General features: G+C 38.6%; 27 protein-coding genes across 40 annotated transcripts; 18 read left to right on the top strand and 9 right to left on the bottom strand.

Moving 5' to 3' along the window:
• Positions 1 to 9806: 9806 nt before the first annotated feature.
• RB195_012380 (uncharacterized protein) lies at positions 9807 to 25742 on the top strand (the record flags this gene model as incomplete). Of its 2 annotated transcripts, XM_064194195.1 has the most annotated exons (38): positions 9807 to 9896; positions 11653 to 11802; positions 12356 to 12483; positions 12538 to 12679; positions 12758 to 12853; positions 12916 to 13044; positions 14132 to 14188; positions 14312 to 14416; positions 14486 to 14638; positions 14701 to 14844; positions 14918 to 15091; positions 15240 to 15384; positions 15594 to 16159; positions 16364 to 16501; positions 16618 to 16733; positions 16792 to 16879; positions 16942 to 17054; positions 17839 to 17956; positions 18024 to 18136; positions 19067 to 19184; positions 19294 to 19397; positions 19475 to 19571; positions 19646 to 19752; positions 19833 to 19926; positions 19980 to 20062; positions 20727 to 20823; positions 21475 to 21587; positions 21811 to 21928; positions 21982 to 22068; positions 22134 to 22226; positions 22285 to 22401; positions 22800 to 22864; positions 22931 to 23069; positions 23151 to 23245; positions 23341 to 23440; positions 24940 to 25030; positions 25490 to 25579; positions 25675 to 25742. In XM_064194195.1, the coding sequence occupies 38 exons, from the start codon at positions 9807 to 9809 to the stop codon at positions 25740 to 25742; spliced, it is 4641 nt and encodes a 1546-aa protein (XP_064051779.1). The 2 variants fall into 2 exon arrangements, with proteins under 2 accessions (XP_064051779.1, XP_064051778.1); XM_064194196.1 differs by lacking the exon at positions 25490 to 25579.
• Positions 25743 to 26418: 676 nt separating this feature from the next.
• Positions 26419 to 42328, top strand: RB195_012379 (uncharacterized protein; the record flags this gene model as incomplete). Of its 2 annotated transcripts, XM_064194194.1 has the most annotated exons (30): positions 26644 to 26724; positions 27078 to 27166; positions 29160 to 29227; positions 29563 to 29642; positions 30509 to 30591; positions 31101 to 31203; positions 32281 to 32384; positions 32466 to 32571; positions 33140 to 33243; positions 33488 to 33596; positions 33708 to 33812; positions 33891 to 33997; positions 34176 to 34278; positions 34601 to 34713; positions 34900 to 35008; positions 35108 to 35220; positions 36265 to 36361; positions 36443 to 36555; positions 37991 to 38099; positions 38223 to 38335; positions 39493 to 39601; positions 40015 to 40101; positions 40196 to 40300; positions 40363 to 40479; positions 40539 to 40603; positions 40669 to 40771; positions 41464 to 41510; positions 41891 to 41963; positions 42035 to 42119; positions 42252 to 42328. In XM_064194194.1, the coding sequence occupies 30 exons, from the start codon at positions 26644 to 26646 to the stop codon at positions 42326 to 42328; spliced, it is 2877 nt and encodes a 958-aa protein (XP_064051777.1). The 2 variants fall into 2 exon arrangements, with proteins under 2 accessions (XP_064051776.1, XP_064051777.1); XM_064194193.1 differs by lacking the exons at positions 26644 to 26724; positions 27078 to 27166; positions 29160 to 29227; positions 29563 to 29642 and adding an exon at positions 26419 to 26433.
• Positions 42329 to 45513: 3185 nt separating this feature from the next.
• On the top strand, positions 45514 to 52411 carry RB195_012378 (uncharacterized protein; the record flags this gene model as incomplete). Of its 2 annotated transcripts, XM_013447245.2 has the most annotated exons (10): positions 45514 to 45618; positions 45741 to 45822; positions 46089 to 46196; positions 46804 to 46940; positions 48314 to 48457; positions 49281 to 49358; positions 49636 to 49743; positions 49842 to 49926; positions 52129 to 52247; positions 52304 to 52411. In XM_013447245.2, 10 exons carry the CDS (start codon positions 45514 to 45516, stop codon positions 52409 to 52411), a joined length of 1074 nt encoding a protein of 357 aa, XP_013302699.2. The 2 variants fall into 2 exon arrangements, with proteins under 2 accessions (XP_013302699.2, XP_064051775.1); XM_064194192.1 differs by lacking the exon at positions 48314 to 48457.
• Positions 52412 to 53428: 1017 nt separating this feature from the next.
• Positions 53429 to 53715, bottom strand: RB195_012377 (uncharacterized protein; the record flags this gene model as incomplete). The annotated part of the gene is made up of 2 exons (XM_064194191.1): positions 53429 to 53567; positions 53597 to 53715. The coding sequence occupies 2 exons, from the start codon at positions 53713 to 53715 to the stop codon at positions 53429 to 53431; spliced, it is 258 nt and encodes an 85-aa protein (XP_064051774.1).
• An 835-nt stretch (positions 53716 to 54550) lies between these two features.
• RB195_012376 (uncharacterized protein) lies at positions 54551 to 68004 on the top strand (the record flags this gene model as incomplete). Its single annotated transcript, XM_064194190.1, has 37 exons — positions 54551 to 54589; positions 54675 to 54761; positions 54829 to 54949; positions 56329 to 56478; positions 56560 to 56678; positions 56772 to 56933; positions 57401 to 57514; positions 59567 to 59740; positions 59798 to 59903; positions 59960 to 60051; positions 60119 to 60226; positions 60291 to 60370; positions 60566 to 60674; positions 60749 to 60847; positions 60984 to 61079; positions 61258 to 61395; positions 61458 to 61622; positions 61712 to 61804; positions 61860 to 62018; positions 62560 to 62673; positions 62737 to 62841; positions 62898 to 63040; positions 63098 to 63256; positions 63320 to 63518; positions 63573 to 63755; positions 63836 to 63982; positions 64047 to 64239; positions 64296 to 64453; positions 64511 to 64675; positions 65519 to 65654; positions 65726 to 66015; positions 66079 to 66211; positions 66714 to 66811; positions 66874 to 67056; positions 67116 to 67337; positions 67400 to 67475; positions 67868 to 68004. 37 exons carry the CDS (start codon positions 54551 to 54553, stop codon positions 68002 to 68004), a joined length of 5052 nt encoding a protein of 1683 aa, XP_064051773.1.
• Positions 68005 to 71307: 3303 nt separating this feature from the next.
• RB195_012375 (uncharacterized protein) lies at positions 71308 to 87012 on the top strand (the record flags this gene model as incomplete). The annotated part of the gene is made up of 35 exons (XM_013447248.2): positions 71308 to 71544; positions 71619 to 71764; positions 73649 to 73822; positions 73886 to 74035; positions 74448 to 74523; positions 74594 to 74776; positions 74984 to 75106; positions 75614 to 75725; positions 76189 to 76335; positions 76394 to 76569; positions 76640 to 76747; positions 76833 to 76895; positions 77383 to 77464; positions 77615 to 77829; positions 77884 to 78044; positions 78201 to 78317; positions 78828 to 78995; positions 79053 to 79140; positions 79205 to 79304; positions 79396 to 79575; positions 80379 to 80494; positions 81667 to 81862; positions 81924 to 82117; positions 82296 to 82432; positions 82527 to 82725; positions 82868 to 82982; positions 83059 to 83192; positions 83451 to 83537; positions 83700 to 83891; positions 84681 to 84746; positions 85055 to 85161; positions 85297 to 85393; positions 85556 to 85725; positions 86024 to 86165; positions 86839 to 87012. The coding sequence occupies 35 exons, from the start codon at positions 71308 to 71310 to the stop codon at positions 87010 to 87012; spliced, it is 4932 nt and encodes a 1643-aa protein (XP_013302702.2).
• Positions 87013 to 90827: 3815 nt separating this feature from the next.
• Positions 90828 to 92234, top strand: RB195_012374 (uncharacterized protein; the record flags this gene model as incomplete). Its single annotated transcript, XM_013447251.2, has 5 exons — positions 90828 to 90847; positions 91114 to 91275; positions 91541 to 91772; positions 91825 to 91962; positions 92043 to 92234. 5 exons carry the CDS (start codon positions 90828 to 90830, stop codon positions 92232 to 92234), a joined length of 744 nt encoding a protein of 247 aa, XP_013302705.2.
• Positions 92235 to 96554: 4320 nt separating this feature from the next.
• Positions 96555 to 97854, top strand: RB195_012373 (uncharacterized protein; the record flags this gene model as incomplete). Of its 2 annotated transcripts, XM_064194189.1 has the most annotated exons (5): positions 96555 to 96616; positions 96671 to 96832; positions 97057 to 97312; positions 97369 to 97506; positions 97645 to 97854. In XM_064194189.1, the coding sequence occupies 5 exons, from the start codon at positions 96555 to 96557 to the stop codon at positions 97852 to 97854; spliced, it is 828 nt and encodes a 275-aa protein (XP_064051772.1). The 2 variants fall into 2 exon arrangements, with proteins under 2 accessions (XP_064051772.1, XP_013302707.2); XM_013447253.2 differs by lacking the exon at positions 96555 to 96616 and having other exon boundaries at positions 96672 to 96832.
• A 7420-nt stretch (positions 97855 to 105274) lies between these two features.
• On the top strand, positions 105275 to 107402 carry RB195_012372 (uncharacterized protein; the record flags this gene model as incomplete). Its single annotated transcript, XM_013447254.2, has 4 exons — positions 105275 to 105435; positions 106633 to 106876; positions 106937 to 107074; positions 107229 to 107402. The coding sequence occupies 4 exons, from the start codon at positions 105275 to 105277 to the stop codon at positions 107400 to 107402; spliced, it is 717 nt and encodes a 238-aa protein (XP_013302708.2).
• Positions 107403 to 109437: 2035 nt separating this feature from the next.
• Positions 109438 to 109887, top strand: RB195_012371 (uncharacterized protein; the record flags this gene model as incomplete). Its single annotated transcript, XM_064194188.1, has 1 exon — positions 109438 to 109887. The coding sequence occupies one exon, from the start codon at positions 109438 to 109440 to the stop codon at positions 109885 to 109887; it is 450 nt and encodes a 149-aa protein (XP_064051771.1).
• Positions 109888 to 111685: 1798 nt separating this feature from the next.
• RB195_012370 (uncharacterized protein) lies at positions 111686 to 113609 on the top strand (the record flags this gene model as incomplete). Its single annotated transcript, XM_013447255.2, has 4 exons — positions 111686 to 111846; positions 112842 to 113082; positions 113139 to 113276; positions 113418 to 113609. 4 exons carry the CDS (start codon positions 111686 to 111688, stop codon positions 113607 to 113609), a joined length of 732 nt encoding a protein of 243 aa, XP_013302709.1.
• Positions 113610 to 114315: 706 nt separating this feature from the next.
• On the top strand, positions 114316 to 120947 carry RB195_012369 (uncharacterized protein; the record flags this gene model as incomplete). 2 transcript variants are annotated; one of them, XM_064194187.1, is made up of 7 exons in its annotated part: positions 114316 to 114338; positions 119357 to 119518; positions 119933 to 120164; positions 120215 to 120352; positions 120418 to 120499; positions 120582 to 120647; positions 120856 to 120947. In XM_064194187.1, the coding sequence occupies 7 exons, from the start codon at positions 114316 to 114318 to the stop codon at positions 120945 to 120947; spliced, it is 795 nt and encodes a 264-aa protein (XP_064051770.1). The 2 variants fall into 2 exon arrangements, with proteins under 2 accessions (XP_064051770.1, XP_013302710.1); XM_013447256.2 differs by lacking the exons at positions 114316 to 114338; positions 120856 to 120947 and having other exon boundaries at positions 119358 to 119518; positions 120418 to 120597.
• A 313-nt stretch (positions 120948 to 121260) lies between these two features.
• On the top strand, positions 121261 to 126020 carry RB195_012368 (uncharacterized protein; the record flags this gene model as incomplete). 2 transcript variants are annotated; one of them, XM_064194185.1, is made up of 4 exons in its annotated part: positions 122475 to 122547; positions 123606 to 123687; positions 124174 to 124264; positions 124323 to 124484. In XM_064194185.1, the coding sequence occupies 4 exons, from the start codon at positions 122475 to 122477 to the stop codon at positions 124482 to 124484; spliced, it is 408 nt and encodes a 135-aa protein (XP_064051769.1). The 2 variants fall into 2 exon arrangements, with proteins under 2 accessions (XP_064051768.1, XP_064051769.1); XM_064194186.1 differs by lacking the exons at positions 122475 to 122547; positions 124174 to 124264; positions 124323 to 124484 and adding exons at positions 121261 to 121324; positions 126008 to 126020 and having other exon boundaries at positions 123591 to 123687.
• A 277-nt stretch (positions 126021 to 126297) lies between these two features.
• On the bottom strand, positions 126298 to 126966 carry RB195_012367 (uncharacterized protein; the record flags this gene model as incomplete). Its single annotated transcript, XM_013447258.2, has 2 exons — positions 126298 to 126411; positions 126853 to 126966. 2 exons carry the CDS (start codon positions 126964 to 126966, stop codon positions 126298 to 126300), a joined length of 228 nt encoding a protein of 75 aa, XP_013302712.2.
• A 7903-nt stretch (positions 126967 to 134869) lies between these two features.
• RB195_012366 (uncharacterized protein) lies at positions 134870 to 138516 on the top strand (the record flags this gene model as incomplete). Its single annotated transcript, XM_064194184.1, has 3 exons — positions 134870 to 134962; positions 137546 to 137642; positions 138416 to 138516. The coding sequence occupies 3 exons, from the start codon at positions 134870 to 134872 to the stop codon at positions 138514 to 138516; spliced, it is 291 nt and encodes a 96-aa protein (XP_064051767.1).
• Positions 138517 to 139171: 655 nt separating this feature from the next.
• Positions 139172 to 140023, bottom strand: RB195_012365 (uncharacterized protein; the record flags this gene model as incomplete). Its single annotated transcript, XM_064194183.1, has 2 exons — positions 139172 to 139811; positions 139881 to 140023. 2 exons carry the CDS (start codon positions 140021 to 140023, stop codon positions 139172 to 139174), a joined length of 783 nt encoding a protein of 260 aa, XP_064051766.1.
• On the top strand, positions 139467 to 140715 carry RB195_012364 (uncharacterized protein; the record flags this gene model as incomplete). Its single annotated transcript, XM_064194182.1, has 4 exons — positions 139467 to 139916; positions 139970 to 140068; positions 140221 to 140403; positions 140494 to 140715. 4 exons carry the CDS (start codon positions 139467 to 139469, stop codon positions 140713 to 140715), a joined length of 954 nt encoding a protein of 317 aa, XP_064051765.1.
• A 338-nt stretch (positions 140716 to 141053) lies between these two features.
• On the bottom strand, positions 141054 to 172338 carry RB195_012363 (uncharacterized protein; the record flags this gene model as incomplete). Of its 2 annotated transcripts, none has more annotated exons than XM_013447260.2 (12): positions 141054 to 141372; positions 141441 to 141639; positions 141711 to 141899; positions 141959 to 142114; positions 142347 to 142523; positions 142605 to 142704; positions 143026 to 143111; positions 143165 to 143253; positions 143338 to 143429; positions 143498 to 143652; positions 145456 to 145526; positions 172322 to 172338. In XM_013447260.2, 12 exons carry the CDS (start codon positions 172336 to 172338, stop codon positions 141054 to 141056), a joined length of 1650 nt encoding a protein of 549 aa, XP_013302714.2. The 2 variants fall into 2 exon arrangements, with proteins under 2 accessions (XP_013302714.2, XP_064051764.1); XM_064194181.1 differs by lacking the exon at positions 172322 to 172338 and adding an exon at positions 163642 to 163667.
• Positions 172339 to 198553: 26215 nt separating this feature from the next.
• On the top strand, positions 198554 to 202750 carry RB195_012362 (uncharacterized protein; the record flags this gene model as incomplete). 2 transcript variants are annotated; one of them, XM_064194179.1, is made up of 10 exons in its annotated part: positions 198554 to 198698; positions 199491 to 199663; positions 199760 to 199882; positions 200075 to 200204; positions 200264 to 200412; positions 201454 to 201582; positions 201650 to 201757; positions 201876 to 202036; positions 202107 to 202240; positions 202569 to 202750. In XM_064194179.1, 10 exons carry the CDS (start codon positions 198554 to 198556, stop codon positions 202748 to 202750), a joined length of 1434 nt encoding a protein of 477 aa, XP_064051762.1. The 2 variants fall into 2 exon arrangements, with proteins under 2 accessions (XP_064051762.1, XP_064051763.1); XM_064194180.1 differs by having other exon boundaries at positions 199760 to 199984.
• A 1931-nt stretch (positions 202751 to 204681) lies between these two features.
• RB195_012361 (uncharacterized protein) lies at positions 204682 to 205058 on the bottom strand (the record flags this gene model as incomplete). The annotated part of the gene is made up of 2 exons (XM_064194178.1): positions 204682 to 204801; positions 204870 to 205058. 2 exons carry the CDS (start codon positions 205056 to 205058, stop codon positions 204682 to 204684), a joined length of 309 nt encoding a protein of 102 aa, XP_064051761.1.
• Positions 205059 to 205250: 192 nt separating this feature from the next.
• On the bottom strand, positions 205251 to 208824 carry RB195_012360 (uncharacterized protein; the record flags this gene model as incomplete). The annotated part of the gene is made up of 11 exons (XM_064194177.1): positions 205251 to 205364; positions 205513 to 205613; positions 205886 to 205982; positions 206051 to 206199; positions 206251 to 206494; positions 206866 to 206980; positions 207301 to 207424; positions 207793 to 207892; positions 208097 to 208168; positions 208233 to 208389; positions 208748 to 208824. 11 exons carry the CDS (start codon positions 208822 to 208824, stop codon positions 205251 to 205253), a joined length of 1350 nt encoding a protein of 449 aa, XP_064051760.1.
• A 572-nt stretch (positions 208825 to 209396) lies between these two features.
• RB195_012359 (uncharacterized protein) lies at positions 209397 to 215008 on the top strand (the record flags this gene model as incomplete). The annotated part of the gene is made up of 19 exons (XM_064194176.1): positions 209397 to 209499; positions 209548 to 209652; positions 209838 to 209938; positions 210155 to 210226; positions 210279 to 210396; positions 210826 to 211010; positions 211091 to 211260; positions 211345 to 211461; positions 211666 to 211807; positions 211861 to 211958; positions 212020 to 212163; positions 212236 to 212382; positions 212710 to 212815; positions 213544 to 213665; positions 213734 to 213936; positions 214034 to 214182; positions 214346 to 214435; positions 214497 to 214555; positions 214840 to 215008. 19 exons carry the CDS (start codon positions 209397 to 209399, stop codon positions 215006 to 215008), a joined length of 2400 nt encoding a protein of 799 aa, XP_064051759.1.
• A 1072-nt stretch (positions 215009 to 216080) lies between these two features.
• On the bottom strand, positions 216081 to 220944 carry RB195_012358 (uncharacterized protein; the record flags this gene model as incomplete). 2 transcript variants are annotated; one of them, XM_064194175.1, is made up of 9 exons in its annotated part: positions 216361 to 216447; positions 216513 to 216623; positions 216708 to 216749; positions 217098 to 217151; positions 218182 to 218241; positions 219197 to 219250; positions 219354 to 219401; positions 220405 to 220461; positions 220906 to 220944. In XM_064194175.1, the coding sequence occupies 9 exons, from the start codon at positions 220942 to 220944 to the stop codon at positions 216361 to 216363; spliced, it is 552 nt and encodes a 183-aa protein (XP_064051758.1). The 2 variants fall into 2 exon arrangements, with proteins under 2 accessions (XP_064051757.1, XP_064051758.1); XM_064194174.1 differs by having other exon boundaries at positions 216081 to 216623.
• Positions 220945 to 222171: 1227 nt separating this feature from the next.
• On the bottom strand, positions 222172 to 239972 carry RB195_012356 (uncharacterized protein; the record flags this gene model as incomplete). Of its 5 annotated transcripts, XM_064194170.1 has the most annotated exons (23): positions 231654 to 231731; positions 232960 to 233016; positions 233158 to 233211; positions 234091 to 234216; positions 234305 to 234361; positions 234415 to 234472; positions 236457 to 236712; positions 236781 to 236836; positions 236990 to 237097; positions 237152 to 237288; positions 237351 to 237504; positions 237566 to 237717; positions 237779 to 237910; positions 237977 to 238097; positions 238165 to 238244; positions 238445 to 238542; positions 238619 to 238736; positions 238791 to 238889; positions 239015 to 239086; positions 239227 to 239349; positions 239484 to 239674; positions 239733 to 239805; positions 239865 to 239972. In XM_064194170.1, the coding sequence occupies 23 exons, from the start codon at positions 239970 to 239972 to the stop codon at positions 231654 to 231656; spliced, it is 2508 nt and encodes an 835-aa protein (XP_064051751.1). The 5 variants fall into 5 exon arrangements, with proteins under 5 accessions (XP_064051753.1, XP_064051756.1, XP_064051754.1 ...); XM_064194169.1 differs by lacking the exons at positions 236457 to 236712; positions 236781 to 236836; positions 236990 to 237097; ... (12 more) ...; positions 239733 to 239805; positions 239865 to 239972 and adding exons at positions 222172 to 222744; positions 222889 to 222936; positions 224219 to 224263; ... (7 more) ...; positions 228629 to 228692; positions 230522 to 230936 and having other exon boundaries at positions 231663 to 231731; positions 234415 to 234450; XM_064194168.1 differs by lacking the exons at positions 231654 to 231731; positions 232960 to 233016; positions 233158 to 233211; ... (1 more) ...; positions 234305 to 234361; positions 234415 to 234472 and having other exon boundaries at positions 236453 to 236712.
• Positions 228648 to 229635, top strand: RB195_012357 (uncharacterized protein; the record flags this gene model as incomplete). Its single annotated transcript, XM_064194173.1, has 4 exons — positions 228648 to 228658; positions 228780 to 228925; positions 229159 to 229209; positions 229523 to 229635. 4 exons carry the CDS (start codon positions 228648 to 228650, stop codon positions 229633 to 229635), a joined length of 321 nt encoding a protein of 106 aa, XP_064051755.1.
• Positions 239973 to 241802: 1830 nt separating the features above from the next.
• Positions 241803 to 246345, top strand: RB195_012355 (uncharacterized protein; the record flags this gene model as incomplete). Its single annotated transcript, XM_064194167.1, has 16 exons — positions 241803 to 241930; positions 242309 to 242405; positions 242479 to 242640; positions 242703 to 242845; positions 242906 to 243038; positions 243106 to 243203; positions 243588 to 243685; positions 243786 to 243883; positions 243943 to 244024; positions 244088 to 244252; positions 244558 to 244666; positions 244775 to 244912; positions 245377 to 245455; positions 245526 to 245639; positions 245716 to 245852; positions 246285 to 246345. The coding sequence occupies 16 exons, from the start codon at positions 241803 to 241805 to the stop codon at positions 246343 to 246345; spliced, it is 1842 nt and encodes a 613-aa protein (XP_064051750.1).
• Positions 246346 to 247911: 1566 nt separating this feature from the next.
• Positions 247912 to 254325, bottom strand: RB195_012354 (uncharacterized protein; the record flags this gene model as incomplete). Its single annotated transcript, XM_064194166.1, has 12 exons — positions 247912 to 248022; positions 248228 to 248416; positions 248468 to 248552; positions 248639 to 248819; positions 248879 to 249058; positions 249276 to 249345; positions 249403 to 249537; positions 249718 to 249844; positions 249974 to 250107; positions 250166 to 250361; positions 254026 to 254192; positions 254254 to 254325. The coding sequence occupies 12 exons, from the start codon at positions 254323 to 254325 to the stop codon at positions 247912 to 247914; spliced, it is 1647 nt and encodes a 548-aa protein (XP_064051749.1).
• Between the last annotated feature and the right edge of the window lie 22317 nt (positions 254326 to 276642).

The raw sequence follows: 276642 nt of genomic DNA, 5'->3' as shown, positions 1-276642 counted from the left end.
AGTTCAGCTGTGAGAAATATTACGAGGAACTTCCTTCACCTCGGGACTCATGTGAGAAAATAATGTCACATATTCCAGTACATCTGGATTAAGGCACCAAGGAATTAAAACTTATCGGTTTTGAAGGCCGATAATCACGGTAATGGACTTGTAAATGTCCAGGAAATTTCTCAGCCCTTATACGGCCGTTATTCGGATGCTTTTGATTTTATAGGCTATGGTCGCATCCGAAACACATCACAAAAAAACAGCTAAAATTTTGTTTTCAAGAAAAAAAAAAGAAATCAGTCATAACAGCAACTGCTTAGATTTCCTTTCTACTAGGGAGAAAATAAAATTTTTGAAAAAAGAAAGAAAAGAAAAAAAGGAAAAAGTGCAAAATTTTCTGCTTGGAGTAACTCCTTAAAAATACAGAAATAAAACTTTGTAAATACACATACAGTACCACAGAAATAATAGAACCACCGAATTGATAGGAAATCCTTTGTGTAACCGTGTGGAAAATTTCTCTACTAAATCCACGATTATTTTTGTGGAATTATCGCCCTTTCATGAGAAGGAAAGCGAGAAATAGCGTCTGAACGATGTTCAGAGAAATAGGCAACGATTCTAGTAGGGATGAAACACAAAAATTCACATCCAAAAGGTTTTTCTGGCGAATTTTTCCTTTTTTTTTGCAAATTCAATTTGTGAGTTGTTAATAAAATGAAGGAGTTTGTCGTCAGAATAATCATTAATTAATTGTTTTTGCTAGTTTTCAATACATATCATACGCTTAGAAAAGTTTCATTTGTTTTTTCCGAAACAAAAAAAAACTTTCTTCGGATAGTCCGAATACGGACGGCATTCCTGTTATTTTGAGAATCCAAGAAAAAGCTCCAGGTAGGTAAATGTGACACATTTCGCATGGGTATTTGTTTTTTCCCTTTTCGGGAACCGTTCCTATTTATGCTTTCGATAATGACAGTTGTGTGAAGTAGAACAGGTTTATAATTAACCGCATTCTCTAATGAATAAAATAAAAATAAGGGAGAGGAGTGAACGAAGAAGAAGAAAAAAGAAGACCTGCGGCGGCTGCGAAGAATTTCCAGAGATTTAGTGGAGTAAGTCTATAGTTACTCACTAAGAATGTTGCAAAAAATCAATAAATTCAAAAGAAAAGGAAGTTCTTCATGTGATAAAAGAGAGTTGGATGAAAAGAAAGAAAAAAAGATTATTTCCTTATTTTTTATGTGTTAATATAAAATGAAAGAAGATGACGCTTTTGCCAGCAGCCAATAAAGAAAAATAAATATGAAATTAATACATTATTCAGGGTATTTGAGTTGAGATATCGATTGTATTGATTTTTGAGGAGCTGTGTGGCGAAGTTTTTTTTTCTTATTTTATTGGCTGACATTTCGTGGCAAATCACCATCTCCAGAGCTGGAAGTGAGCGATTCGAAACAGTTTTGAGAAGAAAAAAAAAGCAGTGGAATAGTGGTCCAGAAGAGCGAGAAAGAAATCTTTTTCCCCTATTTTAAAAACATAGGAATTCTCTGTCGGTCCGTGCAGGCGAGGAAAATATCCGAGAAATCCGTGTGTCGGTCGCGACATCGTGTTGTGGAGTCGGTTGCCGTGGAAACTTGTGCGTTTATTACTCGAACTTGTCAATAAATAACGAATGTTCAGTTCTGGTGTGGTTATAAAATTTAGTTAATTTTCCGAAATGTTACAAAATTCACTAGGAAAAAGATATTTTCCCTTATAAGTTAAGTATCGATATAAAATTTTTAAAAACAATTTTTGTCTATTTTACTTTGTTTCAGTTCACTGTCTTTTCCTATCGTTTTTTTTTTCGAAGAAAAAAAGCTGGAAATCCTCATTATACTCAGATCAATCAATACCGACCGTGTTTCGATTCGCCCTACTTTTTTCATTAGATCAGCACACTTTGTTATTGATTCCCTTATTAACTTTTTAAAACTTCCGAAAATGGATTTTTTTAAAGTAGGCGGAGTTTTTAAAACGAAACTATGGATGAACCGTACCTCAAAATTTCCATTCAAAAGTTTTTACTCCTGGAATAGTGACTTAATAGCACTGTAGGCAACTTAAACAATTCGATAATTCCATAGATATGTAGTGATGGATTTCTTACGCTCTGTTCTATTTTTTTCTTTTTTCTTTGATATTTTCATCCTTATCATCGCAACAATTATATTGAAACTGCATTTGAACGCATGGTTCGGGGAAACTTTTGATCATGGATTCTCTCCGTTAATTGGGTGCAGAACGGGTGTAGTTTCTAAATGAAAAAACAAAAAAAAAAAACAAAAGAACAAAAATTAAACGAAAACATAAGAAAAAACTCCCTAAAGATTTAGAGAACTGCAGGAACAGGAGTTGTTGAGTGGTCGTTTCATCCGATAACGCGACTTTTTACACCCGTAATTTAGAATGAGTGAGAATAAGGAGAATAAATTCTGAAAAATGAATCGCAGGTGAAATTTACGGAACAAAACAACTCTGTACACCTGCGCAATTAACGAAATCTACTTCACCCTGTTCCACTCCGTCAGTCTTATTGGTGTAACGAGTTGCTTCGTCGGGAAAATTGGCCACTCCAGCGATCAAACTCTTTGGTGGGACTTTAGAGAGTGTTCCACGTTCTTGTTGTAATGTTTACAAACAATCTGCTTTACTATTGCTACTACCGGAAGGAAGAATTTCAGAAAGCAATGGCTTTAAGATAACACATGAAATAAAATAAAACACAGATAAATACGTTAAAAAATAACATAAAATAAATAATAAAGACAAAAATAAAATTACTCGATCTCATATCCGAATTAACGCGACACGCGCCGGGTTTCTGGGCTAAGTCGCGTCTAAGAACCAAAGCCTTAGCACCTAACGTAAATCCCTGTCGACAATAAGGTCAAAATTAAACTTAGCCTTGACCTATGCATGAATTTTGAATCGGCCTCATCTCTGGATCCCTCTGACAAAAGAGGTTTAACACAGGATGAGGTTTATGGGTGAGTTTTAATTTAAAAAAAGGTTTAAGCTTTGAGTGTCACGGATATTGAGTTAAATCAACGGGTTTTCTGATCTTTATCCAGGGTGGATGATCTCCTCATCGATCCATCGAAGTGACCAAAAAGTAAACTGCCCTTCTGTGCTGCCCCTCCTGGGCACATGTTCATCTTCTCCAAGGATTTCATCGTTTAACTTATGTCTTTGCTATTAATTTTTTTTAAAAAAAAAGGTATTTATTCTTTTAAAAAAGAGCCTTTCCTCTATCTAACTCCTTTTTCATGGATTTTAACAGTTTCTACTTAGCTACGTATTCCTTCTAATGATGGAAGATTTCTTCGTTCTGGATCTTTCTCAGAGCTTATAAAAAGAGAGGAATTTTCCAGTGAACGAGTCGATTAAAAAATCCATTAAACAAGTGAATGGAGGTATTTCTTCCAGAGGTCTCTGGAGTTATTTGAGTGACTGCCGGTCGTGATGGGTTGGTTTCTTACGATTTACACTTCCCCCACAATCGATAATGTCCTTTGATGTGCACCTGCTGCATTTTCTCGAATGTCTCGAATGCGGATTCGAAGGTGACGTAAACGAATTCCCGAAGGCGAATTCTCCTCATTCCCAGAAAAAGGGAAATTTTGAGAAAAAAGCTCGTCGTGGAACATGAGAAAAATCTTTTCTTAAGAAAAATTAAATCGACAACTATCATTTGAAATTAAAAATTGATCGTCATAGTAGGAAATAGAGGATATTTATTGGAGAGATCAATCTACTAAAGATATAATAAGGATTAAGGATATAATCTACTGCAAGGGGATAATATGGACTAAGTATCTACTAAGGATTTAATAACTATAACTCCTAACTCTCGGCTAATTTTAAGAAGACTAAGAATGGAAATAAGAGAACTGGAGTTTTTGAATGATTGTGTTTAAATATTTAAGTTAAATCCGAGTTTTTTCATGTAAACAGGTGTTTATCCAGCCTATTTGAGGAGTTTTCGGCGGACTTAAACGTACTTTACTTATTGATTTGTTTATATATTTATTGTTGGATGAAGCTGTCATTTATATGTTATCAGAATGAGTCATAAGGTGAAAAAATAAGATAAATAAAACGAAAGAAAGAAAAAAACAAAGAAAGAAAAGAAAGCGAAATTCGAAAATCATGGATAGAATCATGGAAATATTTTCTGAACATGGTTCTTCTGATTAGATCAGACACCTATGCAACTTAGTATTTGTTGGAAACTGGGACATAAATGAAATTTATTTGTTAATGGTTTATTTATTCATTTATTTATTTGTTTTATCTTTTTTTTTGTTCTTCGAAAAAATCTACTTCTCTCGATTCGGCAGGCACAGTTTCTTCGCACTATCATTTCGATTTGATGATTCCAAAATAATTTTTTTCTTCTCACAAACTATTTTCCTTTCAATAGCAATTCCAAACTGGAAATTCGTAAGCGAATTCGAGAAAATTCTATATGACTGGGGCTGAATCATGGCGGTTCCTTCGAAACGAACACCTCCTCCAACCCGGTGGTCGCCTAAAATGTGAAAAATCAGGGAATCGACGAGAAAACTCTGGAACTGAGTGTTTTATCGACGTCCACACTTTGCAGCTGTGAGCGATTTCTCAATCATTTTTTTTTTTCCGCTGCCGGATTTCGAGACGTTCGCCCCCGTTCGCTTCTCGTTTACATTTGCTTTGCTTCTCTGCGTGTTCGGTCGCTTCGTTCACGCACATCGCATGGATTCTCAATTTCTCTTTGATTTCCTAGCTTTTCAGATGTTTTCTTCCTTTTAAAAAGTGTTATTCGTTTTTCTTCAGCCCGTGAAACGTTTTCTGCTCGGTGAAATCGTCATGGATTGTTTTTGAAGCAAGATCATAGTATTTGATTTACTTTTCTTCTATTTCTCATTAATTAATTAATTTCACCTAATTAGGTAGATGTGTCGTAATCTCGTCATTTACTATTCATCGAATTTTCTCGAAAAACTGTTTATTTTGCTTATTTTTAAGAAGAAAGGGACACTCGAAACGATTCTCTCGAATTTTCATCATCATCACAATTTTCTAGTCTATTTTTCTTCTTTTCTCTCGTATTTCTTAACTATTTTCTCTTTTCTCTTTCCTAGGCTTACCTAGTCGCTACGGCATCTATTCGGTATTGTTTCGATTTTACATTGTGCTCCGGTTGAAGCGGAAAATTTCTGTGGGTGGTTCTCACTAGCATCCGTTCTGGTTCACTACACAAATCTCTTTTATATGCTCGGTTGACGGTTATCAATTCATTTTTATGATTTCGAAGAAGGGGAAAAAATGGAACGGTACGTATTCACTTGTATATTTTGCTAGGATTGAAAATATCCAGAAAAAAGATCTAATCACGACTCTGCAAAAGCCATAACTGTAACAGGTTGCTTCTTTTCATTTCATGCTTTAGCGGTCTTAAATGGGACCTGAAAATTTGATTTCATGAAAAAAAAACTGCCTAAAATTAGCGGTAAGCGACGAAATTTCTCGCCTAAGGTATGTGAACGAAAACTTGACGCAAAATTACGGTCTTTTAGAACAAAAAACGGGAATCCTCGCTTTCATCTCCACGTTTCTCCTTCGGCATCTTCTTCATCGCTTTTTTTTCCACTCGAGCAGCTGTCGCAGTGTTCAGAAACTACCTCTGCCGTTAGATCCTCATTAACCTCCTTATGCTTCTTTTTCTCATAAGAACTCGTTTCATGGCTTATTTGTTCATGGGCGTTCCTTCGTTCGTTGTTTTCCTGTCAGGATTCACTGAGGATCCACTGTCTTGTAGCCGATTGCCATGTGAATAAACTTTGAATTCGCGTTGTTTTTTTTCTGTTAGTGTTCCGAGTTCCGAGAGTACGGTAAAATTCATTAGATCTGATTTAAAATTCGTCTATAAAAACTTGGATTGGGAGTCTATAAAAATCCCAAGCCGAATTCTACACGAGGATTTTTCAAACGAAACATGGTCGCGACCTCACGATTACTCAGTTTTTCCTTCAGAATCACGTCCAGAGGGATTCCAGTGGGAATCCGAACGGCTACCGTATCAGTCCATATACCATGTACCGTGTGACCAAAAAAAAAGAATGGATACCCGAGTGCGTGCATAATCTGGATAAGAGTCACTATTAGCATGGCAACCACAGTGCCGTTTTTTTTTCATTTCGTTTTTTTTTTTTTAATCGAACTAGTGGAAGCTCTTGGAATGCACTAATTCTTTAGTAAAAAAAAAAAATGGTTCCAGTAAATCCGATGCTGGAAAGAACTCGGTACAACCTCATTGTTTACACAGTGCATTCCATCCCTACCTTCCTAACATTTGATACTCAGCCAACGCTGAAGACATTACATAAGCTTGATGGGCATCATATATATCAGCTATAGACTTATACTTATGAATAAGTTGCTTAAATTCTGTGTCTGGATCGACCGCTCTTTGTTTCCGTGTTCTTCCAGAGCGCCGTTTTCCATGGAATGGACGAGTGCGTGCAACTCACTCATTCGTTTCGTTTTCTGTCTTTCCCGTGGATTTTCCGTTCATTCTACCTTTTCATTTCTACGCTTCTGTTATGTTAGCGCACTTTTTTTTTACTCATATTTGTCTCAATAGCTTTTTTAAACGTTTGAAAAATGGAAAAATTGGAAGTAGGCAGAGCTGGAGAGGGGGGGAGGGGGGTGGTTCGTCCATTTCTTCCTAATTGCCGTAAAAAACGGTCAAGAAGACACGGCTTCATTCGTTTTGGCGCACCATTTTGTACAGGAAGTTCGATTAGAGCGCGCCAGTCTTGTGCGGCGCCGCATCTTCCGGGCCGTTTTTTTACGGCAATTAGGAAGAAATGGACGGAATCACCCCCATCTCCATAATCTACTATACCGTATACGAATACTCAACCTGAAATCTGCACCACCTCAGATTCGTGGGGTGATGCCTTTAAAGTGAAACTACGTGAATGAATCGTTCCACAGTTTTCTATCCGAGTTCAGGAGTTCTTGTACAAATTTCTATTGTCTCAAAGGAGAATTTAATTAATTCGAATGGAGTCTACGCGTCAGAGAAAGAAGAACGGATAGGAAATGACAGGCTTTGAATCCAGACATTGCACTTTATTATTAATAACAGCGAGAAGGCCAAACATATCTGTTTTCTCGGGACGAGCCCTCTCACCAATTCATATTCAAGACCCTTCTTTGTCAATTATCGTTGAGCCAATTCATTCATAATAAATGGTTATCCTTCACTGTCACTCAAATCTCACTCCAATCCATTGAGTTCGAAGCCAAGCATTTCCTTTTTTTCTCCTCTTATTGACGTTCGAACTCTGTACGACCTTCCACGTCCTAACAATTATTTGCATGTAAATTTGTTCTCCGAATCCGCAAAATAAGAAAGAAAAGAAGTCCTTTGAATCCGAGTAAAAACAAAACTTCCGGATCTTACTTCTTGGGAACGAAATCGCCCACAATCCTCCTCGAGGCAGCTCAAAAATCCCTCACTCTCCTCTTACCGCAGGAGAAAGGTTCTCTTACATTCTCTAATAACAATTACTTTCGGATCAGCAATATTTGCTGACGAGGCAGATCAAAAAGTAAACGATCGTATCATCTAGTCGATTTTCTCAAAGAAAGACTGGATGTGATACCATTTCATGGGAACTCTCTACGAATAATATGCTCTTATTGCGGTTTTTCCCGTAAATTTCTGAGTTCTAGGAGAGAATTTCAATCAAGAACAACTTACGAGACTCCCTCCCTCAAATCATGAATGCTTCGTATCGAAATGTCCTCGTTAATTCCAGGATAATTTTCGATCCTCCGAATGTTGTGCAATAATGCGTGACGACACATTACGGACTGATAAGAGATTTGGTTTCGCGCCAGTTCTTTGCTTTACATTTCTTCGTCGTCGTGCTCGGCTACGTCATAGCTTTCCGGTTCCTTTATCTCTGCGTTCGATCGATCCCTATGAGTTGTTCTTTGGATCTTCTGCGCGCAGTTCTTTCTTCTACTCTGGATATCCAGAGAGCGATTATGGTATGAGTTACTGCTTTGGATTTGCTTTTTTTTATTTCCTCTCGGGAACAGGTTCTCTGCGTATGGTATGGTTGCTAAAATATGAGTAGACACGGTGATTGAATTCTACGGTCGCAGTGATGCACGCAAGTTCTCGGGACCTCGTTCACTTCTATTACTAATTACTCGTACCTTCTTTTTATTTTCTCGTCCGTTAGATGAGGAAAAAAGATGTGGAAGAGAAGTATTCCATGTAGATATGCAGATATGTTTACTCATAATAACATATATCGGCAGTATTGAACTTCTTAGTATCTAAACTCTGTAGAATTCTTCACAAATAGATGGGATCGAGCAAAGAATTGACGCGATCCGGTAAATTTTGAAGAATTTGAAGAAGAGTACGATTTGTATGTGGTGTTTTTCCAATTCCACGCTTATTAGCATAGCTTGACGCATCAGTATGGCAAGAACTACATTAGTATAGCAAGTTTTTTTTCTATTCTATGTTTTTTTTTTTTCGTTGACAAAGAGCAAAACACTTAGGTGTGGTTAGCCGATAGTGTTCATTTCATGGAAATTTTTCTGAAAACCTGAGCTATAAAGGTACTAAAATAATTGAAATATTTGCTATACTGCTATTTTTTGCATTTTATCTTGGTAGCTTTTCTATACAAACACAGCTGCACACTTTTATTTCATTAAAAAAAAAACTAGGAAATATCGTGTTGTTGGACACCGTGCACAGGAAATAAGAACGACCGTTAATTGGCTTTCATTTCGCCTGGTGTCCTGAATTCATAGCATTTTCCCTTGGAAATATTCTTGGTGCCTCGTTTCAGCTAATTGCGTGTGGACTTCGTTTAATGGAAAAGTAATGGAATTCGAATTGTTTTTAATGTCCTATGAAATTATTAAAATTCCTCTTGTCTCGAACTGGAACTAACTACTTTTGTTATAAATCCAGTTATTTAATGTATTCCGAAAAGATGAAGGAATTTTATCTCGCAGACTTTTCTTTTTCTCATGCATGACTCAAATTGTGAACGTCATCTCTTTTATTGTACTATAATTCGGAGAAAAAAGATTCCATAGATGCATCCGAATGTGTTCATTGACGTGAGCGATAGCTGTCGCAAACAATCATAGTTTTTCTTTCGTCCTTAGTATTCGTTTTCTTCTTTACGTTCTCTTTCACTAGCTGCTGTGTAACTTCATTCCAGAAAATGATGACAGCTAAAAATTGCAACCGTAACAGGTTTTCTTTGTGTTCAACCTCTTTTTCCCTGACACATTCATTATCTTTCGTCCCGTCCTTACCATGGAGATATTGTCTCTCCTATTCGTATCCTGATTCTGGAAAGATAGTCCTCTTTTTATATCCTTTCGTAAATATACGCTTATTGTTCTTATTTCTATCCGCCAGAGATCCTAAAACGCCCTACACACGATAATGGTGCCTCTATTTATCCTAAATCTCTCGTAATATTTCGTGAAAACAAAGATGAACAAAAATAAGCCTCTTTTATAAGCGTTTCACCAAATTGTTTGCTGACATTACAAATTTTTATTTCCCGTATGTTCATATCTGGAAAATCCGCTTATCTGGACAGTTTATTTTTATCGATCGATCTTTTGTTTACGTGTTATTCTGTTCGATTTCTTCCCAAACAAATACTTCCCTTTTATCGTTCAGCTCCTCGTAAGGGTGGTGGTGCATGTAGCGGTACTCGATCGACTCCTTCAAAATGGCATCGAATTCGCGACTTGTAAAAGCGGATAGCAAGGAGTCGGTGCTGTCGATGACATCCTGCATTAGCGGCATTGGAAACTGGCAGGTAATTTCTTATCATCTTTTGCTGACATTTCAGACATAGTTTTTCTGTTTCTTCCTGTCCTTGTTGTTAGTAGGATAATTTTGACGCTTAATGACAGCGTTTTACGAAATTGACGTGTTACGGAAACAACAGAGAAAACGTAGAGGTCGGATTGTAGATTTCGGAGATGAGCGTGGCCCCGCTCAAATCCCCCTATTCATCCTAGAAACGGCGTGGGAACTGCTTTAGTTCCTACGATTTACGTTAGAACGAGAACCATTGTACGCGTTCCGGTCCACTCAGCAATCTATTCATTTGTTTTAGTTGAATAAGTTGATCAGGACACCTCACTAAAGGTCTCCTGATCACCCTATTGCTCACAAAATTGGAGCGTTGCAGCTGATCCGTGGGAAATAATGGCGTTTTCCATACCATCGTTTACAACGTTTAAGAAAATATGAGCAAAGCCATACTCGTTTCCATAGTCTGTAACCCGAACTCCACGTTTTTTCTTGAGTTTCCGTATCTCATCAATTTCATGATACGCTGCCTTTAAAACACTTCAGCGTACATAGGGGTGGTCGCTTTTTTAAAGCACTTTTTCATAAGGAATTAATAAATTCAACCAACTTTTAGTGATGTTCCATATATGTTTACTATCGTACATTCTCTGCCTGGTAATTTCAATGAGGTTCTGTACTTTTTTTTCCTAAAACTCATATATATTATCTTCTTCGGCGTTTTCTTGCCTTATTTCGTGTAGTATGAGAGCGCTAATGACTTCTCGAAATTCACCTGTACCCGTATTGTTCACATCATCAAGAATTTTGAAGTTAGCAGAAGAAGTGTGCCTTGTTTACATTATTTTCTTTGCGTAACCGTTTTGAGCTGCAAATGTTCTTTGTTCAATGGAATTTATTCGCTTTATATGAGTTTGCCCAATATCAGACATATTTCTTGCGGATTTTCAAATATCCTTTATATAGTCGGATCAAAACGAGTTGAAGCCCGGCGCAGCTGCGCACGATATGGCGATGTGGCTCTAGCGACTGCGAATTTCGATCTTAATCTACAGTTCGATTGCACCAACTGAGGGTCCCTCCTCCACCGTAATCGCTGGCTCCACCGCCACATTACAAACGCAACTGTCTACGCAATTGCACCAAACATTAAGTTGTTTTATCCGAACATAGTTCAAATTTCTTGTTGTTTTACTGTGTTTTTCCTATTCCTGTAGTCGTGGCACATTTGATTTCGTTAGTTGTTGTGCAAATTCGCTATGGTTCTTGAACTTCTCCAAATTTATGCCCTTATCTACGGAAATCTATCGCGGCATTTTGGTAAAAAGAAATGTATTTGTACTATTTTGCATTTCAAGTACAACTTGCAATTTCTATTCTTTTAGTAAAGGGTTTATCTATTTAGAAGAAGAGCTTTTGTTTTACAACATCCATTCAGTAAATTCTCGTGTTCTTGTTGATGTGCTTCTTTTTTCGTTCTTTTTTTTCTGACATTTTTGAACATTTGTTCCATTACATCTGTTCGAACGGATTTTATCCTCGTCGTTATAAGCTGGTTTAAACAAAAAATGAACTAGTTTGAGTCGTCATAACCTTTTTTTTAATCGAACTGCTTTTTCCTCTCTGAAATTCTAGAAAGAAAACCTATATCCATCTTTTTTCCTTCTCTTTTATTTTTTTTTTTCTTGTTGAATGGTTAATAAGTAGTTGGTCCACTAGTTCTTCATGTTGTGGATATTTCAATTTGATCAGTTTAGGTGGGCGATCGAGCACGTATTGATCAACGTAGTGGAACAGTGGCATACGTTGGTCCCACTAAATTTGCCCCTGGTGAATGGATTGGACTTGTTCTCGATGAGGCATCGGGCAAAAATGATGGTTCTGTTCAAGGATATCGCTACTTTACTGTAAGTTAATTTATTTGTATATAACATTCCGATAGTTCGTCGCTTACTTTGAGTTTTTAAGCTTCGTGTTTCCTCTTCATCACATTTTATCTTTTTCTTACATTTGTTGGGGTCTGGCCGTGTTGTTAAATGGTCATGGGTTGAGCGCCCAAATGCTCAATAAATGCATGGATGCTGTTTAATGCCTCTGCCGAGGAAACATTACACAGTACAGCAAAGAAGTTATTGTTAGATAAGTGTAACAGCTGAATGCCGTTTTCAATTCAGACAGTGTCTGGTACTGGCCTCTTGAATAACTGCTGTTGCATCCAACATATTTGTTTCTAAAATATGGATATTTTCAGTTTGAACCCAAATGTATTTTAGTTCTCTACTGAACTGCTACGCAGTTTCTTCTTATCTATTTTTTTTTTTGCATCAGTATAAGAATAGACTGTACCATGCTGTGCTGTACCTTGTCTCTAGCGATTATCGATTTCCCGCTGATCGATGCAATTGAAAATTTTGCAGCTGAACTGTTAGAAACCGTGTGTATTTTTGTATTTCCTTCCAGTGCACCCCTGATCACGGGCTATTTTGTAAATCAAGCAAACTGGAGAGGATACTTTTGTCGCCGTCTCGCTTCAAATCACCAACTCCTGGAGATGGAGATCCGTTAAGTCCTTATGCAACCGAATACGGGTGAGTTACAGAGAGGTTTATTTCAACTCAACAAACTCATGTTTGTGTTTTCAGGTTTGATTTAGGTGAACGAGTAGTGGTCTCGGGTGGGAAACAGGGTACTGTAAGGTTTCTTGGTGAGACAGAATTCGCTCAAGGTATATGGGCAGGTATTGAGCTTGAACAACCTCTTGGAAAGAATGATGGAAGTGTTCAGGTATGGGTTTCCTCCTACTGGCTAAAATTTTCAGAATTAAACTGGTAAATTCTTTAAGTATGTGGGTATTTTCTTTAGGGCAAGAGATATTTCACATGTAAAAGTCCGTACGGAGTGTTTGTTCCGGCGTCGAAAACGCAGAAAGCTCCATCGCAAACGCCTGGAAAAATGAAAGTCTGTAAGAAGTTGTATCCTTCATGTACGATATTTTAAAACAATGAGAATTTTTCACTTAGGTCGTGCATACGAAAACTTCACTATTGCGGCAGAACAGGAATCTTGGAGGGAGTCACGAGTCGTTATCCTCTATCGGACGATCCAGTGTTGCTTCTTCTCGATTTGGTGTTATGCGTAAACCTGGCATTGTGAGTTTGCTCTATCTTTTCTGGATTCCGATATCGAGTCAGCATGCTTGTGTTTTTTTTTGTCTGTTACTTGGAATGCAAATGTAACTGTTGTTCGAATTGTTGTAACAAGCCGAAAAACCGACTCATGTGGCGTCAGTAAGCTCTACAATTAATAAACCATCACAAAACATGTTAGTAACGACGCAATCTATCAAGATTTCCATTTTTCGGCGATTATTTTTCCTTTTTTTTTTGTCATTTATATTACTTGCCTAAGTTTGGATCGACATCATAGTCATCAGTATAAGTGGTTTCATTAGTCACGGTTTCCCTGTTTATTTCTATCGTTATTTGGCAACGTGCGAGTGAAATTAATCTCCCTACCTGGAAGCCAAAAAAACGAGTGATACTACGCGGTAGAGAACAGAAACATTCCTGATCACCGATGTATTTGAGAGGCTCTAAATCGCGCTTGTTCTTATAGAACGTTAATTCTTTAGAAATAAAAGTGCAAATAATTCAACTTAAAAGTTTGCTGGATAATGAAGGCTCCTTTTTTTTGTTGAAACGTGCCGCGAGATTTCTTTCTTTTGTTCGTAGTTGAGAAAAAATAATATGAATGTCGCTAGAATGTTCATTCTGTAGATTTTAGGTATTTATATTCATTTAAACAGATCCAACAAAATTTCTTATTTTCAATGGATTAAGGATTTATTTCTTTACTGGATTAATTTTTCGGATTTCGAGTTAGTCAGATTTGCAGTGTTGAAAATAAACAGACTATTTATGAGACTTCCTACTTTTTATCCAGTGAATCTTTGCTGTTTGTTCTGTAGATTCGTTCCAAATGATGACATTCATAGCACAATGCAGTAGCCGTTATCCAAAAGGATCAAATATAGATCAAATAAAGCAGGATACTAAAAAAATGCACTGAAGGTTCCGAATTACAAATAGATCATTTTCTGAGATTTTGCATAGAAAAGGAGTTCAATCTGGGTCGTTAACCGGTGGGCAAATCTGGTTTCTAGTCTTCTTTTTTTTTGTGGATCTTTGTGTTCGTGTGAGTAACCCCTTGTCACCCATCATCACCGTAATATTTCAGCCCCCCAATCACTCAAGTTCTTACGCTGGACAAAATGCTACGATCAAAGCTCTACAGGTTTGTACTGTATACTTTCCCTTCTCACTACTTACAATAGAATGCCTGTTCCTGGATTACGTTACCTTTGTACTTGTATGTGTTTATGAGGTGATGTATTTGTTCCTTAACGTATGAATTCAGGAAGCCCTTCAAGAAAAAGAGCGGCACTTGGAGCAACTAATGCGAGAGCGGGAGATGGAACGTTCCGAAATGGGTCAGTTGCCAGGCGTAGACCAGTCGGAAAAGGTGAATCGCTGTTCGTGGTTCTTTCTTCCAGTGTTTCTCTTCTGGTAACAAATGACAAGCTTTTTATAGGTTGCTAGACTGGAATCTGAGCGAAAAGCGTTGAAAAGCGAAATTCTTGCGAAAGATAAGTTAATCGAGGACCTGAACTTCCGATTAGAAGAAGAAACCATATCGAAGGACTATCAGATAGAAGAGTTGCAAAAAAGGATCCTTTCCTCATCGGTGAGCATTTCGATTTTATTTGAAGAGATTGATGTGGACTTGGTGTCTATTTATAAATCCAGGAAGCAGCACCTTCTCCTGAAGAGTCGCTCGATGACAGCTCGCTCGAGCAACGTATTGCAGCTGATAGGAAGCGAAGAGATTTGGAGGAGAGATGTGCTGAGCTCGAAGCCGAGCTGAGTAACCTCAGTCAGCTTAATTCCAAGGTGAGCAACGTTCACCAGTATTGATAATTTGGGCGAGGTAACTAAGCTTTTCCTGCACAATACCCCTCTTCAGCTTATGGGCGACCAGACTGGCACGAATTTGACAGCCGAAGTTGTTGAATTACAAACCCAACTGATGACTGCTGAGGATGATAGGGAAAAGTTCAAACTCTTGCTGGATAGTGAGAAAACCGCGCACACGAGTAGCCAACAATTGCTGGAGGCAGCTCGTGCAGAGCTTGTTTCGGTAAGAATTTTGTCAACTGGTGTTCACACTGCTTTAGCAAGGCTAGCTGTGATCATCAAGCCTCTCTTTGCTTGAAGAGGCGTTAATGGCCTCATCAATGAAAGCAGTAGCGCTTACTTCCAACGCTTAATGTCCCTCGTTATTCCAGACCAAAGAACTCGCTTCGAATGAGCGATTCACATTTCAAGAACAGCTGACAGCTGCTAATGATCTGCTTGAAGAGAGGACCAAGCTGCTGGAAGAGGCTGAAAATTCGGCGAAAACAGCCGAGAATGAATTGGAAAATGTTAAAGGTAGCTCTCTTTTTCTAAAAAGACGTTTTTTTTTCTTGTTGTCCTATTCTTTCTGTTTTTCCGTTTTCTTCTTCTCCATTATTTCTGTTATTTAACCTAAAGTGTGGATCTACGAGAACTTTATGCTCTTAATATGAAATCACAAAAATTACATGTTCATCCACTTCTAACACATTTTCCCTGCCCAGATATCGCGTATTTTCTTTCAGCTGAGCTGCAATTCGCCCTCAAAGAGATCGAAGATCAGAAGAAAATGGTGGAGTCGCTTGCAGGCAGCAAAGGATCTGCAGAAGCAGCCTTAACTGAAAAAGTGGAAGAACTTGGGAAAGAATTGCTAGAGAAGGCGAAGATACTGCAGACCACAGAACAGGAGAAGAAAACGCTTGAGGAAACTATCATATTTAACGCGAAAGAGCTGCAGGATTTGAAAAATACTCTTGAGAATGTCGAGAAGGAGAAGATTTCCGCGGAAGCAGCACTTAATTCTTTGAAAGAAGAGAAGACATTGGCAGATCAGCGTTTGATCGAACAACAGAATGAGAGTCAGAAAAATTTGGCTGAACTTACAGAAAAAATCATTGCTATCACGGCTGGAAAGGAGAGTGCAGAGGCTGCTTTGAGTGCCGAAAAAGCTCAAAAAGAAGAGCTGTTGATGAAGAATGACGTGCTAATGGTGCAGGTTACGGCCCTTAAGGAAAATAGTGACAGCGCCACCAAGGAGACTGCAGAGCGATGCGCGCAGCTGGAAGTGCGTATCAAGGAGATGGAATCCCAGGTGAGCTTAGATAAATCGCTCAAAATGAATGAACAGTGAGTGTCTATCTGTCTTCGGATCAACTTGAACCGGAATCAAATTTTTTGAATCAGAATAGGTCATCTTTTCAAAGTGAGCAATCAATCAATCATTTTCAGTGTTTAACGGATTATTATCATAGTTAATGAGTCAATTGTTTGAGAATCGTAGTCATGCTATTTGAAGGTCGACCATGAAAGAGCTGAAGTTTCCCAGAAACAGGATGAGCTTATTGCTCTGATGAAAAGAATTGACGAGATGGATGCTGAACACAAAACAGTTGTGAGCTCCTTGACTAGTGATCACGCAGGAATCGTAGAAAAGGTTTGCCTCAATTTCATCCTTGCTGCCTAACCAAGTTTTACCTACAGTTAAAATTCAACTCCTCACTTTCTAATTGCCAATTGAGGTTAAGTTTCATGTGAGAATGTTCCTTTAAGCTCAATTCTTCTCTAAAAGAAGCAGAATCCAAATGTCATGAACTTTCGGAGAAATGCGATGCGTACGATGCAAAAGTGGCTGATCTCGAGAAGAATTTGTCGGATGAAAGAGAGAGGTAAGAATTTTCTCTTATTTTTCGATTCCTTCATTGCCAATGTCGTTTCGCCGTTCAGATTCAACAACAAGGAAAAGGAACTTCAAGAACTTATGGTTTCAGAGACTGCGAAATGGAAGAGTATTGAAGGAGAACTCGCTGAGAAGGTGATAGAATTCTTGTTGTTGGATTGTTTCTGCTCTTAATATTGTTATTTTTATATTTTAAGTTGGAGAAGAATCGTCTGGCGATTGAAAGTGTTTCATTGGAAAAAGCGGATCTAGAAAAAGCTAAGGAGGAGGCCGAAATCGAGGCCAAGCAGAAGGCGGATGAAGTGAATATGTGGGTTTCGGCGCTTTTCTCCTTTAAGTCTCACATTGCATGATTATATACTTCGTATTTACGTTCTTTTGATCAAAACCTTTAGTTTTATCCTCGTCTTCGGTTTATACTTTTCAATTCATTTTTCTGTGCGTTTCCTGAAGAACTGGTTCTCGAAACCGGGACTAAAATTGAACGATAACATCTGAAATATGAATATTGTGACTTTTTGAATTGAAATGTGATGCTTGGTTTTCCTCTTAGCCTATCGCAGGTATCCTACGTTTTCTTTCTTTTTGCTCAACGAAAAAAGTCGTCAGTTTTTTGCAAATCTAATGCGTAATGAAAAGAATCTGGTAGAAATCTGTATTTTTGCATCCATCTGAAAAATCGTCTCGTCCTAAGTTTAGTCCACCTGTATAAAATGGTGAAAATAACAGTCCAGTTGTATTTGTCGGGCTTCGCATAAAAATGATGTGTGGCTATCACTTTATGACGAATCTAATCGTGTAATGTACGTGGGTGTGATGGCTAACTAATGATTCGGATGTTTTTGTTTCAAATCCTCTTTGTTTCATCTTTATGGCTGGTGCATAGCGCTATTGTTTTTATTACTTCAATTATTTTTGGCACTGTAAGGCAGAGAAGGATTATTTGCCAGATTTTATTATATCTTACAAATTGGCTACCGGTTTCAGTTTTTTTTTTCATTCATTTTAAAACTAATCCGTAGATTTCAATGAACCACAGATCCCGGAATTTCCTTTTGTGAATCACCGCCTTTACTATGTACTAACATTTTTAGTCTCACTGAGCAACTCCAGCATATGACAATGGAGCACGACAAAACAGTACAGAGCAAAACCGAAACTGAGCAACAGTTAAGACAACAGAAAGACGCATTCACCGCTTTGCAAAATACAGTATGTTCTTTTTTCTCGGTATTTTAGTGATATTTTGTGCTTTGGCGTTGATTTTCATTCGGTTTAGGTCAGCGCATCGAAACTCGGTGAAGACGTTATGGCTAAGGATTTGGCAGCTGCGCACGAGCTTAGTGCTGAACGACTCGCAGAAGTTAACAAGTTGCAAACACTTGTTCAAAGGTACCCTCACTTAGATCTTCAAATATTGTTTTAAGAATATTGCCCTTAGACTTCCCTACATTTTGTAGTTTGTGGTGAGACGTGAACCGTAAGGTTTTGTGTCGGAAATCTACTAACGAGCTTTTTTTTCTTTTCTTATTTGCTTGTTTTCTAATGCATTGAGCGGGAATTGAGGAAACTGACACGGATCTTTGAGCTTCGTATTGACAGCAAGTGATAAATCCTTAGTAAAGATAAAAGTTTGCGGAGAACAATGGTCATAACTGCAGAATAGATAGGATTTTGAATGTTCCATTTTCAAAGCTCCTTCGATTTCGGTGTGATATTTCCAAAACGTGAGGGAAAGAGGTTATTTTATAGTGAGAAGACACAGAAATTCTGAATAAAAGATTACGTAACGCAACAATTATAATTAGGTGTTCTAAAATATGTTTCGGACCGAATTTGTGTTTAATTTATAGCTTTCCTGAAAATGGGAAATTACGTGTAAGTACTCGTTTGTGATACTTGGTTATGCTGGGAGCGAATTCCTTCTTTCCCCTCGTTTTCTGAAACTTTTCAATCCCAAATTTCTTCTCAGTTTTCGTAACGTGAAGCTTTGTCTTAGTGGTGTCTTCATTTTTCTCAGTAGTTTCAATTTTCCAATTTTTCCTAGAGCAACTTTTTACAAATTGGTGAACGGAACTTTGTTGAGTTCTTGACTTTACTTGGTCGCATAAAAAATGGTTAAAAATAAAAAAGTGAATGTTGGATTGTTTTTCACGTCATAAGATACAGCCCTTCGACCTGGAATCTTGAAATACTTTCTTTTCTTCCAGCAAACGTGACGGTGCTTGCTGCGCCGGCCATTCTTTTTTAATTCTGCGCACTGTGGAAAACATTGATGAAAAAGAACTTCTTGCCTTCCCACTCTGAGATTCCTTAATTTAGCCTCGAAGAAAAAGCCCAAATATCGGAGTCAACCCTCTCAGAAATTGCTTATAAACTTACCGCCGCTGAAAATCGTGTAAAACTGGTGGAAGAAGAACGAGATGCCGCTGTCAAAGAGGTTTCCATCAAAATCTTTCATTTTTCACATTTTATGGATAAAGATCTTCCCTTCCAAGCCTTGGATGGTTTGCTTTTCTCTTCAAATTTAAGTTTAAATTGTAATCTAGTTGGAACGATCTCTCGTACAAGAAACCACGATCCGTTCTAAGGTCGAGAAAGATCTGCGCTTAAAATCTGACGAAGTTACAACCCTTCAGAATAATATCGAATCGTGAGTTGTATAAAAATGTTTTTTTTTTTTTCGTACCGCACTCATCAGACATACCAATTTCAATTTACTCAATTCAGATTGACAGCGAAAACTCTTGAACTGGAGGATGTTATCAACAAAGTGAAATCAGAACTATCCGAGAGAGTCACGGAGTTGGACAATGTCCGTAAAGAAGTTGGTTTACGGATTTATTTGGTTTTTCGACCTTCATTTTCTTAACAGTGTGTCTTTTCTTCTCTTTATTGTAGAAGGAGCAAGTTGTCCGAGAGAAAGAGGCCGTAGAAGGACAACTGTCAGCGCTGACATCACAAATGCAGGACCTCGAGTACAAATTGACTGCATCGAATCAGGAACTGTGAGTTTATCCGTGTATTCTTTCCGGATTTGCCTACTTATATTTCTGGTATGATTCTTTCGATTTGTGAATTACTTCAGCAAGGTGCAAAATACGGAGAAACTTTCTGTATATGAAGCTGAAAGCGCTAAGCTGAATGCCGATCTGTCTGCAGCTGCGCAGCGAAGCGATGAGGTGCTCCGTTGAGTTTTTACTTGAAATCTACTAACTTTACGGACTTTTTGCAGCTCTCCAAAGAACTGGCTCTCAACGTGGAAGATCTCTCGCGTACGAAAACTGAGCTGGAAAAATCAGCTGCCCGTGCCAGCGAGTCGGTTTTGTCCTATTTCTTTTCGAGATTACGATAAATTTGTATATTTTCAAAAGTAGGGATTGTCATAGTTCTTCTTCGTTCCCTATGTATTCGACCTATATAGTTGGTTCATCGAGGTATTCATGAAATATACCCTTTGATATTGAATTGTGATTAGAACTGTACTTTAGACGGGTGGATAAATGTGATAGAGTAGGTTAAAAACTGTTAGTTTATACGCTTCATAGTTCATCGAAGGTCCCTCATTGAGGTCAAACGAACCTTATCAGGTTGAGAATGTTAGCTGTCATTTTATTTAGTTTATAGTTTAGTTTTGGAGTGGATTCACTGATAGAGATTCTACTTACCGCTTCTAACACTTCTACTTTAACTAGAAAACTTATATGAGCGTCTAATACCTCGCTTAGGTTGCCAGTCAAAAACCCCACCTCTTTTTCTTCTGTATTGCAATAATTAATTTGAAATTCTTGCCGAAATGCTAAGTTTTAATCGTGTTGTATTTTTTTTGTTCGAAATATTGTAAATAAAACTTGCCTTTTCCTTACGGTATTCGTAGAAACTTTACAATTCAGCTTCGAGCTTTATCTAATTCACTTTAACTAAATGTTTCTAACAAATAAGTAGCTCAGCTTGTGTGCACTAATGTATGCTTAGTTTTCAGGGCGGATGCTATGAAAATACAAATTGATGAACTTCACAAAGAACATGAACAACTGAAACGGAAGTTAGGACGTGTGGAATTGGAAAAGGAAGAATTGGTAATTAAATTTGAGATCATTAAGTTTCGAATCGATTCTCGTTGAGTTTCTGTGAACAATTCTTTTCGTGCATCTTAACTTACATATATGTATATCTAACATACATGGAGTCAAAATTAAAGGACCCACGAACCTTATCAGGATTTTGCTTGGAATATTATAGTTTGCTAGTTTGTGAATACGCGAGATATTGCGTTGAAGAAACGATCAATAAAGTGATATTTTCGAGTTTGTAAAGAAAATATTCAATCGATAAACAAACATATTCAAACGAACACAAAGTCGATAGTAGATCCTATGTGATTGCTTTGAAAATTTGCTTTTATTCGTCAATTGTGCTATTCTGCACGCTTAAACCTCACTTAGATAGCAAAAATTTTTCTCAGAAATTAAATGTTCCGTTTCAAGCTCATATGAAAGTCTACTCTGAGGGACGAAGAGATTTTCACGTGGTCATTTAAGGAGGATCTCGGATGGACGAGCGCATAGTTTTAATTCAATGAATGACTTTCTTTTGAATGTGTCATTTTTTTTCGATGTCTTTATAGTTCTAGAGTAGTTTTGAAGAGAGAACGCGATTCACCAACACCTCAGAATTCATCGATTTGAAGTTTCCTCAACAGGTTGCTAATCGATCGATCACAATTTCAGCTAAAATCGATCACATCAAGCCAGGACAGGGAGGATGAGACAGTACAACTACTTAATGAGGAGTTAGCGATAGCAAATCAAAGAAATATCGATTATGTGAAAGAAAAGGAGAGGTGAGGTGTTTTGCTGGATTTGTTGCCGATTGTTTTGACTACTCCCTTGATCACCTTGACTCCCGTTGATCTTCGAAGTGGTCCAGCGGGCACCAGTAATTCTTCCATTTGTCCCGATCGCGTGTCATAGCAGCCCAGTGGGGACTACTCCCTACAGGAAAGATTGTCATTTTTTTTAAAATAGTTCTGGAGTTGCTGTTTGTCATTGACAGATTGATTTAAGATTGTTAGCTGACATTGAGGAGCTCACAAAAAAGATCGAAAGTGGGTCAGAAAGCTCAGAAGCTACGCAAAAAGAGTTGTCAACCACGAAAACTCAAATAAACCAGCTTTGTGAAGAGGTTTGTTGGAAATTCCATCGATAGATTGATAGGGGTTTATTGATTCTTTACAGAAGCAGAGGTTGGAAGAGCAATTACAAGAAGCCAAATCTGAAAAGGATGATCTTAAAGAAAAACTTGCTTCACTTGAACGTGAGATGGTATGGTTAAAAGTACTAAGGATTGTTTACATGCTATGAAAGTTATGAAAGTGGATTTTTTGAAGCAGTCTATGGAAGGAAGGCACCAAGATGAGCTGAAATTAGTGCGCTCTGAGTTATCATTCAAGGCTAGTGACTCTTCTGAAATTTCACAGCAGGTAACCCATTATAGAGGGACGAATGAAGTTTGTCGAATAATTGAAATTACCTGCTAAGATGAGAGATGAATTTGCCGACGCAATGGAAAAAGTGCGGACGACAGCGGAAGAGAAGAACTTGCTCGATAAGGAGGTGGTGCAACTCAAGACTGAAATCGCTGAGCTGCAAAGAGAGGTGTGGTTTAGAAGTCTCGTTCATATATTCTTTTTATTTCCTTTTGAACTGTTATTTTGCACTTTTATGTCTTTTTTATCCGTTACGGTAGGTTTTACCTGTAACTCCCGATATCCTTTTGTTTAGAGGGAAAACGACTAGAAATTGATGAGGTATTTTCGTTGAACAGCTTCATTTTTAAGCTCGAAACATTCTAGTCTGGTAGCCACGTCTTCATGGACGACGATATATTAATGTCACCTTTGAAATGAATACATTCCATTAGATCCTTGTTGAGAAGTCATCTAATTGTCGTGGTTGATGTCCTAATGCGTGAACCAGCTATTAGATATCCATAAAAGTCAAATGGCAATGTTTACTTAACCTAGACTGAAAAACTTTATTGTATAACTTTTAAGGTCACTTCACTTCGACTAAATGAAGCAAATGCGAACGTACTGGTATCGGAGGCGAAACAGAAAATGTGGGAAGAATTCCTCACTAATATACTGGTACTGATGCAAAGTTGCTCAAATAAGTGTGATTTCAGTGATCTCTACAACGAACTCGAACAAGATTTCCTGAGAAAACAACTTCGATTAAGTGAAAAAATTGAGGAATTGAGTGTTGAGTTGGAACAAGCGAAAGCTCGAACTCAAAGTGAAGAAGTGGATGCGCTGAGAAAAGAGGTAAGGTCCATGTTAATTACGTCACCGTCTTTTTCTCTTTCTATTTTCTCTGTTTTTTTCCCCTTATCTATGAAATTTAAGCTTGCTTTCACACATTCCATTATTGCGGATCAACGAAGAAAGGAAGCAGCGCTGTTAGAGAAAATTGCGGAATTGAACAACCTACCGGCTGATACGTGGGTTATACTACGCTTGTCTTCCTGCACATTTCCGTGAATCTTGAATGGAAACCTCTGAAACACTGACAAAATTATCTCTATTCTTGTTTAAGAATAACAGCAGAATCAAAGCGACTGTCATTCGGTCATCGTGAAGAAAAACCTAGAATGTACTGTGATATATGTGAGGAATTTGACAAACATGAGACGGAGGTAGGTTTGCTATTAATTTATGCGTTACCTGGTCGTTCTAATCGTTAAATATTGAAGGGTATGATCCGTTTCAGTGTGGGTTAGCTCACTATCACACGTTTGTTTAGATGGGTTTATGAAATTGCTAAGCTATTTCTGGGTTTTCCATTCATTTATTTTGTCTTTTTTTTCGCATTTTCATGTTTCCGGTTATTTTGGTTGCTTCCGATTTTTTTGTTGCCCACATACTTTAATATCCTGGTTGTTTTAAATAGGATTTTCCTAATCCTGTACAGTAGTTTTACAGAGGGGCCAGGGTGCGTTGCTTCAGTTAACGCTAAATTGCTGCGAATAGTTGTTGAAGTAAAATTAGTTTTTGATTTTCTAAATTATACATCAAACCTTGACCTAATGCATTTCCAAATCACTGTTTGTCCTCCTTATTACGGTTACAACAGAGCACATTATTCGCTGACTGCTTGAAAAAAAGTTTTTTTTTTTCTTAAATTTGAAGTGAATGTTTGAATGAATCATCGAAGCAGCATAAAGGACCCACAAACCCACTTTTGCCGGATGGCCGATCTCCCTCTTTTTTTCCTTCGAGACAAAGTTTACTTGAGTGGAGCCTTAAGTTGTTCTAAATTTTTCTTGTTGCTGGTTATTACTGTTTTTGGGCAACTCTGCAGTTGTTTGCTCGTAATTTCATTTTCCCAAAGTGTTTGGGACTTAAAGATAAAGTGGGCAGCGTTGAAAATTCCTTTGGGATGAATGCACGCGCTCGACTTCAATTAAGAATCGTTTGAGGTTTATGAACGCGTGTGGAGCCTTATGGTGACTTGCGGGGGCGGGTCGATGTGTCAAGTCAGTGTTCTAATTCTCTCAGAAAAGTCTGGCATCACTTTATAGACTCCAGCGAGATGAAACAGTTAGTTAGCTTTAAGGCGGTTTCGAACCATCGAAGGTGTAGTTGCAGCTGAACTTCCTACCAACTGCGTTACATCCGTTAATTGATTTGATGGAACTTAAAAGGTGTCATCTATTGGATTTTACTAGACTTTGGGTCGTAACTGGTATTCTTGATCATCATGTTACTAAAATTGCATAAATTTCGTATAATTTCTTATAATTCAGTGGCCTCTGCGAGCCATTGCATGGGCCGTTGAATTGTAAGAACTAAGCATTCATAATTCTCAACGATTCCGAATCGCAATCAAATCCGTTTGCGCATCCCAATCGGATTGATACGCCAGTGACTTTATCCTTTATCCTGCAACCCAATGGGTTTTCCCTCTTTCTGTGCTTCTCCCTTCTGAAACTAAGCAGTGGAACAGTTAACATCCGTGAGAGCTCTTGTCCTTATTCACCGGTTTTTTCTTTGTAAGGATCTCTTTCAAAGTAACAAATTGCATGCATGCCTGCTTTTTTTCTAGCTGTAGAAGGTTTACAGGGGCCTACTTCTCTCTATTGTTGGAGTGTGGCGTTTTCGTCGTTTCAATAAACACACCTGAAAACGTTTCCAGGATTGTCCGAAACAAGTTTCTGAGGCGGAGGTTCATCCAGTAACGAAAAAAGCACCTCCACCACCCCGCGAATACTGTGATTATTGTGAAGGTGGGTTTCTGTTTTATCTGGATTTTTCAACAAAAAGAAATGTGGTGGAATTTATATGTGATTTATCTGTAGGATTTCTCTTTCTTTCTTTTTTTTTGTCCCTTTTACGGAACTCTTGCCTGTGAAAACTGACAATGCAGTGTTTTTTTTTCCATGACCATCCTGAAATGTCCTATTTTTTTCTTGAAAAGCAAAGTTCACGTTTAGTTCTCGCTTACTGTGAAGTGAATCTTTCCATTAACTTGCGCTACTAGCCGTCCTATAAGTGGACTGATTCCAGACATCCAGAAAATATAAATTTTTGGAAAAATATTCAATTAAAAACAAAACTTCTGACCTCTCTAAATCACAGAAATTTTGTTATGTTTTTGAAAATAAGAAGTACTGCTTTTTGCTCGGCTAACAGCCGTTCGCTTACGAAGTTCTTCCTAATCTGTCGTGGAACAGTCCGCTGTTCAGCTACAAACAATGAATCCGATAAAACAAGCGGAAGTTGTGCTGTATTTGTGGAAGGAAATTCACCATGTCGTGGTCTCAGTTCAAATGCAAGTCGGTGACTGCACGAAGCATTAATTACAGTTCTTATCATGTGTTTTTCCTTGCTACGTTAGTACATTTATTTGAAAAAAAAATCTTTTATTTAGTGTTTGGACACGACACTTTTGGTTGTGTGAATCATCAAAAAAAGAAGAAGAAGGACTACACATTTTAACGTATATAACAACAGTTAAATCAGGTTTTATGAGTAGTTTTATTAGACATTGTCGATTTAATCTATCCTCTTTTTTTCTTGATGTCTCTGTTTTACTCTGCTTCGTTTCCGTGAGCTTAATTCACTGATTTCTATAGGGATTAGGTATTGCACATAATTTGCATGCTTTTTTTTTAAACTTCTTTTTGGCGACTTTGAATTGTTTTATGGATTCATCGCGCATTTAAATAACTAAACACATTTCGGAGTCGTCATGAGCTTCTCTGCTCCCGGGTGAGAGTGCGACTCCGTCCTCATTACTGACTTTATTGGTTTTTAGATTTGTAAAAAGTGTTGGTCCTATCAAATCTGTCTAGTTACATTTGTATCTCTGACCTGTATAGAATGTGCCTGCCTTAGTACCCGCGTGCTAGTACCTCGATGATAACAAGTCAATAAGAATGATCTACTTAAATTGTTAGCATTGTTCACTTAGATTACCCTATCAATTGTTGATTCCTGCTTTTTCTAGTGGTGTCATACTTTCAGTCCGGATTCATTGTCATAGGGTATGAGAGATTAGCATAGGTTGCTTGCGTGCCTTAATGTTTTGTACTTAATTGTTTTATCCCTCTTCATTTTACTAGTATACCTCCTTGTAAATGATGCGAGTGAATGTAAATTTCTAATAAAAATAATGAAAATCGTAACGGTGAGCTCAACGTGTATTTTTTAAGCGTCTGTATTATGTTCGTTTCATATAGTACATCTTACAAAACTGCCTGCAGCGTTAGTTAAAATCATTGGTTTCTTAGAGATATTGACTTTCAACATTTTGGTGAACTGACAAACCGTCAGTCCCTGAACTCGTGAAGTAGAAGCTATCCAGGAATTACCAAGGAATATCGTTATCATGCGTGTAATGTACAAGGTTTTGGCGCGGATCATTCCTGGATCGACTAGTCCGATATTGCGAAGAAACTACCAGCGACGAGCGAGCCTGGTCAATCGACGATTGATCAGGTGTTTATTGTGAAGAGAGTGATTGAAGTGTGGCAGCGGTAGTCGAAGCCTCTACACATAGCTTTTTTGGACCTCGAAATCGCGTTCGACTCTCCTCACCGAGGGCGACTTCTCAATTCGCATTGCGCCGAAGGAGTTCCAGGAAAGTTAGTTCGCGTAATAAACGACATCAAAAGAAAAACCACGCCTGCTGTCCGAACACCAGCTGGATGTATTACACCGTTGGAAGTGGAAAGTGGAGTGAGAAAGGCCGTGGGGTGCCCTTTCTGTTCACATACGTCGATGACATATTGCAAAGAACAGTTGAGCAGTGTCTCGTCGATGTCATTTTAGCACCTGCACGTCTCTTGGTGGATCCTGGAGACCTCGAAAATAACTGCAGTCTATGGACTTCGACTCCGCCCTGATAAATGCAAGCAGACGTGGGTCTCCTCGAGAAATATCAAAGATGCAATAAAGCTAATTTGGCATTCAGCTCATTGACCAAGTATATTATATTAATAATAGTATAATTTCGTGGATGGTACTCATGTATTTTGACGGGCGACAGAGGTGTATACGCAGTTACCCGCACTTTCGGCAATAAATCCCTGTGGTCGACCACAACGGCCAATGAAATCAAGCTGCTAGTCTACTTATCCGCAATTCGCCTTATTGTGAGGTATGAATCGGAGACCTGGCCAGCGCCGTCGACGGTGATGGAGAAGCTCGAGTGCATGAGAAGGGAAAGAAGTTTAGACGGGTGCTTGGCTACTTCTGGCCAGTGGTGTGCCGTAACGAAGAACTTTACTCGGAGGTAAGTATGGCTTACTGGCGGATGACGCGAGGAAAACATCAACGTCTTCCCCGGCCTTCTGAAGTAGGCACGAAAAACCGTCTTCGCTTCTTTGGTCACGTTACGAGGAGACCGTGTGATCTTCTTGTCCAGATTGTTCTGAGAATGCTTCCAGATCCTAACCGGAAAAGGCACCCTTGTCGTAAAAGAAAGTTCTGAACGGAGGTGGTGAAGAAAGATCTGAGGACACTTGGCGTTGACAGGCATTTCACTCGAGGCGTAAAATTCCACCATTTATGGAATAGCCTCTGATAGATGCTATGGGAACTCTGGTTGAAGATCGAACAGGATGGGCTCGGATATGTTCAGGGACGACACTCCTCGACGGAGATGTAGATATCCGCGTTAGGCCCCCGCACGCCGACTAAGTAAACTAAGTCATTGACTGAGGTAAGTGCTCGGTCAACTGCTGTAGGATGAAATTGCGCATTTGCGAAAACGAGGTAAATCCACAAAAGTCACAAGTTTATCTTGCATTTTGTATTTGTAACTCCACAATGGAGTTGAAACTGCGCAAATGTGTAGATGTTGGAAGCTTACGACACAAGGAACCCAAGTTTTTTCATTTCTTCCTTTTCCCCCTCTTGTTTGCCTAGAAAACAATACAGCTATATCTATAGCAGGTTCGATACTGATACGGTACTGATGGAACGAAGCCCTTTTATAGAAGGAGGAAGTCTTTGGTGTATCAATCCAAATACGCTAACAGGTTTTTACTGCAATTCGTAATCGTTGAGGTATTGGAACGAGTAGTGGCCTAAGCAATGACTGTAGCCGAGGATCAAGTCAGTGTTTTTAGCCTCTAGGACAAGTTTGGTACCGAGTTATTGACCTCAGAGGGATGAGGGATGACAGGCTTCGTTCGCAACGGGACGAAACCTTTCATACATAGACTGGTTTAAAAGCTTCTTAGCAACATATTCTGTCCTTCTTCATTTTTTTAGAAGAAGAAAAGTCTTATCGTAAAGGACACCATAAGGTACAGGCTAGCGTTTTAGAACATAGGACACTTGTAAACATGAGAACAAACAAAAAACACATTGATTTCGTTGATCTTTTTGAACATCTAGTTTTTCAGACTTTTCTTAACCATTTAATTCCCCTTTTTTCTTCTTTTTAAATCTAGGGACTTCTAAAGCTTGTGTTGCACTTGTTCCGGACAAATCCTAGGCTGAATGTAGATGGGGCAGAGTAGCTGTATACATCGCTTTCGCGCGTTAAAATACATGAGTAGTCCACTCTATGCGAAATTATACATACTATTATTATAATATACGATATGCACTATATTATACTACTACTATTAACTATACTATTATTACTATTATTATTTTACTATTAATATTATATACTACCATACTATTACATACTTAGTTGCTATTCATGGAGCGCTAAAAAAAAATTAGAAAGAAGATGTGGCAAACAGTGTCGAAAAACAGGTCGTTAATGTAAAATATTAGAATTTTATGAGGATACTGTAACGCAACTCATTTAGATGACGTCTACCGCATTCAATTGATTTTCCTCTCAACAATTAAAAGTGGGAAAAATGCAAATTTCTGAGGGTTTTTCTCATTCAGTCTTTTTTCCCTCACTCGAAATCTGAGAATCGTTCGGGCAAATTCACAGCGATCGGCTGTTCTCCAAAGTGAGAAGGGAATTTCGAGGAATACTTTAAGCTGGCGAGTTTCATTTATTTCAGACTTCTTAGATCACATTAGATCCTACATTTTGATTCGCTTCTAATAAGTTGTCGTAATAAGTATAAGTAAAAAAATAAAAATAGTGAATAATAATAATAATTTATCGTAGTAAATCGTACTGTAACACCAATCATCAGCCCTAAGATGTTATTATCCAGTTTTTAGAGAAATTCCAAAACATCTTATCAGCAATTCATCACATCTGCTCGCACTGTTTGAATGACACCAAAGAAATTCAGCGGTACGAAGGAGGAACACTAGTGATAAGCATGTTTCACAGTGCTTCACAACCACCTCACCCCCCTTCCTCCGCTGAAACGTCTCGAAATCGATTCATGCATGTCTAGAACATCTTATGAGGTGAGATCTCACGTTCCTGAGTCACTTTTATTTTATTTTTCCTCGCCAACAGTCAACCACTTACTACAATTTCCCTCTTCAAACGATTGATTTGTTTCAGGACGAGGAGGTTTTTGAGATGTATTGTTCGTTAAGGATTGATTTTAAAATTTGAAAAAGTCCGATTTTTATTCTCATAGAACTTAGCTGTTGGGTTTTTAGATCATATAATGTTATTGATTTTATTTGTGTGATTTCATTTTTGTGGAGGAAACGTCCCCTGCGAAAGTTTACGAAACGCCTTATCATCTGTAGTGGATTTGTTTACTATGGGCATACTCCCGACCTTCTTAATGGATTTCTACTCGTCATAATTCACCTTTTCTCGAGCTTTATTTTAAAATAAACTGAAAATAAAATACTATTTAGAAATGAGTAGGATTCTAGCATGGTTGACGTTTCGCCCAAAACCAAATTGATGGAATAGCTAGATTAAGTTGATTTTTTTGGATTAAATTTATTTTTAAAATCCATCAAATTCGACTGCAACAGATCACCCCGCAATGGTGTTCAAAATTTAGTACAAAACCTTAGTGTTTTTATTTAAAGAAAGAAAAACAGCACACTAAAAAGGCGTCTCCTAAGTTTTGAGTTCAAATTTTAAGGTGGAAATACTACCAGAATCAGTTTTTTTTTAAATCCATTAGTATGATACGGTTGATATAAAAATTTCTTTTCGTATATAAGAAAATCAAAATCCTGCTCTCACATAATAATTACTACTAGTAGTAGGACATTCAAATGCTTAGGAGACCTTTAGAAAGATAGCAATGAATATTAGGAAATCCACACTGTAGCTACAGTATACCCAAGATCCAATTTTTTAGGTGGACAATTTCAACGACGAAAATCTAGCCACTTTCGAGATACCATTGAATGAGATCGAAACCGAAAAGGACGAGTTAACCGGGTAAGAAATCCACAATTTTCGACAATATTCCTTCGATAAGATTAGAATTTTCGAGAAGAACCAACAGAAATGGCCAAGGACCACAGAGTTTGAGGAGTCTACTGGATTCCAAACATTAATTAACGTCTCGGAAGGAATCAATAAGGAGGAAGTAACTTTTAAGAGGTCTTTCTTTCCCGAAAAGAAATAAAACCAATAACTGGATTTCACCTGGAGCTTGGAAACAAAGAAAAAACTTTGTTGAGTCGATCCTAGAAAAACATACAAAAAACCCGAAAAATATGCGATAATACAAGCAGAGGGAGTAGTTGTGGCGGGTGCGATTCTATCGACAATGGGCTCCCATTTTCTTATCTCCTCTGATGCAGGACAGAACAATGACACCTCAGAAGTTGCTTCTCCACGTATTGATTTCTCCTCCTACCTCCGAGACAATTAATTAATCGTTTCAATCCGGAAAATTTCCTGACACTATCCTTCTACGCGATGATTACCTGCAACCTTTTCAGTGAGCTCACCTCATCGTCGAAAGAACGAGGTTTTCTTGAAGAAATCAAAGCAAAACTCGAACAAACACTTCAACGAAGAGCTGACAAGTCGTCCAGCGGAAAAGTACGTTCATTTATTTACTTATTTCTTTTTTTTTCGTTTTTTCTTTGCGGATTACCACGTTTTAATTAGGGCCACTTGATTTGAAGGTATGCTGTAAGTCATTCTTTTTCTATGCTTTCTATTTTGCTCTAATTGAACTCGCGTCGCGATTGTCTACGTAAACATAAGTATTTTTCAGCTATTTTAGATTTCTTCTAGAAATTAATAACTACGATTGTATTATTTTTCTTGGACTTTGTCTTCATTAAATTAGTTATGCACGTAAAAGCGACGTTTCTTCATGGGAAACACCGTTATCTCTACTTCTTCCCTGCTAAAAGTTTTTGTTTCGAAGAGAGGAATGGGAAGGCAGTAAAGGGACTCAAAAGACGTAAAAACGAAATTGCTTTTGTGATAAATGACCCTTTATTCCTTGCTTACAGGGGTTAGAACTATTTAATTTTTTTTTTAATGAGTTTTATTAGAATTCAACCATTCAACTAACGAAGTAATAACATAACATCAGTAATAAGTAATAATAGTAAAGTAATACAGTAGTAATAATAGCATCAGTAATAACAGTAAGTAGTAACATTCATTCACGATAATTCATAATTCGCAGATGTCGGAAGTGATCGGAAATTAGTTTCCCAAATTACAGTTTGCATACGTACAGATACTTGTGTTCACCGGGGCGCCCGCGACGCGTCTGCTGCAACTCGCCCACTTCCTCTAATTCCACTCGCTACAAGGTGTCGGGAAGGGCAATCGGGGTTTAGACAGAAAAAGTGTGCAAGAAGTTGGTAGCGTCCATGCGTTTGGAAATAAATATAAAGAAATAAATAATAAGTAGAAAATAGTGGGAAAAAGCCGTATGAGGCTCTAAAAATGGAGTAAAGAATCAATTTAAAGTCAAATTTATTGGACTTTGTGGATTTTGTTCCTGATTTTTCGATAATTGGTAAAATTAGAAGAACACATTCACATCATGAACAAATATTATAATTAGTATTAGTCACAACATTCACCGATTGTCTTCCCCATATGATGGTAAACAGTTTACTGGTTGATTTCCTGGTATTTTTATTTACTTTTCAGGAAAAAATGAACAGCATGGATGCGATCACCACGAATGGTAGCGCATGTTTGGGATGCGTGGGACGTGATGCCGACGTGAAACGCCTTCAACAAGAGGTTGAAAGGTGGGCGAATCGAGTTTCGTCGGATATTTTCGCGTATTTTTCGTATTTTCCTCGAGGATATTCTCTTTTTGTTAATTTTAGTTTAAAGAGAGAGATTGAAAGGATTACATTCGAATCCACTGAATTATCCACGAGCCTCGAGGATATGGAAGCAGTTATCTATGAAAAAGATGAAGCTATCAAAAGTGTACGTTTTTTGTGCGCAAAATCAGTTATTATCTAGTATTTATTTGTTATTATTATTTATTACTGCTATTTTATTTTTCTTATTTTAGTTTAAAAAATCCTGAAAAATTGAATATTCTCCACATAAAAAGTTGACAAATTTTGGAGATAAGCTGTAAATTTTGGAGTGTTTACTTTCAAAGAGAGGGAGGAATGCATTGATGAGGTTGGCTTAAAACGAGTTGACCTGTGATGTAATTGCGTTCGGTGTGGGACCCTCACCATCTCCAATCGAATTGCGGAGATGAGCGATGGGCCCTCGACTCAAACTCGAGCGTAATCTTCTCAGCAAATGTAATGTATCTACAGTATCTGTTCTTGAAATAAGTATTTACATCAATGTTTGTCTAATTTTTGGCAAATCTGAGTGTCCTTGTGATTTGACTCCTAACTTGATTCCATAATTTTTCAAAAAATATTATTTAAATTCTAATTTGTGCTTCTATGAAGTCGACAGCGTCCCGTGTATCAAGTTATTTAGATTAAATTTTTTTTCGAAGACTGCTGTATGTATATATTAATGTTTTAAGCTAGAACTATCGTTATCGATCGAACAAGAAGCGCGATCATCATTAGATGCGGATTTGCGTGAAAAGACGAGCGAATGTCTCACGCTAATTGAAAGTCTTGAAAAGTAAGTCTTTGCTTCATATTTTCCCCGAAATTTAAAGTACTGTCTTACCAAAATCTTGTCGGGACCAACACACATACGGCCGCCAAGCGGTCCAGCCCCATTATTACCTCATCAAGCTCATCCAGCAACCAGATACCCTTAGTTTTACGACCCATTGGGGTTTTTTTTGCAAAGAATGAACTACCCGATGACTGTTTTGTTATTATTTTCTGATAACCTTTGAAAATAAAAGTAAGTTATCCAGGATGTCATCCGGTTCCAAGGAGAAACAAGAGAGTCATAAGCTTTTCGTAGAAAAATTACATCTTCAACTGGATGAAAAGGATAAGGAGATTGAGAAGAATCGACAAGAGGTAGGAATATGTAAAATACACATTTGTACAAGTTTTAAAATATATGATAAGATGATTTTAATAAAATAAGGAAAAAAATCAATTAAACGAAATTAAAATTGCAACGCTCAGATAGCGAAACTAAGCGGTGCACGAACGGCAGCCGAGGAAATCAACGCCAGCCTTCAGGAAACAGCCACATCGCTTTCCGAACAATTAAAGAATATCGGTGCTGAGGTACTCCCAGTATTTCTACGATATTTTTGGAGTTATTTTTTTTTGATTACTACTTTCAGAAAATATTTTCTCTTATAGAAGGATGAAATCCTTGATGCGAAAAACCGAGTCGAACAGGAGATGTCGGAGCTGAAAAAGAAGTTGGACGACATTTCTCAACAACTAGAAGAATCCATGAATAATATGTGGGTCATCAACTTGTCCTGAACATGTTTTTCAATTGTAAAACCTTGGAAATTCCCTTTAATCAGCGATATTTCCAGGCAAGAAGAGAAATTCGCAGTAGTTTTGCTGCTGCAGACCCTGCCTTACTTTTCATTAATTTTTTTCTGCTCAAAAATATTTAATTGTCATTTATTTCAGATGTGCAGCTAGCGCATCAAATGAAGAAATTTCTCAGCTTAAGGATGATGCGGAGAAACTGAGACGAAAAATCCATGAAATGGAATCCGATCATCAGCGAAAGGTTTGTTGTTTTTCAGCTGGGCATGGTTCCAAGTAGAAATATTTACTCGTTTTGAAAACCAACGAAATTTTTGGGGAATTGTTACGAGAGGAGAATAAATTTAATGTTTTACTTTTTTGTGAGGTTTATGCACGACAAGAGAACTAATCTTCCTCATTTGTAATTCCGTGATGTTTATCACTTTTTTATGTTTATTTTGTTTTTGTTTTCTTATTATCTATCTATCCTCTCTTTTTATCCCTATCTTTTTTGTCTTTCATTTTTATCTATTCTTTTTATCATTTTTTCTTCTATAAAACTTTTTCGAGCGAATTCTTCCAAGGTAGCCGATCTGACAGCGATGCAAGAGAGTCAAAGTCAATTCGTGGAGATCCTCACCAAAAAGGTCGAAGATTCTAAACGTGAAAAGATGGATTGGGGAGCGGAGAGGGCGAGGTATGTAATTTCTTTCCTGAAATTTAAATTATAATCCATAGGTTGTCGTTGTAAACCGAATTTTGTACAATCCTTTTTGGCTTAATTTTTTCTCGTATTTTGTGTACGTTTCCGTTTTATTGTATATTTCATTTTTACTTTCACACATTTTATTTTTTCCTGTGGATTCTATTTTCCTTCTTACAGTCTTCTATCGGAAATCAAAACTCTCAAAGAGGAAAAATCCACAGTTAGTGAGGAAGCCGAGCATCAAACCCTGATGTCGCAGGCCCAAATCGACGAACTCACATATCAGGTGCGAAAATAGCCTCTGTACCGAACTACTTAGGAAGAATTCTAAGTCATGGATTTTTTCTCTGGATATTTTTTTGTTCTCCAGTGATGTGCTTTTTAGATAGCTGACTTGACCAACGTTAAAGAGGATCAATGTCAGCTCATAGATTCACTTACAAAAAACCTGGAGCAACTGGAATCGGAAAAAAGCGATTGGATTAAGGAACGAGACAGGTGATTGTGTTATTCTGGCCTGGCTACGTATGTACAAAAAGAACATTCTGCCCGATAGCGAATCCGTTGAAGCGACAGTCCTGGATTTCACGGCGTTTTTACTCGGGCCTTCTCAGACTTCCTCATAAATATGTGTGGTTTGTCCCGTTCATCATAGTTGAGGAATCCAAAGAAATATTTGGAGCAATTTGTCCAGAAATACTGATTCTGTACAGCAGTTTGTTCTAGGAAAATATAGGTGATATTCTGAAGACCCATTACAAATTTGGATATGTTTATGCGGTATCAGCAGCGGTATAAAAGATGGGAAATCCAGCATTTCTGGACTTCGATTCCCCTGATTTTTAGCATGTTCCATCTTAGATTCTTTCTTTCCTTACCCATACACTTTCAGAAGTTGAATGGAAATCTTTTTTGAGCTGAGAAAATGAGAAGCAAAGAAATTTATTTACCAAGTTTTCCATAAACGAGGTCGTCGACCTTTATGGTTTTGGATTCATGAAGAAAATACATTACATTAAAGGAAACAAGTGCTACTAGAGAAATTTTTCAATAAAATTGATGGAAATTTCAACGTTTTTCATTATTTTTACAAATTAATGTGAAATTTAAACTGTTTTCACAACAGCAAAAAAAAACAGAGAAAAATCTTTGTTCGCAAACTCTGCATTTTGCGTATTTCTAGTTTTAGCCTTTCTAAAAATTAAGTTGTATTATCTAGTTCTAGAGATTTACTATCTATTTCTCTATGAATTTTTATTTTTTATGAAATCTATATTATTAATGACTAGATACCGATTAAATTTTATATTATTAGATGGTCTTTCTGAGTTTCTTTCCTACTGTTATTTTCTTTTATTCAACAACAAAAGATTTTCCAATCAACAATATAAATATAGACATCGTAATAGTAAATGGTCTTCGCTGATTCTTTTGCCCCAGGACTCAAACTGTTGTGAATTAAAGTGTTCTCTGTTCCTTGGAAAGGAACTTATGGAAGAACTTAATACATAGTTTATTTCATAATTTTGATTGTGTTTTCAGAATAACTTCACAAATAGAGGAATTAAAACACGGCAAGGAATCAGCTGAAAATCAACAACATAGTTCGGAGGAGACTGTTACCAATCTCACAAACGAAGTACGCGAAAAGATCTGAGAGGAAATTCGAGAAATTTTTGTAGTTGCCGCAAAATCTCAGGAAAATACTAATATTTTTCAGATTGAGGAAAGAAAAGCTGCCATGGAGAATCAAATTCAGATGATTGATATGTTAAGCAAGCAGCTGGAGCAGATTCAGGACGAAAAATCTGCATGGGCTGCGGATAGGGAGCGGTAATGTTTTTACCTTTATTGAGCATAAAATAACTTTTTTTTAATCCGTAAAATACTCATATACTGAGTACTTAGTGACAGTTACGGGATTTTTCTGTCAGTGAGGGTGTGGATTTGTGGAATTAAAGGAGAAGAAAGGCGGAATTTTTTTTTGGCGAGAAGTAAAGAGGGATTGTCGGGGAACCGAAAGAAACAACTCCGTTGAAAATTTCTACTTGTACTTAGTGACCTGAAGCTGAGTATGATGATATTCTTTTGAAAAGTAGAATTTTTCTTTGCAAAGAAATCTTTAATATTGTGGTTTTATGGATACATGGAGCAGATCAAACGGGTGATCTTCGATCAATCGTGATGGTGGGTTTTTGCGCCAATGTTTTGGCGCCTTTTCGCAGTTTTTCCAGTTCTTTCCCGCTCCTACAGCCTACGACTGTTCTCCTACTCATCGATCTCACTCTCGTCATCACTCTCATATCTTGGAAAGCGGTCTCGGTGAGAGGTTCGGCTGGGACTGCACGGCCGATGGTTCGAACCCACGCTAGCGCCAGCCAAGCCTTTCATCACTCAGTGGTCGATGACTTTCTTAGCAGAATTTCTTCTCTTCTCTCTTCCTTTCTTTCTTTTATTCTTTTCTTTCCTCACAGAATTGTCCGAGAGGATAAAAATACTGACTTGATGCATCGAGTGCTCTTTGCAAGTTATCGTATAGGTTAGGCACGCTTTCATAAACCTCGAAAGATTCTGGATTGAAGTGAGCACAGTAGAGGATCCTAAACGAAATGATTAACACCAAACACTTTATCCTTTAATTTTTCCTACTATATATGTAACCATTATATCAATTAATTAGTATCGACAATCAATTATATGTAAGTAACTATACAAAACTAAGGAAAAGTCCTTTCTTTTGCTCTTTCAAATTAATAGACGATAATATACCCTGACTTCTTAAAATGCCACCTATGGATGTGGAAAAGGCCACGAAAAGTTTGGAGGCAGCGTTTGAGGAAATTTTCGAAGTTGGGTTCTTTCCAGTCTAAGGCAGAAACGTTCCGAGATTCCAAGTATCACAGCGTAAACAAGAAATTTTGACTAGAAATCCGGAAATCAAATGATAGAAAAACGTTGAACTGTTCATTTCATCCAACAAAACTACCCTTTGCTCCTGCAGTCATTCTGTAATTTTTGTGGGTTTAAAGTGTTGCGTTGTAAAACGAAATGATCCGTCTGAAAGCGCTGATCCATTTATTTCTGGATAAGGGAGTTCCGTCCATTCACTATGACATTTGCAAAGCAAACTTCCAGAACCCTAAATACTCGAGAAATCCCTACATCGAGAACTTTTGTAATAATAGTGTGAACTCAGATAAAACTTTCATCCAAGTATTTATTAATTTCTGGTTTTTTTTTTCTTTGCTTATTATATTACTGACTTTAGGTTAACCTCTCAAATCGAACAACTAAAGGAGGAAAAGAAATCCGTTGAGATAACTGTCGATAAATTACAACAGACTACAGATGTACGTACTGTTGAACTTGAAAAACAGGTTGGGAAGATTTCATCTCTAAGTAATTAGATCTGAATAGTTGTAAATAACCCAAATAAATAACAACAATTAACAAATAATTTAAATCTAACCAAATCTAACCAAACGGATCCTACCTTACAGCTGAACTCTCTCAAAGAACAAAAAGAAAACGCTGATCGAGTCATAGAAACTTTATTTACGGAAGTGGAACAGCTTCAGGAGGAGAGGAGAGCATGGATGGAGGAGAAGGCAAGGTGTGTACGGTTTTCCTTTATGATACTGTCGTCTTCTCGTCTATTAGCACGCTATCCCACCTCTATTTAAAAGGGGTACTCACACTCCAGAGAAAAAAGATTTTCTTTTTTAATTTAGTGATACTTTGGGAGTTACGGTTGCAAGAAATAGTACTGAATTAGCAAAAATTGAGCAAATAATATCACTTCACTCACGTAGTTCTTCTACAGCTTTAATGTTTCGACAATAGAATTCAAAAATTCAGTTTTTTGCTTTAAATTGTGCCCAGGGATCGTCGGCTATCATTAGGTCTCGGTCAACGACTATCAGCTGACTGAATTTTTACCACTTTGCCACTCACTCATACTCAATTTTCCACAATATCAATGCGTTTTTTTTCACGTCGCATCGTTTTCGTCGTTTAAAAACTCAAAGTAACAACGTTGCGCTGAAAAAACCCATCAGCAAGCGAATTATGGTTATTAGAATAAAAATATTCCATAAATATTATTGTATTAAATAAATAAATAAGTAAATATTATTACATCATTATGTTGTACCATAAATATTCCATATGTCCGTATTTTGGACAGCAGTAGTAGGTAAACTGGTAGCAACAAAAAAAAAGACTTTACAGATGATGCGGTTGATGGATTGAAAGCGAAGACGATGAGAAAGTTCCACTGTTTGTCGCGTAAGAGCTAAAAACACAAAAATTACAGCCCTATCCTCTAGTTTACAAAAATCTGCTACCGCACTTAGTTTACACAAATAATCTGCCCTGAGGCAAAGTGCCCCACAGTTGAAAGGCAGCAGTGAACAAGTCTTTGAAAGTATATTACTTGAATAGTAATAAGTAATATGTCTACAAAGGGCTTAGAAAAAGAAAAACCTAGAAATAGTGTAGTGTGAGGTAGGAGATTTTAGAGAAAGCTAGAAGAAAAGATTTTTTTGTGTGTTTAGTCCTGCCTTCAAGGCTCAAGTCATTCACCACCTGACTCTACTCCTATTTAATTTTTTTTCACCCGTTTATCTGATTCTGATCTCTTCTCCCGATTACGTACTCCTTTATACTGTTTACACAAACAAGTGACTAACTGTGTAATTTCACAGTACCTCATTAACAGAACCATTTTTTTTAAATACAGTTGTTGTATTGATCGAAATCGTTTTTAAGCACCACCTCCCGGATCGAACAGATGGAGGAGGCGGCAACTTCACGGAATCGCGCCATCGAGGAGGAGCGAAGAGATCACAACGAACGAGTCGATGAACTCACGAAACGGGTAAATTATACATACATACATGAATGAAGCACTACCAGCTTTAATTAACCTAATTTCTATAGTACGGTAGTTATTTTTTTACATTTCTCTCTCTTCATTAGAGTACTGGATGTCAAAAAATGTTGAATTTGTAGTAAAATAATTCAATAGCTATAGTTATTGGCTCAAATCTCTACTTTTTCCCTTCCTCGGCGTGTTGAGCCGACTAATTATCACTCGAATACCGGGTGAGTTTTGTGGAGGAATGGAAGAACCAGTTATGTCGATCCAGTCCCGCCCTCTATTCCCCTTTATAGGAACTCTATACTAATACTGCTAACAGTCTGGTACAAATAAAAAGAGCAGCTATTGCTTCTACATTAGATATTTGAACGATTTCAAAAGAAAATTCCCCAATCCACTCTTTTTTGCAGAACTCCGATCTTTCGGAAGAGCTCAAGGAAGCCTGTGACTCAATTGTTGCCCTACAAAGCAAAATCAGCTCCTTGGAAACTGCAATGGTATTTTATCCAAGATTTTTTTGGAACAGTTATAAGACGGCTGGAGGTCTTTTATATGAGGTTGCTAAGAGATTTTAATTTTGAATTTTTGAAGAATAACTTAAAACAAAGTCATGTGGACGAACTGAAGCGGATCAAAGCTCAACGCGAAGAGGAAAATGAGCGACGAACTGCAAATACTGAACAGCAGTATGATCAGGTACTAGCTAATCGATAATAATCGCATAATCAATGCGATTATACGAAAATGAGATCGTTCAGATTCGAAACGACTTCGAGGAAGCTATGAGGAAGGTCCAGCAACTCACCGAAGAGAAGGCGGTAGCCGACTCGGAAATGGTTCGACTACGCGAGGTCCTGGCAGAAAAACAGAACGAGGTGGTTAATTTTTTTTTACTTTTTCCTCGGATTTTAATCCCATTAACTCTATTTTCTAGCTTGTATCGCTACGAATCAAAGACGCTAATGCCAATGCATTCTATGACGATGCAAAAAGAAAAATGTTCGTTTTCCTGCATTTCATGGATATTTCTCGTACATATTTCTGGCTGAGAATTGCGAATTTAGTGAGATATTGGAAAAAGAGTTGCAGCGAAAAAAATCCACCACTGAATTAATTCCATCATTGCGGAAGGAGCTGAAAAAAGCGGCAATCATTGAGAGTGATGAGGTACGCGGCTCGCAGATCGTTTTATGAGTCATTCTTCAACATTTTCTTTTTTTTTTCCTCATCGGACCTATCTATAGTTCCTACCATCACTTTGGTCCCAGCGGTAGTCGCGGCACGTGACAGCTGTAACACTTTTCTTCCTATTATTGCATCGTCATCGTGACAGAATAATGTCGTTTTGAATGCTTATGAACGTCAAATTTTTGCAAAAATCGAGCATATCAAATTGAAACTACAATATTACTGTTGTAGATGGCATAACAGTTAGTTACAGCTGTAATTTAACTGCACTTTCGGCTAAATTATCGCCAAAACATAACACTTTGCTAAACCAATCGTTGATGTACGTTAATGTAGATATAACACATATAATAATTATAATAATACATAATAATTTTTATTTTATTTCATTTCGCAACAGAATTTCATCTCCTTTTTATTTCGCAACAGAATTTCATCTGCTTTTCTTAGTTTTCAGCACATTTTTTCCTTGTTTTGTCTTTTTTTTCTCTTCTTTTTTTTCTCTTAAAATCTACTGAATTCAATGTAAGGTTGTACGGTATCCAATTAAAAGTTAATAGAAAGCTATGAAATAAGTGTCTAAATGTTGACGAAGCCGAAGCGCAATTTAAAACATTTAAAATAAAATACACAAATAAATACACCTATAGGTATAAAAGTTGGTTATTTAGGAAGCAGACTACGTTCCGAATGTTTCTACACCTTCATCAAGCCCAAGGTATGCTGATACTCTTTTTCTTTTTTCTTTTTTTTTCTCTTTGTTTTTTTTTGCTGATAAAGCAATGTGCACAAGGAAATCTTCCCTTAGGAATGTGACATGTGCTTTTCTATCGTTTAAAGTAAAGTTCTTGCCAAGTTTGTCGTGCAGTCTGGCTCACTCCGGCTTTTTTCCATTCACCAGAGAAATCCTTAGCCTCAGATCACAGTAGCTGTAGTGGTGCCGTGGTCGTAATGCGATGACTTCCAGGGCCAGAAATTTGGTTTTTACTAAACTCTATACTTAATAGTGTACTATGGACACGATAAGATATTTTAGACTTGGAATTGTTTTTTTTTTTACTTCTTTATTGACTATTTGTTTTATTTTACTATTTGTAGAAGTCCTAACAGCTCGGAAAATGAGCACTGGCACTGCGACAACTGTAACACCGTCACTGATCATTCCACTGAGGTATTTCTTATGAAAAAAATTGGTTTCGACGCATATCCTTAGTCTTATCCTAGAGAGAAATTTCTTTTAAGAATTGTCCTCATGTTGTCCGTGTAAAAGAAAATCAACAAGAGAATCGTCTCACTAACTCCGATGAATACTGTGAATTTTGTTCAGGTAACGGACTTCTTTCCCCACGTTACTCTGATTTTTTCATAGAAAGGGGAAAATTTTATAGAATGCAATTTTCTTTCTTTTTTTTCTTTTTTTTTCTTTTCTTCCAGAGTATCATTAAAGGACTATTTATAGAATATGGACACGACACTTTCGCCTGTCAATCCTATAAACTACGACACAAGGAACAATTTCACATTTCTGGATCATAAACAGTTCCCAGGGCACATTTTCACTATATTGTCAGTTATGCCTATGTATTTATTTGTTCCCGTACAGTAACCGGTGTTTCCCAAGGATCGAATAAATCACTCTGCCTACAAAAAATAGCATATACGTCTTCCCCCCTCAATATTATTTTGTATCATTTCGCGGAAGGGGTAGCAGCGAGATTTTTTTTCGTTGGCGAAAAATTGATTGAGACGTTTCCTGGAAAGAAGCTAGTGAGTAGAATCGGATATAAAAAATGGTAATGAAAGAATTAATGTTGAAAAGAAGATTTTCCAGCTGTTTTATGAAAATTGCTTCAAAAAATCCGAAAAGCAATGAAAAATCCTGGTTTTTTTTTTGTACATATTTTTTTAATTCACTGCTTTTTATACCCAATCTTTCCCCCCGTTTCTTGCCATTCTGAATTTCTAATAGATTCCACTACTATTTTCGGTCCCTCTTCTCACAAAACCTCACAAAGTCTGGAAGAATTCATTTGTTCAAAATCGTAGTGCATGCAAACATGTCACCCGTTCTGTCAGCTCATTAGGAATTAAACACATCCATTGACTCATTGATAGATATTTCTGGATATTTCTGACCTGGCACAACTGTAATTCATTCCGATTCCATGCGTTCCATTCCTCTTTCGAACAGAGTTTCGGACTTATTAAATCTATCTCCTCGAATTCCTGTGGATTCCCTTAGCTGCAGCTCATATCCCAGCTTTTTTGTTTCTTTGTTTTTTTTTTTTGAATTCCAAAAAATCCTGGTTGTTGCTATGCTTACAAGTGCGACGAATCAACTTGGTGCTCTTGTTTTATTCCTTTTTTTCTCCTCATTTTCCGAGTTCTCCTTAATAATGACCGAAAATTAGTCCGGTTTTAAAGGCCCGACGTTATCGTATTCTGGAAAAGCATGGTGAAGCGAAGAAAGCGCATGGTGAAGCTTAGAGCACAGTCCTAGACAACATTTGGAGGGAAATTTCAATTTATATCTCTGGAATCCCATCGATCTTCCAAGGAATTTTTCAAGTTTTTCATTTCATACTTCATATTTCAAATTTGCTTTTTTTTTTGGAAGGAGAGGAGCTAAGAAGATCATCCGGACATTCTTCGCGTGTTCTTATGGAGCTCTCCTATCTAGCTCTAATTTTTAAACCCTGGAGAGATTTTGAGAGGAGGGCTGTAGATTGCATGGAGACCTGCTTGGATCCGCATAGGATCCCAAAGGAATTATCCTCAGGAAAATCGCCTTAATCAAGCGGATCAGTAATTTTTTGAGGATATTTTTTGATTGTTGCACAGCTTGCCGGCAGCTGTTCATGTGAGTCAGTTTACGATTGATTCTCGATTGACTCGATCGCTAGCGACGGTCATATGATATCCAGAAACAAAACCAATCTTTGCTTGATAGCCTTGGCGCTGTGATGGCGCTGCACTTGTGTTCATACATATCGCATCGCTCTTTTTAGTTGTTTCATGTATGTCATTATCCAGGTTCTTGAGAACCTACCCTGAAATTCAAGCAGTTACCGTGACAACTCCTTTGGATTATCCCTCAAAGGACTCAGCTTCGATCTTCATCCCCAAATTTCACCTTAAATTTAATATTTCATATACTGATCGATCAACTATGTCGTGATCTCCATCAAGAGATCCCTAATTGCCTCGCCATTTTCCATTCAGGACACGTATACTCCTTAAATGAGTAAATATCCGACTGCTACTATCGACCACTAATATGATTCCCATTTCAATCATTCTGGATACGAAAGAAAGTTCTGGATCTGTAATACTTTTGCTTCCCTATGTATTGCCGGGAATGTTCATCAATTCGAAGGGTCCCATTCTTCAGAACAGTTTACAAGTGAAGCTGGAACTAGCCCTTGAGAAGTACAGCTAAGTGCGGTTTAGCTGCGTCTCATAAATAACACCTTTTCAAAATGGATCAATAAATTTTAAATATGAAGAGAAATCTTCAACTTTCTTTTAATGATGTCCTCATTCAAGAACCTTTGATTTTTCTCTCTCGAGAAACTTCGACCGGGCTGTTTGCCAAATTATGTGGAAATTCCTTTGTGATTAATTTTTGGAATTGTCAAACAAAGTTGAAATGAAAGAAAATGCACCATGTTCTTTATTCGATGTGATGTCCAAATTTTCCAGAGGAGAAAACTCAGAGATTTTTCTTTTTCTGTTTTAAAACTTATTAACTTTCTGTCGGTGAAGGTGTTTGTTGTGAAAATTATGTCATAATCTCATTTCTATGATAAAATGAACAAAAACGTGAATAAATGTGAGCTCATCCACATGAATCACATCACTGTCTTTATATTAATTCTATCTTAAACTTGAGAAACTTTGCTGTTGGTGTTTTTTTCGAAACTTTTTAAAATTTGTTCACTAAATTCTCGGGATGAACGTAGAGTATGATTCTAAGGTAAGTCCAGATAAATTTGGAAAATAATGCGAAAAATGTCCTATATTGTGTCAACTTTTGAGTTCTAAGGCTCTGATTCTAGCGTAGCACTTGTCTGGTTCCAATTCCGCTGTTTACTTCTCGTTAGGTAATGGCTGCTCTAAATTTAACTATTGTTAATTTAGCTACTTCAACTACAATTTGAATACTAATTTAGCTATATTAACTACAATTTAATTACTTAATAATTGCAAAATAATCTACTGTTCCATGATAATTTCATTATTATAATAAAAATATGGTTTTTTTTTCTATAGGTCAATTATGTAAAAAATGAAGATGTTAGATATTGAAGATGTGGTGACAAGAAACATCGAAAACTATTAGAAGGAGCTAAATATCTTATCTTAACCTCTCCAGAGCAACTTGAATCTGGAATTATTTCCTCTATTTCAATTTTCTTCCTGTTTTTGACACATTTTCTTCTATTTCTCCTGTTTTTTTAGAAAGAAATTCTGCTCAAAATTATTACCAAAAATTTGTCTTACTGTAGCTTGACACCAAGGCACCTCACATTCCTGTGTAAATACTCCTCATTAATGTCCATCAGGATGCATTCTGAATAAGAGAACGGTAAAGATTTAGAAATTTTTGATTTCTGATGCTCCTTTCACTTAAAAGTTGTTCTTATGCGTGTAATCCATGGTCGTTAGAACTTTTTTTTTTTGTTGTAAACCCTGTGTAGCACTTTTCCAGAATATTCTAAATGGGTGTAATCGTACTGTTAACATTGTCGCTATTAGCGTCCGTCGACTCAGAAGCTGTTCCGAAGCATCTTCGAGACAAATTACGACGGGCTAAAAGTTTTTTGGTGAGACTTTGGTGTTCTGAGGAAAAAAAATCAGTAGATTAAAGGTATACATCGCTACCAAAGGGAAGAAACATGTACGAAATTTGTGGAATGAATAATATTTCCTAATGATTTTTTCACAGGAATTCGCTGAAAATGTTGAAATCATCTACCATCCAGTCTACACGAATCATCACCTTCAGAAGACGTACGCAACAGAAGGACGTGAGCAAGTAAAATACTGTTTCTAAAAAAATAAAAGTTTCGAGAACAACAAGCAAGTTCTATTGTTAAAACATCTCGAAACTTTTCACAAAAATATAATAAATATAATATTGCACTGGACTCTGGAATTTCCCAAAGTACAAGAGCTCTGCCTGCTCCTAAACTGGACATATATGGATGATTTTTGCCGTGTCCTGGTTTTTTCTCTTATCCAGTATTAGCTTAGTAATTATAAAATTGACAAACTCCTTTCATTGTCGCTTCAGCCCGTCAACCAGTGAGAATCAAAGCAGCAAATTTCCTGAAAACATCGGCAACTCGTCTTCGCAACATGGCCGTTGAAGAAGCGCCCACCACAAGTAACAGCATGGACGGTAAATTTTTTTATTCCTAACTTTGTTCTTCTCTGAGACTGCTCATTTTCCTCGTAGATCAACAGTGATAAAAGTAGAGAGTTTTTCGAGAGGAAAAGAATTTTTAGATAGCATTTAGATTTAGATCTTTATTTTATTTTATTTTATTTATTCCATCTTTATTTAGAGGATAGATAATACTTAGATAGTATTATTTCTAGAATAGAACAATTTTTAAAAATCCAATAAACTGAGGCAATTATTGGAGAAAAATGCCTTTAAAAATCCAATAAGTTTCAAGTAGAAGGCTTCAGAGTAGGTTAAATTAAAAATTTTTAATTAGTTTTCAAGGAAAGAAAGGATGTAGAGGCTGCTCATAGCTCAATAGCTGTTTTATAGGCCACTCATATAAGCTGTTCCCTGAAAGATCTATTCTAGAATTTATCTTCATTTTCTCATATGCTGATCCCCTACTCACTGAGAATCTCACTGTAATTGCCAGAAATCGAACATAAATATGCAAGAAATGTTTCCTCCGCCTCTACCTCATCTATCTTCCACTGAAATTCTTCTCAAAGCTTATCCTACTTTTTTCGCATCGACGCCATTTTATCATTTCTCTTTGCAGTGGACACCGCCGAACATCTGAGTCTGTTCAGCTCCATCAGACAAGGGAACGACACGTGCCAGCTGCAGTCTGTTTGTGTACCGATTCCGCTTGACAATGGCGATCCACAAGTTGTTATTTATCCAAAGTGCTACGAGGTAAGGAATCGGATGAGGCTCAACGGTGCATGTACGTTAATAACAAACAAGACCTGGGTTTTGATAGCATTACCTGAGTAGGAGAAAAATACAAGCTACAAACTTAACCCAATAATCACAAAACGCTGAATAAATCACTTTAAAAAGGAGATCAGACTATCGGGTTTGAGTTTCTGGGACGAGTTTACCGTAGCGTAGTCCACTGACTGTATAAATCAATAAACATACCCATGAACATGTCACGTGAACATCCCGCCAGTCGCTAGTGCTAGAAGCTCATCTGTCTAACTAATCCGAAATCTCCATGGAATACCAAACTCAAGAAGTATGAGTGATTTCACCGTGCATACTGCCTTTTACGGCAGTATAAGTCACGAAATTGATGATGTCGGGATATCTTCACGAAAGGATAAGGCTAAGGGTGCAGCTCATGAGTATGAACGCGACAATGTCCAATTCCTCTTGATTGTCCTGAAAAATTGGGTGGAGAACGGGCCGCAGACGGTTGTCGATCGAATCTGACTGCGAGGCACCTTAGGATTGTGCATACGCCGCGTCTGCGAACGTGAAGTCGACGATCAATCAGGTCCCCTCGGCTCCTATTCGATTAAAAAGAATGAAAAGAATGCTGAGAGAAAACGTGCACCAATTTCATAGCATACTACCTTTAAAGACATCACCCCACGAATCTGAGGTGGTGCAGATTTCAGGTGGAGTATTCGTATACGGGATGGGAGACTACGGAGAGGGAGGTGATTCCGTCCATTTCTTGCTAATTGCCGTAAAAAACGGCCCTGAAGATGCGGCGCCGCACAGGACTGGCGCGCTCCAATCGAACCTCTTGTACAAAATGGTGCGCCAAAACGAATGAAGCCGTATCTTCCGGGCCGTTTTTTACGGCAATTAGGAAGAAATGGACGGAATCACCCTCCTCTCCGTAGTCTCCCATCCTATATACGAATACTCCACCTGAAATCTGCACCATCTCAGATTCGTGGGGTGATGCCTTTAAGGAATATCTATAATCTGATGCAGGAAGACAATGAAGCTGTCAGTTGAGACCTGCTGAACCAACGATGGACCTTCAAGGCACCGGTGCCGCTGCAGATGAGGAAGAAATTTCATGAAAGTTACTTAAAAAAAAGGGCGAGTACGTCTGATTACGGTGGATGGGACGTGCGTTGTATCGCAACTGTGCTAGCTACAGTACTTCAACGATCCCGATGCCGCTCCACTCCGAAGTGTAGATTTTGACGCATTCGTGCATGGAAACTCAACATAAACTTATCGAAAGGGTAGGACTTCGTCATTGAGGATGCGCTCCATTTGAACATCGATTTTCTGCCTGGGCGCTGTCCCAACGAACGTTCGAGAACGTTTCTACCGCCATCAGTGTGTGTATCAGTCATCTGCGAGGTTATTGCTTCTTACCATCGGGTGGTCATGGCCGCTACTATCCTCACCTTATTGGCACCACTACATTTTACTTCACTTCCGTTGCTATGCACATCCTTCAGGTTTGTTTGCTATCGTATCCATTGCTTGTTATTGTTTACTACCATTCATTTCTTATTTGTTTTATCCAGTATTCAGATTTAGTTGATTTTTAGGCTATTTTGATTCCTAGGAGCAATCAGAATAGGTGAAGTACTTCGATCCAGATAGTTTAGTGTAGACTAAGCCGTCTGGATCGAAATATAGTGGCGGTTTTGGTAATGAAGTGGTGCGCTGTTTCCTATTATGGTTCCTTGTGTCCATCCGTAAAACATACATATTCTAGGCATTGGCCCAGCGATATATGTATGTTAATGTAAAAAAGTGGGTCTTTTTTGTACTTTTCTAGACTATTCGATGCAGATGATATTAATACGGCGCTATACGTCAACTAATCGTATCTTGTATTGTTGTTGTTATTTTGAACAATAAAAGAAACTGAAATGTTCTTTTGAGCGAAAAAAGGTGACTGATGGTTGTAAAGCTCAGCGTGCGTTTAACTAATTACTATATTTCTCTATTAATATCTAGTCGATTTGGAGTAAAATGTAGTTGGGGGAGGTGCCATTTAACGGCACCCTTATTTCTGGAAGTAAATAATTAAGTCACTCAGGTTCCTAAGTCCTAAGCACTAGTCTTAGAGGAACTATTAAATAGTAAGCTAAAGTTACTAAGAGAGGTAGAAGTAAGAAAGAGCGTCCAGATCTTCTTGAATATCCAAATATCCATACCTTTCCTTGACGTTAATACTTCCCAGTCATCGACAACCGCTTTATGCTGGCCACGCTTTCACCTCTCCAAGACGTGTATTCTCTTTCGGACCAGCATTGGGTACAAGAATTTCAGGTCATGCAATGTGTTGGATCTTGCTGTGACTCGTTCGAACGTTGCCATCCTCATAGTATTCGGAAATTGGAGAGGCCCGTAAGTCAGCAAAATTATTCGCGGTTTTTTGTTTTGGATGAGGGAAACAAGGGGACGTGCGAGGGAAACAAGGGAGTAGAATCATTCACAAGCAATTGTTTTATGTAGGCGAGAAAACAATACGCATTTACACGTGTCGAGTAAATAAGACATTAAGCGATAGCAAGATTACGGAACCAACATCACATTTACGGGATCCCCTTGCCCGGCATAATTCTCCACGTTCAGTTTTATCAATCTTCCACACTTCCTTGTGGTTAAAGCTAGTGTTATTCAGGTAGTAGAGATGCTTTACGTGGGAAATGGCCGTTTCATGCTTAATCAAACACTAAACATTACTATGGAGGAACACACCTCATGCTCCTGCTACGACTGTGGATTGGATGTACGTAAGTACTAAATAGCCACAGTTTTCTTTGATTTTTCTTCCTTAGATGTTGCTGAAGTACTCATTTATCGCGAAGGCGCTACTATTGTTTGTAGGTTCCGGAATGTCCTCCAGGATTTGTGATCGGTTCCGATTGTAAGTGTCAATGTGCGAACAAGAGCGATCGTCACAGTTGTCAAGGTGATTGTTGTGGTGTCTCTACAGTACGTCCTTCTGTAACTATGCATGGTCTACGCTCCATGATCAATAATCTTCGAAAAAACTCGAATACGAGGCGAAGACTAGTTATACGTCGCCGCACGATGCATGACTTTATTGAAGTGTGACTTTATGGATCTAACAATATAGATGCATGGATTCTGATTCTGTTTAAGTGTTAACTATTTAATATAACTGTTTGTAACTAGTTGAAATAACTGTATTTTTCGTCGAAAATTGTTTGTCTAATGAAACAATTTAATATACTTAAGATTGATGTAGCTCTGATGTTTTGCTCGTCACATTTAGGTCTTATTATATTTATTGTACTCGCCACTTCCACCTCAGTGCAACTACGATATGAATGCACACACCCCTTGTAAATCATCATCTTCTAGTCGAAATACGAATTTTTCTTTATCGAAGAGAAGTGAACGTGAGCATCAGTGTAGCTGAAAGATGAGACTATGATAGTCCGTCCTCAATTTGCAGTTATGCAGATCGATAACTAGGAAATACACAGAACATCAATCGCTTGACCCAGTTATTATATTACACAGTGCAACCTCCTTATTTGGTCCTCATTAGACCGGTTGTGTTGCTCATTATCATTTACAACTTCGGGACCTGGACAAGAGTTATATTAATGGCTTTCTACTACTTCCATGGAATTTCTCAATGCATTGCTTTTTTTCACCGAACAACCTTCTTTCTCAAATTTAGTGGACAGAAAAAAATAACCCCGAAGTTGTCCCAATGATCGAGATCGATCACTAACATAACCAGGTATCACATAACATAACCGGTATCACATAAGAAAGTTAAGTAATAATTAATAGCGCAAATCCAAAAAAAAAGTTGCCAATCACATATCGCCAACGCCGCTTTCGTGTCAGTGTACACAATAAATAGATAATAACTGGAACAGTAAGTCGTTTAGCTCATATCAGACACCCTTTCTTTACTAAGAGCAGGAAAAAGTGTGTGATTGTGTACTTCTTGCATTGTTGTCTGCATCAGAATATGAATTCAATCCAAACAGAAGGTTCTGTGGGATTTTGGAGCATTTTATGCGCACTCTTAGTTAGAGTATGGTAAAGATTAGAGAGCATTTCAATATTTTAAGGATGAAAGTGACGCCGAACTGTGTGGCTGAATGCAGAACACAATACGCGCGCATAAACAATGAATGCACTGCACTATTATGGTATGACCTGTTGCAGAGCAGAACTCATCCTTGCATGGCGCAGCATACTGGCTGAATAATCGTGGAGATGAGAAGAATTTGGGGAAACCTACTCTTCCCATCAAAGCCGCATTTGCTGAAGCTGTATTGGGCCATCACATAATTTTTTATAGCACTGAAAAAGTATTTTTCATCACGAAGAGGTAGAATTTACAAAAGAGTTATTGAAGAGTACCAGAACGATGAATGAGGATTATAATGAATGGAGGAGAGTACGTTTCGGATTTTAAAGGAAGTTTTGATTGTCTTAATTCCGGAGAGTAGAAAAAGTATAGGAAATCTTGGTTTTTGTGAAACAACTAAGTAATTCTAGAAATGGGACTACTTGAGATGTGAGAAAGGAACGAGTGAAGCTGAGTCCTTAGAGCTGTACCTAATTTAACTGATGCTAGTTTTGGAATACTGTAGCGCGTTGGGAGAGTCAGGATGGCAACAGAAGGACTGTTGAAGAGGAACAGCCTGAGATAAGTTTTTTCTATCTACATTATTCACCGCTCAAGGTTTGATTGTATATTGACCTTTTTAAAATAAGCAAGCCTTCAATTTACTGCCTTTAAGTGATGTTTATTTCTGCTAGGCGCATCATACTAGTTCTTGGAAGTGCTAACACAGGTTTGGTTTCCTTACTATACAAATTCATGGTTACTGTTGCATCTGATGAGACCATTTTTCCTGCATCACAATTATTTCTGCATGAGCCATCGCTGACTCACCAACATTGAACAGGAATTTCTGACAGTGTAATTTAAAGCAGTTATCATGTTTCTCAGTGGAAACTCTGGTTCCAGTTTGATATTCCTTATTTCTTAGGAATTATTTTCTTTAAAAAGAAGGAGAAAACAGTTCCGTTAACAAATAACACTCTAACACAACTTATTCATCGGACTAAACGTACCTTACCCCTACTATCAACTCAATAACAGGTTATCCAATTCAAGGTTATCGAGAATGGGATGACGAGAAGTGCAGGTGTGTATGCGAGTCAATTTCCTGTCCGAACGACCAGATGTTTGACGAGGACCTTTGCGATTGCGTGCACAGAAGAATAGGCGGCAAAGTGGGTGAATCACGGAAAATATTTCCGAAAACCCAAGAGATTGCGCATTGCTTCAGGCTCGTCTTGCCGAAATCATCGACACTTCCACCGCCGTCGATCTCTCATCGCTTCCGAGGCTAAAAGCGAAAGTTGTACGTCATGATCCTGGAATTTTCAACCAATAGAAATTCGAAGAGTTGTTTCTTTGTACAAAGAAAATCACTGATTATAATGTTGCAACTTCTGTGTATTTATTTTTGATGTGATTAGAAAAAATGACACCTAATCATGTACGAATGACGATGTATCCGGGATATGAGTACTTTAAAAAAAGTTGTGTGCTGGATGACTTTTACATAGCTTTATTCCCTTCAAACATGTTAAATAAAATAAAATAAAGGGTATGTCATTTGCATCATACCCTCGTTTGTGTCCCATGGGACCCGATGTTTCACCACTGAACCTCCGTCTTTGTTTATTGGAACGCCGCCGAACGTTATGAAGACATTTATGACACTATAAATATCCAATCAAACTAATTATAAACTAAACCAGGGCTTTACGGCCCTAACTACGTTTAAACTATCTTTGTAGTTACTGAATTATATTGAGGGAAAATATTCCAATGCTAGCAAAGAAAGAAACGCTCATTCTTCCAACTAGTAAGGATCAAGGAACCAAAAAGGATTGGTGGAATAAAAAAAATTGCACCTAGGAAGAAACCGATCAGGGTTAACTCTGTGAGATCGCATTATTGATTGATTGATTTGAAAAAATCGAGAATCCTCTGTTTTTTGAGTGTTAAACACTGGAAGAAAAATCAGGATCCTCAAGTTCACTAGTGTAGCATTTGATTTGTTCTCTCATAAGAAAAGTCACGTCATCAGAGTTTGCTATACGATCGATAGGTTCCGATTTTTCTTCCGCACAAGCGCTTTTCTGTGTCCGATCCGAGACACTACTGTTTCCGAATAGCCTCAGGAGTTTATCTAAAACTGAATAATCGCTAGAACTACGTGCTCATTACTTGACTCTCGAGAAAAAAATCCAAATTTTCTAAGCGAGGCACAAAAATACCAACCTAACAATGTATGTCAGTGGCAACTACAACATGTAAACAGCTTCACATACTGCTGTTAGAGGGTTCTGTGCAGAACCCAAAAGTCCACATATACGAATTGAAAACAATTCAGGGTAGTTTCTCAACGAGAACCCTCCCTCAGTTCCGTGGAGTCCAGCCCCAGCTCATCAGCCATTCGTGGTCCATCCATCAAAACCAGCACAACATCACGAGGATCTTCCAGGCAGCTGTCAGCTGACCACTCCTCATTTGTGCACTCGCTGTGAACCCCGTGAACTGTTGCGCCGACTCATAGGATGCGGCTAGGATTCGCTGCGGTCCCGCAAAGATTCGGAAAGCATCTGGTTGCGGTGCGTGCGCGCGGCGGTCGATGACGAATCCCCACAGCCGGTCGGTTCGGCTGGACATTGGCCAGGTGGACAGTTGGCTGACTGCTATCTTCACACTTTGTTGCTCTTGAAGTGCTGTACTGCGGTTCTCCTGCTGTGTTTACTGCTCTGTTCCGGAAAGTCAGGACATTTGCTGCTCCGGAGTGCAGCTGTCGTTCCCCATTCGTTTTTCTGAGCTGAGTTCGGTTTGATTTCACGCTATTTGCGTCATTCCTTTGCTTGAAATCGATGTGAAATCCTCCTGCTGTTGAGGCCCGTCTGAGATTTGATTTTGTTCTTTGCGGGATCGACCAACAACTCGGTAACCATGGCTTCCATTTCTTTTTCTTCTATACCGATGGTGTGGATAAGTATAAGTGATTCGCGTGTAAATTATTATTCACTAATGGTTAGGAACTCTGCTCTACCACCTAGAAAGTTGGCTGATCTCATTGAATATCTCATAATTGCGTGTCTAACTGCCACAGAAACTTGCAACCATTCCACAGAAATTCCTACGAGTCTTCTAAGTTGTTGTTTTTTTTTCAAGTTTTCATCTTATGCATAGTCTCAAGTATTATATTCGTTTCGTGGTCAAGAACTGGTTCGGGGACTTTCGTCTCATCTCATTCGACCTCTGATACGCAGCACACCTCTTCTTCCTCGTCTCTCTTTGCAATCGGCGTTTGTAGGGGCTTTTTTTCTGGATAGAAGTAGATAGTTCGCTAGTATACGTGCACATATGTCTCGTTTTCTTGCTCGCCACGTGGCTACACATCGATTTTTCTAGCGTTCTTCTCTTTCAGAATTATAACTTACTGAGATTGATTTAACTACTTCTCTACATTTATTTATATATCAAAGAGTGGGTGAACATGGCGTTGCTTCCTATTCGTTTTCATGAACATCTTCAGGTAAGACGTTTTCTGAAAAGCTATTTGTTTAGTTTTCCCTTTGCTGCTACAATTATTCATATCACTTACAAATTTCTTCTTTTAGCTCACCAATGTCGGTATTCGTCCGCAAAACATTTGCTTTGCAAATGTTACTATGGAATCGGATAAGTTCATCGTTGTCCGCGAGATGGCAAGTTTTAATGTTGTTTATTTTTCATCATCAGCGCTACGCGTACGGCTATTATCCTTTTTTCTAGATCGGAGACTCTCAGCAAGTGGTTATTATCGATCTCGCAGATCCGGCGAATCCGCAAAGACGACCAATCTCCGCCGATTCAGTTATTATGCATCCCACTGCGAAAATCATCGCTCTCAAATGTGATTCGCCATTTCTCTTTCGTTTAATGTTTGGGAAAATCTATGAACGGAGACAATACGGCAGCGCAACGTTTTTTTGCTCGTTATGCAAACGGTAGAAAAGCGGACGGAAGAGTTACACTGTAGTCACGTAGTGAGGGTAGTCTCACGTTCGTTCTAGATTTCTAATAAAAACAATCCGCATAGATTAACCAGATGCTGTGGAGCACATTAAAAATTGTTTACTTTAGAGAATGTTTTATCGTCGTTACATGCTTGATGCATTCTTTGTGGTGCGAAGCCTTATTTCTATCCGTCACTTCTCACAAACTCATACTTCTTTTTGTAATGGTTATTCTTTTTCTGTCCGTGCAGACGCACAGCTCCTCGAATTCCCAAGGGCATTTCGCAAACGAATCGCATATGTTCAATGTCCATAAAAACCTGCCATTCTCGAATATTTTTGACTTTGCTAATAAGTCGCGCGTTTTTGCATGATTAGATCCCAGTCAGGGCATTCCTTTTCCGTTATTCGGCAAAGCAACACTTGACTCAGGGATTATTTAGTTCTTTAGTATGTAAACAATTTTTAAGAACTCTCTCCTTAATGTTTCGAACACTTTAAGAGATGCGTTTTACATATAATATTTGAAAACAGTTCTCCTCGGCACTAACCTTGACATTACCATTAAGTAGCTCCTCCGTGTCATTCATGGATTGAGATGAGTAGGATTATTTCACCTTTCACAGTTCGGGCAGTAGAAGATCTTCACTCGCAAAATTTGTTTCCTTTCATTATTTGTCTTTCCTTGCTATTTTGTAGAAAAACAAGCAATTCTTATCAACACTTATAAAGGACAAAGGGTAAAATGTCCAGCGGCAATCAATTCGTTTGGGATGCGCCATCACGTTCACTTCAATTTCAATTAACAGTTATAGTAAAATTTAGGTATATGGTCAGTCCCCCTTTCGCTGTGCTTTTTCCTGTACCCTTCATGTCGTTTCTTGTCCACTGCTTAAAAAAACCGGTTGCCGTCGCCGCAAGATCCTGTGTCCACTGTAACTGCGCAGCCGTTCGCTTAGTCATAGATGTACGCATCGAATAAGTCCGAGAGTGCTGTTTTCTAGAATGTTCGAAGAAAAAAGACAGTTCTATGCTGTGCGCGGATTTAATTAACGGCAATTGTCGGCTAAAATCTGAATTTCTACGCATTGATGGTTCAAAAGGATATATTTTTACTGTTGCCATGGCAACAAAGAATCTTAGTGTTTAGAACCTACGGAATTTCCACATTCCTACTTGCATAAGTGCAAATCCTGCAATTTTTATAACATAATCGCTGTCTCGTTGCATGTTTTCCTTTTTAGATATGTATAACTGTTAACTTCGATATATTTAGCGGGTAAAACACTTCAAATCTTCAACATCGAGCTGAAAGCGAAAGTGAAAGCTCATCAGAATGCTGAAGATATCATATTCTGGAAATGGATCAACGAAAAGACGATTGCTTTGGTTAGCGAAACCGCTGTGTACCATTGGTCTATCGAAGGTGAATCCCATTATTGCTTTTCTAAATGTTTTCATCCTTTCTAATTTCGTTTATGAAATGTGTGTAACTTTTGCTCTCCAGGAGAAGCTGCACCGACGAAAATGTTCGATCGACATCAGTCCCTTGCCGGTAGTCAAATAATCAACTATCGCGCAGATGCAGATTGTAAATGGCTCGTATTGGTAGGAATTGCGGCCAAGGTAAATACGGTCTGTCGTTAATATGAATTTAAACGCTTTTCGCAGCTATTTTCCCGTTCATTTTCTTCTGGACAGTGTGGAGTCTTCATTTAGGAGAACCGAGTTGTGGGCAGCATGCAGTTGTACAGTACCGAACGAAAGGTTTCCCAGCCCATTGAAGGACATGCGGCAGCGTTCGTTCGCTTCAAGATGGACGGCAATCCACATCCATCCAACCTGTTCTGTTTCTCTGTTAAGAATGAAGCTGGTGGCAAGGTGAGTCTTGTTCAATTTTTGATTTTCTTTTCCGTTTTATTGAGCTTCTAATTGCGAAACTGTTTTTAGACCGCTTTTATTTATCTTCGTTTTTATGACTTTAAAGGCATCACCCCACGAATCGGAGGTGGTGCAGATTTCAGGTGGAGTATTCGTATACAGGATGGGAGACTACGGAAAGGGGGGTGATTCCGTCCATTTCTTCCTAATTGCCGTAAAAAACGGCCCGCAAGATACGTCTTCATTCGTTTTGGCGCACCATTTTGTACAAGAGGTTCGATTGGAGCGCGCCAGTTTTGTACGGCGCCGCATCTTCCGGCCGATTTTTACGGCAATTAGCAAGAAATGGACGGAATCACCTCCCTCTCCGTAGTCTCCCATCTCGTTTACGAATACTCCACCTGAAATCTGCACCACTTCAGATTCGTGGGGTGATGCCTTTAATGCCGCATATGATTGCAATTCAGCTTCATGTCATCGAAGTGGGATCGCCTCCAGCAGGTAACCAACCATTCCCCAAGAAAGCCGTCGATGTTCCATACACTGCTGAGACTGCTAACGATTTCCCAGTGTCCATGCAGGTTTGTTTCTGCTTAATACCATTTAAGGATCATTCTCCATCTTGATGTCTTCGCACCACATTCCTGTTCTTCGTCATTTCACTTACATCTATATTTCTTAGAAAAAAATAATGAACAGATGTCTCATTCAATAAATCATAGTGTAATTGTTGTTCTTCTATTAGTGAGTCACATATAGTCGCTTAGACATTTTGATGAGAAGTCAACTTTCTAATTTTTTTCATCTGTTTTCTGAAAGAGGAGTGGAGCCTACGTTGTTCTGTTTTTTTTTTTCGCGAACATTCAGTCGTAGTTGTATCTGAAATAGATTCTTGGTGGGCGTTACTTTACTTGACCACATAATTCCGCGAGTTCTTACTTGTACATGATTTCTTTGTTATGCGGAAGCTAAAGCTTATTGCTTATAGGGTAGAGCTTATAGAATTTTATGATTGAATTTTCAAAGCCAAACACTTCCGCATATCTTGGTTGTTTGACTATTCAAATCATGAATTTTTATACCCTCATAGCTCATTGGATACGAATTTAAATTGTTCCAAACCCCCAACCTTCACCAAGAAAAAAAACTTATTTTAATTCATTGACTTTTCCTTTTCTTTTTTCTTTCTTTCTCATTTTTAGCGAAGCTTTTATGTCTAAGGAATTTCTGATTCCTCGAGAGGAATAGTCATCTTTATGAAATTGAAAGTGAAAGGAACGGTAGTTGTTTCTTTGGGATGTCAACTTGCAATTGATTTATTGCAGAGTTTTTCTGTCGTTTTTGCTCCTTTCCACATGCAATTGTGGAATCATAAAGTACGACCTCTGCAGGAAATGATGGTCAGGTCTGTTCGTGCACTCTGTTTGCGCGAAAGATGTGTCACTCTCTTCAAATTGCGAAGAAAAAGCGAGTGAAAACAGCCGCAATCGATGAGCTGTAGTTGTCCCAGAAGGGCGAACATGGTTGTCATTTGGAGTGATTCATTGGACATGAAATCCTGACTTTAGTAGGTTTTAGGACTTCACGCTCTGGCTCACGGGATTTTTTTTTAGAAGAGTTTGTAACAATAGGTTGCGGTCTCATATTAATTCATATTAATGTGATCCCTTTCGTTTATCCCGCTATAGCAAAGAAACTGGATACTTTTGTAAACATTGCGGCATATGTATATGACGTTGATATTGATGAGGGCGAAAGTGTACGGAATGTGTAGGCAGAAATGTTACAGTTTTGTGAGGCACGTCTCTTCAATTACCTCTATAAAGGCGGTGTATTGCCGTTGAAAAAAGCGTTGAAAGTTGTGGCATCGGGATGAGTAAGAGATTCGATTACGTCAGTGGGGAAAAACCCCAATGATACCATCATCTCCAGTTTATTGCAGGGCATGCATGATGAGGGGGGCAAAATGCAGCATTTTATTGCTTGTTGCTAAGAACCCTTAACGAGAAGAATGACCCCAGCGTTTGCTGATTGCTTCAATGTAATTATTGGATTTCATTTTTCTAAAAGCCAAATCCAACATTTTTGCTCTAGAAGAAACATATAGATGAAGCAACTAAGCCGACTTGAAGGTGGAACTCTTCTCACTTTTTTCTTCTTTACTATTTTTCAAAATAAATTCGATTTTTCTACCAAGTGTTTGATGGGAATTAATGGGATGGGGGCTACTAACTACATATTCCGCGAGGTTGTCGGATGCTCCCTACTTTCAATTTTCAGCACTCCTTTCGCACCTATCTAGTTTTGTTTCACATAGCTTGAAGTACTTGTGCTTAGAAGAATCCAGACTGGACTGATAGGTTTGTAATAATTAAGTGAAAGTACAAAATGTTGAGTGTTGATGGTAACTCCTTAAATATAAGCAGAATTAGCATCGATTTTCGAGTAGCCGTGAGGTGCAAGTGGACTATTTGGTGAGTATGGATGTAGAAGTGGTTTGTTTTGGAACGTATTGCGTTACTGAATGTTATCCAAGTGAATAACTATGGTTACAGAGATCTTACCATTTCTTTAGCGATTTTAATACCTTTGAGTGTTACTAATATTCGCGTCTCACTTTTCTTTATTTCCAGGCGTCATCAAAGCACGGCATCATCTACTTGGTAACGAAACATGGCCTCGTTCATCTGTATGACATGGAATCGGGTTCACGTATTTATTCAAATCGCATTTCTACTGATACTGTTTTTGTCACTTGCGAATACATCGCTACTGGTGGCATTATGGGCATTAATAGAAAGGGACAAGTAGGTTTTTTTTAAAATAAGGAACCGACTTATAGTATTACTACAACACATTTTTAGGTGCTTTCCGTCTCAATTGACGAAAATAACATGATCCCATTCGTAACACAACAGCTACAGAATCCCGATTTGGCTCTGAGACTTGCAGTGCGGTGTGACTTGCCAGGTATAGATTTTCCTAAGAAAAGATTTGTACATCAAAACACTGACATCAATTTTCAGGTGCTGAGGAGCTATTTGTACGTAAATTCAATCTTCTATTCGGAAATGGTCAATATGGAGAAGCCGCTAAGGTTGCTGCTACTGCTCCACAGGTAATCTGCGACACCGCTGCCTCTATGATGTCTGTATTGTAGCGATTTTAATAGCACACAACTGCAGGGTATTCTGCGAACGCCACAAACCATCCAAAAATTCCAACAGTGCCCGGCAAATCCTGGTGGTGGTGCTTCGCCTTTACTACAGTACTTCGGTATTCTTCTCGACCAAGTAAGTTCTAAACTGCATATTTGCTTCCAATCAAATGTAGCCGCTCTATAAATTGTTCTTCTAGGGAAAACTGAACAAATACGAAACGCTCGAATTGTGTCGACCTGTTTTGGCTCAAGGTCGAAAAGAGTTGTTGAGCAAATGGTGGGTTGAAAAAACGTAGCTAGTAGAATCGTTTGGAAGGGGATGTTTTTTTTAGTTGAAACAATTCTTGCAAGTTAGATTTTTCGATTGGAAAGTAGGGCATTTCGAGTTGAACGTTAAGAATTACATTTTGTTTGAACTGTTCTTGCATTTTTTTACACTTAGTATTTATTACTATTTTTTTATTTTATTTAGGCTAAACGATCAAAAACTAGAGTGCTGTGAAGAATTGGGAGATCTTGTTCGTCCTTACGACCCAACTGTTGCCTTGTCGATCTACCTCCGAGGAAATGTTCCACATAAGGTAATTTATCAATTTTCATGGAAATTGTGGCTATCCTCCTTTTGCGATCACTTGTTGATAATGATCGATATTAGGTGGTACAATGCTTCGCTGAAACTGGCCAATTCGATAAAATTATCCTTTACGCTAAACGCGTTGGATTTGAACCGGACTATCTTTTCCAACTGAGACAGGTTAGATTGTTTCTGATTTTTTTTCGTTCCATAATACTTTGCTTATTGATATTAGTTTTACTGCCTTGGAATAACCTATTCAAAAATTTCGCGAATGTCTTTTTAGCAACGGGACATGCGATTCTTTCTGTTCTAGATTCTTCGTTCCGGAAATCAAGAGGCTGGTGCAAAATTCGCTCAAATGTTAGTTGCCGAAAGTGAAAATGGCGAGCCATTGGCCGACTTAAATCAAGTACGTTGCAAACTTTAGTGTCAGCTTAGCTGTAATTTTCTTCGAGTACTCCATATTGACGTTTATTTTGGCGTTAATTGTGATTTGATAAAGTAACCATCTCAAATTCAAAAACCTCATGCCCGGTATTTCTCATGAAATCGAAGGAAAAAGCCAACGAGTAGCTTACCCGTTCCAGATTATCGATTGCTTCATGGAGGTACAAGCAGTGCAACCATGTACGTCATTCCTTCTCGAAGTGCTGAAAGGAGACAAGCCGGAAGAAGGTCACCTACAGACGCGCTTGCTTGAAATGAATCTTTTGGCTGCTCCACAGGTAGATGTTGTGGCTATGTAGAATGTTGCTTAAATAGCCTGCGGTTTTCAAATCTACTTTAGGTTGCTGACGCTATTCTCGGCAACAAAATGTTCAGTCACTACGATCGACCACAAATCGGACAGCTTTGTGAAAAAGCGGGCCTACTACAACGTGCTCTTGAACACTTTACTGATCTATACGATATCAAGCGTACTGTTGTGCATACTACTCACTTCAAACCCGACGTACGTACGCCTTTTCTTCCTCCTACCGTTTATTTTGTCTCCATTAGATCGAATTTATTCCAGAAATTTGATAATTACTTGTATTACAGTGGCTGGTCAACTACTTTGGTTCGTTGTCCGTCGATGACTCGCTTGAATGCCTCAAGGCCATGCTCACTCAGAACATTCGCCAGAATCTTCAGGTTTGGCACGTTGCTCTGCTGATCAAATAACATGTTCATATAAAACACTGTTCAGGTTGTTGTGCAAATTGCATCAAAATACCATGAACAACTAGGAACTGACAAGCTAATCGATATGTTTGAAACCCACAAGAGTTACGAAGGATTGTTCTATTTCCTCGGATCGATCGTCAACTTCAGTCAGGATCCAGAAGTTCACTTCAAGTACATTCAAGTGAGTTGGATCCCTTATCTTTTTTGGTCCCTCAAAAACACGCTCGCCGACGCTTAAAAATCTAGTTGCTCTGCTTCTGTCAGCTGGATAATGAATAATTTAGATAAGTGCTGTAGTTGTCGTTGCACAGGTAGGGTGGGGGGGGGGGGGCTAATTTATTTCTCTTTTTCCCTTCCTCTTAGTGGAAGCTCGCAGAATGCCCGTGTTAGTTCTTAGGGTAGATTAATGATTGCTCTTAACTGATAATTCTCTAGAACTTGATTTTCTCTTAGATTGGAATTTATACGTTCTCATCTTCTTTTTCTTCCACTAAGCCTATGTTCTTGTCATCTTGTGAACATTTTTTCTCCTGGAAAGCCATTATAATGTTGTTGCTGAGACTTTCACAAACCAAAACAAACTGGCTTCGACAAAACACGAATTTCGAACTCATTCAAGTTAACACAATTTGTCTTACGTTAGAATATACAAACTAATTCTATATTTTAGCAAAACACGTTTGTTTGACTTTTAATGTTTCTTGAGTTTTGATCCTTTTAAGGCAGCCACTCGAACCGGACAGATCAAAGAGGTGGAACGCATTTGCCGCGAGTCGAATTGCTACGATGCGGAACGTGTTAAAAACTTCCTCAAGGAGGCAAAGCTTGCAGATCAGGTTGGATTGCAGTTTTTGTTTCGACTGATATGTTTCGCGTTCCATTAATTCATTATTCTTCAGTTACCTCTGATCATCGTCTGCGATCGACATGACATGGTTCATGATCTTGTACTGTACTTGTACAGAAATCAGCTCCAAAAATACATCGAAGTATTTGTACAGAAGGTCAGCCCAGCCAAAATAAGCGCTCCCGTTTCTGAGTTTTATAGGTAACGTTACAGGTTAATGCTGCACGTCTACCTATTGTAGTGGGAGGTTTGCTTGATGTTGACTGTTCCGAGGATGCGATCAAGCAATTGATCCTTAACACTCGTGGAAAATTCGACATCGATGAGTTGGTCGCAGAGGTGGAGAAGAGAAATAGGTACCACTTCGGCCAGTTTCTGATTTTGAAGCTATTATCAAGTGAAGATAATTTAAGACTGAAGCTGTTGTCACACTGGCTTGAGACTCGTGTGCAGGAAGGAGCTACCGATGCAGCAACTCACAATGCTATGGCAAAGATCTACATAGATGCTAACAATAACCCGGACAGGTTCCTAAGGGAAAACCCGTATTACGATAGTCGAGTGGTTGGGAAGTATGTTTTCTTATCATTTCTCAAGACATTATAGAAAATCTTGTGAATCTACCTCATCTGTAGGTACTGTGAAAAACGTGACCCTCATTTCGCCTTCCTTGCTTACGAACGTGGCCAGTGCGATGCAGAACTGATTGCTGTCTGCAACGAGAATTCACTGTTCAAAAACCTTGCTCGGTATCTTGTGCGAAGACGTGATTACGGGCTTTGGGAGCAAGTTCTAAATGAGGAAAACCAGTACAGAAGGCAGTTGATAGATCAAGTAAGAATTCGTTAAGCTCTTCTATTTCATATCTGAAGGAGTTGATATTTGAAGGTAGTACAAACTGCTCTGTCTGAAACCCAAGATCCTGAAGACATATCAGCCACAGTGAAGGCGTTTATGGCAGCTGACCTGCCAAATGAGCTTATTGAACTGCTTGAAAAGATAGTGCTTGACAACTCCGCGTTCTCGGAACACCGTAACCTACAGAACCTGTTGATTTTGACTGCAATGAGGGTGAGTCTGCCCTATTTGCCTGGTAACTTCATTAATGACCATGGTAATTGAGGGAATTGTATGAAATACCTGCGATTTAGGCTGATCGTTCACGTGTCATGGAATACATCCAAAAACTGGATAACTATGATGCACCCGACATTGCGAACATTGCTATTTCTAGCGAATTATACGAAGAAGCATTCGCAATTTTCAAGAAGTTCGATGTGAACAATAGCGCCATTAATGTATGCGGTCTTTCACACAAACTAGTGCTTCCTTCAACTTTATTTTTAAATCAACTTACTTCAGGTGCTCATTGATAACATTGCAAATTTGGATCGAGCTTATGAGTTCGCTGAAAAATGCAACCAGTCGGATGTGTGGGCAAGCTTGGCCAAAGCTCAGCTGAGGCAAGACATGGTCAAGGAAGCTGTGGACTCGTTCATAAGAGCAGATGATCCAGGAGCCTACATGGAAGTTGTGAGCAAGTGCTCTCAAACTGGTTAGTGAGCGCTTCATTTTCTAGATTTTCTTCAAACAGCACACCGATATGTTCAGAACACTGGGAGGATCTGGTGCGCTTCTTGCAAATGGCTCGGAAGAAGTCCCGAGAGTCATACATCGAGACTGAACTTGTCTACGCGCTAGCCAAAACCGGCCGCCTTTCCGAGCTTGAAGATTTCATCTCAGGACCAAATCATGCTCAAATTGGACAGGTGCTCCGTTTTCGCCACAATTGGTTTCCTGGGAATCGTTTAATTTTGTGCTTCTAGATTGGTGACCGTTGTTTCGATAATGGGATGTTTGAAGCGGCAAAGATTCTGTTCAACAACATTTCGAATTTCGCGAAATTGTCGGTGACATTAGTTCGACTTGGAGAGTACCAAGGTGCCGTGGATGCTGCAAGGAAAGCAAACAGCACCAAGACATGGAAACAGGTTTGTTTTGCATGTTAGTCTCATTAGTTTAGCTCAGCCTAGTTACGATTTGCTGATTCTTACCTTTGTTGCGTCCAATTTTCTCCGAGAACTGTTATACATGAAGATAAATTAAGTTTAAGTACCTAAATAATATCTGGCAAGGAGAAGGCAGTTACACAGATTGTGTGAGATAATTTTTTGTGTTCTTACTAAGCGGTTCGACTGCCTTCAAGTGGCTAACAAAATGAAAAGAGCTGCTTCAATTCATTACTTTTTTTTTGTAAATTGTCATGCTGAATTAGACCTTTTGTTGCCGTGTCGAACCTGGACAAATTCGTGAATCTCCCTTGCTTACCAGAGTTGCTTTTAAAGATTTCTGCAAGGATGACTTTTAACATCTTTGATTTCATACAATTCCAGTGCATGAAATATCCCCCAAAACCCTTTTTCCTCTCTATGCGCTGAACTAGACGTTGCGAGGTTCCAGCTCTTATGGTTCAGTGAGCAAATATAAATGCTGCAGTCTAGTTGTGGATGTTTGCACAGTATCATTATATTGAGTTCCGGATGAAAGGGTGTCAAGTTTTTCTTGGTGGTGGACATCAAACACAGATTCACCAGGGGATCAACGAATATGTTGATGTTGAAACTGTTGATGTTGTTTACGTGAGGCTACCTCCGTTTTTACCCTTTTCATGCCCTTTAGGAAAATAAACAAAATGATGATGAACAAGATGCTTTTCTAAAGATGCTTAACATCTTTAGCACTAATATAGCTGTATTATTGATATAATGTTTCCAAAAGATTCGAAAATACCAAACGAATCATGTTTAGCCGTACAACAGTTAACGAGATTCCAGGTCTGCTTTGCCTGCGTGGAAAATGGCGAGTTCCGTTTGGCCCAGATGTGTGGTTTGCATATCGTGGTTCACGCCGATGAACTTGAGGAGCTCAACAACTTCTACCAAGATCGCGGCCATTTCGAAGAGCTCATTGGTACGATAAAAACTCCATCATTTTGAAATATTTTACAATTTTGGGCAGTGTCATAAAACGCCTTGTTCCAGGTCTTCTCGAGGCTGCTCTTGGATTGGAACGTGCTCACATGGGAATGTTCACCGAGCTAGCAATTCTTTACAGTAAATATAAGCCAGAAAAGATGCGTGAACATCTTGAGCTGTTCTGGAGTCGCGTCAACATCCCGAAAGTTCTGCGAGCGGCTGAACAAGCACATTTGTGGGCTGAGTTGGTGTTTCTGTACGATAAGTACGAAGAGTACGACAATGCTGCGTTGACGATGATGCAACATCCAACGGAATCGTGGCGAGAGCAACATTTCAAAGAAGTTATTGCGAAAGTGAGTTATGTGTAATGAGGTACTTGTGATTAAGTAAAATCTCCTGTTATGGAGTCATTTTAGGTTGCGAACGTCGAACTGTACTATAAGGCGATGCAGTTCTATTTGGACTACAAGCCACTGCTCATCAATGACCTTTTGGCAGTTCTTTCTCCACGACTTGACCATTCACGAACAGTGCAATTCTTCTCGAAACGTGAGTTTTTGATAGTAAAGTAAAGAATCGGAATAGCAATGCCGACGAGATATCTACACATGAGAAAAACTTTGCTATAGTTTTCCTAAAGGGTTTTCATCTTTTTCTTTTCATATAACACAATGTACTTCTTCTTCTTTAATCGAATTCTGATGTTTTTCGTCATTCCCTTCGAGGCATTTTTCGCTCTACAAAAAGTCAAAAAATAAGCAGTCTGATTTATTATGAGACAAAGAAAATCACAGTGTGTGTACTGAAAAGACCTGCAATTATGAACTAGTTCAATAACATCTTAGGTTATAAATTATTTGGTCGCTGCCATTAGCAGACGGTATCAGGTGTCTGAAAAACCGTTCGGAATATTTGCATTAACTTTTGTTTCTACAAAGTTATGGTGTGAACATTGAACCTCAGCTGTATTTTGGCTAGTTTCTATCTTTGACTATATTAGCTCTATATAAATGTTGGAAATGGAATTATTCAATTCTGTTTGTAATTTCAGTGAAGCATATCCCGTTGATCAAACCGTACCTAAAACAGGTGCAAAACCTTAACAATAAGGCGATCAATGAAGCACTCAATCAGCTCCTCATCGATGAGGTTGGTCGCATTTCCACCGGGAAGCACTTGTTGTGCACCAGCGCCAGTGTTTGTATTTCCAGGAGGATCACGCTGGTTTGCGGTCTTCGATCGATTCGCATGATAACTTCGATAACATTTCATTGGCTCAACAATTGGAGAATCATCCACTGGTCGAGTTCCGACGAATTTCCGCCTATCTGTTCAAGGGTAATAATCGATGGAAGCAGTCCATTGAGTTGTGCAAGAAAGATAAGCTCTACAAGGTAGGTGTATAGCTTTTTTCGGCTAATTCTAGAAAATTCTTATTCCTGAAATACTTTAGGATGCTATGGAATATGCTGCTGAATCGAGGAGTAGTGAGTTGGCGGAAGAATTAATTGCATTCTTTTTGGAAGAACGGCTTTACGAGTGCTTCGCTGCCGCACTTTACCACTGCTACGACCTTCTCCACCCTCATGTGATCCTTGAATTGGCGTGGAAAAACAAAATCACCGACTACGCCATGCCCTACATGGTTCAAGTGTTCCGGGACTTCCAGATTCGCGTAAGTCATTCCTGATTTGAGAGTTTCACAGACCTCAACATCAACATACCATCTTTGTTCAGCTGGAGCGCCTAGAACGAGCTGACGCGGAGAGGAAGGACGAACAACGTGAACAACAACAACAAAATGGGATGACGAGTCAGTGTTTGCCTTTTCTGTTTCCGTTTGATCTGTGCGTCACTACGATGACCTTTTTCAAAGTGACGCACGGATCAACATTTCTTTTGTATAACTGCACAACATTTCACTGCGAATACAGTCTCAAAGCTTTATTAACGAAAACATCAATAATTTACTTCTATCTTTATTCCGTAGAAAAGCGGAATTCTGGTAGATGTCGTTGTGTTTTTTTAAACTAAAAGTAAGAAAGAGACTTTGCTGTTGCACAGTGAAACAGGATTTGCAGAGCAAGTGCATGCGACATTTTGACTGAAAAAAAATTGGTACTAAATTGTAGCAGTGACAAACTTCAGGAGGTCACAGTTTGTTGTAGGAAACTGTTCGATAAATCATAGGATTTTTTTTTTCAGTGGAGCCGCAGTTGATGCTTACGTATGGCGGCGCACCGATGCCACCGATAGGTTATGGCCCACCGCCGAACCCATACGTGCAGCCCCAGTACGTTCCACAGCCGCCGCATCCTGGACCCCCTGGGCATTTCATGTAGATGTTTTTCAACTTTCGCATGCCATTGTTCTACGGCTGACCCGTGTATTCGATTATGTGACCATTGTTAGGTATGTTGAAGGTGGAGGAAAGAGCATGAACGCGGCGTCTCGTGGTGCTCTTTGTGTTTATACAGTATCCAGGTTCATCGTATTTCGTTCGAATCCCCTCAGTAGCGTAAGATTTTTCTTTCGAAAAAGAGCTGTCTTTTTTGTGGAAATTACCAACCATATGTGATCGATTTTCCGTTGTTCGTATATTGTGCATGTCTCCAAAGGTTAGTGATCAACAACCATTATCTAGTTCGTTGCATCTTCAATTTGCGTTCGCTCCAGATGTATCTATTTATTTTTTGTTATTCACGATCACATTTTATCATAATTATTTAATAAAATGATTAGTATTCTGATATATTTGTTGCACACAAGTGGTCAGAGCCCGTCGTTTCTACCTAGAATTTTGATACATAGTCGATGTATTGATGCAGGTTAAGAAACGTCGGACAATTCGTAGTTCGATTCTTTTTTTTTCTCTAATTTGCAAACACATTATGAATTGACACTTCTCAGCTGCATCTCAGAAAAAAAAGACCCTCACAATATATTTTAGAGTCCACAAAGTCGACCTGGGTTACCGCAAAGATTACTTATCAACATCCCTGAAAATCAAGCAAGTCACCCTAACTCCTGGTACAGTAGGGCGCATTTAGGGTATTTAATTATCCTTCAATCACTAAGTGTTACCTGTAATTCTTAAAGCTTTAGCTAAATCTCGAGGCAACAAAAAAGCGAAGGTAGCTAGGAATTCAGATAAGAAATTGGACGCCCGGTCGGTCAGTATCGATCGGGAGGGGGTGTTGGTAGGAAATGATTGGGCAGTGTTTCTAAGCGTTGTGATCATGTTTGGTTGGCTCAATGGATAGAAGCACTTCTGGAATGAGTTAGCTGTAGTTCTTGGTACTGTTACTTAGCTTGTAAGATAGTGCTTTCCTGCCAATGACCCACCAACGAAAATCTCCAATATGTTTTGATTGATCGTGCTGTTTCTCTCTTTAGTCGGACTTCTCCACCGATGCTTCCATCACTTCCGTATCAGGATTTCCTTTTTGTTTCCTAAATTCATTAGCTCAGCGTCAAATCTTGCTAGTCTAATGACCAAATGGTTGCTTCATTTGCTTATGTTTTTTTCATTTAAAAGTGGAGATTTTCATTGATGAAACTTCGTGTTGTGGATTTGTTACGCATATTGGCCCTCATTAATCACTTTGTTTGGACTTTTGAGTGTTCAAGTGACTTAGATAATGTTGTCTTTAATGTATTGCTTCCCTCGTTCGCTTCGCATTTTTAGAGAGTACCGTTTCCATTATCGTCAAAGTGAACGGGATGAAATATCAGTATTTTGTATTCACGGGATCATTTTTCACAGCTTAGAGCTAATTTCTAATCGCTAATTTCTAAATTCTAATCGCGAATCATGAACTTGTGGTAGTACAACGAATCTAAGTCGTATTTGGAGAGACGCGTGGATTTTATAGAGAGGGTATTGTGTGTCTGCGTTTGCTCTCATCTATTTCGATTGTTAGTCTTTTTAATTTTGTCTCGAATTGCTCAATATTCTTTTTTTCGTTGTTTTATATACACCAGCTTCTCTAAGTAATGAAATTTTAACGTGTGAAAAAATGTGTTGCTATGACACCCTAAGATACTGCAATTGTTTAAAATCCTGCGTATAGCGAATGGAACTGCCTATGTCGACTTGGCGCACTTTTGTTGCTTGCTTGTTTCAGTCAATGTATGTGACTCAACGTAGATATAGGCTTTAATTTTCAATAACATGTATGAATTCATGCCATGTTTATGAAGAAATATGTTTTCATAAAAGCGTCTGTCGATTTCATCATATGCATTAGTCACGTTGGATTTTGAGAGCAGAAGGATTTCGTGCTGAGCTCTTCGTTACCAATGCATAAAATTCCGGAAATTTTGTTGCGATATGGGTTTAATGGATCTGTCAAACTTCCATCGTTCTCTTCTAGCATTTTCACAGAACCTACTTCCTTTTCGACTTTCATCAAAAAATTGGCCGGAAGTCCGTTTGAGTTCTACGAACTTTCATCACTGTCTTCTTTTCTTCAAAAATTACTGAAACTGGAACTAGAATTGCGGTTATTGGAATTTGTAAAGAAAAATGCGATCGTAATCCGTGGGGATATGTCTATAAAGAAAGCGATGAGTTTAGAGGAAATCAGTGAAGTTTAAAACCGTGGGCTTTATTTGTTACCCTCATTTGCCGTCAAAACAAGTGATGCCCTTTCTCTGTACTGTCTGTTTGTGTCGATAGGATTCGAGTAAAGCACAGTTTTCCGCACTTGTTCCCTGGATGGACCTATTGTGCTGGAATTTTAATTTATGCCAGAAACTAGACATTTGACTCATTTTGTGACATCCGGCGAAGGCAGAAATTTGTATTCGTGGCGCACCGTTAGGTGTAACCATACTTTTTTAGAGCAGTCAAGTGGAACTAGTGGAACTTTTTAGTGCTTCTTTTCATTGATTCTCTTAACTGTGAGATTTGACAGACTCACTTAATTGCTATGGAGGCTACGATTAATGCGAACGACCTCGAATAGGGGCTGCCTCCTCTCTTTGATGACTCATCGCGTTGTTGTTAGCAGCTGGACACCGATTGTTTTGCAGCACATACACTTCCAGTCTCCCCCGTGCTACAAAATACTCAGGTTTCGTGGTAAAATATGTCTTTTCTTTTATTCTTCTTTTGCACATATGAGACATGCTCGCGAATTCAAAATATTCATTTATGCGGAATTATTCGAACTGCAGCTGTACATACCCGGGATTTTTCATATGTTTCATTTCTGCCTCTTTTAAAGATTTTTTTTTCATTTGTCACTGTCAGCATTGAGTAAGACAACGCTACGAGGTGGATCTGGTGTTCCCAGAAAGCGGTTCTTCAAGTTTTTAGTAGCCGCTGAAAAATGTTCTGGCAGACAACATAAGAAATATTCTGGCATAGAGCATAGAGACATTTCAATAGAGTAATTAGAAGGATTCTTCATTTATGCGATCTTTTTACCGTTCCTTGTTCATCCTCGCTTCATTAACTTCGTATCGAAACATCCAAAATGTCCTTTTGAGTCGTTTTCAGTTTGAAATATCCATAATATTACTTTCCTCTGCTACGTCTGCACAAACTGACTAGAATAACAGCTATTGTGATAGAATTCAAATCAATTCTTTAATCTATTCGTTGTATTGTTGCCCCGCTCGGTTCAGCGTCGAACCCAATGTTTCCACCGGTCGTCCATCTGATTTCTGCCGTGCCTCTTTTTAGAAATCTTAGCAGCTCCACAATAGCCGGGGTAGCGTCGAAGAGCAGCAGCATGTTCTGCGACTGCTTGCAGCAGTTATGGCTGTTGACGCGTAAGAATTTGATTCTAACTAAGAGAAACAAGGTGTGGACGCTATTCGAGCTGATACTGCCCATTTTATTCACTCTTCCCATCATAATTTTGATAGTGCGGGTGAGATTTTTTGATTTCTCGGCTTTTTTCTCTGATTCGTTCCTTAGATTGATGAGATTTATCCGAACATTTAGAGTGGAAGTATCCAACTATCTCCGGGAAAGACATTCACAGCAGTGCCACTAGATGGTGGTGCAGCTGACGTTACCCGAGCAGTGGGCTTTGTGGCCGCTATAAAAACACGGTGGTGTAATCGTCGTGACGTCTCCTTGGGCTACTAGTAAGTCGTCTTACAGAATTGTTCACATATTTTTTTTACTTCAATATTTCAAGAAATGCCTCCAAAATCGTCATTTATGGACGGGAATTTGTTGCCGGTGTTTATTTCTCGAAGTAATTTGCAATTCTTTTGATGGTGTCTAAAGCGTTGTCTATCTATGTCCTGACGCGTCAATCATCCATCAGAATAGGGGCAAAATTTCTTTGATTGATATTTTTAAGTTTATGTAAACATTCAGCAAAAAACTACCTTTCACACCTCAGCCACTTCTTGCACTTACACACACAGCAGTGACCATTGCAAAGATTTTTCTCGAAGCGGTCTCGCTTCAGAAAAAAAAGAAACGTTTAAGAACCTGTTATCGAGAACAGAAGTGGATTCACGTGATTTAAAGTGAACATCCAAGCCATTTTAGTAAATTCAATCTTAGAAATATGACACTGTGGATTTTTGAATATTTCACAAAGATTTGCGGAGAATTTCGGTGACTGGACAGCTCCCAGAATATCGATACTAACATACACTTACAGTAGACTTCATCAAATCGTGAAATCAGCGTAAAACCATAATGTTTATATGCAAGTAATTTCGGACAAAACAGAACTGTGGTTTTCATCAGAAATACGAAAGCCTTCATTGCTCCTGAATACTAACCCAACATTATTCGCAATCAACCCCAAAAGTCGTAAAATTCATTGACAATTACTTTCAGGTGGCCCATTTGCCAATGAATATTTAATTGTAGCCAAAAGTAGAAGGATTTAGATTTTGAAATGTGGTTGAATGTCGACATTTGGGTATTTGAAAGGATTACAGTAATGGACTTACCAGTTTTGCTTTCAAATCCGCTTATGCGTGGCGTGAATATGGGAGCGGATTTGTTTTTCGCAGGTTGAGGATGGTAGAGATACCGGTTGTAACCAAGTAGTTTCTTAGCAAATTTTGTTGCTCCACCTTTCTCAAGTAACTCTTTTAATGTTTTCCGAAGAACTAATCAGGTTCTCTTCCATAATGCAGATTACCTTGATATCAACAGTAACTCAAGTCGAGGGACAAGTTCTACGTACTGAATATGGTCATTCACACTTATAGTTACTAATGAACTCCTAACTCAGTATAAAGTCGGGTCAAAACGACATGAAGCGCGGCGTAGTTGCGTAAGCGGCTGCCCTCGAGGCGAGCACGGTGGAGGAGACTGCAACGATGAGCTGTGTTAGCATGGGTCCCTCCTCGATGCTAACTGCTACGCTCCCCGCACGAACGCAGCTGTTTATGCAACTGCACAGTGGTTCATCATTTTGACCTTTCTATACACTAGCCTTTGCGTTTTGTGGTCGCTTGCACAGTACCGGTATTACTGTTGGACCGTAATCCTCATCTGTGTCCACAAGTTCTCACGTCATAGTTTGAACAGTGGCCGAATGAGACTTACTGAGGTAAACAGCTATTTACTACAAACTTACGAATGCTGGAATTATTTATCCACATTTATTACTGGAATACGGTACTCCCAGAATTAAAGGATGTTCATGAAAGTGTTAAGTAAATAGAACGCTATATGTTCCGTGATTTGCCGTCCTCAGAATTCAGGCCAATAAATAGAGCCTTCAAACACGTGCAGGCATTATTTTGCATGTTGTCATCAGAATATGCTTGATTGAGTGATAACATCAGCTTCGTATAGAATTTATGTTCGATTATGAGCTCCCTACGCGCTGCTTCAAGACAAATGTATAGATCCGTTTTAAGTGGGAAATTTCATCGCCTTATCATCCCACTTACCACTTCATCTATCAGTCGGGATATTTTTTTTTCTAGATTTCTAATAAAGGATTTGAAAAAAAGGCGACGAAATTGTTCCTCTAATTTTTTTTGTCATTGTAGTGCACGAGAAGAATCGATTGAAGCCGCGAATAAACTGATGGATAAACTGGCTGCTCGATTTACGACGACAGTATTTACACTAAACGTTGTAAAATTTGGTAGTGAGGACAGTCTGCTTGATCAGCTGCGTGTGGACGCACCAAACAACACTTATTACGGCTGTGCCATCCACAAGTAAGTTGTAGAATTACGGTGTCCGAGGATTGAGACGTGAAAGTGAGACACATACTTCCATAGATTTGCTGGAGGAGTGATCTTCGACCATTTTAATGTTACCGAGAACAAACTGGACTACCGCATTCTGATTCCATCACCACTCACTGAGGAAGTGTGGGAACTGGGGAAGGAATGGAATGACCCGTTCGGAGCGAACAACGATTTCAACAAGTTAGTCGTTATTTCAAAGAAAAGAAAGAATACTAATTTCGCTGTTAAGAACGACTTTTTTCTTTTCTTCTCTTTCTTTCTCTATCCTTCTGTACGGGTAACAGTACTCAAATAGCGGTAGGTATTTGGTTTTTAATTGGGCTTAGTCTGCACCTACTATGAGTTTTTCTTCCCGGACATCGTAACTGATGACAGTGGTATATCTTATTTCTGTGCTTACAATCTTCTAAAAGCCTTTCTCGAATTTCTATTTGAAAGAAACTGTAATATTCATTATCCATTCATTATTCATTGAATGCCTGAAATTGTTACAAAAACTTTGTACTATTTAAGTTCCTAAGCAGTGATGCGAGAATGTTCTATGACTCCAAGTTTAATGGTATTTCATGCAGTCTTGATTCGACTTGTTTAGAATTCCCGCCAGACCTCCATACTGGTCATCAGCATTTTTGTCATTTCAGTATGCAATCGACAGTTTATTCATTGAAGTTCGTGTTTCTTTCTCTCTTTTTTTCTTGATTCTTTCGAAGTCCGCATACCATAAGTCTGTCGTTCCAGGCCTCCTCCTCTAAGGCTATTCTGCAAACGGAGCTACGTTTACGACGTATGCCGGAAGCGGCTTATAATGTGAACAGCGTTTCCGCTTTCCTGGGAATGTCATCCTATGCATGGGGCCTCTGTGCCTTTGTCCTCGTAATCCACACCGCTAGAGAGATCTCCAGCGAGAGGAGCACTGTGAAGGTTAGTACAAGCCACTTTTGCCGAACACTGATGAGTTTCAGGAAGAAATTCTGGCGATTAAATTAATTTTTGGTAACTTCGACTAAAATATTTTATGATTGTTCATGATAATTTGTGTAACTTTTAGTACTTTTTCTGTTCTGTTGGAGATCAACCTTGCAATTGAAGAATTCAAAAAAAAAAAATCATCTAGAGAAGACATTCCAGGAGTTTTTATCCGTAATGGGCTTGTCGACACCAGTATTCTACCTGTCGCATGTTCTCTACGCGTCATTGAAATGCCTCATTGTTCTGGTCGTTTGCTCGGTGCCATTAAGCACAAAGATTGCGGTAAGCTAATAAGAAAGATGAAAAATCAGATTCATTCTGTACTATCATTTGGGTTTGTGCACTTTTTTAAAAATGAGACAGCTGAATTTTGAGCAAAGTGAAAAATTCGGTTGACGTTATGGCTATTTTGCTGCAATTTTTGCTAAACGAAATACAACAGTACCTCCATATCCATCCGGATGGATTACCAGCCAACTTAGGCTTAGCTTAGGCTTATTTTGCCTTAGGCGAACCCGCATCTCTACAGATGGTGTGTATTCAAGATTGTGCCCATTCCCTTCAGAAAACCCTCAAACCGAGTTGTTTTGCCAGAGATCTATTCACTGGAAGCTTTTTGTTTGGGTTTTCTTCTTCAATATCGTTGCTGTATATCCTAAAGGAATATTAGTACGTAGGAAAAAGATATTTCCAAAATACTATGTTAGATGGTTGCTAGTTGTAATGCTAGTTTGTGATTTTTTAATCAAGAGCCCATAAGGATACATTTATTTCTTTCTGCTATTTTAGCCGGTTAGTGTGTCGTTATTCCTTTGCATAATGATGTTGTATGGAATATGTGCAGTTCTATTTGCCGCACTGATATCATCGTTCTTCAAAGCGCCGAATACTGTTCTAAAAGGTATGCTAGTTTTTCTTCCAGTAACTTCTCATATTGTTATCCATTCTGGAACATGGCCCCAAAGTGGGGAAAGAAACGAATGCGATCAAAGGGTGTAGGTCGTGAGAATGATTTTTGTCTCCCTCCATCTCCCATATCTTCGACGAAATCACAAAAATTTGTATGACTATTGTATTTTGTCGCTTTTGGGTACATTTTAGTGTTCTTGAGACAATTTTTCCCGCACGAGGATTGGAAAATTTTCTTCCTTCTGGAATCTTTGCCTATTTCGAAATACCTTGAAATAAGGGTGTATTCGTCTGCCCCTAGGAAGTGCTATACCTGGAAAATTCCTTCAGAATTTGGAAAATTCCTTTCCCTTTTTTAAAATCGTTTCTTTCAAACATTCTTTTTTTTTGTACTAGTTATTGTTTATCAGTGTGCTAACCAGAGGATCTATAGTTCGTCCATTTTTTGATTTCAGTGGTTATCGTTGTATGGGTCTTACTGGTAGCAGCACCCTTGAAAGCTCCAGCAGTAGATCAGATCTTCTCTTGCGTTCTTTACTCGCTGAATCCCAACGCTGCCTTGTCATATGCGCTCAAATCGATCGGCGATTACATGAATCGAGGTGAATTTTCCTCCCTGTGTGAAGACAGTCTTAAGAAAATGGTATTTGACTGTTCCAGGAAGAGAATTATCATGGTGGAATATGTTTGAAGACGGTTCTTTTCATTTCACTATTGGAGCCGCTTTGATGATGCTGCTCTTCGATATTCTGTGGTTAAGTGCTGCAGTATTATTGTTCGACTTCCTGTCCAGCGATGCAGATTTTTCTTTCTTTAAGTTGCCGTTCAGTAGTCATGTATGTTATTTATTTTCCGTCTTTTTATGCGTACTGTCTTCTATGAAAATTTCACTGGCTGTTTTTCTAGTATCTCGGCGCTTCCGGAACTCGCCTAGATGATGTAGAAGGAAACACTGAAACTGATGAGGGACTGCTACGGACACGAGCTGGTATTTCAGTGCATCGTTTGATAAAAGTTAGACAGAATCCTTTTTTTTCAATTATTCTTCGTTGTTCAGTTCTGACCATTTTACGACTATCGTCCATTATCATTATATTAGGTGTGGTCATCAACTGGCGAACGAGCAGTAGACGAGATGTCCTTGGAAGCATATGTGGGACAGGTGGGCAATAAAAAATATGTCTATGCTGCTTTTTCTGTACCATTTCCCCTTAGTATGGAGCTTCCAGAAAAAAAAAACCTTTCTTTTTTCGGATATAGAATTCCTTTTTTATCTTTCCTCCGTTTCTTTCTTACGTTAAAACTTCTGTCATTTTTTTCTCTAGAATATTTGTGAACAGTGGGTGGGTGTGGCGCAGTCGGTTGGAGGTCCGTTGTAGCCACACGGTCGAGGGTTCGAAACCGCTCTAGTGCAAACCAAGCCTTTCATCCCTCCGGGGTCGATAAATTGGTACCAGACTTGTCTGGGAGGATAAAAACACTGACTTGATCACCGGCTGGCCCCCGCAAGTCATTCTATAGGCCAACTCGCGTTCCAAAAACCTCATCTATTACGAATTCCAGTAAAACGCGTTGGTGCATTCCAAGTGGATTGATACGCCAGTGACTTTATCCTTTTTTATCCTTTTTATTTGTGAACATTCTTCCAGGTCACTGTGCTATTGGGTCACAATGGTGCTGGTAAAAGTACAACATTTTCGGTCATTTCCGGTATAACGGCGCCAACATCGGGTAAGTAGGATGAGCTCCACTCGGAGTTCGTAATCAGTTGTGTATTATTTGAAATAATTGGGAATAACTGAACACAGCAAGGATAATCCATTTACTTTGAATTCACAGCAACTTTCCAGTCTCACTGTTATTTCATTCCACCTTCTCCAGGATCCGTTTCCATCTACGACCTCGATATTAGAAAGCAACGATCCGCATGCAGGAAACGCATTGGGTTATGCCCACAATCGAACGCTATATTTGATCGACTAACAGTTGATGAACACCTTTGGTTTATCCATGGTTTGAAGGGTGGAAACGGCTCGTACAAAAATGAGGCCCATAGATTACTAAGTCAACTAAAACTGGAAGAAAAGGCAGATGAGGTGAGATATTTGGATGTTTTCGATTTCTTGCTAAATGGCTAAATTTCTCTTCAGCTAGCGATGAATCTTTCTGGCGGTCAAAAGCGAAAGCTTTGCGTTTCGATGGCAGTGATTGCAAATAGTTCTGTGGTATTGCTCGACGAGCCAACGGCAGGCATGGATCCTGGAGCTCGTCGAGATGTGGAGACACTGCTGGAGAGTATCAAAGTCGATCGGTTAGTCAGATAATACGTTTTTTTTAAATAATTTTTTCTCTTAAAACTTCTTCTTTTCTGAACTTAAAAAATGTCTAGGGTGAGATTTTTTCGCTTAAGAAATCTTTTAGTAATTGTTGCCTTTAATAAAACAAAAACAAAACATAATTAGTTTAGAACGGTATTGCTTACTACTCATTATATGGATGAAGCCGAGTTGCTCGGAGACCGAGTCGCTATCATGGCCAAAGGACGAGTTTATTGTTGCGGAACTCCGCAGTTCCTCAAAAAGAGGTTCGAATTTTAAATTATCGTTATAAATTCAACTGAATTCTAATTTATATGGATGCTTATGTGTTTTCGCTAAACATACCGCAATGGGTGCTGAAATGGGCTTGTACGGGTTGATAGCTATCGATGTTCTTTATTTCTTTCCTTTTGAAGAGAAAGGATAGAAAGATAAGGCGAACATAATCAGTAAATAATTGCTATTATTATTGTTGTTGGTCATAAGAACTAGGTCGTAAAGTATTCTAGAAGGAATGTTTTGTAGAGAGTTTTTTTTTTTTATTGTGAATTAAGCAATGGAGCTGTATACTATTTAATCGTAGCTGAGTGGCGTCGCAAAGAAAGTAATGCGAAAACGGCGCAGTAAGTCCTGCCCGCCCTTTTCAAATTTTATACCGTAAAAATTGAGGAGCTTGATGCTTCCTTACGCAGTAATTATCGCTTTTATGGCCGGCTATTGAATTGTAAGCAATGTTGGTGTGTTCGAGTTATTTATTGTTACTCAAGATGATTCAGATTTGGCACTGGTTACGTGATGACAGTGGTAGTTGCTGAGAATGCTAGCACCCAAGATACCGCATCCAGAATAGCACACGTTGCCTCCCAGTATGTCAACAACGCGTCAAGAGGAAATGTCCATGGGAAACAGCTGGAGATCATCCTCCCAAAAGAACATCAGAAGAAGTGAGTATTGGTTGAGTCTACTCATTGCTGCCGTTTCTTAATAAAACTTGTTTCCAGCTTCCCTCAGCTGTTCGAACATTTGGAAAATTCTAAAGAAGAGCTAAAAATCAGCAGTTTCGGACTGTCGTTGAATACTTTGGAGCAGGTACTTGCTGTTGGACATGTAGACTCATAACAATCCTTTCGTGATCCTCTCACTTGTTGCTTAGGTTTTTCTCACAGTGGCTGAACAAACTGATCCTACGGCTATGATGGATTTCGTGGATGCAAGCATCAGTCGTAGTGAGGAACTGATTCAAGCTCAAAGAGGTTTGTGCTTCTAACACATCTACCTTCAATTTTCCCCTCCTCCACCGTCCTTCTCCCCCTCCAAGGAGAAAGATATATACGTCTATTCCAGAAGATCGTCTTGAAGGATGTTCATTGCTGTTTGCTCAAGTACGGGCTCTGTTCACTAAACGCATCCTGTATTCCATCAGGAATTGGCCGCAAATACTTACACAGCTCGTTGTTCCGATTGGAATCCTCGTACTCATCGCCTACACTTCCGGTATGACCAGGAAATTTAACGCTGATCAAGGCTCGTTTTGCTTTCTTCTATTTTTACATTTATATTCACCGACTCTTAGTCTTCACAGTTTGCTCTTTGATAGAAATAAGGAAATACTTCATCGCATCCTCAGTGGGAAGAGGTTCTGCTATGCTGGAAACTGTGAACTAGAACTTTTTTCCGACCGAGAATACTTCTATTTATTCTTTCATCATATCATATCACCTCTCTTCTCAATTTCTTGGTGGATTGACGCTAAAGTTCTTCCCACTTTTGTAACAAAAAAAAAATCGAAAGAAAATTCTATTTACTACAAACTGCATTTAATCGTAGTATACTATGTGCTGTTCTGTTCGATGACCTTTCTCCATCTTTTCGGTAGTTGCTGGGAGATGGGGACTTGGACTTCTGATGGGTAGTAATCCCATCGGGATTAGAACATTCAAGTTAACGGAAATCAAAAATAAATTCAATGTCTGGAAGTACTTTTTTTAACGAATTGCAAAGACGTAGAGCAGAGCATGTTTTTTTTTTTTTTTTTTTTTTTTTTTTTTTGAGAGAGAGAGAGAGAGAGACTTGCCTATACAAACGACTAGTTCGAAGAAAACAGAAATATACCGTCGAAGATGTATTCCAGAACTACTACCAGAAAGAAATTGCTTTTTATGATTCGTGAGATTTGTTCTACACATCCAAAGAAAACTACATGAAATTGTTTAAGATATCTGTTATTCGTATGTTAACAGCAAAAAGTTTGGCAGTTTAAACAATCACATGACTATTTCTTTCAGTAATTTTTACAACTTCCATTTGAGTGAAATTTTATCTTACAGTGCGAGAATTTTCACTCGAATCCTTTGGACCTTCTCGAATTCCAGTGAAAATCGTGAAAAGCTCTCCGATTTCGGATGCCTATTTAAATATCACTTCGATTGGACCGGAAACAAAGGTAGGAGTTACTATTTTCTTTTCTCTTTTATTAAGAAAAACTGCGTGCAAAGAAATAGGAAACCAACGAACAGGGCGACATCTCACTTCGAAAATAGGACAGCCGTCATTGATCTGTTTCACTGCACACTCTCGTGTAGAGAGTGCAACGCCTGTGAGCACCCGCGGAGAATACGGCGAGTAAAACAGTGTGGGGTAAATGAACCGCGGGGTGGTTATCGCTTCTCGGCCTTTTGGCTAAGATCAAAGTTTAGTTTCTGTTCTTATCGAATTAACCTTCGATAGAGATTCGAATGAGTCTCGTTAAGGTTATTTGATTTTTGGGACCGGATGAGGTAGTGGGCTTGCTCGCACCTTATCACGGGTCGGCCCAGCGTTGCACTGCTGCAGGGATCGGCCCTCCTCCCGAGGGGGGAAAAATCAGTGAGAACTAGTTGGGGCTGGGGGAAATAAATGTTAGTGTTCCGCAACAACAATGAAGCAAATTGTTGCTCGCAGAAACTGTTTGCATGAAAAAAGAAATTTGAAACACTCATTTCAGATTTGTAACTCAAACTTGTACCATTATGTCATTTTCGTACACTTGCAGAAGATCCGCTTAATGTAAGAACCGTATTTTTTGAAACCGCTTCAGACTTTGTCTGCAATTTAACCTGAGGCACTGATCACGAATTCTTTGTAACATTACTTTGTCCCCCAGCTCAAGATTGTGGAGAAAAGTGTGCGCCTGATTGCGTAAACACAAAACCCCATGCCGGCTTTTCCGTGAACGGTCAGATTTTTCTTAGAAGTACTATTGAAGGTTACATCCAATAAAGAAAGTAAACTAATACTCCAAAGGCATCTGCTGCGGTGTGACATTGAATTACATCGAAAGAGAGTTCCGCTTAATGTTAGCTATGAATCGTTTAACCGTGAATCAGGGTAGGAAAGATTTCTTTTAACAACAGTCCCATGAACGGGAAGTTGTTATTAACAGTCCAAATAACCTCATACTTGAACACACTTGAAACCTTCGCACTGTCTATAAATCCATGACACTATCCACAGTAAACCTACTTTGTTATGGCGCTTGAGAACCGTTGTCCAAAGAATTTGCCAAAATTTCCTCAATATTGAAGATGCAAGAAAATGCAAACTTAATTCTGGAAGATCTTACTTTCATTGTTTCAGATCACTCAACTAGACGCTAATGCAAACCTCACTACATGGGTGGAAAAGTTGCCAAAACAACTACCAGCACCTGGGTTGGGTGCAGTGTTCGAGGAATCGTGGACAGAAGTGCTTTTCAACAGCCGAGCCTTACACTCTCTGCCAAGTTCTCTCAACTTGCTCGACAACGCACGATTGAAGGCTGAGGGTTCAGCGGGTAGGAAGAACGCCCAGAATAATTATGTGATTTCAGTTAAACTCGAGATTGTGCATTTCAGCGAACAACGGTGTAATCCGTACTCGTTTGCATGCCTACACTCCACCTGTCACAGCATCAGGCAGCTCGCGATATGTTGCCGTTGGGATAATAGATTCGGTGATAGGCCCGATCCTAGTGCTCGCACTAGCGCTGTTAACGTCAACTTTCGTAATGTTCCTTGTGGAAGAACGAGTGAGCAAGTTCGCGCATCAGGTGTGTTCTTTTTTTAGGATTAATTCAAACCTACGCTGTTGATATTGGTTTGGAACATAAGGTTTTGATTTGCAGTTTTTATCCTGCTTTTTTTTTCCTTAAGACGCCTCTTGTTAATCGAAAATGTTTCTCGATTTTATATTATCCACTTTGGTTGAATTACTTTGTTCTCTTGCAGCAATCATTAACCGGAATCTCGCCTGTGACATTTTGGGCTGCTTCGTTTCTCTACGATTTGCTTCTTTATTTGTTTGCGTGTGCCTGTTTCTTAGCGATTTTCTACTTCTCCGGCTGGATGCGAGGATATCTGCACTTGTAAGCTCTCGTATATCGTGGTCTATTCGGAATTTCTTTTTTTTTTTGTACAACTCGTCGATTCACTTATTTTCGATATATAACCATTTTTTAGCATCGTTCTTCTCTTTGCGCTGTACTTCTGGTCGTGTGTTCCATTCGTTTACGCAGTCTCCTTCATGTTTTCGTCTCCTTCAAAGGCAAATGTACTGTTGATCCTCTGGCAGCTGGTTGCCGCTTTTGCTGCAATGATGGTCTTATTCGTAATTAGCCTTGCTGGAACAGTTGATCCATCCTTACTTGAGATCATTAGGGTGAGTTAAAATTGGTGAAAACTAGTTAGTTATTTTTTTCTACGTGTTTTTTCTGTGTATGCATGGAATCAGTTCTCGAATCTCTTTTACTAAATAGTTTTCTCTTGAGCAGAGTTTTTAAGAGCTATAATTGCCCTTTCAGTCAGTTCTACTGTGCTTCTTGCCTTCCTTCGCCGTTGGAAATGCTGTTATGACTGTAGGCCAATCTTCGGCGGGGGGGACCCCTGCGGAAATGTTATGGCAATGGAATATGCTTGGTCAGTTTCGTTTGGTGATATCATTGGAATGACCTACGATTCTTCCGATTCTCTAATGAATGAGCACTTTTTACAGGGAAAAATATGACGTTTATGCTGATATTTGGTTGTTTCTCCTCGCTTCTCTTTATTTTGTTCCAGTTCAAAGTCATTAGATATCGTTGGCATCAAATTTGGGACCTCCGATACGGACGCAGGAACTATACCAAGGTCAGTTTCAATTTCGGAATTGTGATGCAATTTGAATGTAGGTGAATAGTTGTAGTTGTGCCTTTTTGACCCTTTGTAAAAATGAAGAGGGCAGGAATACTTTGGATATGTTTGCTACTTTTTGTTTTCGGTTTTTGTAGCATTTCTCATTGTGACAAAGACAAAAATCTATCTATCTTCTGCTAAAAGTTGTCATGGCGTTTTTTTTTTCGAAAAGTTGGCGACGTTGATTGTCATATATACTAGTATTTGCTTTAGGTTGGTAACGATGAAGAAGACAGCGCGGTGACAGAGGAACGTACATACGTGAACGAGTCTGGCGATGATATGGCTCTGGAAGTTAAGGTCTGGAGTTTCATTTCATTTCTAACACTAGCAAATCATGGTTCCGAAATATGGAAAAAATAAAATATGAAGTGCATCGAAATTCCGCCGCGTAGTTTCGTACTATTGTCTGCTTCTTTTCTTTCTTTCTTTTTTTTTTGAAATTTTACATGTCCGTTGCAGAATTTGTGCAAGATGTACGGAAGGCTGAGAGCTCTTGACAGACTGACCATGGGAGTACGAAATCGAGAGTGTTTTGGTCTACTGGGAGTAAACGGTGCAGGAAAGACAACTACCTTTGATATCCTAACCGGACAGTCGTTCGCCACCTTCGGATCTGCTCGTATTGACAAAAGGGACGTAACTGAACAGATTGTGAGTTTTTTCTTTCTCTATTCCAGAATTTTGTTGAGTTACTGGATGTGTTTTTTAAAGGAGAGTAACGTAGGTTATATTTTTTGAGTTATTTGCATCACATTGTTCTTTACTTCACCGAAATATTTTGTATTTTGGGCGGATCGTGTGGATTTGTCATAACTTAAAGGCTTTTTTCTGCTCTACAAATCATCGGTAATCGTTTTTTCATGTCATTTGGTTTCCTTTTATTTTTGTATGTGAGAAATAGAATGTCACGTTGACCAAAAAGCGGTATCCTCGACACTTACTACCTACTCGCTTCTACTCTAAGTCGAAAAGTTACCGAGGAGCCTCGTGGTATTTGTTCTATATGTGGAGAAGGGTTCTCCCTTGGAGTACCGCTAAAGATTGGTTCACCAAGTTCAAAAAAGCATTTTTGATATATAAACACTCCACGCGCCAGTTATTCTTTAGAGTTTGAGAAGGCCCCTTTGAAGGCACTTCCGAAGAAAACGGCCGTGAAACGTTTTTCTTATAGAGAACAATTACGTCGAACCGCTTCGATAACTTTTTAACCTCCATTAAAACCGAAAGACAGTAAGTGTAGCAAACGCTGTTTTTTTTTTTTTTTTGTCGGCTTGTCATTCCCACTCACAACTCTAAAACCATGTTATGTGATTTATAAAAACTATTGGCAGAAAAAAAAACGGTTTTCGCGAAAAATACCAAAAAGTGAGTTAATTTAAGTAGACAAAAATCAGAAAAATTACGCAGGAGCCTAATATTCTTTTAATTACCTCGCTTCAGCCGATTGGGTACTGTCCACAGTTCGATGCATTAATGTTGGATTTGACCGGAAGGGAAAGTCTGGAGGTAAGTCTAGTTTTCTTCGTTATTGACAATTTTACCTGTTTCTCAATAAGCTTCGTGCAGTCTGGTCAAAACGACATTAAGTTCGGACCAGTTGCGAAAGTTGTAGTATAGTGGAACGTAGTGGCTACGATCCAGAGAGGACCCTTCCTAGCACCGCTCACCACTGCAGTTTGCGATGGTCCCACCTCGACCCCAACCGCTTCGAGCGCAGCTGCATCGAACTTCATGTTGTTTTGACCGGACTGTACTTATCAGATTAAGAACTGGACAAAGCTACCACATGTATGAGGATTACTGGATTCCTTCAGATACTAGCTCGTATGCACGGATTCCCCAAACCTAACGAACTAGCTGAGTTGGTGCTTCATGCTGTTGGCATGGTTGATCATGCAGATAAACTGACTCGTTACTATAGGTATGGTTTTCGGACAATGCTTTTCTTCCGAATATTTCCTTTGCCAGGTGTTTTTAGTTTAACTATACCTCTGACATTTGTTTAGAATAGGTTTAGATGAGCATACACGAAATAATAGTACAGCACAAATTTTAGTGGAGGACAACGACGTAAGATAAGCGTTGGACTTGCTTTACTGGCGCCCACAAAAATCATCATTTTGGATGAACCAACAGCTGGTATTGATCCTAAGGTATAGTTTTTCTCTTCTTTCTTCTTCTGAAAAGATGGAGATGATATTCTGTTAAATATCCTTTAGTTTGTTGATTCATCTTCCATTTATTCTCACTAATTTATCGCCAATTTTATTCAATGAGAATATCGATTTGTTCAAAATCGTATGTTGATATTCCAGGCAAGGCGTGAAATTTGGGAGGTGCTGTCAATGATGCGTGACAACTCAGAATCAGCTTTACTGCTAACCTCTCACAGTATGGACGAATGCGAGGCGTTGTGTAGCCGAATCGCTATCCTACAAAAGGGCCGAATGATTGCAATAGGCACGAGTCAGCAGCTCAAGTCAAGGTATGTTTATTATTATATCGTGTATTTTCGTATGTTAGCCAAAAATTTACGAAACGTGGTTTTGTCTTTGCAATGGCTCAATTTAAAATTGATTTGAATTTGATGTGGAATTTGAGATAATTAATTATTTCTGGATTTTCTACTGACTGCATCTGTTCTGATAACTTCAAGTATGTCATGCCTATGAAGTTTCAAGAACTACAAACGTGTGCATCATTCTGATTTATCAGCGTCATTGTTCGAGTTGATTTCCAATGAGATTATCTCCTTTTTGACCTTAAGGATGTTTGATTTGCAGATTCGGTAACAGTTACACGATCTCAATGGTCGCACCACGACTAGAAGTTCGTGACGACGTCATCGAGGGTGTACGAAGGGCATTTCCAAGGGCAATCTTGAAAACCCCGAAAGAAAGTCTAACGCTAAGCTTAAAGTGGCAGGTAAGACAAAAACATTTTCACGATGTCTTCGTACCGAGCTTGTTGACACATGCTGAATCGTAATGAATCTTGCTCATCTTGAAGGATAAATAGAACGTAACTAGTTTTATTCTGCTAAACTAGATTAACAATAGCAGAAGAGATGCAAACAACCGGGTACATCTTATTTTCTTTACAACTTAGTTGAATTTCTGTGGAAATGTCTTTCTTTAAACTATATTCCCTTTTCTGACACGGTGCGCCGTGGAATATTGTCGCATTAATTGATCACGACTTCAACTTTTGAGTTTTTACCATTCAAAACATCAAAACGACTCATGAACGCTTTTCTGGAGAGAGCTCATAACCAGTTTTCTAAACATGACAAGTTTGTTCTGTTTCACGCGATCAAACAAAAATTGGGCTGGAAAAAATTTCGACTAACGTTTTCGACTCTATATCCGTAAAGAGTATAAGAATGAGAAACTGTTCTTTTTTCTTCGTGTATTATGCTCCCATTAGTTTTCTTCGACAAATATGTTCTCGCTAGAAAAATGCAAGATTGCTTCTGCTCTCCATGCAGCGAATTATTAAAAGTACCGAAGCAATGTGTTAGATTCGTAGTTGTGATGATTGGATTTCCTGTGTTTAATAGTGCTTCCCTTGAAAGATTGTATATACAAGTGTTCTTAAGATTCCAAAAGGACCTACGGATCGATGGTCGTCGCTGTTCCGAGATGTCCAGTCACTAGCCTCCTCTCTAGGTGTAGTTGATTTCTGCGTAACACAGTCATCTTTGGAAGAGACGTTCCTACGACTCTCATTAGAGAACGATGAGAACCCTTGTCTACATGTATCACCTCGATGACCGGTCTAAATTGGTATGATGCCTTTTGTACCTTATTGTGGCTGTTTTATGTGAACCGCATTGACCTGTTACGGCTTTATTTTTGTTTATTTTAATTGATATTTTCCTAGTTACTTCTCATCTCTAACGTTTAGGGTGCTAACATTTTTTTAAACTAGCAGAGTAGTCTTCGACATGTTTGAGAGCTTTTCATACTGTGATTTTGTCCATTTTAAAACAGCAGTATACTCGAATACTCATAAGATTTTGCAGTAGGTTATTTAATTCGTGTACGGGTGGAGTAGGAGCAAACTTAACGTATTTGAGCTTATTGATTGCGTCTGCGTGGCTTACTGCTGGGAAGTGTTCATTTATAAGTTGGCAATATCGCTATGCAGTGTATTTCGGCCCATATTATTGTGCACAGTTTGTCTCCGAAAGGTATGAGTTATGTTTTTTTTTTGTTTATGATTCATTTTCAAAGTTTTCAAAGCTATATTCATTTGAATTTTCTTTTTCCGTTCCGTTTTCTTGAATGGCAAGTTTTAATTTTTCATCTGTGTCATGAATTACGCGATGTTGTCAACTTGATTTAAATCTCTGTCTTCTTTGGGTACATTCACGCCCACGCTTCCTACTCCGCCCTTGAATATCTAGTGATGCTGCTAGACAACGCTAGTCCTGCCTAACCCTGTGCAATTAGGACCCCCCAAAGTTCCCCCTCCTCTCTTTGCTTTCCTTATCCCAGCCCCGCTAAGTATCTGAATCTGGACATTCCTCCCTCACTTCTCCGATTCACTTCCCCGTTCATTCTAATTTTAAAGCCAAGAACGACCTGTTACGACCCCCTATCTCTCTCTGTTGTGCCTACTGTCGTTATGTACAATATCATGTGAACAGTATTATGTTTACTAGGCCTCTTGTAACCGCTTGCATACCAATGGTTACCAAGTTGTGGGAAATTTATCGAATGTCGATCATTTGACTTTAATACGTTGATATGTATTTATTTGCGAGAAATAACAAGTTGATTAATTAATAAACAATTTAAAAAAAAAGTTTCCAAGCAGTGCACAGCTGAAGACGATGGTGGAGTATCACAGTCCTCGTATAATGGATCATGAAATTAGCATGAAAAAACGATTTGCTAAATATAAATAATGTTGTTTTAATGGCGCAATTTGACATTCAAATAGAAAAAAAACATTCATAAAAGCAATTCAACGATGAAGAAGAATGTACTTGCAATTTATGCACTTATCATCGTTAAAAGCATTGTGAATATGATATTTTCTCGACGCTGTTGATGAATTTGCATCTACGGATAGATTCTGAATGTTTAATCGAAGCAGCCAATATAGTGTTATCCATAGTCGAATATGTAGAAAGAGATTATGTGAAACAAAGTATATTAATGAACGATCTAGAAAGATCTATCATATATTAGTTCGAAAATGACCCAGAAAGAAATTAGCATTTGAATTCGGCGATAAGATGACAAATCAAAAAGTTTTGATAAGCAGAACTCTTCGATATGGGATCAAGTACCTCGGCAGTGCTGCTTCGACCGTAGTCTCCTACGCAACTGCACCAGGCATCGGATCGTTTGATCTGACTCTGCGTATGGGCACTCTGACATAATCACAACCGCTGTTTTGTGGTTTAGTTTTTTGAGATGTCTGGTACTGTTCACTACGTAGAACGGTATCAGTTATAATTTACGTGACATTTCTTGATTCATTGCACATTCACTACGACCTACGCGGATGGCTACAGTACTAATCAGTAGCCCTAGCGATAGAAAAAGCTTCAATGATGAGACTATATCTACTGTGGTCGGATCAAAACGACATGGATCACGAGTGTAGTTACGGTGCATCTGTGTACGCACTTTCGATGGTTGGTGCCAGCAAGGATTCCAGTACGCTCCTAACCGTATCGCTCCACCGCACCGAGAGAAGCTTCGTACGCAGTTGCGTACATACTTCATGTCGTTTTCACCCCGTTTTGTTTCATGACACATGGAGTTGCAAGAATTAGCCTTTTCATATGCACACCTAGCGAACGCACTTAAAAGACAAAGGGTTCGAGGGAAAGCTGAGAGCACGTTGATTAGCGAAGACTTCGCGGTACAAGAAAGAGAATATTTCGGAAAAGCAACCAGAGTCGGAAGAAAAGAAATCGGAAAACGTTCTCTAACACACATAAATGACGAATTTTTAGTTATGAGAGAATGGAGATAGAAAAAACCGCAGTTTCTGGTGTTTCGCTTAAAACTACAATAATGATCTTTGGGGATGCTCGAACAGATAGTTAGCGCCAACCACTTCTGAAAAGAATTGTTCGCATTCCATATTGTGTCTCTATCCTCATAGTGAAATTAATTTTGTGAAATAGTAACCAGCAAAAAAAAAAACCGGGAATGTTCCTAACACATCCCAAAAAAAGAAGAAGAAGAAGAAGTAATAAAACATCTACAGCAAAATGTAGGAACACCGCCCTGCATGGAAAAATAAACGAAAATGGCGCGAAAACAATACTTGCCTTTTAGTCTGATCAATGTACCAGATTGTTCCAGAAATTTCTAACATTCCGACGTCGCATATAGGACTGATTACTTTTCTAAGCAGTTGCTTCTTCTTCTTTTATACTTCACAGCGAAATATGGACGACCGGTTGTCTGCGAAGGGACCAACCTAAAATTAGAATTCAAACTGGCGCGATAGTTAAGAGATGACAACGGAACATGATCTATTTGATCTACGATTGCGTTCGGTAGGAAATCAGCCCGACCGATCTCGAGGCGACAGTAGCTGGTGCTTCTCCAACAAGTTCTTTTTTTTCTTCTTCTTCCGTAACTGTTTCTTAATCACTGAAACAATAGGAGGCTTGGTACCTGAATCCAACAAGCGAATTTTATAGTAATCGATTTTCTCCTTGATATAGTTTCCATTTCTTCCGAACACCTTAGATTTTTTTTCAGCTAGAAGGAACAAGCCCCACCATGGAAAAGCTATTGACGTGCAGGTTCTCTGAAATAGCAATAAAATTTCATTTGGATCCGCTCCATCCATTGGAGCATTTGAGTCCCTGCTACCGTTCCTTTTTATCCGTTTCTTTTTCTTTTCTATTTTGTTCAAATGCGGAGAATAATCAGTTACGTTAAAATGTGGCTTAAAGGCATCACTCCATGAATCTGAGGTGGTACGGCGCCGCATCTTCCGGACCGTTTTTTACGGCAATTAGAAAGAAATGGACGTAATCACCTTCCTCTACATAATCTACTATCCCTTATAAGAGGTGTAGTATTCGTAACGGGATGGAAGACTATGGAGAGGGGGGTGATTCCGTCCATTTCTTCCTAATTGCCGTAAAAAACTGCCCGGAAGATACGGCTGCAGGCATCTTGGCGCACTATTTTCCACAGGGAGTTCGACTGCTCCTCTGCATAATCTACTATCCCTTATAAGAAAACTCCACCTGAAATCTGCACCACCTCAGAGGGGTGATGCCTTCAATGCAAATCTGACCCAACTCAATTAACAAGTGGCCATCCGCTATGGTATCAAATTAGCTAAATCAACCCAGTAACCAGTTTACTGGTAGCTGAAATGGTTCGCACGACGAAATCCATTCATTCGCTTGACTTGATCCATGTTCGTTCCCATCTAGAAGATTACTAACAGCAACACGTGACCCCAATTCCACGGCTATCGTACTGTCGAAGACCTTGATATGTACAATCGTACAGCTAATCATAGTAAGTCTCACAATTCATCCCGGTGTTGTGCTGTCTGGTACCTCCCCGTACAGTAACCTCTCCGAGGTCATCTGTGATGACAGTTCAAACAAATAGGTGAGTGGGCGCACTCGCAGTTGAAATTCGCGCCACAATAACCGACACGCTGTCGTCGCAGCGCAGACGTTCGCGTCCTGTCGACCCTATTTATGATGTCAGTCTCGTCGACGAAGGTCTGGGGGCGTGTCAGTGCGTCCGCTTGGGACCTTGACTGCAGTTAGGCTCTTTCAAATCCGGAAATGTTATCGTTTGCAAAATTTGTTGTGTCCTCTTCGTCGTGGGAAGTTCCGCTTGGCAACTTGCCATCTTTGCTGTAGTTTCAGAATGGGCCGTGACGATAGCCGAATATACGTTGGAAATCTCCCTCCAGACGCTCGTGAGAAGGACATCGAAGATATCTTCTCGAAATATGGGAAAATCAGATTTATTGACATCAAAGGAGGTCGTGGTCCACTGTTCGCTTTTATCGACTTTGATGACCCTCGGTATGTTTTATGTTCATTTTTGTTTTGTCCAAATAATTATTAGTCATATACTTGAGAAATAATTATTAGTCATATACTCAAACAAAAATTGTTGATGTTTTGTTGCTTTTTGGGATTTTCAAATTCATGGAAGATTGATGGGGTTGTCAAGAAATTTGGTTTTTTCTTCCTTATTTTCACCCTTATTCTTCCTAGCGGTCTAAGTTGTCCTCCTAGAAAGTCGGTTTTATGTTTCGTCGCCGCCATCAGGATATTTCTTATTCAGTGATGCCGACGACGCTGTACGAGGTCGCGACGGATACGACTTCGATGGTTGTCGTCTACGTGTTGAGTTCACCCGGGGAGTAGGGCCACGTGGTCCGGGAGGTCGTCCACTGAACGGTGGAGGCGGTGGAGACTATGGTGGTTCACGTCGTAGTGGACCACCATCGCGTCGTTCAAATTTCCGTGTTATCGTAGAAGGTCTTCCCGCAACTGGTTCATGGCAGGATTTAAAGGTGTGTTTGTTTTTTTCGAGTACATTCCTCGTCAGTTTCGAAGCGCTTTCAGGATCATATGCGGGAAGCAGGTGATGTGTGCTATGCTGATGTGGCTCGTGATGGGACGGGCGTAGTAGAGTTTATACGTCTCGATGATATGAAATACGCAGTGAGGAAACTCGATGATACAAAGTTCCGTTCTCACGAGGTAAGCATTCTTCAGATAATTTTTGTCTTTTTCATGCCGAGTGAGTTACGAAGATGATCATGTTCGGATTTTTCTCTTAGGGTGAGACGGCATATATTCGTGTACGCGAAGACTCTAGCAGTGGCAGTCGCGGTGGTATTCGTAGTCGCTCCAGAAGTCGATCACGTAGTCCGCGTCGCTCATCGCCCAAATACAGCCCTCGCAGATCGCGTTCACGCAGCCGATCTGATTCACGATCGCCGTCCCGTTCTCGCAGTCGCTCTCGCGACTAAAGCAGCTTCGCGTCGTGGCTGTCAAGAGGATCTTCAGTGATGTTAATGGTACATTTCTGTTTGTATAACGTGTTGTGCTTTTGAACATTCATTCAAACAATTTTACTTCTATCATATACATAACTCTACTTTTCATAACATATATGTGAATATTATGCTGCATAGTTCATGGGACCAACCGATGTTTACTTTCATTGCCGCTAAGAATGAAGTTTCGATGGTAACTAACAAAAATGTTTCAGCCTCCATTCCACAATGAGAAGGGGAGGAGAAAGGAGGATAAGATGAATGGAGAAATTGTCTAAAAGGACATGAGGACATACTGTAGGATATGAGACTGGCCACCATCAGTGGAGTGGATTCCGGATGCGTGGACAGTCAAATCAATTCATAGGAGGGAAGGGGACATACAACAGAAACACGGGGAGCACGGGACGATTACGAATCGGGGAGAGAGACGTAAGCGCACAATTTTTATTATTTTTTTCAGGTGTGGTCGTCGTGCGTCGTGTTGAAGAAAGTTTTGTTACTTTTCTACAATAAATCCTTTGATCTTCGTCTATTTTCCATTGAGATTCGTAGAATTCGTAATCGAAAGAGAAACATAACAGCTTAAGGAAGTGAGTGCTAAAAATTGCACATGGTACAGCTACCTGGGCGGAACAGGTGATCAAGGAATATACAATGAATGAGCATGTAGTAGCATAGTTAGTTCGTTCAGAAGATCACAATGTTTCCTCTTCAGAATCTGTAGCACGATAAAATATATACGTTAGATTTCGGAAACAGTAGCGAGCTCGCATAGTGTGAACGTTAACATCATTGTCTAACTGTTATCATCACTGTGTGAAGTGTCCAATTCAGGATTTTTTGCAGTGAATTTTGTACGTGGGATAGATCCTACGGCAGTACTGGGAGAGCAAAATGCCAGGCCACCGCCGTTCAGCTTTGAGCGTAATAACAGTAGCGCACGTTATTTATTGTAAATTTATGTGGAGACTAACGTAACTCAAATTTGTAGAGAGATTTCTAACCTATGCAATAACACGTTTTCTTTTCTAGCCATTAATCAAAACTAGGGGCGATGAAATACGTCAAATGCGTTGCGTTGCAGAACCGCGTTTATCGAGATGCTCTCATTATAGTCGGGTCAAAAGGACCTGAAGCCTTGTGCAGGTGCGTAAGCGACTGCGTTCGAAGGTGTTGAGGTGGAGATAATGGTTGCGATTGCGGAAGGACGTCAGCAGTTGCATCCGAACTGACTGCAGAGACGAGTGGAGCTAGCGAAGGTCCTGTCTTGATCGCTACCCATGGCTGAGCGTGTAACTTATGCAGTCACTTGGTAATAAGTACGATAACTAGGGATTGCTTTTTTTCTCTCGGTAGTATTCCGCTGCGATGGCATTTGATGCTAGAACGGTAAGACGATTAGTTATCTGTTCATCAAGTTCGATCTTCTTTGTATATTGCTATGAACCTTATAGAGCTGACTAGGTCTCAACACCAATGTCAAACTAATTGGTAGTGCCGTTCTTCTTCTGTACGTTATTTTCATGGAAATGAGAAGTGATATCGAATTTATCATCTGCGGGGCCTGTTGAGGATTCTCGGGGACCTAATGTTGCTTTACTTTTGGTGCCGTGTGAAGGAAGTTATGGAAGCTTTTTTGTCTCTACATTGTTAATGATCGCACTACACTTATTCTCTTGAAACCACTCGCATCATGCTAGCCTCCCCGACCTCTTGTTCGCTGCAGGGGACTGCGTTCGAAGCGGTGCGGCGGAAACAATCGAGGTGGAGCCTTCGCTAGCCCTACTCATTGCTGAAGAGAGCTCGGTGGGATACTACCTTGATCCCAGACGCTAGTTCCACTTCGAGCATGGCCGCTACGCTCCCTCACCGACATTCAGGTGATATTGGCCACACCTTGTCCTGTGGAAATATCGTTTTTCTTTGTGAGTGATCTACATTAGTCTAAACAATGACGATAATAGTGAATTTGGCAGTAGAAACACCTCAGGCGTTTCACATCTGAGCAGAAACGCACGGTAGTAACGTCACGAATCTTGCTTCTGTCCCGATGATGCTAATTGTTGGTACTTACTGAATTCTGTTACTTTTTTGAGGCAAAGAAGTGGTGCATTCAGGATAGGTAGGGAATGAGTTAATTTTGGTGGAACCGTTTGTGTCTAATCACGCTCTACAAAAAGTAGGTTTAGATGGAAGCGGTTTTGTTTTCTTCGAGAAAGATCTCTTTCAAAGTCGTAGAATCAGAAGTTAAGAGCGCCAATTAAGAACTGAAATTACTATGTACATTTGAAAGTCTTATGTACGAGCAAATCCTGAATTTTTTTTTCCCCCAATAATGCTATTAGTGTATTCAAAGGATATTGTTTCTTTGTCCTCTTCAACTTTATCCACACATTCGCGGAACTATGACATTGGTTTATAATTCTCTTGAGACGAAACATCGAGGTCGTGTACTCGTTAAAAGTGAAAAGTGACTAGAATTCGGTGAATAAAACAAATCACCGAAACCTGACATGTTGAAGGGAGAGTAAATAGATTGGTATGGATAATTGATGTAGTATAATTGAGCACTTCAGTTGTTCATTTCCTCAATGAATCCATTAATTAATGGATGTATCATCGAACTCGACAATCGCGAAGGAGCATGATGTTGTAGAAGTCGATTTTGTTGTTGTTTATTTTCTACGGCTCATCGGCCGTAATTATCTAAATTAATTTTTTGTGCATACACACACACGACACCATCACGTCGGTCTGTTCGGAAAAGTGCAAAAACCCTAATTTGCTAATACTTTCGGTTTTTCCTTCCCTCACTTTTTACGACATTGGTGACTGCTTAATGGGGACTTCAAATCCAGACAAATCCACCATCGGATTAACCGCTGCTAAGCGTCAGTTCAGTCGCATGAAGGGAGGCGAATTGCTTTGTGGATTACTGTCCTGAACTATTCATATCACTCAGAGAAGTGCCGTGCGGCTAGTAACGTAAAACGAAAAGGACGTCATGAATTCAAATCCATGAAAACCGCTCCCAGTCCTTTCCAACGTCCAAACGGAGTAATTTGCAAAAAAAAAAGAACAATACACCAATTTATTTCAGTTTTGGAACCCTTTTTGTCCTAAAATCACATTTGCCTCAGAAAATGGCACAAACATGTATACATAGTGGATTCCGTTGAAAACATATCTTGTTTGAGTAGATTTGTTCTCAGATGTCATCTCCTGAGGTGAGGACCAGTATCGCCGATCCGTCCGAGGGCGGAGTGCCAAAAACCAGCAGGATGGCGATTTTGATGGCAAAAAACATACAATAGTAGTGGCGGGACCTGCACGCGTGCGCACGCGTAGCAACAACAGCATCGACTCGCTTTTGGCAGTCGTGTCGTGCCGTGCTGTGGTGCTCGTGCTTGTGTGGTCGCGCAAAACAGTCTCTGTTGCTTTTTACTCGTTGAGTCACCACCGCAGTCACTTGAGTTCTATGTGTTCCTTTCTTCCTTTCTCTTGTGTGGTTACACCAAAACACTTCTATTTTCTATGTTAGACCCTGAAAGAAGTAAGATTTAGGAAAGCTTTGCGCAGAAGTTAAAATAGGTCTCCAGGGTCACGTTAAGACTTTCGGTTACGGTTATAGTTATTCTTCCGGTCAAAGGTTTAGTTGTCCTTTTAGCGGAAAGAGCAGAAATATTTGAGTTCCCCCCCCCCCCCCGTTTGACGACATCAATAGGGTTTAGTTGGCGTGTAGTTGATGGATGTGCGCTCTCGTGAAATTAACGTGGTAATTCTCGTCCGAGACATCCTACTGCTCGTCGAGTGAGGCAAGCCACTTCCAGTTCAGTTCGGATTTCATCTCTCTTCTCAGATCCACGCTTTCTAAGCTTAGTTTCGAAAAAAGAGCTTCACTCTGATCTTTTCAAGCATTCTCCGATACTCATTTGCCTATGCATTTAAAAGCTAGTACCTCCCGTGTAGAAAGGTCGCTCGATTCGTAGCTTCGCGCCAAATCGTCCCTGGTTACCGTATACCGCTTCTCTGCCGCTCTCGGGCGCCGCCTTGATCGATCAATAGTCATCAACCGACGGTGACCCGCCTTATCTTTCACCCGTGCGAACCTGTATGTTGCTTTGTTTGCTGCTCGCACTGACTCACAACGCTCCTGTTTTGCTCCACCCTTCAGAGCTTGCAGATTTTATTGTCTTAAATCACTCTCTGCAATCAGAGATGGACCTTAAGACGTTTCAATATCAGTGGTATAAAAATTCCTTTGTGTTATCAAGTATTTAAAATCCCACTATGACTACCAATCATGAAAAGTCGGTAGAGCCGTTTGTAATGGTACCGATCGTACTTATGTCGTCAGTTTATGTACTAGCTTAAAATTCATCCCAAACATGAAACTCCATTTTCAGAATGGGCCGTGAAGACACTCGTATATTCGTTGGGAATCTTCCACCAGATGTTCGTGAGAAGGATCTTGAAGATATCTTCGCGAAGTATGGCAGAACTCGTTCCGTTCATATTAAGGGAGGACGTGGAGCACTCTTTGCGTTCGTGGAGTTCGAAGATTCACGGTGAGCTTGTAGGCCTTTTCTTTTTCAAGGAAACCCGGTGAGCACGTCTTACAAAAACTGGGGGATAGGGCAATGTCTGTTAGTTTCGGGAGAATTGTTACATGAATTTGATGTTCGGTCTATCTTAGCTGAAATCCATCCTTACACTTTGGCGAAATACTATCCAAACAATCTTTTTAGACCAGGAATTTGCAGGTAGTACAAACTAGGTAATTACATTTCAGTGATGCCGAAGATGCCGTACGTGGTCGCGACGGATATGATCTCGATGGCTCGCGTATTCGTGTGGAATTCACTCGCAGCAGAGGTCCCCGTGGGCACGGAGGCGGCGGCAGAGGTGGCTCTTGGGGTGGTCGCGGCGGTGGATACGGCGGTCGAGGTGGGAGCGGCTCCTATCGCGGAGCAGCGATATCTCGTCGCACGAACTACCGCGTGATTGTGGAAGGACTTCCTGCTTCTGGCTCGTGGCAAGACTTGAAGGTAGGGGTTCTTCTTTTAAGTAAGTTTTTGCATGATTAACCTCTTAGCTCTATTAGGACCACATGAGGGAAGCCGGTGAGATCTGCTATGCTGATGTTTCGCGTGATGGAACTGGCGCAGTAGAGTTCGCTCGTTTCGATGACATGAAGTATGCCCTGAAGAAGTTGGACGATACGAAATTCCGTTCTCGTGATGTAAGAATTTACCAATTTTCTGAACTTTCCAAATGGCAAAAGACAGAACACGTTCTTTTTCGACCACCCCAATCCAGTTCAGTTCACCATAAAAGCTGTGTAGGATGCCCTGCTGTAGAATTAATAAGTTGGTTTCAGGGAGAGACTTCGTACATTCGTGTTCGTGAAGATGGAAACGCAAGTGGTGGTCGAAGTCGCTCCGATAGTCGCTCACGCAGTCCACGTCGTTCATCACCGAGGCATAGTCCGAAGGCCTCACGTTCCCGCAGTCGCTCAGAATCAAGATCAAAGTCTCGCTCCCGTAGTCGCTCGCAATCAAGATCAAAATCTCGCTCTCGTAGTCCCTGAATAGATTGTCTGGCTCCTTATCCTGGCTGTCAGGAGGATCTACAGTGACGTAATGGTACATTTTTGTTGTTTGTATTTTGAAATATTATTGAACTACTTGAAGAATCGTTTTACCTCATTTTTAACTCACTAGTGAAGTACTAGTGAACAAGCGTCTTACCTCATATTTGACTTACTAGTGAAATAATCAAATGAATAATCGTTTTACCTCATTGACCCTATAGTACAATCATAGGTCGACTGATGCGTTCTTCGGTCGATTGGACCAGTTGATGTTAACTATTATTGCTGTTTCAACAATGAAGCTTACATCGGAAATGATATATGTATTTCAGCCTCCCTTTCCCATTGAAAAAGGAGGAGGAATGAGCAGGATATGAATGAAGGATTTGTCTAATTGGACATGAGGAGTACTGTAGGGAATGTGTTTGGCGGCTAGTTGTAACCATTGGAGGAAAAGTGCAGATAGCGAAGATATTCGGAAACGGGGACAGTTTGGTTCGGGAAATGCTACATAATCGTAAGGTTTTTCATTCTCCTTTCAGGCTTGATCGGATTCACTCGCGTTCAAGGAAGTTTGTTAGTTTTTCTTTTCTTAAATAAACATTTCTCTCTTGTTTGTCTTTAAATGAAGTAAGTTGTATTCGAAGGAATTAAGTGAGGTCGAAAAATATGATATTGTGGAAAGAATAGAAAGATACAGTGGAGTTACGTTGGACCATGATTAGAACGATATCATTTGTTTAGAAGTTGAGGCCCGGTTGTGGAGGTATTCACAAATATGTTTGTTTACTCTGCACAATAGAGATTCAACTAATGGCTGTGGTCACTGCAAAGCGACATTTTGTAAAATGTTAACTAAGCTGGTGCATATATTTAACCTGTGAAGAAAAGAATGGTGGTGCACTTATGTGCGCGTTAGAATTAATTGGATTGAAGATTACTTGGGAACATTTGAATACAAGAATTGCTAGCTTTTCTTTCTTTATTACCCGTTGATGTGTTTTGATTAATACGAACGAACCACTTACAGAGACTTCAAGGGGATCTCACCGTACAATTTTTACTCAGACGTGTCATTGCTTGTGAAAGCGCACCGTCTTGACTGGGTATACATTTGCTAGGCCAGAATAATGTGGAGATACTAAAGCTGATTGAGTGCATTCACAAGGGAATGAAATAACGAAGCAGGAAGCTGATGATAAGGAAGAGGAGAAAAAGAAAAAGGTGAAAGAAATTAAGAAAAAAGAGAATTCAAAGGCAGAAGCTATTTAGCTAGCTAGCAGACATATTTGTTTATATATATATATATATATATATATATATATATATATATATATAAGTGTGTAGTTGTTTGCGTCTCTGTGGCCAAAAGACAGTTTCATAAGCGACTGCAGCGTGACCTGATCGAGGTATGTTCGCGTATCCAATGGCATATCCACTGGAGACGTAATGTCCCGAAGGCATTCGCGGAGAATCTGCCGGGACCCTCTTTACCGATTCCCATTAGCAAGTACTTGAGTGTACTTAGCAGCTTAGATGAAAACGATGATGAAATATGTAGAAGGGTGACTTTTCGAGAGTGCTTTTGTGGATAGTAAGGTTTGCTATGTAGGAGCAGGAGCTTTATTTGACCCTCTGTTTTCTTGGTGTGCAATAATTTATGGTGAGTACTGAAATGCAATTATTCCCCATAGTACACCACGTCAGATGCTATTGAGGGAGTCGTGTTGGTCACGATTCGCCTCCGCTGAATCGTGCAATCAGCAGCAATTGTGGGAGTCCGCTTATTTTTAGAATTAGGAAACACTGCAACACACGAATAATACTGAGTTGTATCTGTAGGGGGTGTTGTAAGCGCGTGTATTTCGCCCCTCGGTACACGAATTTGATTTTATGGAGAAAAAGATGTGCAGAATTACTACTGAACGATCGATATGAAACAAAAAAAAACCTCTCCTTCACTCCTAATCTGTGAGAGTGATGTCCTGGAGAAAAAAAATGGAGCGGGGAATTGTAGAAAGTTTGAAGGAAGTCTCACTCAGTGGCGAATACGAAGTTTTTATTCCCCTACATAGAAGTGGATGCAAGGCAAGGGCATCTGGATCAAACTGCAGCTATTTGCAGGAAACCAGCCGAAAATGTGATCGAAGACTTGTACGAGGCTTACTGGTTCTCATAGTTTGAAAAGTTTACTTAAAGCATTGCGGAATCTTCGTTCGAATCGTCCTTATCATGTATCCTTATCAGGGAGAAAGAGCTCATCGCAAAGGGTACGTCCGTAAACATTCGGCTGTTGCGTTTGGAGAGAGATAAGGTCCCACTGCTTTGGCGTACTATCAAACCACAGAGCGACAATAGGGGAGAGGGAGCGTACGACACTTTTGTTGGCTTTTCTGCAAACTTCTTTTGTCAAGTTGTATTGGGAAATTGGCTCGAGGATAAACTAAAAGCTGGATCAGGAGATTCGTATCTTACGAGCAACTACAAAAAAAAGAAACATGTAAATGAACAGATAAGGATGAATCATGATGCGAAACCGACAGCGAAAGTCGACACCATGGATCGTGTGTGATGTATGATGTGTACCTCAAGTATTGAAGCGTAAATTGCGACTGCTACCATCAGACATCCTCAAACCATTGTTATTTACTTGCAGATTCGCCTTTTCAGTGAAATGTTTAGCATTGATTGTCCATACGACTTCTATTCTGCCTTATTCACTTTGAAAGCAGACTTAAGTTAATTACTTACTTAATTACTGTATGAGGAAGGAGGAGCAGACGTCCTTTAGTGTTTCCAAGGTAAGAAATTCTATATCCTGGTAACGGTGGAACGAAACTGACGATGAGCATAAAAAGCCTCAGAAAAGGTCAATTTGAGATGATATAACTTCTAGTAGTTAAATATTTCTGAATAAATCAAACATTCTCAGACATTACTGTATTACAGTACCTATTATGTTTATTTTCGTCCACTTTTATGGAGGCATATAGGGAACAAAATTGACTGCATGCGGATAGGCAGTGGTTGCTGATCTATGGCCATCACGGCCTCATTGTATTTTACGAGTTATATGATGTGATATTAGGTTGGCGACTAAGTTCATGGAGTTCTACATTATACTTTATTTCATAATAATTTGTTTTCTCTTCGATAAGGTGTTTATAGTATTTGGAATAACCTTTTTTTACATTACAGAAATGTGACAGTTGTTTCCTGAATACTTTAATTTGTTATTATTTTCGAGCCTTAGAAATGGAGTAGATTGAGGTGCTGTACGGTAGTGGGAGACAAAACTTTGCCTTCTCGATACCTACTTTTCTTGTGAGTTCAGGCGAAATGGTGTCAACAAATTAGTTGAAAGATCTGAACAGGTCGCAAATGGCGACGGAGAACACGTTATTGATTAGCATGTTAAGATTATCGTTTTTGTTCGATTAACTCCGGTCGAATTCAGGTCTTTCGGTGAGAGGGAACTCGTCGAGGCCAGAGTCGACGTTTTTGATTTTCGCAAACTGTTTCAGTAGAATGATACGTTCTTCTGTACATGTCGCAAATGTTCCGAGCGGCTGTGGCAATCTTTTTACTTCTCCAGAAAGGTGGGCGTCTAGAGGGCAAAATTTTGCCTCCCAGAAATTTCATTTCTGAAGCTGAGAAATTATTTTGAAAAAATCAAATTATTCAGGAAATAATTGCCAAAGTTTTGTAGAGTAAAAAGTGCTGTTTTAAATAATTTAGGCAGTTACGGAGGCTAAAACAAATTATGATTATGAAATAAAATATAATGTAGAACTCTAGGAACTTATTCGCCAACGTAAGATGTACGTTTATAAGTCTCGTGAATATTCAAACCTCTTCAAGATCAGAGCATTTGGTGTTCTAATTCCTATTCCTACTAACAGTTATTCTGTTATCCTATCATGGGTTATTTTCTAGAGTTCTTCCAAGTTTATACTATGCTTGTTTTTATTGGAAGAAATGTAGTGATTAGTGCGAAATCTGGCCAGCAGTACACCTTTATCCGTGAACCTCCAGAGTATGGATTTGATGAAGTGTTCCGCTAGATTACTTCATTCATATTAGCAGGTTTAAAACTGTACTATAAGAACTAGGGCGGGTGTAGCGCAGTCTGTAAGAGGTTCCACTGTCTACACGATCGATCGGAGGTTCGAATCCGCCCTAGTGCTCACCAAGGCCGTCATTCCTCCGTTTCGATAAATTGGTACCAGACTTGTCTGGAAGGATAATAATACAGATTTTATACTAAAAACCGTAGAAACGGCTAGTCCCTGCAAGTCATTGTATGGGCCAGTTACACGTTCGTAAACCTCAGACGATTCTTAATTGAAGTTAACTCGGTGACGTGGGTCAGGTGGTTCTCGCTCATGCAATGATTGATGGTGTTTGCTTGAAAAAAAGTTTGTTGAAGCTTTCAGTGAGGTGCTATTCCACTGTTTTTCGTTTTCTCTACATATTGTTCAGTTAACAGAAGAACACCTCTAATGACATCTTTTTCCGTGTTTCCACCAGAACTAGCGGTATGTAGTACAGTATTTATGTTGTTTCTTTTTTTTTCGAAATTAACCCTTTGCACTCCAATCCAGTCAGGCACATGGAAAACCAGCAATTCCAGCACTTTCTCCCTACAAATGCTATCCTAATCCTAAATCACATATCATATAAGGCCGAAAATACATTTATTGCAATACTATTTATTTGTTGTGAACACCATTACCAGCTAATTTCAGTTTATAAAATAGTAACGAAATAAATTGTTTATATTTTGAAATCTCTCAAACTATGATGTTTTTGGAAGCAGTCACCGAAATGCGTAGTTTTGCATCGTTCTCCCTCTTCTTGTCTGTTTGAACATACGACACAGTCTCTGTTCTCTGCCTTTCATAATTTCGAAGTAAAAATAAAGGTAAAAAAGAAGTAAAAATGCAAGGCAGAAAACCGCAAGAACTAACTAATTTTGTTTTTTTTTAATCTGGAAGTGCTGAAATAAGCTAAACATGTGTGCCGTCCCTACGGCGACACTGGATTTAAAGTACATATTTTCAATGTCGCACGTGCGACGAGAACAGAGTACAAAGGATTAAAATAATTACCATCAGCAGAAATTCAAAAGAAAAACAAGAAAGATGTGCTCGGTTGGGCCTAAAAGCACCTCTCTATGAATATCCGAAAGGATTCTATTTAGTTCGTTCTTTCTTTGTTGATTTATTAAAGCGATAGGATGGCATTTGGTATGTATTCTTGTATGACTTGGTCGGATGAAATCCCCACACACAGAGAAAAAAATCTTTAATCACTGCGCACTGCGTCAATAATTCGTATCATTCGTGTTCTACAATGAGGTTATACTTATAATTTTCTTACTTTCTGTTCTGCTGAAGAAGCAGTATATCGTAAGAATTTTTCTTTGTCAGTAATTCCTCGAAATAGTGCCGTGTACCACTGAAAATGAGGTTATGCTACCTGTCACCAAGAATTTAAGTGTTGAATTCGAGCAATCTGTCTGAATCTGTGATTCGTATCTTCGAAAGAGAAGGTCCATGAACATACACGGGAGGTCAGATTGAAAAACCATGGGGTGAATTCACTGGAAGATTCGAAAGATGTAGCACTTTTCTCTTTGCTGCTTTTTCTTTTTTTCCTCTCTCTTTTACCTTTCTTTCATACTAGTGTTACAAGTTAACGCGCTTGTAATCGGTATATCGCTTACTGGATATGTAGATGAAAGTAAATGGGAGTAAAAAGTGGGACAGTTCAATCCCTACGTATCTTGTATGCAATTAATTAATGTTGCTTTTACCTAATTGCTAGGCATTTTTGGCTAAGAATTTATCGGAAACGTAGCGTGTGGTCAGGATTAGCTGCCATGGCAACGGTAAAGCGTCTTTGAGCAACCTGAGGTTATCTGGAAGCATCTGCCTATGTCCTCCTGATTTCTTTCATCTATCTTTCTCTATCTATTCTTACCTCTTTTTAAATGATGGTGGTTTTTTTGCCTCCGCCTTTGCACTTTTGTGTGACCTCGTTATGACTCTGAGAACTTAAATCCACCGTAGTTCTTCTCTTTTCTAACGGAATAGAGTGGAAGTGCAATGAGAATCAGTGGAATAAGGGAAAAAGAAGCTTTTGTCGTATTAACAATCCCTGTGGAATGCGCGAATCCATTCGACCTCGATCCAGAATCGTCTGAGATTTATGGACGGGCCGTACAATGGGAATGAGGTTAGTGCATGAAGTCCAGCGTTTTTCTCCTCTCAGACAAGTCCAGTCTAATGACTTATCGTCATCAGATGATGGAAAACCCGGCCGGGTCTGGGCGGTTTCGAACCATCGACGGTGCAGGCACGACGGGAATCTCTCACCACTACTTTACATCTGCCCCGTAACTAGTATAATACTGCGTTGAACCAGAATAATATAATACCTATATCAATCCTGAAAAACAACACAGCACGAGATTATGCGCTGCACGGATGCGTAACGCTGCGCGTCCGCACCGCAGTGGAACACAGCAGCTCGGATGACTAAGGACGATTTTCTTTTTTTTGACGCGATGTATCGATCGGTCCCGCCACTCCCGGTCCTGCACCCAACAGCGGTGGCGTGTTGCTATTTATCCAGTTTGTGTTTGCTCCGATTTCATAGATGATGAACTATATTTGGCGCAATTTCGGCAATTCATTCCACTGCTGGGAAGGCTCTAGTGATGTGACGTTCGTGCCAGGACCGTAACAGTCATGTGCCCAGTGATACGGAAACGTTCCAGCGGCCTTCTCATCAGTCTGATTGTACCGGCGCGGCACATGTCTGTGGTGGCGCCCCATTGTCGTGCACTGCTGCTCTCCGTCGCGCTTTACGTCATAGCAGGTCCCGCCGGGAATGTTGCTATTGATTTTGTCTCCTTCAAGTTGCCCTCATTACGATGCACCGTAGCCAGTTGTTTTGTGCACATTCTGTCTTCGCTACGCCTACCAATTCGCTCATCTTTGTTCGTTTTCCATGCTCAGTTTTAGAATGATAGGGTGGGGTGTAGTTGTGGGGCACTCAATCGTACTCTTATTCCTGGAAGTAGATAACTAAATCACTCGGGGCACTAAGACCTAAGCATACGTCTTAGCGGATCTATGACATGTAAGTTAAAATGCCTTGCTCTGATGTCCCTCGGTGTCCAACGGTATCCACTCGTGTATACAGTAGGAAAGAAGCAGCTGAGTTGTAAAGAATCACGAATCTCGTTTGTATCTCATTCTCTTTCCCGCACAACCATAATCTTTTCCTTCAATTCGGAATATCGTTAGATTTGGTTCCTCGGAACCCAGCATTGGATTGTCCTCTCACAATTAGTGACGATCTCATCGCCGTTTCTGTCGAAACCGTAACTTCTCAAAAATTTTTCAGAATGGGCCGTGAAGATACTCGTATTTTCGTTGGAAACCTTCCACCAGATGTTCGTGAAAAAGATATCGAAGATATTTTCACAAAATACGGAAGAATCCGTTTCGTGGATATTAAAGGAGGACGTGGACCACTCTTCGCATTCGTAGAATTTGAAGACCCTCGGTGAGTGTATGATCTTCTTTACTCAGAAAAGCTTGCCGCTGATTTCTGTGGGACCAAATAATTTTTAAGGAGAAAACTAGCGTAGTTTGAACTTTTAAGAAGAAGAGCCATGCTTCAGTGCCTAGATAAAGTAGCTTCCAAACAGCTCCTAGTAGTTTGAAGCTGGAAAACACGGAATGGAAGACTATTACGAGCGGAAACGTGCTTTCAATCAGAATCAATCAATGAGAGGCGCAGTAAATTTAATAGGCGGAAATCTGTGGATTCATGTGAGAATGGATGCGCTCAACAGTTATCTGGGTGATGCACTTCGTTATTAGTAGAATTTAGTGCTATTAGGTGATATGGAGCTGTTCAGCACATTCTGTCCTCTAGCAAGAATAAAACCTAACGTAAACAGTGCGGAATGAATAAGGAAAACTCTTCACCGAATTGATGACGCCATTTGAAGAAGTAAGAAGGAAAAATTCGAAAATAACAAGCCTACACAAGTGCGGGTTGCAGAAAGCAAACACTATTCTATCTTAGTGTCTGCTTTCTGCAGCCTTCTTATTCCGGAGTGGTAGTGAGGTCAAGTAAGCTGTGGGCATAAATCCGATAGTTGGACCCGTGCTCCTATTCCCTTCCCTTTTGGAGGGTTGGCGAAAAGACTCGTTTCACTTTTGAGTGGTTTTCGAAGGGATCTTATCACTTTTGGACCGTTAGCGAAAAGATCCTTATCACTTGCGCTGCATCCGATAAGCTAGACCCTCTTCACATGAGGGTTCGGGTCCTCTCTATTGCATCTTATCCTATGGGTGTGCATAAGGTTAGACCTGAAAGAAATAAGGTTTTGCACTTTTCATTATAAAATTACTATTTCAGAGATATAGCGCTGTTATGTATTTATTTTATTTCGGTTGAAAGGAAGTTAGAAGAAAAGAAGGGATATTATCAATATTTTGAATGTTGGTCAATTCATGATGTAAGGACGAGAGATGTTCATGACTATCGAATTTGACACGCCCTCTTTGGCAATTTTAAGAATATTTAAGAACAAAGAAGCGCATAATTCAGGTGTCGGGAAAGCCCATACTAGAAAATGAGAGAATTAGTAGTCCCTCGTAAATGTATCGCAAATACAATTCATATCGATCACCACTGGATAAATTTTGTTTTGAATCCTCTCTTGTATACCTGCATTTTTTGTTGTTTCAGCGATGCAGAAGATGCGGTGCGTGGTCGAGATGGATACGATTTCGACGGTTCTCGTCTCCGAGTTGAATTCACTCGTGGTGTGGGTCCGCGTGGGCCTGGAGGCAGACCTCTGAGTGGTCGCGGTGGAGGTTTCAGTAGAGGGCGTGGTGCTCCTCGAGGTCGTGGAGGTCCCCCATCTCGCCGTTCAAGCTACCGCGTGATTGTTGAAGGGCTTCCCGCTACTGGTTCGTGGCAAGACCTGAAGGTAACGCTTCCGTACATTTATGAGTACATTTATGCATGATTAAACGCTTAGCTCTTCTAGGATCACATGCGAGAGGCGGGTGAGATCTGTTATGCTGACGTTGCACGCGATGGAACTGGCGCCGTCGAGTTCGTTCGTTTTGATGACATGAAATATGCTCTGAAGAAGCTGGATGATACTAAGTTCCGTTCTCATGAGGTGCGTTGCCATGGTTGTCGTTCCTGTTGCCAGGTCGCATAGATGGTTTTGAGAAGAACTAAAATCAGGTTGTGTCTGTGACAGCTGCTTTGTCCAAATTCTTTCGGAAAAGTGTAGCGGACTGTTCCTCATGTATCACCCGACGTAATTTCAGGGAGAGACCTCATACATTCGTGTACGTGAAGACACAAGTTCAAGTGGTGGTCGCGGTGGTCGAAGCCGTTCTGACAGTCGCTCACGCAGTCCACGTCGCGCATCGCCGAAGTACAGTCCGAGAGGCTCGCGCAGTCGTTCAGAATCAAGATCAAAATCTCGCTCTCCTGAATAAATTGCCATGGTCCTTAAGCTGACCACGTGATGGATCTACAATGACGTAATGGTACATTTCTGTTCGCGTTTGTCTTTTGAAATGACTTTGAACCAAGTGAATAATCTTTTTGTCTACCTCATGTTTGACTTAAAGTGATGTAATCACGTCGACTACTGCGTTGCTCCGGTCCACGGACCAGCTGATGTTAACCATTATTGCTATTTTCAATGAAGTTTCGGCACTAAATGATATTTGTATTTCAGCCTCCCTTTCCCATTGAAAAAGGAGGAGGAAGGAACTTGATATGAATGAACGATTTATCTAATTGGACATGTGGAGATACTGTAGGATATGTATATGGCCACGTTCGGTGAAATGCACATTCGAACTGCACACAGTCACAATCTATTCATAAGACCAAAGGGGCGGAAGCAAAGAAATTGAAAGGACGGGACCAGTTTGGATCAGAGAGTGTGATATAATCGTAAGATTTTAATCCTCTTTTCAGGGATCAACGGAGTCGCACGCTTTCAAGGGAGTTTGTTTTCTTTTTTGAATAAATAAATTTGTTTTGGTTGTTCGTGTATAAATATAGCGAGTGGTCAAAAGAAACTGCATGAGATAGGGTTTTTTTTTCGCTAATATTTAACCGAGTACCATAGAAGAGAGCATATTTCGATCATTAAAAATTTCCTTCCGGTGTTGGGAGTTCCACTTTGCTCTTTATTCGATTCTTTTCCAATGCCACGCATCAACATGCATTAGTTTTGCGAGTGCGGGATTATAAACCGGGGATTGTGCAGAAAGTACGGTAATAATAATAATAGAGTCATTACGAAGTGACACAGACTACCCATGACTGCTTTTTATATTAAAAGTATCTGTAGTGCGGGTACAATACTCGTGAAAATATCGAGAATCATATAACTTGATCTGTTCTCGCCTTCGGTTTCGAGCACGGTGATCACCAGTGTATTATTTTTTTTTCACAACACGGAAGAGATGTAGAAGAGTGCACCCAATATGATTAAGTGGTGGTGTAAGTTAGTAGTGGTGTACATGCAGCCTACTGATATCGTGTTCTATTTTTGCCCATGATGGAGCACCGCTCTGCTAATCATTTTGCCTATTTGCAAGTCAAATAAAGAACTTTAGGAGATAAGGGTGTACGTCGATGAAATACGGAAGAATCTAATGCGAACCTAGATAACTTTTAGAAGGGAAACATCTACATACTCGTAGATGTATACTACAATAGAAGCGGAAAAGGCACAGCAGGAACCAAGAATGTTGGGAGAATGCATCTTTTATTTACATTGTTAAATTGCGGTATTTGTGGCATGGGATTGGCTGTGCTTACTAATAAATATTTCGGATTTATGTTTATTTTCGCATAAGATCTACATGCTTGTACAGGATGTGCAAGCAAAACAGTTCTTTTGGATGATAGAACCAAGTGAGAAGTCGAAGATTATATCAGAAGCAAGCAGAAGTATTTAACAGTAATAGGGAGACAAATGGAAGTTATTGTTTCTTCCTGAATTGTCTGAGTTTCGCCTAAGGCGTTTACACGCAAGACATCATGCAGTTAACATTCTGCCTGTTCATTTTGGTGATATCTGCTTCTAGCAAATTAGTACAATGTATCCCAGCTACATTTCTTCAGTTATTGTTTGTCCAAACAATAGTTGGAGGTATTTTGTGTTGGAGTCACATCAAATTTTTCTTTGTAACGTTCTTCGGATTGTTTGAAATTGAAACACTCGGGCTACATTGAAGTATCCCATGTTGTCGAACTAATACTCAGAGTGAGTTCCAAGAAGTTCCACCGTTATTAGTTTCATCTGGACAGCGGTAAACCAATTCAGAAGCACTCTCTAAGTGTTCCTGTTACTGAACTCCTTCGATTGCCCTTCTTAAAATGTGGAGTTGGTGTTCGGTATTTGTTATGAACTGATTTTTCTTTTCACGATAAGAGAACTGCATCCGGTGCTAATAAGCTCGGAGAAATCCACTAGAGATGGTGAGAGATATTGAGCATCCAAATAGGTAGATGATTCAACGTGAAGTCATGGATCATTGGAAGTCTACCACCGGTCTTCGCTATCGAGTAGAAATGTCCTTCCTGTCGAGTAGAAATGCTACAGTCGTTTCAGATTACGTGAAACCTGATGCAGGTACGAAAACGACTGCTCCCTACTGGCATGGTGGTTCGTGGTTTGCGGGTTACGTCTGCAGTCCGATTCCAGCAAGCGATGGTCCCGCCTCGATCGTGACCGCCAGTTCAACCGCGCCACAACGGACGCAATTCCACGGGAGCTTCAGGTTGTCTTCGCCTGGCTATAGTCCCTTGTCTTCACTTTATCGACTTGTTGTTGAAATAACATTGCATGGAGAATCGCAGGATAGTTCTGTTTCGACTGCCGCGTTAAGACGCTGGTTTTTGGACTCTGACTGCTACATAGTGCATCTCTACGGTACCGAAGCGCGGGCTTTGATTTGAAGCAAAAATTGGCGGGAACTAAATTTCCGGACCCAGCACAGTTCCCATTCCTTCTCTACGCGTCGCCGCCGCTTCTAGATTGTGGATATTCAGATTTTCTTCCAACTATTTGTCAATCCATAAGAAGTCGTCATCTTTCTTTGTAGGTGTTGTTATTGTCACATTCATATAGATCCTCGTGGTTCTTTTAGATTTAAGGGAACGTCTGAATCATGCTTAAAACTCACTTTTACTGGGTTCTAATAGAGTGTTTTTCTTCGTTTCCCACCGTTTTTTTACTTCTTCGTCAACTAATTTCTGGGACGAAAGGATCGATAAGCGAAGGTCATTGCTCGTTTCCCTGACGACATACATACTGAATGGGATCGTTGGCAAAGGAAGAACAGATATGTTAATCTGGAACGGAATTATGAAATTTTCCTATAGTTTCTAGTGAATTCAACTCCAACTTTCTAGTGACGGTAAAAAATCTCTTTGAGTGAAGGGTAGAACGAAGCCGCGAGCGCTTCAGAAGGTGTTATGTACTCAACGAACCAGAACTAAAATAAGCGCTGAAGAAATTGCCAATATCGCTTGCAACTGATATGGTAATTCATGTTCCGCACTAACAAACTACTGTATCTGGAATTTAATCCAGTTCCCAGCCGTTAAAAGAACGAGCGATCCATATCAGCACCGCTGCAAGCGCCAGGGAGTGTGTGGCTGTGCGAGCGGCGCCCTTGACGAAATTTATTAATCGATCAGATTTTTATGGCATTTTCGGCGGATGTCGATTGTTATTGGATTCGTAAAAACTGAAAAAAAAACACCTTTTGCACCGCACACGCCGCTAGCAACGTAATCTCCCTCCTCGCGAGCATCGGCAATGGCCATTTTCACGCTATATTTGCAATTTCACGTTTAGAGTAGGAGCTAGAAAATGTGCACAGCATCTTTACTTAGTTTCTCTTAATCTATCAGCTAATATCATTTTACTGCACCTATTTCCAACTAGTCGGTCTATGTTCGCTGAACAATGGCTGTATGATTATGTGCTCCACGGAACAACTGCTTCGCGACCGCTTCAGGATCCGATCCTGCCTTCCACATTGTATGAACCATTTTTTAGACGTAGGATATCGATCATCGTCGTAAAGGGGAAACTGCGTGCTGATATAATATATGCTGCTATGGTGCTCATATATGCTGGTGCTAATTGACCCTACTTGTTGCTCATAACCGTCACACGATCAGTTTATGTCATTTGAAATTCGGCTTCTTCCCTCCACTCCGTCCTGATCGCTTCTTCTTTCTTCCTTTTTTCACTGCTGCTCGATTCTCGAGAAGTCTTCTCAAGATTTGTTTCTTTGTTGTTCATATCTATGTGGAAAACATATATGATCGTTAGTAGTACTCCACATAAAGGTGAACGACAAAAAAATCATGGCAGGCAGAAGTACCCCTGCCAACTCCATATTCCCCAACAGTGATTTTCTTTCTGATGTTGTACCAGTGAAGGCTAGTTCTTGAAAGTAGTCCCAGTGGTAAACACTCGACCTTACGGTTCCCAGGAGTCCTTACTCAACAAAATGCTCTAAGAGAAACTTGCAGACTGCGTCCGAAACCTTATTTGCTTCCGGATTGGTTACGAATAGCTTAACATCGAAAATTCGATGTTAAGCTATTCGTAACCAGTACTTACGCCGAAATGATCCTATCTGCTCTTGAGTTGTTCACGCTTATTTTTGATGTGACGATATTTGCGGTTGTTATCTTTTTTCTTTGAGACTTCGCATCTTCTTAATGGGAACATTTTAGAATGGGCCGTGACGAAACTCGCATCTACGTTGGAAATCTTCCGCCAGACGTTCGTGAGAAAGACATTGAAGATATCTTTGCCAAGTATGGGAAGGTTCGCTTTGTGGACATTAAGGGAGGGCGTGGGCCGCTCTACGCTTTCGTCGAATTTGAGGACCCTCGGTGAGATTTCCTTGTTTTTCTGATTTGTACATTGGTTCAGAAATTGGAGAATACATCAATATCTTCATGAGGAAGTGCTATAAGGCTGTCAACAGATCGCCAATATCCTCAGTGGCGATGAGGGAAAAACTCTGCTCAAAAAACTTGAGGAGGAGAAATCCCTCATTTGTTTTCGATTGGACAAGACATCATCCTGCTCATAATAAGGATCTTGTTTCAGCCGATCCTTCTTCTTTCAAATGATTGTCTTTCAGACGTTGAAGAACGAAATCGATATTTGATATTTCTGCTTGGAAGCGTGCGCTGACAGCGCTGATGTTTCTGCGATACATGAACTTAGCAAGGGACTTTGACGTTCAATGAGACATTTAGTTCTTCGTATCGGGCGTTATTGATTTTCATAATAGCAGTGGAAGAGGTAGTAATTCTATAGGGGTGAAAACGTTCCAAGCATGATGGTGCAGTTAAACTCTACTTTCTAATTATAGAGATCATCAGTAGTTTTCAAGAGATAAAGAGTTTCTGTTTCTGCGCCTGTTATGTCACTCACGATTATAGTTTGAGGAAAAGTCCGGGTCTAAATGCATGATTGTGCATAACCTTGAAGAGTCATATTGATAAAACATTTTGGATTTTCAAATAAATCAAATGAAGGTGGTATTTGCCCGGATTGGTGCTCAATCTCCGAGTAAAGGGTGCAGTTTCAATTGGCTGAAAACAGCTGGACAGTTTCTTGCTTTTTTTCTTTTACTGGAATGCTAACACCAAGAACCGCTCCTGTATGTACCCACATATTTCTGGAAATTAACGACGGTAACATAACCAACATAGGGGAAGGATGGTTCTAATATTTTCGACGAATTTTACTCCAAAAGTAGCTAAGCCTTGTAATTCATAAGAGGATATTTCTTTTCTCATAGAAAATCTTCCAGATTTTTCTTAAATTCATTTTAGTCCCTAGTTGTCCGCCACAATTACATTAGGTCTGATTTCAGAGACGCGGAAGATGCGGTGCGTGGTCGAGATGGATACGATTTCGATGGTTCTCGTATCCGCGTAGAATTCACTCGTGGCGTGGGTCCACGCGGTGCAGGAGGAAGACCTTTGAGTGGTCGTGGTGGAAGTTTCAGAGGCCGCGGAGCCCCTCGAGGTCGTGGTGGTCCCCCATCGCGCCGTTCAAACTACCGCGTGATTGTTGAAGGACTTCCTGCTACTGGTTCCTGGCAAGACCTAAAAGTAACGCTTTCGTCCATGAGTACATTTTTGCATGGTTAAACCCTAAGCTCTTCTAGGATCACATGCGAGAGGCGGGTGAGATCTGCTATGCAGACGTTTCGCGCGATGGAACTGGTGCAGTGGAATTTATTCGTTTTGATGACATGAAATATGCCCTGAAGAAGCTAGATGATACTAAGTTCCGTTCTCATGAGGTGCGTTGCCACGGTTATCTTTCTTGATCGCAGGTCATATAGAACCTGGAACCCCGAGAATTAGTTTCCTCAATTTTTTGTTTGGAAGAGGGGGGGGGGGGGGGGGGCGAGGATTTTTCATGTAATTTGGTGTGGTTTCAGGGAGAGACCTCATACATTCGTGTACGTGAAGACACAAGCTCGGGCGGTGGTCGCGGTGGTAGAAGCCGTTCAGATAGCCGCTCACGCAGTCCACGTCGCTCATCACCGAAGTACAGTCCGAGGGGCTCACGTTCTCGCAGTCGCTCAGAATCGAGATCAAAATCTCGCTCTCGTACCCGCTCTCCTGAATAAGCTGTACGGCTTTCTCTTGTGACCGTGAAAAGGATCTACGATAACATTAATGGTACTTTTCTGCTTGTAAAGAAGTATTGTTCTTGAGGTAATTTTGAGTAAAGTGAACAATTATTTTACCTACCTCTTATTTAACTGTGGGTTACATGATCAAATTGAGTGTTATACTGTTCCTTTCCAGGGACCAGTTGATGTTAACCTGTTACTGTTGTTTTAATGAAGTTTCGACAAAAAATGATATTTGCATTTCAGCCTCCATTTCCCTGTGAGAAAGGAGGAGGAAGGAGGATGATATGATTGAACGATTTATCTAATTGGACATGAGGAGATACTGTAGGATATGTGTTTCGCCACGTTCATCGGAGTGGATATGCGGACCGCATAGTCTTAGGAGAGGGAAAGGGACAGACAGTACAAATGTTGGGAGGATGGGACCAATCCAAATCGGGGAATAGGAAACAAACGTAAGATCTTTTTGTTCACTTTTTCAGGAGTCGTCGTCGTGGCTCGTGCACTGGGGACTTTTACTTTATAATAAATATTTCTTTTTGTATTGTTGATGAATCTTATAGCTGATTGCCATAAGTTTGAAAAAAAAGACAAGCAAGGCTGGACATTGTATTCCCTGGATTGGCTTTGGATACCTCCACCAACTTTCTGTTATATCCTTCTGCAGTTGGTCTCTTCAAGTGTATTTTGTCGAAGAATGTATCATTCTCCGCTCACAAGGTGATTGTTCATAACTTCTTAATTTCTTGAACTAAAGCAACTTCCTATGGGTGACTATGTGGATTGGTTGTGCTGACGTGGATATTATCTCACATATATCACGCAGAATTACCAGTAGTAGTGTTTCCATCTTACTTTATTTCTTGTTGTCGAGTAGGCGGACGAAACTACGACTGATAATACAAAAAGACAGTAGTGGAAACAAAAAGAAACTCACGATTAGTATGAGGCTTTGAAACAAGCACTTAAATAATTTTACTTATTACTCAATATGTAGCATTCGTGGAAGCGGTTGCTCGAGTTCACAATAGACCATCAAATTTTTGCACCTTTTTACCTCTTTTCGCACTCAAATAGAATCTCCTTGGAGACTTTGGAGATCGATGTTGACTATACCACTAACCAGACGCCCTATGTATTAAAAAAGAAATGCTTTTACGTGGATTCTATGCCGTGGAGTTTTCCTTTTGTTCCCTTAGTTTGCCCTCTCTGTTATCACTACTCTGTCTCTAGATGTTGCCGTAGTAGTGCGTCGATAAAGGAAGATATGCGGAAATATAAGAAGGGATTTCGAAAATACGAAACCAATATGAAAACAGATATTTCCACCAATATCTTGATAGCTACTACCTGATCTTCTTCGTCTCTGAACTGCAACGAGTTACTCGTATATCATTCATTTTAGATTTTAATCTAATAAATCTAGGCACTCATCGAGCTCACCACTCAAGGAAGGAGAAAGGGAGTTTTTTTTTTGTTGGAAATGAACTGGAATTCTCTGTTTGTGCATGAAACGTGGCCTCGCAGAAATGAGGCAATTTCCACTACATGTGATTATCATCTATATTTATATTAATATATATTGTATATTCATATTGTGATCACGTACAATATTCGTGTGCGACCTAAAGCATATTTTAATTTGGATGAAAAAAGGGAACGATGTTGAACCAGCAAGGGCGCAGAACGCGTGATACTTCTAATGTAGCGAATAATTGAGAGGGAGTGATCCAAAACTCCAGATGAGTTAAATCACTGTGGTCCACTGCTGATCTACTTGTTGTCGATCATCTGCGTCACACTCGTTAAAGGATGTTAGGACTGGATGTGATGTTTTTGAGTATCAATTAACATACATTTGACGGACAAACGCTGGCGCTTTATTTTATGAGACTGTTCCCAAGTCAAAATGTATAGCTGAGTTGAAGTCTTTTTATACCTGAGAGAGATCATTGCTTGAATAATGCCCGGCTCGTAGACGTTTCCAATGGATGTGGATATATTCTAGCATAATCCAGTAAAACTTGAGTTCTAAACTCTACTAATCTCATGTGTTATTAACGCTATGGTCGCTGAACGCTAGGATCCGTTGATTTCCACTGCAAAGTTTGAAACGTTTGTCACTTTCATAAGTCACGGTCATCTATTTCATTGAAATCTGAACAGTGCGTGACGAACAGCAAATAATCGATACGCAAAAACACGGATTCTGCACTTTGTCACGCCACTGTTGTTGTTCGACACCCCAGTGGCACATGCTATGCCAATTTTTCATACCTGCTCCTCTAAACTTTGAAACCTTCATCCTTCCATCATCAAATAACAATAGACAATTCTCTGACCACGTATTTGTTCGTATATCTACCAAAAGCAAAAAATCTGACGCCTCCACAACACAATACGGCGTCCGGAGCGATTGATCCGCCCGCAACACATATTTGATTAGATGTCGTCGTTTACACAAGTGTGTCCGTAATTGCACATGTTACTTCGAATAGTTTCGAAACTTCGAGAAGACTTCTTTTGGAAATGGTACAAGTTGACTCCTTCCAGTGCGAAATTCGTTCTTAAGTTCTGTTTATTTTCATTTTTCCTTACCTTTCTTGGTTCTATGTTGTGCTTCACAACATTTGTCCTTCTTTACGAGAACAGTCGACCTGAAATCATCTTGGTGAGAACTTCTGTCCCACTAATGCGGGAGACATGATGGATTTCACCGCTGGTTTTCCGTTACCTTTTTGCAGTTTGAGTCCTTCATGTTTTAAGAGACGAAGACCATTGACAGTATGCAGGTTGCTTCGTCTTCAAAGAAGAAAATGTACTGAATGTCTGTATTTAATTGAGAGAAGCGAAAACTACCAACTGAAGTATTCAGTACTGAAAAGTACAACGAGAATAAAAGATTTTATAACGAACAAATAACCTTTCTAAATACCGAAGAAACAGGACTTACGAGAGCTGCAGTAGTGGAAGTGTTAAATCTTGCCATTTTGCGAGTGTTCTAAGACTTTGACTTGATGATGGATGAATTATGGAACCGCTGACGCTTCCCGCAGAGTTCCGACAGCTGGCGGAACCCGGCGGCCAATCTGAAGCGGAATGAAACGGCATAAAAATGGCCAGATTTCTCAAAAAAAAAAAAGAAGTACGCGGTAGCCATCCTCCTCCTTGATCGATTCGAACCACAGAACTGTGCTGTGGTATATTTTGTCTTAGGAAAGTAAAACCAGGAGTAAAATCCTGAAAGATCGATGGACTCGTTAGATCAATATTCCCACCCAAATTAAAAAACATAGTTGTAAATAGCGGGTGCTAAAACTCCAGTCCGAATGATCGAACAGTCTTACTGTATCTAGTCAAAAACATGCGAAAATCAGTAAGATCGGTTTATTCGACAAACGGATCAATTCTACCGTGCAAAAAGTGGTGTACGGTCTGCGTCCTGTCCGGAAGTACAAAGATGGCAAAGTTTGGTTCATATCGATTTTAAGGATGTCGGAACTGGATGTGATGTCCTTAGTTATCAGGAAACATACAGTGGACCCATAAACGCTGGCGTTTTATAATATGGTCTCAAGATTGCTCTCAAGTCAAACCCGCAGGTTAAAAAGGTAGTCCTTGGTAATTTCACACCGTGAGAACCACTACTAGTCGTGGCCAATTTTTGATGGTAGCAGCCATTTTCTCTGCTTCTGTCTTATTAGCCGGTCATGGATTTATCCAGCTGTGAAATCTCACTCTTTAATTTCACATTTATTCCTACTATGGGTGCATGCAGTGTCGTCAGAGGATGCATAACGCCTGCACTGTCGATGGATTGATATCCAACAAAGCCAACCCAGTCTTTCGTTCTTTCTCGAAAAACCCTAGAACTTCACTTCGAGCCAACCTCGTCCGAGAGGATAAGAAGGCCGATTTCGTACATCACCGCACCACAAACTCATTGTCCTCACATACTTCTTCATAAAACATCTAATATTTTGAACTGAGCTTGAATTCATTGTCGCATCTTAAAGGGATTGATTAGCTTCGAGCAATTCATATCCCTTTTCCCTTATTTTTTACCACAAATTTTCGTTATTTGTTGGTGTTACTCTGCAGTAATTCGTAGGATTGTGTAGTATTAGTAGGATTGTGTGAACGATGAAAGTCCTCCCATCCCCGCGATTGCGATTTCAGATTCAAGCCTTCTTTGATCGATTGTATTCTCTGATTTCATTCCATGATATTTTCCCGCGAATGATTTATGTGCGATATTTTCCAATGAAATAACAAAAAGCTTTAAACCTTCATTTGTTCCCGATGTTCTTTTTAGCTGCATTATGCATCATTTCGCTGTATTCGTTTCAAAGCTGTCGCGAGTTTTTCTTTCAGTTTCAAATGAAAGTGCTTGTGCGACCTCACTAGAAATCTTTTAAAAGGACCTTTATGCTTGATATATAGCTTATTTGAAGTAAATTTTATGTGATAGCACACATCGGATTTTTGGGCTAATAGTTTTTGACTCAACATTTTAGTGTCCTGGATTCTCGCTTTAAGATAGCCTGCTGTGAAGCATCCCGTTTTTTAAGGTGGGAATGCTGCTGGTGAGCAATAGTGCAGGTTTCGATTGGAATGACCTTTCCCACATACTCCAGGCTGACGCTCATCTTCAACCATCCCTAGTGCATCGCATGCTAGATCGATTTCTTTGAGTACTGGCGATATTGGTGCTAAAAACGAACCCGCAATTAGCGTATTCGCGTCCTCGTACTGCTGACGCCCCCTTTTTTTTAATGAAGTGAGGATCGAGGTGTCACCGCGCATCAAGTGCAAATAGTACGTAGGCTCGATCGATGCATTTTCCTTGATAACGAATTGTTCCGGTGTTTTTAGGGCCGAAGAATGTAGCCGAAGAAGCGTTATCATCAAAAGAAATGCGCATCTACGCGCAGGGAAATGTTAACGCCTAACTCTCCATTTCAGTTAAGGAAGTGTAAAGCAATCCCCTTTGAACCGTCGAACTAATGAAAAACTTCTTTTTACTTCTGTATTTCGGGAGCGTTCCTAGTAAACAACTTGTTGCGTGATGTTACTCCGTTACATATGACTTCTCTGAGAACCAATCTACGCATTTTTTTTTCATTTTCCACGTTTCTTTCTTGAATTATTTCCCCGTGATGCGCGTATAATTCAGTTTCTTCTCTAGAATCCAGTACACCGTTAAGACATTCTTCGATGAAATGATTAGTTGAGGATTGGTTGGATCCTAAATGTGGACAGTTATATCAGCTCTTCTATTTTTCATTGTGTTATGGAGGCTTTTATCAGGGCATCATTCAGCCACATTTTTGGTGCTTTTAGCGCTATTTGGAATACTGTATCGGGCCACCGTCGATGTATGATATTGACAGTAACCGCTGGCAATATCTGATGGGGCTTGTGTGGTGTTTTGGTATACAAAGCATCGATTTCCGCGATGCCTGATTGAAAAAATCCTTGTTTGAACCATAACACCCCTTTCATCTTTTCTAAAGTTTTCTCTGTGTTTATGGCATCTTAACACTTCTTAACTTATTTCTCATGTATAAGAAAATGGAAACTATCGTTAGCTATTTCTTTCACACAATCCTTCATGTATATTTCCTATCCATGCTATTTTCTTATTGATGATTATTTTCGTATCTGATTGTTCTGCTGCGATCGTTGCTTGTTCACTAAAGCAGCCATCCACTTTCCTAAAGTTGTTTTTTTTTAAGAATGGGTCGCGAAGATACCCGTATCTACGTTGGGAACCTTCCATCAGATGTTCGTGAGAAGGATATTGAGGACATATTTGCGAAATACGGAAAAATTCGTTTCGTCGACATTAAAGGAGGTCGTGGACCACTTTATGCATTTGTAGAATTCGAAGACTATCGGTAAGTTTCTTTGGATGTCAAATATTTCCTTATGAGCTATGTCTATGTGCAGTTGTTTTCAAAGTGATGAAGGAGTTATATCTGTGCAATTGGGAAATATTTTTAGTGCAAGTATTAATATCAACATTGGGGTTTTTCTATTTTTGATTTTATACTACCATTGAAAGCCCCTCATTATACTTTTTCTATCTCTTGTTCGGCTTTAAAAGTGTGTAGATGTTGAAGTTCGGTTGGAATTAACCTTGGTCCATACAATCTATTTTAGTCTTAGAAAGCAAGCGGATTTTTGGAGAATTTTAGTGAAAGGTTGTTGAAGGGGTTGTATGAATAGTCGTTGGTAATCAAAAATTATCTTTCAGACTGATTGCTTTTGCGCGTTGTTATAATTTTGTTTGCCCATCTACTTTTTTTCAGTGATGCGGAGGATGCTGTAAGGGGAAGAGACGGTTATGATTTCGATGGGTGCCGTATCCGAGTGGAGTTCACGCGCGGAGTTGGACCACGTGGTCCTGGTGGACGTCCGATGAACCCTGCCTATGCAAGGGATTGGCCTGCACCTCGTCGCGGTGGACCTCCATCGCGTCGTTCGAATTTCCGTGTTATCGTCGAGGGACTTCCGCCAACGGGATCCTGGCAAGATCTGAAGGTTTGAGTGGTATATTTATTTCTTGAAATCAGACAGAAAAATCTTTTTAGGATCACCTTCGTGAAGCTGGTGATGTTTGCTATGCTGATGTCGCTCGAGATGGAACTGGCGTTGCAGAATTCACCCGTTATGATGATATGAAATATGCCGTTCGAAAACTCGATGACACCAAGTTCCGATCTCACGAGGTGAGTTATTTCCCTTTTTTACAACTTTTTCGATCCAATTTTCAGGCGAATTTCTTCTATTTCAGGGTGAGACAGCTTACATTCGTATTCGAGAGGATACGAGCGTTGGGCCTCGCAGCCGCTCGAGGAGCCGTTCACGCAGTCCTCGTCGCTCATCACCGAAGTACAGCCCACGCCGCTCGCGCTCGCGCAGTCGTTCGCCGTCGCACTCTCCATCTCGTTCACGCAGTCGCTCTCGCGAATGAGCGCCAGCTGGACGGACATACATACTTCTGCGATGACCATCAAAATAATGGTACATTTACGTTCGTAAAATGTTGTTTGGTGTTTTGTAGTAACAATGTGTTACAGTTTAGTTTACGTTTACAAGTTTTTTTTTCACATGGAAATCATCTCAAATATTGTGTTTTGTTGTGGGTTTGGAATAGTGTTAGTATTACCTCTTTATCATTTTCATTGAATGAAGTTTTTTCTTGAATCTCCACTAATACCTGAAGTTTCAGCCTCCACTCAAAGGAGGAGGAGGATGAAGGAGAAGGAGAAGGATATGATGAATGGAGGATATATCTCTATCTCTAAAGGACACATTCAATAGGATATGAGATGACGTCAATGGCCCAGAAACCGATCACCACCCGGGGAGGGATAGGGAGACAATCCAGGGACATCTTCAAGTAGGAAATGAAAAAGGATCCCAAGACTTGACGGCGCCCGAAGGGAACGCGTCGTGAGATTTTTCTTATTATTTTCAACCCAGATTTTCATGAAAATTTGCATTACATAATACTATAAACAGCTATATTTGTGGTTTTGGCCAATTTTTACTGGCATTAAAATTAAGCTGACCTGCCATTTTTGGGTTATGCATTAATAACTAGACGAATGTGGATGTGTTTTTATGATTTTGCATGCAAGTGAATCACAGCAGCGTGCAATTCGTCTTGGAATGCCTCATCGCATATGCAAAAATGCGTTACAGTTTCTGTCTTCCGCATTTATGAACTGTAGAAATAACACATAGTGAAAACCCGTTTATACAGGAGGATGCTATTTATTAGGTGTGTTATCAGTAAAATTTTCTTTGCTATCCATCCGACATATTTTTGCTTTTATGCATCATCCCATGATGTTTGCCTCGTACAGTTCTTCTCTCTGCGAAAGATGGTTCATTTCTAAACAAAGAAGGAGTGACATAAAGTTAAAAGCATAGCATAAAGCATAAGCATAAAAGCATTACTAAGTCCCCGATCTTCTTACGTTTTTGCAAAACTGTGTATCGTTGGTTGTGGTCATTTAGATGGTAATTTGATTTTGAAGTTCGGAACGAAGACAGAAGAGCGCAATTTGCGTTGTGATAGGAGACTTCATGGTGTTTAACATTCAAATACACCTATCGAAGTATGGGTCCAAATCCGTTCCTCAGCGAGCTGGTGAAGTTCCGGATATGCCATGTGATTAAGTGTGTCTGTGCGATAGTTAGAATTTCCCTTGATTACTATGATTCTGGACGTGCACATGCACCAAAGGGATTATTTAGGGATCACCGTTGAAAACGTTAGTATTGCACTCGCGATTCGATTTCCATCAAAATCAATCCACTCAGGCTATCGTGAAAGCTTTCTAGCCCAGTTACTATTCACAGAAATTTCCATGAAATTATGTTTTTTAAGGTATAGCACATATTACTATTCTCAGATGATATCTATTAAGGTAAGTGTATAAGTAAGTGTGAGGAATAGCTGAAATCCCGTAGAATCTGCATAATTAACATTGAAAGATGCGCAAATAGCGCACCTTTAGACGACGGAATACATCTTCACGTTACATACATAAGAAACATTGTATTTTTGCAACATTACTCTCGTAGACAGGTTTTCATATCCCAGGAATAAGTTGTTGCTATCGTTTTCATAACTTCACTCTGGATTCAGTGTTCATCTGTATGACTTGTATTCTTTCTGAGCAGAAGATGAGTCAGAATCAATTTTTCCCGTTTGATCCGTTTCTCCAATATTTCGGGAACGATTTGGAGTCTCACACGTAATCGCAAATAAGGCTTATAAGGAAGAAGCGCAAATATGATTTATAAGGAACGAACAGTCGGAGTTATGAATGAATATCTATGTCGGCAGAGCGAGTTGTATTCGTTTTATGCTGCTGGGTTTCAGTTTCTGCCGCTATTAAATGTTATCTAGGTAAGCATGCTTTGGAAAGGGTTACTTTCACAAACCTCTGAAGAATTTCTGCACAAAATTACAAAGAAGTCCGTCTATTTATATTCTATTTATAGCGTTATGGTCACTTTTATTAGTGCTAGATTGAACCTTGGCTAGCTATTCCAAATCACGTTATTAATTATACTGATACTGATTCTCAGTTTCGATTTTTAGATCAAAATATTGAAAATTTCCTAGTATAACTTGTAATGAACATAAATTTCTTGTCGTCATTAGTGGTAATATGGTTTAAGATGCATGAGGCTCATGTAAATGAATACAGTAGCAAACCATTCGTAAGAATACAAGCTTTATTGACATAATATGATGTAATCAGACCCTGAAATGACCTCAAACAAAAAGCTATTCAACCTAGAAAGCAATTCTGAATTTAAGTTTTTCCAAGGAAATTCTTCTGTAAGTTAGGCAGATGTGGTTAGAAAGGTTTGTTTTCTGTAAAGAAAATATCGGTCATCGATAGGAACTTTGTGTCATCTTTCTTCAGTGTATTCTAGAAAAGAGAAACATTGTTCCTAAAGCAAATATAGTGACGCATAGTAAGGCTTTGCTCAACCGTTTGACATGACTCATCCTCGAATTTTATTCAGCGGCAGATGTTTTTATCGTTTTCCTCTAGGCCTCGTTATCCGGCTACCATTACCCCTGTTTTTCGGAGTTATCTTCTCTTATAAGTAACTTAAATATTGTGTTGAGAAAAAGAAGGTGAGTCTATGATACATTGCGTCATGAAGTAGAACATGTTTTGTCCTTTTTTTTCGAGAAGGGTTAAATGAGAGAAGAAAAAGTGTAATGATTCTGGTTTTTACACGGTAAAGATAATACAATAAAAGACACTTGTAAGCATTGGGTGATCCTTCAGTTCAACCGTATAGTGATAACGTTTTAAAAGACAGTTGTAAATGAGAGCATGGGAGCAGAGAAGGAAGTGAGGAACAAGGAACTTCACAAATGGGACCCATTCGCAGAGATCCATCTACGAATGGCATCCTGTTGAGTTTCAGATCATGTGTATTTAGGAGATCAGCTCTTCCATGGAAGTCTGCTTCTCAGGGAGAGCGTAGCGTTGACCGAATGTCCTGGTTCTCGTTTTTGTGTCAGGTACGGATTTCAGGAGTTCGTGTCCTACTTCATGTAATCTTCACTTTGTTTCTATTGCAACTAAGGTCAAGACCGTCTCCGCAGGCTTATTTTTTTAACCTTTCATCTCAATATTTCTGACCGCCTTTTTTTAAAAATATTATCTTACAAGTTATGTTCTTTATACAATATTCCAAATATTACACATGCTTAAAAGGAATGACGGTAGTGTATATAAAATACTATTCTTTTGTTTAAAATCGTTTAGTTTTATTTAATGTTTTTATATGCTTTAAAAGGTTTATATAATTCTTTTTTGCTACGACTCTTGCAGGGATTAACTAAGAGGGGCGGGTGGAGGTAATCTTCCGACATTATGGTCCTTCCAAATGTCTTGCTTGAAACAGTTCGTTTCACCCTACTATGTGTTTTTTTTTGAATTTGCAATTTTACCAGTAATTTTCCTTACGTTAATAGGTGAAGAATATCAATATTACTCCTTTATAGACAAGAGTTAACATCGGCTGACCTGAAAACGATCAATTTCTTTTGCGATCAAATCACTGACATCCATGGGAACCCTTTGGTAACTTGTAAGGTTTGTCTTCAAATACGAAGAGTCTACAGTGTAAGATCAGGCAGGGAATCGATTTCAGAGCGACGGCGCCCAAACTCCTAACACGGCCAACAACTTCAAAGCACTCGTTGTTTGTTGCAGTTCAGACTACTGTAACCTCAGTGTTTCCAATTCTATTTCCAGTTCTGCCTGTAGTATTGGAATGATTTTGCTTTCTGTGCTTTATAAATTTGTGTTCTAGTGGTTGAACTGATTTGAACTTTCAAGTTTGAAATGCGTACATGAAATTTGTTTTTGTGGACGAGTGGAAAAGATTAGATTTGCTTTTTGTTTGATTTGGAGATATTAATAATGCGTAATATCTTTGATCGTGTTCTTCGTTGGTTCAGATTTTGTAGTTCGTAAATAGTCGGAACATTCCTTTAAGAAGAACATGTCTGCTGAATTCAGTCTACCTTTAAATCGTGTGTGTAACTCTCGTGAAGACTAACTAGAAGCGTAGTTTATTTGCTGATTTAAGGAGAGTGGGACTGTTTAAGGATAAAAGAAGTGTCTAATGTTAATCAATACGCTTGGGATGTGCCATTTTCCTCACGTCATTTCGGAATCGCTTGAGTTTTACGAATTCATGTGTATCCTATAGAGAGATTTGCGGAGCTAGCTAATGTATCAGGTCAGTGTTTTCATTTTCTTATCATCCAAAATAATTCTGGAATAATTTTATCGAACGCGGAGGGATGAGGGCATGGTTGGCACCAGCCCGATTTCGAGATTGTGCAGACACAACAGAACCTCTCATCGATTGCGCTGCACCCGTCTCGTGGAAGTACATATAGAGACCTGACGAAGAAACAAGACCACAGACAAAAAAAAACACTTTACAGTTGGGTCAAAGTGAGCTGAGATTGGGCGTAGTTGCGTAGGCAGTTGCGCTCATGGCGTGGTGAAGCTGCTTATTACGATCGAATTAGGACTGTTGGTCATTTCTGGAACTTTTCGAATGGACTACAGCAAGCGAGGACCCCAGAGATCTCTACCGCGCTACTTTGAGCTGACGCGAGTGATTCAATCCGTTTTGACCCGACTGTACAACATGACAGTGTAGTTAGGTCAAAACGACATGAAGCACGGACAGTTGCATAAGCGGCTGCCAAGAGCCCAAAGGCGGGACATCTTTTGGGTGGCTAGGAATTGAAGTGTGCCTACCACATACTTCAGTTCTAACTAAAATCCTTCAAACGCAGTTGGGACCTTTTTCTGTAGAACAAACTTCATGAACTTCAAAAGAGACGAAAACACTCCAGCTATAAGGAAGCTTCGTATCAGTCTGCTGAACCCTTAGTCCTGTGAACATACATTGAATTCGACATCACTGTTGAATTACACGGGTCCAAATCTTCCCTTGTTGCGGCATGTGTACACTTATTTCAGGGCAGCTGTACATACACCTGTCACCAATTTAATGAAAATTACGTTTTAGGATAGTGTCTCAATGCTAAGGCATTACGGAAAACCACTAATACAGAAGGGAAAAATCGAAAATGTAAGGGTTATCAACGAGGACCATAAACACATCCACGACCTCGTCAAATGACACAAAAATATCCGGCGAATGTGGACTATCGGTGAGAAAACGAATAACTGAAATGTGAGCTCTTGCCTACTTCAGGAATATGCTGTTCTACTTGCTTTATCAATGTACTTCAAGTTTGAGAAGAGGTAAGAATTGATCAGAGAGATTTGTAAATATCATTACGGTTCAAGGATGTCAAAGTAACTGACAAATGCGTAAAGGAAGTGACTGAACAATTCTAAAATGTTCAACATCAAGTGAATAAATCTCGCCATATTGTGTAAGTTTTCGTTGATTTCAACAAATTCATTCTTTAATATAAACTAAATCTTTCACATTTCAATATATATTTAATCATAAAAAACAAGCATAGAATGTGAACTAGGTAAATACAAACCATTGCAAATGTCAATCATGTGCTGAGGCTTACTTGACGACAAATTCATTTTCATGGATCAAAGGAAGAAAGAAATTAGAGTTGCTAGGCAGCTGAAGTGTCGGATGAATTAGTTCCATCGTTGTTCTTCGTACCAACTCCCATTTTACTCAGTTGATTAACAACTCCGTCGGTTTCGATTGGTTCACATTTTGTTCTCTGAAAAAAAATGCATTCATCACGATAAAAGAAACGTATATATTTGTTTACGTTTCATCTAATTTAGATATTTTGCAATGCTCGGGGCTATTTATTTTATTTTCAAATAATGAGCAAACCACACAAGATCTGAGAAGAAGAAAAACACTTAACGATACAATTTGTCCGCATTCATGCACACACTGTTAAGGTATTTCTAAGCGAAAAAAAGAGAAATGTAACGCTCGAAATCAATTTCCATTAAAAACGATGCAACTTGTTGATATCGGCGAATATTTGGAATAAAAAAAACGCGTAACGCAAAATCAGTAGTGAAACTAAGTAAATTTATCATTTCTATTGGATTTTTTTTACGAACTTGCACCTGCAGAGAAAAGAAAAACAGACGAAATCTTCAGAAATATGAACCTTGTTTATGTCCAGTAATGAACAAAAACCTACGCCAACGAATGGGACGCCCCATGCCTTCAGATGTTCCACGTATTCCTTGTAAACACGCCATTCTTTCTGTGTACGTGGATTGGGGATTTGATCGAGGTCAATTGGTTTGCTCATTAGTATTCACTGGAAATTGTTGAACTCAACATTCTGACAACATTTTGCACATTAACTCAGAAAACGGTAAATTGCATTCGTATTTTAAAAAAAGATATAAGGAACTGTCGTCACGTTCTCTTTATTGTACACATATGTGGTAGAAGTGATCAAAAAACAATACGGTACATAAAGATCTACCAGAGAACAATGATAGAATGAATTTCAAGATCAAAAACATGAAATAATGCAAATCCCACAACACCACCGAATTCTGGAACATACTTAATAAAAAGTTGTTATCAGTTGACGCAAAACTACACCAAGCGCGCGAAAATACACCAGCTTATCCAGCAGTTGACAGCCGACGTAAAACCTGTAGTTACCAGTTAACGCGACGCGTCCTCGATAAAGGCGTACACTAAGCTCTATCTACAGTATGCAGAAAATTTTGCGGACCTCCGCTCTTTTTGCCGTTTGTGATTTTTGGTTGTTTTTTTTTTGTATACTAGTTAATGTATAGGACAACATTTTTGTAACAAGATCCTTTTCTATCCGTTTTATCGTGTTTTGATTCTAGAGCGCCTTATCGTGTTTTGGTTATAGAGCGCCTGTAACATCTTATTTTGTAAGGATTTAATTTCTGTCCTGATTTTTTTGTGCGACTGAACACGATTAGCGTCTTTTGTAGTTGTAATAAATAGACACTTTTCTTTAGTTCAATATTTCCTCCTGATTCCAAATCATCGCCTCAAAGATCCCACTTTGCAGGAATTGGGTTTCTGCCTCACATTTTGAGTAACTGCGTACATAGTCGGGTCAAATCGGCATGAAGCACGGTGCGATTGCGTAAGCGGTCGCGCTCGAAGCGGTGCGGTGGAGCGTGGCGGTTGGCACCGTCGGCTTACGCAACTGCACTGAACATGACGTCGTTTTGACCGGACTATAATTTACATTCTCTAGGACAGATTCTGGGATTTTACTATCGCTCCGATTGCAGCAGATGTGAAACGTGCAAAATTGCAAAAAAAAAAAATCCTACAAACTAGGACTGGGGAGGCGTCTAGGAGCAAAAAAAAAAACAACGATAAAACTGATAGATAAGGATTTCTTTACAACTATGTAATCTTATCCATGTTTTTACTATGTAAAAAAACAATCGAAAACCATAAAAAATCAGAAAGAAAAGATGTGCAGCGAGTTCTTCGCATACGCATTCATAGAGCTCAATGCCTGCTTTTACCGACGACACGTCACATTAACGCCCTACGACACACGTTGCAACAGGTTTTGCGCCGGTAAATCCAGAGAAAGAAAAGATTGGCACGAAAAATCATTCGCAAATTTCCCAGCGTTGAAAAAAACTGAATCAGGGAAAGAAAATCCGAGGATGCTTGGAGACGAAGAGGAAGTTAAACAAGAATTTCCGCGCAGGACACTCGCGGGTATCGACTCATTCTTGTCAATAATAATAAATTCGAGCCTTGTTAGTTCTATAACCTTTTATTAGAACCATAATTAGATTTATTACGGTCCCTTAACCATGTAAATCATTTTTCTTCAGCTTTTCATCGGAAATTTGGAATTTATCGAAAGATTCTCGTATTTGAAAGTTTACGATAGCGTACGTTGGAAACACGTTGTCTTGCCGCTGAAATCCTGTCAAAACTATCTGACTTTTCCTTTACGCATTTGGTGCCGCTGCGTAGGCGGCTGCGGTTGAAGGTGAACCCAGCGGTTCCGATCGAGGAGCGACTAACGCTGACTTCACTCGCACTGTACAGCTAAAGATGGTCCAATCCAATCGCAAGCTGCTCGCTTCACCGCGCCGCTTCGACCGCATCCACTTACGTAATTGCACCAAATGCGTAAAAAGAAAGTCAGGTCGTTTTACCACAGCCATGTTCTCACACATTTACCTGAAATCCGTAAAAACAACGCGAAGAAACTTTTGTTGATTGTTAAAAATTGTTACGACAAGGCTCCAACAGCAACCGCTTTTGCTGCCTCATTACCGCAAACCCCAACAAGCGTGAGTTTAGAACTTAAAGCCTTAAAGGATATCAGGAAACTGACGATGTTCGGGAGTCAGTGGGGAAGTAGAGACTTCAATCCTGAGTCCTGAAAAACAGCGTGAGAAATTAGTTCACTTCCTACGAATTACGTTAGTACACCTCACTCTTCTAAACGCGCCACGTCCACTAGCGGGCGGTCGAAAATCAATGAGGTCTTTTCAAGTAAAACCAGTGAATATTGTTGAGGGAACTGAATAGTGTACAAGGATGGCGCGTTCTAAGTTACCTTGTAGTAACAAATCGGTGTTCCCACGACGTTCTTCCTTGCGATTAAGGGGAATGATTGAGATTGGGAATGAATTGAGCGTGTGACCGCTTTCGCACTCGCTATCCTTTCAATTTGTTCTTTCATATCACCTCCTCCCTCAGATACGCTCGAATAACTTTCTCTTACCGAGTTCTGCATCTTCCAGCTAGTTTGGTCCTAACTGGCCGTCTGTTTCCATCGTGGTGGTTAGCCGTTCGAAAGTTGGCGAACCCCTCTTGCTTAAGGCCCCACGTCAGACCCGCTCAGGGTCACAACGTGCTCCTTCTGTCCTGGGCTGAGTTGGTCGTCCGAACCCTGATATTCGGATAAATTGACCAACGATAAGCGTTCTGGATTGGGTGAGCAGACATCATGGAGGATTCTTCACTTTCTGTGGTAGGAGGGCGACATGTTATCCGCCACGAAAGGGACTGCGTCAAGTTCTCCTGACAATAAATTGGGACGTTTCGATTTAAAAAAAGTGTTCTGGCTCAGACAAAGTGTGTTTTTTTGTAAACAAATAAATAAGTAAATAAATAAACATAATGCAGCCCCAGCTTTATGTTGTCCCGCAAAGACCGCAACATCGTCAATTTCTTGATGTGCTTCCTATAAGTCGTAGTGTAAGCCTAAACCAAAACTAATATAGGATGGCTTCTCGCAATTATTCCAGCAAATCCTGGAAAATACGTTCTCTGAGAACTCCTCTGCCTAGCTTAATCGCAGCTTTACTATCGTGTCGTTATTCAGTAAAGATCTGAGATCTTTCAGGGTTTGAGGGTTAGTAGGAACTGGCTGGTACAGAGCAGTTCTTTTTCCATCGTACAGCAAGAACTCTCTTCCGCACTCGTTCTCCTCAACCCGACATTTCCCGGCCTCGTCTCGAAGTGAATAAATTTCCATTCGCAATGAGAAGTACGCAGATAAGTGCTACTCGCGAGAGCATCGGCCGCCTTTTTTGCGGATGACAAAAGAAAATAAATCAGGGAGGCGTAGCTTTTCCTCGGCGAAGCACTTGTTGGTTACGTGAGGCAATGTCTTCTAATCTGCTGAAAGTACACCTACAATACCTGGTCATTTTTTCATCCGAACCTCATTTTCCAGAAACGATGCGATGGGGAGGAAATTGGTTGGGAGGATCGAGGCCACGCCCATTTCCTCGCCAAGCTCGGTTTATGGGAACAACCACTTGGCCACGAAAACAATCATCGCTATAGTTGTGCATTTTTCTTTTGGACCTCTCAGATCCAGCCACGAATAGAGAATCGCAGAAAGTGTACTGTAGACGGTTTACTTTCTACCAAAGTGCTACTTCCAACAAATTTTTCCCTGCAACTGCCCACTGCTAGGATCGAGTCTTCTTTTTTTGGGAAATTTAATCATAATAACTAATTAGGGTGAAAACAACGTGCTGTCGCCTTGGAGTGGTACGCAATAGATCACAAACAATCTTTTGGGATGCAAAAATTCCAGCAAATATAGCAAGCGTGAACAGATCCAGGGTCTTTTTCTGTGGTTTGTTTAATGATGAAAAAAGGTTTATTTAAATAAAGCGGATACTTAAGTGAGAAAAAAAAACCGAAATTATTCAGCTTCAAAGCTCTGTGTGGTCTCTGTTTTTCTATTTTCCATCAGGACTTTTTGCATTTCAATGCGCCTTAACCAAAAATGTGATCTACTAGAATAATGATGCAAATAAGGCAGCTCTGATAATTTTTGTTTTGAGTGAAATCAATTTTCAAAAGATACCGTAGTGATTTGTGAGCAAGAAAATTTTTTCTCGCCCGCGTTCCCAAAAGACGAAGCGTCTCCGTTCCCTTATTCCGAGTTTATCCACAATCTCATATCAAATATCGTTCTGCGTTCTCCTTTCATCCGTCTTTCTGGATTTTTACGTCCTTCTTTGTCCTCGCTCCTCAGAGGAAAACGTCAGAAAAACAAGTTTATGAGTAGAAATCTTGTTACTGTTTACCTAAATTATAGTTTTTTTTTGGTTGCGTCGTGAAAATCCTGAATAGATTCGTTGACATTGGCCATTAGGCAGGGTGTTTTTTTTTTAAAGTATTGTCGCTACATCGATAAGCTGTTTACAAGTTGTGTTTATTTACTCCTACTTATTGCGATTTTTTTTCGTTTCTGCTTGAATTCTCCAAAATTGTTTGACATTTTGATGCCAAACCAAGCGAAAAAACCCTATGTAAGTACAGTACTGAAAAAATGTGTTGACTGTTTACGTAAGTGGAAATCCCGCAGGTCTTATGGAGGGTTTCCGCAATAATGGTTCATAATTGACTCATTTCACTCAACGGATTCTCCAGAAAATAAACGGGATCATATAAACAATATGACTAGTTTCTTAACGGCTATTTATGTATCTGTGAGAATTTTCTCCTATTTGTTTTTCTTCAACTTTTTTTTTCACAGCGTTGGACAATGAGCGATGTGTTGGGAGGCAGCATTATAAAAATACATTAAGTGTTATAAAATATTTGATTAAATAATAACCTGTTTTTTGGGCAGTGTTCGAGGAAAAAAGAAAAAAGCGCAAAAAAGCATTGTCTGACGCGCTTTTTTTCGTATTTTTTATGTGCGGGGGATGTGTGAAAATCGCTTGGTCGCCAGTGTGTTAATAAAATATCCCCCTACATTTTTTTCACTTTTTATTTTCTGCTTTTCATGAAAATAGGTGTAAACTCGTGTTCGTAAACAACAACAAAAACATAACAACAACGTGTTATGCAACGTTTCTTCGACAATTACATGGGTAAAAAGCGGATGTGGTTAGAGGTTCGCTGCCGGGTTGTGGGCTCAAATTTGCTCCACCATATCCGGGGTTTCCACTCTTCTCGGATCCATAAATTGATGTCAAATTTCTTCGGGGAGGATAAACGCACAGATTTGATGCATTGTAGATGCAAGTCATTGATATATGTCGCATAGCGACATTCATCTGTTCTTTCCGAGTAACAGCGGACGATGGTCCCAACACGAACGGCGCCGCTTCGAAACGTGTACGAAAACTTTGAGGTGCACTGCATTGTGTCACCGTATGAACATAATTTTTGCTAAGAATAGGTAGTTGCGCACCTCGATGAAAATGCAAATCACAAATATTTTTTCTCACCCGTTAGTGCAAGGCTAAAAGCACACAAATTCGAAGTAGGACCCATACGGAACGAATGCAACGATTTCAGGAGAAGGTGATTCTCATTCTGTTGAACCGTTCTTTTCTCTTAAATTATTTCTCTAAATTTTTCCTTAAATGTTTGCTAAATTTATTTCTCCTTTCTTTAAGGGTTTAACTTCAGATCCGTAAGTTATCGGAGGATCAAAATAGATTTAAGTGAATTCGAATTTTCAAGCGAAAAGATACACAGTGAAAGGGATTTGTAATTCTCAGGAAATAATGATGTAGTAATAATCCCAAACAGACATACCATATCTTCATCAAGTACAGTAACCCTTGGTCCGTAATTAGTAGCTCTGCTGCTGCATTCCTTCGAATCCCAGCCATAAACATTGGTTTCAAGTCTCGTGCGTTCCCGAAATAATGTAATCCACGGGTCCATAAATTAGGTGGCAGCAGTGTCGTAAATCTTTATACAGGCTATAACAGTAGTATACAAATGGGTCCCATATAGTTTTTCCACGATAAATGTATGATTTTTGCATGACTTCAACAACTTGAAAGAATTTTCAGGGATCTGCTGCTCGTAAAAAATATGTGGCAACAAAAATTCCCTCCTCCCCCAATCCCTCACATAATATCCGTATTTTTCTCGAAATTCCATAGCAAAAACAATAGAAAGATAAACGATGGAAGGATTCCTGGCGTATCAATCCGCTTGGGACCCGCGAACCACTTCTATTTAAACTCTTTCAAGGTTTATGAACGCTTCCGTGACCTATACATTGACTTGCGTGGGTCAGCAAGGGATTTTCATCTGTCCAGAAAACTCCGCTCCCAATTTGCTGACAGCATGGTATGATGCAAGGTTTGGTTGGCTCCAGGACTGTTTCGAACCATCGACGGTTCAGTTGCGGCCTAACCTGCCGCCAACTGCGCTACGCACTCACAAACAACACGAGACCAAAAGAGTCTTGTTTTTTGCTTCGTATAACATTTCAGTCTGCTTTCTGTATTCTCCAGGGACACAATTATTATTTTTTTCTATCTATAGGTCCTAATAAACATGTCTAGTCTTAATTTTTATACATAAATATGTCTAGTTTTTTTTTTTAAAAATAACTGTTCTGACTAAAGTTGCATTAAAAAAAAGAATATGTCGAAAAATTTCACTGACTATTTAAAACCGATATGTCTATTGAAAAGTTCGTTTAATTATGTTATGAAAGCCAGTAATTGTGGATTTTTCATGAAAGTACGATCCAATCTTTCTCAAATCTCTAATTTTTCGTGCATTAATCGTAGAAGAAGATCAAAGATTTTTATGAGCTTCTTCTTTCTTTTTCCAGCAATTTTGGTTGCATGGATTAAGAATTTCTGTTTGTTACTGCAGGAAATCTTTGTTGTAATTTCGCCATTGATTACGGTATCACTTAGTAGTTTGTCTATCCAACAGTCTAGTATCCTCAATAGTTATTCGAGGCTAATGGGTACGATGTGCGAGGTAGGGAATCTACACTTCATCTAGGATCACCGGAAATTTTCTCAGACTCATCGTACTTTTATTTTATCAGTTTTTCAGCTTTTTTCATCAAAAGAAAAAAGAATTCGATAACTATAGGCGTTACGGTGACTCACTGCAATTAGTGTTGGTAAACAAGGCCAACAAAAGCTCCACTGAGGGAAGTGCACCATGAATCAAGCCGTGTCGTTAGTAATGAATTCTCTTTCGTTCTCGTAGTTCACCAATCGGAATTAATGTATTATGAGTTTACAAGGAAACCGCCATAGGACTGCCTTCGCCAAACCCGGATATTTCGTTTCAACAATACTTTTATTTCGTTATTTTCCTTTATCAGAATTTTTTCATTCGCTCGCAAGGCTGATTTTGATGGTTTTCACGCAGTAATATCGTAATATAGTATGATAATAGTAATATAGTACCGTAATATATTGTAATGATACTAATACAATGAAATACAGTAATATCTCAACCATCAAAGTTCTCTATTCGTACACGACAGCTACTTACAGTCCCTGTATTGTAAATAACACAGTTCTTTCCAGGTATGACACACCCAATTCCAATGAAAATTAGACATTTGCTCAAATTACAGCTAGAATTTTTAATAACCTCGCATACGACGACTCAATCCATGAAAAAGTGTACTTCATCTGGTCATTTATTAAATGTCGAACAAAATGGATGTGTGACGAGTTCGGGTCTCTCTTTCCCTGCTGAATATCATGCGTATCGAAAGCCAAATTAAATTCATCATCGTTCTTCTTCCGTAACATTTGTGACAGTTGTCCAGGTTCTAACTCGACTGTCTTGTTGTTGTTACAAGGATTCTTTGATGTAAGGGATTCCTGCTCTATTTGATCTGAGCAAATAATTTCCACTATACCGAATTTTCGTCCCTGTGTTCCCGAAAATTCTTCCGGTGGTTTAGGATTTAATTCCAGGTGAAAGTGATGTCCCTCGCCGTTCGACTACTGTACCTTCTCGTGCTGGTGAATATTGCCGCCTGTCATTACTATTGGTTCGAGATGCCTGAAGCACAGAAAGTGAGTTTTCAGAAATTTTTAAAATGAATCCTGAAAAAAAATTCTGTTCATTAAACCTCTAAGTATTCGTATATTAAGCAAGTTTTTTTCGCCTTTTAGTACATCTTTTACCATAATTTATTACCATTGTAAAAGCATCGTATATTATTCAGAGGAAAACTGAAAAAAACTATAGAAATAGCATCATCGCCTCGCATAATGTCTCTTTTCTTCGAAATTCCAAGTCAAACCGAAAAGAGTCCCAGCTCGTCGAAAAACTTCGTTTCTTCCGTCTCAAACGTCCTTGTTTTCGTCCGTCGTCCGGGATCCAGAATCATCAGCAGACATTGGTGTCATAAAATATGGAGGCGAGCGCAATAAATCATCGTCGGCGGCCATGTTAAGAAGTCTGCGATAAAGCAGTCTTTGTTTGTGCTTGAGAGTTCCTCAATGTTTTGCAAAAACGAGGAAAACGATAAACAGAAAAAAATTTCTTTTCCAAAAAGACATGCTCTGAGGACATCCAAACAATAACAATTTGAACTATAACATTAAGTTTGAGATCAAGGAGAATATCAGTTTGAAGGCAGTTCACTTTTCAATATTTTTTGGATTGTAGCTGCTAGACTTTAACTGTCAATTTATATGATTACTTAATTATTTTTTAAACGTTTTGTAAGTGTGATATGTTTGGAATTCGTAGTGCTGAAAAATATCCTTAACTCATATTTGAAAATAGAATCGAGTCCTATAAAATCCAACAAGTTATTTCATCCTTGAAACCCTTGAAATATTCCTATGAGATCAGAATCTCATCGGAACTACGCAGAAATGTTACTGTGCAAGAATAATCGGGCTAATCTCTCGGGGAAATCCTCGAAAAACAGGAGTTGCTCAAGGAGCTCTCTTTTTCGACATAACTCATCATATTCCTAGAATCCTTCTGTACTTTGTATTTTTCAGAATCTTTCACGTCAAAATCGGTGATGGAGAAAAGCAAACAGGAAATTGCTGAGAACTCTGACGCGTTCTCGGTATTTCGTTTTGTTGTCATTAGGTCCGCATAGGATTTATTATTAACCCCAAGAGGAAATTTATCAAAGGGAATTCCATGAAAGGAAATTTAATGAAAAAGTCCTCCGAGAATTAGCAAGAGTAGTTGTGTGAATGAATAAAATTTCGTATTTTCATAAGTCGCAAATCTTAATCTACGACTCACGAAGATGCGAAGATAAATTTACGTGTTCTGGATAGATATGAAAAAAACCAAGGAAATTAATATTGAAAGGAAAGTTCAGATTTTTCAACTTTTTGGATGCTCTGTCGCAAAATCTTTCCTCATGAATTGTATATCAAGACCTCAAATTTTTTTCGATGATGTTTAAATTATTAAGGAGACCGAGAACTGCTTGCACTGTGGGAACGGTCACCGACAGAGGTTTAAACTTTAGATCGAGTCCCAAGAGCATTACTTTTTTTCATATCCCGGAGAACTGTTGGAGTATTTGCCTTCTCGAACGATTTCGGCAAACTTCTGTTTATATTTTCTACTAATGTCTCTATAATGTTCATATGGGACCCTATCTTCGGCAAAAAGACGTTTCAGGTTTCTCGCCGTCTTCAGAGGTGAAAAAAGAGATTGATTGGAACGATCCTACGCTTACTTCCTCAAATGCCACGCTACCGTGGGTCGCTCGCTTCGATAATAATTCAAGGTAGTGGAAACGGAAGTCGCACGGAAAATGCGTAGCCCTACGTTGTGTTCGACCGCATAGGCGGCCGCTGGTGGCACGCGCTTCTCGCTGCCGAAGGTACCACCGAATCAGGATTTCTGTATAGGATCACCAGTGACAATATTCGATCTACACGCACAATATACGGCACTTCTGCGTCACAGAGCGGTACAAACGGAAAGAACTCATTCCTTATCGACAAGCACTCATTTCTAGTATTCATTGAGGAGGCTTCTTCAAGATTATAAAACACCTCTAACGTACTTGTTCCAGTCAACCTCTATCTAGGACTTTGAAGGCAGCGAAAAAGCATTAATTTCAGACTAATAAAGTTTCCATCTAAAAATCTCGTAGGGGCAACAGTGGGAAATTTAGTTACACTTTTTATACGACGAAATCAAGTAGCATTTTATAAACCTTTGTATCTTTAGAGGACAAATATCTAAATTATAAAAAAATCATGACAAAATTGGAGGAAGGTGATGTGGAAGGAAGTTGCTACACTACTGTACGCCTCTGGATACAAGGTCAAACAAAAAGAATGATTTTAAACGGGCTGTAAGCGTAGTCATCAGGAATGATGGAGTAGCTTTCGATTCGCAGCTTTCTGCCTCGTCAGAGGTTGCACAAGCCCTTTAACAACTAGTTCCTATAAACCAGCCCATAGAAAAATTCTGAAAGAAAATTCCCGACCTAAGATCGGTGACTGCTTTTAGACGTGAATCAAATGATTCTTATGATTAGAGAAGCGATCAATTTTGTAAGTTCAAGAAAGAACTGGAACCAACAAAACTTAGGAGGCTCGCATTCAAAGAAAAAGATTAAACCACGAGTATTTTAGTACGACTTTACAAAGTTCACATAATTTCAGTTCAACGACGGCTCAGACATTCCATACGATGATGAACCGCTACAAATGCAGAAACGATTTCATGTGAAATATATCCGGAAACTCGGACGACTACCTGGTCCGCCATTCAAGTAAAACAGAAAAGAATTTTTGTAGCCAATTGGTTTAGAAAATTCTGTTATCTAAGCAGTCTTCATAAGTATTTTTCCCGTATTTGTCATAATCATTTTGAAAGCAATAAATGTTAGCTGTCGTATTTTTCTCTATTAACAGCGGTAAGTTAAATAATACTGTTTAGGAAAGAATTTATTTGCGCCTTTCACCGTGATAAACTCAGTGTATTCGAAATTTTGCGCATTTCACATTTTACTGTAAATATGGACACTTATCTGATCGCAAATTTTACATTGCTAGCTCCAAATGTTGCGATAAAACGCGTAATTGAACAAAGCAGCGCAGTATAAGCGTGGTTTTATCCGTACGAGAAACCTTCTTGGACCTGGAATGCTAGAAAAGAAAAAAGAGAGAAGAGTGGAGGAGTTTTCGTGATCGGGTCCCATAGACACTTCTGCTTAGCGCTTAATCAATGACACTTTGTACGACTTGATGATATTTGATGATGTTACTATATAAATTCTTAGATCAATATCATCCAATTAGACGCAAGCTTCAACAAATTAACCTGCAGAATTAGAAGGGTGGAGTGTTTTTCTCCGAAAATGGGCATATTCCTTACTGTTGTTCACAACGTTCCAACCAACTTTAAAACCCACGAATTTTGTTGTAATCTTAACACCAGTTCTCTCCTGATCTTAGACACACACTTCGTTTTCATAAAAATTCACATGCATAGATATTCGTTCGTAAATCTGCTTAATATACTTATTTTAGGGGATCACTATCATCTTCCAGTAATGCGCGGATGGTCGACACCAATGTCACCTCAGGACCACCTTGTGGATCTCTACAATGCTCTTCGTGAAGTAGTTTGATGAAATTATCACTTGTTGCCACATATCAATGATCCAGTTCGGGTTTCAATCTCCAACCAATTTTGGGCAGGTCAAATATCCAGCACGCGTTTGTCGCACATCAACCGCAAAATAAAGATGTTTTCTTGTTGTTTTTGTTCCTTTGATCCAACGTTTCACCTGACCGGAACAATTCAGCAGAAATAGAATATTTATCTTGTCACTCACTGTACATCGTACACAGTACACGTACACTCGGCAACAATACTTATATTAACAATGATCAGAAACAACGATTAATAACAGGAGACGTTATGAAATACTGAAAGTTAATTCTTGTGAACAACTAGTTAATATTGATTAATATACTCGTACAATAGTCGAATTTGTTGCAGGTCATAGCACCTTTGGTGTATGTGTGCGTTTATGTGAAGTGAATACAGCCAGGTTGAGCTCGTTATGTTGATGACAAAATACATCAACTCAATCAACACCTTACGGATACTCTACAGTCATTATACTATACATTAAGAAGTCCCTGATATGGCATCTATTAACAAAACACCAACGATTAATTTGTTAATTTTCAATTTGGAGTTTGAGCAGTATGTCTTCGTGTACCCTTAAAAATCGAGCATATTATGTCTGAGCAGCACTAGCTGCTGCAAAGTCTTGTTCAACAGCTCTGTTTACAAATCTGCATCTCTGAATCTGCAGCTCCGCATGGTCTACGGTAGTGACACAGCATCAACAAATCGTGCAAATCCGCACTGTAGCAACTCCAAACTGTGCAGCTAAACGTCATAGCAACTGCAAGTGGTGGAAATCCATGTAGCAGCAACTCCAAACTGCGTGGCTCAACGTCGCTGCAACTCCAAGTGGTGGAAATCCATATAGCAGCAACTCCAAACTGTGCACCGCGTTGTAACAGCTCCAAATCGCGTGGCTCAACGTCGCTGCAACTCCAGGTGATGCAAATCCATGTAGCAGCAACTCCAAACTGTGCACCGCGTTGTAACAGCTCCAAACTGCGCAGCTCAACATCGCTGCAACTCCAGGTGGTGCAAATCCATGTAGCAGCAACTCCAAACTGTGCACCGCGTTGTAACAGCTCCAAATCGCGTGGCTCAACGTCGCTGCAACTCCAGGTGGTGCAAATCCATGTAGCAGCAACTCCAAACTGTGCACCGCGTTGTAACAGCTCCAAATCGCGTGGCTCAACGTCGCTGCAACTCCAGGTGATGCAAATCCATGTAGCAGCAACTCCAAACTGTGCACCGCGTTGTAACAGCTCCAAACTGCGCAGCTCAACATCGCTGCAACTCCAATTGGTACAAATTCATGTTGCAGCAACTCCAAACTGTGCACATCCGCGTTGTAGCAACTCCAAATCGCGTGGCTCAACGTTGCTGCAACTCCAGGTGATGCAAATCCATGTAGCAGCAACTCCAAACTGTGCACCGCGTTGTAACAGCTCCAAACTGCGTGGCTCAACGTCGCTGCAACTCCAAACTGCGCAGCTCAACATGGCTGCAACTCCAAACTGCGCAGCTCAACGTCGCTGCAACTCCAGGTGGTGCAAATCCATGTAGCAGCAACTCCAAACTGTGCACCGCGTTGTAACAGCTCCAAATCGCGTGGCTCAACGTCGCTGCAACTCCAAACTGCGCAGCTCAACATGGCTGCAACTCCAAACTGCGCAGCTCAACGTCGCTGCAACTCCAGGTGGTGCAAATCCATGTAGCAGCAACTCCAAACTGTGCACCGCGTTGTAACAGCTCCAAATCGCGTGGCTCAACGTCGCTGCAACTCCAATTGGTACAAATTCATGTTGCAGCAACTCCAAACTGTGCACATCCGCGTTGTAGCAACTCCAAATCGCGTGGCTCAACGTCGCTGCAACTCCAGGTGGTGCAAATCCATGTAGCAGCAACTCCAAACTGTGCACCGCGTTGTAACAGCTCCAAACTGCGTGGCTCAACGTCGCTGCAACTCCAGGTGATGCAAATCCATGTAGCAGCAACTCCAAACTGTGCACCGCGTTGTAACAGCTCCAAACTGCGCAGCTCAACATCGCTGCAACTCCAATTGGTACAAATTCATGTTGCAGCAACTCCAAACTGTGCACATCCGCGTTGTAGCAACTCCAAATCGCGTGGCTCAACGTCGCTGCAACTCCAGGTGGTGCAAATCCATGTAGCAGCAACTCCAAACTGCTGAACTCCACATGCAATGCATTTGACTCGCAGCAAGATCATAAAAAGAGGAGTCATTGCAATTGGTGGAGTTGAACTGTACAAAGTTACTTGATTTTGGCGTTGAGTCAATATCACAGTGACTTCCCCTATATACATCTACAGTTTTTACAATTTTGTCCCACTTTCTGCAATGATGGGATGAAACATCGTGAAGTACGAGCAACTCGTCAAGAACATGAACACGGAAACAGCAATAGATCACTATGACGCCATCGACAGACCACCGCTGTGAGGTACGCGTATTGCATGATATCGCCTGTAAGCGCACGGGTATCGATTGAGACTTTCGTGCGTTGTAATCTACACTACAGTAGTTAGCGAATGTTGAGGTGTATTTTGAAATATTGCCAACGATGACATGTCGGTTATGACGTGAAGTGGTCGATGTCTTGAGAAGTGCAGGATGTCGGAGAGACTCGGCGAGTCTTCAGACACTGTCTGATCCTCGGACTCGGTCGGTGTCGTCGTTACTCGAGGAACGTGTTCTGGGGTAGTATTTTCGAGTACTGTGTCTAATTCACGATCGAATGATTTGAAAATCAATGACCGCTTTCGTGACCGAGCAGATAGGTTGTATGCGGAAACGCTCTTCACCGGTGGTCTCACTTCGGGTACCGAGCTGAAATCGCTACGATATAGAAGAGTTAGGAACATGAAAATGACTGTCACAAACGCAATAGATCTGACCTGTCAGCCTCCTCCTCTTCGCTGATATCGTACGTTGAAAAGTAAACATTTGTTGTGGCCGTCGTGGCTATGGAAAACGTATCTGACACCATCGAGATCTTTTCCGGAGATGCAGCCGCACCGCTCATTGTTGAGAGGTAATCGGCGAGCGATGACGATGAGATATTGTCATATTTCGAATGTAGCCGAGTTCTGGGCACTGAAATTGGATAACTTTGGATTTGGAATTATCGGGATGTCCGTCGTATTTGTATTTGTTAGGATATCTACCTAATGCAGCTGATTCGTCGTTTGCCGTCAACATTTTACATTCACTTTCGCTATCCTCTGGATCCACGGGGTTCGAAGGCTTCCGTTCTATTCTAGACGTTTCTATGAGGATAACGTCGTTGATTTGACGTTCTTCTTCGACTGCTCCACGTGCCTCCTCAGCTGGTGTACGCGGAGATCGTTCCTGTGCTAAAATTTGTCAGATTGAGAAGAGAAATAAGAGGAATTTCTCTGAATTTCGAACATACCTTGGGTTCTGCCTAGTGTTCTATCTAGCACTGCTTCGAATGTCTCCTGATGAATATGGATCTTTTTGTTCAGCCATGGATGTTGCCGTATAGCTGTAAGTGTCGCACGCGAACCGGCAGCGGTAGTAAGGCAGGACTTGATCAGTTGGCAGCACTCTGAATTCAGTTTTTTCTTTAATTCTCACTTGCATCAGTTATTTGAGATTTTCTGAACTCCCCAGTTTTTATAAAGATACACAATCCGGTTGCAAAGAGAACTACATGGAAATTAGCATCCGGTACTCGTTGCGATGACGCGAAAACGCTTTATGCTCATTTGAAATGCACGCTGTTTTGAAAATGAAACAATGAACGAGCGAACAAAGGTAAAAAATTAAAAATTGGTCACCTTTCGAAAGATATGAAGGGAATTTTACGCGTCCCAGGCAGATTTGAATTTCATTTTTAAAGGGAAGTTGTCCGGTAACGAGTATGTACAGTAAGACGCCCAATGACCAACTTGTCGCTTCCAGTGGAAGATATTGTAATTGTCGGAACCATTCCGGTGGGCAATAGGATCGTGTACCTAGAAATTCGTGTGCGAGGTTAGGTTTACTAAATTCTGTTGTTTAAAAGTTTATGTGTTTGTTGTTCTGCTTATTTTTACCTTGAAACTCCTTCTTCATCGCTTTTTCTGCTGAAGCTGTCGCTCCAAAATCCACCAATTTCACTTCGCCAGTTGTCATATTTACTATGATGTTTTCGTCCTAAATAAACAAGTAGATAAATAACAAGGCATGCAAACAATTATTTTCAGTAAAAAACAAAATCTGCAATTCCACCACTAGACGGAAGCGAATATTTCAATTCGTATACTCATGTCATTTTAAGAAAATACAATGACGTATATAGGAAAAACTTGGTGAGGAAACAGAAAATTAATGAAAAGGACTAATGAAAAATATTTCTTCTAAATAATTTATCACCATACCATTTCCTTTAACTTTTCCCTGTAATTTTGTATGAGTCTGACTCAGAGCTTTTTTTTGGTTCCATAAAAAAACTTCTTAAAAATACACGGAGTTCACCTTGATGTCTCTATGAATGAGCCCATGCTTAACGTACATCGTACATACAGAATCCACAACTTGAATGAAAATCGCTCGCGCAGTGTCTGTAAAAATTCGGAATTATTGACAACGTTGACGAATATTCTGGAATTCGTACCTTCGTCAAGTTTACCGTATGTAGAGATCAAATCAAATATATCCATGCAATTTTCTGGTCGTTCCATTACAATCAGAAAACCTTTCGAGCTGCAACGAAATTTTAACCATAATGAAGTACGAGAAACAGATGGAGAGAAAAGAAAAAAAAGGAAAAAAGAAGAGATCACTCACTTTGCAAACCATTCTATTATCCGGATAACACCTGGAATGTCTTTGCACGTTTCCAGATGGCAGACTTCGGAAGGTATCAGTTGATTGCATGTCTGAAAAAGTAGCAGTCTTATTGATCCGTTCACAATCAATATATCGATTTTTGGCTGAAAATTCCTACCATAGTCCATTCCCTGACATGTTTGTGTTCGACAAATTTTACCGCTACTGGCAAATTATCGGCTAACCGTACAGCTCGGTAAACGATGCCGAAACCACCACGTCCGATCTCTTCCAGAACGGCGTACTGACGTCGGAACTCCTTGACGGAGTGAGCTATAAAGTGAACTGGTTATGGTGGACCTCAGTGAGTATGTCGTGACAAGAGCGAATGGTGGCAGATGTCGAGAGAAAAAAAAAGAAAAATCCCGACCGCGGCAGCATTTTCTCTAATCTCCACTTCCTCAAACTCGCTCAGCTTTCCTCATCATTCATGTCATAGCCTATGATTACAGCCGCACTGGCATCCGAAGACAAACAACTTCCAAAATCTTCGCCCGTGTTCGTTCGTCTCAACAAAAAACGAATTGTCTTGGGAAAACAAATCCCGGCCGTGATTAGGCGAGTCGAAAACCCCGGGATCTACATTTTTGTTCCGTGCCAAACAAGGTAATTTTACCAGTAAACTATCATGAACTGCCTAGCATAAGCATGAACATTGGTCAGCTACATTTGCGAATACAAGGATGAAAAAAAAACCAATTAGTATGATCAAAAATTGGAAATTTTCCCACTGAACGATGAAAAAACTATAGAAAGAGCTCTTGAACGTTCTAATAGAAAAGTTATGCTAAATGTAATTGTTTCATGGCAGCAAGGAAAGCAAAAAAGTGGAAGGTTTGCTTCATTGTCCTATTTCAGAATATCCCTACATGCGTTTTTTTTTCGGGAAAATAACAAGTCTTCGGAAGGAAGGAACTAATTTCAACTTCTCGTGCCACCTCTTTAGTTTTCCATACCTTATTTTGTGAGGAAGAAAAGACAATTACGTTAGAAAACCCGCTGTTATTTTATAGACTTCTTTTTGAGGAAGTGACTTTGCTGTGAGGAAGAATAGAACAAATTTGATAAGTTATTTCAATGGCTTAACTTTGCTTCCGATTGTAAGACAACCGTATAGACATTTTCAGGACAATTATTATTTTTTTCCTAGCTTTTTTTACATAGGTTCATAGAAACTGCATTTTATGATTGATGTGTTAAGGGCCTGAAATTTTACGTTAAGTTAAAAGTTTTTTTTTGAAATGATAAAAAAAAATCAAGAAAGGTCATAGAACGCTATTGAAAATTTTTCACTAAGCTTTCTATTATGCAATATTTTCTCTGAATATTTCTAAAGAGATTTTTCTCTGCCTAGGAAATTTCCAAAAAAAAGTGGGGATGCTTATTTCTCAATATTATGTCTCAAAATATACGAAAATATTCTACAAATTTCCCACGAATGATTTCGTTCACTTCTAGTTTCTATAGATTTTTCATTCGTGTTTACTGCACTGATGTAATTTTCTCATGAAGAACTTTCCAGGAAAGTGTCATATTCCAGTCATCACCCTCATCTTCATACCTTAAGGTTGAGTGTCACTTTTTCATCATGGGAAATTTGATACTCTTTCGATTGAAAAAAAACACAAACAAACAAAACAAATGTTTGTATGAACTGGAAATGAAATTTTTATGGATAAATTTTGATGGAAATCCAATGAAGTGAATAAATCTCGAGCACAATATCATATTAGCCTAAAAACGATCGAATTTTATTGATCGAACTTTCTAATTAGTTTAGAATTAACCCAGTTATGAAGCGAAAATGGAAATTTTTCAGCCGCTAATCTCTTCATCATTGAATTTTACGCCAGGTAACATTAAGTAAACAATGTTTACGTTTCCACGATGACCGTGACGTGTTGACGCAAGAAAACGGTGAAGATTTTATCTACAGCACTCTAGCGCTTTCTGTGAAGAAACATGATTTTCGCTTGTTTTGAGAAAAAATGACGTCATTCAGGTATGAATAACAATAGCTTTTATTCGAAAGAAAAAAAAATTCAAATAAGCTTCGAAATAATAGCCGCCACTTACCTTTTTGGTGGAGAAAATCGATCTGATATGAACAGCAGACTGTCAAATCTTGAAGTTTTCGTTTCAACATCCTAAAAATTACGGTGTAAGTCTGGAATTTTCAAAGAAAAAGCGGGAAATTTGAAAAAAGTCATTGCCGTCTATCTAGCCAGCATTGTCAGACTGTGAAAAAATCCGGAAAAAGTAGAAAAAAAACAAAATAGCATGATGTGAAATTTTCATTTTGTGGAGTTCAAAAAGATTAAACGTAGTGTGATCTTGAACGCAATGCCTACCGTAACCAGAAGAATCAGAGAATGCGGAAATGATCAAGAAGAACGAATGAGACGTGCAGAGAAATTTTTTACAGCATAGAAAAGAAAAGAACTACAAAAATAGCCAGCAAAATCTGATACCGGAAAAGAGATGTCGCAACTGTATATAGCATTATAGTGGGACCTCAACGGATCATTGAGGTACTGTACAATTTTGCTGACGAGTTAGCAACTGCCGGATCGAACTACGGGACCGGGAACTGGCGTCAAACATCACATTTCGTAAAGAAACGAAGAGTATAAAACGTTAGGAGAAAATATCCGTCAGGAAAATCGCAAATGTAGAGGCACATAAAATGAGGATTATGAATACCTCATTGTTGGGAAGGATTCGTGGAAAATTTCTGGAAATTTCGGAAACGTTTCTTAATAGTCCAAATGTTCACAGAAAAAACATTGAGAAGATGAGCTAGCACAGGTCTATCCTCGAGAATGTATTTTTAAAATTTGTATTTGTTGGTATGTGATTTATTTTGCTTTATTTATCTTCAAGAAAATCAAGAATTATTAAATCATTTATTTTTATTTCGTATTTAAAGTTTTCTTTTTTTTCAGAGACCAAGGTCCATTAATGCAGTTCATGCATAAACGAATAGTTTTAGTGCAAAAGAAAAACCCATTGTTTGGTAAAATTGAAAAAAAGAATGGATGGGTGAATAACTTCCAGAATTCTTTTGAATCCCCTTTGGAAGCTAACGGAAGAAAAATGAACGCAGTTTGCAAGGCACATGAATGCAGCCAGCTGTAATCCATTTCTTGGATCTCTAGCAGCCCATAAATCCCCCCGAAACCGACAATAACTCTGAGTATTGGGATGAAATATCCTGAAAAAAAAAACAGAAACCGTTTAGACCTCTAAGGATTATTTTTCTGTTCCACAGCAGCGCGATCAATGATGTTTAACCGCAATAAAATTGCTCCCTTGAAATATAATAAATAAAAATAAACGAAAATAAATAAAAAAACATAAAATTAATCCAGGTAATCAGTTGAATGAATAATAAGTGTAAAAAATGGAATATGGTAGAAATTTGCGAACTTCGACAAATCCTGGCGCACAGTGAAGGATACTATAGTTCAGTGGAACTAATATAATATGAAGATTAACAATATATAAATAAAAATAAAAGGATAAATAAAAAATAATAATATATAATAATATGTATAATAATAATATGACTATGTAATATAATAGAAAATGTATGTAAGTTTGAGATACGTGATTCCATTTGAGAAAAAAAAACTACTTCATTACTTCGAGGAAAAAAATATCCGTAATATTTATGAAAATCCAGGTGCAACGTGTACGAACGCACCTTGGAGAAAATTACCCGGGGAATGAGTAGAAAAAAATTATCTGATGCTGAAATCTTTCACGTGCTATTGTTCACGTATTCACAAAAAAAAACACATTTGAAAATGAATGATTGAAGGGTTTGTAACGAAAAAAACCTCTTCTAAATGAATTGTTGTGCGAAAAAAAATGTTTAGAGGTTGTTGTTGTTTGGACACAATACGTGTTTACCTAAACACCTATGGATTAGTTCCAATTCCAGAAAGGAAATCCATTCGAAATGGGGGCGAAATTCGCTGCTGCATAGCATGTGTAACTCCATTCGATCCCTCATCCCTCGTGAGGAACTTCTTTCGAAACACCATTGGCGCCATCAGCAAAAGCGCCTTCGAAGAAGTTTTCCACGAAATGTGCTAAGAGTTGGAAACGTAAAGCAGAGCGCGTAACCGTGTGGAAATTCGGAAAAAAGCAGAAAAAACTTTTCCCAATCGGGGAAACCCCATACGCGTCATTCATAACAACGTAAGGGTGCGAAAAATGATCTCATGCAATCAAAATTTAACTAATTCGTAATTTAAGAAAGAAAGTCGTGAGCAGGATTTTCAAGAAAAACACATAAAGGATGTACTTTTAATTAATGAGAAATAAACGGGAAAAAAAGCGATGTGCAGCCATAAAAACTGAATACATTAATGATTAATTAAGGATACCATGTCCTTATCGACCTCAAAAAAAAAGCACAACCAGTGGTGTCCAGCAGAATAGCGTAGCTTACGTTTGTACGTTGTAAGAAAAAAAAACTGGCAACGAAAAATTTTTCCAGGCTCTTATCGTTGGGGCAGAAAATCATCGTTAAATCCTTACAGATGGAAAAAATTTCGTGATGAGCGCCTAACGATGAACGGCTTAATTTTATTGAATGCTTTTAAGTTTACACAAAATGTGGTCCAGCAAAGAACACAAAAAAAAAACACACCGCAGTTCTCGTTTACATTCCCTGAAAATGTGCCAGATGTCCGGGAAATTTCATGCATGAGTTTGCAACAACAATTTCGTTGATGCGATCGGCAATTTTCTCGCAATCCAAAGAATTCGACGGAAATTTTTGGCGTTATGCCAGAGAAAAATAATCCATGGAAGTGTCATTTCGAGCCTACAAATTATGACAAAATGGAACGGAAAAGACATAATCGAATTAAATTCTGATTCTCATAAATTTATTCAATCGAATGCAATAATTTTTTTTCCTGGAATTTTCTCGGCGCAAACATATGCTTTCAATTTTCTGAGCGGAAAAATTAATGGATTCAGAAGAGAGGAGTTAACGTCTGGCGTAGTGAGGAAGAGGGAGGAGAATAACTGAGTTTAAATACGGTAATGAGTTTTTTTTTTGGTGCCGAAGAAGATTATGCAAAACAGTGCTTCTCAGGCAATTTTCTTTCTCTTTCATGAGATTTTATTGACCGGAAAAAGAAATTTCAACGTTATGGATGGCGTAGGAGTACTGTAGTTGGTTCTGGATGCTCAGCAACTTCCGTACATGTCCTATTAAGGAGACAAATAGGGGATTAAACGCGTGCACTTCTTCCAGTGAACATTTGTTTAAGTTTTCGCTAATTTGTTCAGTTTGTGTGGAAATCGATGGGAGGTTTTTTTTTCGTCCGGAAACGCTTCTCAACGAAAACGGGAAAATTCTCATTGATCAAAGCAATCCTTGACTGACTCTGAGAGTTGGATTGCCGGGAATTTCCCAAAACAGAGAAAAAACCGACTTATTAAAGCAGATTCAATCCGCTCCAGCGGTGAAAAATTTTTGTTCCTTGGAAAATCCATAAGTACCACTGAAGTATTCTTTTTGTAATTATGCCAATAAAAATTAATTCAATCAAATTTAATTGAGTTTAAATTAACCAAGTAAGCTTTTTTAGTTAGTTAATTAATTTAAAGAATACGCGTTCACAATCTCTAGAAGTGCTAAATTCGTAAATCGAATAAGGAGTAAATAAAAAGAAAAAATAGTAGATTTTTAAAACAGAGAAAAAACGAAGTTTCTAAAAAAAAGTCAAAAAATTTCTCAGCACTAATAAACTGGTGAATAAAACAAAAAAGTCAAATCTAAAAAAAAATCAAATTTAAATCAATATGCGAATATTTTGGGGCCTCATAGCGAAGCGATTATGTGCATTTCTTCTTAGAATCGACGCTAACAAATCGCCGGTGTCGCCGGATATGATGAGAAATGGAAACCGATTCATGCTTCACTGCCTGGAAAAGCGGAAAACAAACGTTCCAGCGTGCCATTGGGCCTCGACAGAGAGAGAGAGAGGAAGAGGGAGAGGGGTGGAGGAACGGACGGGACTGCCGGGGTGCAATCTCGTTCACCCGCTGTTCGCCAATGTTCATCATCATATTTGCGTTGTGTTTTTCTTTCGAGCTCGCTGCTGCTGCGGCGGCGCCAACCGAATTCTCTTCATAATTAAATTTATGGCGATTTTTTTTTGTTTCGTGTACATTCGGCCGCCGCGAAATCAGCAAAGTCGCAACAGAAGAAGCGCCGAAGACAGCGCGGCGGGGAAAAAGCGAGGAAATTGGAATTATGTGATCAATTTGAGGAACATTTACAGCTTCAGGGAAAACGGGGACGGAGGCTGAGACACACGAAAAATTGAGGAGTAGGCTGTTGCAGCGGGCGCTCCAACGAGGGAGTGAGAGAGAGAACGTTTGAGGTGGACGTTTCCCTAATCGACGTCGACATTTACGTTCTTTCCCCTAATCGTCGTCGTGCTAAGAAGACAGAAAAAGTCTGGAAGAAAGAAGTACATTAGCCCGTCACTCGACTAGAAATGGGGTTGGATTGGAAAAATTTGTGAGGAACACCGAGGAGGTCGTGGTTTTCGAAAACCTTTCCAAGGCGGTCCCTGAGGCTCACCTATTCAGAATATGCTCACCTGTCTCAAAATATTGACAAGGATTCATTTTCTGCTGTTCCAAAATGTCTTAATTTTTATATTCGGAGAAAAAAAGAAATCTAGGAATACTCATCTATCTCCATGGTTCAGATTTTAGCATGGAAACAGTTACATTATTACGGATTTATAAATATTATATTAAGGATTCATAAGAGAAGAGAAAATGAAAGAAATTTATAAATAGGAAAGAAATTTGAGGAAAAAAAGAGGGAGAAAACTTCAAACCGGAAAAAAACGGACAAACATACAGCCATATTTGTACAATATACACATAAATTTGAATAATCAGGGAATTGTTCTCCAGAAATTAGCGCGGGAAAAAATTCTGGAATATCGAATTGTAATAATTTTTCATTTCAAAGGGGAAAAATTCACTTGATAGATCTATTGCATAAAAAATATAACAAAATAAATATTTTAAAAATATATGATATAAAAAATATAAAAATTATAATAATAGTAAATACAATACACAATAAAATATAAAATATATAATAAACAATGTAAAATAGGCGATATAGTTTGTACTGGTACATATATTGCATAAATATGGTCGTATGCTTGTCCTCTTTTGTCAATCTGAGGGTTTTTTCCTCCTTTTTTTCAGGATTGTTCCTGGTTTTAGGCACGCGTAAAATTATGCATTTAATTTTTAAAGTTTTAAGGAAAAACAAAAAAATGATTGAGCTATTAATAAAAGCAAAATTCTTCCCCCAAGACATTTGTAAACAATTTATAAAGCGAATTCCAAACGGCGGAAATCCTTACATCCAATGCGCATTAGAACACGTGTCCTCGGGAGGAAAAACCTTGAAAAAAATTGCTCAATGATGTCTGCGATATCATCTATGGAACGGACAACACTGCGAAATTTTATCGAAAACGGAGGTGTCGAGGAAAGTGGAGTCGGGTGACGGCATTTGTGGATATTTCACAAATTCGGGGACTATGGTTATGGATTTTCTGCGGGCAAAAGGCGAAAATAAAATAAATTAATTGGCCCATGGGAATTCACTTTTAAATGAAATTATGGCGGAAATTTACCGGAAAAGAAGTTAAAAATACGTTTTTTAAGAATAAGTCTAGAAAAAAATTCATTTACATACTCATTTCTTCATACTCAACACCCTGAGATGAATTTTTTTGGTGCAAAACCATAAACCGATCAAAAAATCCCAGAAACATATGCAGAGGCGATGCGAAAGAAGCATTTTCTCGTAAAAGCACACGAATCCTGTCGACTCGAAAAATACCTTTCCAGGAGAAAAAAGCGGAAAAATTTCGTGGAAAAAAACACGAACGGGACGTGAGTGCAGTCGAACGAAGTGAAATTTTGGTGAAACGCGGCGGTAACGCGGCGCATCTCATTAATAAAATATTCGTTTGATAAAATTAAATCGAAAAAAAAAAATGTAGCGACGAGAAAAAAAAAACGAACGCGAAGGATGACGGCATATTCCAGATATTCCGGCTCAGCGGCGCCAATAGATTTTACATGACGAACAGGGGGGGGGGGGGGGCAAAAAAACCTCATTTACTGATGTCGTCCGACGTTTTTTCATTAACGGCAAATAATGGTGGTGATGGTGGTTTTCTGGAAAGGACATATGTGTGCGTGTGCGTGTGCTGCTTGGCTTTGTCACAACGGATTCGAGAATGAGGAGAGAAAATTGGAGGCGGGCGAAGAAAAAAACGCGAATTTTCCTCGAGATCCCGCTAGGAGCGCCGTGTCTATTTTTATTTTTATTCCTGGAAGGAATTCCGTGGTACCGTTCCGCTGCCACTCCCGTTCCTTTCGTTCAAGTGGCTCTCAATGACGCCATCGGTCCCTGCCTGTGTGTTAATAATTATCCGGTGAAGGTAAAGTGCTCCGAGGAGGACGACGAGGGCGAGGGAAAAACTTCCCGGTAACACCGCAACGGGAAAAAGTCAAGTGGAACTTGTTACTGTTATTGCGGAGGACTGGATCTGACTGTGGTGACAAGTGCAAGGAAATTTCCCTCCGATATTTACTGTACACGACGTGTTCCACAAAAGAAAAAACGATACATTAACGGTACGGTACAAAAACGTTTTGAATTGACTCATGGTAGCAGATCCGAGGTGTCCACGACTCAAATTCTTTGAAATTTGAAGAGCATTGATTAGATTTATAGTAGGAAGAAAATAGAAAAATTCAGGAAACCCAAAAATTTTCTGGGCCTGGAAAATCTCAATAAACCTACTTGGCAGACGTCGAAGAAAAACTGTGGTTTTTCAGCTGGAAACGACTCTGTCACCTATTTATTGCTGAGTATGACTGAGGCAGATTCCGCGAAATTTATGGATTTCATCCAAAACGCGTGTGGAAAAAATGTAATCGGTGTCGAAAGATGATGAGTAATCCATGCAAAACAACTGAGTAATTCGTGAAAAAACGTAAACACCGTTCCCGGAGCACTGGGGATCTGATCCGGTCCTCAACTCAATCGATTTGGCGGCATATGCAGTGAGTGAGTGAATCGATATGTTAGGAGGATCCAGAAAAAGCGAAAAAGCGATGAGGCACAGTGAGAAAAAGAAATAAGTTGAGCATTTCAGTTTTTTTTTTTTTGAAAAAATAGAAGTATATATAAGTCGCAATAAATCGCAACAGTCTTAATAAATCCAGAAAAACTTTTCGAAAACTGAGTTTCATCCAGAAAACCAAATGAGATTTAGGTGACTAGAAACGAAAATTCACCGGAAAATCGTCGAATTTCTTCATTTTAAGGTCGAGAATCCACCGATGCGGTCGGTACCTCTTCACCTACGCGGATCCGCTCACACTATACTGCCCTTTTCTAAGATATATGGGCCCGTTTACACTCCCTAGAGATTTTAGTGGTGGCAACGACGACGCCGAATGGCTGGAAAGCACCGGATGGCCGGGAAAAAACACACACACACAGCGCCATCAAATCTTCAAGGATTATAGCAAGGATGGTGTAATTTCGCATCGTTTAGCAGGAAATGGGGATTTTTTTTCCTGCCGTGGTAGGAACACGAAGCTGAATTTTCTAGCACTTCGCAATGTCAACAACATATATTTGTCAGAGCGGTTGTCATTGAGAGAGAGATGACAAGAATGGGGTTATTGCTAAAAAAAAATGACAACTATTGCTTTTTCATACCGTATCCCTCTCAATATTCTCCTAGAATTTCCCGAAAATTAGTATGTTAAGGTCAATCCACGGATCGTTATCGAGTATAGTAAAGGAAACTTCCTATAGAATATTTTTTTAACATTTCAGATTTTTTTTCAAATTTTTTCTTTCGTAAGGTTAGGGAAAATTGCTCGAGAAATAAATATTGCCTTCTGCTTCAGGAATAATCTTTTGAGGATCCACAAAACGAGAAAAATAATCAATAATCGAAATAAATGATTATGATAAATATATGATTTATATGGTCGATGAACGGATCATCCTACCGATACTGTGAGATCTCAGAAATTTTTCTTACAAGAATAAAAAAATAATAAATAAAATTATAGTAGTGTAAATAATATATAATAGTATATTATAATGATGTATAATATTATGTAGTGGTAGTGTATAACAAATGTAATTATAGAAATTATTTCCGTAATTAAAAATAAAGTATTTTGTAAAAAAAAAATATAACTATTCTGTCTATTTATCCTACCCTCACCACTATTTATTTAGCCATATAGGGGACCGCGTGTCGGCGCACGTGGTGACATCATTCCTAACTCCTCCCTCAACCTCCTTCTCTTAATTCTTGGTAGATCATTTCGTGTAATTCAGAGTCGTTTCTTCTTAAGTGGATTTAAAATTCAAAAAAAATTAATAAGACTGGATTTAATTCAATTTAATTGGATTAGTTTGCACTACTTCCAATTGCCAGGATAACTGCTAGAGAATTCTCGAAAATTAACGCTACTTTCTGAAATAAGCTCGAAAGATTTCACGTAACTTAAAAACGTAAAGAGATCTTTTTTGGTTGGTTTGTTTTTTTTCACTTTTTATTGATTTATTTTTTCCCTTTTTCAGGGAAAGTTTTCAGGAAAGTTGGGATCTCCACCAGTGTCTTGCCTAGTTCCCGAAAAATACTGTTGAATATTTTATTCTGTTCTGGAAAACAATGCGGTTCCTATGGACGTAGCTGAATCCTACTCATCTAATTCTATTGTGCTCAAGCAGCTAACTTTCACATATTTATTTTTTTTGTGTGTTTTTGCTCCGCTAACGTTCGATACCACCTCATTAAATAAATTTTCCGTCGATCCATTTAGTTCCCAGCATTTATCCCATTTTATTTCCAAGAACAGCACGAAAAAAGTGAACTCAGCGCTGCTGCGTCCCATATAATTCCCTTTGAAGAAAAAAAAAACTCTTTGGCGCAACTCTATGACGCATTTTACAAAAATGACTATGTGCTAACAGAACACGGAGAATGTCGAGCGCTCAAAAGATGTCAGGAAAGAAAAAAGACGGGAAGCAATCACGGTAGAAAATGGAGGACAAAGAGGAAAGTGAGGAGGCCCTTCGGAAGCGGAAAACGAAGAGAAGAGAAATGTAAAGTCAACAAACTTCTATATTTAGTTTCATGAACAAGCATGATTCAAAACGGCGATAAAATGTCCTGACGAAATTAAAATACTGATATGTATATATTAGTCATCATATTTATTTTATATATGTGAATAATATCCAGAGTTTCTTTTCAAAAGCAACGTATAATGCAAGCAAACTTCTAGCAATCTGTGGAAAAGCACACGAAAAATTTTCTATACTGATTCCATACTTTATTTTTACATATTTTTTATTTTTTATTTTCTTTTTATATGTTCTAAGTATATTACTTGAGGCGGTTGTGGCGTAGTCGGTAAGAGGTTCGGCTGTCACCACACGATCGATGGTTCGAAATCGCCCCCGAGTCAACCAAGTTTTTCATCAGCCCGGCTTCCTGGGTCAATAAACTTGTATCGGACTTTTCTGGAAGGACAGAAACACTGACGTGACATTTCGATTTGCTCCGGCAAGTCACATGGTTAGGCTCCCACAAAAGTTCCTGAAGATCAAGAGATTTGGATCGAGGTGGAGCCTCATGGGGATTGATTAGCACCTTCCACACTTAATTTTCTTTATTCTTATGATATTTAGACCAATAAAAATGGAAAAATAACGTTTAGTCCTTTTTTTCCTCGTATGACAGCAAATTTAACGAGTTCGAATACGAATTTTGCCGCAGCTGGGCAGATCACTGCATAGATTAATTCGAATTATTTATTTGTTTTTTTTTTCAAATTTTTGTCAACAACCACATATGTTGAAGCGAATCCGTGCACAAATACTAATAGAAACGCTCGAATAAGCAATATTCGGTCCGGTGACGATGTGCAAAAATCAGCTTTGTGAGTTTCTGAGCGTTCCTTCGGGAAACAATGGGTACAGCCCCGGAAAAAAGCTACATGCATAGAAACATGAAGCTAAAGCGTCACATATTCCCATCCAATGGGGAAATAATAAAAATTTTAGAAAAAGGACTTTTGAAACCAAATTGTGCTAAAGGAAGAAAAGAGTAGAGGACAAAAGAAATAAATAAAAATTTAAAATTAGTTTAATGACGATTGATAAAATTTACAGTGTCTACGGAATAAAAAATTAGAATTTTTATAATATGTATGTGAATTGTGTTAGAATTTTAATCACCGTCGATGTTAATATTAAATAAATAAAAAATAAACAAAAATAGTAAAATTAATATAAGCAAATTATAAATAAATAAATAAAATAAAATAAGTTAAACAAGTATAGCCTATGATAACAACAAATAGTAAAATCTTATCTAATAGAAATTCAAACGGAAATAAATTCTAATAATAAAAACCACTTCAATTAAAAAATTACATGAATAATAAGGGAGGTTTGAGAGGAAAAACGATTCCTCTACCGCCTCGAAGAAATCCATTCGCACATAATAAGTTTACGAGCTTTTCTTGGAAGTTTTTTTCTTGGAATTAAGATTATGACTTTTTCAAAATTTCTGAAAAATTTTGAACTTTTAGCTAATTTCTCTTAATTTTTTTTGATTATATTAAAAAAAAAAATAAAATAAATTTATCTTAGACATAGAAGTCGAGAACAATGTAGGAGTCAAAAAAAATTCATTAAATCAAAAATAATCAATTGTATCAAAATAAAAATAAATCAGTAAAAATCACTTTAAAAATAATTACCACCTAAATTGTCGAATTCAGCGTTTTTTATTTAAAAAAAACAACAAGAAAAAATCGCAGAAATCGCTCCAACGAGAAAAATGCGAACGTATTCCCGTAGGTTCGATATGAGCGATGAGTCGTTATTAATCTCGACTACTCATCGAGGATAAAAAGGCTACGCGACGACGAAGCAGACGTATGATTAATATGTTTATAGTCTTCCCGGATGAAAAAAAAAATCCCTAGGACAAAGAAAGTGCAATGAGAAAAAATTTCTAAACAAAAAACATTACCTCAATTGTGCAATATTAATATTTAACATTTATATATTTATTTAATCAATATATTTTAATATTTTCGAGTTCAAAGGTGTTACAGGGTTCAAATAATTCATTTAGGAATTCCTAGAGCAGTTTTCTACGAGGGCAGAAGCCGTTAAACAATTTTTCAAATTTGATAATTTTTTCATTTTAATTAACAATTTAACATTAACATTAATTTTTTTTGAGAGAATTACTGCGTTAAAATATTTTTATTAATTATTTTCATTTATTAAATTGCTCAGTTAGATTTATTTATTCATATTAATAATTTCTTTAACCTCCCCCCCTAATAGTACTATAATAATCCCTACAAGTGCAGCATAAGTGCAGCAATATGCCAGCGAAATTCAATGATTCTTTCAAAAATCTTTCGGAAATATTCGAGCAGCTTAAAAATAAGGACACCGCTAAGCGTGACAGTGGAAATAAGTCTGGAACGTCCTCGAGTTTTCTTTTTTCCTCTCTCTCTCTTTCCTCACCGCCATTTCTTACTTCTCGACCGACAGAAATTCCCTTGACAGTCGGTAAATGTCACGAGAAACTTTCAAACATCAACATGTCACCCGCTCACGTCAATGAGGAATTGTCCTGAACAAATAGAAGAGCGCTCCCCTCCTCATGAGATCCTCTTTGATCCCTTCGGAGGGGGAGCTGTGTTGACTGGGGGTGCACAAATATTTTTTTTCTGCCATAGGAAAAGAAAAATAAACGAAAAAAAGAGGAAAGGATCGTGGGAAGAGAGGAAAAGTTCGGATGAAAACCGTGATTCTACAGGAGCACTCCGCATTTTTCGTCTGTCACGATCGCACGAACGATGGGAACGGTGCTCCGGTGTAAAAACACACCGGAGCACCGTTCCCTGGTTACTGTAAAGAGCCGTGAAGTGTCGGTGTGATGACAGGTTGTTGAAAAATGTTGATCTTTGCCGCTGATAAATACGCTTTCCGTGCACAAATGGGTCCCTGAGGAACTTTCGAGAAGGAGGCGCATCGTTGTGAAGAAATTGAGGAGTTCACTTTCTCAAGAAAAAAAAAGAAAAAAGAAAAGATGGTGGATTAAGTTGATATACTTGTTCAGAACGGACGAAAATGAGGTTGTTTGGCATCAATTCAGAAAAAAATTCACAAAAAAACACTTACAGTGGGATTTTTGTAGTTAATTTCTTCTAAACTCGTACAAAAAAGACTACACTTTTCCGGAAATTTCCAAATTATAGCAGCGTTGAAGGAATATAGATTTCAAATTAATTCCAAATATTTTACAGAATATGCTGGATAGTGATACTTTTAGCGGAATGCGAATAAAAGATCTGAATATTTGTATTTTTTCAAGATTTTACTAGTAATGATATCTAAAAGAATATGCCTAAGATAACATAATACATGAATAATATTAATGATGTAATATAATATAATATATAAAATAACAATATAATTATCTGTAATATAAATTTAATACAATATAATATATATAATAGTATGTCTAAGAAAGAGAAAAATTGTTGTCAGTAATAGAAAACCATCCAAAAATCCGTTGTAAACTAAAGGCTCAGACTGTTAAATAATAATAATAAATAATAATAACAATAATAGTGGTAATAGGTAATAATAATCGTAATAAACTTAAGAAAATACTGAAAACGACTGTAGTAATCTTGGAGCTATTGGAGAAAAGAAATAAGTAAGTTTGTGAATAAAAAGTGACTTTTTAATTGAAAAAATGAAATTAAAGTCAAGGGACGAGAACTGGTCCCTACGTATGGAATGCAGATTGTATCCTCTTAAACAGGAAAGTGATAGATATGCAAAATTTATTGATTTGTTTTTATTTTGTGTGTTCATGCCCTAACACCGTTGTAGTTACCAAGAGTTACAGGAAATAAGTTAACTGTGAAGAATTAAAGGTACATCCGAGAGTTAGATACGCTCCAGGGAACAATTTTCGCACTGTGGAGCTTTTCATTCATTTGCAAAGATGAAGCCCACTTTGCATATAAGAAGAAATAAAAATTTAATTTCCCATGGGATTAATATTTCCGCATTCTGAGAAAGTTGAGGGTTTTTGAAATAAGGAAAATGTGAGAAAAATTATATACAATGTAGAACTACTTAGTTATTCATAAGTTTCTTGTAATGTCAAATTAGAAGAATATATTGAAGGAGGTTCACGAGGCACACGAGAAATGTGAAGGAAAAAAATTGAAAATTCCAGAAAATTGCAGCCATGACGGATGCGAGGCCGGCGAAGCAGCAACAGACGCCACTATTTGCTGCCTGCACTGTGCCATAAATTGAGCCGGGACCTTTTTAAAGGAATTTAAAAAAATTTCAGACGAATTTTCTTGCTTTTTTTTTAAAAAAATTCCACTGTTGTCCATAATTAATATTTTTCTTATTGATTCCACCAATCATCTACATGCCACTTGAAATTGTTAATTCTTCTTCTTCTTGTGTACGAGTTTTCTCTTCCATGAGCAGAGAAAACTCGTACCCAATTTGTTCCAAGAAATTTGTATATTATATTTTTATATGATGTTTAGATATATTTGTGGAACGATTGTAAAAAAATAAATAAGGAATGAATAATCGTTCGGATTTTCTTTGCTGATATTTATGTCGCGTTGATTAATTTTGCTGATTGATCTTTATTGATTTTCGGTTAGTTATTGTGAAGATGGTTTTTTTGGCTGGAGGTCCCACTTTACAAACACATCCAGATGGGAACAAATGTTGCCGCCCGCCCGGTGCTTGAAACGAGCACCGCAATGACGTCATCGATCACCGTAGCCGAGCACATAAATGAGATCTTTTCACGGATTTTTTCGCACGGACGACAAGCGATGAAGAGCCGCTTGAGATCCGCACAGAACAACGAGAACACAAAGATCGATCCGGAAAACGCCGAAAAGAAACATGCGGATCAATTATTTTTTCGTGGAATTGCGTATATTACTGCAGTATTCTCAGCTGATCCAACCATTGTTCAGAGTCGAGCGGAGAAAAAATCCCTCCGTTTCCAAATCCAAGCTCACAGCGCAACCAAATTTACCACACAAAATTCACTCAATCAACGTTCCATGAAGCAACGAAAAAGACATCGGACGATTATATTTGCAACTTTTTTCTTGTTCGATCATCGAAGAAATACCCTCCGGCGAGAATTCGTTCAGTTTTCCAGATGAGTCTTCGGAAGAGATGTTAAGGATTTACGATGTAGCGGGCGAAATTTCAGGACTACCAGGGGTTGAAAAGAAGTTAAAGGGGTGTAGCCGCGAAAAAGATTAGAGAGGATTAAAATTAAAATTAAAATTAAAATTATGGATCTCCGATGGTTTCCCAGCGTTAGCGATATTAGGATTCAGCGCGGGAAATCTCACGGAAATATAAGTCTATTTCTTCAATAAGTCAATTGAAATGTTATCTATTAGTTTTCTTTCTAAATATCATTCATCAGCTCCATGAGTTTTTATTTTTAAAAAATCAGTTAATTTATAAGAAAAAAAAACTGATCAAAAAAACCTCTCCCTCTGAAAATTTCATGTGAAATTAAACTACCGGAAGTCTGAAGGTTCAGCAAATCGATCGTAGACCAAAGTATCCAAACTTCTTGGGCCTATTTCTACTCTATTCAAAATATTCAAAAAAATTCTCAGGTTACAATTGTGCTATGAAATTTTCCAATTCCCAGCCCCTCGTGACAATTTCATGGATCAACGAAAAACGTATGCGGTGCTTTCTACACCCCTCCCGTCCCTTGCCGTTGTCGTGTCAGGTCGGAGAATGAAAAGCGGGGATTATGTCATATGTCAATCAGTCAATCAGTCCGTGGAAATCCCTTGGCCATGTCTCAATTTTTCGCCAACGAACATCTCACCTTACACCCGCCAACGTTCAAAAAACAAAAGGACTACAACAATATAATAGGCTAATTCTTCCATTTATCCGAGCGAAATATCCCACTACGCGCAATTCTTGAAAATTGGGTAATTGAACCGATTGGTTGCAGTCATGTATACTGTGTACTGTATACTATACACTACAGTACACTGTTCCTCCTCTGTACAGTGATATCGAGGCGGAGTGTTCGGTTAAAGACAGCATACCATAAAAAATTGACGATGTCATACCATCTTCACAAAAATTTGCGGATATGAGTGTGGATCACAGCGTGGAAAACGATCTCGGTGATCAAATTCCCCTACGTGGCACCTGACAACGTGTTACGTATGCGAGCGAGCGAGAGGGAGACATCTTCAGCAGCCCGCTGAGTGTCTGCAGGAGATGATTCTCGAGTTTCTTCTTTTATAATCTATAGAATTTGGTGGAATTAGACCCTGAGGGGTAATCAACGATCGACAACTGTCCTCTGCAGTAATTGATTTGTATTGATTTTTTCGGGAATTTCGCTGCAAACCTATCACTTAGGGTTTGCAGAATGCGACAAAAACTTGCCTCTGGGTTATTTATTGTTATTTGTGAATATTGACATATCGTAGAGGACAAAGCCCTGAGGGGTAATCATGCACATTTTTCGTATTGACCTATTTTTGTTGCGTAAACAGTGGGAATTTCCCAGCTGAGCCTTTTCACACATACCACATGCATAAAAAGAATTCCGTAAATCAAAAGAAAGAAGAAATCCATGGGTTTTCGGAAAAAAGATTGGAAAAATTCCTCAGTTTGGGCTGAAATTGCTGAGCACACTTCAACAACTACACTTAACACACAACAGGTCTGCCTGCGCGCAGAGGAATTTTTCCAATTTTTTCCGAGATAATCCATGGAATTCTTCTTCTTTTGATCCGTGGATTTTTTCTAAGTATGCATTGCTTTCGCTTGTCGCCAGCTCTTCCAGGCTCAAAAGTGCGAAATTTGTCGTCGACCAGAAAAAAACCGTGAAGAGCGAATAAAATTTCGCGTATTCGATCTCTCCAGATCCCATTGTGGATCCAGAGCTCGCTGTGGATCTGTACTGCCGAAAAATCTCCCATCAGTCAACAGGTCGCCTTGTTACAACACTCGTTGGTGTGATTAATGCCTAAAATCAATGAGGGTTGTACTTAGCGAAGGGCTCGGCACATCACCGCTAGGGCTTTGTTTAACCTCAGCCTCAGTTGAGGGAAAACACAAGGACTACCGGGAGCAGATAGAGGTCAGCGAAAGACCCAACCACCATCGATAACCTGTTTCTGGATAACCTCACCGAAAAACAACACGTACTTGAGAATAACAAAAGTTCAAAGGGATCATTGAGGGGAAAAAAGTAAGGATCGAGGAAAATACTGCTAGAAACGAGGTGAAATGAGAGATTTTTAAAAATTTCCTGGCAAAAAAAATGTGTCATTAGCGCAGAAATGAAACGATAACGGATAAGTAACTGAGGAAATGTGTCTTCGAAATATTTCAGGTTTCAATGAGGTTCCGGAAAGATTCGAAACTACGGTAGAGATCTCGATCAGTGGATAAATCCATGTTTTTCATTTCAAATTGGCTCAGTTTCAGAAAATTCGCTCAACGTGTTTCATATGTGCGCCTGCAGTGCAATCCAGGAAAAAAAATGGAAAATTAGAGGTTAGAGGGAAAAAATTGAAAATCATAGGTTAAAATTAGATTAACAAAAGGTAGTTTTTCTTTTTCAACTCGTTCCTTATAATTACAGCAATTATAATAATAAATATAATTATAATTACAAAAAAATTTCCAGTTTAAAACTACAGAAATAATAAGAGATCTGATAATTTGAATAAAAAATTGAATAGTTTTTATTTGATCGTTCTAGTAGCGTCAAACGCGATTACTACTTGAAATTTTAAAAGATTTTAGAAATTTTAGAAACTTCCTTCTTAGGTCGAAGTTACGGTAGGTTCGGATATCCATATGTATAAATACGAAAGAGAACAGTATTTGGAAGGAAATTTTCCCTTCTCCTCTCAAAAAAGAGAGCTGTATAAAAATCTAAAGCGGAGGGAAACGTCGTTGTTGAGAAACGCTCTCATTCGGTGAGGATTTTCAGGAAAAAGTAGCAAAGAAAAAGGAAAAATAAAAAACACATAAATTTGATGGTGAAAAATTACTGGTCATAAACCTGGAGAATTGATGAAACAAAGATTTTTCCTTCACAGGAGAATTTCCTTCGATGGCGTCCAAAACTCGAAATTTTAGAAACAGTGGTAATTTTTTAGGAACTAAAAGTTGAGGGAAATTTTCTCTGAGGGATCGAACCTTTTTCTTTTCGACCTCAGACAATCTCAAACCGATTTTCAAGATTTGTCACAGTTTTCAAAGAGGCTTCAAAGTCATAAAAATCGAAGAGATCGGCCTATTTTTTTCCAATTTTTGGAACGATTTCCAGGATTTCCACGAACGATTTTCTTTTGAACAAAGGTGATGGATACTTAAATACGCAATTTTACGGCACAAAATAGGTGGTTTGATCCGAAAGGCAATAAATTACACCTCACTCTCTGTGAATTTCTGCCGTAAATCCTCTTGATGTGTTCCTGGAATGTCCCCCCTCTCCCTTCTACTCCTATTTTAGAAAAAGTACACTTAATGCGCTGCAGTTTATGAAATTAAAGAAGTTTTCCCTCAGTTTTCCTGCAGGGTGGATTTTTAGTTTAAAAAAGACTAATGTGAAAAATTGAAAAAATTCAATACAGAAGGGTTTCACTGCGTTAATTTTTAAAAAAATACAGAAAAAAATTCTTAATCTTCTAGTTCAAGTACCGTAAGTTACAGTATTCGCAACCGTAACTTTCAGAGTTTCATCCCTAATTTGACCCTCAGGGCAAAATATATCCGATAGAGGTCATTTGAGTAGCTTATCTTGTAGTATAAATGCGTCGTTAATGACAACTCGACTAGATCACCACATCAATCAATAACTATTTAATGTACACCTTAGGCGATGACTACAAAACTACTTAAGTTAGGAGGTTTTGGCTTGTTTACTCCTTGTTATTTCGTTCCACAATACCCGGATTTCAATGTCAATGTTCCTTATTTTTCCGAGAAAAAAGAACTCTCTGGCTAAACAAACAATAAAGATAATTTCTTTAAAAAAAGCTAAGTAAATTCCTTACCGTAGTCTTCGCCTTATCCAGGACATGTTCAGAGTTGAGCTCGTGCGCTGACAATGTATGTGGAGCTTGAAAAATCGAACAATAGCCGAAGGATGATCAGTGCCGGGGCGTGGTTTCTCAACCACCACCGACGGATGATTAACCCCCCGTCATCCCAATGTCAGCTGAGACAACTGAAGACAACAGCCGACCGATGGCATGGAGGAATCATCCGGAGCCTATTCATTTCATTTCATTGTTCTTTTTTTCATTATTCATTCCCCTGGAATTCCCTCAACTTCTTCAGGGTAACTGAACAACGTTTAGGTAACAAACTTTTTATGTATACTCATTCAGTTCTATTTTTAAATGCTAAAAAAATTCTTATAAAAATCTAGCCAGTTCCAAATTTTTTCTCTCACTGAACTTTAAAATGTTAGAGAATAAATGTATATGTATAGAATATTAAAGTAATAAATGAAATAGACTGAAATTCCTAAGAATACCTAAGAACATGCACTACAGATGGGTCCATAATTAAACTAGACTGCGTAATTTCAAATTACTATGAAATTTATAGTTAAAGACTAAAATATTTGTACAACAAGACATGAAATTGAAATGAAATTATGAATTTAATTTGTAAGTACTATTTAATAAGAAAAGATAGTAAAAATCACAAACACCATCAAAAGAAACATATTTTAACACTAATCTTAGATTTTTGAGAATTTTTTTCGAACATTATCCGTGGATTTTCCAGCGACTTTTAGCGAAATTTCTTATTTCATTCTAATAAAATAATTAATTTTCTGATTTCAGGGATAGAGCGAAATTATCCGTTTCGCGGCTCTTTTTATCTTTTCGACTTTTAAGAACTCTTTTTTTTTGGGAGAAAATTTAGTCCGTGATTCCCCGATCCTCCCAGCAACAGGGAAAAAATCTCAGAGAGCACTGTGAGTTTCGAAAATTTTGCCTGCTGCTGCTTACGTCACCTGCATCAAATAAGAAAAAAAAGAATTATGTTCTGGCTGCGTAAACAAATTGCAGGATGGATGAGGTTTTGCAATACGATGAGTCAGTCATTTTTAGTGTTAACTTTGCTGCCTGCTCAAGAAAAAAATCTCTCGACCTACGCTAACATAATTTTACGACAAAATTCTTAATTTTACTTTTCTATTTTTTATTTTCTAAATTTTACGACAACGTTTCTAGCCTTAAAAATACATACATTGCTCAGCCGTTCACTTCTCCATCTTTCTCTCTCTCTTTTCTCTTTCTGAGTTTTTTTTTTCTTCTGCAGTGCATGAATCGAACCGATTTAAATAGTAACCTTGAAGAAAATTCTCGCAAAATTATTTCGAAAATTTATTTCATTGATTATGAAAATATCAAGTCCACTTTTTGTGTAGCAATTTCTACTTTCTGATGTCTACAAAATAAAATAATAATTTTTTTAATGTTCATAAAATTGTTATAAAACAAGTAAAATCAAGAAGTCGTAAATAGAGAAAAAAACCATAGAGGTGAATAAAAGTAGGATGAGATTTTTGTTTATTTACATTTACTTTACTACATTGTCACAATTCATATCAGGAAATGGTTGGATTTCAGAAATTTTCTTTAAAAAATTAATTAAAAGAAAAAAAATTACCTACTCATATATTGTTGCCTTTTGAATGTGCACTTGGATTTGATTGAAATTTTTCTTGCGACAATTTAAATTTTTCGGCAAAATTTTTTCCCCGTTTCATCGGAGCGGTAAAAAATTGTGAGGGGGTCCAAGTGGTTATAGATGCTGGCACCAACGAGGTCACAAAAATTTCTCGTACAAAAAAGAAGTGTGATGAAAGGGGCGAACGATTTGAGAATTAGATAAATAAAAGAAAAAATAAAATAAGAACAAAATTTTATGGTAGAAATGATTTTTCTAGGATACCCACGGGCATAATTATAGAAATTTTTCGTTTGATTTATAAATATCTTCGGATTTATCACAGGTGCAGATAATTCGATCGGTTTTCGTCTGCAAATTCTCTCTAGCAAGAATTTCCGGCCACGTATGGGACATCTGTAAAAATATTTCCGGAATAAATGTCAATTCATCGACGAACAGAGGACGAATATTTATTTTCTACATTGCCGCTGGTCGTCAATATTTATTGAGCTGACTAAACTGAAAAACACTTATTTTTCTCACAATGAAAATCCCAGAAAAATCCCAAAATCTATATTTTCGGGATGAATTTCCGTTGTAACACAAGAATCCTCGTCAAAAACTACCATGAGCGAATAGTGGACGAGAAAAAAGTGTCTGATGAAAAAATTCCTCCCAAAAATAGGTTCTTCTCAACCATAATGGACAATTGGTGATTTTTTTCTAATAAAAAAAAACCGGACGGGACACATTGAAACGATCGAGGACGGTCACTTCAAAGAAGATGAAAAAATCACAAACAAACATTGAATACAAAAGGTAAACAAACAAAGAAAGAGCAGGTTTCTGTAGAATTTTTCCTTCGGAATTTCTATAGATTACAAAAAAAAATTAGGACAGCAGCAATAAAATACGTGCAGCGTAAATAAATGATGTTTCAAAAAGTGTAATTTGAAAATAATACTCTATAAATGTGCGAGCCTTCGTTTTCTGGATGTTTTAAAAGTAAATATTGTGCAGTTATAATTGGAGCGCGTCAGCACATACGTATTTTTGGTTTTTCTCTTTCTTTCTTTTCGTTTTTCTTTTTTTTCAGCGATAACGTCCTTGAAATGGCTTGTAAACTTTTCACGACTTCATTTTTTGTAGGCAAACTGACAGTTCCCGAATATGCGCGTATTTCGATTGTGTTTACACTTTCGTGCGCATACGTACAGTACGAAACCGTAGGGATCGATGATCGACCAAGTTCTGGACGTCAAACTGGCATTAATGGAGGTTGGGGTCAGCCAAAAGGGTCCCGCATACTCGTTCCGACTCGGATCAGCAACGATTTGTTCGGATGGGTGTTCCTCATCTCTTTTACAGTCCGGCTATGGTGGTAGATGGATGCATACGGCTACTGTACGATGAAAACTGTACCAAAAGAAAACTGTGTCATGAAATTGAAATTCTGGACAGACGCTGGGACCTTACGGATGCAGTCAGAAGCCTAAGACCGTACACATTAGGTTTTGCTGTCTGTTTGATGGGACAATAGATGGATTTTCCTCTGGGACACCACCCACCTAACCCTAGTGGACAGTCCAGCTGATCAATAGAATGAATATAGAATATAAAAGAATAAAGTAGAAAAAAATTGAATTCCTACACATATGGAGTAAGTGTATGTAATAATATATAGAAAATACAAAGGAGGTAAAATTTTGCAAATTCATGCAGTTCTGGAAAAGTTCGAATCCTTCCGGAGATCCTTCGTTCTCCTACTGTATGATCTATCACTAACGCTGTAGCTGTTGGACCCAGGCCGAGAAATTTTGGTCCATTCCCCGGTTTTTCAATCGTCAAAATTTTATTTTTCGGATTTTTCTATCCAACAGCTCACATTCTGTTACACATCTCCACCTGAACAGCTTTTAATCCGATGAGAATGGGGAGAAAAACCGATGGAAATTTTCCCCTAACCTCACACATTGAGGTATTTCCCGTGTGCCAGTCGCAAAAAGTCGCACCCGCACTTCATCTGACCACGATATTTCTAGAATTGCTGCCCTATGATTCACCCGACACGAGCACGATTATAAAATATAAAATTATCCGAAAATAAGGTACATATTTACATATATATATATATTTATTTATTTATTTATTTATTATTTCATTACAGTTTGTTTGTCATTTTATTATATTTATTTCCATTTTTTACATTCTTTTTAAATTTTCAGCATTAACTTTACGTACGACATGGTTACTGTAAATGTACAAAAGTAGAGTTACAGTACAAAATAAAGTACGTACTGTTCACAGTACACTAGGAAACATTTATGGAATACGATTTCATGCGAAGAGAAAGAAAGAGAAATTTGTGTTGATCTCACGTAAATTTCAGGCACCTCCATGTATTATAAAATAATATTATATTATTGTATCAGTGTTATAACAGATAGTAGTTATATAAAGTTAAATATAAATGTAGTATTATAAATTATTTAATTCTAGTAAAACTTTGTTGTAAATATTTCAATAAAGTCTCCTGTGTGGTCCCGAAAAGAAGTTTTACGCTCCGGGATCTAAATCGTGAGAGATCTGAAGTACAATCCGAATGAAATTGGAATTCAGCAATTGGAACATGAAAAAAAATCACAACTTCTTGTTTTTTCTCCTTTTCTTCCTGTACTTTTAATCCTTCTCATTTCTTTTCTATCGATTATGAATGTCTAATTCTTGTTAACCTCTATTATTATTTTTTTTACTATTATATTTACTTTGGTTAGTTTTAGATGATGTGATGTCCTTCCAGTACTATGTAGTTAGTTTTTTTTTACAATTGTACAAATTTTTACAACATTGCAGAACCGCTTGAAAAAAATTAAAACTATGTAGTAGGATATAAAGATTCTATTGTATAGATTTTATTCTTTAAATAAATAGAAAAATTGGAATATAAATATAAAAAACTAAGCCGAAAGGAGATATGGTCGGAACGGACTCACCCTAGCACACAAAAAAAAACGTTAAAATAAAAGTTACAAAATGTTTTTCAGGAACATTCTAGTGTAACTGTTCTAGTGTATTTCGTGAAAATTTTCTAGTTTTCTATTTTGTTGTATTTGGAAAAAATTGTGTTTTTATGTACTGTAGCAATATTTCGATGTGTTTCACTTTAACAAATACAGCGCTCTTTCAGTCATCCGAAAAATCGCGCGCGTGAGGCTAAAAAATTACTGCCGCTCATGCGACACGCATCGCAGCATTTTCGCAAAAAGTGAGGAGTGAGGAAAAAAAGAAGAATGTTCAGAAAAATTTGCTCGTGTCCCAGGAAACTAAAAAATTGAGGTTCTAAATCGAGGTTCTGGGATGACGTCACGTCAAGATGTGGCCAAATGAACTTTTAATTGAAATCGACGATGACGATGGTTAACGTTAACGCCTTGAAGCAAACAACCGTCATTTGTTTTCGTGGCGGGACTATTCGATGAGGTTGTCTGAATCCATGGATAACACGGGACTAACATATCATGTAAAAATTTGAAGAAAAATTCATCCGAAAAGGTTGTTCCTGAGAAGAAAAAAAACTAACGAAAAATCCCCAGTTCTTGGAAAAGAATCGCACTTTTCTCCAAGAAATAATGTAAAAAATTACGGGAATAAAAAAACGAATAAACATGGATTCAGAGGAGAAAAAAATCATTCCGGGTTCTTTTGTGTAGAGAAACACACAGTCAACTTTTATTATCCGTTCATGTGTGCACAAAATTTTCTCTTCCGGAATGTATCCAGAGCACCAATGATCACAGCAGCGTTGTTTACCTAGGTAAAATCTCGTCGTAAAATCTGAATGTTGTGCAAAAAGCACCGATAAAAATTGGTTGCCTGGGAAAAAAAAACGTTGAAAATATATTCAGAAGACTGTAGGGAGCGATGAAAATTGCAAAACATTATAAACGGATACATTCTAGTACAATTCAATGAGAATAATGATAAAATCATGCTGTGGCGAGAAGTGGTCCCCGATCAGCGAAGCAGTAATTGCCACAGAGCTGTCACTTATTCACTATTCGAAAGCTTCTACGTAAAAATAATAGCATCTCTATAATTTTTTGTCAACTTAGAGAAGTTCATATCGAAACTTAACCACGAGGTAGGACGGGGTTTTTTTTAAATTTTTCTACATCATTAAAAAAAATGTTTTACGCGTTAAGCGATGTACTCAACGAGAACTGGTCTTTTCATTACCAGAATAAAAAGAGCTAAAGATTAAAAAGGTTTGAGAAAAAAGTTCCTCACTAAAAAACTAAGACCTCAAAAAGAAATATGGACTAAGAGAACTGTTCCCTGTGCATGTCAGCTCTTCCATCCGAAATTTTTCGAATCAGTTCGAAAGTGAGCGACGCAGGACAGAAACTTCCAATAAATTCTCCAGACATCAGCATCGCGCCACCTGTACCTCTGTTCCTCATTAATCAAAACAACCGTGGAGCCGCCCATAAATAATGTGATCATTTTCTCACAGCACAGCTGAAGCTCAAAAATCAACGCAGGATCCATAAACAAGCAGAAAAAATTCCAAGGAGTGGAAAAAATGCAAAATATTCCATGTTACATAGGGGGCGGCGGGAGTTATCCTCCCAGGATTTATGTCTGAGAGGATAAAAACTGACATCACTGATCTGGTCTGGTCTGAACTGGTCCCCATAAGCTGCAAAAACATTCGTAGACCTTAAAAAATTCAAAGATTAACCCAAACTCATTATCCTTAATGAGACTGTCTAACGCTGTGCACTTTATCCTTCATCTTCCTGCCCTCTATCCTTCATCCTATTTCATCCTATAGAGAAATATACGAACAAATTTGAAAAAGAAATAAATAGACATGGTCCTAACCGTACAGTGGATTGATTGACTACCTTTAAGCGCTCTCGTTTGAAAATCGTTTAAAAATTAAATCGCTTGACTCTTCTGCGGATCTGTGTAAAATTTAAAATTGTTCAATTCCATTTTTTTCATTTTTCATTTTAATTTTAATTGGTTCCAGTCCGCAACTCTTTCTTGGAATAATTTTCAAATAAAAAGAAAGTGGTCGTGCAATCAAAAAGATTGTGTGTAGCACACTAACGACATCTTCTAATTTTCTTTCTTTTTCACTCCGTTTTTTTGATTTTTGCGTGTCAAAGCGCAATTTTTGATAACCCGACCATTCGACCACCCTTGGATCGTACTGTCCAACGCGTATTTTTCGTAGTTTTTAGTATTTTTCCGTTAATACTGCCGGAATCTAAGTGCTGAGTGCCGAAACTCACACGAAACACCTGTCATCAACGAAAAAACGAAAAAACGAAAAAATATTCAATGCATCACAGGAAGAAGGGAGGATCCTAGCGCAGCCTGTAGGAGGTTCCGCCGCGACCGCACATTCGGTCGATGGTTCGAAACCGTCTCAATGCCGACCATACCTTTCACCTCTCGAAAATTGGCACCAAACGTGTTCGGAAGGATTTTAAAAAATAAAAAAACCTAGGCTAATCCATGCAAGTCATCGTATAGGCTAGATACGCGTTCGTAAACCTCAAACGATAGAGGATAAAGCAAAAAAAAAATTAAAAATTAAATGACAAAAATCAAAAAAACAAAATAATAGGAAGTAATGAATAATTAAAAAGTAAGTTAACAACGATAAAATTTAAAAAAAAATAAAAAATTCAATGAATTGAAGTGAAACTGACGGTGCATCGGAAGCGGATTGATTAACGCCGGACACTTTATCCTTTATCCTTATCCCCCGCCAAGAGGAGGCGGAGGAGTTGTCCACCCAGATTTATCCCTGAGAGGATAAAGCCGCTGATTTGAACACGTTTTTTGAGCACAGTGCAGTTTTTCTGCTGGAATTTCTCCCCAAAAACTCCATTCTGCTGGATTTTTCTGGATGTGATCAAAAAACTAAATTACACAGGAATCCGGATAACAGGGGAATTTTTGGATCACCATTTTGCAGCAATCACTGGGAATTATCTGCAGATTGCACTTAATCAAAGAAAGATCTCAAAAATAAATTTCAGAAATCGGGATTCAATCCGGAATTTCGCGTCAATAGTCAACGAAACGAAGAACGAGACGAAAAAACTCTTCGTAATCTTTGAAATACCTTTCTCATCGTATAAAACTAAAAAATAGCACTGATCCAGTTTCTCTGGACTAGTTAGTTTTTTCTGGATTTCCCCCAAATTTTCAGCTGCGAATATTTTCTGTTTTTTTTCTGATTCACACCGAATCACGATGATGATTAGCGTAAGCTTTTGAAAAGAAGAAGAAGCAATCAAAAAGAGATCAGGAAGAGGAAATGAGGATCAGCAATAAATTGAATCCCCGGGAAAATATGTGACACATTTAAGATGTTTGTCACCACCGATGCGAACAACTGTTCAAAAATCACGACTCAAAATTCGTTCCACTATTTTTTTCACGTGTAGCCAGAAGATGAAATTTCATTTAATGACTGATAATAAAGAACATTTCAGAAAATTTTTTTAGAAATTTCAAAGGAAAAATTACTGGAAAAATTATTAGAAAAATAAATATTTACAATTCAGCTTACTGTTACGATCCAAACAGGCGTCTCTTCAGAATTTCTCCTAACAACAAGTTCCACTGATCCAGTTTCTTTTCACTTCAAAACCGAAATTGTTTGAAAAAAGAAAAAAATTCCGTTAAGGTCCCATGAAATATTGATGTGATCGAATAGGAAAAGCTAAAAGTGCCAATGTATTTTTATTGTTCCCAACTGAAAAAAACCCCATTAGTTACACTGAATTTTAAAAAATCATTTTAAAAATATTTTAAAAAAATCAAAGAAACGCAATTAAATAAAATTTTGAGTTGCAAGGTTGAGATGGTCGTGACGCGAATTTCACGACACGTCAACACATTCAGAAAATGAAAGTCTAACATCCACAGAGTCTACCTTAAGAGGAAAAAAAACCACAAAAAAAAAACTATTCAAAGCAAAAAAAAAGCCGAAATCAATCGATAGATCAACGGTGAACTCACGTTTTGATGCGTCGCATTTTGTTCGATGTCGATCGTTGCGGAGAATCGAGCTTCCCCTGACTTTAGTTCTTAAAATAATAATAACAAAATTAAAAATCTCGAGAAAAACACCACAACACAAGCGCAGAGATCAAATGCTGGAAATACTCGGAAATATTTTATCGTTGCACGAAAATTCAAATAACCAGAAAAAAAACGGGAAATATGAGCACAGTAACGAAAAAAAAAAACGAAAATTGTCTAAGAGGAAGTGAAATGAAGAAACAAGTTTGTGAAACAAAACAAAAAACAATGTAGTTTTGTGTAATACTGTACTTCTGAAGAAATTTATGATAACAAAAATGTCTCGTGGAGAATCGAAACCGACGATACGCTTGAGGAATTCTCCTTAAAATAAGAGCGGATAAAATTTTCCAGCGGAAAATTCCACGATAATTCTATACATCTAAGAATAGAAACAAAATTAGCCGTTCTAAAATGGATCGAGCGAAAAATATTTAAGGCCTCAGGCATCACAGAGCATAACGAGAATAATTACACCTTTATAAGCTCGGAAAAAAATCCAGTTTTCAATAGATGACGTCCACATCGTAAAAAAACACTGTAATTTTGTGTAATACTGTACCCGATGAATGTACTTTCGACAATAATATTCACCTTTGTTGCCATTTACTGATGTTGTTTTTTGGACGGGACGATATTAATAGGATTTTGACGTATTTTTGCTATTTTTCTGGAAAAAATCTTCAAATTACCTTTGCTAAACGTTCGAAAAGTGTGTTGAACGATTTCTAGGACAAAAAAGTTCTATCTACACAAATTATTATGTATTTATTATATATGTAAATAAAATGTACTCTTTAAAAAAACACAACGCGAAGCAACGCAAAATCCAGGAAAATTTCTTGGAAACATTTAGAAAAGCGCATGGGCAAAATGTTTTACAAAAGTTGGAGTAGGTGTAGCAGACTTGGCGAGAAGTTGGGCTGGGACTACACGATCGATGACCGAGTTCGAGACCTCCTCGAGGCCAACCAAGCCCACCAAGCTCTCTTCAGGGTCAATAAATTCGTGGTGCCAAATTTGTCTGGAAGGATGAAACACATTGTCTTTGTTCGTGGAAAACCTCAAACGATTCGGATTCAGGATGAATTTGAGACTTTTGAGGTCCAGCTCACGTAGGCGTGTGACCGACCCCCGTAGGGATCGCCCAACTCTTCCACCTCCCCCCCCCCCCTCGTTCCCTTTATCTGTGTACCCCCTTATTTGTGCTAGGACCGCTCAAAACAACGTAATGACCACAGGAGTACAAGAAAAGTACAAAAATAGTGCTGACTCCGGAGAATATCCATTGCGACAACAAACATCGACACCTGACACAAATCACCCGTCGAAAAAACATGATCACTAGCACGAAAGTACTTCTTTCCGGCTGTTTTTTCCGGAGATTTTTGCTTTTTTCGATGACGTCATCTACGAAAAAGTGCAACACTCTCGGCACTCAGAGAAAATACCACTCTAAAAAACAAAATGAATAGAAATAATAGATAATATTGAATAATAGGTGGAGAGGTAAATATGTAAGGACATAAATGCTAAGGAAATTTTATTTTATTTTTTTTTCAAAAATTTTAAAATTCATAAAAGAATCGTTTCACCAAGACAAAAATTCTGAAGAAATTTTTTTTAATGAATTTGCTCTAAATGAAAGTTTGACTAACACATGAATAGAAAATTTCTAGTAATAAAAATCCCCACAACGATGTCCTGGAGCCGTAGAAAAATCTCGCTGATGGTCCTCCGAGCGATCCAGGACCTGCCCGCGGTCGAACCGTGATTGGTCGAGACAAAACGTGATCGCTAGATGACGAAAATGAAAATGAGGACCAATTAGAAATTTCCAGAAATCCTGGCGGCGACATCGTGTAAACAAGTCGAGTCGGAGATGTCGGCCGGAGGACATAAACAATTATTCACGTCTAATAATGGTGCTAATCGCGGGTGAAGTGAAAGTAAATGGTGCTGGTCAGGTTACTGTAACTAAACTGTCGTCGACGTCAACGAGACGAGATCCGCTTCGGATCCTCCGGATCAAAAATAATCCCGGGAGGACGACGACGAGGACGGTCATCAACATCCGAACACGTGATAGCCAGGTGGAAAAAAAAAACGTTTGGTTTTTTCACCATCACCATTTGGTGTAATGTGCACCAGGTGTGCAGCACATGCTTGTATTCCAGAATAAAAAAAAACGTCCGGCGCTAACTGCCGATTGTCGGTGATTCGTGGATTTTTGGGACTTTCTTCTCCATGTGCCATGATTGACGGCTCATCAACGAAAATCGTTTGCAGGGACGACGAATTTCCCTCCAGGATCTTTTCCACCGTCGACAAATGTCTCGTCGTGTTCTCGTCGCTAACTGGATTTTCATGGATCTGACAAATAAATTACCACGGTTCACTCCAAGAAATCCTCAGAATACCCTCTCAGACCTCGTTTCGTTCGAGAAGTAATCGAGAAGTGCGATTTTCGATAAAATAATTTTAAAAAAGAATAAAATATTATAATATAATAGTATATAGTAGTATATAAAATATAATGTAATGAATTAAAAAAATAGCGAAAATAATTATAAGAAAGAAATAGTGCTTCTGAACCAGACAACACGAGCAATCAGAAATTTCCTCAAAACTGAGGAGTTGAAAAAAGCATTTTATCACAATAAATAATTAAAATATCTAGTGTAAATATAATAATTATAAATATAATAATAAATACATATAAATATAATAATAGCATAAACATAATAATAACATCTAATATAATTTAAATATAAAAATAATTGAATAGATATCAACGTGTACCAGAGCGCGTTTCAGTCTCACCCGCTCCTGATATCCTAAAGACCTTAACGAACGAAAAAAGTAAGGAATGACTCATTTTAGGATTTAGGAAGGATTAAGCGGACGCCAATAAACACATAGAAAACAAGGATTTACTTCGAAGAAATGAAATAAGGTAATTAACGACTTCGATAAATAATCCATTGAGGGAATTCTCCTTAAAATTAGCTTAGTCCCTCTCTCTCCGGTTTGTGTTTGTGTGCTCCCGTCACGAAAATGCAGCGGGTTCAACTCGGAAGCTCGGTGCTTCTATCCAGAAACGGGTCCAACGTCGAGAAATTCGTGTGGTCGCTCCAGAAATTAGTAGAAATCTCCTGAAAGGGATCCCAGATTTCGCAGAAAGAGCACGGATTGTTGCGTTGGAGTCAGAAAGCGGAGGTGAAACGGAACTCATAGAGTCAGGTCAGTGTGTTGGCTCCAGAATCAAGGGAAACGGCACAGGACGAATCCTAGAACGTCAGTCTGGTGTGTCTGCGCCAGGAGAAAGGGAAATGATGCGCCGTCGCCAATGGTGCGCCGTCGCCAGGGGCGAAGGGGCGGAGGTGAGACGGGTCCCACGGGATCGTGGGATGTTTCGGCGCCAATGGAAAAATAGACGAACAGTACGCCAAATTTAGGAGGCTACGATTCAAGTCAAAGTCACAAAATTTAAATATTTCAAGAAAATTAATTTTAAAAAAACAACGGTTGCTCTGAAGCTGTAATTTTCACTCTTGCAACTAGCTCACCGCCTATTCCAACACAAATAAGTGAAATTCAATCAACGGAATCTGCACTTCTCCAGGATTTGCAGACGTATTCGAAGTGTCCTTGATTGGAATAAGTGCCGCAAACTCAGGATGTGCCTCAACCAACCAATTTTAAAAGTTTTGAAAAATGTTACCTATCCCCTAACTCCGATCGAATTTTGATATACGTCGAGGGTGACAAATGAGCCAGTGGCGCTCTTTTTCAGATTTAAAAATGCACAGAAATAAAAACGAAGAAAATAGAAAAATAATGAGTAGAAATTAAAAAAATAAACGAAGAAAATATTAGAGAAGAATTTAAATTGTTAATAGATAGAATAAGAAATAAAAAGTGTTCGTGAAATATTACATTTAATTTTATTTAATAGCGAATTCGCGCTCTATATGACAGTAGAGTTTCGGTTTTTTGAAAATTTTACTGATTATTCTTTCTTCAGATTATTAAAACGAATTTAATGAGGTGGACAACACAAAATATTTTCGAAACCTCTTACTTTTTTGCATTTAATTACGACGATAAGGTTTCTCAACTTAGTTGAGAATTTTGTGCAGTTTCTGGATGTCATCGAGAGAAGCGAGAAATTTCTAAGAAAAAGAAAACAATCAAAACTCATTTTGAAAAAAAAAAACACGGCGGAAGAGCAGCAAAAACATAAAAAAAGATATTACGCTTCCAGAAATTCTCTGCTACGAGAAAAGAGGAACAACGATGGTGGATATGTTATTGATTGGCTTTTAGGGTTCTTTATCGATCGGTTTTTGGAGTTCTTTTTTCGTTCTGTTCCCAGGCGAGAAAAAATCACACGAAAATTCGCTAACTTCGAAAAATTCCGAAAAATTGGCTGAAAAATTGTCGCTAAATTTTTCCTGCACGAAAAAAATCAAATACCTTAGAATAAAATTATAGGAGAGAAGAGAAGAAAATTCTCTCCAACGAGGATTTCTCGGGCATTTATAGAAGCCTATAGGGCCCTCCTTATAGAACTGATCCCGCTGACAATTTCCCCCTCAGAGTTGGAGAAAAATTATTTTCCGGAAAAATTAACCACCACCACCACGATGTCGTCCTCGTCCTCGTCTTCACTAACCAACCATCCATCCATCTTCACACAAAGCCTCAACCAATCCACTAACCAGAAAAGCAATTAAGGCTAATACTGATGGAGGCAGCCAGGGAGAACTAATGACTTTTACAAGAGAGAGGCGGCGGTGAGAAAAAAAAGATAAGGGAAAAATGGAAGACTGTGGGTCAAGGCGAGGCCACTTTCTGACCTCGATGAAAACTCGATGCAGCCTCGAGTTCCTGAGCGAACTAAGCGCTTTGTGGAAGAAAAAAAAATTACAGGATACCTATGTCGCAACACGCCAGCTGTTAAATGTCAATAAAAACAGACGAAGCGGTGATGAACGGCAAAAAATTGTGCTTAGCAATTGGTTATGCGCTCGGTTATACAGCATGTCTGGATAATTTTTGGAAAAAAAAAAACTACAAAAAAATTCTGACCTTTATCTTTGGAAAAAAATTGATTTGAGTGAAACTATAACGTAAACGGCGAAAAAGAAATTATACAGTCTCAGGTAGATTTGGATGAGGGCAGAGGAAAAAATTTCAACTATTTCCTTAAAATACAAAAATTATGACCATAGCATAGAAATAATTCAAAATCATGAACAGAAATACGCGAAATTTAGATCAAGAACACTTTGATTTAGAAAATACATCGAGTATCGTAGGGTCACAGTAATATAAATCCTGCTGCATCGTAATTGTGCGCGAAATCACGCGACGGGACCTTCGCTTAGTCTCTGCAGTCTAATTGGATCCGCTGTGGGTCCCGTGACGAACGCTTTCGATATGAGAAAAAATAGATGGGAAAAAACACAGAAGACGGATAAAATATATATACATCATGATAAAAAAAAACAGAAAAAAAACACTGGAAAGACTTTTGACCCAGATCACAGCATAAAAAAAATGTAAATATGAAATAAAAAATACTTCTCTTTTTTCTAGCGCGTCCATAAAAATACAAGGAATCAGATCCAAGTGGAGGTGGAATAGGTGGACCCGAGAAAGGGAGGTGAACAAAAAAGAAATCCCTCTTCAGATCCATAATCCATAACTTCTTTCTTTAAAAATTCTATTTTATTTTTCACTCTTCATTTTTCATTTTTTAAAATTCATTTTTACTTTAAATTTCATTATTATTTTTTCATATTATTATTTTGTTTTTTCATTTTTATTTTATTTTTTGAAAAAGGAATAAGGGGAGTGTGCTGGAGACAAGCGGTGGCAAAGCATTCTCTTCCGATTTTTTTTCGTGGGAAAATCAACCTGACTGGAAAATCCGCTCACCTCTATCCTTTATCTTCTATCTTAGGTGTCGAAAAAAAAACATTGTCCCAGGAAAACTTCCGAAATTTTGCAGATTTCCCTGATTTTCTTCGTCAGCGATACATTAAAGGAGCTGTGGATTTTTTTTTTTGAGGAGCATGCCCTCAAGCAAAAGTGAACGCGAAGAGCACGAAATTCCCTTCTTAGTCCAAGAGCAAAAAAAAAGCGCTGCTCTTAACGAATATTAGTAAAAAAAAATTACAAAACAACAGAAAGCGATCAGGTCGTTCAGGAAACGTCCACGCGTTTTCCATCAAAAAACCAAAATTTGGGGGGTTGTGAATGAACCCGAACGATTGCTGTGGAAAACTTCCTGCCATTGCCTCATGTTGTAAATATTTATGAGTCCGGAAATAAAATGGACGGAGAATAATTCGTGTTTCTTTTCATATGTTTTTCTAAAGCGATTTTTATTTCTTTTCATAGACGAATAACAAAAAACTGGTAAAACCGAATAAAACCGAATAATCTTAGGAGGAAAAAAAAAACGACCACAGAGGGAAGTACGCGAACTCGAAGGAGGAGGAAAGAGCAGTTCCCGTCTCCTCTCCTCTTTGTATTGACTGACTCCACTCGAAGCCATATAACATCCAGAACATTGCATTTTTATTACTTTTCGCAAACGAAAACCCCTCCCTCTTCCCGAGCGGAAATCAGGACGAAATTTGACTTAAAACAAATGTGAAAAACAAGAAGAAAAAAAAAGAAAAGAACTAGAGAAATTTCATGGAACATGAGAGAACTTTTGAGTGACTACAAGTGACTATAACCGCTCTATAACACTATCACTATATTATTTATTAAACTAAAAAGTTTTAAAAATTTAAAGCCAATATAAAAAAATAAAGGATAAAGTTTCTGTGAAACAAGAAAGCTCGAATTAGTGTTTTCATCCACCGGAGAAGTCTGGGATCAATTTGTCGACGCCATATTAATGAAATGCTTGGTTGGCACCGGGGCGGACTCCAACCTCCGATCGATCGTGCAACCGCAGCGGAACCTCTTACCGGCTGCGCTACATCTCCCCCCCCCCTCCCTAAAGCACCGTTAAAAAACATTTTTTTTATTTGAAATACTTTTTCAAATAACGAGCTGCATAACGCTAAACTCTTTTTTCAATTCCTAACTTAAATTTAAATTCAAAAATTTAAATTTATATTTATACTTAAAAACGCAGTTACTTATGCATCAACCTAAGCTACTGCATGGCTATAAAAAAGTTTTGTATTTATTTTTTTGAATTTTTTTTATTTTTTCTGCTCATATGTGGTTAGAGACATGTGTATGTAAAAATATTATTTTATAAAAAATAATAAAATATATTTTAACCCATAGCAGGCGGTATAATGAGAAAAATATAAAATTTATCTTAATTTTTTTTCCCAAATTATGCTTTCTTAAAATTTAAAACGATAGAAAAACGCGCTTTTTCACACGCTAACTGATCGCTTTTTTCGGTGAAAAAATTAGGAAGGGGAAGTAGAAATAGCGAAAAAAAAATTTTTGAAGAAAATAGCGTTAAAAGAGAGAAACTACAGGGAAACTAGAAGTTTATGTGGGGAAAATTGTACTCGGAAACTCGAAAATTAATGGATAAAAAACTAGAATAGTATGTATTCTAATCTATGCACTTTAAAATTGAATTTTAGGCTATAGACTAAGAAAATTAATTATTTGAAAAAAATAATGAACAGTTATTGCTCTTCTTTCAATATAAATTTTATTCTAAAAATATTAGTTGATTAAAGAACAGTAATTTCCTCTCACAATTTTAGTTTTTAGATAAAAAAAGACAGTAAATTTCTCTCTTTGAAGTTTTAGTTATTAGACACCTAGAAAAAAATAGAAAATTCTGAGAATAAGGAAACTGGCCTGGAACTTTTAGGTAGCATAATTCGAGCCTCCCATGAAAAAAAAAATTCACAGCTGAGCTGAGCCCGGCCGGTGCAGCTGTTCATCGGATTCTATGAAACAAATTGAAAACTTCAACAGCATGTGATCCAGAAATGTATCGGGGACCGATTTTTTTCAAGGAATACTGTTTTTTTTTGAGCGCCATCATCAAATGCCTCTCATAAAATTGCGCACCATTTATCTTGTTATTCCTTTTTTTGTATTATCGTTACCCACCAAGCAAAACACTTCAAAATGTTGTCGTTGCCCGATTGGCCTTCACCCCCATCCAGAAACACCGTCGACTTGCTCTCTAATTTTCAGTTAACAAAAAAATAAGCAGAAAAAAATAGATGGGACCCGAAATTTAGCTTATTTAGGTGGAATAGAGATACGTCACGGTCGAATCAAGAGCCACAAATCGAGAGAAAAAGGAGGAGGGTATAAAACATCCAAAACAGGATAATCCAGAAACATTTCTCCTAAAAATTTAACAGCTTTTTTCAAATTAATAGTTTTATGAAAAAAAATGGTGTTTCTCTTCCCTTTTTTCCCCTCTTTTTTTCTAAAAAAACGAAAAAACAAACAATGGGAAGACGGCATTAAATCCAAAGCAAAAAAAAAATGCAAGGGAGCCACAGATAAGAATTCTTTTAAAGAAAATCGAATGCTCCAACGGATGAGATCTAGGAACGAAAAAAAAGAGAAAAAAATGACTATCCTAAATAAATAATAAATAACATAAAACATAGGATAAATGCATAATTTTCTCTATGTGTAACCTGAAGGCAGCATCACAAGGATCTTACCAAAAACTCGGTGCCGAGGATATCATCAATCAGTATTTATTTTACAAGCCTCTTTTGAGTAATCTCCTTCATTTGCTTTTAAAAATATTGGCTTTTTTGAACTCACTAAAATTTTCCTCGTCCTCTCTCTATCCCAGATCAAAATCCGTGTTCCCAATCTAAAAATAATGTGAAAAAACCGAACATAAAGACATTTATTTAACTGCGGATCAAAATTTTAAGGAAACTATCTCTAATATTTGATACATTTGGACTTAATTAACTTTTAATTACTTTATTTTAACATTTATACTCGAACAACACTTTACTTTACTTCAAAATATGGTAATCCAGAATGTATCGCCGAACGGAACCGAACTCAGCTGGCAGTTCATCGGGAATAATTTGAACTCCTTTGAGTTTTCCTCCTTTTCCAAGAAGAGGATGGAAGTTAAGCGCTGCAGGAAACTTTCATCTTCTTCTTGGAAAAATCCACAAACGATCTACGGAGACCTATTTGTGACGGCGAAAGAATATCGCTTGTTAAGGAGTGATCAACTCAAGTCTGGAAAAAAAACACAGACAAATCCTGGATGGAATATTTCGGTTCGCTTTTCGGCAAGCAGCATAAGCGATGGAAAAACGAGACGACGTCTCTTTTTTTTTTCTTTGCTGGCAGGCGTTCGTGACGTAAAACGGAAGCATTAATCATCGTCGCTATTGAAGCGGGCCGGCTTTGCAAAAATTTCCCTCCACAAATTCTGCATACTTACATGACCGCGCGCGCTGGGATTAAGCGGCGAACGGAGGCAGAAAATGCGGACTTTCGAGGAATCCCCGGGTTACTGTAGCGGGGGACCGCTCAAATTCACAGTGTTCTCAAACGCCATTCAACCATTGCCGTTGAAAAAAAAATAAAAAATAAAAAATAAAAATTTTTTTGCTCGGTAATCGAGTTCATTCTAATAGTTATTTTCTAGTATTTAATTATTTATCCATTTATTTATTACCACTTACTTATTTATTCACTACACACTTCTGATGTCTGCTAACAACGAGTTATGCTTATTTCGCAGTGTCAAAACTATTTTTTCTATTTATTTTTACTTGTTTATTTTTGTTTATTTTCCGTCGTTGCTGATTTTGTTTGAGCTACATTCAGCTCGGAAGATGTTCAGGATGTAACCAGAAAATGTTGTGGAATAAATAGACAAGCGTAAAGAATTCGCCATTTCAGCCCCACCTTTTGTTGTCTGTATTAGGCGAAACTACAGTAGACACATGTATACTGTAATACAGTCCTTTAACATTGAACTATGACGACTGGAATTTCGTCCATAATAAAGATACACATCACGGAAAAATAATTTCACGAAAAAATCATGTAGAATATAAGGAAAAAAGAGGTGTTACATAAATAGAAACTTTTTAAAAGAATAAAATGTTGTTTCGATTTCATTTCCAGCAGAATTTTCGTTTTTTTCCAGTCATAAATCAGCAAATGCAAATCGATCGAAAGATGTGGTAACTGGTTAGAACTTGAGGAAAAAAGAAAAACTCGAAGGAAAAGGAAAAATTATAAAAGAATGAAAAAAATTAAACTAAAACAAAAAGAATAAATAGAGAAATATAGAACAATTGTTGTAGTAGCTTTCCCTACTCATACATATCTAATTGAGAATGAAATTAATTTAATTTAATTAGAAAATTGTAAAGAAAAGGAAAAGTAGAGATAAGTAAACGCGGTTTTCAGCTCTTATCTCAAAGTTGAAGTTAGTTATTTTTGTTATGATTTATTTTCTAATTTAGTTTAGGAATTACGTACCAAATAAAAATATTGGAAATTTTCATATTTTCACTGAATATTTAGAAAAAAAAAGAATTTACACATTTAGAACACTTACGACTGTTAAGAAAGCTGTATAGGCGAAGAAAATATGTGCGCAAAAATTCAGAAAAAAAGAAAAATCCACGAAAATTTGCGTCGGAGGAGTGAATCTATAGTGCGCGGGTATCTTTTTCGTTGCTCCATCGTGACAGAGGATATTTTTAGGAAAGACATCTTCACATCATCCGGGTTATTGCATTCGGGCACTCACATGCCCTCTACATCTTTCCAACCATACAATTGCAGTCGAAGAGTTGAAATAAAAAGAAAAAGAAAAGAAAAGAGAAAAAAGAAAGAAGGAAAGATTCCTAGGCTACTGAAAATTCTCGACGAAAAAGGTCCGCAATGCCCTGAACTTTATTCTCATGCACTATTACATTCATACCGTCTCCTTATTTTTTCTCCCTCTCGAAAAATCTGCACATTTCCACAAAAATCACAATTAGGTCAGATACGGTAGTAGTACAAAATTACAGTAGTATAGATACAGTATTGCACGCTTTTCAGTTACAGTAGTAGGAAATTTCTATGTGCTTCAATAACAACTGAAAGTTGTTTACCGTTAGCTATGACGTCATTACCTTAGAACTCACGAACGACAAACAACGTAAACATCAAAAACATCCAATTCCTTACAATTTCCTTTGAAAATACACTCAGAAAGAAAAAAATCTCATCTTTCACATCCGAGCATAATTTTTTTTTCCGAACAATCCTCGAAATCCCTCCATTCCTCTTCAGAATATGATGTAAACAAGTACCTATTGTTTGTCGTTTTCAGACTTGTGGTGGTGGGGCCTTAAGGGACCAGGAAAAAATTAAAGAAGCACATTTGGGACATTCGCAGAGTTTTTCCGTGGAATTCAAAGTTTTCTCTCTACTCACTACCTCATTTCTTCAGAAATATTAGGATTAAGGAAAGATTACGTGGTCCTCTTGCTAAATTTTTCATTAACACCAAAGTACCGAGGTCAAGGATACAGCTAGAACTTTGAAAAAAAAATACAAAAATTCAATTTCATATTTATATTTTCTTAATACCATAATAATTTAGAAAAATTACTAAAATTACTAAAAAGAAAACGTATCAGAAAACCTTTCTCCTTCTTGCTTTTCTTCTCTTTTTCTCCTTCTTTTTCCTGAAAATCTATCTAAATAAAATCTTTTTAGACGCGTTCAAATTTTTTGCATTATTCAAATCTAAATAATTTTAAATTCTTTTTTTCGAAATCATTTTTTTTCGGAATCATACGATTAAAAAAAATAATAAAGGATAAAAATAATAATCTCATATCATTTCGTGTGAGCTAGTATCCACTACCTCGTACACGTACGTAACTCATTGCTGAAAAGCGGATATGGAAAGAAACTGCGGAAAATTATGGTTGAAAAATTAATTACAATTACAAATTAATTAATTACGCATGGCTAATTAATTATGCATACGAAACGATGTATTTGTACTCAAGAGGAACGCTACTTATGGAGTTACCGTAGCCATCAGAGGATTTTTGTAGAGTGTTATGTATTTTCTGGAAAATATTTTAAGCATTTATATTGTTAGATTAGAATATAGCAAATATCTATATTTTTCTTTTTTTATTGACTTTAATTTACATTTTCATATATTTTTGCCAGTAGTTGCTAGAGTTGTGTAAAGTCATTGGACCAGTACTCCTGCTGGGTCCCATCTAGCTACGTTGCTCCATTCCGATCTCGCTAAAACCAACAACAACGCTATTTCAGCCTTTTTTCGGAGCCAATGGCGGCGTTAACGGCGTGGGACCTGTCCCATTTCCTTGCGGCATGGAATTTCTTGAACATCTGTGGAAACATCATACAAATAAAATATATGAGATGATATAAAAGAGGCTGTTAAGTCGTGCGCTGCTACTGCTGCGGTCCCACGAGTGCTTCCACCAAAAAAAAAAGGATAACGATATGTTTGCAAGCTCGGACTACAAACATAACTCTCACGTCCTCTTCCTACTGTATTTCCTGCTATTTTTTTCAGAATTTCTCATAAACAGAAGTATCATACGGGTCTGTACGACGTCCTTAACGCGCTAAAAAACAAAAATCCAGAGTTACAGCGCTTGGATTTAAAAAAAACTGCCTTCACAAACCGAAACCTATAGAAAACGTCAAAAACGTCGACTGTGAAGAATATCAGCACGATAAAGAGGAAAGGATTAAAAATAAATAAATAAATAAAATTAATTAATTAATTTAATTAAATAATAATGAATAAATTGAACAAAAAATTAACTAAATAAGTTAAATGGATCAATAAAATAAATAAATTGAATAAAAAGTGAATAAACCGGGTAAAATTCTAATAACAAAAATCCTACTTAGCCAAATTTCTGGAGACTTACGAGAGCACCTCAATCAGAACTTCAGGAATAGTCGGTGACGTTACAAATGACGCACCAATTTTTGTTTATTCTCATGCCGAAAACTTCTTGATTTTGTTGTCTAAGAATTAAGAAAATAAACAGCGAGAAAAAACCGAAATCAACCTCTTAAAAATCCCAGAAATAAATCATTTGTGACAACATAATCGAAAATCTCCTTCTGCTAATTTTATTGATTTTTTAAAAATATTTCCGATTTGGTAAAGTAGATGTCGATGAGTATTTCTACGTTAAAATTTATATATAGATACCTACATATACTTATTTATATATTTATTTACATATACTTATTTATATACTTATTTATATATATATTTATATTTTACAATCAATCACATTATTTTTATTTTGTTTTTAATTATTTATCTCGATAATAGTTTCAGTGTTAAATTTATAAATAAATATATGCATTTACTTTAAAAAAATTGATAATATTAATTTTAATTATATTTATTTAATTATATTTTTATTGTACTTATTCATTATTTATATATATATTCAAATTATGGATAATTTTATGATGAAAAAACTCTGGAAGGGGTATTTGATTGTAAATATCTACAGGAAAATAATGTAGAAATGAAAAATCCCAGGTCCCAACTAGAGCTGGAAAATTCCCAGGAACACACGAAGAGAAATTGAGCCACAAGTGCCGGGCAGTGCAACGAATCCACAATTCACTACATCGGAGACACTCGGAGAAGGATATCTTTAGCGACCGGGCGAGGAAAAAAAGCCGGAGAGAAGCCATTGAGCGGAATTTTCCCTTTGACAGCCGTTTTTAAAGCTGTACCCGCAGTTTAACATCTTACACTATGGATTTTTGAGGGGAAAAATCCACGAAAAACAATGAGAAACATCTGACCGCTACCTGTCTCCGTCGGCTCTACTATTCCTGTACAGAGCGCTGGGGAATCTGGGACTTCGACCATTCGAATATTCATCGGCTGAGGCAAATTTACGGGATCCAGAAAACGTTACAAAAATCAGCAACGGAAAAACAGAAATGTCATAAATCATTGGTTGCTATTATTAGCTTAAAATTTCTCAATTCCTTAGATTTTTTATATGATCTCCGTAATTTTAATACTCTACAGTTCCAACCCACGTTTTTACAACAACACAGATCTTTGTATTTTGTGGAATTTCTTTAATTTTCCGGGGAAAAAACGTTTAGGACTTTTGAAGTTTAATAGATGAGCGTTTAATGTTTATTTTATTGCTTAATTTTTAAATATGAAAAAAATACAATTTCTGATTTCCAAAATTTATTACTAGGTTCGTCTGGACACTTTCCAATTTATTTCCGATTTTAGAAAGGACATCCCTGAAATAGGAAGTTTTTTTTTCCTAATTAATTTCCTAAGTAATTATCACCATTTAATCAGAATGTCAAGAAAATTCAAAAACAAAAAAGAACATGAAAAAGCTCATAAACGAGGTTATATGGAAGCAAAAATTGGAGATATATTTCCAGTACTTTCTCAGCAATCGTAAAAATCTTTTTAACCTCTTTTGAATAAAGTATTAGTTTGAAATATGTCAGAAAAATCAACGGATTTATGGAATTGCAGTGCAAATACTGCAAACGTTTCCTGAACGATGAATTCCCCGAATTTTCTAAAGAATTAGAAGAATTCCCCGTAAAGGACTTGAATGATAAAGACAAAGGGTTCGTCTTTCTCCACCGTTCTTTGAATCAGAAAATTTCCATACAAAACGTGGAAAAGATCGGAAACTATAAAGGAAAAAAGAGGAAAAAGTTCAGGATTCGAGAAGAACGAAGAAAAAAGTAAATGGAGTCTTTCCAGAATAAAAGGAGGACACATATTATTCTTAAGATCCTAATCGAGTTGTGCATGAGTAGGTCAAACAAAAAAAACCCGTGATGAGATCTTCTAAGACAAAAGCTATTTCGAGAAATTCTGAGGGAAAGTAGAAATTTCCTATTTCCCACAAGTTGAAAATAGCTTAACCTATTTCCAAATATTTAATTGCTCAATTTTAATAAAATCCGGATGGTTAGCATCTGATCTTAAATTTTAGAGGAATTTTTGTATTTCTCAAATTTGCTGTAATCAAAGAAAAAAGAAAAATTATATCAACAAGATAACAAACATCATAAAATGTTCTGTAACAATTTTCTACAAACATAACCTCATAGGGAGCAATCATGGGGAGGAATGAGGGAAAGGATGCAGCTGTGATTCTATAGAATAAAACTATCGAACACGATGCTTCCCTTCCGGAACCATTGAGTCACTAAAACATGGCTATCCACAGCCTGGCCGTTCTCCTCCAACCCTTGGGGCCCCATCCAGATGGGTCATCAGAGAGGAAGATAACTGTCTAATAGTTGAAGTGACAGGATTTGAGTTCACCGAGGAAAGGTAGGTGATTCGGCAGAATAACTCTTGAAAAGAGGAAAAAATGTAAAAAAAAAAAACAAAAGAAAATAGAAAGAAAACAGTAATAACGAGAGAGGATCTCGTTGAGGCCAGCATCTTCGAAACAAACATAGTTGAGGGCAAATTTTCAAAAAAAAAAATAAAATAAGCAAAGCGTTCCGATGTGACGTCTCCGCGAAACTGAAAAGATATTGGAAGGAGGCGGATGTCGAACTGACTGCAGGTACAGTGAACGTAACCTGATATTTAGAGAAAAAAAAGACTGTTTTCCTCAATTCCCCTCACTCATCACTTCACTCACTCGTTGAACTCATCCCCGCATTGTCAACACCACCCGTGCACCCGTTCACCCCCTCATCCACCCCCTACTCCCCCAACCCTCACCCCCCTTCAACACAATATCAGCTGACCCTGATTTGATAGCAGGCATAGTCAACAAATCAGTGAGTAGGAAATCCCCTCCTGAGATGAAAACAACCGGGGGTTTATAGCAAAGATCCAGAAGCGAGAGCGAGACGTCACAAATTTTTCAACACAAAAAATGTGAGGGAACCCTACGTCATGCGAAAAAAAGCGAAAAAAAATGATGGTGATGTTCATCAACGACTAAGACACAATGGCAGGAGAGGGCTAAAAGTCGGTTGTGTAAAAAACACAGGGGTAGAAAAAATGAAAGAGAGTATTTGTAGGAGAGTGTCTGTTTGAAAAACGTAGAAAATAATGAAAATAGTGAAAAAAAAAGACTCGAAAATAATGTAGTTATGCGGATGTTCAAAAAATAGGCGTAGCAAAAGCAAACCACCCGAAAATGCATCCACGATTGTCGTCGACGAACACAGCTACAGTATCCTAGACGATATGATAAACAGCTACAGTAGACAACATCGTCATCGACGTCCACGTAAAATAAGCAGCGACCGAGGGTGTGAAACACATTAACTTAGAATTTTTACAGAAAAAAAGAGGGTTTTAGGAGAAAAAAAATTAAGCAGGTACATTTTCAAGCTGAATTCTTCCCTTCTGAAATCATATTTCGACTCAAGAAGAAAAATCTCATAAAATACTCAAATTTTACTTTGTACTTCACAAACAAATTTGCTCTTAGGAACATTTTTTTGAAAATTTTCCTGTAAATTTACGGTTGATTAAAAGTTACTCTGCTGGATTATCTATCTCTTCCATTCAGTAATGATAATAATAATAATAATAATAGTAATAATAATAATAATAATAATAATAATAATAATAATAATAATAATAATAAGAGAAACGAATTCTATCACTTTTTCTGGTTCAGTAACCGTGGAATATAGGGGTTTTCAACAGGAAACCGCGACAAAAGCAGCATAACGAAATGCGACAGACGAGAGAAGGCTCCGCAAATCACGCGATACCCTCTCGTATCGAAAAAAAATTTGATAACGCGTGTTGTTCACCGGCGATCGGGAGCGAAGCAAAGCAAATGTGTGAAGGTCTTACTTTGGTGCACTGGTACATATTTGTAGCAGTAAACAGGTAAACATAAACGTAAACACTCGGTATCAGCACACGTGACCATAATTGGAGAAATAACAAAAAAAACGTAATTTTGCAGAAAAACTCTTTAAAAAAAAACCCCTAGAAGTTAGCTTCGATGACGTTGAACTGAACAGAATTTCTATAAAATCCGGATATAAAAGAGAAAATAAATAAATAAGTTATAAAGAGAACAGAATAGAAACAATTTGGGCTTAGAATCTGACCTGAACGGAAAAAATCCCTTTAAAAAAATCCTTAAGAAATTCGGCTCGATGCCTATAAACTGAGGAAAAAATCTCTGCAACATGGATTTTAAAGAAAAAATAATAGAAATATGTAGTTCGCTGCTGGAATATGATCTGAACGATCATCGTTGTTTGAGGTATGAGGTAATACCTATCGAAAAATAGTTTACATCAGAAAATCCTCACTAATTCCCTCCTAAATACCTCAATAATTTCATTCGCAAAACAGCCACATGCCTAGAATTTTTACAATGATCACAGAGAAATTTTTTTTTAAAAATCGTGAAAGTGTCCCTGTGGAAAAATTCCCCAACGTCTTTTAAAGATGGATGGAAAAGAGGCGATCGAAAAATGCGATGAATTTTCAACTGAGTCCCATTAAAATCGGTAATTGGCAGGCAATTAAGGCGTATTGTGTAATTATGATCAAACAACAAAGAATAACACAAATTTCGTACTGTACTTAATTCGGTCGCAATTACACAACGTTCAATGTTCTCAATTAGAAAGAATTTTCATCGAAAAAAAAAGCTTCTGTTCACATCACATGACATTATTTGATTAATACCTCAGCTAGAAACGTTCAAAAATCTCGTCAAATGGAAAGAAATTAATGTGCCAACACAAAAATATCATTGTAAATGCTTTTATAACAAATATAATAATAAAATAATAAAGTATAATCTAGTAGGAATTATAATAAACCAGAATTAGTGAGAAATTAAGAAAAATTGTCATATAATTTCGAGTAATTCTACCAAACGAAAATTTTACTCAGTTCTGAGGACTCGTTCGTATACGACTTAGTGAAACTTGGTTTTAAAAAAAGTGATGTGAAATTTTGATGCAAAAAATATGGTCCGCTTAGCAAAAATGTAGTCATTTCGATAAGGACCTAGTTACTGTGTAATCGCGGACGCGTTTGCGGTCAAAGCGGCGCAGCAGTTCCCTCTCAGCCTCTGAGTCCGATTGGAGCTTTCTGAGGGTCCCACGCGGAAGCGCAGCCGTCGCGAATGCATCACCGGTCAAGACGTAGTGACCCGACTGTACGGAACTAAGTTAATACAGAAAGAAAATGCAGGAAATTCGTAGAGGATAAAGTTTATAGAAGTTAAATATTCAAAAATTCAAGCGTGGGGACCACTAAGGAAACAAATTTCTTCGCAAAAGTGATTCAAATTTACGCAATGCAGTGACCGTTGCATTACACCATCTCAAATAATTATCTAGTATGTAAATTGCCCAATCTTTTTATTTTAAATGAGATCTGCAGCTCTGGAAATGTAATAATATGGGATAGATATCTAAAGAATCCCTCCTCCCCCTCCCACCTCCCCCTCCAACAAGAAAAATGCTCGCATCGTTGTGTCTGCCCTGGGAAGCACGTAGGTCCAGGGACCGGACCACCTGTTTATGCTGTGCCAGGATTGACTCATACTATTCGTATAACTGACATGACGGTCCGACCGGAGGCCTCCAATCAAGCGACTGAAAGGTGTAGAGGTCCTGAATTAATTGCTCTGCAAGATAAAAAGAAAGTCTTCCAACCTCGAAATGGGTGATATGGTAGTAATGGGAAGGACGTGGATGCAGAAACCAACTAAGTTACGGAAAGCTAAGAATAGGACTAGGATGAGGATCTGTATGCACAAAGGTACACACACGTACGGTTTCCTTAAAAGCGATCATTAAAGATCTGATGATGCAAGCCAAGAAGATCAAGTACGACATCATGACCGAGACGAGGCGAGTTGCTACACTGAACATTTCACATCGCACAGGTACTGTTACTTAGAAAATACGCTGCAGAAGGGTTCATTGAATGAACCAGGGATGAGAATTGGCAACTGACAAGCCAAATCGGTCGCCTTTCGACGAGAAGATGTGCATTACTGCCAATTTTGACAATCGCGATGATTTCAATGCCAAATTTGGTCTTGATACACCTGAAAGACTTAACCTCGGCACAAACTCATCTAAAAGTCGTCTAAAATAGAAAGCACAGGAAGAGGGAACGGATCTTCTGAATTCAACACGGAGGAGGTTAAAAGAATCCCGTAAAACGTTGCTTTGTTTCATTAGCCCAAGACCCTTAAGAAGACAGTGCGATGTACAACACATGAGGAATATAACTGGGGACATTCAAGAATCCAAAAGTCTCCATCTACACTGGATTTGAGAACCGTCCGGCGGAGGCCACAGCAATAAAATAGACCACATTATCGTCAGCAAAATATTTTGCCTCAAGGACACCGTTGTATCAGAGTTCCACGTGGGCTTGGACCATCGCTACCTTCAGGGAAAAAGCCGCAAAATTCACGAAGCAATGCCCAAAGCTCATCATCGACTGGGACCTTTTCGCTTTCTTAGCCGGCGTTTGGGAAAACAGCGCGATGGATAAAATGAGACGAATATGATCGGGTCGTAGAACATCTTCACGGCTGTATGAGTTTTAGAACTGCAAAAAGAGAAGCGTTCCCGGAAGTTCCTTAGCCAATACACAGGTGGGTAGCAACACGAACAACACGCAACCATGAACTCACTTCCGAGCTCGAGAGGCTTCGCGCAGAGAGCCGACAAAAGAACACCTCAAGGAGAGAACAGCAGCAGTGTTGGCTTCGATAGTCATACCTAATGTCCCTCCACCACCTAAGGAAAGTCAATATGTCATCACGCATGTCCTTTTCACCGAAAAAAACATGCTACCATGTCGATAAGGAATCATTAGGCATTCGGTCCCAACGGGATCAAATCTGAACATCTAAGGAACATACCGCCAGTTCCCTCAATACCATGACGAAAATTTTCACTCGTTACGTGTCCAAGTGCAAGGTTCCTAAGCAGTGGAAGAGCAACAAAACAGTGTTGTTGTATAAAAAGGAGGATTCGCATGACATTGGCAACTATCGCCCAATCTGCTTACTATCCGTCATCTACAAGCTCATTACAAGCGTGATTCTCAACAGGATCGAAAAAACACAGGATGAGGGACAGTTATGCCGGAAATGAAAGGGAGAACTCAAAGTTCTGTCTGATGTCAGCGATCGGAAATCAGAGACGTTGTCACATTTGCCGAAGAAGGTGGAATAAGATGTGCCGGACACGTGCGTTTTAACGAAAATCGCCGAACAAATGTCGTCAGGAACTGGATTTCACGTAATATTGAATTATCACCAGGAAGGTACCGTTGACCCCATGGTCAAATTTCCTCATAAGATCCTTTAATGGAAGATATGATGCTCATGGGACCCTTGTGGAAGGAAAAAGCCAGTGTGCAGCTATTGCACGTGATCAGTACGAATGAAGAGAATATCGGGGATCACTCGAGCAATTCGAAGAAAAACAAGAGCACAGGTGATACAGGTGATGTGTGAATGAATAACAAATAAATAAATGAATAAATAAACATAGAATGTCTAGTCACGTACGAGAAGGAGGGTGCGGGCGACCACACCTGCAACTACACAGATTCTGGCGGGACAAAGAATCTCATTGCTATATTTACCTGTTGATTAACGCAACAAAAAACGTAACCGATTTGCGTCATCATCTGGTGTTTTTTATCAGGTGTGGTGAGTGCGCGATTTCCCTGGTCGATACAAACTTTTTCCCTGATAACAACGAGAATTTACGTCAGTAAAACCGCTCTCGGAATATGCTGAGCTCACCGATTATGAAGTCAACTGTGAAGGTGGGAATTTATTTGCGTCATTTATTTCCTTGGATACGAAACGATAAGGTGGGAGAGGAAAGGTGGACAACAGGTGCAGTATTTATTTACTTCATACAGAAACACCTCACCTACACATACTTCATTTATTGATTGATTAACCGATCGATTGACTAGTTGTTATTGTGAATAGCGTCATCTAAACGAAATTATAGTGAAGTGACCTAATAAAAGACAAATAATCTAAATTGGTGGTCCTGGTGTGAAGAATAGAAGAATGGAGGAATATAGTATTATGTTTATAATCTATAATGTCTAAATCTAATGTCTAGTATAAAAATTTCAAAAGAAATAAAAACACTCTAAATCTAATATAAATCTAAAAAAATTTAAGTACCTAAATATTAAAAAAATAAGTGAAAAAAATCGAAAACAATAATATATGGATAATATCCAAATGTGAAATCTTATATAAAAATTAAAAATAGGAAAAAATAATCAAAATCTTATACAATCTCATATCTTATACAAATTTAAAATAATCTAAATGTCTGAATAACATCTAAACAATAAGAAAAAATTAATAAATTATTAAAAACTATTATTAAATTATTAAAAACTAATTTAATTAATAAATTCTACATATCACTATTTTAGAATATTTTTAATAATTAATTTTATTAAGAATCAATTATTAAAATTATTCGAAAATAGTAATATATAGAATCTTCATGATCTAATCTATGTTATATAGAATAGAAAAATCTAATATAAAATATCCGAGAGCTTCAAAAAAAAACCAACCAAAAGAGTCATTATTTGTCTTCTAGCACGTTATCCAGCATTGGCACAGGAAAGGCGGACACACACGCGCTCACATCCTTAATATCCTACTGTAAAATAAAAATATGAAAAAAGTATAATTGATCAATAATACGACAAAATCAAACTAGAATGAGATCAAGAAGAAAACTGCGAAGAAGCGGAAAAAATTGAGAAAAAAACACACACACAGTGACGGGTTCCTGCCCTAGATTAGCCAGCCGAAAATAAGTGCCGCCGCTGATCATTTTGATCTATCGATAGTCATATCATTCAATATGTATAGGGGATCGATGAACAAGAACGAAATGATTGTACATGGGCTGATCTCTGTCATCGTAACGCATATATGCTCGACTTCGTTCGTCTGAAGAACACTCAAATCCAGGCATGGCCCAAGAACTGAGACTAAGGATCCGATTGATGAATGTTCCCTGAAAAAATCCTGAAGAAAATATTCCTTTTTTCCTGGATTCACACTAATTTTCTCCTCTATTACCCGATTTTATTACTCTTACTCTTACTGATCCTTAGCCATTTCATGAAAGAGAGAAGATGGATTTTTCCCCGCAACGGTAATGTTTTTTCGGACCGCAAAGGATCCCTGTGTTTCGCACTTTTAAAGGAATGTCGGGATAGTTTTTGTCACCTACGGGAACGGCGTTATTCCTGAATACTGTACAGAAATATTTCACAGCAAACATAAACTACTAATTTATTGAATACACATTAGGGAAAAAAATAACCTCTTGGTCCGATATCCTAAAAAGAAACAAATGAAAACGTTACTGACGTTCAATTCAGCAAATCGTAGGTGAACTGTGGAGTACAGGTGATTTTGGTGTTGAGAAAAAAAATTTTGGTGTTGTTCCTTCGTATCCCATAAATCCAAAAGGATTCGAGGACTTTTTCTGGTGGATCTTTTTTTTGTTACGAGCTAGCTCTGCTTTTTCAATTCATTTGACCGTCCCGTTTTGTGAAATTTTCGCCTGGCTGGAAAGTTACAGTATTTTTGGCTTCTGCGAATTCAAGCGCTTTTTTTGTTCTGCTTCACAGTTCTGACTACAGTAATAGGAGTTCGTGATCCTGCAGTTTCTTTTTTTTTGCGAGAGGCGAGGAAAGTCCTACTGATTTCCCCCCTCCCCCACTATGGAATGACTGATGAAACTTCCGTCCGGGATTCTGATACACTTCTTGCTCGGCGCGGAGGATTGCGCACGCGTTGGGACCCACAATGAGCTCCAATTGGGTTGTGGAGCTAGGACGAGAATAAAACCACGACATTTCAAACACAAGGTACGCAATTACACCACATGCCATGTCCATTGGATTCTACTGTATATATTCGGGTCAATACGACATGAAACACGAGTGTAGTTGATGTGCATTTGCGTACGCGCTGGAAACGGGGCTGTGGAGGCTGCAGTTGGAACCGAGGTGGGCCCGTCGCCAACTGCAGCGATGGGTGATGCCAGCAAGGATTTCACCACGCTCCTAACCACTACGTTCCACCGAAGCGCCTCGAAAGAAGTCGCGTACGCAATTGCGTACGTGTTTCGTGTCGTTTTGACCCTACTATATAGTGTTCCTACACAACTATCCAACGGAATTCCTCTAATTTCCTTCTCTGGAAACACAAACATTCTTCACACGTGAACTAGTAATATGTTTCTATCAAATTAGCCGATCCTCTCACGTGTACGAGTTTTGCGCCTTGAAATTGATCACTGTACGAGCTGTCCACTTTGAACCTGGATTTGAACGTATACAAATCCCAATGCACAGTTCTGTGTACGAGTTTTGTGCCATTTTTTGAATCAGTGTACGAGTTGTGCGGTTTTTTGAGCAGTACTGTAAAAATTGCAAATTGATATAATTTTAATACTTTGGGGGATCGCAAAGGGTTTTGCTCTGGGCGGAGCTTAACTGAGAAGGACTTATGGTTTTTGGATGAGTTTGACTTCATCTTTTCTTCCGGACTTCCATTAAGAGCTTTATTACATCCATTTCCACAAAACTTGGAAATTGAGGGGAATTGGGCGCGATTTCCGTTGGAAATTTGCTTCATAGAAATCAACTTTCTTCTTTTTCTAGTTTTTTTAATAACTACGATAAAAGATAAATATATAAAGATAAATATAGATATTTATAAACGAAAAATATATAATATAAGATAAAGATAAATAGCTACAACCTGCAAGGGAACGCACTATTGATTAGAAGTATCCAGAAATCCGAGCGGGGAAATCGATCGGCGACTTTTCTGCGTTGTTTTTCTAAGGGGTTTGAGGACATGCTCAGCCCTCATAGCGCAATATTCATGCAAAACGCTTTGTTTCGATGGTAATCCTCATTCGGACGAGCCTCTCCAAAGACTCATTTTAATCCCTTCGGAGAGCCGAGTGGGACCCGCCTATTATTGCGCCACCACATCATCGCCGTAGGGTGTATCCGTTGAGAGAGCGGGGGAGAGCTCGTCCCTCGTCTCTGAGTTCGACGCCCATGGGTCCTGGATCGGCTCATTTCCGCTAATAACACTTCTCTTTTGGATGCAACTCCCAGATTTTATGAATCCTCGGCTTCCTGAAAGTTCTGAGGGAGCGAAGAGTGGATAAAATTACCTACATTTCATTCCAAAGGAAAATTCCTTCCGTTATATCAAATACTGAAAATTTTGCTAGAGGTATCCAGAAGAGTCCAGAGAAATTAAGGAATTAATTGTGAAAAAAAGCAAATCCCCGGCCTAGAAAGCTGGAGAAAAATTTTTTTCACTTATTCGCATCAAATCTAGTCATCGTTTTGTCCTATTCCTCATCTCTGTGTTACTTTCTTTATCCTCATTTTCTCCTTTTTTTTTTCTTCAGCAACAGACATAATTAGGGGATCAGACAGATGCGAACAGCGGTTAATTCCCTATCGATCTTATTATTTATTGTGTATGTATTGTTACTTATTGTTTATTTTTATTTATTTTTATTTTTTTATTATTTTCATCTCACTTTTACTCCTCGCTTAATCGTCCACCTCAAATTTTTTGATCACTCAGCAATTACGGTATTTCTTCTCACGTTGAACTCTATAATAGTACTTAAAAATCTGCTACAATAGGAAATTTTTGCTGTTTCTTAAGGAAATCCAAAAACGTGAGGATTTTCCTTTCCATCTAATTCCATAAATAAATTAATTAAATGTTACATACACATAAGTGTACATACGAACACAAATTATACGCAGGTTGTTTTTTTTTCTTTTTTTTTCTTTCACCAACTTATCATTGATGCAATATGTAGTATAATATATGTAATATTTAATAATGTAATTAAAATTTTTCGAAAATATGTCCTATGTAAAAATAATAAGGTAATATAAAAGTGTTATTAGTTCATGAATGACCAATTGATCAATTTCTATCCATGGATCTGTCTTTATTTTTATTTAACTCCTCCTATAATTCCATCTCATTTTTTTTTATTTCATTCAAACTCCAAAACTTTCACGCTTCATTCAAAATTTTCGACAAAACTTCTTCGAAATTCTCTATTTGATAGCACTTTCTATTCGTTGGGAGATTTCCAGTCATTAATTATTTAATTCTACGAATTCTGGATGCTAAATTGAATATATTTTCCTACAAAAATTCTATTCATAATCCATTTACAACAATATTTCTGGGTGTTTTTTTCTTTTACAACTCTGCTAATTATGGATTCTCATGAATGAATCTAATTGAAGTCTCGAAACCAGCCCATTCTATTTTTTCCTTGTCATTTAGTAACGAATTTTTCCTCCAGATCCAAGAAATTTTTCCTTTCCTCTTTGAAGTTTTCGCGTAATTTTTTTCATTTCATTTCAATTCTTTCCTTTTCAGACTACAATTCACATCCTGAAAATATTCGAAGTGATTTTGATTGGATTTAATGATGAACTGATAGATTCTTATTTTTCTCGAATTAGAAGTCGCAATTGTAGCGCATTTTAGGACAAAATAAGTTTAATAAATAAACAAATATCCAAAATAAATAGGAAATAAATAAGAGCAAACTTATTCAACAATAAATTAAGATCCACTACGTCTATTTCCCTCAAATATTTTATTAATTTTATTAAAATAGTCCTCCACCTCATGTGATCTACAGAAAATACCGCCACCCACTGAGGACGCTGAGGGGAAATTACATGCAAATAGCCTTATTCGCTTAAGAACGATTTTTTTTTCTCCAATTAAGCATCAAATCCTCTTCACGAACTCATTTTCTGACACATCCACAAATCCAGAAATAAAAACAAACAACAAACAACCAATCGATATTTTCGCTTTTGTCATTTTTTCCAACCGAACATCCGAGATGTTTCTCTTCGATGAGAACAATAACGAGGACCATCAGTGCGCATGCAAATGTCTTGTGCTCGGCATGCGAGTACACACACAGAATTTCCAGGGGATTTTCCTCTCCTCCTCCCCTCCCTCCATTGTTCTTTCCTTCCTCCAAACATTTTTATCCCTCTTTTTTTTCTTTTCCTACAAATTTCCAGCCATGACGCAACGACTACAAACTTTACAAGATTGGAGCAATAAGCATGTTTTCACCGCCTCAATGGATTACTGGAATCAGGAACCGCCGGAAGTTGAATCCTACGAAATGCGCCGTGAAAAAATGACACAACGACAGCCAAATTACGGTATATCGTTCATCTGATTCAAATAAATAATACAAATAGTGACATAAACATAATGACATAACGACATCAATAATGACATAAATACATAACAATAATATTAATAATAATAGTAAAAAACAATATAAATATTATAACAATAATGATAAATAAGTAAGGGCAAAAAATCGAATCGAGCTCGTGAGCAAAAATTTCCCCGTATGGTATCGGTTTTTGTCCTGCTTCAGGTTTTTAAGTCTAATTTTAGTCTAATTTTTCTTTTCAAGGAAATAAAAATTAATCCAGAATTTGCCATAAAGCGTTTTTTTTTTTTTGCGATCCTGCAGCTACTCTAGGTATAGTCAAATTAAAGCAGCTTGAAGCAGTTGCGTAAGCGGCCGCGATCGAGGTGGGACCTTCGCCGCCGGCAATCGGACTGCAAAGATGAGTAGGGTCCCACCGTCGCCTCTTACAGCAAGGCAGCACCAGGCTTCATGTCGCTTTAATCCGACTATATTTTCGATTAGAACAGAATACGGTAGAACTGTTCGATTCTCTAGACAGTCAAGCGGTTGATGGAATCCTATTCGAACGTTTTTCTAGTTCTTCTTTTTTGTTTTTCCCTTTCTCTTTCGTTTTCCAGAGAGAAATAATCTCTCTGGAAGGGTAAGAATAATCTCTAAACTGTGTTCATGGTCTGTGTTTTTTCCTTAAAAAAATGATAGGGATGGCCAGAAAAAAAAATCCTTTTTCCGTTTCCTACTGATTCTCCTCCCTTTACTAATTTCCGTAACTCACTGATGCTCCTCCTCCCAGGTACCGTCGAAGAAGGTCCAGAAGGCGAAGACTCACCACCGACTGAGATTCACGAGGTCGTCGACGAGGACCCACATGCTGGCGGCGAGCCAATCACGGCGCTACAAGCGGCCTGGAATGTGACGAACGCGATTCAGGGGATGTTTATCGTTGGTCTACCGATAGCAGTGAAGGTGAGCGATTTGGAAAGCTGCGATGACGTCATCCGCTCATCCGTCTAGGATCCGAATTCGTCACGAAGGCTTAGCCACAGTGAAATGTCCTTTTAGGTCGGTGGATGGTGGTCGGTGGCGGCGATGATGGGCGTGGCCTATATATGTTACTGGACTGGAGTGCTGCTTATCGAGTGTTTGTACGAAAAAGACAAGAAAGTTCGATTCAGTTACCGCGAGGTACGTAATTGCGTACCGAACCGAGTCAAACGGCTCAATGAAGCACGGTGCAGCTGCGTAAGCGGTTGCGATCGTGGTGGGACCGAACTGCAGCGATCAATGGTACTAACCAAGGCCCCGGCTGCAACTGCGCCGTTGTTCCTCGGGTTGTTTTAGTCCGATCGTAACCATTACAGTACCAAACGCTTCCAGGTAGCCGAATTCTATCGTCCAGGATTCGGTAAATGGGTGTTAGCGGCGCAACTGACCGAATTACTCTCAACATGTATTATTTACCTGGTGCTCGCTGCAGATCTTCTGCAAAGTTGTTTTCCAAGCATAGGTACCGTTCGATTTCATCTGATACTGTAACCGCTACGGTTACAGTGCGTGTTTTTGCAGATAAACCAGCATGGATGATGATTGTTTCGGCGGTGTTGCTCTCCTGTGCGTTCCTGGATTCCCTCGTGATGGTTTCACAACTTTCTTTCGCTAACGCGATCTCTCATTTGGTGGTAAATGCTATCATGATGATCTACTGTTTATCAGAGGTGATTTCCCAACGGTTTTCATGGTTATCGATTGTTGTACATTTTACCGAAGTCGTTTGTCTTTGCTGTTCTGTCCGCATGGACAATTTCAATGTTTCTCTGTGCTTGCTCTAACACCACAGTTCCATTTATCTTTACATTAGTTAATTCCTGTTTTATAGTTTAAGATTTCTTCCAGAAATTTTCTCTCCATTTATTCTCAAGCAGACGGGTAGTCATTCATTCCTTAAGCGGACCTTTGAGTCCGTGTCCTCAATTATATTTTTTCCTTTTTCTCTCGTTACAAACAACGTTCGCCAAAATTTTCAAATTTCTCCGTTAGGTAGGGGCTGGGACATGGTTCATAAGTAAGTGAAGAGGACTAATTCCTTCAATAAATCCCGGAACTTGAGACATCAGCAGTACTCGGTGCCATCCGTCTCAACGACGTCAAAGAAAACCGGGTCGAAAAAAAAATTCTTCTTACGTCATCACAAAATGAGGGGATGTAACATGCCAGATCAATAGAATCTTCTGGTAAACTGTTGGGAGGAAATTTTCACGGACGTTGCCTTTAAGGAAGTTACACACAGGTCAGCAAAACATTCTATTGCTCTAGCACCAGAATTCTCACATTATGAGGACGCGAGCGTTATTTTTCTGGTTTTTTTTTTGTAGACATCCTAGACACTGTTGGCTATAAATGCTGCTATTCCCAGAAATTCTCGGATCTACGGGAGGAGCTGCGCGTTTCTTGGGAAATCTTCGATGCGAGTATACAGAGGAAAACGCTGTCCACTTCTTCGTTTCTTCCCTTTTACCGCTGTCCAAAAATTTCTGTCATCATGTGTTATTATTTCATTAATTTATTTAATTAAGTTAATTGCAATTATTGTTTGGTTGCCTCTGCCTACCCTTGATCCTGTGACCATCTCTGCTAAGGTTGATCCGCTTCACAGGCCTCCTTACCCAAATCCATGAATTCCTGCAAAATTCTTATTGATTTTGGAAAATATCAGTTTGAAAAAATAACTCAGCCAATCGATGTTCGGTCCGTTCCAGATCCGTTCATGGTCGTTCTCATCCGTAACTTTCGGTCTGGATATTTACACCCTGCCCACTATGATCGGAGTGGTTGTGTTCGGTTATACTTCTCATATCTTTCTGCCAAGTTTGGAGGGGAATATGAAGGTTACATATATATTGATTAATTGTGCATTCAGCAGAAGAAGCTTCCCGATCAATAACATCTCTTCAGGAGCCGAAGGAATTTAAGTGGATGTTAAAGTGGTCACATGTCGCCGCCGCGCTATTCAAGGCGATTTTTGGACTTTGTGGATATCTTACGTTCGGTGAACTCACACAGGTTTTGCTTTTTTTCTGTTTCTTCCGATCAAATCACTTAAATCTTTCCAAATTATGGCGTAAATTCATTAAATAATTTCTCTTATAGGTATTTTTTTGTAAATAACGTGTTTTTTCAGCCAGAAATTTCAAATTCGTTACCAAACCAAAGCTTCAAAGTGGTCGTAAATTTGGTGCTAGTGATTAAAGCTCTCCTGTCCTATCCACTACCATTCTATGCTGCCGTTCAACTGCTTAAGGATAACCTGTTCAGGGGAACTAAAACGACACCATTCACAGGGTACTGTATCCGAAAACGTCCACAGGTTATTTATGTCGTTTTTACGATGATTAACTCCCGTCCATTACAGTTGCTACAGTCCAGATGGTTCACTGCGGGAATGGGCCCTGTTCTTACGAATCCTCCTGTTGCTATTCACACTATTCATCGCTCTTTCAGTACCGTATCTCATCGAACTTATGGGATTAATCGGGAATATTACAGGTAAATGATCAATTAGTACCAAATGAATAGCTAAGTGCATTTTGATTTACCAACCCATGTGTTAAGTACTGTAATTCTTCTTCAAGAAAATTTTCTTAATCGCATGAAATTATCGTCTTCATTCAGTTTTTACAGAGAGGAGAAATCCTCTAATTCCCCCATTGTCCTTGGATTTTCTACATTTCGAAAGTCCCCACAGTACCTAAAGTTATTGAAGGATTGAATTCCTGTTCCAATTTCCCATTTTTTTTTCCTTTTTTCCCTCAATTTTCCAAGTTTTTTTTTACCGCTGAATGTATCTGATCCGGAAAAGCCATTCCTCTTCCAGGCACCATGTTATCATTTATTTGGCCAGCTCTTTTTCATCTACGTATCAAAGGCGATAAGATGGTAGATCGTGATCGACGATTCGATCAGATGATCATTGGGCTGGGAAGTTCGATCTGTATCTCCGGGATTTATTTCTCGTTTATGGAACTTTTACGTGCAATTCGAGCTGATGATCGATAGGTATTGATTGTGTATTGATGAGATTTCTATATTGTGCTACATATTCTATTAATTTATTAGTTCTGCTTAGTTTTTGTGTATGATAATCGTGAAAGTGATGATCGCAATATTTTTCTACGTCCGAGAGAGTAGTTTTGGGAAAAATTAAACATTTAGATTAAGTTTGTAAAACAAATTGCATAAATTAACGCTAGTAAACGATGATTTTTCTCGATCAAACTGTTTTCATTGGTTTTTTTTCTTTTCATGGATTTCTCCACATTTTTCGTGCATCATAACTTTGCGAATCGGCATCGCAGCATTAGCTATTGAATAGCGGATCAATTGGATCAAATTGATCTATTGCGTGCAACTTCTTGCGATTAGAGCAAAATCCTGAAAATATCCCTAGCCATACGAATTGTGTGAATTATCCATTTACTATAGTAAGGTCGAAACTAAATGAAGCTCGGTGCCGTTGGATAAGCGACTGCTCTCGAAGCGGCGCGGTTGAAATCGAGGTGGGACCGCGATCGCGTGCGGCATCAGCGAGCGATGGTAGCAAGAGATCCTGACTCGATCCTAACCGCTGCGCTTCACCGCACCGGGTCGCGTCGTTTAGACCTGACTATTTGTTTGTCTTTTATGCGTGTTGGTCGCAATTACACAATTAATTTTATATGATTGTCACTAGTGCATTCACCCCGGTGATTCAAATACCCTTTTATTGTCAATGACCCCGGAATCTTCCTTCAATGATGAGAATAAAAGGATCATGTTCGTATCCACATTCATTATCGTTCGCTATAGGAGTTCAGATAAATGACTTTTATCATGACTGGGCATTAAGCACACCGGAGGTCAAAAGATATGAAATGACCGGGTATCTGCTGGTGCCGCCGGTCTCGAACAGAAAATCGCTGCAGCCATATCTTAGTCAGGTGCTGATCTCGAGATACTACTGGAGGGAGTTATTCTTCGCGGTCGAACTATTTTCTGGAACACGACTTATGATTTTATTTATTCATTCACTTATTATTATTATTTTATTTTTATGAGAAGAAGAGGATCCAATTTGTGCCACCTTTCGTGTTTAATCTTCGTTTTCGTTTTTCTCCATTTCTACATACGTATAAGACTTAAAAAGGAACAATTTCTTTTTTTTTTCGCATTTCGCATATCTATACTCATTATTTTATATTTGAGACAATAGAAATTAGAACCTGCAGCTTTCTTGAATGGTATCTTTTTGTAACCACGGCAGCCCAACTAGAGTCTTTACCTTTGAGAAAAGTTTTTTTAAGTCATTTGGAACAATTTCTACTAACGATCCTTCTCAAAATTACACTAATTCAACAACCTGAAAAAGAGAGAGTCTAAAAATTTCATGTTTCACTTTTATTTAAGATTTTGAGGTAGAGCCTGCCACAATTTACTTTCACCCCTTTGCGATTGACTATGTTTTGCTTTTCTTAGCCATTTGAACGTCGCATACAGCGATTTGGTGAATACGGCGGAGTCTGAGCGGTCTCGGACGATGCTGGGAGTTTTCCAGCTGGTCTAGCCGCATCCAGCCCCGCTCGGGTCAGCGGATCAGCTGCTGCCAGGTAATTATCATGGATACTTCTCGTTTTACACCAAAAAATTTAAGCATAGCAATTCCAAATGTTGGGAGAACAGTCGTTGACTCGAATATATTCCTAAGAAAGAATAAAATACCACGTTACTTTATCTGTGAAAATCTATAGAGCAAACAAGTGGAACGAATAGTACTATGTACACATATATGAACACGAATTTGGTTTATTCAAATCTGTGTGTAGTGTAAAATGAAACAATTCTGATGATTTCATAAAGTCATCCTGTACAAAATATGTCCAATCCAAAGGTACATGCACACAAAAATAAATACTCAGCAAGAAAAAATAGCCCTCCAAAAAACCAAACCAAATCTACTTGGTCCACGAAACTTTCGGAATGTCGTTGAACTCGGTCAATTCGCTCATCTGCTTGTTGAATTGCTCCACTCGTTCTCGGTGACTCACAGCCGCCGTTTTTTGCATCCGTTCGAACTACAAACAATTACTAATACCATGGCAATATATGGCACAGCTATATTATCCACGGAAGTGAAACTCACCATAGTTTCCTGCCGTCTTTTCTCGAACGCAATCTCTGCCTTTGTTTTTCCTACCGTACTCGTCTTCTCGTCCTTTTTTATGGTTAAATCGATCATTTTTGGATCCACTGTTTTCTTTTTCTTCTTCTTGAAGAGATCACCTTTCTTCAACTTCAAGCTACCTCTGACGACCTGCTCTTGTACGGACATACTGTAATTTGAATCAAATAAAAGTAACATCTAAATAAAAGCGAGAAGAACAACAACGAATTAAAACAAAGCAGCAATATATGTGAGCACGGTAAACGTCGAATTTCTACGAATAAAACACATGTACAAATGGCCATAGAATATTTACTATATACAAAAAACATCGGATCAAGTCAACGAGAGATCAAGGTCCTAGGATAGTTTACTAGCATCTTCGTATGGGACTTGAACACTCCTTCCACTCAGCGGTCCTTCCGAAATACGAATATTGACGCAGAAATTGTCTTGATCTAAGCTTTCTAGTTTCTAAAAAAGAAAAATTGTAGCAAATAATAAGATAGAAAATCAGGGACTATTTTACTCCTCACTTACTAAGTGAGGACGAAGAGAGTTCGAACAAAACCATATAGAGCACCAACATATAATTTTTTAAAAAGAAAAAAATGTTACTTACTCCTACGGATCCTCTATAAGCACCGTTAACAATTTTCATCTTCCTTCCCACGCTAGGAATAACTGTTTCAACGTGTGTCTGATCCAGTTTCACAAGAGTACCTAAAATACTACAGTAGTTAACGACAAATGCACTAGGTAACTACCGTGGATTTAAGTTCAGGAGTCAAAAAAACATACATATTACGAACAAATACAATAGAATACTATAATTCTAGAACCAAACATCATCTATGTCAATTTAAAAGTCCAAATACGACATAAACGGGAAAATGTGGTAAATAATGAAAAAAGGAAATAATGAAATAAGAACAAGAAAATAATAAATAGCAGATATACCATTACATTCATTCATAAACTCGTCAACAGCTCACCATCGTCCAACTCAACACTTGCCGTGTATTCATCGATAAGAGATTTGACAACTCCCTTCGACTTGTAATAATCATCTCCCAATTTCTTAGTGATTACCTTAAATTTATGAGTAATTTCCTATTGAAACAAGGCAAAACATAATACTCTAACAATTCAACTCTTACTTTAACAACGATCCCCTCATGCAACCAATAATCCTTGCGATTTTTCTTCTCTTTAAACCGCTCTTCTTGCTCTCGTATTTCATCCAAAGCCGACTTCCTCGGTTTCTCATCTCGCTTATGAGATGACATTTGCTTGTCCTTGTTCCTCTCTAAATTTTTCTCTTCGGAAATAATCCTCAAATAGAAGATCAACTACTCACTTGGACTGCTTTCTTGCCTGTATCTATCTCTGCTTCTACTGCGACTTCGCTCCTTCTTCACTTCTCTGTCTTTTCCGTTTCTTTCTCTTTCCCTTCTAAACTCCCTGTCTCTGGACCTATCTCGTTCTCTGCTTCTGCTCCGCCTCCTTGACCTCGACCTTTCTTCATCACTTTGAGGTTCTTCCTTCTTGGTTTTTACTTGATCGAAAACTGACACCCCAGATAGAATGGGTCGTTTGAGGTCCTGAAATCATTGTCACACTTTAAGCGGGATATTTCTTTTCTTCTATTATTTTTCAACTACAAAATTTGGAAAGGTGCAAATGCAAAGTGTATAAAAGATAACTTGTATAACAATATTTCGAGGTGCTCAATATTCAACCATTCCCGGGAAAATTAACTAACAATTTAACCAAATAGGAAGAATTACGAAGAAATCTAACAAACGAGCCCAATAAACTCACAAACCATTTCATGGTTTTTGTGTTTTGCTAGAATGAATCAAGATCTTTCGAAATACAAAAAAGTGCTTAATTTAAAAGAAAATCGAAACAGAATTAATCCTTAACAGATAAAACCAATAACTTCAGAAAATTCTTAGACTTACTTTCTTACCTCTGCTGTAGGCTTCTTGTCCAGGTTCAAATTTAGAGTGATCTTTTCATTTTCATCAGTGCGTACAAGTTCAGTAGCTTGCGGCTCCATTATCTCACCTTGTTGCTCCAGAGCTCTAAACAATGTGAAATACTAATTTCTAGATACAAATAAATCACTGCTAAGGACTGCTAACTACAGTAAAACAATCAGATCAAAATCACCTAAAATCTAGTGCAATTGCGTTAAGTGGATGCGCCCGAAGTGGCATACAACCGCCTAAGTAGTTGCACCAGACTTCAGGTCGTTCTGATCTGATTATATCTACCAAAATCGTTTTCTCTAACGTGTTATTCTCCGATTCTAATATCTAATATCGATTCTAATGTGTCTATCTAATGTGGAGTCAGAAAATGAGGACAATGTTTATTTCTTCTGTAATCACTGAGAAAATACCTCCGAACTTGTGCTTGAATCATCTCTTGCTGTCGCTCTTCGTCATCTTTCTCTGCTTTTGCTCGTTTCGCTTCCTCAGCTTTTCGAAGCACTTCTTCTTGATCGATATATTGGATGTACCACCCTATACCAGTAGAAAAGTAACAAAATCAACTTCGAACGCAAAATTTACCATTAAAGCACATAGAAAATTCAAGTTGCAGTTAATTCTGAAATCAGTCAACTAAAAGGTTTACTTTTTTAATCCTCGAGCCCTACAGAAAATGTATGCAAAAATAAAAGTATAGTATATATCGTTCAAAACCATGTAAACTTGGATAACACAAAAGGTTGATCAGTGAAACGAGTGAACGAAAGAAAATCAAAAACGAAAATATCACGTTATGTGCAGTTAAGAATTCGGAAATTATGAGCAAGGTCGAAAGCATATACTACAATTACCAAAGAATTCCACAAGTTCAAGAAAAAAATCGAATGATATAAACAACAGACCTTTTTCGTTGTGGTCAATCTTGCATTTTCCGCTGTTTCCCAAATATTGCACGAAACCAGTAAGAGTATGCCAAATTGTAGAGTTCATGTGAATATGACCCTAAAAATCGTAGCAACTTAGCGCAGAGAGCTGAATTTTGCAGTGAACAATTAAAATAAGCTAACTACTACATATTGCAGTAAAGAGCGTAAATGAGCCATAAAAACCGATAAACCTGGTCTTAGTAGACGCAAAGGTTTCAAAAATATACGCAGGTATATTTAATTAAACAAAGTTATGAACAGAAATACGACCAAAACTCACTTTGTCCTTAATGTACTCCTGATAAACTTCATTTGCACGCACCCGCTTTGTCCCATGACAAGTTCGCAAGATCTGTGATCGCAGGAAAACTTAAACACTATTCCAACACGTGAGAATAATGAGGGCAATTGATTACCAGCATGAAATTCGACTCAAAATCTTTACTGAACTGTCGGAGGAACGAGCCAGTATTTTCCGCAACAAGAAGCAGTTGACGTTGATGTGACTCTGAGGTGAGATGACATTTGAAACCGTTCTGATCGCGACACTGCTTCTGACACATTTGACAGTACCTTAACTTTGCAGTCGAAGGATGCGAGACCAAAAAGCAAAATTAAAATTGGAGAAAAGAAACAGAAGATCAATTTTCACAGCACTTGATATCATGGTAGTCATTGCATCTAATTAATAAACTAATTCATTTATATTTCATTTTCTTACTCAAATTCACATTTTATTTATTGCATCAAATTTGATTTCTCCGACTAGCATCAAATGTTGGAACTAGAAACGCAACGTCATATGTTCAGAGATTCGGAAAGGTTTTACACCAAAGAAGAAAGTTAGTTCCAATATACATTTGGAACAGAAAACTAAAAAGAAATAAAATTAGAATTAGTAAATACAGCTTCGAAAAATTTCAAAATTTACCACTTCAATTTCTGTAATCCTTTAGATTTGATCCTATTCGCAATATCTTTAGGTGTGCCTCGTTCATGTTTACCCATAGCGTCTATAAAGAAGAAAATTAAAACACAGCAACATATCAACCACGTGATACCGAGAAAGTCACGAGGATTTGAAAAACTCCACAAGAAATGTCGTCTGGAACATAGTAATACCAAGTGCAAAACTCGAAAAGAAACCCAACGAACTTCCAGATGATTCCAGAAGAAGTCATGAGAAGAGCAGTAACGAATACAATAATTGCAAGAAAATAGAACAAAAACAACCACGGAGCCGGAGAAATGCGGAACGAAAGGGAATTCAACCGACGACACGTCGCTGAACAACGTTGGAGGCACGACGTTCACATTGTTTTTTGTCATGACGTACTGTAAGAATCATGCCGTCGACCACTCCATGTCTCCATAGCTGTGGATTTTAATTCTGTGAAATTGAAGGGATATGAGTATCGGCTTCATTGAAATTCCTTGCCAAATAAGGAGACTTAATTCGTGGACTGGACCTAGTGAAACGTTTCCTTGTGATCTGTACAGAATGTACAACATAGTTGGCAAACAGACTCATTTTGATTTTTTCCAGCCTTTAAAGGTTTAACTGGAAGATCTGTCATGACATGACGGCGCCATCAGTGAAAAGCAATGCAGTGGATCAGTTAGAGGATGGGAATCATGACGAGGAATTGAAACTCAGTGAAGCAACCGAAGCTGCAATCAAAGGTGTTCTCGCTTCAATTTCCTACCTTTTCTATGCCTGTTCTTCTTAAGATATGTGCTACACTGAATTCTGCCGTCCTGATCAAGAACTCACCGCTCAAATCAATGAACTTTTTCCTACGGAACAGTCATTAGCTCAACTGGACACAGTTATTGGTTAGTAGTAAATATTTGCAAGTTATTTTTCTCCACATTGTGTTCCGGGAGAAACGTCGCGCTTCTAAACCTTTTCTTTGGGGGAATATCTCATTCGTTCACCTCTTTCTCTTTGGGGGAATATCTCATTCGTTCACCTCTTTCTATCTGCCATATCCCTGAAATCCCCATTTGTGACTTTTCAGCTGCTGTGGAAGCGGAAATTCATGATTTGGACGTGGAATTGGCTTCACTGGTGGAATCGCACGAAGAAGTTGGAGCACAAGGAGAAGCTGCTTTAGAAGAGGTTATTTTAGACATCCTTTTGGAAATTCGGCACATATGTCCAGAGGATTCGTCAAGGTCTTTCTCTTCGAGTCATTGACATGAAGAGAAATTCCCAGATAACTAGATAAAATGCTTTGTTTTTAAACTTTGGGCTTCGTTCGACAAGTATTTCCAGACATGATTATGCTATTACTTTCATCATCTCGAAGGGACCTTATTCTCTCCTCTTCTTCAGGCTCAAAGAGCTATGGTTGAGTTAGAACAACGCATCGACAGTATCCGCGGAAAGACAAGATCATCCGATGAGGTCAGCTAGTCGTTGTTCATATAGGTTTCCTCAAAATTCCTTACAAGTTTAGATTGTTCGAGAAATGACCAGAGATATCAAGCAGCTCGACATTGCTAAACGAAATCTGACATCATCTATTACGACACTTCATCACTTGCATATCTTATTGACGGGCGTCGACTCTTTGGGTGCGCTTCATTTTTTTTTTTTAAATTCAACTTACCCCTCTTGTTTTTGTTGCAAGGATTCTTTTTTTTGTTTGAGAAACTAGAATCACTACATTCGGGTCGGAACAAGTTGAAGCCTGGTGCTATCGCGTAAATGGTTGCGATCGGAGTGTCGCGGTGGGATCCTTACTCATCTCTACAGTTCGGTTGAAGCGTTCGAGACGGGACCCCATCCAGCTCCAATCGAACTGTAACAATGTCGAAACGTTCTACTGGCCACTTTGAGTGCAACCTCAGGCTTCAACAGAACTGTAGAGATGGGTAAGAGTCCCATCGCGGCACTTCGAGCGCAACCACTTACGCGATAGCACTAGGCTTCAACTTTTGACCCGACTGTGGCTCACAGATCAATCTTTTTGGCTTCCTATAGAGTCCTGTGATCTGCTTCAGCTGTATGGGTAGAACAACGGGATTACGCCTCCATAGCTCGCCAGCTGCCAGCCATTTTGAATGTACTGCAATTGTTCGACGACTTTCAAGAAGTTGAACAAATGGCTAAGATTACAAATAGGCTGAATAAGCTCAAGCAGTCTCTCACCATACAACTAGCTGGTGACATGAAAGCAGTTTTCCAGGTGAGGCTTGTTTCTTTTCATATTTCCGTCCTCTCTTCCCTCTTTCCTCCTGAATCGACTTTCTTTTTTTTCCTTTTTAGGCAGGCCAACTAAGCGAAAGGGTGACAGATATGTGTCGAGTTGCAGCTGCCCTTGAAGGCACTGTGAAAGCTAATTTCTGTAAATGGTTCATAGACCAACAACTAGCCGAGTACACCGTTCTTTATGCCGAAAATGAGGAGGGCGCATGGCTGGATAAGATCGAGGAAAGGTTTGTGTTTCGGGACGAATGGGATTTGAAAATGTTTTAGGGGTTTGAGCTGACGTAGATTTGGAATCCTAGCTGTAATTTCAGATATAAGTGGTACGTTCGCAAACTAACGGATTTCGAGAGGACCGGCCTAGCAAAAGTGTTTCCTCCTGATTGGGACATGGGACGCTTGATGACAAAGGAATTCTGCAATGTCACCAGGTTTGTTTGAACTTTTTTCTTGTGATTTCTGACAAATTCTGAGCACAAAAAGAAAAGGAGAATTCATCAGGAGTTGGGGAGACCCATTTTAATGTTGTTTTCCCACCACCCACCTAGTCTTTTTCTTTCTAACTTTTTTTTTAAATCTTAAGTTCTGAAGTTCTGTATTTTCGGTTTTTTTTCGTGAAGCACGTGAAAATTTAGGGATGTACTTTACCGCATGTTAACCAGACGTCGCCCTGATCTAGATTTTCGACTGCTGGGTCATGCCATCCAACACACGAGAATGTTCGAGGCTCTTCTCACGAAGAGATTTCCGCCTAAAGCTGAATTCAATTTTGATAAGGTGTGCGTTTGAGCCATGAGTATTAGAATATATGAACAGACACTCATTTTAAGGCAATTTGGAGCGTCTTCGACTCATTCTTGGATGTTTTTATAAGTGCTCAGGAGAAAACACTTAATGAGTTCTTAGAGAGTTGTGCGATAAAGATAAGGTGACATTTGCTTCCCTACACTTTTGTTCTTAACCTTGGGATAACTTTTCTTCAATAGCAGGTCGGGAAATACTACTGAGGTCCCATCACGTGAATGCTCCACTCATGCAGTGCCTTTTTCCTCATCAGCTGATATGTTCTTGCTGTTAAAAAAGGTGATCACCGAGTGTAGTAAGCTCAGCAGTGAACCGGATGCGTTGCTGAAGTAAGCTTTTTTCTCGAATTTTCTGCTCATAATCTTCTTTTTGATGGAATATACAGTTTTTATTGCTTCTAGTGATGTGGTAGGAGTAGTACGAGTTTGCCTTCGTAACTACGCTCACGGTTGCTTGACAGCTTTCTTACCTACCGCTCATGGACAACAAAGCAGCAGTAGTACAGCTAATTTGTTCAATCTCATCAGGGAAGACACAACTGTGCTGAGGTGTGCGTGGCTTGAATTTTTGTGATTTTCTTCTGGCTTGTTTTTTTGTTTTAATTTCTCGTTATTTTTCGTATTAGAACACAAAATATTGAATTTGAAATGTACAATCCTTTCAAATGAGCATTCTTCTATGATGAGTTTTTATAACATGTGGTGGTTATACGGTTTCTATTTTCGTCTAAAATTTTGCGTTTAAAAATCGTTCCAACTACTTCATACACTGCATCAATCCAACATTGTTTCATTTTTCCCAAATTTCTTACTTCCAAACCAGTTGCCTGTCACATCAGATGTAATTTCGAGTACCCATACATCATAGTTCTTTAGGCTAACTCCTGATCAACAATTTCTAACATGCTGCATATTGGCAACAGCAGACTGGTGCGCTGAAACGACGTTACAATTGCAGGAGAAGCTTGCTCAACGACTACCCGTAAGTTAGAACCACAGTTCATCAGAGATCCATCTACATGGGCGCATTAACATTGCGATTTTAAGACTTTGCTCATATTTTCCTACAAAGTTAGTTTTCAAAGTTATCAGATCCAAAATAGCGGTGCGACATATTGTCTACTTAGAAAACATTTTGCTCAGAGATCATTTCATGCTAATCTGAACGCACAGGTTACGTTGATCTCTGCGATATGCGGCACCAGCTTCTCATGCTGTAAGTTTAAAATACAGAGCAGTTTCTATGGATTCTTGCAGCAGAATCAAAACTTTTGTTGTTATAAACTACATTATTTTCTTTTCTTCAGAAATGCTTGTACTGATAAATTCTCTTTCAGTATCCCTACTAAAAAGGTCAGTATTACTATTTTAAAAAAATTCATTCAGTTATCCAGAATGAATGCATTTCTCTATTCCTTGATATCACTAAAATTTGGAAACACACGAAGTGTGGAGCAAAACTTTCTTCTTATTCTTTTTGAGTTGCGTCAACGTAGAACAGATATGCTCATCATCACCAAACTTGTAGGTTGAGGAATAAGTCCTGAGTGTTTCTTTTTTCTTTCCACCCTACCCCATGAAGTAATATCGTTATACGAAGAGATACAAACTTATACACAGAGATCAAGCACGCCGTTATTTAGTATGATAATGCTCGGAAGAACTTCTTTCCCACTCTTGAAGTACAGATTTTTCGCAACCATCCTTCAGGGTGTAGATCTCAGCCAAGAGATGGAAACCTTTTACACCATAACGAACCAAGCTTTGGCTGTATTAGTGCAGGATCTCGAGGGAGCATGCGATGCAGCTTTGCAAGCTATCGCCAAAATTACGTGAGTGCCTACTTAGTATTTTTGTTGCTAGTGCTGCAGTTAATTAAAGTTGAAGGTGTTATTTACAGCTGGTCAGCTGTGGACGGCGTCGGTGACGAGTCGCCATTTGTTGGTGCGATCAGATCGCATCTTAGAGCAGCAGTACCACGACTACGCGATCTACTATCAGATAGACGAAAGTATTTTGCACACCTGTGCCTGAAGTTAGCCACTCAATTATCGCATAAGTTTGTTGGAGCACTATTCAGATGCAAGCCGATAAGCACGCACGGTGAATAGTTAATTTTGTCCAACTTTTCACAACAGCTGTTTTATAGTTTCTGATGCAGTTGTTCAAGTAAATTTACGTCATTCCATTATCAATCCAGGCGCTGAACAACTCCTTTTGGATACTCACTCGTTGAAATCGTTCCTGCTTCAAATGCCATCGATAGATAGTGCTATCGCCGCAAAACCGCCTACTGCATATGTGAACGGTGTCAGCGCAGCGCTGAACAAAGCTGAGATGATCCTTAAGGTGAACAATATTGGATACTAGTTCCTTTCATTTAAATTCTCTTCCGTTTTTTTTTCAACTGTCATGCTATATCTACTTCTGCAAAGAAATTAATTTTCTCAAGTCATGTCATTCTCAAGTCAGTAAATTTTGGTCCGCTGTTCCGTCAGCACTATTTTTGCAGGTGGTTATGTCGAACATGGAAACTCCTGAAGATTTCGTAGAACACTATTCTACTCTGCTACCTGAGTCAAATACGTCAGAGCTACAGAAGGTACTAGCTATATTTTCACTATTCCTAGTCTTGACAATTAAGAATTCCTACTCGTTCTTAGGTTTTGGACATGCGCGGAGTCAAGAAAGTGGAGCAGACGGCTATTCTTCAGGCATATAGGTGGGCTATTATTCAACACTTCTCTCATAGCCTTAGATACAAACAGTGTTGGTATGTAATGGCGCACACCGCCTGATTGACGGTTCGAGTTTGGCCTTTCAAATTTCTGCGTCACTCGTTAGCGGATCTCGCTAGATATCCTAGAAACTGGGTAGACAATAAGGGGGCTTTCACTGTCTCGTAACTCTGAGTGAATAAAGCTTCTACCAACTGTCGGCCACAACAATCAGTTTCTTGTTTACCATCACTCTATCACGAACTAACTTCATCCTATTTTATTAAAGGCTGAAGTTTGGAGCCGCGGCAGACGCAACGCCCACAGTCCCGGTAGGAGTGGGGAACTCATTGTCAGCCACACAAGCACTGAATGCTGTCGTATCGATGGCAGCGGACGGATTGGCCGAAACAACCAGTATGAAAAGGCTTGAAAAACTAGTGAAGAGAAATTTCTAATAATTCGTTCTTGTCATCTTCGCATTCCAAGTAAATTCTTCATTGTGTCAAACGATCTCGCTGCCACCAAATCTTTTTTCATAACATCAGCGGAGCAGCTGAAATAGTCCCGTATTGATCGTTGTTTGTTCGTAACACCAAAAATATTGAGATTCTGCTTCACCCTAACAGTAGCATTTCACGCTTTGGATGAAATACTCACATAAGATATTCGCTTTTCCTATCAAAACTAGTTTTTACTGGTGCAGCCAGTAATCACGGTGCGATACGTGATTATCTCTAAGCCGTACAAAAAATGCTGATTGATTGACATTTCTTGTGAAGCATACGCAGTCTTTTGTTGGAACAACGGAACTCTAGTCCCAAATACTGCTTTTGTCAGTACTACCGTACGTAACCTAAAACCATGTGGAGATTTAATTGAATACGGTGGAAAACACTAGATAGCAATTAATTTCATCAATGATTTGCTGAGATGAAATGTTGTATAAGAATGTATCCCTATTTATTACAACATGCATTCCCTATCTATGTCATGACTACTCTTTGGCGGGTTTTGTAGTTTTTTTTTCCTGTTTTGTACCTAGTAGCGTAGACATCTTCCTAATTTTGAAGTTATTTGATGTCATTTTTCTTCAAATAAACTATTACTTCATTTCGTAACAGTATACTACTTTAAAAATTGTTTTCAGCATATGACTCATCCACTATTCTTTGGAGCTCATTCATAAGCTTCATTAAGGCCAAATAAAAACCATTACGCACTATTTGTAGTACCCATTATAAAAACCTTCCTCATTTTCAGCGAAAAATTGTCGTAATGATCCCTGTCACAACATGCAAATGAATCTTTTCAAAGCCGTCAATCAGACATTCATTGAGATAAGTTATTTGGTACTCAAATCAGGAACAAGGCCATGAACTGTATACAGTGAAATCTCTAGATAAGACGTACAAAAAGTTAACTTCATCCTATCATCATGGTTTTTCTCTTAAATCTTTTTTTTAATATTTTAGACACGATTCATAAAGAGGACTTCATATACAATAATAAAACACTACAAGGATACATTTAAATACTCATCATGCGTCTTCCATTCACTCTATGAAACTTAACGCCCATTGCATTCAAAAAGGTGTACAAAGTTCCTCTAGCAATTGGAAAATGACTGTACTCACGACAAAGCTCCGCGTGTAGACGATTGGACGTCATATCCTTATCCTTTGACATTTTGTGCCTAATAAAATCGCGAATGACCTCACCCCATTCATCCTCATATTTCTTTATCGTTATTTCCTTCTCTTTTGCGAAACTGAAGCACGTCTTCTTCTTCTTCGTACGAGGAAAGAGTTCATGCACAAAATCTTCTTTTACTCCTATCCTCGTCACAGTATCCGGTGTAATACCACATGCCCAAGCTGTCAGCTCCACTGTCGAACTAAAGATAGTTCCTTCGCATTCGTCTCCCAGGATTTTTTTGAACTCCTCAAAGAACTGTCGCACTCGTCTGATCACAATTTTGGATCTTCTTCCTAGTACTGGAACATCAGCGTTTCCAGCGTGGAGAGCCATGAATCTTTCCTTTCGTAAGCTGTGGATGCGGCCGCAAATCCCCTACAATGGAATAAATTAACATCAAAACAGTAGAAAAGTACCTGTCTTCATATTAGAAGAGGAGGAGAAAAATTAAGTACTCACTGCGTAACATTCGATAGGCTGGTTTTCTCGAGCACGTGCAAGCTTAAATAGTACGATATAAGAAAAGAAAGTAAGCTGATTGGTTAATGAGCACCACCATTCATTTATTGTGGGATGTATTCATTAAAGGAAGCACGAACGAAAAAAACTCCAAATTTCCAGTCAAAAGACAAGATTCAGTGAAATTAGGTAGACAGATGTAGTTACGATATTAGCACAGTCGATTCCGAATAGCCTTATTACATTTGCAGTCAAACATGTTTGAGAGTTTCTCGGAAATTCTTAACCAAGTTAATTCTTAATTCAAATTTCCTTAATTGACTTCAACTGTTCATCTTAAGTGCACGCGATTTGCAAAATCGATAGTACTTTAGGAAAAAAAAAACTTACTTGCTCCATAAACTCATCAAGTTCGCTGCTGCACTCCGAATCCGACCACTCGTACTGCAATAACACATTAAATTGAAAAAGTGTGAAGAAAATCAAAATGTAGCGAGACAAAATCTACAGGATATTTCTGGAGTGGTTCAATCCTTATAGTTTCCTAGTAACCATACATTCCAGAGAAGGATGGTAAAAAAGGTGAAGATTAGTTCGAGGGAATTGAGTAATTTGTTCTTCTTTCTACAAAAAACGACGTTACCACAACGTTATAATCCTGACAACGGAAGAAATGAAAATGTGATCACAGAGTACTCCCTCTCATCGTTTTCTTACTAACTACAACCTCCGTTCCGAAATAAAAACATCTACAAGCTTATACCTCGATTTAAAAAAATTGTATCCGACCTGTGTTCTACAGTCGGAGACAGAGTAGACTTTTTTCGTTTCTGTGCCTAACTTTTCTTCCCTTTTCACATAATGATGCACGAAAGGGATTACGTAGTCTTACGAAAGTCCCGTTCCATTGTTTTGGTAGTTTGTTTTGCGTATAGCGCATCCCTCATATCTTATAAATGGGTTTGGATTTTTGGTCATTTTCTAGTTGGATTATGCGCGTAATCGTAATTCTAGCGAACAGTTTTCCCTAGAATTACGACTAAGTTCAATAGTTTCTTTCGTTGACGCATGGTTCTTCCACAAAGACTTCCTTAAAGTTTATAGGAACTAGATTTCTGTCGTATTTTTGCGGCACAGAAATCCAATCTATACTAGTAAAATCTTAGAAGGCACAAAAGAAGAAAGACATGAGAGTGAACTAGTAAAAAAGAACTTTACTTCGCCTAAGTAATCCCATCTATTTAGCATTATACGGAATACCATCTAAAACTAGAGAAAAAAAAGGAATGTTTGAATGAGACGAGACAGTGTCTTAATTGATGCTCGTTACAACACGTTCGATACCAAGTCCATTATGATTGCAACATTAAGTAACGAAAGGTCTTAGTAGATTAGAAAATGGATATTGTTTATCCATTTTCTAATCTACTAAGACCTTTCGTTATAAAAACAGACGAAAACCAACGCCACTCACTTCAATGTCGTCCACTGATGGTTTTACATCTTGAACCTCTTCTGGTAAACTACGGTTCGGCTAAAATACACTCAGTTAAAATTGTAACTCTAAAAATGATGCAGTGATTTTCTGAGGTTCTTTCACACATACGAATAACGGTTAATTCATATGGATTTAGCTACTTTTGTTTTTGTTTCTTATTACTTTTGTTGTTATGTTTTCGTTGTTACAGCAAACAACCTATCATTTATTATTTGAGAGGGGTCCTTCACGAACACAGATTCGCAGAGGCTTTTGTAGCCTAATTTCTGCATACTGGGATTTTTCTTCGACAGCATGGAGACAGAGCAAAGAACTACGAGGGCAAAAAACAATTACAGACTATACTACGCCGGATTGTCCATTTTATCAATTGATGCTGGAATAAATAATGAGATTAAGCAAAATGGTGACGTCTGGAATATTCAAGTATTTATAATCTACGATATCACAGCAGAAATATGCCTGTCTGTACGCACAACAAGAAAGTGTGGGCACAGAAGTGAGCGCAAACGATAGCGGAAAGGCGAGATGTTGGAAAGAGTTAATCATAACAAATGATGTCAAAAAGTGAAAATTACTCAGAAAAATGGGACTAGAAAATAACCACTTCCAAACGAAAACCCCACATTTTGAAAACGAGAGAATGTGTCCGAAAAGTAGTGCAGTTTCGCTCATTTCTCCTGAAATTGAAACGACGTCCTTTGAGAAAGAAATGGGCGAATACAGCTCGGATGATTTGATTATAGAAGTCAAAAAATTATTAACTCTCTCCTAGTTTTGAAGAAAAGAGTTGAGGGGAAAAATGTGCATGGATCTGAATGAATAAGGATTGTACATACTCATCCTTGAACAGGTTTCTTTGGTGAGGTTTCATAATTGCTCGAGGAAAATGTAGGGAGGGGGAACTCAGTGGATTAGACAGTAAGTTCGTCGATTGTTTGTCATGATCTACAACTAAGCGATGAAGTTTATAAATTCGCAAAGAACTTGCCTCTTGAGTTGGTGGTTTGCTGTCCTCAACTAGTTGTGGTAAGGAAACAGTAGTCTGAAAACAGAAAACGAATGACAAGAACTACATTGCGCATCTCCATGTTTTTAAACACAAAGAGAACAACGTCAATGAACTTGAAGTTCAGCGAAATACTTACGTTTTGAACCGGTAATTTTGTTCCAGAAACAGGTAGGAGGAGAACAGGCTGCAACAATAAAATAAGTATCCGAAATATTCGACAATCTCCTCACCTCCTCCTCTGGAATTTTTTTTTTTTACTTTAGAAGAGGAAACATCCATGAGCTGTCCCACAGCCAAACATATTTACTCATGGTCGAATCAAGTCCCACTGATGAACGATTTCTATACAATTTGCCACACACTATAAAACCTAGGGAATTTATTATCCTAAAAATCTGTTCACCACGGCGGCGCGGGTGAAGCGTTCTTTTTCCATCTGGAAATTAACTCACAGTTAACTGTTCTGTACGAGCTGCGAAAGGGGCGTGACCTTCCCAGTATCGACTTATGGATTGACATTGCAACTTGTCTATAATCCATATAAGGCAAGAGGCAAAACTATCAACACTTCTAATTAAAGGTAATATTTTGAAGCCGTCGCCTTCGTTAGAATTTCAATAGGAATCTGTGAGATAATACCGGGATACAGTATGACAGAACTGCTCAGCCGTATCAAGTGGATTGCAAAGGTACTGATGCAGCTAATGACACAAACTAGACCTAGTAAGGACTGTACAAACAGCAACACCTACTGAAGTCTACGGCGCCATGCTTACTAATTATCTCGCAGAATATAAGTGCAAAACCATGCGATAAGTACTTTTTTCCACTTCATGGTTTTTTTTTATTACTACTCTTTTCATGATTGTATTATTTTACTATTGTCTTCTTAAAATTCGCTTAGATTACTCGTTTACAGTGACTTAATCTGTACTTTACAGAATAGCTTCGCGCGTAAAATATATGTTATACTTAACGACGTCTACCTATGTTTTGTAAACTGCGTTGAACGATACAGTACCCCTCTGTAAACTTCTATTCAAAGATACGCTAATCGAATGCAACACTAAGTTAGATAATTGTTGGTTCGTCTACGAGATTGGTACGGACGAACATGGGTAACCCTCTCTTGAATTGGTCCAAAAATCCAAATATAGTGAATTCGAAGTCACGAAGAAAAAACTTACCGTTTCTGGGCATTCATTATTTCGCCGAGTGAGAAGAAGACGTCGAGCGATCGCGGACTAAATATTAAAGTAGTGATTGAAGCTTGAAGACAAGAAATGCAAGAAGTTTGTTGAAAATATGCCCACAATATTGGTTGAAAGTAGGTTTTTGCAGGAGAAATATACCGTATCAGGCGAGTTTGGACGTGACCGCGGTCTATTCATACATAATCAACTAATACTAAGCTTTTTTTGGATGCATGTGAATTTGGCACTTTGTTTTGTGGGACTCCTCTAATATTTGTGGATAAGTAGGTTAGACGAAGACAGGATCTCTAGTTCCTACTATGGAACGTCATTAATTCCTAGTAACTTCTTTACGGAATGACCAGAAGCAAACAAATAATGTCGTCTTGTCTTCTGATTATCGTCTAATCTTTTATTTTTGTTGAGTTCAGTTAACTATGTCGGAGAATGCATACATATGATAATGCTATAGTGTCAAATCTTGGCCGAACTCACAAAATTACTTGACGATGACGACGGTCCAGGAAGTTCCATCTAAATCTAGTAAAAATACTCCTAAGAATTCCGCTCTACAACATATGGATGGATACGAATAAATGGCCAGGTCCTATCTCTGAGAAAGTCTGGAAAGAAAACTACGTGGAGAATGATGACAGGGACGAGCACGAGCACTGAAACCACATAGCGGTACGCGTCGTGACCGCGACGCAAGCGTGCGGCTATCGGAAAATGTTGACCGCAACCACCATTACGCTTCCAGACCGGCTAGCGAAGCTCCGGAATGCAGAACAGAACAGAGAGCACATGGATCTCAAGGCTGGGAACAGCTGAGGAGTCATTTCGGTGAAAAAACACAGGGGGAAATGCACCCAAAACAAACAAATAAAGCCAGGGCGGTTAACGCTTCGCGTCGCAGTTGACGCAGTTGCGGTTCGCTCGGGTCATCAAATAGTTGTGCCGTTGTGGTTTGTTCTTTATATTCTCTTCAAATTGAATTCAAAAATTGGATTTTGAACCTGTGCAGAATTAAAATCAGTCAGAAATGGTGATATTTTTAAGGATACCGCTACTTATATTGTTCAGAACAAATGCAATGCGGCTCCGAAGCTACTGTATCCAAGAGATCCTTCATCGTACTACAACGATGAACAGTAGCCAGATTCCCCATATCCTTATAGAAATAAGTCTAAAAGTCTGGAAGTTTTACAAGTTTGTGCCTTTTCTTAACCCTCAACTGGGGTTTAGAACGCACGGAACAATCAATAAGAAAAAAAAACAAACCTAACATCCTTAACCAAGGATTGTTCTGTGTTCACTTATAATCCATGTTCTTACAGTAACGACATATAAAATAGTGCATGACATAGTAACTAGTATGATGTAGTACTAGTAATAGTGAATTGATAGTGATTTCTTCGGAAAGAGGGAAATTTACTACTAAACATAAGTCGGTAATTGTTTCGTAGCTGTTTGTCAATATTTTGAAACTTCATTCGACTTTCTCTTCCTGAAGGTTCTTCTCACTTTCTTCCAACCTACTAATTTTCTTTGAAATGAGCATAGAAACACAGCGATACAGATCAAACATTGGCGTACAGGTTTTATACTTTCAGAGTTTTTTTTTTCTTTTTTTTGTATACACCCCATCTCCAACTACATACATAGAACACGGAAACATCTAGAAGTGTCTTTACACCTTTTTCAGATACTTTATTCAGAATACTTATGGATACCAGGTCACAAATGTTTACAGTATGATGTTCAAAGTAGCATATACGCTATACCCCTCTTTCTTCCATATGTAACACCCAATGCTTTCGTAAATCGATACAAAGTATTCCTTGACATTGGAAAATCGGCATAAGCCTTCGTGAGCTCATCATGTAAAGCAGCGATTGTCATACGATCCTTTTTCAATTTCTCTTTGATGAAATATCGAACAACTTTGCCCCATTCTTCACCATATTTCCGTAGCGTCCCCTCCTGTGCTGTCTCTTCGTCCGTGATTACTTTCTTCTTTTTACGCGGGAAGAGTTCGTGTACAAAATCTGGCCTCACACCAATTTTCGTCACAGTTGTGGGTGAAACACCACATGCCATAGCTGTCATTTGCACGGCTGAATTAAAGATCGTCCCATCACTCGTATCTCCCAGCAGTTTTTTTAGTTCCTCAAAGAACTGGCGCACTCTTCTGATGACAATTTTAGCTCTTCTTCCTAACGATTGGCCGTCTTCGCCGTTAGCATTCTTTCCTCGGAAGAAGATGTATGATCCTCCAAGTGGTGCCATGAGTTTCTCCACTGTTAGACCTCGAACACGTTCACAAAGGAGGTCCTAAAATATTTATATTATAAAAATATTTATAAAAAAAAACTGAGGCATAAATCTCTGAGGCCCTCTCAACTGATATAAATCAAAGTAAAAGTGAAAAATGGCCAAGAGCAACGTAAAATAAAAAACGTCTTATTAGTAACTTACAGCAACTGGTTCAGGGATGCGAAAATCCTCTGGCAATGGTTGTACAGCCTGCAAACAAAAATGTCGTATAAGTTCCTAATCATTAACATCATTTTATAAACCATTTATGTATAGTTTCACATCATTTTACATTTTATAGACCATTTATGTATAATTTTACATCACTAGACACACTGCAGTCTCTCAAAATATCCAAAGTCATACATTCTTGCTGTAAACATAACTTCATTTGATGCTCATTGTGAAACTTTTAAAAAGAATCCTAAATCCTAAGTTTAAACAGGAACGCTGAAGCAAATAATTTCCCAGTGACAATATTTTTGCTCGCCTGAAAAAAAAAACAGCGAGATCACGCAATCATTTGTGGTATGCTTCCCATCTTGAAATAAAAATCGAAATTGATGACGAGGGCCATTACAAGCTCCTCAATTATCCAACCAGTAACTACAAATACTACACTAACGAACCATTTATTGTGTATTAATCAAGTCATAAAGGATAAAGTGTCTGGCGTTAATCGATCCGCTTAGGATGCGCCCCCACGTTCTCTTCAATTCAGAATCGTTTGAGGTCCACGAACGTGTAATTGGCCTATACAATGACTTGCGGTGGCTAGCCGATGCGTCAAGTCAGTGTTTTTATCCTCCCAGACGAGTCTGGTACCAAAATATCGACTCCAGAGAGATGAAAGGTTTGGTAATCGTAAGAGCGGAAGTGAGCCTACGATCGATCGTGCAGACAGCGGAATCTCTTACCGACTGCGCTAGACTCGCCCCCAATCAATTGATTGCTTGTCAATCAAATCATATTCAAAATAATTAGCCCATTTATCGAAATTCATACACTAGTTACCTTCAAAACGCCTGTTAAATTTGTTGCACCTGAAATGAACAAAACTCCCAATACATCCTTTTTCAATTCTGCAACAAAGAAGATGTTAGTGTAAAACCGCCCACATAAGAACTTGTAAGAAATTTCGACTTTATCGAAAAGAAAACTGTTCTTAAAGCCACGGTATTACGTTTAAAACATTTCCGGGATCTATAAACAACAAATATTGGCAAGCATCTATTCTGAATAGAGTTCATTTCCCCGTTGGAAATAAAGAAAACAACAATTTATAACGAAATATTAAGAAATGTCCCAATTTGCTCAAATAGTACAAATTTTGAGTAGTGATTGAAATAAGCTAAGGATAAGTTGTTTTGGTTGGAACAAAAAATCGTTATAGAATATTAATTCTACGATCCCGATCTTCCACAGTAACTTCAAAGAAGAACAAGAATAGTCATCGAAGAGTTTTTAAAATACCACGAAAAGGAAAACCCACTTTACTCAAGTTTCCTGTTTTGCACGGTGGTCGAAAAATTCTTGGCTGCAATAAGAAAAAAATTAGTCGAGTTCTTTAGAAAACTGATACGAAACCGTTATTTAAGTACATATAGTAAAGAGAACACATAAGGTACAATAAACATTATTAACCAAAGAAGCTGGTCATTTCACATATTATTTCACACATTCAAGTCATAGAATATGATTAAAAAATGGCAGCCTTAGATTAAAATTAGGAAGAAAGTTAAAATAAGATTAAGTTCTAAGAAGCACTTACTGCAATAGGTGGCGCTCGATATCCAGCAACTGGAAGAAGTAAAACGTTCTGTAACATGAAAAATTCATTAGAAGCTGCCCAGAAATCAGTACAGATAAAAATTCCACTGCACTCTTATTCATTTTCTCTTTTAACGATTTGGGAGAATTCTTCGAGGAACCTAGAGTTTACCAATTACCAATGATCCTTCTTGCGAACAATGAAATACTCCAGATAATTTTCTCACGGAAACTTCGTGATGGAGCTAGAAACCATCTGGAAGAACGAAAAACTAGAAACAAACAACAAATGTGTTTCGAAACTCTATCTTGTCCACGCTAGGAACTGAATTCAGTTGAAGCAGAAATTTTACTGTTAAATCTTAGTTACAGTCACCGTCTAACGTGTTCAGGCGGTCTGATATGACGCTTCTGCTGCAGAGGCACCTTTCTCTATTTCCTATAGGCACACATGTATCTCTTCTCTTTAACTTCCATCAATCGAAAACGGATCAGATTGAACACATTCGATGCCGACTGAGTTGACCCATAGAATTGACTTCCTAATAGGTTCAGAATAACGGCTCTTCACACATTAAGCAGAATGTCTAGCGTGGAAAACATGTCTAGTTATGAGATTTAGGAAACCATAGGATCTAATTTTACACAAAATGTTTTTTTAGATCCATATAGAAGCAATTCTTCAATCCAAACAATAGTCTTCAACACCATTCAAGGGTTATCACGGAAGTAAAACAAGTTATAAGTTATGTTACTACGAGAATAAGTTGTATAACTCCCTTCGAATTAAAAAGAAATCGCCTAGAATCTAACAGTTTTCAAAGGTCCCTCCGAACAACTACATAACGTTGTATTGGCAATAACACGCTACAATGAAGAAGAGATCTATCCAACAAGTGGACATATCATGAAAAAGGGTCGCAATGAACACACTGATGACTCAACTATTTGTTTTCCTTTCCCTTTTCGTCAACCAATTAGCTTTATTATTTTTTGTCTTAAAATTAAACGAAAAACAGAAGCTTTTGTGGTGGAGAAGATCCATATCGAACGAAATATTGCAGAATCTAGAGAGTGAAGAGAAGAAGTGAAAAGTGCACTCACTCTAGTAACGACTGGTCTTACGTTATGAGCATCTTGTTGTAAGAGGGCAACAGCCTACAAAAGCCAAAATTAGACCACAAAACTGTTTCGTTCGCTTTGAGAGAAACGAGAAATAAGACCAGCGAACACTCAAAGCGTGTAAAGACATCGCATACATAGAGTCTACGATTCGGTGATATGCTAACCTGTTCAACTGGTGGCTCATAATCTGTTATGTCCTCACATTCAAAGGTGGAGGGCTGAAAAGAAGAAAAAAAAACTGATCAAGAAAGGATTGTGATTCAACCCTAGAACGTTCTTCTTTATAACATCCTTAAATCGTTTTATACTTTATAATACATATGACTGAACCTTGTGTAAAGAAGACTAAAAGGATCCCTGGAGCACTTACATCATCAACGGGCGGTTTATTGTCTGGAAAGTCCTGTGGAAGGATCATCACCGGCTGTAACGTGAACATTGAGAAAAACTTGAAGAATACTATAAAACTTCAGTAAAATTGCAATGAAATTAATCACATCTGCATTTTAATATGGAAGAAACAAAAACTCTTGCGCTGTAGGTAGTTTCTCGAACTTTCGAAACATGAATTCAGCTTATTCTCCCTGCTTTCAAACAACTTAAACAAGCAATTTTCCATTACGTTGAATGTGACTCAATTCAGTTAAAATGGTAGTGTTTAGAAACGCTCTTCATAAGCGTATAAATTGCATTTCAGTAGATTAAGATAAGAAAACAGTGCAGTAGTAGATCTGGATCCCAGAATCGAGTTAGCAGAATTTTCATAATATTGAGAAAAAGCAGTAATTAACTCACCTCTTCATCTGGTGGTTTGTTTTCCAAAATATCCTGTCCTAGAAGGACTGTAGACTGCAAAAAAAAGAAAATCATCCACCGAAACAACTACCGTAAAACATTTCAATGCCGGAAAATCTCGAATCCTGATTGGTTCCTTTTTCTTTCTTTTGAAACCCCAAGATAACTAATAAAAAACAAATAGAACAACCTACCGAATGGGAACTTTGTTCGGAGCTGCGGTTTAGAAGAAGGCGTCGCGCTATTGACGACTAAAAACAAAGCAATACTCCAATAACTATGGACAAAACTCTACCAGAGTGAACTTACAAAATTTTTCGACGACGATGCCGCCGGTAACTCCATGAAAGTACACTTCCAGTCAGTCCTGCAATCCCAATAACATAAGAGCTCCAAAACTAGGCTTGCATTAGCCATACGAGAAGAAAAGACCGAAACAATCGGAACAATCCTAGTGCAGTATCAGATACGAAAGTGACTCCAGAAAAATGAGCAAGGTGGAGCTGTGAACGCTGATGGAAGCGAAATCTGAGTTGTCGCTCGCGTCAAGGACGCGGCGCGTTCGTTGCGCCTCCGCTCGTAGCAGTCCAGTGCAAATGTGCTGGGAGCATGCATATCTATGCAATCATCTCTCTTTGCGAAATATAAGATGATCTTTGAAAAGTGCTTTGATGTGACAATGTGACGGGTCCAGAACCTTCCCGTGCTAAGAATTAGTAGAATCTTTACATTGTAACAGAACTAAAGTATATCTCATTTTCATAGGTTTGCACACATAAGAACTCCTTGGATGTGCTTTCTTTTCTCTTTTTTTCCGAAAGAGAGTAGCCTTAAGAACTTTAGGAGAATAGTTGTTTGCACGGTAAAGAAGAAGAACAATACAAATATATGGTAGTCAAAATCTGGAGAGAAAAAAAGGAACTCGAAGTATCATATAGCATCCGAAGTTACGGTAACCTTAAGGAAATCGCGCTCAATTCGTTGACGTTATCATTTGAAAAGCTACTAGCACAAAGAATAAAGCATCATATACATCGTACAACTTTTAACTGTTATGTATGAAAAAAAGAACGAAGAAGCACTGAATTAGCAGTCTCGAAAATAAGTGAAGAACGCACTTTATCGACAAAGGGAATTCACCGTCCAGAAAATCCAGAAAAAGAAAAAATAGCAAGTTTGGAGAATATGTGAAAGGACTCGTAACTATATTTATTCGAATATATACACACTATTCGTGCGTTCTGTACCATGTAGGTCCAAAGAACGTGCTGTGATTGAAATCACCATGAAGTCGAGTTGAGGTCTCTTTCGATCCCTTTAAAGGAGAACAAGAAAAAGCACACCTCACTAGAGTCGCAGCATGTTGCTAAGGCTTTCAATTGAACCTGTGTTACCAGATAATGAATAAATCCACAAAAACCACTAAAGCGGGATCCATTTCAACACTTATTGAAGCTGTTTTTTTTTCCTTTTCATCGATACGCTGATCAAACCAGCTGAATCCGAAACGATCGCACTCGGACTGCATGGATCATCATGTTAACGTTGATGTTGTTTCATTGAGTTCTAGAATTATCGAGTCCCCTTAAGCATTCAAGCGTGTGCAGCAAAAAGAACAAAAATTGGAACAGCTGTTTAGTTTGCTTCCGTCAACAATGAAGTTCTGATTCCAGTCGTCTGCAACTCTCTGAGAATTCCTTCAGATGTGCCACATTCTGATGTAAACCGGGAATGCACCTGAGCCAATGTATAAGCTGGTAGCGCTGCTCGAACAGATAGAATTTTCTCACCTCTGCTCTTATTGATGTCTGGTGCGTAAAATCCACTTAGCCTAACTCATATTCCAGTTGAAAAGCGCGGATCGTAGGCAATTACACGAAAAGAAAAACTGGACAGCGTCTCAATCCCTACAAACTAGAATCATAAAGGCGACATGGGAACAATTAATTAAAGACTTTACTATACGAAAGAGGAAATAAAGAAAACAAGAAACAAAGAAAGAATGAGAAACGAGAAGAGCTCAGAGCAGTTTGTCGCGCTCTGTAGAGAGGGGCCCAGCGCACGTCTTCATCGAGGGTGCAACGCGGTGCCGCGATACAACACGTCTTGCGCCGACTGTATATCGTGGAAGGCTGGGCTTAATTTGCTCTTCTTTATGATTTATAGTATAGTATAAATTCAGGTAGGTCCTTAAACGATAATAGAGTCTTACTTTGGTCTCGGTGCTACTGATGGAGCGCCAGTGAGAAACTCGTCGTTATTCAGTTGCTGTTGTGCTGTAGGATTGCTTTATGACCTCCTAAGTTATGAAACTTTCTACATCGTCATCATCGAACAACTTCGGTTATATGGAACTCATTAAGTTCTCGTGTTGAATGTGCTCGTGTTCTTACTAGTGGTGCAAGTAGGCAGCTACAGTCGCGGTGGGACTCGCTAGCGCCAATCGGGATTGAGCGAAAGTCATACAATGTTACTTCCACTTGTGACTTTCTACGCGATCGCACCGCAGGTAATGTCATTTGACTCAACTGTATTTCTACTGTTTATTCGTTTCCCTTTGCATTTCCTTATTTTCGGACCAGATGACGTTGCCGATTGTGAACCACACATTGGTCAGATTAGCGCTTGATCATAGTCCTTTTTGCAATATCTGTCAATTGCAAAATTTTATTTTCGCGATGTTACCTGCTATTAAAAAACGTGTAGAAAATCCGTTTTTGTCACCAAACACTTATTTTCCAGGTTGTACCTCCTCTGCATCAAGGAACAAACGATGTAGGACAGCCCGAATGAGTAGGTTCTATTTTCAATATTATTTGTTATGTTCGTTTTTTTTTTGTTATTAACCTTTGCTATTGTGCTACAACTTTGTTCCTTTTTTTTACTTAGAAAACGAGAGTCTTAAAATCTTATTCTTTATGATTTTAGATTCGTAAGTAGTGTACTTACCAATATTTTGAAGTCTGATCATATCGGGGTATTCATTTATTTATATTTGTTGTTGTACTCAATTGGTTGTATTCGACAAAAGTGAGCTTTTTTCCAATCTGTCATGTCTCTTCAGTTTATTTTTTCTACACACTATAGCATTTATCGCGATTTTTAGAACCTTCTATGGGTGCGTATTCGAAGACTGACTCCCGGAGAAGCTCATGGCATCGCTCCAGAGGTCATGCGATGTCCTTCGAACAACCAAGTCACAACAACCAGGTCTTATGATGGTCGTCCATCGCTTGGAAGAAGTAGAGTTCTTACCAGAAGTGTGCGACAGTTTTTTTGAGGGGTTCAAAAGTCTCCTCGGAGAGTCGCGCAATCGACACAATCTTTAATTCAGCAGTGTAGATGACGGCCTTGGCATGTGTCAGAAAATCTTCCGTTTGGGAATTTCTTAGCGAGATCTGTTAAATCAATAATTACCATGCAACATTAAAAGCTTATAAAGTTGTCATACAAGAATAACTAATGTCCGGCGTATCGAGGACGAAAGAGATCAACTGTATTTGAAGATGATAGCTTCTCTTTATACTAAAAGAATGAATTCAATATTGTAATTCATTTCTATGTATCATAAGAGATTCCACAGAACCGTCGTCTCCTGGCTGCGAAATAATCTCCTTACCTTATTTGTTTCTGATGTGGGAGTTATGCATTTGACAATAAAGGCGCATTTTCCGTTTTCTTTCTGGTTTCTGATAGGTATCCCACAGTGGTATGAACTCAACTGTTTTCACTGCTACCATAGGAAAAGGTAAAAGATAAAAGCTTACAAAAAAGTATGTTAATGCACTTCAACGACCAGGTTAGGAGATTGCCACTCGTTATTGATTTTTAGTAGTGCTTACTAATTTTTCCCATTCCTTCTCTTGTGATGTTAAGACCAATAGCTTACATTTTATTCTGGATCTTTCTACTTACAAAACAAACAGTTATAATATTTAAGACACACCTGTACTTACACCAATATTCACATTAAGCTCTACAAAGTAAGGAGTAATAACAAATCAAAAAATGATTGATAAGAATAAGCGCATAACAATAAGTTTTACACAAAAAAACAGCTACAATTCTATACATAAATGATCATTTTCACGCCAACATGAAATACCTATCGCTTTCAAGAAACGATACAACGTTGCTTTTGACATTGGAAAATTTGGATAGGCAGAACGTAGCACAGAATGCAATGCTTCTACTGTCATTTTCTCCTGTGTTAACTGATTCTTTAGGATATGATCAATAACCTCACCCCATTCCAATTCGTATCTCTTTAGCGTCAAATCAGGAATGGATATCCTTCCTATTCGTTTCCTAGACGAAAGCGAAGGAATGTCAGTAGTTTTTAAAGCTCTCTTCACAGTTCCTATTGAAACACCACAAGCCAGCACTGATAATCGGTGCGATGAATTAAAAATCGTCCCACGACATGGCTTCCCTAATTGTCTCTTCAGTTCCTCAAAGAATCGACATACTCTTCCGACAACAATTGTAGCTCTCTTCCCTATTGATGCACGAGCAGGAGCCTTGATTCGTGTTTCTTTGACTGGTTTATACTGCTGCTCAAGTGGTGCCATCAGCATTTCCATCCGAATTTCCCGGATTCGGTCGCCAATGGTCGCCGAAAAAGACAAGGATTTGCTTATGAAGTGTTATAGTGTATTTTTGAAAAGAGTTGTGCTGTTTGTGTATTTCACTAAATGTCGGAAAACTTAACAAAGTAATATTAAAGAAAGGTGGCGAAAAAGTGGGGAAGGACACTCTGCACTGCGATAAATAAAGTGCTGGTCCGGGATTCTACCATGTCACACGTTATAGTTACATCCACAACCACCGAATTTTTAGAAATCCTAGTTGATATAAATCATTTGCCGAATTGTGTGTTTAAAGGCATCACCCCACGAATCTGGGGTGGTGCGGGTTTCAGGTGGGTTATGCCTATCAAGGCTGGCGCGCTCCAATCGAACTCGTTGTAGGAAAGGAAAGCGCCCCGCTTCTCGCAAAAATGTAAATTGCCATAAAAACGGCCAGGAAGACGGCGAAACGACCGAAGCCGTCGTCTTCCTGGCCGTTTTTACGGCAATTAGGAAGAAATGGACGGAATCACCTTCTTCCCCATAATCTACGACCCCCGTATAGGCATAACCCACCTGAAACCCGCACCACCCCAGATTCGTGGGGTGATGCCTTTGAGAACTCCAGTGTTTTTCACTCCGGTGTCAAGAATAATAACAGAAACAAGGTTAACTCACTTCTTCAACGGATTGTGTACTGCAACCAGGGTCCTTCGCTACTGAGGAATCAGGTAAGGCAGAAGGTGGCTGCAACAAAAAAAAAATTAGGACCGAGTGGACTACTGTCGAAAAAATCCTACAAAAGACGAGTGCTCGAGAACTTGCATTTGGGTTGTGGAACATTCACACATATTTCAAGTCGCATAAAGGTTCTTCGAGAACCACCACCTTTCTCCTTCAATTCTGACTATAATACCTAATAATCGTTTGATCACCGGCTATCCGGTGATCAGTCGATTATTAGGTATCATAGTCCAGAAGTCCAGATTAGCCCAGAAGCAACCGTCATTCATAGCATTGTAACAATTGAGAGAAATCAGCATTTAGACCTCATAATTCCCGGTTTTGCATTCTGGAGGGAATCCAGCGCAGTGGGTAAGAGGCCGCTGCTGTGACAACAGAGCCGAAGGTTCGAAACCACCCTAGTGCCAAACAAGCTTTTCATCGACCTCCGGGGTCGATAGGTTAGTACTAGACATGTCTGGGAAGATAAAAACACGATAAACGAAGATAAAAAACTTGAGTCTCACGCGGATTGTATGAATGAGACATTATCCTTACTTCAAATAAAGTCGGGTCAAAACGACCCTAAGCTTAGTGCAGTTACGTAAGCGCCTACGCTTGAAGTGACGCGGGTGGAGCTCGCGGTTGCAAACGAACGTGGACACTCTATTGCTAACATCGTACTGTAAAGATGAGTAACGTCCCATCACATTCGCAGCTGCCTACGTTACATCACCTGTCCCCACGTCGTTTTGACCCGATTATATCATCAACATCGTGTTTACCGGACCATTATTCCACACATCTTACGTAGGATTCAGATGTGTGCGCCGTTTACATGCGGAATTTTTAAACTTAAGTTTCATTGAGGGTTGATGTTGTCACCTGACGCTATTTCACGCATTTTCGCCGAGGCGTGTCGTTTTTGAGCATAGCTCTGCCCAACCTTCTCTATCCGCAGCAAAAGTTCGTAGAGAATCCATCCATTCGTCACCGTTGCAAAAGCCGCGAGACTTGGTGTCTTGCATGGGGTCACAGCACAACACAGAATGACCCAAATACTTCAGGATCACAATGTCCGGCACCTCATCATACGGAAAGGAGAATTGTTACCAAAAATTCCATGCTTCCTTTAGGCATGTAACCTCTTCGGAAGGGCTTCGGCAGTTTGTTGGACGACGACTTGTATACGCGTCTACACACGGAAAATATAAGGAAAAATGTATTAAAAGTTTTATGACTAACTACCCACTTCATCAGAGCATGGAGTACTGTTGTTTTGAGCGTCACTTGCCTGGGATGATGCGGTCTGAAACAAAAAGAAATGGATTATTACAAAAACCAATTGATTAACGATTAACGCTTCAGGTTGATTCGTCTTTACGTATGGGAATACAAGCAAATACTTCAAAACTCTATTGAAAAATAGAACAAATTAACAACTGCTTACTTGTTCTGTGGGTAGCTTGTTCTCGGTAACATCTGATTTTAGAATAGCGACGGACTGTAAATGAAATTCACATTAAGGAAAAATTCAATGAACTACGGCGCCAAAATTTTCACATCCTTTGATGAAAGTGTGAGGAAATTGGTTATTTCAGGTACTACGTAAAGTACAATCACTAATATCATTCTAGTCAAAAAAAAAATAGCAGTAATAGTGAAATGATGATGTTCAATAATCTTAAGAGTTGCTGCAGCTACTACTATTAAACCAAAGTTCCATCCAAATGTATTACCATCCAGAAGTATGCCGAAAAGATTGAAAAGCTATCCTCATAGCCCTCCTTACTGTGTTTTAAAGCATCTGTTTGCAACTAAAAACAAAGGAAATGAAATGTTCGTGTTTTAGCTGCCAGAGCCTTCCCACAGGTAAGCTTGACACTTGATAAAAAGGAACATTCTTGGTCATTCGGTAAGAAATAGTTCTAATGAGCGAAATTACTGCATTAAAAAATCCAGACAGTCAAGGTAAGGTCGAGAAAACAAATAGAGTTTCTGAAAGATCCTGTTTTTACAGCACAGTTGGTATAGTTACTCTGCGTTATTAATCAATATAAGCAAACCGGGATGCAATGCACAATTGTCAAGGAGCCACCAAGTAGCCAAGCAAGTAGTAGAAAAAAAATGATCATACAGCTCAGAATAAACTTTACGTTCGTAATCAATAGCTTAAAAGAACTACTTTGGCAGAAATAACGAGAGGAAAACGCAGTTTTTTATGTTTGTCGATGTGCAATAATGCTAGAACAAGAAGTATACGCACCTTAACAACCATAACTCTTTAATACAAGTAATATTACTTTCTTGAGAATCATTTATATAGAATTTTCTTGTATATGACATACGACTGTATATTGGTACTATGCAGTAAGACACTTACCGTATCCTCCTGACTAGTCCGCTCCGCTGTCAAATGAAGATCCGCCTTATCGTTCCCTGGATTTACAATCTGTACAGTATGTTGTTGAGACTTTCGATTGGCTACTTCATCCGCATCTTTCTCATGCTAAATTGAAAATCCTACATTTGAGAATAACAACAAATACACGATTTATTTCTATGAAGATGGTGATAAACAAACAAAGCTTACTTACTGGATGCGAACTTGAGCACGGTCCTCTATTGAGCAAAAGACGTCGCGCAATCGATGACTGAACAAAAATTTAGGATTAAAAGTACTCTTCGATTTAATAGGTAAACTCACAAAGTCGTTAGACGACGAAGCGATAGGATAGTCCATGGTCGGTCGCGAACCACAGAATCTATAACGACAAATCAATCGTTAGTATTTGTGTTTCATGTTTCTCTTCGAAATCTTCGAATAATGCTTAAAATTCGTAGAAAACAGCCATAACCATAAAATTCCTAGAAATGAGTTATTTGCTAACGGAGAAACCTGCAGTTTTTTTTCGAATGGCAGCGTTGACGCAGCAAAAATACAATTATTTCTTGCTTAAATCAAGGATACAAAAGCGCAACATAGGGAAATACTCGGAGCATGGACCATAAAAGGGTACTGACATTAAAAACGTCACTGGCGAAATTTCTCGGTGGTTCTTAAGGACTGACAATTTCGTAACGAAATCAAACGGTACAAATGAATTCCTCTACTATACAATATGTATATGTCACGGGGGACAATACTGCTATTAACCAAGAAAAAAAAAATAACATTGGGAAATTATATGTTAAAAAAAAACATGTCCGTTATACCGCAAAACCAGCTTAAATTAATCTATACAGGAAGCATAAAAACGCCCTCATCTATTAGCACTTAACGAATAGATGTGGATGGTGGCATCAGGAAATAGTGTGGATAACCGAGGTGAGGAGGGAATATCTGGTCTAGAATTTGGATTCGTATGTACACAGTGAATATATGGATATAGCAGGGATACGGTGAGTATGGACAGCTACCTCCAGTACTTGCCACAATTTTTGTTCCGTCAGATGTGACGCGAAGCCGAGACGACGACTAAGGACGATCAATAACGGGTCCAATGCCGTCAATTAATGACACGAGCGGTCGCAACGCGGCAACTGACGCAATAGAAATTATGGTGGAGACTGTATCTATCCAACAAATATATTTTATATTAAAATATGTGGTTGTGTATAGAGAAAGGACGTCTTCAGTGCTATTGATCAACGTAACGCTAAGGATGCGTTGCCGCCGCAAAGCACGCATGCGCCTGCGCGCCTCCTAGCCGCATTACCGATACATGGAGTGGCTAGTCTGTTCCATAAGGATTCTTTTTTCCATCTAAAGTATCATTTTCCATTTAATGTCTCCGGAGGACTTCCTACGGATGAATTGGAAACTTTCAAAGCGAACAGGACAATACACGACTGTAAAATAACAATTTGATGTCCGTAACTGATGTTGAACTCATCAGTGATTCGTAAATATGACAGATTTTACCTGGAAAGGAGGTGATCTACGAAGGGAAGAAAAAGCAACGAAAATTCCTGGGATTTTCTATCCGAAAAGCATTGAGCCGAAAAAAAAGTGGGAAGAAACCACTCAGTATCTGGATTCAGCATCCATGTTAACGTTAAAATACTCGGAAAATAAACTATGTAATCTATGTAGTGTTTAGATCCCTATATGGTGCATGTTCACCACTATAATCCACCATTATCTACTATCAAGATCTACTAATCCGATGAATTCCTTGCATTCTTTCAAATGGGAACAAAAAGCAGATTAACGACGAATCCACTTATGCTTCTATGCTGAGAATATCCTTTTTTCCAATAGAGAGGAAAGAATAGAACTCAATAATTCTCCTTTTAACTGCATATCAATGTTGTACGGAACAAATATCTACAAATTATTCATTTCTAAAGCAACACGTACAAAATATTCATTGAGCAGATGAACACAACGTAGAAGATTCTAAGGCGGTAAAGAGTAACCAAATATGAAAGGCTGTAATTGCGTATCCTCATGAGGAACTCATGAAATTCACGTAATTTGAAAACTGACAATTATGATCAGCAAACATTAACTGTTAGACTGTTACAGTATCGCAAATCAGCAAGAAGAGATCAAACAAACAGTCCATATTTGCCGTGTTAAAAGGGTCATCTTTTACACTAGTAAAATCGTGCGTAAAACCAACAATTTTGTAAATACTTCTCTATGTTTACGTATGAAACGACGCTAAAGAGCAGCCATATGAAAGATATCGGACCAGTGCTTAGTAAAACAATTCTTCATTGTTGGCATGCTGCTCAGCCTACTGCAGCGGTGGGAAGTCCGTAGGGCTAAATGACACCGGCTGTGCTGCCGCCTGCGGCGAGTGTTTCTGAGGATTCGAGCGACGCTTGTTCCGTGGTCCACGAGTGTAGTGAAAACGTGGCTGCTGCGGAATCTCAACTGGAGGTCTTGGAGCGCCGGCGCTACCCGCTGTGAGCATCGACAGCGGGTCGGTGAATGTTAGAGCTGAGGGAGTGTACGAAGCATTTGCGGCTAACCACATCATCCACGGTTCTAGCGCTGAAACAATAGTGTTAGCTCGCAAAAACCACGTAAGATACTCATAAAGAAAGGGAAGTACCACTTACGCGTATCGGACGGGACTAAACGACCAAGATCGTGAGAAGGGAAGGCTCCGGGACACCTAGAAGTACTTAGTTTGCACACAGTGGGAAAAATTGTCTCTGATTTCCTAGAGCACAAGAAAGAACACTGTATCACTTTGTCTTTCCTTTTCTCTTTCTTTTTTCCTTTCAACAGAACCAAACTTTAATCGAAAAATTTGAGGACAACTTACAGCTCGGGCAATATTAGCTGCGGTGCTTGTAATGGAGCACATGCACCGAGACAATTTGCCAGATCTGATGTTTGATTAATAATGGGGCTAGTGGTAAGCGCATTGGGGCTGAAATGATGAAAAACAATAACATCCATTTTCTCAAAGTGCATTTAGTGGTACCTGTGAATATTTGTTTGCTGGCCAGCAAACAACGGTAATGGAGGAGGAGAGCATATAAGAGGGACGTTCGCCGGACTTTTTGGAGATTTTCCTTTGCGAAGAGGTCGCTGATGTGTAGGTGAACATGAGTTCTCCTTCTAAAATGAACCCAGTATGATACCGTAGTGAGTATTTATTGAATAAAGTGTGTTTTTCGTACCTGATCATCAGAATCACCCCCTTCCTGTGAGAGCGATCTCAAAGAGTGGAGAAGGCGATATCTATTACCACGTCGGAGGCGAGCTAGTAGCAAACCGTGTGGGAGTTGAGACGAATTCTCTTCAGACAGTACACTTCCAGGAAGTATCTCGTTCCTGAAAAAAGAAAAAGAAGAAATAAGTGAGCAAACTTCTAACGTCTCCACCCCGAACTCACATTGGCACTGTGTTCCTGTGTAAATGAACCACGCTGAACACTGGAGGTGTGGACTCTGGGAACGACTGCGGTATAGTTATCATACCCCATGGCAGATGTTTGTTAGTTAAAACAGTCAAAGGTGGGCGACCAGAAATCACCCATTGAGCTACCTAAACTAACATTAACATAGAAAAATCATATTGTAACAACATGGAGAAAAAAAATTCTTGCCAATGAATTTGCCGCATTCAAGTCCGTCATAACATCGTTATTGCTGATATCTAGAAGGCGTAGCTGAGGTGAAACTTTACAAACTTCCCTCAGTGTATCACATGAAACATTGGTACCCTCGGCTAGTAGTAGCTAAAAATGTTTCAGATAAAATAAAACAAAAATAAAATGATTAAGATTACAATACAGTGGACTTACGCGCACAAGTCGGGATTCCACAGCAATCTTTTCGAGACCAGACGAGATGTCTCGTTTGGTGATACCGTCAAGATTCAAGCTGTCCAGTTTAGGCATCCTGGCCAGTCGTTGAAGTCCAATTCTAGAGGCAAAAGAGAAACTCGAAAAAGAATTTCTGTTATCACAAATCAATACTGTCTAAAACGCACGAGCTAAAATTGAAGCAAAATGCCAACGAAAGACTAGTAATTGTCCGCGCAGCTGCATTATTGGTGACATCACTCAGCTCCTGGAAATGGAAGGTTTTTAGAAAGGAGAAAGATGCGATCCATAAATCCAAATGAAAGAAAAATAAGAAAAGAAAGTATAGAAATGGAAACATTAAAACGTATTAAAAGGTGTACTATTCACTAGCAATAAGTTAATAGTAGAGGTTTTATTATTGCTTTTTTTACTGATAAGACTACTTAGTTAAGGAAATTGGCTTACAGCAAGGAACCGATCCGTAACCGCAGGCAAACCTTCGAGGCAAAGATTCTGAAGACGTGGAAGACGAGCTAAATGTCCCAAAGCAGAAGCCGAGAGTTCTAAAAAGTGAGTTTTAGAACAACCCAAGCAAGTAGAAAAAGTTAGCCCTACCCAGATCATAGTAATTAATCTCACCCATGTTTGGCGTTTCCGGGTTTGCAATAATAGAAAGGTCTCTTAGATTCTTCAAATTGCTCACTAATCCTGATATGATTGAGTCTTTTAGGATTCTAAGATCAGACACGTAAAGGACCTAAATGTATGATTGATTGAAAGAGAGTGAAATAAAAGCATATTTAAATAATACCTTAAGCTTTTTCAGGCGCGAAAATATGGATCTCATTGCGGTTTCCGACAAGCGCAGACACATCTCCAGTTCTAAGCGCTGCAAACCAACAGGGGCAACCTAAAAATATGAAATAATTGAGGATAACAGTTGAGAAATCTAAGATCTAATGGAGCACCAGCATAGAAAGACAACATTCTATATTTATATTTTTCGAAAAGGTCGTAGAAAAAAGTTCATCAAACCTGAAAGCAATGTCCACTCAGATATTGGGCGTCAATACAAAGAACTTGTAGTTGAGGACACTCGCGAAATATCTGGAACATAAATGTGACGGAGGACTGGAAGTTTTATCAGGCAGCAAGGATTAGATCCTCAAAGAAGACTAATAAAAAGATGAAGGATGAAGTGTGCGTCAAGAAAACCACGTCGAAAACGCTTGAGAAACTGTTCTTACCGTGAGCAAATCTGTATCTCTCAGACGATGGCGTTTACACACAAGAATATCAAGTTCCCTGAGGTTGCTGCACATTTTCACAGCGGTAATCACAGACTGACGCCAATTCCATTGAGTACAAGCCTGAAAGTATGTAATGACCAATTTTACTTGAAAATAAGAGGGCATTTACTTGGTCGTCAGCTCAAATTTCAGTCCTTAAGAATTTCCTTATTTCTCAAAACCTCTTGTGGGGGAACAAAAGGGAAAAGTCTCACCACGTCCTCAACTGATCGGAATAAATCGAAGTTAATAGCAGTGATCTTGTGACCGTGAATGCTTAGGAAATACTTGATCCTAGTATCACTAAGCTCATCCAGTTGTGTTTTATAGAAAGCTACCGATGTTATCGAACGGTAGACACTATCTCGAAGGGCACGACATGCTGGAGCCACCATCAGAGTACGAACTGCAAGTTATTTGTTCAAAGAATAGGCTTTTCATGTTATAACTCAATTTTAACTAACCTTTAAGCGGTATATGCGAGATTATGTTGTCTAGAATACTACTTGGAAGGTTGATTAATGGAGAATCCTGTTTCTATAGAAAAAAAGTTTCATAGGGAAGAAATCATAGACGTTTTAGCTGCGTAGACATACCCTATTGTCGTCATGTGAGGTATGAAAAGGTGAAAAACACGGTGCGGTTAGTGTATCCATATTATCGAGTATTGATGAAAGAAAATCAGAAGATCGAATTGAATTCATCGTGAATGAGTGTACCCGCAGAGAAAGCCGCCCAGCGGCCCCTGATCAGAGCCTGAAACAGTAATTCTTTCGAAAAGAAAAATCAAAATAAAAATAAAACTATGATTCAGGAGACATACTTTCTATAAAAAACAGAAAGAAAGAAAAGAGAATGGTTCGAATGTTGTGGTTGTTCTAAGTAGAAGAAGTATATCTTTCTGGAACAAATGAAAAAGGAGTGACTTTCCGCATTATTCTTCAGAGGGCCGCGTGGATAACACATCGAAGCACAGAACAGTTTTTTTCCCTAGGACAGTTTTTTCCCATCCTTAATATCTACACTAATTTCCCAACCTAAACTGAAAATGATGGTGTCCGAGCCTGAGGGATGCTTTTTACTAAAGCATTTCTGTTAAATAAGCTTTATTTCCAAGAACTGCAGCATCAGTGTCCGATGTAAAACAACAGAAACTTCCCAGCCGTTCGTTCTTTCGAGAAAAAAAAGGAATTAAACAAAACGAAGGATTCATTTAATTTCGTTAGCCACTGCTCTACTTTCAAAACCGGATTGTTTTGTAAGGAATTCTGATTTTTGTATCAGGTGCTCTACGGAAATTAGCTTCGTGATAAACAAAACAGAAATGTTTTCGCTAACTAAGCCATAAGGAAAAAAAGTCACGTAAGGATCACCTCATGGAAATGCTATTTTCTATTTTGAGATCGATTGTGACCTCGTGACTCGTAGCGAACATGCCGCAAAAAATAATAAATGAATGGAATAAGGCTAAACCACTACTATCCTGGAAAACAGCATATTCTCCATAGGCGAAAGAATTCTGTAATGTGAAGTTCCTGTGATGAACAAGGAGATAGTGGTCCTACAGAGAAAAGAACGGTGCCGTTATATTTTACAAGCCTATAACATTTCTACGAGAACCAAAACTGCTAGCTCGGCACTATGCATCGGGATCATATTTGATTTTGCCGAACAATCGCTAAACACCACATGGACGCGATTGCGGATCCTACATTAACCCTTGACGCGCTAATTTTGCTTTTAAATAAAATTCATTGGGATAAGGGTCGTTTTGCCGATCTACCATCTATCGCTGTCATGGTTATTTTTTCTTTCCGAAAATACTCTTCTAGATCAATAGATATCTATTTTACGCGTCTCGTCTATATTGTCGATTTTTCTCTGTTCGTTTCTAGATGGTACCGGGAATATTTCCATTCGTGTCCGATCACGGAAGTACAGTGGCTTCTCGTTTTGCAAGAGATAAGAAAACATCAAATTTTCCTAGCAATGACTTGAAGAGTGAAGAAATTTGACTATTGGATTTAAGGTCTTCCTTCCATACTTTTCTTACTTGGTGGTGACCATAGATGCGATAGTCGGAGCCGGTGCTCTGACCCCTTTCACTTCGTAACGGTTGGGGAAAGGACCTCCTTCACTTTTAAACGGTTGGCGAAATTACCCCCTTCACTTTTGGATGCCTATCGAAAGGACCCCCTTCACTTGAACTGCACCCCATGAGCTGAACCCCCTTCACCTGAGGAGGGTCCGGATTCTCCCTATCGCACCCATGGTGGTGACCCCAACCACTCATGGCTCTAATCCAAAGATCGTCTTCAAACCGCGTCACGTATTCGGCTCACCTTATTTTACTTTCCTTGACAAATATCCCACTGAATTTTCTTGAATACTTACTTCTTAGTTGACCATTTACCATTTTTCCCTGCAGTTTCAGACGTCTAGACCATTCAGTTTCAGTTCTTCTCGCTTCGAAATTTCTCACGGATATATTCGGTATTTTTTAAAATATATTTTACTATGTTTTTCTAGGTTGAATGAACCTTAACACAACTGCCGCTGAAGCGACGGCTTCAACGAAACTCGACGGTCGTGCTTTCGTGGCTGATCTGCAATGGCTTCTAAGTGGTTGTGTTGAGCGTTTCCTCACCGATACCAGTAAATGGTAGGAGATCTGGAATCACTTCTTTTTTTTGCATTTTGATTTCAGTTTCTCCTCTCTTTAGCTAGTTGTAGCAAATTTTATTCTCTATGGCCCTTCGCAATCCTACAGTCTGGTAGGCACTCGAAGGTGCGATCAGGGATTAGTGTGGATCAGCTTTTTCACAATGTCTTTTCTTCCTATCTTTCTGCCTTTATGAAGAAATATTCATTCGTGAGAACAGTTAGCACGTTTCTCCAGTATGCTTTTTGGCAACTGTTTGATCTTTTGCGAACAAGTTGAATTCCTTAGACTTGTGAAAATAGCATAAAATTTGGGTTGCTTTGTTTGGCACCTTTACACGTTTTCTCCGGAAATTAGTTGGTTTTCTTTTTCTTGCAGGATTCTAGAGATTCTGGCATATTGCCCTGAGACATGGGTCCGCCGTTTTGAAGCGTCCGTTGACGTTCCCAGCACAAGCACTTCTGTTTCTGCCTCAGTTAGTTTCGGAAAATTAACCTCGGTGGTTTTTTATTTGTATTTACCACATGTGGTTTGATGTTTGGTTTTAGTGCACTGTTCAATGGCCGGCAGTGACATTGGAAAATCGTAATCTTCTCTTCGGAAAGAACCTTCTGTTGAATCGTGATTTTGCTCGCGCGTCATTCTTTTTACGGAAATCAAAAGATGTGGGACCTGTGGAACGTTTTTTGTACTATTGGAGCAAATATTTGGTGAGTATTAATCAATTTTTACCCTCGCAGAGGTCTTCAAACCACGATCTTTCCACTTTTAGGGTTGTGTACGAACACGTTTGGAAAATGACACCGAAGCTATTGATCGAAAAGCAGTGGAGCACAACGATGATCGAAACTTTGCTGATTTATTACGGGAAATAGGTCGTGAAGATCGAGCATCAGATATTTTCCTGCTTTACCTGTAGGTTTCGCCGTTGTTTTGCCTTCATGTCCACTCTTTATCTAATTGAAATAACTTCAGCGAGGGGAAGATCCAGGCAGCGCTTGGAATCCCGAAAGTAGCTGCTGTAACAATGAAAGAAGTGCTGAAGATGGATTCCCGTTTTTGGCCAGCATGGGAAGAATTAGTTCAGTTAATTCAAAGTGTCGATGAAGTATGCGATTCACTGTTTTTTTCTCATTGTGGTATAATTCTTTAAAAATCAGAAAGATGTAGTTCAGATAGCAACTTGTAAAGCTTTATGCACCCGAAGTCCGGATTTCTCATGGATGCCTGATTGGTTTGAAAGCTTAGCATTGTCTCGATTTCATATGGACAGGTAAGTGTTATAAATAATAATTTTTCACCATAAGCGCTTTTAACTTCAAAGATTTCGGTGTCTTGCATCACGAACTTTTCTTGGAGCTGTGAGAACATTAGGATTAAACCTATTATTTCAACTCCTTACTTTACTTCCTGAGCTCCTGTGAAGGGATTCTGTTGAAAACTATTGATAACTTGACAAATTTCACAAAATAAATCCATAGTTGAAATTTCTTGCATATTCCCAACTATGGAAGAAATATCGGCTACTTCTTCTTTATTAACATAACAGGCTTTTCTCATGAAGTTTTCCCAAGCCACTTCAGACGCTAATGTGATTGAGCCAAAAATAATGACAGTATTCACTTAGAATTATGTACATATTCGTGCATTTTTTTAGTGAGGCGTTGAAGAAAGCCGAGATCTTGGTCTCACGTGGTCTTCCTGGAATTCCCATGATTCTCACTCAAATCGCAGCCTGCTCGAATCATTTGCATGGTGGGTGACCTTTTGTGGCTGTACTTTCTCACGGTTTCCTCTTCGCTAGGGTAGTTTACGTTTTCTTCCGTAGAAAAGGTTGTATGTTGCTCTAATTCAGATCATGAAAAGACTGTCGAAGTATTCAAATCCATACGTGCCATGGACCCGCTTCGAATAGAACATATGAATTTATATTCAGATTCGCTCTATATACGAGTGGAGTGTGTTTCTTCTTTGTGTACTTGTCTAGATTTTTGATTCACAAATGTTTGCAGGGTGATCGTGTACAACTATGTGATCTCGCACATTCTTTCTTTGAAACACACAGATTTTCATTTGAAACGTGTTGTATAGTAGGTGAGAAGGAAGTTTTGCAAGGTTTTTTTTTTGCTGCAAATTCTGTGAGTAGTCACATTTTAGGTAATTATTATGGTCTACGACGGGAAAACGAACAAGCAATTAGATTTTTTCAAAGAGCTCTAAGGTTAAATCCTGGGGTGGCTTCGATTTGGGTACTGGTTGGACATGAATTCATGGAGCTAAAGAATAATGCGGCTGCGTGTATGTCTTATCGGAGAGCCATAGGTGAGTGACCCAGGTTTTTTTTCTTGAAACTTATCCATTACCACTTAAAATGTCTTGGATGTGCTTTTAAATTGCTCATAGTTCTGGTGATTTCATTCGCGTAATTGATTCCGCGAGGCAATAGCACATTGCTCCTTTTAGCACCAACATAAAGCGTCGACTATCCGCTAAAAGTAGAGATTTCCCGAGCATAGAACGTGCGAACATAGTTATCCATGAATTACTGTGCTTGCGCATTGCAGAAGTGTGGGATTCTAGTGCAAAGATTAATCTGATATTGAAATATCATGTTCTATGGTTTTCAGAAGTTGACCCACAGGATTATCGTGGATGGTATGGGCTTGGACAAATGTATGATATTATCAAAATGCCTACGTATTCTCTTTTCTATTACCAACAAGCCCATCTCTGCAAGTGAGAGTTTTCCTCATATCGTTTGCCGTTCAGTAGTCGTTCCAACTATTTGTAGTCTGACATTCTTGGCAGCTATCTGGATTTTCTTACAGTTTGCAATATTTACAGGCCTCAAGACTCAAGAATGCTCGTAGCGTTGGGTGATGTTTATCAGAAGATGGGCCGACTTCGAAACGCTGAAAAGTGTTTCATTTCAGCGTTCAAGTATGGGGATGTGGAAGGCACAGCTTTATGGATGTTGGCTAAGTAAGTTGAAATATTTTAATTGTGTATTTTTTTTTGCTAGTGTTGTGGACATAGGAAGGAAGTGAAGACAAACCTCTTACCTTAGTCTGCCCGCAAAGTTCATAGCACCACCAAAGCCGCAGAGCCGCTAAACTGCGCATCCGCGCAGCTCTTAACTCTGCGGGCAGCCTTACTCATGCTTTTCTACAGTCATACTCAATGAGGTCGGGTCAATTGAGTGATAATGGGGTGGTGATACTCACAGATTATGCAGTGACTAGCCTTCAGGGCAGTTTCAGGCGTGAACTATCTCTGAATATGACTGTAGAATATGAGCCTTCTTTAGTAGAAGAAGTAAATTTTTGGTAGACGAAAAAAAAAGCCAACTAGGACTGACGATAGCTTTTTTTATGCAGTGTACCTGTTGGAGACCTGAATCATAAATCACCTGCGAATACAGTTTTCTGATTTCTTCTCCGGTTTAGACTCTACGAATCTGAGAATCAAATGCAACGAGCAGCACGATCCTACGAAGAATACCTTAGAGAATACCAAGAAATTGAGGTATCCGTTGTTGAGGAGTGTAGTTTGTGCAAATGCTTGCCTTCTGTCTGCATTTTTTCTAAAACTTTAGGAAAGCGATGAAAATGTGGTACATTGCGTGCAATTTCTGGCCAAACATTATCTCGAGCAACGCGATGTGGAGAAAGCTATTTACTATGGACAGAAATGTCTTGAACATGATTCTGTAAGTTTATCTGGGTTATTTTCTGGCCTCTTCCAGCCATAATTCAATCTCGCTATCATTTTACTCTTTGTTTTAGATATCGGAAGAGGGCCGGTTTGTATTGCGAACTGCTGAGGCGATGAAGGAAGAACAAGAGAAGGAGAAAGGCGATGAAGCTCGGCCAATTGACGATTCTTTCAATACAACAGGCTTCGACATCACTCAGGCATCTAGGTAATTGTTAATTTAATTGTTAGTCTTGCTATTTACTTCATATTTAAGTGTTATTACTCTTCAAGTCTTCAATTTGAGGGCTGTAGTATAGAAAAACATGTTCCAAGATTAAAAACTTAAGTCCGTGATTATTAGCGAAGCTTAGCGGACAAAAATATACTTGATAATACAAGTTTTCGCAGCATGAAGTCATTGTTAGTCCTCATTTCAAGAATCAGGTGCAAGGTTCACCGATTAGATTAGTACAAATTAGCCGTAACCGCAAATCTTTAACTTCAAAGTGTGACTATTTAACGGTTGCTGTGATGTAACATTAGTGAGCCTAAGCTGGTTTTTCCTATGAGTTTGAATAGCGCCTCCCAGTACGAGTTTTCTATGGTGTGCAGTTGTTTGTTGTTTAGCTAATGGTTTATGTAACTGCTACCGTTTCAGCATGGGTGGCGACGATTCGGAGATGATGATCTCAGAAGGAGAAGGTGACGAGTCATTCTAATAGATCTTAGAATGGTGTTAAGTCACAAGCACCTCAAATCTTCGGAAAACCAGTCCCGAAGACGTCGCTGATGTGATTCAGAAGTGATTTTGTTGAAATGTGATAACAACTTTTTATTAAGCAGCACTTCCTCAGTTTTGAATTTTCTTTAGAAATTGCTCACTCCTTTCATATGGTGCTCTTACGATGTATAAGCAGTGATGTTGATAAAAAAAAAAGCTGCAAAGGTCATTACCTGAATTTTCTTCTGAATCTGCGTTGAAATAACAATATTCACTGTTTTTTTCTTTGATAAAAAAGTCGACTGGCAGCACGACACGTTGCTCGCCATTGACAGAAGATTGGTATAGGCCACGATTAGATATCCGCAGGTCGTAAGAGGGTGGATGGATCAACCAAGCTCTGTTTCCAAAATGGTTACCAACTGAGGAACATGAGATCAAAGTTATCTAAACCTCTTGCTACGGTCTAATACAAGATATCTCTTGATTCTGTAAGCTTATTTATGTCTATCATTTTATATAAACGATATCTGCGTTTCAGTTGATCTGCTGCTGCACCTCAAGCGTGCAGGTATCACAGATCGCTAGCAGAGATTATCCCTGAGGTCCAGAAACTATCGAGGCGTTAAACTGACGGCCGAAGCTGATCTCAAGCCCTCACTCGGTTTGTTCTCCACAGCGCTTCTTACTATGGATGAATATCAGCCAAGAAAAACCTGTTGTAAACATTCTAGAATGCGTATCTCCACCTGATACTGTACCTCTGTGTCTCCCGAATTCACATAGAAGAAAAATGTAAAGCGTCACGACACATAAGACATCAATAACATTAAATTTTACTAGACAAGCTTATAAACAAAATAATTATGCATCGTTATCAAGACTCATAGGATCCGGTAGTGATAATGATGTAGAACGTGGCAGATTTCAAACAATTACCTACAACATAGAGTAAGCGACTAGTTATTATACATTGAACTACTGGTCACTCGATAACAATCAAAGCACTAAGTTTAAGAGTGGAGAGACGCGAAATGAGAACCGGAAGATGGGATAATGGGATGTTCCATAATCGGCGTACCAATCAATTCTGTACCATTTCTCAGCCAGTTCCCGAACCTCCTGTTTACCTCCTGTTTCGAATATTCTTACAATTACTGATATATCCGTGTTCTTTCAAGAAATCCAAAACAGGAGCAGAATATTCGGGAAGGAGCATTGACCAGTACATAAATCTTGCTTATTTATGATTGATTAGCCAATTATGGGACACGCTGCACGCATGATGAAGCACGCCCGTATAAAAAGAGCACTCGGTTGAGTCGTCAAGTGAAAATGCAACAAGATGTAAATTCAGAATATGTTTTACGATGATCTACTAGCACACAAGCATCTCAAAAAGTCACATGTCGATCGATAATCTTATTGAAGGCGCTCTGGATTCGGAAGTTCACAGATAAAGCTAACTTCCAAACAGCAGCACCACTTCTAGACATCATTCAACATATCTTGAGTAGTCGTAGTTATGTTACCATAACTTTAGAGCTACGGTAGTCCTCAGTGGTCAAACTGCCTTCACTTCCTCTTTGACGCCGCCCATGGAATTTTGAGATGGTGAGTTGCTTATGAGTGCTTGTTCAATAATAGCGCTGGGAATACCTCCAACCGTTTTGGGCTGAAAAAAAGTCTGCAATATTCAAAGATGTACAATAACTACAATATATAATAACAATAACTGAAATAACCGGAAGCAGCCGCATTCTTACGCATGAACTGAATAATAGAGCAAATATATCTTTAAAAAAGTAGCAGAAATGTGAAACATAATCAATAACAGAGATAACCTGAGTCTAAAAACACTTAATTGATATAAGGTGTACCGAATTTTGTGCTGCAGCAGGAAGCGGTGTCCACTGTAAACGGCCTGCTCTGTAGTCAGCGACAAACTCCTCCAGCACTGCATCCGATACATCCGGTCGATCGCATACACATAATTGCCCTGCTAATCCATCTACGATGCATATTAAAGGCAATTCAACATCTCCGAGTCCGAGAATAGATTCCAGAATCTGAATAATGGATATCTAGAACTATTTGTGGCTAAAGCATATGCAACATACGTGGTCACATATCGGATCTTCGCCGGTGTAGAGAAGCTGAAGCGGGTCCGCCTGGGGAGGGATTGGGAGGTCCGATCCTGTCGAGCTAAAATATCTATCACGAGCATACGCATTGAGGGAGATGATGAGAGCGTGAAAAGAGAGGGTAAACCGTCGAAAAAGCTCGCTTACCTGCACTCTTCGCTACTCGCCGACTTCATCAGCAGTCCATTACCCGTTTCCGCATTTTCGTCCGTTTTCTTTTCCGTCTCTTCTAGTCTACGTTCTTCAATTTTAATCCTTTCCTCGAATAGTCGTTTTGATAGTGAATCCATAACAGACAAAGAGAACTGAATGTCATCCGGCGAGCCTTCTGGAAAAACGAGAAGATTAGCGCATCTGAGAGGTTTAGGTCGCTGATCATTGACTTACCTGTGAAAAGAATAAGTGATGGTTCATCTCTCAATCGGCATACGGTATATTCGTTAAGCTCATAAAGTGGTCTTGTTCCCCAGGGAAAATATCGTCCAGCTGGATCTTCGAGCAAAGAGGATCTCCCATGGTTCGTGATAACTCGTCCACTTTCGTCAAGAAGAATCAACGAAGGAATCCCTAAGGGGATGAGATTAAAACAGTAAAATTTGTGGGAAAAAGGATTTTAAAAAACGATTAAGAGGACTCTGGCAACGCTTTTCATAATGTCTGCATTTTTTTTAGAACATGAACTTCTTAAACATTTAAACAGTATTCTACTTAGGAAAGTTTTCCTTTTTCCTCGAATTTTAAGAGAGAATAGGGTAAGGAGAGGGGAAGACAGCCAAATACTAACCACTGATGTTGTAAACCCTTGTCAAAGCGAGAGTCCTTGCAGGATCGTAGCTAAAAGCTGGCCAGGGCATCTGAAATAGATTCGGACACTAAAATCTACACATTATACTTCATAGACTTCCTCGTACCTGCTCAATAAAATGATCGAAAGCTTCTTGAGATCTATCCGAAGAGCAGAAAATAATCTCCAACGAGATTCCATTCTTTTTCATTTGTTCATAGACAGGAACTAGTTGCTTTACCCATTGTCTGCACGGTGGACACTGCAATTAAAACAATAAAAGCGATTTTGAAGATTAAATAAATTTGTAATTGAGAATAATGACAATTAATTCGGAAAAGATAAGAAAGTGAAACTTTAAGAAAAGAAATAAATAAAGGCAAGAAATCAACAAGGTTCATGATAAATCAGTATCCACCAGTACATTCTCTTTAAAACCTACCCATTGTGCTCCGAACAACAGTCCTCGTACTGTAGCCTTTATTATAGAAAAGTCTGACGTTTCCACTGCTCCATTTACGCGTTTTAGCACATTTCCCTGAAGGACCTCGGCAGCTGTCGGAGGCCACCTGTAAGAAAAATTTGACCGCTTGGAAAAATCTCTATACAGCTCCAAAAAATGTTCCTCTCCCATTTCTAGGATTTTTTTTTATTGTCTAATAACAAGAATCTAATTGACACTCTTATCGGAAACCCACCAAGGGAATGAAGTTCCATTCACATCATCTGCTAATAACCGTCGACCCTCGGTTGTGACCACAGTTCTTGACACCGTATCAACAATAATCAGCGAAGGCGGGAACTCAAAACCCAGTGCACGGAGCAGGCGGCTCTGGAGAGTAATGTTATTTATCTCAGCAAATTATCAACAACCGAGAGAAGTCACCTACCTTGGTTGCCAGCAGCTGTGGCGCGTAGACGTACCAACCAGGCTGTGCCAACTGCGAAGACCCAGTTTCCTCAGAATTCGACCGATAGTCAGTATCCACAAGAACAACTGATATCAATGCCGGATCACCGTTAACACTGCCCTCCTTCTTCTTTTTCTTTTTCATGCTGAAGAACCGTCTAATGCGGGCCGGTGAACTGAAAATGGAGCTAGCAGTAGATTCATACGTTACTTGTTAGCAATAAATAACTGATGTAGTTGATCTACATCCGTAGAGAAGCCTGCAAACTATAAACGAGTTCACAAAAGAAAAGTAATGGAGATGCTAAGAGGAACAGAATTGTGAATTCCGGTAGGAACTGATTTGCTCACTCATCCTACTCATAATCGCACAGTTAAATCAGGGTCTTTATATTCATATACAAGTCCGGTACCAATTTATCGACCCCGGAGGGGTAAACGGCTTGGTTTGCAATAGGAGGATATATGCAATATGCAAAAGGGGGAGGTAGGGAGAGGGGGAGGAGTGGAATTCGAACCTTTCACCACAACAAAAGCTTTATCTTTCCTGAAACAAGGAAAGATAAACAGCTGAGGGATTAATGGAACGCGAGGGTGAAAAAATATTGGTCTCGTACCTTTGCTGGTTTCTTTTCGCTACCCCTTTCTTTTCAAAAAAAAAGAAGAAAAAACAGAAAATTAGAAACTATGTTGTCACATATATGTGACTATGTAGCTAACAATTTTCATCCTATAGGATTGGAGTTCTGTTCTCTTCGTATCGCTTCCACGGTCTATAATCAAAGTCAGCAGCCAGACCCTCCTAACCGTCGGGCTCAACTTTCAACTCATCTCGACCACCTCAACCAACAGTCGATCAACTAGCAACTTCCGCTTAAAAGTCGCCGCTGTGCTTGGCTTCGTTATCGCGTTGTGCAATCAGCGGCGGTGAATCCATCATTTAGTGGCGGTTCGCTTTGAACTGCACACCCCACGTCACCATCATCGATTCTCACAGCATTCACTCACAAAGAGGTATTAGATTAGCACTTAGTCGAGAATAGACACCTTTTTTTGTGAAAGAAAGGATTATTTTGTAGCCGTAAAAAGATCTACAGAGTTGATTCAACTACCCTAAAGTGCATAGCTAAACTACCTAAAAAAAAACCTTTTTATACGCTTTCCTTATTTCATTGCTTTATTTCTACACGAGAATGACTCTGCTCAATGTTCCCTAGTTTTCCTCTCCGATATATAGTGATTTTTCCTCTATTTTCTAACTTTTCAATAATTATACTATGCTCTATCTTCAGCAACAAAAATGACGAATTAACTTTTCTTCACTAATTACCTATGCGATGAACAATTAAATTAGAATGACTGGATCGAATAGCGATCTAGAGAGGAAGAAATGGCATACATACTCTCATTGTAAGTGAATGCATGAAGAATACTCAAATTTAAAATCACTAACTAAAATTTTATCAATTTTTCTACAAACTTTATTCTGTTACGTGTAAAAAAACTAAAGTTAAAATTAGATGTAAAAATCTAAAAAAAGGTAATTGGAAAGTACGTGCGTGTAAATATCCTTACTGTTATGCAAACAAATTACAGAGGTGCGCACTTGAGCCGCGCCCATTGATGCTTCTAATATTTTCAACATAAGGACAACAAATTAACGTGGAACAGGTAGACGAGACGAAGAAACACCGAGTTCCTGTCACTTAGGAATCACGACGTAAATTAATTATGGAGGAGGTAAAATCCAAAACCATATCAGAGCACTCCTTCACTAACAATTCCGAACATTTGTAAGAAAATAATCTTAAAATGTTTCAGTTCATAAGAATCTTAGATTTTCTTGCTAAAATGGAACTATTTTCAATAGAATTTCAATGGTTTCATCTTTCCTCAAATGCTTTCCCTGCCGCCATTTATACCTCTCTACCTCTGAAACCAAAGTAGAAGCCCATTTTATTGTAACGTAATGCGATACAGCTACAACTGCTCAAATGTCTGCCTTCGAAATAGCAATGACGTGAAGCTGCAGCCAGCAACCATTCTTTTCTTTTCGCGTTTATCACAAAAACGCGCCCATAAACAAGTAAAGGCTAATGAAATCCTAATTTCCTTTGAGACGATGGCTGGTAGATGGTCAAGCTGCTCCCAAACAGCTGCGACTGCACTTGACACAGTTTCACAACAGGCGCAAGCATAAATAAGCCATGTTTTTTCTTTCTGTTTATGAGGTCAAACTTCACCAACACACTGTGTTTGCTGCTCGGAGATTAGGATGAAATTTGATACAGGATTATCCATTATTTTCACTGCTCAGTACTTTTGAAGGAACTACCGAAATACATAGGATAGAACAAACTATTTTTCCGGAAGTGAAAGTGTGAAGATATGTTTATCACCTGACATACAGTAATAAATCCATGGATTTGTAGCTAGAAACAATTACTTGCAGTTACGGTCATAGCAAGCTATAAGCTCTGGAAATGAAAAAGTCATTGAATAGCTGTCGAGAAAATACCGAATTCGGATATTTTACTAGCAAAAAATGTAAAAAAAGGAGAAAAACTCCTTTGTAGAAATTAGAATTGTTCTTGAGCCAATTAGGATTTCAGTAAATTTTAGTTAAGTAGTGCATATTTTCTCACTTGTGAGAGAAAGAAATAAATGGTAAAATCAAATAACTTTAACACTTTCCATATTTTTTTTCCGCAAAACTAAATCTGTCCAGAAATTTCTAGCCACCCCCCCCCCCCCCATACGCGGTAAAAATCTGATTATAATACGACAGGTGTACCTCACAAAAAATAGATTTGTAAAAAAAATCTTTACTGCAGTCCAAACACATGTAATACCTCGCGCAAGGAAATGCATTCGTACATATTTTCCCCATTGTCTACCCAAGAGACTGATGGTGGGTGGGCATGGCGCACTACTGCGGAGCTCACAAACCAGATCGGTGACTCTCAGCGGTACACATAAAATCAAAACGAAGCCGATTCGCTTTTGTTCGACTAGTTCTGACGATCAATTAGGAAATAAAAGTGGTTCGGTTCCGCACAGGTCTGTTACGAAAAAAAAAACTGCGTTGTGAACGTAAACCAGGAGGAGCATTTACGTTTAAAGAAGCACTCGTTACTTCGTGTAACCTTGCCCAACATCAAAAACAGTTTCTGAATAAATCACGAATAAAAATCAGTTTTGAGAAGGAAGAATGTCCTGCTTTTCTTCTCTAGATTTTATTACTACTATGGTTTTTTTTTATATAAGAGTCTAATTATACCATCGGGATTAGTGTTAAGGAGAACAAGGATTAGTGTTCTTACGGCGCTGAAAAGAAGCTTGCCTTAGTAGCAGACGGAAAAAGAAAACTTTAAGGAGATAAGGATAGGATAAGAGTTTGATATCGTTACTGTGATGATGCAGTTCTTTCTACATAACCAAAAAGAATTTCTAATTCGACCGATCTAATCCAGCATCGTTTTAAATCGTATGGCTTAAAGCTATTGAAAGGTCACTGCACATAGTTTATACGACAGCCCTTTGTTTACAAAATAAATTATGAATCCAATGGCAAACAAACTCTGAATAGAGCAAATGTGAGACTCACTACTCATGAGACGTGTTGAAATTTACTTATAAAATTACTTGCAGTAATTACAAAAAATATCCTTGAAAAAGCATCCTATGCGTGAAATGGTGAGCTCTAAAATCTAATGAGCAGAATGAAAGAAACTATTCAATGCGAATTGATTAAAAACTTGTATAGAGAAGAAATATTCTTTGTTTTAAATAATAAAAGGATATCAAAGGAAAAAAAAAACAATTCATAGCAGCACTCACTTCTGTGCCTTGTCCTTCTCGCCTCTCTCATTCTTTTTCTTAATCATATTATCGAGTTTCAAGCTTAGGTCTGCTCCTTTCGCGCCAGCAGTTAGGAAAAACACGACATATTGGCTATTATTCATCACGTGATCAAGTGTAACCAGCAGAGAAGGATCATCTCTCGCCTGTAAGTACAAATATTCACATTAAATAGCTTCGAACGTTTGAAGAAGCCACTTCACTGACTGGTTTTCCCTGCAGAACCTTCACCAGCGACGCATTTCGAAAGCAACTCTCATAAAGCTCGTCAAATGACATCTGAAATGATGTCAAATAAAAGAGTCGGACATGTGGTCGTCGCACTTGCGGCACGGACATGACAGGCAAAATATAGAGGAAGGATAGCGGATGGTTCACAACAGAGCGAGAGCGATAGGACAAAACTAGCAGTGATTTGCACCAACGGTCTTGGAATATTCAAAAGAAAAAAAAAGAAGAGAAACAACGTTGATTGAATCGTAAGAGAAGTAATTCTTAGTGTTGGACATGGAAAAAAAAACCAAAAAAAAAACCCAAAGGATAAAAATGGGAATCATAGAAATATGTCACTTCAGACATATGAAAATGAAACCAATAAACTTTTGGTGTTAACAAAAAGAAAAGTCAGTTATAGCTTGGAAAATAAGGAGCTGACAAGAAAAATAAACATATGAACGTAAAAAAATTCATTGCTTTGGTGAAGGCAGTGAGGAAGGGATTTGGAATTTCAGCAAAGAGAAAACGCATCGAAACTCGTGGAAAATGACAGTTTTGCATAAATTGCATTCGTGATGAGCTTTAAACAAGCCGAACTCACGGAACAGCACATCAAACTGCGTTTAAAATGTCTAAAGCGCATGTGACAAATGTATGATGTCGTGGACAGATGCTGCTGGTGCTTTAATCTCGTTCGTTCCCAGTTCAAAGCGTTCATTTCAAAGCTGTGCAACAAAAAAAGACCATGCAAAGAAATGTTGAGTAGAATTTCTTGTTACAAATTTATTTGATTTGAATTTATGTGGAAAAGCTTCAGAACGAAAACTGCAAAGGGAAACAATATGAACTGAACACACTGGCGCCCATTTTCTGTGAACTTTGTCCTGAATTATCAACCATATGAAAAGTTAGATCCAGTCAATCTCCAAGAACGGTACGCAGTGAGCTTCTTTGCAATGAAAAAAAGAAGGAAAAATTACAAAAACAAGAGAAGAGGAAGAGAAAGAAAAAAAAACAGGAGAATCCTGTCATTCCCTAAGACGGGTCTGATAACATCAACAACATCAATCCTAGATTGCACGGATGGACCAGGAGTGCGAAACTATAACGACCGTACCGTAAAAACTGCATCATATCGTCGATAAGTGAGTGTCAAACAGACCTTCTCCGAACACCAAACGCAAACAACGACTCGATCAATAACATGGGAACTACTGTGGGAAGTGCAATGAATTTACTTTTTTTTTGAAAGAAGCAGTTCTTAAGAAAAGGGAAAAAAACAACAATTTATGGAAATTCTTTCGTAAATGGTTCCGTCAACGGAACAACGAAAGTACAAAGGCTCTTCGGACAATACAACGTCTTGTCCTTTGCTCAAAGCCGTTGTACTTTTCCGAAATTATTGAAATGAATAAAATGGAAGGAATTATTATGATTTCGTCATCTTTTTCAAACAAATTCAACGCAGTTATAAGAAAACAAAATTTAAGGTGAATAAATTTGATTGATGTGATTTTAATATACGAAATGAGACACAAAATCAAAAAATAAACCGGAAATCAATACTGCACAGGTCGAATGCTCTCAATCTTCGCATGATTTTTCAATTTTGGTACTTCTATTACTCCTGTAGTTATCAAGCATCAGTGACTAATAAAATAAACTCAAAACAAACCATGTGAGACTAAACCAACAAACTCAATCCTATGAAGAGGTAGAACTGCTGTATCCAGCAGAATATTTTAAGGGGCAACACTTCAAGTAAGCCCATGTAACGAGCGTTGAATGCGTTATAGCATGCATAAGTAGCAAAAAAAGAGCGAGAAAAAAAAAACTGTGCGTCACAAATTTCCGTGAAAAGTGCTTAAGATAAAAAAGAACACCGTTATTGAGTTATGCACTACTTTGTCAGGATTTTTCTCCTCAGGAAAGGGAATAAAGTTTCTAAAAATCTAAGAATTAAGTATCAACATCATTTGTCATAAACAACACACCTCTGCATCAAGCTTCAATTATATGCAGAGGTTTTCTTTACTGAAACAAATGCGTGTAGTTTTGTGATCTCCTGAGCTTAGTCTAAGAAGGGTGCCGTTTCTTTCCCGCCCATTTTTGTTATTGATCAGCAGTTAGGGAACTGATCGCAACATATTACAGAAATATGTCAATCTCAAAATGATGTTTTCCTGGTGTTTAATTACCATAAAGTATATGTAATGACATTAAGCATCTATTCACTGCATTCACTAGTTTTTTTTAGAGTATTTAAATTCCTTCCACTTGCATTTGCTATGTAAACAAGTTCTTAATAAAACAACAATAAAATAAATTCACGTCCCATATAGTAAGTTTTGTGTTGTTTCTAACTATAAAACTTAAAAAGAAAATCATGAAAGTGATTAATAACTACAAAATAATTATAGAAACTCACTCAATTCATTTGTAACACAGAATAATGTCGAATAAAATTGACAACAATTTAACAACTCGTAATTATAACCTGAGCAGAACCCAGGCGGTAGCTATATCGCGTTACTTTCTCGACAACAAGTGTTCAATAGGCGGTAAACATCAAAGTGTAATTAATGAGACGTCTTGCCCTCATTAATGAAAAGTGCTTCTCAGCTAATTAATGTTACATGTGAGCAGCACTATATTTGAATAACATCCCCTTGCAATCCGGCAAAGAGCCTGAGTTCGTTGGAAATTCCGAAAGTGTAGGGAAACATGCAGGAAAAGAAGAGGAAGTCCTACTAACTAATTCTATTTTCATGATGAAGAGAAAAGTGGGAAAAGAATGTGTGCAAAGCAAAGAAAACACGCCCGCATCTCGTCTCATATTCGCGGGGGAAAACGAAGAAGTTTTTCCCATAGCATTTGTTAGCAGAGATTATACATGGATAGTGCCCGTGTATTCATTTCGAATGTGTTCCCAAACAGGTCCACACGCCATTTTATAACGCAATAAATGTATACACACGCTTAGTCGTGCATATCCATGTGAAAATGGGGGGAAAAAGCCAGAAATGGGAGCATTGGTTAAAGGAAATATGGACGTTACGAAAGCGAATGGATAAGAAATGGAAAAGTTCGCAGTATTGACCGGGAATAAACGCTTAAATTCACTTTACATCGAGTTAAGCAAGCAATATCCATAAAATTGGAAGAGAAAAAAGTAGGAAAACGAAGAAAGGAGAAGAAAAGACAGAAAGCATTTAGAATGCAAAATGAATAAAAACCAAATTTTATGCCACTCAAACAGCCAAAATTGGGAATAAAAGAAAGGAAAAAAGATGGGAAAAGAAGACAGAAACATTTAAGATATCGACGAAATTCCAAAGAACTGAAGAAATGAACTATGAAAGGGAAGTACACGTGGTACGTTTTTAAATAGAGATCAATTTGCTGAGAAGTTTCTAGTAACTTCACCACCGTAGTCGTACAAGCAACGTATAAATACATTCGGACAAAAATTCCGGGGAATTTGAACGATACGCTACTGCCGCCACGAAATCGATTCACGGCGTCGTAACGCCACAGTAATCCATAAATGGGAAAAAAAAACGAATCGTAACACATTGAATCCCTAATGAATTCAATTTTCGATGCAAATACAAGCCCTATTACGGATTTCGTTGTATAAGCGGAAGGATAGTACAGGAGAAGTGTCGAGGATTTTCTGGAGAATCTTAGGAAGAAAAAACGCAATTTTTTCGAGTGATGCTGGAGAATTTTGCTGGTTTCCCGGCTATCCCGTGAAGAACGAACCAGTTCCTTTCCAAGAGTGAAGGAGACAAAGCGAGAAAGAACCGGAGAGCGCAAAAAACAGCGGGTGGCCCTCGGTCGCCGGTGTGAGTGTGTGCGAAGCTCACGGGAGGGACGGCAGAGGTTCGCGGAGGACGCGGCGATGGAAGATGAATGAGGACAGGTGTCGGAAAATGAAAGGAGATGAAATTCCCATGCCATTTGTATTATTATTCAATGGGAACACGTTGGGAGACGTATGTTCGTTGCTTTGGAAAGGAAGAGTCGATCGATACATATCAAACACAGAAGAAGCGCAGTTCTCGGCTAGGTTCGATAGAAATGATGTATCTACAGAAACAACACACAATTATTCGTCTATTTTTATTATATATTTTTAATACCTATGTATTATGATGTCCGTTATTTAATATTAATATTTACTTATGATATCCGCTTATGATATCCGTTTTTAAAATGTTCCTATTGCTTATTTCTTATATTCTCTCTCGTCTGAAGCTGATTTAGGATACTGTAGGACTGTTGGAACACGAAAAACGAACGTTAACAGCATTGTCGTTCCTTCGCTGCGATTTTTCAAAGGTCCCGTCCTTTAGTTCTGCTTGCAAACGCTCGCAGAAAATAGGAAAAAAAGAGATTGTATCAGCTTTTCACGGACCAGTTCCAGACAAGTCACTGCGCATGGTCGGCATGAATTATTGCGTTGGGTCTTGCAACGAATCTTTAAGTGATCATTGAGAAACTCAACGAACAAAAGACATAAGTGTCGTAGATTTTACGCTGATAACTGCGGAAAATGTGAGACGGTAGACAATTGCTTTCTTACTGGATAAAAATGTCCAGAATTAAGGAAAAAAAAACCTTGAAGAAAATCTAAGAACGAACATTTAGATCACTAAGGAGCACTACCTACGACGAATCCCTGAACGAAAACCACCACCGGAGCCTCAGAAAAACACAATGGGAAACTAAGAACTGCCGGGCCACGCGACGACAATAAATCCACACCACGAAAACCGGTGAACACATCAAAGAAGCCGCAGTTGCTTCAGAAACCCCCACATTGTTTACCATAGAAAACGTAGGCGAGTGCCGACTACGTAAAAACTCACGTACCAACGAGAGTACCGTAATCGTGGCCATGTGCGTGGAGGGTCTAAGTAGTCATAACCATAATGTGGAATATTAAACAAACACTCGTCATAAAATGATAATGACCAGCTGCCGCTAATGCCGCGGGCGCTGATGCTTTGGCGCTGTTACTGGGATCGGCGAACAAATTTCTGAGCTCGGTAATGGATAATAAAAGCACTCCTGAAGCATACCCAGGGGAATTTTCCAGTTGGAAAAACGCGCTCTACTGAGAAATTGTGCTCTAATTGGAAGCATTGCTAACCAGTAAGAATTTGTTCGCAGCAGAAATACGTGTGCAGTCGTTCTAACACTACAACTATTTCTTCAACAAGCGGTTAGGTCCTGCAGCGAAGTGTTGTTGCACCAAGTTTGCGTCAGTGGAATAACCAAAGACACGGGATAGCACGGTTGAATAATGAAGTCGCTGATTGTTTAATTTCCATGCTATTTTTCCTTAAAATACTGGACACGGGCTCAGATTTAAATGCAAAATTCAAACAGAGTGTTGTCTGGAGTGTCGTTGTTTTGTGGCCACACTAATAGAATTTGCCATCTCCGGGTCAAGTGACCAGTTCTTCGCCATCGAACGCAACAGATGTTCTAATCCAGTACAGCTAGGATCGAGTAGTAGGCTCGTAAGTGGTGGGACCAGTTCATTTCCACCTATCTCACCACAATGATCACGATTCTGATCAAAAATATTGACATACGAATAATATAAGCTGAGTGGTTATGAGCAACCTAACATAGCTTCTAGCCGTGTTTATCCTCCGTGAATGAACCCACCTGGAATTGGTAGGTGTTGACGGTGGATTCCTTTTACACAGACACGCGACAACGCGGCACGACATGAGAAGTGCGAAAAGTTTGAACGGATGGCGATTTCTTGCAATGACCCTTCAAGAGAACCCTCGAAAAGTTCTCATTCAGTTCTGGGAAGAAATTGGAGTCGGCCTTGGATATTTGAATACTAGGGTTGCACTCAAGGTTACTGTAGGATTCCTTTCCGAGCAAAAAAAAAGAACTGGACAAATCAAAATCACTAACCTGTAATTTTTCAGAGGTGAATATTTTTTGAATAATACGAAATTTTTAAATGGTTCTCAAACCCTCAGAACTTGGAAGTTCATTTGACAACTCAAAAATGAACTGAAATCCGAAAAATCTTGACTTTATCATAGTTAGTAAGTTTAAATATTATTTTAAATTCATGAAATCAACACGAATAACCATCTGATTATACTACCATGCACATATCGATTTGTTGAGAAGAAAAGATGGAAGAAATCTAAAAACCTTTGAAGTGTGCCTTTTCAGTAAAAAAAAAAAATACTGGAGAGTTTTATCCAATGAACAATTTATATATTCCTATAGAAAAACATTAAAATTGGATAAAGTAGTTTCTAAACTTAAATTAAAGCAATAGTAGAGACTCTAGGATTTCAATGTTCTAGAACCTTCCAACAAAATCTTAAAAAAGTCTCTTCTTTGTACCTAAAAAATACTGTAAAATTCATGGAAAATCAAAAAATAGAAACCATAGAAAATTATATCAATAAATGCCTGAAAATTAGAAGAAATTGCAAATTTATTATATATTTCGAAAACAAAATTATCTTCTATATAAATACTTAATAAATCATCATTTTTGCAATCACTAATTATTTTAATTCATTAGAATTAATCTGAAGCGCTTTCCAATGGGAGAAAAGGAGAGAACCACTTCCTGGCTGGTTGGCTGAAGTCACAGGCTCTCGTTTTACTTTATTTACTCAACCTCTCGTAGAATTCCTCAAAAATATTTTAAGAACAAACATTTTTGACATTAACACTGCCTAGTGCGTCAGAACGCTGAGCGAAAAAAAAAGAGCTGTATGAGTGCGACATTAAGAGGGCATTTATGGATTCTATGGAGGTGGTGAGACTGAAAAAAAAAACGAATGTACAGGACGCACACAATTGGCCGCTGGAAAGGTCAATCGTGAACAACGGAGACCACGCCTTGTTAATGGACGAATTTGAATTTTACATGGGACGGACACGCCCACTACACTTATGATAACACTCGTTAATCGCTGGCGAATACAACATTACCATGATGTAAGGATTTTTCCGGGAATAGCTAGGAGTAAGGATGTGATTCACGTGATCACGCTTAATTCCCCCGAATAATCCGGGATTGCCCACATTTTATCGCGTAACAAGTTGCATCGTAGTGGGCACGAGTGCACTTACGGGTTTTTCTGGATTACGCGGTTGAATTTAGCATTTCGAACAATTTCATAGTAGCGAATTACATCCCAACTCTTATCTGTTTGTAGAAAAATTCGAACAGTATTTCGTGAAACACTGCTTTGAGGAAAAAAAAACTCCCAAAAATGTCTCGAGGCCACCGAAGCAGCTACAATAGAAACTAAATATCCAGACATTCAAGATTTAGAATGTCTGCTCTACCGTACTGAGAGTGCACCTCGTCGAAGACAGTTGAATACAGTCTGATGGAGCCATAGTCGTACCGGCAAGAAATAGTTAGGGGAGTTAAAGGCAGCATACCACGAATCTGAGGTGGTGCAGATTTCAGGTGGAGTATTCGTATACGGGATGGGAGACTACGGAGGGAGGGGTGATTCCGTCCATTTCTTCCTAATTGCCGTAAAAAACGGCCCGGAAGATACGGCTTCATTCGTTTTGGCGCACCATTTTGTACAAGAGGTTCGATTGGAGCGCGCCAGTCTTGTGCGGCGCCGTATCTTCCGGTCCGTTTTTTACGGCAATTAGCAAGAAATGGACGGAATCACCTCCTTCTCCGTAGTCTCCCATCCCGTATACGAATACTCCACCTGAAATCCGCACCACCTCAGATTCGTGGGGTGATGCCTTTAAAATGATCGCGTAGCTGAATAACCAGTAGAAGGAATACTGTTTCTGATGGAATTCTGGATGTTTTCAGATCTAGAGTACAATATCATTAGAATAATTGTTCTCAAAAAGACTTCGAAGTCATCCGGATGGCTCGGCGCAGGATTTCCCCTTATTTCACGTGCTAAATGATCATTAACACTGTAGAAAACCAACTGAAAACAGAGCCGCCCATTGATCGAGCCGTCAACAGCGCATACCTGAGCTGTTAATCACACATCTAACCATCCAGGAACATTCAAGGATGCACCTCAGGGAAAATAGAATGGTCCCTTGATGGTCACTGGAATTATTGTGCAAAGGGAAACTCTTCTGGCACTACATTTCCAGGAAGAAAATGGAGGAGTCAACAAGCATCATCCGGAAAAATTCGCCTGAAAATCATGAGAAACTTGTAGTTGAAACAGTTTATCGGGATGATTGGGGAAAATTTCTTGGAAAAATAGCACTATCTTTCTGTTTTCTACGTGGATAACTCCACGTCGGAGCAGGAAAAACAAAGGAATAAGCCGGGGAAGAAAACGAGGAGGTGGAGGAGGAGGGAGAGGGGGAAAAATAACACAGATATGATATATAAAAAAAGAAATTATAACACATGACTCAGAAACACAGTGACGTACAAAAAAAGGAGAAAAAGAAAATGACTTCTTTGGAGTTTACGGAAGCGAAATAATAAAGGAAAGTTTTAAGTTTCTTTAGATTTTTTCTTTTTTTCCTATTTTTTTTTGTTTTCAATTCGAAAAAAATGATGATAAATCCGCGGAAAAGTGGCGGCGAGATGAAAGCCGCTGTCGCCGCCAACAAACCGAACATCTGTTGTTGATATCATTGATTTTTATGATCACGAACAATCATTTCGATTTATGGATTTTCGAATAAATCCATCTTACGCTCTCAGACAGCTGTTTTACCGGATTTATGGGGTTTTAGAGCGATGAAAAAACCAAAATACTCCTTCATTTCACATTTTTGTTACGTCGCGTAAAAAATGTGGAAAAAACTACAGTATCCATAAGTAGCGAGTCTTCGGAGCTCTGGACAATGTAAACAAGATCAAAGAGCGGTTTTCATGGCGACCAACCGCCCGGAGAGAAATGTCGTTTGCGGTGGGCGGAGTCAGATTTTCCACTAAACCCGTCACTCCGTCCGTCCGTCCGTTAGGCAGAGATCATGCCAGAGACGGGTCGGAAAGGGTCCCAGTAGAGTAATTGTGAACTGGAGGACAAAAAACAAACAAACAAACAACAAAAACAACCGAGGGATAGCATTCAGCTAAAGTGTTGTGAGTTAAGTTGTCCCATAAAATCCTTTCCTAGTTTTATGACATTTTTTCTAATTTTTGAATTCAACAACAAAAATATTCCAATCGATAATGTAGTCAACAGAACAGTCAATAGTTTTCGTCCATCGATGTGAGAGATTCCCTTGGCCGAAGACTCCGGTTACTTAGAATTGAAATGTTGACCACCGCGGAAAGAAATTTATGGGACTACCTAATATTTTATCTTCAAATATTGATTTAAATTAAACTAAAATTAATTAATTAGAATTAAATTATTTAAATATTATTATACATCACTAAATATTCCATATATAAATACAAATATTATAGATATTATTACATTACTAAATACTATATATTAAATATTATTATGTATTTTAAGAATAATGGTGGACAATTAGCTAGCAGAAAAGGGATTTTTTTTAGAACAATTAGAATGAGCTCAAAAAATCGTTTCATCTGTTATGATCAGGATATAAATCCTTCAAGATTTGGTATTAATGAAGGATTCCAAGATTTGCTTTTAATGAAGGACTTTTTTCCCCAAAACTTATCGGTTAAACAGGAAAACCTGCTGCAATAGCTGTCAGGCAGTGAAAAATTTTATAAGAAAAAAAAAATGTTGCGAGAAGGCGACAGGGATTCTCCCGGGAAATACGAAAAAAAAATTAAAGCGATTTCGAAGGAATTTTTCTTCTGAGAGGGAAAAAAGACACCAACGGGCTCAATGGCGATGAATATAAATGTAAAGGAAATTACTCCCTCAAAAAATGAGTTAAGAACTTAGAAGGAAACACAAAAAAAAAAAACAAGAAAAGCTGTAAATCACAGCGATATCGCATCATAAATTTGAAAAAAAAGGGAAACGTTCTCAAATACTTGGGATATGAAGACTGAGGAGAGAAATAAATAACAAAAATCAAATAAAAAAGAAACAGTGATTTTTTTTAGAGTATTGTTAAAAAGGGACGCATGGTTACTAAAGGAACAGATCCTTATGGTTGTGCTGAGAAAAAATATGCGGAAAATACAAATTATTTGAGTTCGTCTTGTTCGAATTCCTCTATTTTTTCCACCTTAAACTGTTAACTCGTAGTTCATTGAGGATTTGAAAGAGGATTACGAATCCGAACAACGTTGGCGGTGCTGCTTCATTACACAGCTCTACAAATAAAACATTTGCGTCGGTTATTAATCTAGATAGCAATCGTTCACACACACACACACACGGACCACATAAATCAACAAAGCGGACTGGCATAGGATATTAGTAAGAGACTAAATGCGAGGCGATTTAGGCGCAGAAAATACTCTTCCAGGGATTTTTCGGAAGATTTTTGTTGATCCTCGAGAGGCGCCAACATTATTGAACACTCATGTAACTACACCTCGGCTGAACAAACTTTTGTCATAAAATATTGTAAGATCATTTAAGACTAGATCACATCATAAAATATTATAAAAGTATCACTGGTCCAGTCATATGGGCAAAAAAAAGGCTATGGATAATTTATTCTTCGTCGGTAACCGCCATCGTTGAGTGATAAAAAAAAGAAAAACAAATTCAAAAAAAAGGACTTCAAAATGAGATATAGCGACCTTCTAAGCTAAAATTTTCTCTCTGGTTCTCGTTGCCAGTCAAGGAATTTAATGTCTGGTAAATTTTAACAGATTTTATTTGGAGGATCTGTTGATTTTGAGCAAAGAAGTCCTAAAAAAGGAGGAAAACATCGAGGTCGTGTCTCAAGGTTGGAAGGTGTGAACATTGTTGAAAAAAGATCGCTATAGCTCAGGGATGCTCGGTAAGTGCCGGTGACAATATTTTCTGGATTAAAATAATTAATATAGCAATTACTATGCACTAATAATAATTAATAAGAATAATCTAAAATCTAACTTACAGAAAACGCCTTTTTAATAATATTTTTGTGGAAAAAGGTTGAGGCAGAAAAAATCTCCCAAAAAAAGGAATAGGCCACAGAAAAAACAAAAAAAAACTCGCAACATTACTGCCTCGTTTAGATTAGCAAAATAAATAACAAAATAACAAATAGTAAATAACAATATTAAGTAATAAATAGCAAACAGGGACACACAACAGCTTTTGTGACTCTCCCTCTCTATCAACCTCTAGACTTCATTTTTGGTATTTTCTTTAAAAAAAAGCGTCAGTTTTAGCGGATTCTTGAAATATTTTTCCTATAATCACGAAGTTCTCCATCGAGGATCCACACGGAGTCAATTTATTCCGGCTTGGGGCGGAGGAGGCAGCTCAGTAATCAGATTAGAATGACTGAATGATTGTTGCGTTAGCCTGTTTGGAAACATCACACATCCATTCTCGTTCATTCCGAGCGATCGATGAGGGTATCATGATGGACGCATGAGGAGGAAACGCAAGGCGCGCACTATGCGCACGATGGAAAGCGAAAAAGAAAAAAAATCCTCGAAAAAAGAGCGAAAATCTCATTGAGGTTGCAGAATCAGGTAGAAAAAATGTGAATAAATAGAGGTGAGAGAAAGGCGTATAAAAATTCGTCTGAGAAAAAAAGCAGAGGGAGAGAACACGCGAAAGGATGAAAACGGATAAATCAAGGAAAAAAGGAGTGTTATTCAGCAAAAAAAAATGGAATGATCTGGAAATAACTAGAAATTGAGCATGATTCTGCCGAAAAAAAAATACCCGCAATATGTTTTTTCGCAGGCGGAATCCATGAAAAAAATTACAATGAAAAATATAAAGTTCAGTAGCAGTGGTGATATTGGTGCGCGACTAACCTTTCCAGCTCACGTTTTTCGTGAAAATTCCAGAAAATGAAATTCAGAGAGAAGACTTTCCCCCATCCAGAAGAACAACACTAGCAGTGTAATACCGATAATGCACTGGCGCTCGGGCAGTTTCGCCATACACGCCGGGAAAAATCTCATTTTCTGTCCGGAGCGGGGGGCGGAGCTTGGCGAGGAGGGAACCGCAACGGCACCGCGCCAAATGAGCGCATTGTGTGCGTTCCGAGGCGTCCCGACCGCGACCGACGACGAGTCCGACGAGTTTCTTCGCCATCGTCCGCTGAGGACATCAAAGGTGGAGGGCGGAGCGGTGCCGGAGTCACCGCACGGCTCCGTCGCTACAGGTGGTCGATCCCAGCGATCGATCAACGTCATGTCCGGACGATGTCGGTCGATGGGAAAGGTGTGACGGTCACAGGATAATCTTTATCCACACACACATGACCGCTATCCTTTGAGCAGGACAGTGTTTGCTCAGGGGATTTACGAGGTAACATACTCAGGGAATAATTATCAACCTTGTAATAATAATTTAGTGATTTAAAATTGACTGGATTAGAATTTGGAGAACAAATAAAATTAATAATTTTAATAACCTTAAAAATCCGTATTGATTTCTAGAAATGTAATATAGAAGTAGCAATCAGCAATTTAACTGGGTATTGATCGTGAATATCCTGGGAAAATTCGACATCATTCGATTCGAATTCGATTCGACGACATTCCAGGAGAATTCCATGCATGATAATGAAAATTCATTAAATTCTACAAAGAAAAATTGTCTTGAAGTGTTGAGATGTTAAGACATGGAACCAAAATAATGCAATACGATGAAAATTTTTTGGGTGGAAAGAAAAATGGGAAATGGGACCCAAAAGATCATTAAAGGCAGTTGAATAGATGGTGATATTTGTATCAGTCACCTATGTATTAAGCATCAATAGTTCTTCTCATAAAGATTCGTTCATAAAGAAAACTTTTCGGAAGATTTCCAATAGACAAAGCAAAATTCTGGCTGATTCGTCCAACAAAAAAGTTCGTAGAAATGCAAAAATGTTTTCAAAATATCCGAAAAAGAGGGAGGAAAAACGAAAATGGATCTTCTCAGCCCACTATTTTGATCTTCACCCTGTATCGAATTTCTTAGGACAATGTGAAGATCAAATCAACGTGATGAACCAAGAAAAATCATAGAAACACTGAGAAAAAATGAAAAATGAAATATTGCGCAATGGGAACAGATAACCACGAGGTTCTTTTGAAAAATGAAGTAGGATTGTTTTCTTTTTTATTAAAAAAAGAAAAAGGAAAAAAGAGAAATCAGAAAAAAAAACATTTAAAAAGAAAAAATCCGCAGGAGATTCCATGAAAACTAAAAAGGCTCTGTTTCGCAAGAAAATCCGTTGCGAAACATTCGATTGAGGAAAGGGCACGCTGAAGTCAACTGAATAACGCCTGTGTTAAATATGCGTATCGATCGATATCCCTAGATACAGTACATGCGGAATGAGGACCACCCAAAACAGCTTGTGGATCTATGGGTCTGCAGCTGCGCGACCACCCTGCACAGTGTCGTAGACGTGTGAATAACAAATTGTGCAACGTTCTTTTCCCAGCAAGAAGAGAATACCGTAGTGCAGTACCCTGATTTTCAGGCAGTATAGATCCGGGTACAGAAATCAAACACCGACGTAGGTGGGTGTTTGCTGAATGGGATGTTAAAGAGGAGGGTGGACCGGACATTTTTGGGAGGAATGAGAGGTGCTTTGTGAAAGGTCGCGCGATTTGTGGCGAAGACTGTGCGAAGCAAAGAGAGCGCGACAGAGAAACGAGACAACGATCCATCCATCGTTGGCCAACGTCGGTAATGAATTGCGCATGAATAATACGAGCGTTGCTGTGCTGTGACCAACGTAGAGTGCATGTGTTATCGTATTAGCGTGTGTGTGTGTACCCCGTGTATATACACGCATATCCAGGATATATCCATGTGTGTATGCGCGCATATCCATGCCTATCCAGATCCATTTCGACCTCTTTTTCTCTTCCTTCTTGTTTTTTTTCTTTTTTTAAACCCACATCCTCTCCAAACCGGCAAATACGTGCGTCATTTTTTCTTCCCGTCCTGTCATGGATTCGTTTCATTCCCAGATTTATGGTTACTGTAAGTGTGCAAATACACAAAAACCCCAACTTCTTGCCGATTGGAACTTTTGCTGGCCCTTTTACTCTTTTTATCGCCTTTTCATTCTTCTTCGTCAAACATTTTTTAGAACGATACATTCACTTACGGAATTATTACGGTACTCTTCTGTGAAAAGAAGTAGGACGGAAAAATCTTCCTATTATTTTTAAATTTTGTCTACAGTTTTCGATGCACACTATAGTTGCTGCAAATTTAATGGCTCTAGTGATTTGTTTGACTACAGAATATCCAACCCACAGTAACCCTAAAAGATCAACTGTTGATATATGTAGTTACTATCACTCTATATCATTACTCCGTTTAACATCATCTCTTTTTTGACTCCACGAAAAAATAGCAACTTTGATTGGTCCTAAGAAGAACTTGATGACTAGCATTAGTCTGTTCTATTACGTCATTGGTCCGTTTTTTTCCCAAGCGCTGCCTGAATATTCGAGATTTATTCGATGCCTTCACTTGACCTGTGGTTGATTTTCGATTGGTTCGAGCTGGTCCTAATATTGCTTATCATTATCTATCAGTCGAATATTCGAAACGGTTCGGGAAATTGACGGATGTATGTGTAGTTGTACATGCGATTTTCTTTTTCCGTAATTTACGATCCTAAAATTCGTTGTCGAAGAGGCAGAAATCTAAAAATATCATTTCTTTAAATGGATTTTGCATGATGGTGTACTGTGATCGTTCTGATACTTATGAGAAGCTGGTTGTTCTAAATAATCAGGGAAATAAACGTAATATTATCAACCTCAGAAGATTATTCCTTTTATTTTCTATCTACTATTCTTTTCATTTCACTCTGCTGAACGCCATCTTAGTTTAGAGCCTTTAGAGTCAGTTTAGAGCCAACTTCCATCATCCATTCACCACTAAATCTTTATTTGAGAAAGTGGCTTGACTTCTCAAACAAAGATTTAGCGGTGAAATAAATAATTGTTCGAAACGCGAATTACAAAACACTGGTTTCAGTAGAGATCCAGACCTCGACTGCTCGCTCGTGGAGGAAAATGTGGAAAAGATGTAGTGATACGTTATGGGGAACTATCTAGAACTATCCAGAACTATCTAGGTTAGAAAACTAACCCAGAAATTAGAGAGTTTGTTCAATTCTAATTTCAGTAAATTTACTACCGTATTCCTCCACGTTGTATAATTAGATTTAAATTTTATACGATGTGGTATACAAATTGTAGGTGACTCTATAAACAGTAATAAAAAACTATTATTCCTATTTACATTTATTTTTTATTAACGATTAAAGTTTATAAAACTGACCAATGCTGTAGGAGGAATTAGTTTGAATACCAGTGACAGATTGGCCAAGGTTCAGGTCGTTAGCTAAGGTGCAGGTGAAAGGTTCAATTACTCGTGAATCGGTTAGTTTTTTTTCTTTCTCTACTTTCTTTCTGTCTTTTTTTCCTTTCTTTCCATCTCATCCGTTGAATGTCTTGGAGAATTTCCGAAACCCGGCGATGTACTCGGGCGTGCTATGCAGCAAATCTCCGGCTAACGACACAGCGGACAATCAGCCGAAGTCGGCTGCTTCTAGCATGATGCGTTTAGCGCGCGTATTCCGACAATCTCGGACTTCATCGACGCACGTCGTCGTCTCCGCTGAAATTGGAGATTTTAAGCAAAAGGACTTTCAAGGAACCGGTTCTTTGTCCATGTTGCCTGGAGCAGTTTTCTCTTCCTTACTCAATCACTTTCTCTTTGTCCACCACTCAGCTTAGATAAAGAAACTTAATAAAACTAATAGTAATGGAGTGATAACCTCGACGTTCTCTCTCCTTGAAATCTCGGATTGAGAACTGTATTTATGTTTTCCTGTTATGGCCTCGAGGATTCGAAGAAACTGTATTTATTGATGAATTTCATTTACTAACAATGCTTTGGTCGTCGCGAAGAAGTAGAAGCAGGTCCAGAACCCGAAGAAGACATACGAGCAGAAGTGCATCAGTGAAGAGATACGGTAGATCAGGAACACGAAGATCAAGAGCCGTGTATTTATTAACTTGGCTTAACGTTCTGAGAACTTCGTCTTTATCCTTAGGTCTGAAACTCGGTCGAGGTCTTTGATGCCATGGATATCCCATCAAACTCCTTCTCTCTCCCCGCCAAGCCTCGATTTCGTTCTAAGTACACGCAAGAATGAGTACTTATCAATTACTAGTCAATTTATCCGGTTCTTAACATTCTGTGAGCTATAATATTGCCCCACATGCATTTCCCTAACCTCATCCAGACACCAGTACTTAAGGATATTGCACAGTGCATGAATCTCATTCACCTTGGGTGACAATCGGTAAGATCACCGTGGTTCACCATTCCCCCCCCCCAGTCGTTGAGACTGGTCAGATTGCTTTCTTTCTGGAGTTCTTGAAAATAGAGAGTATAAAAAGAGAGTATAAAAAGAGTATAGAGTATAAAAATAGAGATTTTCAGCAAATTACTGGTGTAATGAGAACGATATCGTCGAGGATTCGGAAGGAGAGAGCGGGATTTTGGAGGGATATGCATGGAATCGAAGCCGTCGAACCATTTTTGGGGCTTCGATAAAGTCGAAGTTGTCAAAATGTCAGGCCAATAATAAAGATTCATCAAAACCTCTTCGGCATAACAAGAAAAAATATATAATAATAAAAATAATAATAAATGACGCTAGTGGTAATAGTAACAACTGTTTATGCTCCGGAATATGTGTTTTTCTCTTAAAAAACATGGGCAAAAATGTAACAACAATTGAAAAAAAATCCAATTTAAGTAAAAATCCAAGGGAGAAGCTCAGCAGCGAAACCGATGCGATGCAACGAACAGGGACAAGCCAAACTGTCGCCAACTAAAAAAAAAATAAAAATAAAAATAATGTCGCAAACTGCCACCATCTGCTGTACAATGCTATATGTTTCAGTTAAAAAATTCAGACATTTTTTTAGAGCTCTCTGTTCGCTGTAAGGATGCAGTGTCGGAATCCACGAACTATCAAAGGTTCAGGGGAGGCCACAGTGGGGAAAAATCTCAGTATTTTTTTCTACAAACAATTTTTTTTCACCAGAACACTGTTCCTTTCGACTTAGTCAGACGTGCGCTAGGATCCGCTCACCTTTTTCATGATTCTGGCTCTATTTTCGTGATTATTTTGAGGTTTGATTTTCTCCGAAAAAATCTGTGGACATGCTAAACCCATGCCCAGCATTCATTCCAGGAAATAAATAAATAAACATAGGTCTTTTTGTGATTTTTTCTCTCTATAATAATAGGGAGATAATCCAATTGTGATCGATTATCGCCAAAAGAACTTCCTGTTGATCATAGAACTGAAATCAGAATCCCTGCAGACGGCGACGTCCCGGATACTCGCAGTGACGTTCGTTCTCCTCTATGTATACCTAATTACTGATCAGAGAATCATCCTGGCAAGATCAACAGGAAGGGAATAAATGAATAAACAAACAAACAAAAAGTCGAGCAACAAATGCTATTCGTTAGATCAAGTTTGTTTACCAATATTTAGTATTTTCTCTTAGACGTCACTTGTGATCCGCTTTCTAGGTTTCGTGAAAAAAAAGTGGAGATTTTCACCAAATTACTACCATTCCCCCAATTGTTGGTCCTAAATGGATAAAGACCGTCGGTCTTTGCTCAACAATTACTCGTTATGTGTGGACGTGGCCGGCCGAGTATATGTACAGCGGATAATCGTCTGCAAATGACAGCTGATTAGACGTAGTCCATTTCGGAGGACATAGCTTTGGTCTGAGTAAATATTCCTCGTTTTTTTTTCCCCGATGGAAAAATATTTTTCCTACGAAATCTCAGTTCCCCAATGTGTCCTCTAGTCGAGCCCCCGAGTCCTCCTTATTTTCTATTAGGAATCTTTTAGATCTTTTCTGTTAGAAATCTGATAGAAGAAAAATAATAAAAGTAATCATAAAATAGTAATAAATATAATAAGCTCACAACCTACGTACCGTAACTTTCCATTCAGAAATAATTTCTGGATGTATCCGTAGGCTAATTCGGTCCCTCGATGATGTGCCTTTTTGACAAATGAGTGCGAGTACGGGGAGATTAACCACGGGAAAACACATCAGAAATGTTATTCTGTTTGTTATTCTGCTTGTAATAATGTTATTGCGTTATTCTTATTTAATTTTATTCTTTTTTTATATCCTTAGTTTATTTTGTTCACTTTTTCTGCGTCTGTCATTGATTTCCCGGACATTGTACTCTTATGGAAAGCCCATAGTTCGCTCCATAGCCCCCCTTTGCCTCTATTGAAGACGCAGAATATGTTTACAAAACTACGGTCTTATTGTAGTTTTTTTTTGCCTAAAAGTTGATCCGCGATGAAAAAAACTATTAAAATTAAAAATTTTTTAGGTGTTCTTTTAATGTGAGCTGTTGTATTTTAAATGATGCCATAACAAATAGGCAAAAAATCTAAATGTACCAAATTCCTTTTTTCATTTTTTTCTTTTTGTGTGTCAAACTACAGAAAAAAGTCTACCTGCATTCCTGGGACCTATTCGATAGTTTCTATAGGGACATTGAGTTTTAATGCGCTACAGAAATGACTGCCCCCGTCCTCTTTTCGTGATTTATGGAATTGAACAGAATTTTAACGTTTCAGAATATTCGACGATGCTATAAATATAAAAAAATAAATAAATAAACATATCGATAGTAACTCACCGGGAAAGTGTTCCTCGGAAAAGACTGAATTTTTGTACTTTTTTTACGCTTTCGCGATTTTTTGCTGCAAATTTACCACCTAGAGATTATGAGACTCGAAAAAAAAAACACCCGACTGCGAGAGACTGATCACAGATCGTTGGTAGGTCGTGGACAGGGCCTCCGGACATCGATATCGCTGATATTGATCTATTTTTGCCATATCCACACGGGGAAAACCTTGTAGTTGAGGATTTTTCGCGTTGGCTAAGAGGGCCGTGACTTTTCTGAGATGGATCTCTTGTGGAGTTCTCTTGTGTTTTCTTAGTTTTTCACCGTGAATTTCTTTCTCATAAAGCACGTGTGTCAAAACTAGTGCAATCATTAAATACATTAAAAGTTTTTGCTGCTTTCATAACGGCTGAAATAAGTAAAGGTGTATTTTCCAATAATTTCCATGTTTTATGGCTGCAATTAGTTATCTCAAAAGGAGTGATCTAATTTCTACTTTTTTGCAGGAACTAATTTTTGTTCTCATATCGTCTATTGTTTATTGATTGATTCCGTTTATTGCATGTGTACTTATTTAAAAAGCCCATGATCTCCGATGTATTCCATTAGTTGGGGAATTTTTAATTTCGATTTTACACAAATGTAATAGATTTGATGTCCAAGGATAGGACACCTTCCAAATTTCATCTAGTACCGGTTCTCACCAAGAGAAATATTTTATGGATTCCAAATTTTATCCGGTACCAGTTCTCAGTAAAAGAATTATTATATGTGTTACATCTTGCTGCAGATCTTTCAGAAAATGCATAAATTTATTCCAACCACTTACTTTGCATGATCACCCACTTACTTACTTATTTGCTTACTTTTAATCATTTTTTCTTTAATTGATTGATGATCTTCGATCTGCTTTTTTTTTCCTATTTTCAAGTAAATGGGCATAATTAAAGTGAAAACATAAAGAAATACTCCAGACAGTGTATATCCCTAAAAAGAAGAGAAAAGTTATCTCCGTTGACATTAAAGGAAGCCTTCTTGACATTTCAGGCGTTCTCGTGCACAAATTTTCTCTCTTCTATGAAACTTTTGCTGATTGTGGGTGGATCCAGAAATTCGCTACCCATCAGTCTTCTCCTGAATTCTATGCAGTCAAGTTTTGCTAATTAACAAAATCAGTTCAAATGGAACGAGTCCAGCTATGATTTATGACGTCATGCATCATGAAATTGCATTTATGATGCGAATAAATGCGGTGCAGGTTGCAGCGCCGTCGATGACGTCGTGATGGCGACCGACGACGATGACGACGTCAGCGGCGGGACGTCATCACTGGTTTGCCTTAGCGCTATTAATGAGCGCACTTAACTCGCACTCGATTTCCCTCCTCCACGCTGTCTTATTGATGTCGCGGCGGCGACGGCAGCGACGTCGGCGGCGGCGGTGGCCGATCGCTGCGCGTCGTCCCCTCAGCGACTCCGTCCGTACGTGCACTCACTGTGTGTGTGTGACACTCTTCTATACATATGGACATCGATAAGAACTCGTCGCTCACTGGCGCGGTTAGGGCGGGCGGGCTGATGAAGCGTGGACAGCGCCGCGTCGCCGCCGCCGCCTCTGCTTTCCTTCGTCATTCATCTCGGTTGTTGTTGTTTTTTGCTGCGAAACCCTCTTCTTACATCTCTTTCCTACCTCCTCAATGTCCTCTTTCCTTTATGGATCTTTGCGACGAACACGACGAGCCTTGCGTGCTCCGTTTTTTTCCGCCCACAGATCCAGGGAGTCGTTCAGAAGCGATTCTTAACCCCTCTGTCATCGCGAGACAGCGTTTCCAAGTACTTCTCGGACGTTTTTTTTCCGAGCATAATCTGGGATTAAGTGGGAATTGAGGCTTCGCTTGAACATTTAATTGAAATCCTGTGTGTCCTGTGTGGGTTGAAGCGGCTTTAGATTATCTTTGTTTACTTTCACATCTGCTTTTTGTTTACTACGTCGTTGTTTATGGTCTGCTCATTCTGAAATTATTCGCGTTAGGTCCTTTTGATGAAATTCTCCTTCCGCGCTCTATTTCTAGTTTCCTTTTCCCTTCAGGAAACAATATGTGGAACTTCCTTTCTTCACATTATTTCCGTATTATTCATTTTATTCTCTCTGATTCACGTCTCATTCTAAAAACTCAAACTTCTCCCGTCAGTCGTCTCTTTCTCCCATTTATCCACATTTTTCAAAATTTTCTACTAAATAATTCAACAAGAAAAATTAAGATCATTCCTTTTTTGTAATCGTATGTAAATTAATCCATCTCATAACGTTTAATTTAAAAAAAAACACTCATTTTGTTTTTGTTGAAGTTTTCCACTAACTCCGTTCTTACACTATTTTTCTTCTTTTATTTTACAGTTTATATTTTCTATTTGTTTATATTTACATTTATTTTGCACCGAAGCAAATTTCACCGGTGACACTGCTCTTTTGGACACAAATATTACTGTGAGGATGGAACGCGCGCTTAAAAAACGCTGAAATACCAAATTAAAAAGAAAATCCACAAATATCTATCCAAGAAATATCGAAAGTTTTCTGGCTGATATGAAAATTGTGAACAGTATATCTTTAAAAAAGCCTTAGCTGCCACTTTTCCACCGTTCACATGGCAAAAACAAATCAATATCGATGATTGCCTGGAAGCACTTCTCATGATCTACCTACATCCGATAAATACATAATCGATAAATCTCACATTTTTGCAAAAAAAAAGTAAAATTCAGATTGAGGATCGAAGACCTCGGCGCAATTTTCGCAAAAATCCGCGAAGTGATGGTGATTTCTTGGTGAAAAAAAACAAAAAAAAAAGAGATCAAATCGATCGTTGCTCGGGTCCACAGGTTACGCACATTCGCTGATCAGGATCGTCGATTAATCCTTTGGGGGTTAAATTCTGTGCACTTGTATACGATACAAAAGAAGAACCCGATCATCGCCTGAGGCAACGCTTCACGTCGTCCTCAATCCCCATCACTGCTTATCACAGCAGTGTGGAACATATTGTTTCGATTTCTCGTTCAGATATTCTCCCGTGGATTTAATAGTACAGTTTAACTCGAATTTTCCCCTGTGAGATGTACGGCGCAGGACTATGGGATCAGAGCAGACCAAGTAATTATGAAGAGAGAACGAGGCGGGCTGATCCTGACCTCTGAGCATCCATAGTATCGAGTCGGATAGACGGATAACTCTGGACTTTTGTATTTATTTTATATTTATATATATATATTCCATATTTTATTTGTTATTTTTACTATCATTTATTTATTGTTTATTTATTTTCATTTTTTCCATATTATACTTTATATATTTTATGGTACTTTGTTCCCTTTTCAATCTTTTATATTTCGATATTTTATTTTTATATTTCATATGTATTATGTTTATTTTTCGTTTGTTATTTTTATTTTATACTTCTTATCCTCTATTTTTTTTTGAAGCAGTAATTGCTGTGGTTGTGGTTTGCTTAGAACGAATTTTATGGCTTATACCGTATTGCTAAGTATACATTAAAATGTAAACGAAAATTCCCCTCATTGTAAATTGTACATTTCCCTACAAT

This window comes from Necator americanus, chromosome III, assembly GCF_031761385.1.
Source record: "Necator americanus strain Aroian chromosome III, whole genome shotgun sequence".
Classification (NCBI taxonomy): domain Eukaryota; kingdom Metazoa; phylum Nematoda; class Chromadorea; order Rhabditida; family Ancylostomatidae; genus Necator; species Necator americanus.
This window is presented reverse-complemented; position numbering and strand designations above follow the sequence as displayed.